The sequence below is a fragment of the Haliotis cracherodii genome, unplaced genomic scaffold (assembly GCF_022045235.1).
Source record: "Haliotis cracherodii isolate W230 unplaced genomic scaffold, xgHalCrac1.p SCAF_2, whole genome shotgun sequence".
NCBI classification, from domain to species: Eukaryota; Metazoa; Mollusca; class Gastropoda; order Lepetellida; family Haliotidae; genus Haliotis; species Haliotis cracherodii.
In genome coordinates, this window is record NW_027266275.1 from 10,563,792 (window position 1) to 10,822,510 (window position 258,719).

Genomic DNA, 258,719 nt, shown 5'->3' on the forward strand with positions numbered 1-258,719 from the left:
GGAAGAAACTTTACAGCTGATTCTTAAACAATGTTAATCAAAATAATGGTGATGTATAACAGCTGTTACCTGTTACTCATATTAGAAATTATATGAACCAGACATAGCAAAGTAGTCATCTACTTACTGGAAGTTTCGTCCAAATTAGTGAGAATTAGGAATTACGTCCCTTGATGTCTCACAATACGGAACACAGTGTACAACCATTTTCTTATTTGAAATGTAGCAAGTTCCGTTGCCTGTATATACCATTCATATTCAAAGTGATAATATGAACTACTATAAGCGGATCAGAGGACGACTAAAGCAAAGACGGCTCAAACCACGGAGCCACCAATGCTTCCTTCTCAAAAGAATTGATTTTCATACACATTTCTATAGTTTCGAAACCTGTGCATTCCGAATGGCATTAAGACATAAAAATAGACAACCACTCGAACAAAATGTAGGGAAAGTTTCAAATGTCCGCACTGGCGTTATGCTGACATCATATTACTTGACATACTGGCCAGCTGCATGGTTGGTAATACTCTTACGTAGTTTCTCTCCAAGGTAGGTCAAAAGGTTACAAGAAAACACGGCGTCCAATACTGGTCGTACATTTATCATATCTCCCGGAGTGTCCTTACATAGACAATCATCCTATAGGGCCTGATTCAGGCACGTCCTTCCAGTGTTGTGCAATTCAGTCATGTCCTTCAAATGTTGTGCAATTCATATAAGGTAAAATATCACGAAACCTTGAGTTTTAGGGCTATTCGTACTATCTCTCACACGAAACAAAAAGATTCCAAACATAATTAAAATGACAATTCGGAATACACAAAGACAGTGTCATGTGTTTCCCGCAGTGGATGAGTATGTGTCGTGACAGCTAAAACATAACTTAGATAAAACAAATGTCAGCACAGTTATATTTAAGTCGTTAAACTATGAAAAGGAAACGAGGTTTTGTTTTCGTATCTCTATCATTTATTACTGAAACATTTTTTATTGATACCACGTTTCATGGATGTTTCTTGCCAATCGCCAGGGAAATATTTCATTTACTTTATGACGTAACAAACAATAAAGAAGTTGTTATTCATTCACAGTGTCATGTCTTCATATTCTTCCATCCTACCAAATGCCCATCAAAGACTTACAAAAACAAATGTTAAGTTAAGTGGATATCCGAGACAGATAAAGTAGATAACAAATGATTCAGCACAAGTCGATTAAAGTAGTAAAACTAACATCATTATTCTTTTTTATTAAAAGCGACAAAACTATTTCCTTATTCACAAGATACTTTTGCTAGAATTGTCGAATAGTAATGAAACAAGGTGTTAAAGCAGTTTTTTTTATTGTATTAATTTGTTTGTTATCACGTTTCAGGGACCTTTCTTGCCCCTTCGTCGGGTTAATACTTTATTTACTTGATTACGTTACAAATAATAAAGTTTTCATTCATAAAATGTTTCATGTAATCATATTTCAAGTCATCCAACTTCCAAATGCCCATCAAAAACTTTAAAAACAATGTATTAAGGTAAACGTTTGAGACCGTCTCAGTGGAGTATCGCCTCACAAAAAATTATCAGAATAAAATAAAGAAGTTGTAAATCCATAAAAAAGTTTCTTCCAACTTCTAAATGTCCATCAAATACTTACAAAAACAATTTATTAATGTGATAACAACTGTGAGATACGTTTGTTAGTATTAAGTATCATCTCACAAAGATATCAAACTGCAATTCACAAATTCAAATGAAACATTTGCAGCCAAGCTATAGCTATTATATGTACACGGACGATATTAATGAGAAACCACTTACTAAATTCGTATTTATGTATTTTTTATACGTTATAAAGGCAAAGTTTAATGAATTGGTAAATTGTCCTAGAGATTATGTTGCCAAATACGGCCAGTCTATAGGTTTGGAGATATCTTGCGAGTGAGCCAGTATTGGATATGATACATCTTTTGCCATATATTTAGTCTCCGGGCTATATTGTCAGGTACATCTCCGGGTCTTTACACCAGCAATCATGAATGAGAACAGTATTACTGAGATAACAAAGAAATGACACACGATGTGGATATTTACGGCTTTGTTCATGTATTGTGCTAAACAAGTCAGGACAATCTGGGGTTCGAACCCCTATCTTGGCACGGACGCAACCATGAACGTTGAAATCAGCTTCTTCGACAATATCTCACTCACCCGCCCACCCACACGCAAGCAGACCTAATGGTGTCCTTGACACCTCAGAGGTACCATAATGAAGGTGACAAGAATGCCCCAGTGCATGCTTGTATGAAGGTGAAGGGGCGATAGGTATTGATAAAATAATCTAGTGTCTATGGCCATAGTGTGAGTGAGAGAGTTTACATGTCGGCTTGATGGATATGTAATTACAGTTGGACACTTACATCGTATCGGATCGCCCTAGACCACGAGTGTGTTGCCGACAAGCCACGAAACATAGCCAGGGCGAATCTGCGATTTGAATTGCTGCCCTAGACGACAGGGCTATCCCTGATCTCATTGACGTGTACGATGATCTCATTTACCCAGCGTTCCCGAATTGCGATTTGACGTGGCGATGAAACCTTTAATATCTTTTTTAATCCTGTACTCAAAGACAAGATTTAGATGAAAAACTTTAAGCTGTTCATTTGAAGGATGATTCACTGTGCAGTAATGATTTCCTTGAGGGCCAACTTTCATGTGGAAATCCTTTGATTTCACACACCAAAACGTCCAGTTATAGAGTTTGGCTTCTCGATGGACAATATCGGCTCCCCTGGCTTTTTTCACGAAAATGTCCTCGATCATTTCTCAACGATGGGCTCTAAAAGTAACCAGGACACGCCTACAGGTTTCATGGACACCAGGAGATATCAACGTGTCTGAGTTATTGGTGGGTGTAGGTTTGTCAACTCCGCCTTATTTAGACTCTGGACCTGGTTATATCTAACGTTTAATGATACCATCCTTACGAATATATTACGGACAATTACATTAATGAAGGTTCAGGGTACCATTAAAATGTCAAAGTCAAATATATCTAATAATGTACGCTAATATGCAGGGGGGCGATCAAAATACCTCAAAGACATCCCAAAATGAACGTCAGATGTAAAAAATATGACAATTATGATTTACCAAAATTTTAAATTGAGAGAACTGCAATTTTCATCTACATCCACAAGCTCAGCGCAGATGACAGGAAAGGAAAAAAGAAAACAACAAGGAATTGTATGAAAACTATAGCGTAAAAACCTTTCTTTGTACAACTCATTTTATTCCCACCATTAACCAATGAAACATTAAGAATTGAATGAACCATTCGGGTTTAAAATACAATAAACTACGGATATAACAAACTCAAAGGGACCACTAATTTTAATTCGTTTAAACAGTAGTTCGTTGTAAGCATATATAGATCATATAAGCAGCAAATGGGCGGGACCCCAAAACAGTTCGTTATATCCGTCAGTTCGTTATAAGGGTGTTCGTTATAAACGTAGTTTACTGTACCTATTAGTTAATGAGGGTACCATCGGGTCAAGTTCTTCGGCTTGTTCTTCGGCTCAGTTGGTATTCCGGGCTCGAATAGTCCCCATGCAACATGTGCTTGTCGTAAGAGGCGAAACAATTGGATGGTCACGCTTGAGAACTTGCTTGATTTTGTGCCATCGTACCCAACGGTGTTCATAATCACCAGTTTGTCTCTTCCAGACCAGAATATTCACAGTCGCCTTCGCACAAGTGGGATATTGAAGAGTGCGGCGTGAAACAGAAGACATTCGCTGAAAGATATCTCTAATTTCCAATCTATCTTGTTTTTGAGTTGACGAAGAAATCTAAATGATTGAGTTAGTTGCCACAGCATTACATTTCGCAGACAGCCATATGATGAAGATAAAGTTCTATCCTCGTCTTATCAAAGGTAGATGGTATACACCTTAAATGGCAGACAAGGGAATAGTGTCCTTTCATCACAAATTCCTTTGAAATAAATCTCTTCTAAAACTGTTTAGTAAGTCCGATAATTGTGATCGATTACAAAACAAGTTTAGCGTGTCAAAGCGTTTAGCACCTCTTCCTTGCCATCACTGTCGCTAGTGTGTATGTGGGAGGAATGACAAGGGTCGGAGGCGTTCACCTTGGGGAAGGACATGAGCATTCCGACAAATGAAGCATCACAGTTTGGATGGACCTTGGATTCGAACGCACAACCACCGGCCTGTGTGTAATACTACTGCGCCAGTTTCACAAAACTACAAGCGACAAAAGCATTTCCATAATTATAAGAAATCTATGCCAAAAGCAGAATCCGCTGTATTGTGTTCACTATCAAATGGTGATGATACCAGATGTTCGAGAAAGGATGAGCATATTCTGCCCTTGCATGAACAGGCAAGTCAATTGTTCACCAGAAAACATACGGGAACTTACAACACAAATAAAAACCAGGAAAACATCATATATTCACCAAATTCAGGAATGTCATGCGTCAAACTCAGGAACCTCTCTCACATGTCTACTGTAAACCTTTTTGAAAGCTTCGCTTAAAAGTTATCCTTGCGTGGCGTCCCAGCGCTATCCCGTTTTCGACTGCAGTAATGTCCTGTCTGCACAAACAACTTTATTGATGTTAAAAAATTAGCAACGTTTTATTTTTCTGTATGTTGTCTTCTCTAAACAATCAGCATATAATTTAAAATATGATAATAATGATATCATTGATTTTTCCTTGAATTAGTCTCTGCAAAAACACCCCTTGTCGTCTAAAGAATACTCAAGTTTCAACTGAAGTCCACAATCCTGAACATGTAACCCTGAGTAAACAGAAACATGAAGACAAAGGCGTATACAGCCAAGCCATGTCCCAATAGGTACTTGTGGTAGGTTATATCAGTAAAACGCCACATGTCGATGTCTTCATGTGAAATTAATGGGTTAATGGGATTCAACGTCGCGAGAATGATCAAGTTCCACTTGAGGGAGTATTTGATGTTTCTCTGAACTAACTTTATGGTTTCTCCGAGCTGGATGGGAAATGATGAGAGGCCGTAAGGATGGTGGTGTGATAATATAACCATCACCTGTCGTGAAAACAGATTCCAGCAACATCTCGACATAACTTCTGACGTCACTACCAAATTTAAGTCTATTTTGACACGCCACGCCTATTTTCTGCCTGTGCAAACATTATAGCATTTCTCAAGACAAGGTCAGTGTGACATAGTATGCTTAAAACCCCATTCGTCGTAAATGAATCCAGTTGGACTGCTGTATAATAAGAACTGATTAAAGGAAGACATCAAGAGTTCTATGTCAGTCATAGCAAGTTTGATTGAATCGACTATTCGAAACTCTTCAACTTCAAAGGGGGCGGTCGGGTAGCCTAGTGGTTAAAGCGTTCGCTCGTCACGCCGAAGACCCGGGTTCGATTCCCGACATGGGTACAATGTGTGAAGCCCATTTGTGGTGTCCCCCGCCGTGATATAGCTGGAATATTGCTAAAAGCGGCGTAAAACCATACTCACTCACTCACTCACTCAACTTCAAAGACCGTGGTGAAGTGGATGGAGCGTCTGCCAGAGAGCTGAAAGTCGGTGGTTTGATCCCCTAGCCGCGTCATGAAAATAGATATTAAAATACTGTACTTGTTGTACGCTCGGCATTAAAGGGATAAAACAAGGACTGGTCGGTTGAGAGTTGAGTATCCATGTTAAACTGCGGCATGGTATCTCGGTGGGCTCTCAATATAAAACCGTCATGAGTCAAGACATATACAGCGGAGCCGCACACACATGTGGTTGTACGCCGCTATTTGAGTGAAATGATTTTGAACGCGACGCTATTTCACCTCATCACCTTTATATCTTTTTAAATACTTCAATCTTAAAAGTTTGAAGGAACATATATTTATCAGTTAAATAAACCACATACACACATTCCATGTGTTGCGATAATATGCCTCATGTTCGTATTTTCCAGTCCGTAATGTGTTTCGAAATGTGAATATTAACTGAAAACAATCCATAGTATTCTGAGCATATATTTTCGATTTTTAAATATTTTTAATATTCGGTTTGTTGATATTATTTCATTGTTAAACTTTTCAGTTTATATGATTTCATTACATTTCTGCCAAATAGGAATGACACCAAGTGGTCGCGAAAAGGCGAGCGTATCCTGCCCAATCTGTGGCCTCCGTCACAAACACATGCAAAGGCAAGTCAATTCTTCACCAAAAATACGGGAACATGTGGTACAAGTTAAAAAAGGGAATTGCATCGGACATCATTTTTGCGATGCGTCAAATTTCGAAATGTCCTCCAATGTCTTCCCTTACACTTTTTGAAAGTTTTGCTGAGACCTACAATGTTATAACCTGAGTAAACAACGTTGGATCAATAGTCGCCTGACGCTCTTTGAAATTTTCGTTGAAAGAGTATGCACGATTGTTCCTCCAAAGTTATGAAATGTCGATGCCAGGGGCTGGATCTGCTGGAATATTGCTCAACATAAAGGTAAAGTTGGCTATTGGAAAGTTGAATTCATCCTTCTTGTCATTCAGTGTTGTGAAGAGGTTTCTGACACAATGAATCTCTATGCATGGATCTACGGTATATAACAAGGCAGCGTCACCGGGTATTGTTGAAGGCTCTCTATGGCGACGGCTCCGTGTCACCGTGTTTTCGTCATGACTGTTTCAGATTGCAGTAAGACTGAGATTGAACGCAATTACTGTTCACCCCACAGGAACGTGTCAGGGTAACCTGCTCTGGATCTGTTCTGTCCTGAGTCTGGAGACTTGATTGACCGGTTCCCACTGACCTAGCTGTTTGTAGCCATTCAACGCCAAAAAGAATCGATGCAGAGTTAGGTAGTGTAATAACAGCACCATCACGGACATATATTTGATTATGTTTGAACAGTAACGAGGGTATAATTGTGATATATTTCCCTGCAATATGTCAGGGAAGCCTACTTTATGAGGAAATTGTAAAATTTCATTGACCATTCCCTTCTCAGCTTCGTTGTAATGAATATTCAGAGGAGGTAGCAGGGCGTGTTTTATTTGATGCTATGGTTTAAGAGGAGAGTAAATCAAGTTGTTACACGTATAATATGATTGAAGTCGAACCTATGACCGAGAGGTGAATTTGAATCTTCACTGTGCGACGTGTATCAGCACTGATTCTATCAACCAGCATTTGCCTAGCAAAGACTCGACTAATTACAGACCGTCCTTGTATATGAGATGTTGCCGTCAACGGCGTACAATAACTTGTTACACATGGATGGACACGGGGCACAAAACCACTTTAAGCGGTGAAAGGCCGTCAGTCGCTAAAACCAAGACCTACCGCTTGTTTACTATTTAAAAATGTGTTTAAAGTAGTGTTTGTTGTTTAACTATACTATAGCTACGTGGCGGCGGTCTCTAAATAATGGAATCTGGACCAGACACTCCAGTGATTGACATCAAGTGCATCGATCTAATTGGGATGCGATAACATGGAATCAATCAAATCGCCGAGCTTGACCCATATAGCCGCTTCTTGTGTGGGCATTTATCTTCTATCTGTTCAAAGTAAATATGAGGATAGAAACGTATCGAACAGGCATGGCTGTGTTATATCGCAGCAAAGTCATTGAGGCGTAGTCCCTTAAGTAATTACATGTCCGATTAATGTATTCTCGTTATTTAATTAAATTCGTAACTGAAGTATTGGGACGCCAGAAGACATCAAAGTGATCAAACGCTGTTTTCTCCGTCCCACTCACAGGGTACTTATTACATGACACGTTGCAGCATTAAACTCCCTGTGTCCTTCAAGTTGAAGAAGATCCTATATCATGATCATAAAGCAGACATCCACGACAAATTGGTGAAAATGATTTAACGTCGTTTGTACTTCGGTATGGTGGCCGAGAGATGACATCGCTTTATCGATTTCAATAATGGCCGCGAGATTGCGAAAAGGCGATAACACGAGACGAAAAAGCGATAACACGAGACGAAAAAGCGATAACACGAAACGAGAAAGCAATAGCACGAGACGAGACAGGGATAGTGTTCCGCGAGAAGCTATCACTTTTTTCGTCACCTTCTTTTTCGCGGCCTGTAACTGAAGTCGATAGAGCGATGTTCCTGCGCGGCCACCATACTTTGGCGGCATTAAATCATACATTGTTCAGTTCAATGATTGCCAGTTTGTTTCCTACAAAATTTGAACGAGAAGTCAAAATATATACCAGCAGACCCCATATGTGGAAATTGAAAAATCTGATGAGACATTTGACATTTTGATTATTGTATTTTGGTGTGTATTAGCATCATCAACTGGTTCCATCGGAACTATGCCACAAATGCCGCTGCGAACGGTGGAACTGTTAGACCGACTCGACACTGCAAAACTACCTCTTCATCTCTCAAAATGAGAGAAAATATGACCAATGCAAAACATGTTTGGTCCTATTCGAACCCCTCTTTCTTCATCAATAAAAACCACCTCCGTGGCGTAGTGGAGTGTCTGCCTGGTGAGTGGAAAGTCGTGGTTCAACACCCTGGTCGGGTCATGCCATAAGCCGTTAACCGGTGGTATTTGTTTTTACCCTTCCTTGTTCTCGGCATTAGGGGGATGAAACAAGAACTGACAAGTGTCATTTGACACCTTGTATGATCCCTATTTGATAGTGATTCATAAACACATGCTCATGATATAGTCTAATGGTGCAATCGATTCTGCTTTTAGCAGAGAATATTGGAAGCATTTTGTCCCTATATAACACTGAAGTAATACAATCTGTATTGACACGTTAAAGCCCGGTTCTCCCCTAACAGTAAAATGTAGTTTTCGGACTAACGGTGCTTAACTGGAACTTGAAAATGATAAATTGTATGCGGACCCAATGCTACTAGAATATGGAATATTAAGAATACAATGTCATCCCAAGCATTCCATGAGTCAAGAGGGGATAGTAAATAAAGAACCTATGCTATGAGATGGACACATGTCTCTCTATAATAGTTACCCGTGGGATTCAAGGTCAGAATAGGTCTCCATCAACCTGTGCTGGTTGTAAGAGGCGAAAAATGGATCGGGTGGTCATGCTTGGTGATTTGGTTGATAGCGTGTCCTCGTGCCCCGACCGCGTGGATCGTTGCTCACAACATCAATCCCTGCATTGTCTGGACCAGACTTCATTATTTATAGGCCGCTGACATGCAGCTGGAATATTGTTGAGTGCAGCGTTAATCAACAAATAAAGTAAACAAACACAATAATTATCATCGTGGAGGACACGACTGCATCAGATTCTCACCAATAAGCCTGCAGTGGGATGTAATATAATAAAGGCACGCAGAGGTCATTCTTCAGTTAGAGGAGATATCTGAGTGACACTGCATCACACCCAGTGCAACATGGATATAACGAACATACAAATGTCAGTAATCCGTGGAGGTCTTTATAGCCATTTTTTACAGTACTGACATTTGCAGGCTTTGATTAAAGTGTCTAAGATTACTACGAGACAAACTTCCTCGTTCAACGAAAAAATCCATTTCCACTGAACATGGGGATGCAGCGCCTGAGTGCGATGCGGTACACCTTCATGCGTTACGTGTATGACTTCCACGTTTGTTTATGTGATTGTTGGTTAACGCCGCATCTAGAAATATTCCAGCTATATGACGGCGGTCTGTAAATTATCGAGTCTGGACGAGCATCCATCGACACAATTGGGATACGATGACATGCATCAACCAAGTCAGCGAGCCTGACCACCCGATCCCGTTAGTCGCCTCTTACCTAGACCTAGTCTAACTCGCATCTTTAGGGGATGACCTTCCAAGAGCAAACCTTCCTCCCCTGCTGTTGGTATCGACTCTACGAATTATGCAGATGCGCGGGTCCCGTTGTCAGGTCTTCATTGTTCTTTTTAAGTTTATTTAACAATTTTGTATTCACATGAGTCACGATTTTTGAAAAAACAGTAACTGTTCAAAACTATGTTTTATGTTTAATTATTCCTTTCAGGAACTTCTTGTTTGAATACGATATAAAACGTTTATATGTGAATGTTGAGACGATAGAAATATAATCTCTGATTTCTTCCCTTATTGTACTTGTTTCAGGGGCATCGTAATGCATTAGCTGCTTGCACTTGTGCTCGGTCCATTATTTGTTTCGCATGTGTCTATGTTTGTGATGTACGAATTAGGTTACACCGGAGCTCACAGCACAGTGGGCGACACTCACAGAGCCAGTATGTCACACTGAAGGGTCTTCCGCTGCGTCAAACAGAGTCCACTTCCTGGTGTGATGTGTTGTTGCAAGAGCACGCTGACAACTGGGTGTACATACACTACATGAAGAAGCCACACATGTTTTGTTTGTTTGTTGTTAACGCCGCACTCAGCAATATTCCAGCTATATGACGGCGGTCTGTAATAATCACGTCTGTACCAGACAATCCAGTGATTGACATCATGAGTACCGATCCACGCAATTGCGATCGATGACATGCATCAATCAAGTCAGCCAGACCACCGATACTGTTAGTCGCCTCTTACGACAAGCATAGTTGTACAGAGAGGGACTCGGAGGGTTTGACTTTATTAAAACGGATTGTAAATGACGTATATGTTTTACGTTATGACATAATGTGTGTTTTTATGTAGGCATCAACTGTATAAACACATCTAATAACCTGTAATACAGACAACCAATGTCATATTTCTTGAGATATCGCTCAAGTGTGTCTCAACATCCTGCTGTGTGGAACTAGCTTGCATTTCCGCGAGGTCGACTGTATATTAAATGCCTTTCACTTGAACATTGTTTACCATAATTCCATAAACATTTCGACACCATATATCTGAACCATTTCAAACACCTGTTATAATGATATAATAATTACATATTTGAATTTAGGATATTTGTGGTCATGCGATTCATGAATATCATAATGCCTTTCAACCCCAGTTTTCTTCAAAGGCACATTAATTAAAGTGTAAGTGGGAGGAGTGTCAAAGATGTAAAGAGGTAAATATATATATATATATATATATATATATATGAACCTCTTCGATCCCCGGCCGCGTCATTCCAAAAGACGTTAAAAGATGTTACTTGTTGTTACCCTATCTGGCGCTCGGCATTAAGGGGCTAAAACAAGGACTGGTCGGCTTGGAGTCAGTATACTGTGTCTGAGTGGGGTATTCATGTTAAACTGCCACATGGTATCTCAGTGGGCTAGCACTATAAATCGGCATCAGTCCGGACTAGTACAAGCAGCCACACACGCTATATAAGTGCAATAATCTTGGACGCGACGTTAAACCCCATTTCACCTCACCTTCTACAGTGTAGGGTACGACGTCAATATTCACTGCAAATTCTTTAACGTCAAGTTGTTGGCCACCTGCTGGAGTTTAAGAAAGAAAATTCGATAGAAGACTGGCGTTTGTCACATACAAAGCAGTTATGTTCTATGCGTGTGAAAACATAAGACTATTCATCTCAGCAGTGGGACTTTCTATCTCGTCTGTAGAACTATCTTACACGTAATGCTACGGAGGGCATTATTAGGGCCATCGATGTCCCACGTTCGGTTTTCTATATTATACTTGGACGCAGTGTTTTCCATCTCAACTCTTGGATTCTTATGCTTAAGTTGTTTGATCAAGGTTGTCCAAGCCCTCATGAAGGTATTTATAATGTTTTATGGTACACGAGTGGAGGACATTGCCAAATTTGACAAAAAATTAGTGTCTACATTTCCGTATCATTCAATTGGAACCACTGACTTGAGATTTGAGATCTCTCTTTGAGAATATAATGTGTGTGTGTATGAGTGTGCTTGTGGCGTCCCTGTGTGAAAGCGTGTAAATGGTGTTTGTATGAGAAGTGTGAATGGCTGTTGTTTTTATGATAAAAAAGGGGACTCAATCATGTGATACATATATATTATGTATTAAATCATTTATTATCACTAGTAATATCAATCTCACATTACAAATGATGTGCAAACAGTCAATGTATTAATATGCACTATATCGTGTACAATGTATCCTGAACCCTGAATAAAAAAAGTATTACCAAAAAAAAAAAAAAATTGACAAAAAATATGTCCGATGCAATTCCATATTTTGACTTGTGCCATATGTCCCCGTGTATTTTTAGGCGATAAGTTGACTTGACTATACACGTCATCCGTTGCACTATTTGCGCCCTTAGTGGATTGATTATGTTGGAGAGACACAACAGAAGTTAGCGACAAAAAATAAGAAGACTACACCCTGTGTCGTTGAAAGAAATGAAACCACTGTAGCTAAAGGACGGGTCCACAAACTGTGAAAGCCCAGAACACCGACAAGATAGTATAATTCTTTATATTGTTTTGAAGCATTTGGCCAAACCAGAAACATAATACGAAACTAAATCCGAAAAAGAGAGCATGCTGCTGCAGTAAAAAAATGAAACAATGATTGATGCCAATACAATCTCAGACAAAATTAGTTTTCCTAGATGTCCCACACAATGAGAAATCAGGAACACCAATACTTTCATTTTCCTATACAAACCCCATTTCAACCAGGTTGTTCTATTAAAAGAACATGTTCCAGCAAGTGGACTTAGCAGCTCATGATGTAAACTCATACCGCTAACAACCTGTTTGGCCATATGTTCACACATGACTTCTCTGTTATAACAACCAAAATATCGCGAGCATTCTGCTGTCAATTAGGATCAAAACCTTAAAATCATTATGAATGAAGGATACGCCACAGAATGGGCCACAAGAGAAGATAAACATCAGTCCTGCTGAATGTCTTTCGGAGTGGGTCAGAGCATGATATTGTCATTGATAGAATGTACAAACTACAACAGAATCGGAAAAAAACCCTGCTTAAGACATATCATCCAAAGTGCTGTCAATCTCCCACGTATTGCTGTATACTTACTGTCTGTCTCACACATATTGCTGTCTATCACCTAGGTAGTGGTGTCAATCGCCTAGGTAGTTATGTCAATCTCCCACATAGTGGTGTCAGTCACCTAGGTAGTGATGTCTCTCACCCACGTAGTGGTGTCAGTCACCTAGGTAGTGATGTCTCTCTCCCACGTAGTGGTGTTAATCACCAGGTAGTGATGCCTGTCTCCGAAGTATTGCTGTCTATCACCTAGGTAGTGATGTCTGTCTCCGAAGTATTGCTGTCAATCACCTAGGTAGTGATGTCTGTCTCCGAAGTATTGCTGTCAATCACCTAGGTAGTGATGTCTGTCTCCAAAGTATTGCTGTCAATCACCTAGGTAGTACTTACTGTCTGTCTCCCATTTAGGACAGTCTTTCTCCCACAGAGTGCTGTCTGTCACCTACGTAGGACGTTCTTATTTCTGTTGTGTTTCTCATGGCTCTCCATTTTGTCGGAATGCCCATCTCTAATGACGTCATGATTGCCGTTCCGTTGCAGGGCAAAATGATTGGACAGTGCACGAGATAACATTGATAAGCAACCATACATGCCGACTCTTTTGAAGCTGAAACTTGTCCGCTCAGATTTTGAACGCCGTCACATTGGCAGTTGAGGCTGTGTGCCTGATTTGGCTATTGGCATATCAGCGACAATAACATCAGCACAATAACAACTGCATATGTTTTCGCGTTTTGCGGTAAACACAGATGGGTGATAAATATCTAGACATGATCTAATATCTCCAGTTGCAGCATCTTTTGACAAGACACACTCTTCGTTGTCTTTGCTATGTGCTATGATTGATGACTAATGTAGACGCATACGAAGGATTGGGTGGAAAAAGAACGTTTATCAGTCGATATACGACACTTGAGCAAATGATTTCTCACATAGATAGATTAATCACATACCTGGTTTGGGGATAAGATGGACCCTTAAATAATAATAAATGATAAAACTAGATATTTTGTTGAGGAAGAACCATGTCAGTATTATACATTATACAAGAATCGATACTATTTTCTCCTGGAGCACACATTTACTGGGGCGGTCGGGTAGCCTAGTGGTTAAAGCGTTCGCTCGTCACGCCGAAGACCCGGGTTCGATTCCCGACATGGGTACAATGTGTGAAGCCGTGATATTGCTGGAATATTGCTAAAAGCGGCGTAAAATCAAACTCACTCACTCACTCACTCACTCACTCACATTTACTTAAATTCCGAAAAAAATCAACTAGCCTGTGATTCATCGTGCCGATGTGACTTAAAAGCGTCGACAATCTCAGCGGATAAAATTCAGCTTCATAAGAGTCAGCAAGTTTATAAGTCAGTTAAGTCAGTCAGTGTTGATGTACACATTATACTAACGCTTCAGCTAAACATTAACTAACGCCTTAAACTATGGATGTTGCGTAGCGTTTTATGATGAGTTTATCTGTGGTATCTTTCAGTGAATGACACATTAATGTCTTGTCCCCCAGAAGACCAATGCTATTATAGGACTTATTGGTGTGCGAAATGAAATGAAATTTTTGAATGACTCGAACATCAAAGTTAGCCCCAAACCATTCACTCCTTGGCTTGCGAATCGTTCGTTCATTTTGAACAGTTTAGGGTCTTCACAGGCTGATATTGCCTTACGGAACCTGATAAAAACGATATTAACGGTTTCATGGGCACAGCAAATCACGTCGTGAGACGAAGTATCTGGTGTAGGATCCTAAGTGGGGTTCTTTTGTCCGACTTGTCGTAATTCTACAATGTAAAAGCATGGTTAACTGGAGATGTGTTTGTGGGGATATATCAGTGTGCAGCTGCAGAACGTGCATATAATGCTCTGTTGATCTGAGGGTACTGGGTAGGATACATTATGACAGACGCATCGACCAGGTCATCATTCGGATAGAAATATGTTCAACATGATGGAGACATCAAAACATTACATAAACTTTCAAAAACAAAAGTATAACCATTTCCTGTCTTAGTTACATATTCATGGAGCACAGTTTCCTGTGGTTTAAATGAAGAGTAAGTGAATAGGCTGAAAACAGTTTTCTCTTTTATCACGGCAGGTTCGCTACATGTGCGCGGAAAACGCACACACACACACACACACATACGCACGAACCCGCGGACGCACACATACACACACACACGCACGCACGCACGCACGCACGCACGCACACACACACACACACACACACACTAAAGACATTTGACACGCCGTGTTTTAACTTGAAACAGAAAAGTTTAGAGGGTTCCATTCTCTCGGATAGCTTTATTACAATCCACCACGCAATGCCCGCACCGACTAGAAGTGGTCTGACCTGGTAATCCTTAAAGTTAGAGAAGTATAGGTCGCGTCTAGGGAGGCTTTTGATCGGTGGGAATTGCCGCAAGATTCTCACAAATAATGGATCACCTCCACCTCAGTCGGCGAGTTTTCCGCCGCCTTGAATCGTATTTCAGTTATCGTATTGCCAGCATGATCTGGGGGGAAAACTCAAAGTACCGTAGGTCTTAGACGTTTTTCATTTTGGTGAAACCCATGAGCACAGGCATGGTGCTGACAAACCAAGTGTCATAATCGAAAGTTTGAAGCCACGACCTTTTGAAGCAAAGGGACAGAACTGTAAACAGGGACTGGGAATTTCGATGAACATATGAATAAGTCTGACAGTCCCTCCCAAAGGAAAGTTCACTATTTACTAGTCACTCTTCTCTCCGACACATTTTTCGCCTTTGAACTTGTCGCTTACATTGGACCTAGAAGAGACAGCAAACTTGAGAAAAAGTAGTAAAAGTGGAGTTATATTTCAATTTCTCTAGCCGGACAAATTTATGTCTAATGATCATTAAAACAACGACATATTCATTCCAATCACCGTCATAAATCTTCCTCAGAAGGCTATTACGGTGGTGGCTAATACCTTGCTGCGTATTCCCCGAGAGAGGGATTCGCAGTCACGCGAGGATCCACTCTTATTTCACAATGGTGTCGTAACCAAGATAATACTGTTATATGTAGAGCCTTTTAATACGTATATGTGAAGTCTTTGCTTAAAGGTACCAGCATTGACGCTGCGATGATGATTTTGATATGTTGACAATTCCACCTGCCTACCAATCCATGTTCCCAATAATCCGGTCTTCAGAAGGTCATACTTGTTGTCAGAGGCGACTAACGGAATCAGGGGTCAAACTCGCTGACTTAGTTGATGCATGTCATCGTATCCCAATCGATGCTCATGACATCAATCACTGGATTGTTTGGTACAGAACACATTCACATAGCTCTGATATATTCCTGAGGGTGATGTTAAACAACAAACAAAACACCCAAATTCATATGTACTATACGCTGACATATTGCCTACTGGCATTTGTCCTTGGCATTTTGTCGTGTATTCCTTAATTTCATGTCTTGAAGTCCAGAATACAGACCGCTGGACGGGAACAACAATGCTAGCAAACATTGACTCATCAAAAGAGATGCAAGAGTTCCAAACAGGGGAGACAATCACGAGGCAATCATGGTGTCGTCGGTAATAGTTGCAAGCCAATACTGAACTATAGTCATTAACTGTACCATAGAAAGATATAGGGAGATTGAATAGCATGCGTGTGGGATTCTTTTAACCGTACGATGCAAGAATAAAGACTCCTTTGTTCACAAAGCACATGAGAAAGGGTAAGAAGTGGTAATGATAATCTAAGTTACACAAAGTCACCCTGCCATGCCTCAAGGCTGCCACACATAAACTTCAAACAAATAAATACAACCATTACGACATGGGCATTCAGTGATGATGGTCTGCTGTGATAAATCCGAGCACTTTTATAGCTCCGTTGTGTCTGTTACCATGTCTGTAAAGAAGCACGTCTTCTGGTGTTACGTTGATATTAAGGTATACCTGTAGGTTGTATAGGTTAGAGATGTTTATATTCTGACATTAAATGTATTGCAGTGGATTAGCGCCCAGTGTTGGATATCAGACGGGATTGTTATGTTCAAAGGCCTGGTTAAGTCATTCCAGACAAATAATGATGGAGATGCAGAGGTAGTTGTTATGTATTAGCGAAATAAAGTGCATTACTGTCTATCATGGGGAATAATAAATAAATGCAACTGAAGAACGGTTTTGCAACAGAACAATATAGTGATGTCCATAAAACATGAATTCACCATGACAGTGCCCACGCCATCTCAGACTGAAAGTGGTGTTGGGTCAGTTGTCAGTTCACAAGTCCGTATCAGACATGATCACCATAAGCAGTGGCACAAGCGTGACAAGGGCAACTCACTGACGGCACAAGATGGTTGATCCGGGAGGCGTGTGGGGTATCATTTCAGATCTGGACCAAGGTCTGGCGTGGCTGGACCAACGCCACCGATTGGTTTTTAAGTCGGCGTAAACGACGTTTCAATTCGTTCCACACATGTTCGATGGGTGTCAGATCTGGCAAAACAGCAGGCAAATTGCAAAAGTGTGTGGGGATGTTTTGTTGGCCAGGGAAATATTTGACCACACGTACAGGCTGTGCAGTGTCCTGCTTTAAAGTGACGTAACGTCCATGGGTAGGAACGAACGGAATGACGTGGGGACGGAAAACGTCACCCAGGTACCGCACACCTTTCACATTGCCCTTCGGCGTGACGAGCGAACGCTTTAACCACTAGGCTACCCGACCGCCCCCCCCCCCCCCTTCATCACAATTAGAGGGGTCATGTGCAGTGATACCTCCCCACGCCATTACGCTCAAACCACCGAACGTAGAACGTTGAACAACACACGCGTCTGCGTTACGTTCCATTTGTCGTAGATAAACATGCTGACAGCCATCACTGCTGACAAGATAAAACCTGGACTCATCTGTGAAATGACTAACCTCATTTTAACCTAAAAATGGACGGTACAGCTGGACGTCGTGGTCGGACATGTTATCGTTTCTTCATAGTCCTTGTACTAATGGGACGTAAGCCAGGGAAGCTGCGGGCTGTCAATGTTGCAGTCTAAAACCGATTTCGCAGATGAATCAGACGGATATGATTACCTTACCGACGTGACGTTACTCGAGGTCGTTCAGAATGTAATCATTTTCAGATAGGCGTGTTATAACGTGTTCGGGGTTAGGCCATCAACAAAGTGGCCTTTCACACTTAAAACACTTCAACGATATTCTGAACTGACTCGGTCTCACGTGCACAATGAATGTTAATGGTGGAATTATATACATACAATTACCATTGCAATTTTGAGTTTATAATGGGTAATCATCACAAAGTGTTTGTATGTGTGATTTTTATGCATGATTCTGAAAAATATTTATGGCATAAATACTTTACTGTAATTTGTATATGGTGTACAGGACTATTTTCCCACTGGTATATGACACGACGCTTGTAAACATGATGCTTTTCCATGCTATGAGCTTTCACATCTTTACTCGCTGGCACTTACTTTTATTTATTGAAAATTGTGCGAGTGACAGGTGCCTGATTTTCAGTGATCTATTCATGAAGGTGTCATCACTATTATTCCGTTTACGCCTGGTAAATGTCGCATCTGTTTCGCCAGATATTAGACATTGGTTGTTCTCTGGACATTTTGACTTCTGGTATATTTGACTTCTGGTATATTTGACTTCTGGTATATTCAACTTCTGGTATATTTGACTTCTGGTATATTTAACTTCTGGTATATTTGACTTCTGGTATATTTAACTTCTGGTATATTTGACTTCTGGTATATTTGACTTCTGGTATATTTGACTTCTGGTATATTTGACTGCTGGTATATTTGACTATATCTGGAATTATTTTTCTGATTTGATACTAAAACAAGATGGTGTCTTGATGTATTATCATCAAATGTAACACTCATGTAATTGTTTTTACAAACTAATGTTTGGCTCGAATCATACCACTATTATTCAATTTTAGGAATTGTTAAGCGTTTTTGGTTGGTGAAGTTCTTTTTTACTCAACAAGAATGACTTTTTAGAAAACCACATTGCATCAGGAATTCCCTTTTTTTATCCATTTAGTTTCTTGATAAACCGTCCAGCACATTATCTTTAATCAGCTTTTCCCTGTCCGAGTTATGTTTCGGAACTGTCACGTTCACTCCGAAAGATGTTAATAGGTAAACCAGCGTACAAATCGGAGTGAAATAATTGGGTTTAACGTAGCTTTGAGCTTTTGTTTTGTATTTCAGTTATACCAAGGCTTAAAGAAGGATAAAAGCCGAAAGAGATGCTGCTCGAAGACATTTTTGCCACTTTACTTTAAACCCCACGCAAAGGTAATGTCATCTGTAAATCAGAAAATTAATACGAGCATTCGCGTTTTCCTTGCTAGCATTAATAGATAACGCATTTGTATTTTATATTGTTCATTGCACATGAGCAGAAACATTGTCGGCATTAATTTCTTGAGTCATTTTTGGCCAGGGGCGTTATCGCATTAATTTGGTGAAGCATTAATTTCATGATTTATTGTGTATGATGTTGTTGATAGAACAAATGTCATAGTCAGGCAGACTGTACTCTATAAGTACTTGGCAAGGCTAATGGATACCATTGCATAACGGCCAGACCCGTGAGGATCCGGGGTAGAATAGGCCTCCAACAACCCATGCTTGCCGTTAAAGGCGACCTTGCTTGTCTTAAGAGGCGAGTAACGGGATCGGATGGTCAAGCTCGCTGACTTGGTTGATGCATGTCATCGTATCCCAATTTCGTGGATCGATGCTCATGATTTCAATCACTGGAGTGTCTGGTCCAGACTAAATCATTTACAGACCGCCGTCATAGAGCTGGAATATTGCTGAGTGCGGCGTTAAACAACAAACAAACAAACTCAACGGCCACTGGGTTACCTGTGTCTTCAAATAAATCATGACGCGACAGTCTGTTGTGGAAGGAAGACCCAAAGGGAGGCGGGTTCCAGACAGTTGTCACTCCGACGCAACCAGCGCGCATAAGTAAGGTTCTGACAGTCCACACTTCATAATCGGGGCAAATTTTGTCGAGTTCACGAGTTTAAAATAAACGTTGTACATGGGCACCATTTTTTGCATCATTATTGACCAACCCACACTTCACTTCAAATATGACCACAATTCATTCTAAAAAGAAAATAAGTGGAATGTGACAGTATGCTAAGCAAATGAAATACTGCCAAACTTTGATTGTTCAATGTTTCTAATGCATGTAGAAGGTCATGCGATTTATTGCTCTCATACTTAGAACGCTCACGGCAACAATACACTTGCATCGTGAACACACATGACTAATTTTAATAACTACTGATAACTGATAACAAAGCTGTCATATATCTATTGACATACATGTTTAGTGCAGACCGAGAATCAAAATTATTACACGTCGATAGGTAATTGTCATTAATCGTATTAACAATTAACTATCCCGGAATACAATTTAACTTAACTCCATGAAGGATATTATTTCAACTGTTCTCAAACATTAATGCCCATAATAAATAAATATATTCAGATATACCAAGTTAATGACATGATACAAAATGTTTGTTATGGTACAGCATTTGCCACAAGAATCATACGTCACTCCCAAACTAGATAATGAATTTAACTAAAACTAAAACTTGAACTATTCTTTGACGAACGTTTTTATAGCTAAACTTACAGGATGAGGTCGAGCAATGTGAAGACTAAATGTTAACCTTTCCAATGGAGGTTTGAACAAGTCAGCGGCATTTCTAGCTATTACAAGTGGACCTAAACATAGTACTTAACTGACTGATCAATGTGTCTACAACGCAAGAATCAAGTAGGAGTTTACTTTAGCATGTTGATGGTAGTGGTGAGGTGAAATGGGGATTAACGTCGCGTCCAAGATTATTGCACTTATATAGCGATGTGCATGTACGTGTGTTTGTGTGGCTGCTTGTACTAGTCCGGACTGATGCCGATTTATAGTGCTAGCCCACTGAGATACCATGCCGCAGTTTAACATGAATACCCCTCTCAGACACAGTATACTGACACCGAGCCGACCAGTCCTTGTTGCAGCCCCTTAATGCCGAGCGCCAGACAGGGTAACAACGAGTACCATCTTTTAACGTCTTTTGGTATGACGTGTGTGTGTGTGTGTGTGTGTGTGTGTGTGTGTGTGTGTGTGTGTGTGTGTGCGTGTGCGCGCGTGCGCGAACGCAGACATAAGAGTTTTTTTCAACTGACAAGATTCCATTCTTCGTAATACTGCCCACTCGTGAATAAGTTAGTTCAGCTTAAACAATATTTCAGTTGTATCAGGACGCACTCAAGTATAAAGTATTACGCTTAATGGGGGAGAAAAGCTCTAAGTGAATCAAGTCTTTGCTGTTAACCAAGGACAAGGTGCCCATAAACCAAATATTATAATATGTGATTCGTATCAATGTACGGCATATCCTGGCACGGCTAAGGGGCGCAACTCTGCACACCACACCGCAGCTCCTTATACCATTACACCCCGTGTCCCCTGAAGTAATAGTAAAACAATCAATATACGATACATTTTGTCTCTCATATATTAACAGAAATGTGGGATCATTATGTGTCATAGAATCCACAATTCCCCCTTCGTGTCCTCGATACCCCCTGCTTTGTAGCAAGGACATTAGAATCATGAAGGACCACACTCCAGAATGTCAGTAGTAACTGGCGTTTCTCGATCGTTTGTATTAGTGATAATGTTTAATACGTATTTACGAGACGCCGCATTACCCGACACCTGTCGGACTACTTTGTAATCTAAAGATAAGGATGCCAATTGTTTCCACCTGGATATATCATGTGCTACATGTTGTGCTCTTTTGTAAAAGTTTTGTTCATAAAAGATGCAAAACCTTTTCCACAGTGATAAGAACTCTCAGGCCTTAAGCAAAGTGGGTTGTACGATTCCGGCCATATCGTGAGCATTTGTTTAGGAATCACTATCAAACACGATGCGAGGTGATCGCGAAAAGGTGAGCATATACTGCCTCACTGGTGGCAACTGTCACAAACACACGCAAAGGCAAATGAAGCGTTCTCCTAAAGGAAAACAAGGGAACATATGGAAAATAACAGATGAGTTTACCATATGGGTGATAGTACCTATTCTTTATGATTAGTAAACTGTTATTTACTACCAGCAATGGAGACCGTTTTGCAATTGCTATTTTCAAAAGGTTATAATTTAATCCTGACAATATAATTAAAAACATTTAATCGTGAACTTAAGATTCTTAAAAATAATTAATATCGGGAGAATATATCCTTCGTTTTTTCGGGACCGATCATGTACTTCAGATGCACTCGCACGCGTTCGCGTGTGCGTGCGTGTGTGCATGCGTGCACTTTCTGAATCTTTACGCGAAGATCTACATACGTAGCAAATGAGGTGGTTTCTCTGGTCTCTTTTTATTTCTAGTACTGACAGGTAAATCAGTGGATGGTAATTGGCTATTAGACAATTATTGAACGATATCAGACGAGTAAGAAAACGTGCAACTTTATGGATAACAACTTCTGGTTTATTGCACATAACGACGATTCCATGTAGATTCTTACACCGTTGTGAAGTTACAGCGACAACAACCAAATGATGAGAGGTATCTATACATTACATGTTGTGATAAGCAGTATATTAACATTGACAGCAACAGGTAATAGATATTAACAAATAGCATACAGATGATTGGATGAAGTCAAATGTGCAGTAAGAATAACAAATAGCACACAGGTAATAAAGCACACGGATAAAGAAGATGAACAGTAAGGATAAGGATTAAAAGGATTATAAGTTGTGACAAGCTGATTGGATTAAAACGGTCTATTACATGATTAGACCTTCATAGGGAGACGAGATGTAATACCCTTGATCTATGTTGATGAAAGGTTTGTGACGCCGGATTTCTATAACTTCTGAGAGTTTTCTTTTGGTGAAGTCCTGATGTTTATTTGAGAGGATTTGGATGTGTATTTGAGAGGAAATTGAATTTGGTGGTTGGGGAATCTTTGCTGGTGGAATGAGGGGGGTGATTTGCTGTCTGCTTTGGCCCTTAGTTTTATGCGGGTATTTATTGGGCGGGAGGTTTCACAAATGTATGTGTCAGCACTGTCACAATTAATCTTATAGATAACTCCTTTTGGGGTTTGCTTCTTGGAGGGGTAGGGGGTTGCGGTCATTAGCTTGGAGGATGGTTCTAAGGGACAGGGAGCCAGTGAAGATGGTATCGATGCCTGCTGGTGCTTAAGTAATCTGCTGATTTGATGAGAGGTCTTGCTAATGTAGGGTAGGGTGATTGTGATGGGGGTGGACTCTGGTCTGATTGGTTAAAGTTTGGGCTGGAGTGTGGTGGACTAGCTTGGTAGGGTATTGGATTGAGATTGGTGAAGTCATGCTGCAGATGTTTAAGTTCAAGGCATCATCTCAGCATTGACCAAGAGAGCCAAGAACATCTGCCCCAGCAACGTTGACCTTGACCATGAACTTAAACATCTCCGGTAAAAAAAATACCCTGCGGAAGGTTATATTTGTTATCCGTCTGAATAGATGATCAGGCGTTTTGAACAATCTTGAACAGAATGTCAGTTATATCAATCGTGTCATATTTTTATGCGGTGCGAAAGTCGCCAACTGATTTTCATATTTACCACTTTGTTGAAATTCTCGAGGACACGTATCGCGAAAACAGACTAAAGTTTAAGAATAGATTATACTATGGGAGTCGAACTGGGAATTATGAACGTATGGGACTGGTATATTTCCGTAGACTGCCTTAACACCCTCCCCCTTCCAACCTTTATGCTGGTAGGGAAAAGTAGATGACACATTCACCATCCCAAACAAAGACCAGGACCCCGAAGCCCTCCTGAACCACCTCAATCTAAAACACCATAGTATCAAGGTCACAATGAACACAGAAAGTCACCACCAAATACCCTTCCTCGATGAACAACTTGATAAGTCATGACAACATCCATACTGACGTCCACCACAAACCCACTGACACGGACCAGTACATTCACTACACCCCAAACCACCATCCTGAGATCAGTCAAGCAATGATTGCCACCCTCACTCGGCGGGCCAGATCCATGGACAGTCTCAGCAAAGAAATCAAGCACGTCAAACACATCTTTATAAAGGAGTATTTATATCGTCTGAGCAGTGGCTCAGCAGAGCCGTGAAGATCCAGGGTAGAATAGGCCTTCAACAACCCATACTTGCAGTAAAAGGCGACCTTGCCTGTCTTAAGTAGCAAGTAACGGGATCGGATGGTCACGTTCGCTGACTTGGTTGATGCATGTCATCGTATTCCAATTACGTGGCTCGATGCTCACGATGTCCATCACTGGATTTTCTGGTCCAGGCACGATCGTTTACAGACCACGTCATACAGCTGAGTGCGGCGTTAAACAACAAACAACAACAGTTACTCAGCATTCACCCGATGAAGGCGCAAGACGTAGTTAGGGAACGTTGTGACAATGAATGAAGTTTCTATCCATAAAAAATATCATGTATTCAAATCACAATTTAGTTGGACGCTTATGAATTTTCTGTAATACATAAACTATGAACTCTATAGATAACTCAATTCGTACAGCCACCTTCATAGGGTTTCTACTCTGACATATTCAACAATGACAAATAGACAATGTGTTTTTGAGCTATTTTATTAAAGAACTACGAGTATTCTTGTCTGCCATACGGATTAGAAATTGCAAAAGGTTTCGGCCACCGGGGAAATGACCGTTTGAAACTACGGTCCAAGACATATCTTTGTTAAATATATTTATGCACTATAATAACCCACGCAGATCAAAGGACACCTATGGTCTTGGATAAAAGAGATTGTACTTATCCGCGTACATATACAATGTGTTTGATCAGATATAATCCCGTATTGTTTGAAAGCACATTGTGTTGGATAATACTGAGTGTACATTGTTACGAATGATTTGCGAATTGTAAGTCAGCGGTTAAACTAGATATCGTTTCGCACAGAACTAAATAGTGAAATCAGTTATTGACCACACAATTTAAGATCAATCAATATTCCTTAAATTATCTTGAAACGCACAAACAAGTGTCAGCGGCAATAGGTAACAGGCCCTGTAAATAATGCAAGTGCACTCACGAATGTACAGAATTTTGTCACTGCTTGAAACAGACCCGTCTCCATTATTGAATCCGATGTAGTGTTTGGAGCTGCAGGAAATCGGTGTTTTCAAATAGGTATCCATTTCGCACATACATCAGACACAAGTCAGGCCGAAAACAGGCATAGGTTCAACGAGCCTTTTAGAATCGGTTTCATCCGAAACTTCTCGAACGATTAAGCCTACCTTGTTTATCAACAAAAAGCAGATAACACAAATAACGTCCTGCCAACGACATCACACGACATTTTGCTAGGCCTTCATTTATTTGCTGTCACTGACAATTACTACAAATAATTTGTAACAGCTACTAACATTAATTACACAAGACAACATTATATATCAGGCAAGTCTTGGGTTTGACCTATTTTGATTAGCATTAAATACGTAATTTATGCAATGAGTCAGTGGTACAAGCCAGGTTAAACAACATTTTTGGTGTTTCTTTTGCAACGTACCCTGGTCTTTCTAATAAACATCTGTTCTCCTATATTGCAGACCAGTATATATGCAATTCAGTGACCTGCCACAAAGCCCGTCAGTTAGTCTGTTGCTGACTAATCAGCAAGTTGGCAAAGGAAAGAAGAATCTGTGTAATCCAAACACTCTTTAATTCTATTCATTGATATACATGTGTGAAATGTGTCAGTTTCGTAAGATATGTGCACACCACTATCAGAGAGATATCATACTACTAGTAACGTTTGTAGCAAATGAAAATAATAGAATGTCAGAAGCGATAAATCATTCTCATTAGTTACCCAGAACGTCTATTATGGTTCCTTTAACATTAATAAGTACATACATCACGCTTATATCTATATAATTCCTCTCTACTAGAATCATATCAGAAGTGGTTAGTTTCGCAGCAATGGAAAATGTAAGAAAGCGACCGATCAATGATATATTCTCATTAGCTATCCAGAACTTTAAATTGGCACTTTTTAACACTAGATAATACATTCATTATCCTTAAAACGATATAATTCCTCTTACTGACCATGCGTAGGTACAAGGTGTTTCCGTCTTAAGAAAGCGATGTGAATATGTATCAAGTACGTTTATCTTATCCGTAAAGTGTTGGTGTGACTCAATTGTTATTTACGGACTGGATATTGATTTATATATCTTTGGCAATTAAACTGGTGATGAGTGAGTGAGTCTTTGATTTTATGCCTACTTTTACAATATTTCAGTCATGTCATTGCATGTCACTCAGTACCACATTTAATGTGTGTTCCAAGGCCTTCATATTCCACAGAGCTACGTTCTGGAAGGTGTTACCATCCGGTCTATCATCTGAAGGAAGAACGTGACAGAATGTGGAGAACATGTCTCAGTTAGACACTGGGGAAATCAGGGAGGTGTCATCTGATACTCAGATCAGTTGGTGTAAACGTTCAACACTCATACTTGTCATGTAGTCACAGTACACATGAGACAACACTGACCTCCAAGCCCCATCACATTCAGACATGTATCTCCTATGACAATCCACACAAATCAATGGATACCAATGGTCTTGGTCTAAAAGTAGTTTTTCATATACGGTACATATAAAATGCGTTTTCTTGCATTTTAACAAAACAAAGTGTTTGAAACCATTAATTTAGTTTCAGTTTTCAAAGGATTGGTGAATATTACTCTACCTTCTATTATGTTAGGGTTTGATAATTATAATTTGATTTGTATTAGAAACGTCAACATTTAGAACAACGACTTACAATTATGACAGTAATACAGATCACTGTTTTTTCTGGCACAGACTCGATTCTTACAGGCCGCCATCGGTTGGAAGGAGTACTGATACATGTAAGGCAACAGACAAATATTTTTTTTTCTGAAAATTGGAAGAGAGTAGTAATGCTAATACTATTTTGCTATCTTTGCTCAATCGAATCCGTTCGGGCAGGTCATCGGGACAGATTATCCTTTGGTGTTGCCGTTTTGAATACGTAGATATCACTATCAGTGAGAGACCCACAGGGCAAAACGTACTGCACGTAAGCAGCCTTGCTGACCAAAAGGTAAATTGTTTATACAGTAGAAATGGGAACTTATCATTATAATTGTGAAAACTGTCTGGTGCTTTTTCTGTACTGGCTTTCTCGTTAGGGCATATAACCTATCTGTTTAGAAGATAGTAAACATCTGATATTTCCACTGCATCCTAATATTGAGAGTAAGTGCGTAAATGACGTGTAAAGGTTTTTCTTCCGATACAGAATCCTTACTGATATTGTGAACACATTGCCAGTTTAATGGATATTGATTAATAAAGTTTTAGGGAATTGTTAAGTTTGAAACAAAAGTGAGTGAATGTCTTTGATTTTTACGTCGCCTTGAAAAATATTTAGTTATGTCACAGGGTGTCAGTGTCAACTCAACACTAGTAGACATTCACCACTTCAGTTATACCGGACGAGATCGGGTAAGGTGCTGACCCTGGCGGATCCTAGTCAGGGGACACAACTCTGCACAGGGAGGTGTGGCGGCATAGATCAATAGGACACCAAGGGATAAAACCTCAACAGGTAAAAGTCGATGTGGCATACGGACATGTCCCTGGATATAGAAGACACAAAACATAAGCATGGTGTCCAAACTTAGCCAGGATCCTAGGAATAGTTAGCAGCGACTCCTGGCGACAAGCTGGATTTATTATTTATCGTAAACATAACGTGGAGCCTTTGTGTTGCGAAAGTCAACCCAACCAAAACATGTTAAATTATGGAAATAGCATGCGGGGGTCAGCACATGATTGATATAACATTGAGCCTCCCGAGGTTAAGGGAATATTGTCTCATTTTCAGTCTCTACAGTAATATTCGTAAAGCTAAATATTATGCTATCTCAGGAGTTCCGTTTATTGTCTTGTCACAGACTTTCCATATTCCCAAACGGCCAATGCGTCTACAAGTGCTGGTACACAGCCAATCTGCTAATAATTGTATTTCCTCCCTTGTGATTTACCAGTCGACCCCATGCAGGTGGGTAGGTAATTGACTATGTTGAAATAAATCACCTCTTCTACTGCCCTGTTCTTAACACACAGAACATATTCCGTTATCTATCTTGGTTCCATAACGGTCTTTAGAGTATTGGTCTTTTGGAAAGCCTTAAGATCCAAGAAGTAATATGGGTTTGTCCTATTAGTAGAAAAGTAATGGCCAAGAGATGGTCTACACAACTAAGAATCAATAGTACAGTGGCAACGTGACAATCTTGGAACTCATTTCCAAAGAGGGACAGTGTATTCCTATTGAAAAGCATTGCATGTGTAATTTTGCATGCTTTTAACTTGATTGTCTCTTATAAAATATTTTCGTTATTAGATTTGAGTTAACCTTGAACTAATCACATCGACTGCTTGGTGTGACACATGATACAGAATGGTAGAAATATCACACTGTGCCATCCGTCATGAGAAAAGACAGAAAGACTCCATAAGCTTGACAAAGGAGATCCCCAGTAAGCTTCAGTTTGAGATTTCGTTTGTGAATTTGTTTTGTTAAATCATAACTGTAGGATGTTACCTGTGTTGTAGCCTGTCAATCCTATTAGAGAACCACATGGCCTCAGGTGAGGATGACTTGCAATATTAGATTAAGCCACATGGGTGTAACGTAAGGCTTAAGTGTCTTCTTGCAATTATATGATACTGCTGCATATGGATCACGAGACATCGAGACATGTCAGTTTTAAACCCTGATAGGAAGATCTACTTCGGTGAAGATGAATACATGTAACGTGGAGCATTATGTCGTGCTGGATTACCAGTAGGCTAGCAAGGGATGATTAAATTTTTTCATTCTTTTAATGGAATATCCTTTTTCAATCACTAACGGCCCATCTGCGGCTTTCATATTGACCTCAATATTGGCATCAAGTGAAAACAAAGTGGGATAGGGGCACATTATTGTTTACAACATAAAGTTTCACCTCATGGCATCTTGACCGTATTTCTCTTTTCTAACATCAAAACCCAAGCAATGGAATACAAGTATATATAGACTGGCAGTATTCTCTCAAGGTTCTTGCGTGTTATTTGTTTGCTGTAAACGCTGGTTTGGAATTGTAATTGCTGAAAACGATCAAATGTTCTTTTCTTTGGAAGTCCAGTCTTATATCATATGATGGGTCATGATAGAATAATGGTTTATCGTGAATAAACCACGCTTCGTTCTTCATTGTTCTTTGAGATTTATCGCGTAGCTAACTTATATATGCTTGTGAAATGCAGCACTCAACAATATTTCAGACACCCAGGTTCGGACTGATAACACTGCTGTATTAATGTTTCTAATTTAATCCAACATAAAGTTTCTTTTATTTCTGTATCTCTTAATGAAATTAAAATCGAGTATGGTGATATGACAACGGTAGGATGTTATGTTATTTTGAATCAACCTCCTTGGTGATCAGATACATAATTTGCAGCCCCAACAGCATGGCGATGCTGAATACCTTATGTTGTACGACAACAAGCTATCAACCAAGTCACTGAGCCGGACGACCCGTTTAACGACGCACTCAGCAATATTCCAGCTATATGACGGCGGTCTGTAAATAATCGAATCTGGACCAGACAATCCAGTGATTAATATCATGAGCATCGATCCACGCAAGTGGGATTGATGATATGCATCAACCAAGTCACCGAGCCTGACCACCCGATCCCGTTTACGACAAGCATGGGATGCTGAAGACCTATTCTACCCGGGAATCTTCCCAGATTGGCAGGACATGCTAACCCTCTTCGCGAACAATTGGTCACTGATTTTAAACTCTATTTTGCCTTTTACTCCCACTAGAATCTGTTTAGGTGGACAATCGAGACCGACTTCTCTAGTGTTGTTATATATATTGTTGAAACGTTGATATTTTTCAAACAGTTTATTTTGGACATTTGGGCTAAAAACATTTTTGGGCAACAATTCGTTTTATCTTATCTGGTGATGAATGTTCTCAAATATTTAAAATTTAGCACCAGATCAATTCAAATTTAAATGACAATTACCTTTAAATTCATAAAAACGCCGATTTTGAGTCAGCTTGATTTTAAATGTAAATAGTTGATGGTTTGGCCAATGTATACGACTTTATACATAGTGTTGATGTGTGAATTTCAAACTTGATCAAAGCATATTTAGATGAGATATCACAGCCGGCCAGACAGATAGTTTATTTATGTCTCACCTTGTGCGTACATACGATATAAAAGTATACAGACAAAAGTAAAACATACTCAAGCCACTCCAACAGGATGTATGAGAGACTATCCGGTATATGCACATACAAAAGGATACAGATAATATATATAAAGCGTTCGCACATAACCAGTAGAGATAGTGAGTGACTATGGCTTTACGCTGCTTTTAGCAATATTCCAGCAATATCACGGTGGGGGACACCAGAAATGGGCTTCACACATTGTACCCATGTCGGGAATCGAACCCGGGTCTTCGGCGTAACGAGCGAACGCTTTAAACACTAGGCTACCCGACCGCCCCCAGTAGAGATAAGAGACTAAGATTGTAATACGATAAGTAAACGAAGCGTACTTTAACTTAAGCGTGTATGTACACATAAATGATACAGGCATAATAAATACAATTTATACATATACCGATTTAAACATATATACATGGTCTTCTTGTGATAAGAATATCTTTGCAGGTTTTGGCTGAGTAAAATAACAAGGTTAATGTCAAATATCACAAGGTTAAAATGACGTGCTGGTGATTCTTGAACCATCAGACACCGTGTGTTCGAGCTCAGTAGGGTTTAATTGGGAGCCTTTTGCCAGAGTGTTTTGCACACGGCTACCATCTTGATTAGATTCTCTTGACAACTGATACTTGCAAGGCCGATTCTACATTATCCTCAGTATCCAAACCGGGTTCAAACGTAATGTCCGACCATAATGCATTAGTGACTGGTCACGTGATTTTTTTGGAAAAAATACCATGTGTTTAAGATATAAGGAAAGCTCTTGGAAATGTGCATTCGACCGTATCATTAAATATATCATGGGATGGGACAGAGGGTAAACAAAACGTCCAGGCGCCTACATTTAAGCTGATCGATATGTGCGCAGATAGTTCCAAGTTCCAACTACATTTTGGAGATCCTTATGGTAATACCTCTGTAACTGCGTCCTTGGAACCAGAATTGTTTTTCAAGGGATGCAGCTTGGTGCTTCCTATACGACTATAATTCCAAACATATTTCTTGTGTGACCCTTAGGATATTATTATATCACAACTGAATAATCTTATTTCTGTAAATGTCAAAATTGGTCTGACCATTTCAGTTAAACATGCCTTAAATATAATTAATAAATGGTGAAATCTTATAAAAATCGACTTTTCCTTTTGTCAAAATATGTTCATCAATTTCAAACAAGTTTTGGCATTGGATATACACAATAGTATGACGTAACGCTAAGTGAACCTTGAGCTAAATACGAATATGGAATGGCTACTTATCTATGCAAATGGATTTGAATTATAACTGAGCTGTTTATTTTGAAACATTTTATAAAAATAGTTTCACGAAGTTTTATTTTGTGAGCAAAATTCGTAATTCCGTGTCAGTAGACTAATCTTGGTAATAGGTTGCCTCCATTGTTATGAATCGGTAGTACCAGAACAGCAGACTTGTCCATGTATTCCTCATAGAGAGATACAATGTATGCCTATGTAGTCTTTGACGTTGTGTGCCTACCCACAACAGAAGCTGACATTCATGAACCATGGTTCTTCCGTGGACTGGATTTCTCTTTTACATCTTTGACAATATAGCAGAGTAGTGAGTGAGTGAATGGGGTTCAACGCCTCAGGAAGTAATATTCCAGCATAGCAAAGAAGCCTGTAAATGATGGACTCAGGGAGAGACAAACCAGTTGACAATGACTTGCAAGTCATCGAACCAGACCAACCGATCCAATATGGTCGTCCCTTCCTAACAAAAGAATGCTGGCGATTTAATCCTACCTCGGCCCCGACGTAGTGTATAGATGAATAAAGAAAATATTTGCAATAGCTTTGGTTGTAGTCGATGGTGACGTCTAATCACGTCTGTGACATTCGTCATCAGATGAGAATATCTAGTTTTGAGTTTTCAACAGACTCTGCTATTTGAGGTGAATCTATTATTACGAACTGCCAATGATAACCACACGAAGAATGCAACTGATATCAGATCGAACCACGTTGCTTCACGCAAGGTTTAAAGGTCGTGGTTTGTGTGACGTGTTAAGTTCAAACTGAAAGACACCAACGTTATTACTTGGCGTAACGCAACGTTCACTTGCTCGGTGTTTTGCTCTAACTGTTGATGGGGTGATTTTGGTTCTTTCATCTGACGGAGATATAAGTAGGAATACCCCAAGGTTTTAGTGTTATACGTTCATTGAGCCTGTATTCAATCTCAAGTTAGTCAGTCTGGAAGAAAGTATTTTAAGTGTTGTTTTATTCCTCTCCCATGTTAAAGAGTGAGTGAGTTTGGTTTAACGCCGCTTTTAACAGTATTCCAGTTATATCGCGGCGTGTCAGCTTAATATGGGAGGAAAGCCCGAAGTGACGCAGGTCTCAGACGTTTACCACTTCGGTGAAACCCACGAGCACGGGTATGGTGCTGATAAACCTAGAAACATAATCGGGGCGAACCGGGATTCGAACCCACAATCATAGGTTTCTGGCGTGCCCAAGGGACGCAACTCTGCACAGCGAATGGCGGCGCCTTAGACGACTGGGCCACCCGTGCCCCCCCATGTTAAAGAAAGCATGTAAACTATATTTGGAATGATTAAATATCGTGTGATAAATTGAACGGGTTAGTTTTGAGAGCTGGAAAGATAATTGTCTCTAATTTTAATAATAATGCTTCATGTCGGGAACATGAAGTCTGACAGAAATACGACGGAGGTATCTTACTGTGCCTTAAGCAGATAACTCCACTATCACATCAACAAGGACCAACTAGGACTTTTACTGTCTCTTCTTAAAATAGTGCCTCATCCGCGAATCCCGAGTCTTTAGCATGTTTCCTTCTTATGATTAGGTCCCCCACCCCTGTGTGTTTTGACATACTAACCTATTTTACTCCAAGCAATACTCTCATTGAGAAGATCATCTTAATTGGATACTAAAACTCAGTTTTTGCAATGTGACATGATACAGATATATTACATATATAGTAATGACTACTTAAAAATATTAGTCAAATGCTAAAAACATGATGATAAATGATCCATCCCTATTTATACCCGATGGTAATATGAATGCTCACAATTCTAAATGGATGCTAGTGCACAAGAGCTAATAATTACAATGTCATGTATATAATAACAAATAATGTTAAACTCCCGGATTGTGACTGATTGGATGACAGGTGAGTGAGTGAGTGAGCGAGTTGGGTTTAACGTCGCTTTTAACAGTATTACAGTTATATCACGGCGTGTCTGCTTAATGTGGGAGGAAAGCCCAAAGTGATGCAGGTCTCAGACGTTTACCACTTCGGTGAAACCCACGAGCACGGGTATGGTGCTGACAAACCTTGAAATATAATTGGGGCGAACCGGGATTCGAACCCACAATCATAGGTTTCTGGCGTGCCCAAGGGACACAACTCTGCACAGCGAATCGCGGCGCCTTAGACGACATGGCCACCCGTGCCCCCTGATGACAATACGAATGGTAGGTAAGCAAGGGCAGCAGTATAATACAGAAGTATTGAACCAATGTTTCCCACACAATATACTTTTCATTTACCTAGTTCAACAATGTTCATAAAGTATCTACGACCATTAATATACTGCTCAAGCCCCTTCCATTTAGAACAGAAATTATTAGGTTTAATGTTTTACAGAATTTGGTTGGCACCAGACAGAACCTTTCAAACGGGCATTATTAAATAAGTAAAACTACTCTTGTGTACTTTAATCAGCGACTTCCTCATAACCATGTCTTTGAAGGTGATACTGGAATCCAGGTTTGGCTCAGCCAAGAGGGGATGTATAAGTAGGCCATATTGGCACCCGATCTTTATGTCAAAGTCCCAAGTCCCATTGTTTCTTGAATGTGGTGTAAAATATGCCCCCTTTGGAAAAATAATAACGATTCATATGATTAATGTTTAACTTTGGCGAAAACGCTGAAAGGTTGATAATACATGTACAGCTACGTCGAATCTTCAAGAGCATAAAATTTTAACATCACTGACTATTGATGGAGCGGACAGTTTCATGTAATAGCTGCCATCAGGAGAATGGACTGAAAGTGGTGTGTGCTTTTGAGTTCGGTAACCATCTTCATCATAGAGGGGGCACGGGTGGCCCAGTCGTCTAAGGCACCGCGATTCGCTGTGCAGAGTTGCGCCCCTTTGGCACGCCAGAAACATATGATTGTGGGTTCGAATCCCGGTTGGCGCCGATTATGTTTCTAGGCTTGTCAGCACCATACCCGTGCTCGTGGGTTTTACCGAAGTGGTAAATGTCTGAGACCTGCATTAACTCGGGCTTTCCTCCCACATTAAGCCGACATGCAGCGATATAACTATAATAATGTTAAAAGCGGCGTTAAACCAAACTCACTCATTCACTCTTCATCTTAGAAGTAACTTCATATGTTTGTTTCGACCACTGAAGACAACTAAACAAGTTCAAGACGTTCGAATCCACGGCAGCCACATTGAAGAACTTCTCTATTGCCATCAATCAGCCATTTTCCTTCAAACTGTAATTGAGTTCGGTACATGTTTAGTTGGTTGTGGGACTCGTCACACATCTTTCGTTTTCTGCAATTTTTTAAAACTTTGACCTTGTTTGACCCTTGCGTGTTGACAATTCTCTCCAAATGCATTTAGTTCTGAAATTGTAGGTGTGAGTTGAACTTTGGCAGGTATATTTCTTCTGTTGATGACAATATATTTTGTTCAAATCTACAAATATTAGTCCTCGATTTAAATGCAAAAATGTTTGAATAGCATTGCTGGCAGCAGCTTTGTTAAGTAGCCGTCTGGTTGACAATTTTAACTGTATGGCAAGGTGAGCTACAATTCAGTGACACTGATTTTCATATTTTACGCTGAAGCAATATCCGACGTCAACGTGTAGCTCAAGGAACAGAAAGTATGCAAAATGCGTCAGATTGATCACATCTTGTGTAACATATTGAAAGTGTTATTGCGTGTTGGTGTCTTTGTAGGAGACCGTATCTCATTTCGGAAACACAAAGTCTGGTAACCACAGGGTAATACCGTTGATAGTGAGTCGTCTTCTGTAATAATGCAATCAAAGTATTTCAGATACAAGAACTGAAAGGTTCAATAAGGAATACCCAGATAATTATGATACATTGGTTTCAATCAAAGCAACACATTATGTCTGCACGATTGCTAAAGACTCATTCAGTGTTGTCAATGTAACAACTTATATAGGTTATGCATATTATCGTCATTCGTTATTCTGGAAATGCTGTTTTTTATCAGGCATGTGATGGGTCAGCACTGGTGTATGTGTGTGTGTGTGTGTGTGTGTGTGTGTGTGTGTGTGTGTGTGTGTGTGTGTGTGTGTGTGTGTGAATAAATCACATTGTGAAAGCTCGTGAACAACCTAATGCTATTGCTGCAAATGTTTTGCAGGCGCCGTAACTTTCTTTCACATATCAGTTGATCCATGCAAGAATAATTTCCACAGGTTGATAAAGGTTTTTATGGAAAGGTTACTTTTTCTGTGAAGCAGATGTACTGAACTCCGAGGGACTCGTACAATGGTTTCCTAATATCCGAAGTCCCTTTATTCCAATGGATGTTAATGGAAGGTACAAGGTGGGTGGGATGGGAGCGGGGTCGGGGCGGATTATGAAGTTTAATTGTGAAGGATACGCAAAATTGCTTCTGATAGTACACTGACAATCTTAACATAAGGTGTACATTATCTCTTGCGACTGCAGGAGATACTAGTCGATCCCATGCAGCTGGGTAGGTTATTGAATATCTTAAAATAAGCCAACTAATGCATTGTCCTACTCTACCATGACATTAATGAATGCTTGATTCTGATTGGTTAAAAAGAGGTTTCCTTTTTGCTACGGAAACCCCTTTGAAATATATTCAGCCTTTTCACAAAAAAAACATGCGTATGTTTACATCGATAGCCTACATATCGATTCATAAAAGATGGCTGCCAATAACCCTTCTTTCGTTCTCGGATCGCTTACGGATGTTGTTGGGGACGATTGTGACTTGCAAGAGGTTAAACCTGACTGGTTTGACGATGAGATGCTAACGCGCTCAGTTCCATATTAAAAGAAAGAGATACCTACTCTTCAGTGGGAAATCAAATTTCGAAACACAGTAGGTTTATCTCCTACTTCTTAACACGCAGAAATTACCCCTTTATCTATCTTGGTTCCATAACAGTCTTTAGGGTATTGGTCTTTTGGAAAGCCCTAAGATCCTGGAAGTAATATGGCTTTGTCCCATAAGTAGAAAAGTAATGACCAAGAGATGGTCTACACAACTAAGAATCAATAGAACAATGGCAACGTGACAATCTTGGAACTCATTTCCAAAGAGGGACAGCGTATTCCTCTTGAAAAGCGGTGCGTGTGTTAACTTTATATGCATTTAACTCGATTGTCTCTTATTAAATACTTCTGTAATTAGATTTGAGTTAAAGGTTTAACGTATGCGCCTATACAGCCGATCTGTCTTACGTTGAACTAACCACATTACAGGTTTGTGTGACACATGGTGCAGGATGGTAAAAATGTCACACTCGGCCATCCGTCAAAAAATAAGACAATAAAGACTCGAATAGTTTGTCAATAGGAGATCCAAAGAATGTGTTAATTTCTTTTGTGAATTAGTTTTTTTAGGCTGTTACTTATTATCCTGTCAGAGAACCACATGACGTCAGCTGAGGATGGTTTGCAATATTTCATTAACCCACCTTACGACACCAGAGGATTCGTTTTTGGACATTGGCGAAATGTAAGGCTTAAATGTCGTCTTGGTTTTATATGGTGCTTCTGCATGTGGACCACGAGACATCGGATACATGTCAGTGTTCAACCCTGATAGCAAGATCCACTTCGGAGGCGACGAATACATGTAAAGCGGATCATAATGCCGCGCTGGATTACCAAAACCTAGCAAGGGATTGATTGTATCTGTTTATCCCTTTAATGGAATCTCCCGTATGTATCACTAATGGTTCATCTGCGGCTTTTGAATAATCCCCTAGGATTGCTTCAAATGAAAACAAAGAGGAATACCAGCATTTTATTGTTTACAAAATAAAGTCCCAGCACATGGCATCCTGCCAGTATTTCTTTTCTTTCTGGCAAACGCAAGCAATGAAATACAAATGTCGGCAACTAGGCTGGAAGGATTTTCCTCAAGGTTCTTGCATGTTAACTATTTGCTGTAAACGCTGGTTCGGAATTGTAATTGCTGCGCAGATATTGCTCGAAACCATCGAATGTTCTCCTTATCTTGGGAAGTCCAGTCTTTTATCATGTACATGGAGAAGGTGCATTTGTTGTTTTTGTTCGTTGTAAAGATACATTAATATACCTATTGGCATATGGCTCGGGATCATATTGTCGATGCCTGTAACAACCATGATTGAGTTAAATTTCATTTACAGAAAAAGAAATAAAATTTTATTTTGGATTAGAAAGTAAGAAACATGTATAAAGTACAGCAGTGCTATCAGTCCACACAATGGCTGCTTGGTTGATGCATGTCATCGATCCAAATTGCGTGGATCGATACTCATGATATCAATCACTGGATTGTCTGGTCCAGACTCGATTATGCACAGTCCGCCGTCAAATAGCTGGAATATTGCTGAGTGCGGCGTAAAACAGCAGACCAAACCAAACCCCAAAAATCAAAGCAGAGCAGTGAGTGAGTGATGTTTAACGCCTCAACGAACCTTACCACCCGATCCAATTTAGTCGCCTCTTACGACAAGCAATAGGATTCCGGGAATCTAATCAAACCTACGTAGTGTATAGCTAAGTAAAGACAATATTGTTAATAGCAAACTTCATTGGTTGTAGTCGAAGGTGCCTTCTAATCAGGTTTGTACCATTCGCCATTAGGTGAGAATATCTAGTTACACATGTCGAGATTCCCATTAAGACACCCATTTCGGTGTTCCAACAGTATCTAATATTTGAGATGAATCTTAATGTTACGAACTGCCAGAGCTAATGGCCAACTACAGGAGGATCGTTATTGATATGAGATTAAACAACTTTGCTGCAACAGTGGTTCATACTGACATACTGCTAAACGTAAGGCTTAAAGAGCTTCACATATATGTTCAAATACTGCGAGATGTATTGTATAATTTTATATAGTCACTATATGGCTGAAATATTGCCGATGTGACTTTAAAAAAATAACTCACTCACTCACTCAAATACTGCGACATATGGTTCAGGACACACCGAACACATGTCAGTGTTCTCTTCCATGATAGGATCATCTACTTCGGTGGAGAATTTAAACACGGATCATTTTTCCGTGTTTGGTTTAGTAGCGTTGCGGGGTATTGATTAATAGAATTATTCTTTTTAATGCAGCTTCCGGATCTGTCACTAATGGCCCACCTGTGGCTTTTAAATAAACCCAAGGATGGCATTAACATGAAACGATAAAACAGAAAGTAAACACAATCGATATGCTAGTAATAACTCTTCTCAATGGCCTGGTCCTGGTGTCCATACTTCTACTTGGCTGGCATCTAGGTTGTGATCGCAACATCATCCTGCTCAACCCTCAGTATCTCAGTGAACTTGTACATATTTGGATGCCACCCTTCGAGACGATTTGTGACGTCGTCCCACTGTTCAGAGAATATAATTGTGCTTTGTGACAAAGTCACTGCAAAAACCAAGTGCCGTTCCCTCTTAGAATTGGGAATAAAGTGTAAATGAACCTGCGTATTTGACACAGGGGAAGAAGTTTCTTGTCGGTAATCCCTTTTATTGCCCAAATCGTACTAAATGATTAATATGCTCACTCACTCAGCGTTTTCAACGTTTTCATTCAGTACAAAGTATGTGAATAGAGTCCATCAACTAGTTGTGTCTATATATTTTGTGAGATATTCACCAATTACTTATCTTATATGTGAGATGCCCCCCCCCTCCCTTAGTGTCCTATTGTTCAATTACTTGTCTTATGTGAGATCCCCCCCCCCTTAGTGTCCTATTGTTCAATTACTTGTCTTATGTGAGATGCCTCCCTTTATGTCCTAATGTCCAATTACTTGTCTTATGTGAGATGCCTCCCTTAATGTCCTAATGTCCAATTACTTGTCTTATGTGAGATGCCTCCCTTAATGTCCTATTGTCTAATTACTTGTCTTATGCGAGATGCCTCCCTTAATGTCCTATTGTCTAATTACTTGTCTTATGTGAGATGCCCCCTGAATATCCTATTGTCTTACCCATCACACCGCTCGGATGAATATGTTCCCATTGTACCCATGACAATAGGTGTTGGACAAGCAGGAAGACCGCTAACAAACCACCAGACACACTGGGCGCCGGTCCGATCGTTGAAATTGCGCGGCGATATCACGTCGGTAGACCAAAAATGGTCTTCATGTATTGTACCCATAATGGGAATCGAACGGGTCTCTGGTGCGACAAGCCAATCCATTCATCAGTACGCTACTGGTGTGCGCCCTGTCCTAAGATCGATGATAAATGGTGTTAACTGAACCAAATGTTTCTGACACACGAGGTCAATATACCTTAACCAGCATGGTCTTCAGGGAAATTAAACACTCCATATGCTTGACGTTACTGTAGCTTGTAGCCAGTATCCTAACCCATAACATCATATAGGAGAAACCAATGTGTCAAAATAGTGTTAGACTGCGATCTTGAATTTTATCGCAAAAAAAACCAAACAGTGTCCCAGAATATTCTTGAGAGAAATATAATGCTTCAGACTGTTGAAAAAAAAAGAAAATTCTCTCACAAAAATTACATTGTTGCAAGTTGTTTTTTCTTTAAAAAATATTCAGGCTCATAGTTTTGATTTAGAAAATATCTTGTTTGGCAGCTGTAGCTGAACTGTATCTAATCTCCATTCAAAAACAGAATAGCAAATGATCGGTCCTTTAGGAGCAAACGTTAAAAAGCACCAATAAAGTGAGGGAGATTGTACAATTACTTAAATCTGCGATTTAATATAAATCCGAGTGTTAATCAACTGTTATTGGATTGTTGTGCACGTGCACACGAGCAACTAATACTAAAAAGCCACAAATAATAACAACTTCCGGATTATGAGTAATTGGTTAACATGAGAAAAAAGTGGCACAATACGAAATCTAGGCAAACGAAGGCAAAGGATTAAAACAGTAGGCGCTAAACCAGTGTCTCCTACACCATAAATTTGCCATTTGCATAGTTCAACAATGTTTAGTGAGTACTAGTTTTTACGAGCTTTACAGTACTGCACAAGTCCCTTAGAGCATGTAAATTATTATGTGTTTAACCTTTAGATGGGCACTAGACAGAAGCTTTCAAACGGGCGTTATTCAATAAGTGAAACTACTCTTATGTACTTTCATAATTGACTGCCTTTTAACTCTACATGCTTGTCTTTGAAGGTTATGCTGAAATCCAGGTTTCGCTCAGCCTACAGGGGATGTATAAATAGGCCATATTGGTAAGCGATGTTTGTGTCAAAGACCCTAGTCATTCTGTCTTGAATGTTGCAAGACTCTATGCTCCCTTTGAAAAAATAATAACGAACCCGGTGATTAATGTTTAACTTTGTCAGAAAAGCTGAAAGGTTGATAATACAGCGATGTCAAATCTTCAAAGGGACATGATGTTAAGATTCCTGACTATTGATGGAGCGCATAGTCGTCAGGGGAATAGACTTGATTGCTGCTTTTTAACTCACCTGACTGAAAATGATGGGATCTTTTCCTCAGAAACCACTGGATAAAATGAAACTGAAACCTTGCATGTTTGTTCCGACCAACGAAGACACCTAAATATGTTCAAGACTTTCGAATCCGACATAGTTTCCTTGCCAATGGACCCGTGAAGATCGGGAGTAGAATAGGTCTTCAGCAACCCTTGCTTGCCGTAAAAAGGCGACTATGCTTGTCGTAAGAGGCGACTAACGGGATCGGGTGGTCAGGCTCGCTGACTTGGTTGATGCATGTCATCGATCCCAATTGCGTGGATCGATGCTCATGATATTAATCACTGGATTGTCTGGTCCAGACTTGATTATTTACAGACCGCCTTCATATAGCTGAAATATTGCTGAGTGCGGCGTAAAACAACAAACCAACCAAATCCTTGCCAATGAGAACCATTATTCAGTCATTTTGGTTCAAAATTGAAATGTGTTATATGTTTAGATAGTAGTGGGATACAAGAAGGTGTAGATGTATTTCCATTTCTGATATTAAAGTGCAAAAATACACTAAACAGAAATAAAAACAAGAAAATGATTCAAATAAAGAAAAGATGCCGAGGACAATACCTGAAGATGGATAGAAGATACAAATATGAAAAATATATCAGAGCTGATGAGTTCACGGCCGAGGCATCGGCATACAGAGCAAGTTGTGCAAATGGGACCATCCCAGTACCGGACCTTCATGGGAGTCAGTCCGACGGAATTCATTCTGCTCGCTGATCTAGACCCTAGCAGCTTCATATGCGAAACAGTTAAATGCCGAAGTTTGTTCTGTTAACCGTGGGTAATTAGATTCTTCCCAAAAAAGCGTAAGGGGATAATTTGACTTTTGTTATTTATTGACTAAAAATAGGCGATGTATTATTATCAATAAACAATTGTTCCGTTTTCTGCGACGTTTTGACGTTTGACCTTGTTTTGACCTTTGTGTTCTTGACCATGCTCTTACTTTCTCTCAAACTGCGATTTAGCTCTTTAAACATCTCTGAAATCGCTATACAGTGGAAGTTGAACTTTGGCAGGTATGTTTCTCCTGTCAATGACAATATATTTTGTTCAAATCTATAGATTTTAGTCTTAGTTATTAGGTCTCCGTATGAATGCAACAGATATTTGAACATGAATGCTGGCAGAAATGCTTGTTTAGTAGCTCTCTGGTTGTTAATTTAAAGTGCACGGACAGGTGAGCTACAATGCCATGACATTTTTCTTATTTCACACTGAAGCAATGTCCAACGTCATCGCGAAGCTCAAGTTATAGAAAGTATGCAAAATGTGTTCAGATTGATGATGTCTTGTGTAAAATATTGAACGTGTTATTGCGTGTTGGTGTCTTGGAAGGAGACTCACATCTTCAGTTGGACAACCGTACCTAATTTCGGGAACACAAAGTCTGGTAGCCACAGGGTAATACCTTGGATGCTGAATCGTCTTCTGTAATTATGCAATCAAACGATTTCAGATACAAGAGCTGAATGGTTCAATAAGAAATATCCGGTTAATTATAATACTTCGGCTTCAATCAAAGAAACACATTATATCTGCACGATTGCCAAGGACAAAGTTGTTCATGTAATAACTTAACAAATATAAAGATTATCATATGTTAAGCATACATTTTTATTCGTTATTCTGGAAAATAATTTGTAAAGTGGGTGATGATATGTCCTTTTGCTGCCTCCTTGGATTACATAAATCATATTGTGAAAGCTAGTGGTCAACCTAATATTGCTATTGCTTCAAAAGGTTAACAGGCGCCGTAAATCACTTTAACTAATCAAGCATTTGATCGACGTAAGTATAATTTCTACAATTTGACACAATTTCTACTTTTTTCTGTTTAACAATACTTACACCTAGCTCCGGGTTGAACCGAACTCCGAGGGACTCGTTCAGTCCCTTAGTTATAGCCCAAGTTCTAGTATTTCAGGGAATGCTACAAGTGATAGTACATTTTCAATCTGCACATTATCTCTCGCGACTGCAGGAGATACCAGTCGACCCCATGCAGCTGGATAGGTTATTGAATATGTTGAAATAGGCCATCTCATCTACTGTCCTGATTTACATACACAACGTATGTCCATATCTATCTCGGTTCGATAACGGCCTTTAATGTGCGGAGTTTTTTTTGCAGAGCTCTAAGATCCAGGTTGTAATATGGCTTTGCACCATAGGTAGAAACTTTATGACCAGGAGATGGCCTGCGCAATTTAGAAGCAATAGTACAATGGCATGTAATAATCTTTGAACCCATTTCACGAGAGGGACAGTGGGAGTAATCACATTACGAGTTGGTGTGACATATGGTGTAGAATGGTAAAAATATCCCACTGAGCCATCCGTCACGAGATAAGACAATCAATACCCCATTAGCTTGACAAAGGATCCACAGTAAGCCTTAGTTTGAGATTTCGTTTGAGAATTAGTTTTGTTAAATCATAACTGTAGGATGTTACCTGTGCCTCAGATGGCTTGCAATATTCGAGTAAGACACATTGGCGAAACGTAAGGCTTAAATGTTTTCTTGTTTTTGTCGTGTTACTATTACTTTTTGTTTTTATTCTCATATTAGGTAAGCATGGCATATCTGGTATCCTTATCGCACATGTCAGGTCAAAATGAAATCTTGACACTTACAACCGGTCTGAATGACAGGACCAGCTAGGACATATGTTTCCGATACAACGCTTTAATGTCCACAAACGTTAACAATGGAATATATAATGGACTAGTTGTGAACGTTTAAACTTAGTTTTATGAAGAGCGGTTTATCATTTCATGACCTTAAATTCTTATGGATTATAGAGCAAATAGTGCTGATACTGTGGAATAATTACTCTTCGGCGTCATCGCGAGAGGGGTATAAATAGTCGTACCATTGTCACCTCAGTACACAAGACAATTGGAAGCGCAACGTTCAAGTGCCAACACAAACTGGACACGGTAGCTACCAGGTATCGTGTTTCAGAAATAATTGTGTTTCAGAAATAATTGATACAAGAGACAGATCTGTACATAGTAGGCTGGAATACACATAGGTTGTAACCTTATGGGATTGGTTGGTGACTGAAAGCGAGTAGTCTTCCATTTTCTGCATGTAATATTATGATCGTGTTCCATAAAAGAAAAAAAGAAGAAAAACATTACGTAATGAATTTAATCTTATTGATGTATTATCGCGAACACCGGGTATCATCACCTTTTGATAGGATTCATAAATGCATGCTCATGCAAAGTCGGATTTATACAATTTTTAATTATCCTGGAAGGGTGTATTACTTTTATTTGCTATCCCCTGGGTATCCATAGTCTAGCCCTGTCAGTAGACATCCCCTGGGTATCCATAGCCTAACCCTGTCAGTAGACATCCCCTGGGTATCCATAGCCTAGCCCTGTCAGTAGACATCCCCTGGGTATCCATAGCCTAACCCTGTCAGTAGACATCCCCTGGGTATCCATAGCCTAACCCTGTCAGTAGACATCCCCTGGGTATCCATAGCCTAACCCTGTCAGTAGACATCCCCTGGGTATCCATAGTCTAGCCCTGTCAGTAGACATCCCCTGGGTATCCATAGCCTAGCCCTGTCAGCAGACATCCCCTGGGTATCCATAGCCTAGCCCTGTCAGTAGACATCCCCTGGGTATCCATAGCCTAGCCCTGTCAGTAGACATCCCCTGGGTATCCATAGCCTAGCCCTGTCAGTAGACATGCCCTGGGTATCCCTAGCCTAGCCCTGTCAGTAGACATTCCCTGGGTATCCCTAGCCTAGCCCTGTCAGTAGACATTCCCTGGGTATCCCTAGCCTAGCCCTGTCAGCAGACATCCCCTGGGTATCCCTAGCCTAGCCCTGTCAGTAGACATCCCCTGAGTATCCATAGCCTAGCCCTGTCAGTAGACATCCCCTGGGTATCCATAGCCTAGCCCTGTCAGCAGACATCCCCTGGGTATCCATAGCCTAGCCCTGTCAGTAGACATCCCCTGAGTATCCATAGCCTAGCCCTGTCAGTAGACATCCCCTGGGTATCCATAGCCTAGCCCTGTCAGTAGACATCCCCTGGGTATCCATAGCCTAACCCTGTCAGTAGACATCCCCTGGGTATCCATAGCCTAGCCCTGACAGCAGACATCCCCTGGGTATCCATAGCCTAACCCTATCAGTAGACATCCCCTGGGTATCCATAGCCTAGCCCTGTCAGTAGACATCCCCTGGGTATCCATAGCCTAGCCCTGTCAGTAGACATCCCCTGGGTATCCATAGCCTAGCCCTGTCAGTAGACATCCCCTGGGTATCCATAGCCTAACCCTGTCAGTAGACATCCCCTGGGTATCCATAGCCTAACCCTGTCAGTAGACAAAGGTTAGTAATTGGTGGCCTGCATAGTTTTGAATCTGTAGTACTAGGACAGGTGACAATTCCATGTATTCATCAAAGAGAGATACCATGTATGCCTCCTCTTGACCATACGTGTAGTCCTCAACGTTGTGTGCCTATCCTCAACAAAAGTTTATATTAATAATACTTGGTTCTTCCATTGACTACATTTTTCTTCAATATCTCTGAAAATATAGCAAAGTAGTGAGTGAGTGAACGGCAGTGAAAGCCTTATGACGTAATATTCCAGCATGGCGCAGCAGCCTTTAAATAATAGATTCTGGGAAAGACGAACCAGTTGACAATGGCAAGTCACCGAACCTGAACAACAGATCTAATTTTGGCTCCCACTGCTGACAATAGAATCCTGGCGATCTTATCTAACCTCGGTCGCAACGTAATGCATAGCTGAGTAAAGAAAAACAATTTCAATAGCAAACTCCATTGGTTTAGTCGACCGGGACTTCTAATCAAGTTTGTGCCATTTGTCATCAGATGAGAATATCTAGTTGCACATGTCAAGACTCCCATTAAGACAGCCATTTCGGTTTTCCAACAGACTCTTATATTCGAAGTGAATCTTAATGTTACGAACTGCCAAAGCTAATGGACAACTACACGAGTTGGTATCAGATTGAACGACGTTTCTACAACATTGGATCAGATGTGGCATATTGCTAAACGTAGGGCATGAAGTCCTTCGTGTGCATAATGTGTTACGTTCAAACTGAAAGACGCCAACCTTATTACTCGGCGAAAAACAACGTCCACTTGCTCTGTGTGAGGTTCAAAAGCATAACTTGACTGTTGATAGAGCGAGTCTGTTCCTTTCATGTGGCAGATATACAAGTAGGAATCCCCCAAGGCTTGTAGTTTTACGTACATTCAGACTAAATTAAATCTAAAGTTGGCCACTCTGTAAAAATACATTCAATGGTTGTTTTATTTCTCTTTCATGCGATTATATGTGTCACTGAAAACCTCAAATCAAAGAAAGTATGAACTGTGGATGCTTAAATATTGTATGATGTACTGAGCGTATTAGTTTTGAAGATACTCGTCTCTCACTTTTTAAGATTGTTTCATATCAGGAGCAAAAGGTCTGGCAAGTTAAAGATGGGGATTTCTGACGCTACATGAAGCGCCGTAGTGCTCTTTGGTGTTGTTGTATATCAGCACCAAAACCTGATGACTTTCCTCAACTGAGACAACTATTTGGCCACCACTATCTCATCAACAAGGACCAACTAGGATTTTTACTGTCTCTTCTTAAAAGAGTGCCTTATCCGCAAAACCAGAGTGTTTAACATATTTTTTCTAATGATTAAGTTTCCCCACTGTGTGTTTTGACATACTGACCTATTTTACTCCAGCAAAACTCTCAGTGGATATTAAACTCAATCTTTGAAATGTGTTTCTGACATGACACATATATTAAAGGTTTTCTGCAATCTAACGTTGTCTCATAGCATCGTAACAACTTAAAATATTTCTAAATATTTTGTGAACCATCCCTCTTTATACCAAATAATAGTTTGAATACTCACAATGTTCTCATAATTATCGAAACAACAGCATGATAAAGTTTATGGCATTCGTGTACGTGCTTTCTCTTGACTATTGTCAAATATTATCAGTGTGCCTTTCTTTGCCTAGCTCTCTAGCTCCTGTTTCTTAAACCGTTTGATTGCATAACTACAAAAGACGGTCTGCCCTCCTTGCAAAAGCCCTATAGTTACCCGCCTTTATGTTTCCGATGTCAGACAACTTTTATCAATTTCGGACGAAAATTTCAACAAGTCTGGGAAAGGCTCCAACGTTCAATAACACGTTCAATATTTTAAACGAGACTAAATTAATCATTAGTTTCCCTGATGACTCCAGATGTTTTCTGAAAGTGATGAGCATGTCTTGCCATATGACTTCCGATGACATCCATCGTGAACGAAGGTCAAGGCGTTCCACGACAGTCAAAGCCAAGGAAAAAGGGGAATGACAACATCTTGTGAGCCATGTGATCCCAATGTTTTGTGGATCCTTGAGCAATCGGCATTTTGAAAAATAGCAAGAGGAAGATCATGCTCCCACCCTGGAAGATATTTTTATGAGAAATAATATCCCTAACGTTGAAATACAATGATTTGCAATTGTATTAACTAACGTAAATGCCACAAGACAAAACAAATCGTTTCAGAGCTCGAAGTAAGACATGACGTCATCCATCATATTTGTCATAGACACGTAACATCTAAGATTTTGTCAGCATGGCTGCATTCAATGTTATGAACGCTTTATCGATTTCGATTCCGCTATGCACTGATACTCCATATTATAAAAATAACAAGAAAACAGCGTTAACAAAAACAGCCCCCTCCATGGGGCGCATTTTAGAGTTTTGGTTGTTCATATATCAGTGAAGAACATGGAAGTTAATGTTAAATGGCAAGTAAAGTTAAAAAAGCCGATTGCTATTTTTTGCGAAAACCGCTTGTCCTAGTCAATAGTAGAGAGTTTTTAAATGTCCAAGTGTAAGTGCTGAAATCACGCGCTCCATAATCATCTTCCAAAACAGAAATATTTGGGGGCGTGGCCTAAATGTACCGGCGCAAGCGTTTTCATTGGCTGGTGTATGATTCTAAACAGCTATACTAAATACCAAACAGCTAATGATCACAAATAATAACTCCCGGATTGAAAGTAATTGGTTGACAAGAGAGTGGTGGGGTGTGGTAAAATGGAGTTTAACGTCGCGTCCAAGATTATTGTACTGATATAGAGACGTGCATGCACATGTGCGTGTGTGTGCGTGCGTCTGTGTGTGTTTGGTTGGTATGTGTGTGTGTGTGGTGCTTGTACTAGTCCGGACTGATGCCGATTTATAGTCCTAGCCCACTGAGATACCGTGCCACAGAATAACATGAATACCTCACTCAGACACAGTTTACTGACTCCGAGCCAACCAGTCCTTGTTTTAGCCCCTTAATGCCGAGCGCCAGACAGGGCAACAACAAATACCATCTTTAGTTATGACGCGGGCGCTCTACCACTAGACCGCGGAGGTGGTGGTTGAGAGAAGAAACAGGTGGCACAATACAAATGGCAGGCAAACAAAGGCAGCGATATGATGCAGTATGTGCTAAACCAATGTCTCCAGCACAAAAATTTGCAGTTTACATAATGCAAACATGTTCATAAAACATCTACGAGCTTTAAAAAGGTCCCTTCCAATTAGAACATAAAAAGCATTGGGTTCAACCTTTGGTAGACACGAGATAATCAAGTTTTCGCATAGCCTACATGGGGTGTATGAATAGACCACATTGGCACTCCATTTGTATGCGAAAAGTCGCCAGATATTCTGTTTAGAATGTTACAAGAAATATGTCTCTTCAGAAAAAATAATGACGAACCGTGTGATAAATGTTTAACTTCGCATGATAATCTGAAAGATTGATAAAACAACGACGTCGAATCTGCAAAAGCATATAATGTTAAGATCGCTGACTGTTGATGGAGCGGCGATCTGCATGAATATATTAGGTGACATGCGGGGAATAGACGTGATTATTACTCTTTAACTCACCTGACTGAAAGTGATGTGACCTTAAGTTGGTAAACATGTGCTCCTCGGAAAGCACTGAACTAGTGAAGCTTACACTTCAAATGTTCGTTTTGACCAATGAAGATAACTAAATATGTTCAAGGCGTTCGCACCCACGGCAGTCATTTTCCAAAACCTTTCTATTTCCGCCATTCTGCCATTTTCCTTCAAATTGTAATGGAATGCGGGATATGTTTAGATAGTGGCGGGACCCATTACATATCTTTCGTTTTCGGACAATTTGTAAAGTTTGACTTTCTTGGATACCTTGTGTTAACCATGTTCTCTTAAATTCTCTCAAAATCAATTTAGCTTTTTAAACATGTCTGAAAAGGCAGAGGAAGTTGAACCTGCATGTATGTTTCATCAGTTGATGACAATATATTTCGCTAAAATCTATAGAATTTGGTGTTAATTATTAGGTCTCAGTATAGATGCAAACATATTTGAAAATCAATACTGGCGGGAAGGTTTGTTAAGTGGCTATCTGGTTGACAATTTTAACTGGTGACTGCATATGAGCTACAATACTATGACTCTATAAATCTTATTTCATGCTGAAGTAATGCCCAACGTCATCGCAAAGCTTACGATAGGCAAAATACGCTAAGACTGATCATGTCTTGTGTAAAATATTGAACGTGTTATTGCGTGTTGGTGTCTTTGAGGGCGACTCGTATCTGTAGTTGAACAACCATACCTCGTTTCGGGAACACAAAGTCTGGTAAGCACAGGGTAATAACATAGCTGTAATAATGCAAATAAAGAATTTCAGATACAAGAACTGAAAGGTTCAATAAGGAATACCTGGTTAATAATGATATGTCGGCTTCAATCAAAGAAACAGATTATGTCTGCGCGATTGTCAAAGACTTTTACCATGTCTTTAATGCATTGTCTTTACAATAATAAAGATTTTCATATTCTAAGCATACATCGTTATTCGTTATTCTGGAAAATAATTTGTAAAAGGGGTGATGATATGGAGATTGTCCCTTTCCTGACTCTTGAGTTACATTAATCAATGGTGGTGGGGGCAGTATATTACTCTTTAAAAACGCTGCGTGTCAACTCTATATGCATTTAACTTAATTGCCTCTTATAAAATACGTCCGTAATTAGATTTAAGTTAACAGTTAACACATTCGCCTGCACACAGAATCGTTCCAACCTTGACCTAATCACATTTGGAGTTGGTGTGACATATTGTGCAGATTGGTAAAAAAGTCACACTGCGCTATCCCTCAGAAGACAAAACAATAAATACTCTATTAGCTTTACAACTGGATATCACCAGTTCTTCTGAGTTCGAGGTTTCGTTTGTAAATTAGGTACTTTAAATCCTAACCGTAGAATGTCACTCTGTGTTATGGCCTGTCACGGATATAGGAGACCCACATGACCTCAGCTGAGGATGGCTTACAAAATTAGATTAAACCACCGAACGACAGCAGTGCACAAACACCTCCGGTTTAAATGCGTTCTTGTTTTTATCGTGATACTGCTGCATTTGGAACACGAAACATCGGATACGTGTCAGTGTTCAACCCTGACAGAATGATCCACTTCTGTGGAGGTGAACACATAGGACGGGGAACATCGTGAGGGGGTACCACCGTCATGGCGTCTTGCCAGTATGTCTCTACTCTGACAGCAAACATTGTTTGATAGGCATTACTCAGAAGTTGACGGATGAAAAGATAGACACAATTTCATGGATAACAACTTCTTTAATACTGTGAAAAGCGACGTTTCGGTATAGATCCGTATACCGTTGTCAAGCAAGACTGAATGAGGGACATAACTTCTTTAATACCGTGAAAAGCGACGTTTCGGTATAGATCCTTATACCGTTGTCAAGAAAGACTGACTGACATTATGTCCCTTATTCAGTCTTGCTTGACAACGGTATAAGGATCTATACCGAAACGTCGCTTTTCACGGTATTAAAGAAGTTGTTATCAATAAAATTGTGTCTATCTTGTCATCTGACAGCAAACCCAAGAATATAAGTGTCGGCAATTAGCTGGAAGTATTTCCTCGTGGTTCTTGCATGTCAACTATTTACTTGAAACGCTTGATCGGAATTGTAATTACTGCAGAGACATTTCAGAAAATAATCGAACATCTCTGATTCTTAGGACGTCTAATCTTATAACATCATGTACAGAGGGAAGGTTCATTTCTATTTTCATTTTCTATATTTTACACATAAATATACTATGAAACAATCGGATGTTCTTTAACTTCTAACGAGTAGTATATATCAATTACACGCCATAAACGAGTTAACTGGAAAAAGTAGATTTTGTATTTTCACGCCAAACTTAAATGTCTTTTGGGTGATAATTTAAATCGATAACACCGTCGGTAATTGTGTAATGTGTCACCAAACCAGTTTTTAACCTTCTACCGACAAGTAGCCCGTCTGGCGTAACAATACACACGTCGAACCTACTTGAATAGGGACTACATAGAAGACAGAAAATCAAGGTTACAACATTCAAGGTTTCAGTAAAGCTTTCAAAAACTTATCTGTTTCATATTTAGATCTATGAACACTTATTCAGAGTGACAAAACACTCTCCACAAAAGAGATGACTTCAACTTTAAAATAGTCATTTTTCGTCTCTGTCGAGCAATATTCCTGCAGTTCCAGCCCGTGGTTTACATCTTCGAGATACAATCGAGCATGTTATTTCTACTGAGACTGCAAAGAGCGTCTTAAGATTCTTGCTCAGGAGCTGTTTTATCACGTTATACAATATTCAAGGCCTCAATAAAGCTTTCAAAAAGTTTTATGGAAGATATGTTTAGAACATTTCTAGATTTAACGCATCAGTGACAAACCGACGTCCGGGGCAGTTCTCTATTTTGAATTTAAATATTTGTTCCTGTATTTTTAGGTGCGTCCTTGACTTGCCTTTGCATGTGTTTGTGACATGTGCAACCGGTGATTGTTGTTCAAAATCGTATGCTCATAATGTAGTCGGAAACGTCTCTCTTTCGCTTTTATATCTATGAAAATATAGCAGAGTGAGTGAGTGAGTCACACCAAACCTGATCATCCGATCAAATTTAGTCGCCTCTTACGACAAGCAATTAAATGCTGGCGATCTAATCTAATCTCGGTCCCAACATAGTGCATATCTGAGCAAAGAAAATATTTTTTAATAGCCAACGTCATTGGTTGTAGTCGAGGGTGACTTCTTATCAGTTTTGTGCCATTCGTCACTAGATGAAAATATCTAGTAACACAAGTCAGGACTCCCATTAAGACACAAATTTCGGTTTTCCAACTGTAATATGTAAGGTGAATCTTAATATTACGAAGTGTCAGTACTGATGGACAACTACGCGAGGACAGCTATTGATCTAAGAGTCCGCTTTGCTTCAACAATGGGTCCATTCCAACATACTGCTACACATAGGGCTAAACAATCTTCGTTTGTATGTGTAGGATAAAGTACGAGGCCGAGGTCATGATTGGAAAAGTAAGACCTCAGTGCGAAGGAAGTGTAAAAGTAAGACCGACCGCGAGGACGAGTACTTTATCCAACATATGAAACGTAAAATGAAAAGATTACATTTAAATGATCAAATAAAACAGTATCCTTTATCCAAGTACTGCCGGTCCTAACGCTGCATTGTTTATACCGCGCTGGGTGGTACCCAGCTGGTATATCGAGGAGCATGGTGTAACTTTAAAACAGCGCGTACGGCCGCACGTGCTGCACGGAATTTTCGTTACGCGGCATCACGTGTCCTGCTAGAACATTCCTTTGACGTAGACACGATGGATGAGGCAGACAGCAACAGAGAACTGTTCATAACCCAGTCCAAAACCGTTGAAAAGATTGATGAAGCAGAGAGTGACGATGACTTTTCGTTTCGTTCCAAGGAACCTTTGAACGAGAAAAAGCTGAAAGATAAAATTAAAAAGCGAATTCCCCCAAAACACGAAGTATAAGATTGACTAGGCTCTGTCCGTGTTCAAGAGATGGCAAGAAGAAAGGCGAAGTAGGAGTATTGATAATAATTTGGACATACCAAGTGAGTGTTTAAAAACTGAACTGAGCGAAATGAGTGCTGCTGATCTGAACATCGCTTTGAAGTATTTTCTATTTGAAGCGACAAAGAAAGATCGTACCGACTATCCTTCCAACACCTTGTATGGCTTGTATGGTGCATTACAATCGCATTTGAAAGCTAAGTATTCAAAATACAATTTGTTTGAAGACGACGAATTTAGAGAGGCCAGCGGCTGCTCTGGGACAGGTTAGGGACCCACGAAACGGGCTATTAAAGCACATTCGGGCCAGAATAGCCCAATCGGGCTATATGAGGATAGCCCAATAGGGCTATACGACGACGTTTTCGGAATTTGGAACAGACCCCCCAAATACCGCATTTGCGATACCCCATCAGCACATCGACTGACATTAACCAACCATGAAAATACGGAAAAAAACACAAAAACACATCGTTCAAGAGGTAGATATTCACAAATATACATACCCGACATGCTCAAAGACTTTCAGACAGCCATAACGGGAACAAAACTAGGTAAAAAGTTGCAAAAGTCACGCTGCCACCAGCAGGGCACTGTCGTCTCGGCTATGTGTGCTACGTCAGCGACTGAACGCGGACGATGAAAATCGGGAAAAAAACTGAAAATGGAAGAAAGAAAACCATATGGTATGGAAACACGTTAGGGACATAATACCATAAATTAAAGTTGTTATGTGAAAACAGTATGATTTTTACATGGAAAGACACGATGTTATGCCACGTAAACGCATGGCATTGGTTCCGTAATTCGAAACAACCCACAAAACAGTATAAAAGCGGATAATGAAAATATGATATACACCAGTTCGTGGAAAGTGAATGATGGGCGATATCAGCGATTCAGGGGAAGAGGTAAATATTATTTATAACATCATGGAAATGTTAGTATAAATCGATAAATAATTGAAGCAACAATAATTGAAAAATAAATTATGCAGATAACAAATAACTAAGAAATAAGTGATACCAAGACCAATAATTGTCGTAAAAGCACTAATATATTTAATATATTCACAGTACGTATTCAAAAAGAAAAGAAAACCCAACCCAGGTAAGCAAGTCAAGGGGCAGGATGCAACCAGCAAGGTACACCATACGGGGCAAATCCCCATTGTATACAAGGCGGATGCCAAGGCTAGGAGTGGGAGTCAGTCCAAGCAGCTGACAACACTGTATAAAAAGGTAAACGGACAGCATAAAAATACATATAAATAAATACAATAAATAATTAACAAAACATAAATAATAAGGAATTCATTATGTTTTTGTGTTGATAAATGACATATCATAGAATACTATTACATGACTCACCTTTCACAGGGTAGGGCACTGTCTATAATTACTGGCTCACAAGTTTATAAAGAAGTCAGGAAAAAGACGGAACGGTGAAGATATGGTGAAATCTTACAAGGTTTGAAAGTTGAACATTATGGTACAGTACATAATGAATCTGTGTATGAATAAAGTTTAAAGTAAATGGAAACAGGAATGCCATTGCCATAAACGTTGATTGCGATAACTGTGAAGTAACAGATGCTTGAAGTGACGAAGTGAAATAGATATACAATGATATATATTAAATGAATATCACATACTCTGACCGATTGCCAATATTTTAGAATACATGCGAGGAAAAGACAAATAAGGATCCCCAGCCGTCCACTTCAAGCACAGACGGAAAAGAAATGGTACATTGCCAAAGGACACAAACTGACGAATCAACCTTCAAGGAGAGTTGGGTTTCATACGATTGTTCCAATAAGGTAAATAATAAAACACTTATACCCTAAAACATCCATAAAAAAGGGATTACCTCTAGTCGATGGGTGTGTCATCTGAAGCGGTCAAACCTGATTATTGCAATAAATCATACATGTAATATCCTTTTTGCAACATATTCTAATTATCGACATGTAACACAAAAAGATGTAATTATTTTACATTACACGTATAGGCCTTGCCAACAAAGTAAATAATAGAAATATTAAAGCATGATTAAAAAGTATAAAATCTCACCAGATTCACCAGATTCAATTGTTTCTAGAACGTCCAGGATAGTTTCTTGAACATCAGACAGATGTGTTAAATACATCAGCTTTGTTCCGAGTCTGATATCTTGCTCAAATAGCTGGCATTTGGCATCTGCTATTGCAGTAGCACCCAGTGAGTGTAAACAGTCGCCAGCAGAGGACATTAAGTCAGAAAGTTCGGTTTTCGTCTTGTTTGATAGAGAGTTATGCTGATCCCTATCCCCTGGCAGAACGAAAACGGGGTTGAGTTTGTGGGACTTTCCTAACTGGATGCCACTGTCCAGTTGACGGAAGTATTCATCCCTATTGGATCTGCATGTGGTGGCGTAATGCACGAGCCCTGCATCCAAAGTTCTGTTTGACAGTGAGACATGTGGACGTTCTGCATGGGGATTAGCCACATATTTAGATGCGCGGATATATGTGCGCCATTGTCCTATCTCACTGTCTACACAGACCTCATATCCGTTATTGTCCTCTGCCATCTCAGCACCAATGAGATCCATCAGGTGTGATCTTGCCTGAAAATCAGTAGTCTGACAATTATAAATATATATTAGTATTTAGTTATTGTGCATGCTCAATTATTACATCGGAGGCATTAAATCAGGTTGCTCATGATAATAATATTTAAAACGCATATGTGGTTTTATCGCCAAAATACACCAATGTTTTTTTTCATGAAGATTTGCTTGCCGTTACTTAGACTTGTATGAGAGAATTGGGAAAACAGTATGGCTACACCTTATAAACATATAGTGGCATTTGTGAGTGACGGATGAACGATTGTTGAAAATTTACATAACATTATTAACTGTTAATGATGTATTTGTACGAATGTTCACTGGTTTATGTACCTGTTCCAAATTGTCGAGATTGCGACAGATGGTCTCCCACTTTTGAGTTGTAGGGAGGCCAGGAGGCATCCACATCTTGATCTTTCTGTTGTAGTTCTCCAAAATGAAGTCACCTCCCTCCATCTTGCTATCACGGCCTGATTTAGACATTGTGGTTGTTTTGTCTATAAAGTCTTTCACAGCATCAGGCGCATTGACGTACGTGTGCAGCTCACAAATGGTAAGCTCCTGATAATTATACATGTTCAGGCCAAAGAACAGTTCGCTGTATTTCAGGTAGGCCCCCCTTGCCAAACGTGAATCGCCCCCACGACTAGCCAAACGGTAAATATAAAGGGCGAAAAGGTGTGAAAATTTGGGTTTGTGATAGAATTTACCCATTCCGTAAAGGGATGATAGTCAGGTTTCTTGCCACACATTATACGTTCTCTGACATATGGCACAAGAAGTTCACAACCCCTTTACCATGTTCAATTCTTTATGACCTGGTCCAGGGACGAGGAGTAGATTACCAAAGCTTCTGAAGTTTGTTACATCAGAAACATCCTTGTTGTGGACAGCTTTCAGATGCTCCACACCAGCCTCACTTCCAGATAGTGATTCGTCACATATGTCGCATGTGAACTCTGACGTCACTAATCTGGAAGCAAGGTTGTATGGAAGACCGTCACAACCAGTCACTGTCCAACAAGGAGGAGTCTCGTCTAATGTTTGTTTTTGGATGGAACCCATGACCTCCTTAACTGCTTTGTAAGAACATGGGTTCACCATAACAGGATTACCAACATCAATTTTAGGTTTGAACATTGGTACGGCTTCAACCATGTCATATTTGTTTGCTTCTGTTGTCACCTTTCTCATTTTGACACTGGCACCGCTTCCTCATGACACAGCAGTGTAATGTGGTGGGGATGATGAAGCATGTTTACTCTCTGTAACGTTTTTGTTAACTTTGGCACTAGCTTTACCCTTGTCCTTTCCTTTACGAGTCCCTTTAGTTTTAGGTTCAGCGGGGTTGGCCTGGGTGGTTTGGTTCAGGATCAAACACATCAGTGATGTTCATATCATGTATTTGCTGTTGAAACACATGATTAATTTGTTCTTCAATGAACTTCCTCCTGTGTACGCGGAAGTTGTTACAATCCTCTATGTTTGAATCATAAACCTGTCTGGTCACGTTTAGGGTTCATGTTTAACCACACGAATGGCGACAACTGAGGCTGTGTTTGCAGGACATAGTCCTGGGACGGGGTGATTTGGATCAGTGTCGTCACACTGCTGAGACGGTTGGTGTTTTTCACACTTACTCGCCATTTTCTTGCCAACACCTGGTTATTATCAAAAAATGTTATGAGATTATAACTAGTGGGGCAATTTATGGGAGCAGCTGCTTGATCATTTAGCCAGTTGCATATGGTGGTGTATGAGCCTGATGGGGATGAATTTAACTGACATGCATTTATGCTGCCACTACAGAGATAGGTAAATACATTTGCCAAGAAGGAAAGGGGAGCAACAACTGACAAACAACAGCATAACAATAACTGTTCAACACTGAGTATCATGGACAATAATATTTTGTTGCAATCGCCTTCCTGAAGGTTGCATAATCCCCTTAGGAATACAATAAATATTAGGTTTCTGTCATTCAGCCATTTTTGGGCGTCATAGTTCATAAAATCGTCAAGTGATAAACATTTGATGGCACGTGCTTCCTTTTGCATTGCATCATGTTGACAATTTCCTAACGCTGATGCAATGGCTGCTTGTTCGTCCAGAGTACATTTGCCGTTGTTAATTTGATAGTTGTGACACTTTGTGAATATTCATTGAGTATATTATCACGGCAATAATCAGCACAAGCAGTACAAAGCAGATTTTGTTTTTCTGTCAACAATTTTTTTCAATTAATTTCTTCACAATGCATTTGGGTATTTTTTTCCAAGATAGTTTTAGTACCTTAAAGTTCTTTCCATGTGAAAATTCTCTATGATTCTTGCACCCGCATTCCATGTTGCTGTTTTGTGTGGGAATGATTATTCCAAGATCGGCCCCTTTTATATGGTCTCAAGTAATTGTGTATTTCTTGCAACCAATCAATGACTTTAAATTTCATGACGCCTCATTTTCAAATTTCGTTTTGTCATTGTTTCTTAATTCAGAGTAGTGCATAACTACACTTATGTCAATATCCATCTCCCATACATTCCTCAAATTAATTTCTGTGCATGTATATGTTCCGTTTGTTTACGTATATGTCGCTTCCGTTCATGCGCAGTTGCATCCCAATGGTGGCATGTTGTGTCGCTGTAGTGTGCCTCGGCTTTCATGACTACATTTTTTTAATGTTTGTTCCCGTTATGGCTGTCTAAAGATCTATGAGCATGTCGGGTATGTATATTTGTGAATATCTACCTCTTGAACGATGTGTGTTTTTTGTGTTTTTTTCCTTATTTTCATAGATGGTTAATGTCAGTCCATGTGCTGATGGGGTATCGAAAATGCGGTATTTTGGGGGTCCGCTCCCAATTCCGAAAACGTTCTCGTATAGCCCAATTGGGCTATCCTCATATAGCCCGATTGGGCTATTCTGGCTTTTATAGCCCGTTTCGTGGGTTTCCCCAACCTGTGGGAGCAGCCTCCAGAAAGTCGGCAGAAATAATCACCGAGACTGATGAAAACATGGTGGCATATTGGGTGATGACACTCCACAGAAGCTTGTGGACACGATTCTATACTTAACAGGTACATGTGAATATTTCGTTGTTGTCACTAAAATATTAACAGTAAAATTTCAGTTTTTACACACAAGAATGTTGCAGTTGTTATGATTCGTCTGCTAATGTTGAAAATCATTGGGACAATGCCGTACCATGTCTTTTGCACATACCATAGAAATATTTTATTATATTTTAATTCTTTCGTCAGGACTACACTTTTCTTTGCGCGGAGGTGAGGAACACAGACGCCTGAGACTCTTCAGGGATCCTCAGATAACAGGACCTCATACTGATGACAACGGGAGGCAGTATCGTCTGTATTAGAAAGATGTATCGAAGAGTAACACTGGTGGTTTAGGACAAAGGAAAGTCGTCCCAAAGGAGGTCCGAGCTTATGATTGTCCAAACTCGGAGAGATGTTACGTCCGCCTTTATAAAAAATACAGGCTTCTTTGGTAAGATTTCTTTTGACAAATGGTAAACAATGAATCGTTTGTAAAATGGTTTATATAAATGTACTAATCAGCGTCGGTCGAAAAAAGGAATGAATGCAACCATATGTTATCCTAATACTTATGTTGTATATCAAGTCATGTATTCCAAGATGTTTATTTCTTTTACTGCAGTAAGGAAGCAGGCGAGGAAACTAATGCATTCTACGTCACACCACTGAAGAAACCGAAACCAGGAGAATGGTTTTCCAGGGTTCCCATTGGCCACAACACGCTGAAAACTACTGTCAAGAGGTTGTGTGCAGCGGCAGGCATACAGGGATGGAAAACAAACCACTCATTAAGAGCTACGTCAGCAACTCGCCTCTACCGTTCAGGTGTTTCGGAACAACTTATTTGTGAACAAACTGGTAATTTTCTTCTCATCTCTTGATTTGCACATTACGATGTTGTAACACTGAGTAAAAGTAATAAGTATTCTAAACTTTCAATGAGTGAGTGAGTGAGTATAGTTTTACACCGCTTTTAGCAATATTCCAGCAATATCACGGTGGGGGACACCAGAAGTGGGCTTCACACATTGTACCCATGTCGGGAATCGAACCCGGGTCTTTGGCGTGACGAGCGAACGCTTTAACCACTAGGCTACCCGACCGCCCCAAACTTTCAATGATAAGTATTGCAAGTTTCTTAATTAACTATTAAAATTGCCTGTCTATATAACCACTCTAAATACTGAACTGTACCGTTTCGAGAATGTATGTATGCAGCGTGTATGTATAACTACTATTTAAATGCATTCTCATTTTAGAGGATTGGAATCTGTAATAGATTGAATTTGGTTCTTCAGTTTAATTCTTTATTTAATTGAATTTCAGGTCACCGCAGTGAAGCCGTTAGGGTGTTCAAGAGGTCTTCAGATGACCAAAAGGCATCAGTTTCCGACCTGTCATGCGTTGTCCCCGACAGAAAGAGAAAAGTTGATTCTGAACCAACTGCTGAAACTTCTGAACTAGAATCAAAAGTTTCTGTTAGCTGTGGAAAATGCAAAGACAAACAGTATTCGTTAACTTAATTTCAACTGAAATAAAGAATTGATGAAAAAGTGGTTTGTTATTTTGTTTTTTTTGAAGGATTAAGAAAATCAGGTATCTGAAACGGGCTCCGATTTCTCGAAAAAAACTTAAGAATTCTTACTCAAAAACTTTTCTGACTACATTTCTCTACTTGTTTCCAACACTAAAGTCTGATTTCAACCTATACTGTAACTTTGTACAAAATATCACACTGAAGCGTTCATATGGGATAAATTTGCTAATGTCGTAAATTCGGTTTTGACTGAAAACTTGGTTTGTTTCGAAATCAGGGCAAGGTTTTACTTTAAACAGTAAGACCCAATAAGAGGTCTTACTTTCAAAAGTAAGACCCGGTAATAAGTCTTACTTTCAAAAGTAAGACCTGCTACTGGGTCTTACTTTTAAGAAGTAAAACCTCCAACTCAGCAAGAGGTCATTACATGAAATTCGAGTACCTCCAGTATAATGGGACATATCAGTGACAAGTTTATATATGCAAATACTGTCAAATATCTCTGTCAGGACACGGCAAACAAGTCAGTGTTCCTCCGAAATAGGAAGATCGACCTCGGTGGAGAATTTAAACACGGAACAACTTCCGTGTTTGGTTTAGTAGTGTCGTGGGGATTGACTAATTGAATGCTTCCTTTTTCTGAAGCTTCCAAATAATAAGCTTCACTAATCACCCAGTATTGGCTTGTGGACAAACAAACTTCAGGATGGCATTAAAATAAAACGATAAAACCAGAAGTGAATACAATCGATATAGTAATAATATCTAACTGTGCTCAAAGGCATATAGGTGCACACTATGAACCACCAGTTAACCTTTAAGAATTGAGGTAATCAGATCGATATTTCAGTATGATACCATCTGCTCCCTTGTTATCTAAATAGAATAAGATGTTACGTTCAAACTGAAAGACTCCAACGTTATTGCTTGGCCTAAAACAACGTCCACTTGCTCGGGCTTAGGTTTCAAAGGATAACAGATGACTGTTGACGGAGCGTGTCTGATGCTTTCATGTGGCAGAGATACAATTAGGAATCCCCAAGGCATTGGAGGTTTTACGTACATGCAGCCTAAATGAAATCTAAAGTTGTCGGTTTTGAAAAATATTGAAGGGTTATTTTATATCTTTCTCATGCAATGATTACGTTACGGGGAACCTCAAGTAGAAGAAAGCATTCATAATATACTTGGGATTTATATATCGTGTGATATATTGAACGTGTTATTTTTTAGAGCTATATGATTAGAGAGATGACTTCAACTTTCCCTGTAAGTCGAGCAATATTCCTGCAGCCCCTTGTGTCTACATTTCACAACTTTTGAAGTGCAATCGAGCATGCTCTCTCTACCAAGATTTCAAAGAGCGTCATACGACTCTTGCCCAGAAGCTGTTTGATAAAGGCCTCAGTAATGCTTTCAAAAAGCTTTATGGTAGACATGTTTGAACATTTCCAAATTTGACGCATCAGTGACAAGAATGATGTCCTATGCAATGCCCTCTTTTGACTTGTACCATATGTTCCTATGGTTTTTTTATGAACATGGAAATAGTTTTGTCGCATTTATTTACGAACATTCTGGCCGCTATGCCTACTTCAGTTAGTATAATTCACTAGAATGTTTTCTCAATGTAGTTAAACTGTTTAAACCCCACACAGTGACTCATACTAATAGTTACTAGTATGTCTTCAACCATGACACGGGGCGGTCGGGTAGCCTAGTGGTTAAAGCGTTCGTTCGTCACGCCGAAGACCAGGGTTCGAATCACGACATGGGTACAATGTGTGAAGTCCATTTCTGGTGTCCCCCGCCGTAATATTGCTGGAATATTGCTAAAAGCGGCGTAAAACCATACTCACTCACTCAACCATGACTATACATGTAGGAAGTCTTCAAGTGTTTTCATGTTCAACAATGTTTTCGCCTTCTTGACATGTGCATCTTAAAATGTACACCTTAAAACATTATTCATTTTCTCGTCTTGTCACAAGAATAAAAAGGACCAAAACATGGGAAGCGAAACATTTAATGCCATCACCAAGTGCCCGCGAACACGTGCGCTCCCTATCCTATGTCATTCTGTCTTGAAGACGTGTGTTCCCTTCAGAAACAGAAACATCACAACATGATGAATGTTTAAATTTGCCTGAATAGCTGAAAGGTTGATGAAACAGCGACATCGAATCTTCAAAAGGATATGATTTTAAGATCACCGACTATTGGTGGAGCGGCTAGTTTCAACAAACCACTGTCTCCTACACTATATATTTGCCACTGACGTAGTTCAACAGTATCTACGAGCTCTAAAAACTGCCCAAGTCCCTTAGTACAAAAATATTATAAGGTTTAACCTTTTGTTGACGCCAGACAGAAGCTTACAAACGTTCATCATTCAATAAGTAAAACTGCTCTTGTGTACTTTCAAAATTGACTGCCTCTTAACTCATCATTCTTGTCTTTGAAGGTTATGCTGAAATGCAGAATATTGATAGAGCGGCTATTTTCCTGTTTTACCGGTCATCAGGGGAATGGACTTTTTAACTCACCTGATTGAAAGTGATGGGAACTTCTCCTCAGAAACCACTGGATAAATGGAGCTTGTTTGTTCCGACCAATGAAGACACCTAAACATGTTCAAGTCGTTCGAATCCTACATGGTTGCCACGGCAATTATTACCATTATTCACAGACAGTCATTTTGGTTTAAATTGTAATGTGGTATACGTTTAGTTGGTTGTGGGATACAAGAAGATGTGTTTCTATTTCGGAAAGTAGAGAACACACATGCACAAAACAGAAATAAAAACAAGACGAAGACAAAACCTGAAGACGGATAGAAGATACAAATATGAACTAGGTACCAGAGTTGATGAGTTCACGATCGAGTCGACGGTATACTCAGCACGTGCATATCGAACCGTCCCTGCTCCTGACCAGTCTGCAGAGTTTTCCATAAGATTCAGTCTCAAGGAATTCATAGTGAGTGAGTATGGTTTTACGCCCTTACGCAATATTCCAGCAATATCACGGCAGGGGACACCAGAAATGGGCTTCACACATTGTACCCATGTCGGGAATCGAACCCTGGTCTTCGGCGTGACGAGCGAACGCTTAAACCACTAGGCTACCCGACCGCCTCCAAGGAATTCATAAGGAACGCTGTTCCAGATTTATATGCAAAACAGTTCGATCTCGTAAGTGTGGGGGTAATTGCATTCTTAAGGGGATATTTTGATTTTAATTATTTTTTGAATAAAAACAAGTGGTGTTTTACTATAAATTAATAATTGTTCCGTTTTCTGCAACGTTTGGACATTTGGCCTTGTTTTGACCCTTGTGTGATGACCATGCTCTTGTATTGTCTGAAACTGTTAGTTAGCTCTTTAAACATCTCTGCAAATTGAAGACATGGGAAGACAATCCTTGGCAGGACTGTTTCCTCTGCCGGATGTATTTTGTTAAGTTATTAAGTCTCAGTATAAATGTAACAAATATTTGAATATCAAAGCTGGCAGCAACGTTTGTTATGTGGCTGTCTTGTTGATAATTTAAACTATGGCCTGCACGGCCAGGTGTGCTACAAAATCGTGACACTATTTTTCTTATTTCCCACTGAAGCAATGTCAGAACAACCATACATCATTTCGGGAACACTAAGTCTGGAAACCGCAGGGTAATAACAGGGATTGTGAGTCGTCTTCAGTAATTATGCCATCAAACGATTTCAGACACAAGAACTGAAAGGTTCAATAAGGAATCCCTGGGGACTGATAATACTACAGCTTCAATCCAAGAAACTCCAATTACGTCTGCACGATTACCAATGACTCATTTCATGTTGTCAATGCAATGACTTTACAAATATAATTTTTTTAAATATTTTAGACATAATATCTTTATTCGTTATTGACCTGGTGAATTCTTAATGAAGAGGGTGACAATATGAACAGTGTCCCTTTGCAAGCAATATCTTTTGCAATAATGCTGCAAAAGGTTTACAGGAGACGTAACACACTTTCACTGATCAAGCATTTGCGCCACCGGGTGCAATCCTAGAGTTTGACAAAGGTTTTTTTTCTGGAATCGTTTATTTTTTGGGGCTTACCATTATTTACACGCTTAGCTCTGGATGAGTCCGGGCTTCGGGTGACTCGTACAGTCACATCAGTATATCCGAAGCGCCGTTATTCCAATGGATGCTAATGTAACGTAACATACGCCTTCTGAATTGGATTAGGAAAGGGGTGAAATTTCGACATAGACATGTACAATATGTCTTTTTCTTCTTATATAGAATCTAGTGGAATACAGAAATACTACAATACTTGTTCATACCTTTAATCACATCTACGATGCATCTAAATCATATTCCATACATATTTTAATTGAATATTATTGAAAGGCTACAACAAAAAATTAACGTTGTGACTATTGATATGTAGTCAATATGATCCAATATGATATGATCTACTTTGGAATATTTGAAGACCTGGTATTTCTCGTCTTATGTTTAAGAAAATATTTCAGTTACCCGTTTATCAAAAATATCCTTCATTGTGGACATATATATTCGTATCTCTGTAACAACGATAAGAATTACAATCTGATGACAATGGATTCATGTAGACTGCTTTATTCCTCTGATGCGGAATATAGAATATGAACTTTGTTCTTATATTATGGTATTAATATGTTTTATCAAAACTGGATATCTACTATGAACAACAGTTCAAGATATAACCTTTATAAAATATTAAAGTTTGTTAGGACCAGAAAAGTATCTTTATGCAATTTTTAAAAGTGACTAAAAGCTTCGAGACATTTTCGTGAAGTATAGAGGGGGCCTATTGATACATGCATGAGAAACTGCCCTTTAAGTGATCGCGGTCTCGAGGATGAATTGTGATTTCACTTGTATGTGCTATTTTTGGTGTTATTGTAAATGAATATTTACCAAAGCCATGTCTCAGTAATGTATATATGCATACATTTATAAAAGTATTTGCCACAAACGTCCCAGAGCAAATTAAATCATTAAGCTTGTTTATTTATCATGCTTATCAAAGAATAAAGTATTTCTTAAACACCGTTTAATTGCATATTTCCATTTACATATTTGTAAAGTGTTAATTGCATATGGGCCTGTGGCCTTAATACTGAAATAAATTATTGATTGATTTAGCTCATGAATTATATGTGCCAATATGTCGCAACGTTGGATTGCAGTGCTTTGGGGAAATCAAGGAAGTTCAATGCTGGAACTCCTGACAAATTTGTCACATGGTATTAGGCCCCTACAAAACTGCTTTCACCTCTTTTATCACCGCTCAATCCATCGAGGGTGGCAGAACGAAGGATGACTCGCAATGAAAACACTGAAAGCCGTTTGACGTCGTTTAATGATTCAATTTCCACAACAGCCCGATGTATTTGGGAACGATTGACTAAGGTGTCAACGACTCAGCGAAGCCATCAGTGATGGATGCCAGTCTCCAAAGGTGGTCATTATTGATACTTCTGTATATGAAGCGTTATTGGGGGAATATTGTCAGTGGAATATTGCAGTAAGTAGTCACTGCAATATTCCAAATTACAGTCGATTGTAGTTTTAGTCAAATTACAATAAGAACATTAAAGCTATATATTTGTTCTCTGAGACCCCTGAAGATCCGGGGTAGAATAGGTCTTCACCAACCTATGCTTGCCGTAAAAGGCGACTATGCTTGTCGTAAAAGGCGACTAACGGGATCGGGTGGTCAGGCTCGCTGACTTGGTTGATACATGTCATCTGTCCCAAATTGCGTGGATCATTGCTCATGATATTAATCACTGGATTGTCTGGTCCAGACTCGATTATTTACAGGCCGCCGTCATATAGCTGGAATATTGCTGAGTGCGGCGTTAAACAACAAAAAAACCAAAAAAACCCTGTTCTCTGTGTTTTCTATTATTGTATACATTTTAAGCGTTAAAAAACTACACCGGAATTACCTTGATTACCCACGTGGTGAAGATATAGGTGGTAAGATACTAAATCCGTACGTCACACGTGTTTCGTACAAGGTTGACCTTGTATTATTCGTTTTGATTGGATGACTGTGACCTCTGTCACACCGGGACTACTTTTTTCATTAATAAAACATCTCATGTGAGCGAGAGATATTAACAAACACTTTATCAAACCAAACAAGATAGTCACACACATCAAATTCGGTTTGCATCCTATATAAGTTATAAGAGCTTCGACAGACATTATTTAATCGAGCTATGTCCATTTACAATGTACGACTACGGTTCAATAGATCGAGGGTCCCGATGAGCGTGACGCACCCGACTACTTTCGCAACTTCCAATTTGATTTAACGTAAAAGGACAAGCGTGGTGAAATGAAGTCAGTTAAAACTATCTGGACAGATATCTAGACTTGCTTGGGATGATCTGGTTGTGCCATCAGTGTCCTCTTCGAGGCGTATTTTGTGGCACTGTTTCGGGAGTTGTTCCACGACTGCACAACCAGTTCACTCAAAGGGAACATTTCCGATACAAATCATTCGAAAACTCCATAGAAGTGTGCTGATTTCTGATTATGTGGCCCAAAATATCCCAAAGGTGAACAATAACATTCCCTATCTCAAGCGTAAAACGCTGAGTAGATCCCGGTTGTCTTTTCTTATTCCGGTGGTGACCTTGCCCTTTGTTCGAAGCTGTCACTGACAAGCAAGCAGATTTAAGCGTGTTGATTTTCACGTCTTCAGTAAAAGGTGGTACAGTAAACATGGATGTCTTTGGCGAACCCGCTGATTTCCATCTTCCAAAATGTAACGGACATGATATAAATTCAGCTGATGGATCAAGGAAACCGAACCATTTTGAATGCAAAGACGGGACCCCTACAGTGCGAGTGACCGACTGTTGGTCCGATATTCAAAGCACGGCGCTAATGTGACTTTTCAAATTTTCTTATAGGTGTCCTGCGTACTAACAACATGGCGCTTGAATTCTCATAAGTTGAAGAAATTCTTCCAAAAGGATCCTGAGCGTCGGTGCTGTTTTGTTTTCAAACACAACTGCAGGCGCATGTTGTTAATGCGTATGCATAGGAATGTCAACAATGCCCATGTTTGGGCATATATCAATATTCATGCACAACCAGATTTTGCAACCGGTTTCAGTTTGGTCTGTCAACGAACAAAAGTTGTTATGTATTTACACTTACATACATATTTAACGTGGGTAATAAATAAAATACCACACTCATTCTCGTCAGATACTATTATTACGAAACTCGTGAGCTTTCGCTCGGTCAGATACCATAGAAAGTCCACTCGTTTCGTTAAAATGGTATCACACGAGAATGAGTGTGGTATTCTCTATGTATCCTTCTCAACATCTTGAGATACTTGACAGGGGTCACGTGAGGCCAGTCGTCTAAGGGGAGACAATTTACCTTGCATTATTGCCTCTCTTCCGAACCCAATCACTAAGTCACTCATATGGTAATATGCATCTAACCTGGCAGATATTCATTCATCTTGAGAGTGCCTAACGAAATCTGTTTGTACACATTTTATACATAATCCAGCGAACTCCTGATTATTTTCCATACCATGTAACTGACTAAAGGTAAAATTCAAAACGAGGAACACGTGTAATAATGATCTCATGCAGGCTTTGTTGACATACTAATGATACCAATGTTGATATAATCCAGGCCTCTTTGAATCTTTGACCACTATTCAAGACACAGTTCGAAATCTAGCTTACACAACAGCTAATTGTAAAATATATCTGAAAAAATTACTGTTTTTGACAAAAATATTTTTAGATTAGATATACATAATTTAATAACCATTCGTAGACAGTCTGATATTGTTAACAGCTGAAACAACCATATTGCATACACCATTCTAATCATCTTCGTCGTCGCAACTCGCTTCAGGGAAGGATATATGCAACTCCCTGCCAAATGAAGCTCTCCTGGAAGGGCCCTCATCAAACGGAGGACATCTCTCTTGGCCCTGAGACAAAACACTGATGTTTTGTAAGTAGGGAATTAGATCAATTCACTGCCAAATTGAGTTCACCTCAAGGCATCAGTCAAGTTTCTTTTTTGTCTGCGAGGTCCAATGTCTGGCTCCAGCTTGTACAATTGCAGTTTAATGTGAGACAGGGATCGACACGATTGACGCAAGCGAGGTGGCGAAAAAAAGCAGAGCAACAATGTTTTTTGTACAGTGGTCGAAATGCACAACTTCGAGATGCTTAAATATACTTTTTGTCAGTGTAATTTCAAGATGTCCCCAAATTCAGCGGCCTTGTTCGAAATGTATGAGGAAAATATATGCCAAGAATATAATTGTGTGATGTTGAGTTTTTGAGATGAACTATGAAAAATTCAATACTATCTTTACGTTGTTATAATCGGGTATGGTTTACGTGTATAAAATGAGTTACAATGTACTGCATATAGGGGTATGAATGGTTGTACATATGTATCGGGGTATGAACGGTAACATGTATGTTTGGGAGTTGGTCGAATTGACAGACACGGGCTCTGTATATCACCAAATGATTCGCTCTTTAGATACCGTTTCTCCTATAACGAATGTATTTTAAAACGTTTTGAATGTAACATTTTATATTTGTGCCCTCTTTTGAATATAAATATGTTATGTAATAATGAGATAGGTGTGTTATAGGTGTTGTGATAAAGCTGTAGGATACGTTGTCGGAAATTTAAGACAGCTATAATTTATATAACTTATAATATGTTTTTGAGAACAACACACGAGCTACAAGGAATTACGGAATAGCGACAGATTGGTATTTCCATGTTAAATTTCTTTCTGAGAAATGTAGAAAAATGTGTTTCCCGATAATGAATGAAGACATCAGTTTAGGCATTTTTTTGTTGGTTCGACGCCACAAGACATCATGAATAATGGATGACGCCATCTTTATTACTTGTTACTGCATTGACATGACGTCACGTTGCTATAGGTCACATCAAAGAAACTGGAAATAATTGAACAATTTGCGTAAACAATCTAATCAGCAGGAAGCTAAGTTAAAATATTCAGAGAAAATTACTGCAGTGAAAATTCATGTCGAATTATATTCCAGCAGCTCCAACTTTTGGTGTTTTCATTTCGCTTTTGAGATACAATCGAGCATGCTCTGTTTACCTAAATTTCAAAGAGCGTCATTCGAATCTTGCTCAAAAGTTGTTTGATCAAGGTTACAACATTCAAGGCCTCAGTTGAGATTTTAAAATGTTTTATGGTGGGACATTACCAAATATGACGCATCAGTGACAAAAATGATGTCTGATGCAATTTCTTACTTTGACTTGTACTATATGTTCCCATGTTGTTTTCAGGTGAACAATTGGCTTGCCTTTGCATGTGTGACGGGTGCCACCGGTTGGGCACGATACACTCACCTTTTCGCGAACACTTGATATCATTACTATTTGATAGTGATTCCTGAACATATGCTCATGATATAGTCGGAATTGAACAATCCACTCCGCTTTATGCAGAAATTTCTTTTGGATATGGAAAGGGTTTTGTGGCTTTATTTACTGTAATTTCACGGAAACCATTGCATTAGACAGATGTACTGGTTAAGTTACTGCCTATTCAACCACCATCAGTACCTAAGCTTGTAGCAAAATACGTCTTTTTGGGCAAAATAAACGATAAGCTGGGATGAATATATATAGTTATCCCTCCAATCGATATTTCCGTCTTTCCTGACATTAAGTGTACAATAAATAGATTATGTATGCTCTCTTGCCACATACCATGTTTATATCATCTCGTGAATAGGAAGAGTTAAATATGTGCACTCTGGGCTACGTCAATCATAAAACTTCCTTAGTCTCCCTATGAGATAAAGTGGAACTTGGTCAAGCCAGTTTGACTAGGTTTTATGTCATATTGCGTGGAAACATGAGCGGGTGTCCGTTATTGTAAAGTGCCATCCGTCGGGAAGTTGACATGAGAGTGGCTTCACCGTCCTGTACTTGGATTTACGAGTGACGTGAAGGGATGTGTGTTAATGTAAGTTGGGCAGTAGTTAAAACTGGAGGTGATGACCCGCTCTTAAGCCACTTCAACAGCATACAGCCTTCATCACAAATCAATGTGGAGTGTATGTGCTTGTGTGTGCGGATGTTACGTGTTTGCCTGCGTCTAAATAAACTAGGTACATACTTTTCCTGGTGGTCATCAACCTCTGCAACTGTTTAAATATTTTGTTTGCCATTGTACGACTCAGAACTGTAGGAAGCCAAGGAAGCAGACAAGCACGAGTCATCCCCAAACCGTAACAGATTAATAAAATAGCACTACTTTTAAATTCAAAATTATCAACTATCCAAATTTTGGCTCTATGTCTTTCAGACGACATACTCTCCCACGTCTAAATCTGAAAATAACAAGAGTGAGTGAGTGAGTTGGGTTTAACGCCGCTTTTAACAGTATTCCAGTTATATCGCGGAGTGTCAGCTTAATGTGGGAGGAAAGTCCGAAGTGATGCATGTCTCAGACGGTGAAACCCACGAGCAGGGGTATGGTGCTGACAATCCTAGAAACATAATCGGGGCGAACCGGGATTTGAACCCACAATCATAGGTTTCTGGCGTGCCCAAGGGACGCAACTCTGCACAGCAAATCACGGCGCCTTAGACGACTGGGCCGCCTGTGCCCCCGAATATAACAAGAAGCAGTTCAATCCACAAATAAATATATACTTTGACCATTCGAAATTTGGAAATATGTCAATTTAATTCACGTTCATTCCAAGCGCCGACAGAGAATCTTCAGTTACCTTCGATTATTTGTTCCTGAGTGAGTCAGTCAGTCAGTGTGTGAGTCAGTCAGTGAGTCAGTGTGAAGGTGTGTGTGTGTGTACGTGTGTGTGTACGTGTGTGTGTGGGTGAGTGAGAGGGTAAGTGGTAAGAAGGGAGGGTTAGTTAGTGAGTGAGTCGGTCGGTTGGTCAGCAAGTGGATGGTGGTTGAGTGAATTTGGTTTAACGCCGCTCTGAGTTGTATCAAGGCGTGTCAGATTGATCCCAGAGGAAAATCCGAATTGAAGCAGGTCTTAGACGTTTACCACTTTGGTGCGGACAAGTGGAGGAACATAATCAGGGCGAATCTGTGACTTAAAACCATGGAAGCCTTTCTGTCACGCCAAAGGCAAGACATTCCGCACAGATGACTGACAAACCTGTACCACAGTTCATTCTCCACATTTCACGACACGTAGCTCTTTCAATTCTAGATCTGATTCTGTTGTGGTACATTGTCGGTCCTTCAACCAGTTTTTATTTTGTACATCTATTATGTACATCTAAAACAAACCAAGATGGAATTTAGAGTGATAGGTACTCAATAGCAAATCATTTGTCATTCCAACAATTATCTCCCTCTTGCTGTCAGAACTGTAATCGTGGCTTTTAATCTGAATCTCAAGGTTTTTTAACTTCTTTGTTTGAGAAAGCAAAACGTCCACTTTGATTGAAGAACACGCTCATTTCCCATGGTATTTCTAGCAGACAACGACATTTTAGAAGAATGTTTCTTAAGTTATCAACACTGACAGGCGTCCTATTTGTAAAAGTGTCAGAACTGTCAAGAATAGCGTTAGAAGTAAAACGAAACACTCTTAGTTTAAGTCTCTTTTCCTCCTAGGCTACACATTGCCTTTTCTCTGGCTTAACTGACTTTCAACACGTTCAAAATTGAAGCTCTTTGAAAAGAATGATCCCATGAGGATACATGTCATTTTCAAAGGTGAAGTATGTGCTCTGACGCTTTGAATCACATTTATTTCTCAGTGCAAGCTCTTTTTCAACTCTATGTATAATAGATGTGGTAAGGAAATCAATCTGTTTCTCATAGTCCGAAGAATGCCTCAGCCAAAAGAAATTATGATTATGTTATTATTTATCATATTGTAAGTTGTTACGAGCACATGACCCATCTTTAGTATTGAGTGTATTATATCCCCAGTTTATTACGATACATACGACCCGTGAAGATTCCGGGGTAGAATAGGTCTTCAGCATCCCACGCTTGCCGTGAAAGGTGACTATGCTTCTCGTAAAAGGCGACTAGCGGGATCGGGTGGTCTGGCTCACTGACTTGGTTGATGCATGTCATCGATCCCAATGATATTAATCACTGGATTGTCTGGTCCAGACTCGATTATTTACAGGCCGCCGTCATATAGTTGGACTATTGCTGAGAGCGGCGTTAAACAACAAAGCAACCAACCAACAACCTATTGCGTGGATCGATGCTCATGATGTTAATCACTGGATTGTCTGGTCCAGACTCGATTATTTACAGACCGCCGTCATATAGCTGGAATATTGCTGAGAGCGGCGAAAATCAACCAACCAACCAGCCAACCCTTCGACTCTGGTCCAAAGCCTATATACCCAATGTAAACTGCCACAGATTAAATCGTAAATATAAACAATAGTAATTCATAAAGAGTGATATTGTTGTACGTCACGTACGCGGGTTGCAGACAGTAAATGTACAATACAATGGTATTTAACAATTGGGATTGACATCTTTACATTGATGGCAGTTGAGTGTTTCTAGACGTACACATGTTTTTGAAACATGGTAAAGTAGCCTTTTTTAAATTAAATGTTCATTCAGACAGGTTTTCATTAAGACATCCTAACATCTAGACTGAGGTACTGCATTTCTAGCCTGTCCACATTGTCCCACGGGTTGTTTGTAGAACTACTCGACTACGTTCATTTCACTGACGGGAACAACTTGAAAATTGTATTTTGTCCCAAAACTTACACTGCAGATATAACTATGATACCCGTGTCGAATACATCAGGATATCAAAACCATTGAATTTTCTTGTTTTTTTAATTTGTAGCCACCATCAAACATGGTTTATACTTTCTTTTGTCCGGCAGTTTATTCACCCATACTCAGCATCAATTGTGTCCATCTGATTATCATCGGCATTTAGCTTGAGTACTGTGGACTCACTATGAAGAATCAACATGATGCAACTTAATCCTCTTAAAGGAACCCAACGTGAAGCAGAATTTCAAGACTTGTTTCGAAGACACCTTGGAACATCGTCTTGCCAGTGCGGTTGACTCATAAGACCTTCTGGGTATTTGCTGCCTAAACCAGAATATCCATCTCCACATATGCCCTGCTTCCAACAAACTATTCCCCTTCTTTATGAACAGATAACAAACATAGTTTTATATCACGGATCTGACATCTGCCTCAAAGCGCCATTCCAACAAAGGTGGGGACGCTCTCTTCAAAGATCCGATGTCATCAATATATTGACACTGTTAGTAGTGATGTACCTTATGTTTGGCATGCAACGTTGAATGACGTAGTAACAGCGGCCTTAGACAGTCTCCAAACACAGTTTGTTGGAAGTCTGACACAGATTCCCTCAAGGGATGAAGATATGTATGTGTTAATCACATTCTCAGAACTTACAGAACGCGTTCCTACTAATGGATTTTATTTTATTCTAAGAAATAATTTGTGTCAGAAACTTCCGAAAAATACAACTTTAGCTTTATAATTAGGTCCTGAAATAAAATGTGTTGTGGAGAAAATCAAATTGTACATCTTCTCATCCCCAATTTTGTTTTAATATTAAAAACCTATTGTGTTTGCAATATTATCACAGGGGATAGGATATCAACTGGAGGCTTTTTAGCAGAATGAACATGACCACGGCAGTACTATATGCATGTACGAGGGTCAAAGAGTTCTAAGCCTGAATAACTTTCAACTATGGGCCAAACAAAGTGAACTAGTCATTGTAGTACATTGTTTAAGGAGGTCATTGCAAGTGTATTTGGTGTGTTGAGGTCGTTTGTATAGTGGTGACAGCCAGTTGAATGTGATATTTTAAAAGAGCGAGTACCGAGCAGGCATCAAGTTTTTGATTTTAGATAAAACTGCGATGAATGCTGACTGTTGAAGTTCTACTATTTCTTCTAACCCCTCCCGACTTGCAAAGGCTGCTGTGCGACAATGTGGGTTCTAAGAGCTTCCTCGCCCTCCATACGTGCCAGACCGGGCACCAAGTGAGTTCCACCTGTTTCTTAAACTGAAAGAACACTATCGCGGAAAGCGCTAAGACGACAACGATGACCTCAAAGCTAGTACCGTGAATGGGTTTTTCAGGGTGGCTTCAGAAAACACCTTCTTGGCTGTAATTAAAAAAGCTTCACTATCGATGTGACAATCCATTGAAAAGCAAGGAGATCATGTTGAAAAATAAAATTAAAAGCACCTTCACAATTGTTGGTTTTCTTTGTTAGGCTCAGAACTTTTTGACCAGCCCCCGGACTTAAAATGTCGTATGGTCACACTCTCTGATAACAGATGTTTGATACTGTTATTAACGTGACTCTGGCAAAACTGTATACGTACAATATCATACAGTGGGTCCGAGGATGTTTCCTATATATAGTTATAAACCGAGGGTTAAGCGATAACCCAGGGGTGACAAGATTGGCATATTTTGAACGTGTGAGAACATCGACCCTGGGCCTACGATGTGAAGAGAAAATGATTTTATCATTATGTTACCATGAGTACCAAGAAGCAGGCCCCACTCAAGACAGCGGTGTCCGTCTTGCGTGGATGCAAAATCAAGGATATACATGGCGCTTCATTAGATTTCGGCACTAAGACTAGCGGACCATTTTAAACAAAAATACACCTGAATAACCAGTGAAGCCACATCTGACATGTTGACTCGTGGAAGAGGTGACGGTGCATTGTGTAAGCTTTGGGAACATACAGATAAAAACATGAGACAGTGGAAAGATATGCCCGGTTTAAAAATAAGCCAGGTTTATAAGTAAGAAATTATAAAGAAACAAAATTGATTAAAACGACCGTAAAATGACAAGATGCCCGTTGAGGTCGATTACTTGGGCGAGGAAGTGGGCGAATGTGCTAAGCCATCATCATCACTAGACAGTTGCATCACGGTGGTAAGTTTGTTTGGACCAGAAAAAACAGCTCATTGTTGACAGGTGTTGTCTCCCAAAGCTCACACAGGGAAATAATATATTTTTTAGCACTTTGTTCACTTCTTTGCTGTTGTTTTTAAATGTACTCCTGGACTTCCGGGTTATAATACGTCCCCTGCAAACGATGCTTGTCGTACGTGGCGAGAATCTACAATTATTCAAAAATGTTTGTGTTATTTAATTCATGTTGTATTGTTTGTTATTGTAGTGGATCTCCAGTCAATCCAGTACCATATTTAAGAAATAATATATGTCTGTGTATGTTCGATGATGGCTTTACCTGACATGTTATAGCTAGATAAAGAGGGCGAAATCTCAAAGTGACCATCTTACTGAACTGAAAAAGCGCTGCTTCAGTGCTGACAGACCAGTGTTTTAATCTCGGCGAACCCAAGGGACACAACTCTACACAGCACCATACCACCCAAGCTGTCACCACTCGTCCCTTTCCGTAACCTTCCGGAATGACACGATATGGCCAGGAATGCCATACAAGTTGTTGCTTTCTGGAAATAGAAATCAAAGCTCTACCACGGATTAGCAGACAAGAATTATTGTAAGACATGTACTACATGTATATCCGCATACAATCATACTCTCTGAGACCGCCTCCGTGGTCTTGTGGTAGAGCATCCGCCCGGAGAGCGGAAGGTCCGCGGTTCGATGCCCGGCCGCGTCATACCAAAAGACGTTAAAAGATGGTACATGTTGTTACCCTTTCTGGCGCTCGGCATTAAGGGGTTAAAGAAAGGACTGGTCGGCTCGGGGTCAGTATAATGTGTCTGAGTCGGGTATTCATGTTAAACTGCGGCATGGTATCTCAGTGGGCTAGCACTATAAATCCGCATCAGTCCGGTCTAGTACAAGCAGCCACACGCGCATGCACGTCGTTATATAAGTGCAATAATCTTGCACGCGACGTTAAACCCACTTTCACCTCATCTCGCCTCATACTCTCTGACATCAGCGGCGTCATACTATCATAAACGTGACCATTGATGTACTATATGCATGTACTGTCAATAGCGGCATGGCTTTAATGAGACAAGCTTGCCTTTAACGTCAAGTGAAAAAACCCATTAAAGGCGATACGAGGGGCGTCCAATAAGTTTTGCAACTTCAATATAAGACCAAGTCGCAGAATATCTTTTGCACTTTTATTTTTCAATATAATCTCAATACATTCACCTCAATACACTTATTCCATTTGTCTTTCAAGCTTTTAACACCACTTTTATAGAAATCCGCGCATTGGCCCTCTAACCACGACTCTGTGGCGGCCTTTATGTCCTCGTCATCCTGGAAGCATCTTCCACGTAGGTCAGATTTCATTTACCGGAACAGGAAATAGTCACTGGGGGCGAAGTTTGGTCTGTATGGTGGGTGATTTAACTGTACAGCCAAGACTAAGATGAGTGAGTGAGTGAGTGAGTGAGTGAGTGAGTGTGGTTTTACGCAGCTTTTAGCAATATTCCAGCAATATCACGACGGTGGACACCAGAAATGGGCTTCAAACATTGTACCCATGTCGGGAATCGAACCCGGGTCTTCGGCGTGACGAGCGAACGCTTTAACCACTAGACTACCCGACCACCCCTCCCAGACTTAGGCCCCAGTGAGTGTTTCTTGTTCGGGACCAGTCAAACCAGTGATTGATATCATGAACACGATTTCCGGGGAACTTGGACAAACTATCGGCTAAGCTCTGAGTCTGACCATCGATCGCTATAACCGCTTCGTACAAGTCTAGCTATAGGTTATTGGGCTCCTATTTTAACCCGGAACCCTCAAGGAGGAGAAGCACACGATCGAGTGCCCTAAAAGACTCATCTTGACCAGGCGACAGCTTGCAAGACGTAACGTGGTCCTGCTATTTTACAAATGTTAGGGCCTTTTTTCTTAAAACTTGTCACCGATGACAAATGTGACAGATGTGTTGATGGATAACGCTCAAGTTTTATGCAATTAGTTCCTACAAGCATGAGTGTAATGGTAGCATATGTGCAGGCTCCCTTTTCTCTGTAAAATGATTGATGGGGCTGACAGAAGCCATCACTCATGTCACTTGACAGGATATGCATAGTGACGACTACACCTCATCAAGCAAGAGGCCTTTCTCAGTATCTAAATAATACGGACCAGAAGAAAGTCTAGACGTCAATACCAATGGGTAATCTTGTTAATGAAAACTGAGGCATATCCGTCTCGGACTTCGATCGATGCTGCTCTTTCCTGTCAAGGTGCTGATAACTTCAGAGTGTGTGTATGTGTGTGTGTGCGTGCGTGCCTGCATGCATCTGTGTGTGTGTGTGTGTGTGTGTGTGTGTGTGTGTGTGTGTGTGTGTGTGTGTGTGTGTGTGTGTGTGTGTGTGTGTGTGTGGGTGGGTGGGTGGGTGGGTGTGTGGGTGTGTGTGTGGAGCATCGGTGTTAGTTAATGTTGGTGATTTCCTGTATGTCCACAGGTGGCTACAGCTGACAATGGTGTCGAGATGTTTTATACATGATTCAGAACTGACGTTCTCGCTGTCGCAATACGCTAGGATACCTTTCCATTTAACCCTACTCCTCTCAGCCAATAGGACGATTGGTATCCTAGTAGGTGAAGTATTGCCACCCCTATGGGTAGTGTGGGTTCCTCACACGGGTACGGCCTGTGAAGATCCGGGGTAGAATAGGTCTTCAGCAACCCATGCTTGCCGTAAAAGGCGACGATGCTTGTAGTAAAAGGCGACTAACGGGATCGGGTGGTCAGACTTGCTGACTTGGTTGATGCATGTCATCGATCTCAAATGCGTGGATCGATGCTCATAATATTAATCACTGGATTGTCTGGTCCAGACTCGATTATTTACAGACCGCCGTCAAATAGCTGGAATATTGCTGAGTGCGGCGTTAAACAACAAACCAACCAATCAAACGGGTACAAACTCTGATGCCCTTCTTTGTCTCCACGCCGTGATGATGCTGAAATATTGCTGAATGTGTCCTAAATCCTTACTAACTCATCCTCAACGTTTTTCATCACCATATTGTAACTTGTTTTTACCCTGGTGTCATCACTGATTTATAGTGATCCATTCATATAATTTTCACCTCAATTTTTCCTTTTACGCCCAATGGAATGTTTCTGCAGACAATCGAGATTTTGTCTGGCGTTGTCGTTGCATATGTACATGAATAAAATAATTTTGGACCTTTTTAAAAAGAATTTCTTATAAATCAATGTCTGCATTCCGGAACATCTGCGAGTGTGAGCATGTTCCCTGAGCGTTGAACTGCTTCCATATGGCTCAGATTCCTCCTCTAGAGGGCAATGGGATTCCCTGAACCTGCGTTCCTTTGCCGATAATTCTATCAGTACCGTTGAAAGATCAATCAAACTTGGGATGATAATGAATCGATACGCTCTTTATCAAGACAAAAGGAATCCAACAGCCACACGCACGTTCTGAAATGTAGTAAACCGCTCAACATTTACATGCTGTCAAGATAACAGATCACATACGTGTCCGTTCTTTCAAGTTTTCAAGTCAGGTGGCAATTGGTTACATACAGAGAAACCTCGGCATCACAGAGGACAATGTAAACAGTACGGTGTAGCGTCTGGGCAATTCCAATTTAAATACTATAGCAGCAACCTTGAAATGAGCGACGCTGTGGAGGTTTCGGGGCAGAATAGCTTCCCGTGCTGATCTAATGGTTGTCGACCATCTAGGGATTCCGAGTTAATGATCCCCAGCAACCTGTGCTTGTCGTAAGAGACAACGTATTGGATCGTGTGGTGATGCGTGTATATATACAGTAAACTACGTTATAACAAACACGCTTATAACGAACTGACGGATATAACGAACTTACTTTTTTGACCCGACTATTTGCTGTAGTTATGCTGTATATATGCTTATAACGAACTAAAATCAGTGGTCCCTTTGAGTTTGTTATATTAAAACCGTAGTTTATTATTTATGGAATAGATACCATGCCGAAGTTAAACATGAATACTCCACTCAGACACGGTGTACGGACTCCGAGCCCCAAAGTAATTGTTTCAGCTTTAAATGCCGAATGTCAGGCAGGGTAACAACAAGTACCATCTATGACGCGGCCAGGGGATCGAACCCCGGACCTACCAGTCTCCGGGCGGACGCTCTATCACTCTATCATACGTGCAAACATATGTGTGTAGTTGCTTCTGCCTCCAGACCCTTGGAGATCCGGGGTAGAATAGGTCTTCAGCCACCCGTGAGGTTCCGGGGTAGAATAGGTCTTCAGCAACCCTTGAAGATCCGGGGTAGAATAGGTCTTCAGCAACCCGTGAAGTTCCGGGGTAGAATAGGTCTTAATCAACCCATGAGGTTCCGGGGTAGAATAGGTCTTCAGCAACCTTTGAAGATCCGGGATCGAATAGGTCTGCAGCAACCCTTGAAGATCCGTGGTAGAATAGGTCTTCAGCATCCCATGCTTGCCGTAAAACGCGACTATGCGACTAACGGGATCGGGTGATCAAGCTCGCTGACTTGGTTGATGAATGTCATCGCATCCCAGTTGCTTGGACCGATGTTCATGATGTCAATCACTGGATTGTCTGGTCAAGACTCGATTATTTACAGACCACCGTCATATAGATGGAATATTGAGTGCGGCGTTAAACAACAAACAAACAAAACAAGCAAAGCTGAAACCACCACGAGAGTGGCTGTCGGCAGTGTGGAGTAAGCTTTTGAAGATAAGTGAATTTCGCTAAATCATTCTTGCCATATTATAGCGACCTTTACACAATCGCGTCTTAGCCTTACAGACCAGTGACTGAATTATGAATAATAATGCATAAATCCTGACCCCCGATCCTTATCGTAATCCACTCTTAAGACCTGCGTGGAGTTCTGGGTGTTATTCCGACAAGAAATCCAGACAGGGCGGCGATGTGTAAGAAACGACATGTCAGAAGTATCGTATTTCTAATTTTGTCAAATGACGTGCAATCATTTCCGTTCACGTAAGCAGTAGTAGTTCTAGTAGCTATAACACCACCAGATAGGCGTGAAACAGCAGCTCGGCTACTCGGGAAGACCTACTCAAACTCGCATCAGACATGATGAAAAAAAGTAGTGATTGTTGAAATGGGTTTTGCAATCTCTCATAAATAACTGTGCTTGTGAATGGCGCTTTGTCGAGGGCATGGCTGTAACTGGCAATGTCCGTGAAGGGTATATGCCCTTCCTGTATATTGATGGGGCTGCAGATGAGTCATGACTCACTTTGTTCTGGGGATGTGACAATGATGTATACCTGCACGTATGTGGCATGACACTCGATTAATCCGTGATTGCTTCAAGACGGGCACTCAAGTATTGAAGTAAAAGCAGACGCAGTTGTAGTAGTAGTCGTTTGAGAAATAGTGGAGTCGAGAGTCCAGTGCTAGAGAATGCCGTGTTGAGGTAAAATGCATGGCAGATTATAGGGAGGGGGTGAGTCTCTCTCTCTCTCTCTCTCTCTCTCTCTCTCTCTCTCTCTCTCTCTCTCTCTCTCTCTCTCTCTTACTATTACTGTTATAGACGGGCATCCTTATAAACTCCGCTGATGATCGGGGACATCGTGTATCAAGTACAGGTATTCTTCACTGACCATCAGTTGTTTACAGGCGTGTCCAGCTGTTGTTGATGATATCTCATGCGTTGAGGCATGCGTCAGAAACGTGAAGGTTTAGAATCATTAGAAGTCGGCGTTTGTATCTGATTCCAAGCGGTTCTGTCCACCGACCATCTACCTTCACTCATTGCTCCAACTCTAACGATCAGCTGAGGGGGTGATTGGGATATGTGAATGGGGGCGTGTGGTTTGGGTGAGTGAGTGAGTTTGATTTCATGATGCTTTTAGCATGATTTCCAGTCATATAACGGCGGGAGATACAAAACATGTGCTCATTGCATTACAACCATTTGGGGAATCGAACCCGGTGGTCTGTTTCAAGACGAGCCAATGCTTTAACAACTAGGGTGCACCACCGCCCTTCCCAAACAAAGAGACCCGTGAAGATCCGGGTTAGAATAGGCCTTCGCAACCACTGCTTGTCGTAAGTGGTCAGGCTCGCTGACTGGGCCGATGTATGTATCGTATCCCAATTGCGTTGTTCGATGCGAATGATATCAATCACTGCATTGTCTAGACCAGAGTCGATTATTTACAAACCGCTGTCATATAGCTGGAAGTGCGGCGATAAACAAACAAACAAACAAAAAAAAACAAAAAAAAAACAAAACAAAAAAACTAAGATACTTTAGCGTCAAGACAGCTGTACAGTGAACGTATTTTCCTTAAATCAAGACAGGGAGATTGCTTCAATACGTTAAGACCTGGGTTTGAATGATTGCTGCTTGGTAATATGATTCTGCGATTTTATGAACCGAACGTTTGTTCAATATAAGGGACATGCATAGTTGTGTATTTCTTGCAACAGCAGTTGCATATATCAATTCTAATTGACAATTCCTATTGTAAATCTAGTTGTTCGTGATTGAACAATGTCCTTTCTATAATATATATGGGAAGTGTTCGTAAGTTCAGCTGAAAAAACGGACTCCTATTTGGAATATCTGATTACCGCGCGTCGTTGTATGTCAGCCTTAGGGTCATGAGAGCAGCTCCTGTACTGTTCACAATATGGAGATTTCTCAAGAGAGTGTACATGTGTTTGCGAGATGTTTATCACAATTGGGCACATACTTTAATGTGTTCAATTATACAAAATATAAAAGAAAGCATACACTTGAAAATTGGATTTGACCAAAAAATTAATCAGAGATGTTATCAAAACGTTTTTAGGCTGAAAACCGTTGCCGAAAAACTGCAAACCTAAGCCCTGATACAACTGTGATACCCGTATCGAAACCACTTCTTGTGTGTTTAATTTTAGCCACCATCAAACAAGGTTGTGTACTTTCTATTGGCCGGCAGTTTATGACATTATTTATTTCTTCCTTACCTGGTCTTCCTGAGCGTTGGGTATGTGGAATGTGTTTGTGATAAACAACCGGGCTTCTTTTCGTGCGCGTACCCACCTTATGTGTCGAGGTGATTTGGACGTTATGTGTTTTGAAAAGCTTGTATTGCGTAGTGATTGAGTACTGTAAATTCAGCAACGCCTGTATTCGGTACTCCATTGATGAATACTAATCGGTTGGATCTACTAAAGTTCTATCATCACTACATGGATAAAATAATGCCGATGCGGCGTTTAATTTTGCACTTTAACAACGCGTGTGGTCTGACGTTGATTAATGAATAATTTGCATACTCGTATATGCGGTCGACGTATGGTTCTAAGTAGGAAGTGACAACTTGGTGACGATGGCTTGCGGTATATACAGTTTTACTTTATACATGAAGATATATACATACAAAAGACACTATGTGCCAGGTCAGCACATAGTGGTAGTGGTTGTTGTCTAGGTGCCCCGGAGCACCCAGCCTAACCCTATCTAGGCTAAGGGTAAGAGCTTTCTTTTTCTCAATCTCGCTGGATCAAGGCTTGTATAGGCAAGGTCACCTGACATTTAGTAAGTAATAAATATAAATGTAAACAGTAATTCATCCGCAGGATGGCAGATGGTCGATGTACACAAAAATGGGGATCAACAATTAGGATTAGCATCTTATAAATAACAGCAGTTCAGTGTTTCAAGGCATATATAGATGTCATGGCTCCAGGGTAATGAGCCTTTGCAATTTAATGTTCTTCAGACAATGGGTATCGTAAGTCAGTCGCTATGACAACTACATAAACTTTTTAAACATATTGTATTGTTAACGAAATAACATCAGCTCTGGTGTCAGTGTGTCCACACTTCAAAGTTTGGGTACATTTAAATATATGCGGGTGAAGTTAGACATGTGTGGTGTCCTATAACCAAGCTACACACGATTAATTGCGCTGGCGGCGTCCAGCAACCTAACACAGATATCGTGATGCAGACAACACATGGTTCAACATTTCTCTCGTCTCGAGCTGAACACCTGAACGCCTTGCCAACATTAGAGATATAACTGTTTAAATGTAGCGATCTACTTAGAATACGGCTAGTTTACGTATCTCTCAATATGCATCTATCTACCATAGGTATGTATGTATAAAGTATAGATGTACGTATGCATCTATCGTGTATACATCTCTAGCTCACGTGTGTAATTTCCAAATGGTTCAATGTAAGATGAAAATAATTATGACGGACGCATTGAATTTCACGCGCCTAATCACTATGTTGGCGTATTGCAGGCACCACTGTAGATATTATTTATAGCTATGTAGTAGGCGTATTATATATACCTAGGAATACTGATGTGAGGGATGGACCAGGGGTGGAACTAGGAATACTGATGTGAGGGATGGACCAAGGATGGAACTAAGAATACTGATGTGAGGGATGGACCAGGGGTGGAACTAGGAATACTGATGTGAGGGGTGGACCAAGGATGGGACTAGGAATACTGATGTGAGGGATGGACCAGGGGTGGAACTAGGAATACTGATGTGAGGGGTGGACCAAGGATGGGACTAGGAATACTGATGTGAGGGATGGACCAGGGATGGAACTAGGAATACTGATGTGAGGGATGGACCAGGGGTGGAACTAGGAATACTGATGTGAGGGATGGACCAAGGATGGGACTAGGAATACTGATGTGAGGGATGGACCAGGGATGGAACTAGGAATACTGATGTGAGGGATGGACCAAGGATGGGACTAGGAATACTGATGTGAGGGATGGACCAAGGATGGAACTAGGAATACTGATGTGAGGGATGGACCAGGGGTGGAACTAGGAATACTGATGTGAGGGGTGGACCAAGGATGGGACTAGGAATACTGATGTGAGGGATGGACCAGGGGTGGAACTAGGAATACTGATGTGAGGGATGGACCAAGGATGGGACTAGGAATACTGATGTGAGGGATGGACCAAGGATGGGACTAGGAATACTGATATGAGGGATGGACCAAGCATGGGACTAGGAATACTGATGTGAGGGATGGACCAAGGATGGGACTAGGAATACTGATGTGAGGGGTGGACCAAGGATGGACCTAGAAATACAGATGTGAGGGATGGACCAAGGAATACTGATGTGAGGGGTGGACCAAGGATGGATCTAGGAATCCTGATGTGAAGGATGGACCAGGGGTGGAACTAGAAATCCTGATGTGAGGGATGGATCAGGGGTGGAACTAGGAACCCTGATGTGAAGGATGGACCAGGGGTGAAACTAGGAATCCTGATGTGAAGGATGGACCAGGGGTGAAACTAGGAATCCTGATGTGAAGGATGGACCAGGGGTGAAACTAGGAATCCTGATGTGAGGGGTGGACCAAGGATGGGACTAGGAATACTGATGTGAGGGGTGGACCAAGGATGGGACTAGGAATACTGATGTGAGGGATGGACCAAGGATGAGACTAGGAATACTGATGTGAGGGGTGGACCAAGGATGGGACTGGGAATATTGACCTGAAGGGTGGACCAAGGGTGGACCTAGGAATACTGATGTGAGGGATGGACCAAGGAATACTAATGTGAGGGGTGGACCAAGGATGGATCTAGGAATACTGATGTGAGGGATGGACCAAGGATGGATCTAGGAATCCTGATGTGAAGGATGGATCTAGGAATCCTGATGTGAGGGATGGACCAAGGATGGATTTAGGAATCCTGATGTGAGGGATGGACCAAGGATGGGACTAGGAATATTGACCTGAAGGATGGACCAAGGGTGGACCTAGGAATCCTGATGTGAGGGGTGGACCTAGGATGGGACTAGGAATACTGATATGAGGGATGGACCAAGGAATATCAATGTGAGGGGTGGACCTAGGAATACTGATGTGTAGGTGGACAAACGATGAACCTAGGAATACTGATATGAGGGGTGGACCAAGGAATACTGATGTGAGGAATGTAACTAGGATTGACCTAGGATGGACCTAGAAATACTGATTTGAGGGATGGAGCAAGGGTGGACCTTGGAATACTGATGTGAGGGATAGACCCAGGAATACCAGTGTGAGGGGTGGACCTAGGAATACTGATGTGTGGGTGGACAAACGATGAACCTAGGAATACTGATATGAGGGGTGGACCAAGGAATACTGATGTGAGGGGTGGACCTGGGATGAACCTATGAATACTGATGTGAGAGGTGGACCTAGGAATACTGATGTGAGGGGTGGACCTAGGGTGGACCAAGCACTATTGATTTGAGGGATGGGCCAAGGAATACTGATGTGAGGGGTTGACCTAGGATGGGTCTAAGAATACTGATTTGAAGGATGGAGCAAGGTCGGACCTTGTAATACTGATGTGAGGGATAGACCCAGGGATATCAATGTGAGGGGTGGACCTAGGAATACTGATGTGTGGGTGGACAAACGATGAACCTAGGAATACTGATATGAGGGGTGGACCAAGGAATACTGATGTGAGGGGTGGACCTGGGGTGGACCTAGGAATACTGATGTGAGGGTGGACCAAGGAATACTGATGTGAGGGGTGGACCTCGCGATACTGAACAGAGGAGTGGGCCTATGGAGGACCTAGGAATACTGATGTGAGGGATAGACCAAGGAATATCAATGTGAGGGGTGGACCTAGGAATACTGATGTGTGGGTGGACAAAGGATGGACCCAGGAATACTGATATGAGGGGTGGACCAAGGAAAACTGATGTGAGAGGTGGACCTAGGAATACTGATTTGAGGGGTGGACCTAGGGTGGACCAAGAAATACTGATGTGTGGGTTGGACCTTGGGATACTGATGTGAGGGATGGACCAAGGGTGGACCTAGGAATACTGATGTGACGGATGGACCAAGGGTGGACCTAGGAGTACTGATGTGAGGGATGGAACAAGGATGGGACTAGGAATATTGACCTGAAGGATGGACCAAGGGTAGACCTAGGAGTACTGATGTGTGGGTGGACAAAGGATTGACCTTGGAATACTGATATGAGGGGTTGACCAAGAAATACTGATCAGAGGGGTGGGCCTATGAAGGACCTAGGAATGCTGATGTGAGGGGTGGACCAAGGAATACTGATTTGAGGGATGGGCCAAGGAATACTGATGTGAGGGATGGACTTAGGATGGGCCTAGGAATATTGATCTGTGGGAAGGACCTAGGATGGGCCTAACAATACTGAAGTGAGAAGCGGACCTAGGAATACTGAAGTGAGGGGTGGACCTAGGATGGGCTTAGGAATATTGATCTGAGGGATGGACCAAGGGTGGACCTAGGAATACTGGTGTGAGGAATGTAACTAGGATTGACCTAGGATGGACCTAGGAATACTGACGTGAGGGGTGGACATAAGAATACTGATATGATGGATGGACCAAGGATGTACCTAGGAATACTGATGTGAGGGCTGGGCCTAGAATGGATCTAGGAATACTGATGGGAGGCGTGGACCAAGGATGGACCTAGGTATATTGGTGTGTGTGTGATGTACCTAGAATAGATCTAGGAATAGTGATGGGAGGGGTGGACCAAGGATGGACCTAGGTATATTTGTGTGTGCGTGATGTACCTAGGGTGGACATTGGAATACTGATGGGAGGGGTGGACCTAGGATGGATCTGGGAATACTGATGTGAGATGTGGACCTAGGAATACTGATATGAGGGGTGGACCTGGGATGGATCTATTAATACTGATGTGATGGATGGGCCTATGAATACTGAAGTGAGGGGTGGACCTAGGATGGACCTATGAATACTGATGCAAGGGGTGGACCTAGGATGGACCTATGAATACTGATGCGAGGGGTGGACCTAGGATGGACCTATGAATACTGATGCAAGGGGTGGACCTAGGATGGACCTATGAATACTGATGCGAGGGGTGGACCTAGGAATACTGATGTGCGGGGTGGACCTATGAATACTGATGCGAGGGGTGGACCTAGGATGGACCTATGAATACTGATGCGAGGGGTGGACCTAGGATGGACCTATGAATACTGATGCAAGGGGTGGACCTATGAATACTGATGCGAGGGGTGGACCTAGGATGGACCTATGAATACTGATGCGAGGGGTGGACCTAGGATGGACCTATGAATACTGATGCAAGGGGTGGACCTAGGATGGACCTATGAATACTGATGCGAGGGGTGGACCTAGGAATACTGATGTGCGGGGTGGACCTATGAATACTGATGCGAGGGGTGGACCTAGGATGGACCTATGAATACTGATGCAAGGGGTGGACCTAGGATGGACCTATGAATACTGATGCGAGGGGTGGACCTAGGATGGACCTATGAATACTGATGCAAGCGGTGGACCTAGGATGGACCTATGAATACTGATGGATTGACCTTGGAATAATGATGTGAGCGATGGACTGTTTCTTATCCCGTGAGTATGTTTCAGCCTCCAAATCGGAATATGTTTTATTGCTTGGTGATTTTTTTCAGCGTTACGTGTATCGTGATTGGATTTGGATTTTATTGTTGGTTTTATCTGAATGGTTTCTGTGCCTGTCCGAATCCTCAGAACAAATGTCTGTTTGTAAGTTAATGCACCCCGTAGTTCCCGAAACGGATATGCAATTTCCTGTATGCAAGATTTAGTATTCCGTCTTACTACTGTTACGAAACTCTCTGCTAATCAGCATCAATACAGTCCCCTTCGATCCCATGGCGTTCACAGCTCACAGTTCATCCCATTGAGCTTGACATAAACAATTTTGATACAAACCTGCATCAAACCGGCGGTAAGATATCATTAGTCTCTCATGAATCTTATAGTGAAAGCGTGCTTCATAGCTTTTTTTTTACAAAGAAACTGATTGAGAGAAATTGATGCATCCGTTGATTATATAAATATTTAACTGATGCAATCCTTTTATATGGCAGGGTCCGTAGTTACAAATCAATTTATCCAGCCCTGTCTATGGGATAGTATCACAGATCCCCAACAAAGCCCTTACAAAGAGTCTTTGTGTTTTTCTTTGAGTGCAAATTGATCTGTTGTTCATGTAGGTTGTATATCAGCCACAATCAACGTGGTCCAGTCACAGTGGTAGTCTGTGATGTTTTACAGTGGCAGCGGCAGGTTATTCAAACAGTGCGCCTGGTGACCTATAGGCTTGCATGCAGTTGCTATCGGTAAACTTGTGTAGTGAAATTGGCTGTCACTTAGCGTGACTAGAACATATTTACCCTAAAGCACCTATTTACCATCTCAGCAATGAAAGAGAGTTTTTACCCCGAACACTCATTGTTCATAGTGCCCATTGTTACGTGTGAGGGTTGGACGGTGACATTTAGAATTCTGGGCAATTAGCCCAGGCTCTTTATAAACAGGGCCGTATAATCGCAATATGGCATGGTTTCAACATGTAAAATATATTAGTAATACGATGTGGCCTGTAGATTTTTCTATAATTCATTTTTATTCGAATGTGAAGTCGTGATGTCGTAAAACGTTACTCGGATTGCCCATGATGATATGGATTGTGACATTTGTGAAATAAATTGCCTGCAATTTACGACATTAAAGTTCCTGACAAATTGCAGATGGTGTTTAGTTATTCAAGGGGATTGGGGAAAGAGAACATAAATGCACTAGTATTTTCCTCTGAACAATATACACTTCAACTGGAATGTAAGGGGAAAGGTAATATCGATGTTTTATTTCACAAAGACACACAGTAGGCATGTTAAATAAAACCATGAATGAAGTTCGTTCGATAATGATGAAGTTTTGGTGACGTCATTTTTAATGACGTCACAATACTAATGACGGTACAGCACGCACTTAAGTAAAATGTATAACTATTAGCACTTATCGTATAATTATTTCCGTGGTTTAGTGGTAGAGCGCCTGTCGGTGAGCGGAAGGACTGTGGTCCGATCCCTGGGCCGCGTCGTACCAAAGGACGTTTAAAGATGGTACTTGTTGTTTCTCTGCCTAGCGTTAGGCATCAAGGGGTTAAAACGGTGACTGTACGGCTAGGAGTGAGTATGCTGTGTCTGACAGCATTTCATTCATATATATTACAGCATATCAGTTTGATGTTTCCAAGATCAAAGAAATAAGAAGTGCATGTCAAAAGGAATTGTATTGCGGGTCTTTCACAGAAGATACACTTAAAGCAGTTGTGTTTGTTGGAGGCATCTCTTGCTCTGTCAATAAAACAACAGTGGTCTTCTTCACTGCTGCCTTGGCGACCTTTGCAGATTTGATGACCGTTTTATCTTCCTATTGGAAGGCCTCCCTTCGTATGTCTCTGATGCAAGTAATGAAAAAAGGTTTGCCCTACCTCTATCAGGGACTGGGAACTATATTCCACACAGAGTCGATGGGGAGAAAACCGCAAGTATTTCACTTCATCACATTTAAAGCAGCTATGAAAACCTGCCAAGCGTTAACCTGCGGCTGATATTGCAAGTATATATACATGACATGGGGTTTAGTGGCATGCTGCGAGCGAGTGAGGATCAGTACATGCCATGGGGGTCAAAATTAAGCTGAGTGAGTGAGTGAGTGAGTGAGTGAGTGAGTGAGTGAGCGAGTGAGCGAGTGAGGATCAGTACATGCCATGGGGGTCAATGATAAGCTGTGGGTGAGTGAGTGAGTGTAGTTTGTGAGTGTAGTTTGTTTGTTGTTTAACGCCGCACTCAGCAGTATTTCAGCTTTAAGACGGTGGTCTGTAAATAATCGAGTCTGGACCAGACAATCTACACCCGTGAAGATCCGGGTTAGAAGATGTCTTCAGCAACCCATGCTTGCCGTAATAGGCGACTATGCTTGTCTTAAAAAGGGACTAACGGGATCGGGTGGTCAGGCTCGCTGACTTGGTTGATGCATGTCATCGATCCCAAATGTGCGGATCGTTGCTCATGATGTCAATCACAGGATTGTCTGGTCCAGACTCGACTATTTACAGACCGCAGTCATATAGCTGGAACATTGCTGAGTGCGGCGTAAAACAACAAACCAACCAACCAACGAACCAGACAATCCAGTGACATCATAAGCATCGATCCACGCATTTGGGATACGATGACATGCATTAACCTGACCACCAAATCCCATTAGTCGCCTCTTACGACAAGCGACCTTTTACGTCACATGCCATAGGGTTCAGCGGTAAACTGCGAGTGAGTGAGTGAGTGAGTGAGTGAGTGAGTGAGTAAGCTAGTGAGTGAGTAACTGAGTGAGCATCAATACAAGCCATTGGTTTCTGAGTGAATACCTATACAGTGATGTGAGTGCGTGACAGTAAGTGTACAGTTCGGCATTGAAACAAACCTTGGCAGGCAATGTTAATGTCCATCGAACAACGCAACCGATGACTCGAATTTACACTCAGTATGACAAGCTGCTGGAGTTCTATACATTGTGTTATAGTCTATTAACAATCCCGCATAATGGTAACCAAATCCACTGAGACCATACTGGATTGTCTGGTCGAGAAACGATTATTAAAGGTCCTTGCTTGTAGTATGAGCCTAATTAAATGGGGGTCGGGGAGTCAAAGGTGCTATTTAGGATAGATGATCATATAACTATGCACTGAGGACGACGTGATCGATGACGTCGCACCCCCAGGGCGTGGATCGCTGCCCACTACTGACCACGGGTTTTCTGTGCTGTCCATAATATCCCATATGCGTTGAAGATATCAATAGTCTATCCTTATTATGTTAAGACTACATTAGAAGTTTAAACTTTGAAAGCAAAATAAAAAAATAGATTAAATATGATATAACTACCAATGACTTGAACTCATTTCGTCAAAAACTCCTTTTCATGTTGTGAAGTTTAACATACACACGTATTTGATATCCCATATGTGTAGGCATCAATAACAAACTTACGAGGGAAGCATGGACGTCACTATTCGCTACGCAGAATTGCCTCCCTTAGTCATTCCAGGATCTTGGTTTCAAATCCCAGATTGTTACCCTGGTAATGAGGACCATACATGTGCTCGGCTAATACCTGCATCTCTGGGTTGCTGACACATTATTCTGACACGTCGTGATGAAACTTTGAAAACGGCGTAAAAAGTCAACCCACTCATCCATGCACGGAAATCTGAACATACAAAGAAGGGCGTCCCAGGTATATAAAAGACGATGAGCAAACCTAATTGCCGTGACGCACACATTAAATATAAAAATAAAATTATCCCCGAATTATCCGGTTGAAGTATTTCAATACGATAGATCTTATCTACCAACCATTGCATTAAGTCAATATGTGCAACAAGAAAACCAGACCCATATAACATTAAGAATGAAATCGCAATGTGGCCAGAACGTGTTTTAGTGCGTGGCTTATCGTGTTACACACATTCATTTTCGCAAACACAGCCCGTCTCCATAGTTATAACCTTCTAGACGAACCGAAAAGAAATAAAATGAGTTCGGTGACTTGAATATTTGAATGTTATGGGAGTGTTATGAATCACTATACCAATGATGTTGAGCTGAACTACGCATTATTCCCCGTTGCCGAGAACAGATTCATGGACTTTCGATAACGGTGTTAGAACCTACACCTTAACGTCGCTCCTAATTGTAATAAAAAAGTTGTTCATCCATATATCTTATCCTTACTTAGTATTCCAACTTTTAAATGCCTGTCAAAGAAGACTCATGGTTTTGAATTTTAAATATGAACTGAATAACTGATATGAGGATTTAAAAAAAAGAGAGAACATTTAAATATATTATTGAAGAGTTTACATGAATGTTTTTTAAAGAAACCAATAACGTTTACTAGACACAGGCTCGGTTTCAATCAGCTGTTCGGGATAATAAATGTCTTACGAGGTTAGCCAACACATGATAAACTCTTGACAAAAAGAAAAAGAAAAACAGTACTGAAATACGGGGAAAGACTGTAGGTGAAAATTATGTAGAAAGTTAGGGAGGGACATTATAATAACTTCGTGAACACTCGTGTCATTCCGCGTCAAGCGGGTGACGGAAAGAAGCGAGTGGTGACGAGTGGCTGTAGCGTGCGACATTCATTTCATATCACAACACAACAAACACTAATTATTTCTTTCAATAGTTAAACTAATTGATGTTTTGTTTTCATATGTTTGACTTTGTATTATGACGGTACGGTTGGTCTGCCTCTCGTTGCATAGCTGTTCACAGTCCGATGTCAATACATCGATGACAAGTTAAAACATTCGTATTTGACATCGACAGAGCATCAGACTATCGATTGGTCGATAGATATAATACTATTAAATCAATATAAACTGTTGTTAAAAAACACCCATATACTTGTTCTTGAAAATCAGACTTACCAAACGATATCAAAACTTTCCAAGGTTAAAAAAGTAAGGTCCAAAACTCTATGATATACCCTTATCAAATAATCACATCGAATAACCATTTCTAGTTTGTTTCATTTTTAGCCACCATCTAACATGAATGTATACTTTTTATTGCCCGAATGTTTATGTCACATTGTGTGACGTTAACACGGTCAGAACAAAACTTTACGCCGTGACCAGAGGTGAGCTAAAGCTTTTACCACTCGGCTACCCGACCACTCCCTTGTATAGTTCCTGTATTATCTATAAACCTGTCTGACTCCGATTGCGTGACTCTGTACAGCTGTACATAGCATACACGTCACTCGGGTTGGATTCCCTACATGGGTACAATGTGTGAAGCGTATTTCCTTTAAAAACAGCGTAAAACCATACTCACTTACATACTCACTCTCTTACTCACTCACTCTTCTTGTTAAGTGAGTATTGTTTTACGCCGCTTTTAGCAATACTCCAGGCATATCACGGCGGGGAACACCAGAAATGGGCTTCACACATTGTACCCATGTCGGGAATCGAACCCGGGTCTTCGGCGTGACGAGAGAACGCTTTAACCACTAGGCTACCCGACCGCCCCTCTTCTTGTTAAGAACTGACTGTATTATTTGGGTTTATGGAGGTATAAACATGTGTAATATAATAAATGACAACAATATATTAACAGACTGCTAAATTAATATTAAATCAGATCATTGTAGACGATACGAAATCAGTGACATCGTGCAGGGCAATTGTGTAACAAGTCCCGCCCACTCAATTAGCAGCCAATCAGAAATCAGTAGTCCGCGAGTGGGCGTGACCTACCTTTTTTTTAAGTCCATGGAAACATAAACGCAAACAATATTGCTGGCTTAGCCAATACAATGCTATGGAACCACTTGCAATGTATTTATTAATAAATAAACGTAAATCAGCAATAGTCTATAGCTTACATGTTTAAATAAAAGATCAAATAAGTCGTGAAAATCAAATGGATCTAAATGATTTGAAATGGAAATACGTCACGGTGTACCCGTGTATATACATACACGTGTCAAACAACAGACCGAATGCTGAGGCTGCCAAACCCTTTTGGAACGCAGGATTCGGGGGTCTATTTTTAGTCTATTTGGCACTCAGCAGCTAGTGTGGTACGAGTGACGAAAGAACAATCGTATTTAATTGGTACGTAGATTAAACACTTAACAAATACTAATGTTGTTCGTAAAAAAATCCTTTATACATTTAATTTCTTCGATAATTTTCATTAATTTAACTTCAAGTCGCACCCTTTTCTAAATGCATTTGAGATTTGCGTTAAGCAGTATTCAGGATTCACAGGGTAAGCCGTGAGATAAAGTGTGAGGAATTAGATGATATTAAGGATTCAGGTGGAGGAGAAGGTTGGCATCATAAATGCTTTCCCATCACGCCAGTAAATATACTATAGCTACTACATATCTTCTAAACACTCAAGGGGCACATTACGTAACGCGATCTTAGCCATTGTTATTCCATGCATACAGAAGAAGAAGAAGAAGAAGAAGAAGAAGAAGAAGAAGAAGAATCTTTTATTTTAGTGTCACCCGCTGTACAAATGTAATGACAAGGCAAGAATGTCGGGGGACACGCCGAAGACCTGGGTTCGATTCCCGACATGGGTACAATGTGTGAAGCCCCTTTCTGGTGTCCCCCGCCGTGATATTGCTGGAATATTGCTAAAAGCGGCGTAAAACCATACTCACTCACTCACTCACTCACTCCAACGACATGGTAACCAGCGAGAGCTCTCGTCGAAAAAGGCTCAGATCAAATCGCACAAATCGCAATCTTTCACTGCACTGCGTGCCACAGGTGGCCATCTACTCTATACATTGCTTCATTTTGGAGAATTCATACAAGATTAATGCACCAAGTCGGGCTCACTTGACTTCACTGAGTTATACGCGGCCTTTATTTCCCGGGAAATATAGACATGCGTCCCAACTATACGCATATTAGCCGTATGTTTCACGGGCGATGGGTGAGTAAGTGATTGAGTTGCGTTAACTGTATTCCAGTTATATCACGGCGTGTCAGCTTATGTGGGAGGAAAGACGGAAGTGATGCAGGTCTCAGACATTTATCACTTTGGTAAAATACACGACTACGGGTATGGTGCTGACAAACCTTTGGGGGTATTGAGACACGATCATGGGAATTTTGGGGTACCCAAGGGACGCAACTCTGCACAGCGAATTGTAGCGCCTTAAGGCCCCTTCGCACTGGGCTGCGACCTTTGTGCCACCTTTGAGCGATCAAAAACTGCCCAGGACGCTTTATGGTCGCCTAAACCCAGAAAATCGTGTTTCTTTGTAACTGCTCCAGCAGTTGTTCAGCAGTAACTGCTCCAGTTGTTCAGCGTCTGCAACCACAATGAAACACTGCAGATACAAGCCCTAATTTATAGACAGGCTGGGGAGGCACTACAGGTAGCACAAGAGGCAGAGGCATTGCCATGGTGTCTCAACGGTTGCCGTGGTCGCCGAATGGAAGCTCGGCGGTTGCCACAGTCATCGTTCAGTACACGCGGTTGGTCGCCCAAAGGAGGCAGAAGGGAGGCAGAAGGGAAGCAGAAGCATCGCCAAGATTGACGGGACAATTTGCAGCAGAACGCATCTATTACCAGGCGACCATTGGGCGACCACTGTGCCTTCATTCTGCAACAACGGCAATGCTTCTGCCTCCCTTCTGCCCCCTTTGAGCCACCTTTGAGCACCCAACCAACCTCCTCGGCGACCTTTGTGCGACTGTTTTGAACATGTTCAAAACTTCACGGCGCCCATGGCGATGTCTGAACCTCCTGTGTACCACCTTGGAACGACCTAGGCAACCATTCTGCCTCCTTTGAGCCTCCAACGACGACCTGGCAAATTTTATTGTCGCACACGGGAGGCACAAAGGTCGCCATCCTGTGTAAAGGCCCCATTAGGCCACCCGTGCTCCTTACGTATAATGCAGGTACGTAGTGGACATAAACCCGTGACGTGTTGACAATACGATACGAATGCTTGGAGCAACGACACGTCATTTCATTTTATTACGAAACAGTAGTTAAGACAGTCGGAACACCGTGATGAATTTCAGGGCGGCTTTTGATAATATCGATCATTGGTTTGTCTGAGATCTTACAGCCGCACTGGTCTTGGAGCTTATTAATTAAATATATTGTCACAACTGTGTAACACAGAATTATAGCAAAGGCTTCTAAATGCGACAAAGTCTTATATTAGAAGAATCAGAGTAAACAGTTCAGGACATACAACACACTAAATGACACGCTTATCTGTTACTTGACATTATCACACCGGCGTCAGATTGGCGACTATCTTCGCATAGAAACAGTCAGCTAAAGGAATCAGGATAAATATCACAATAACATCTCCCACGTCTGTGGATATACCAGTTGACAGGAGTATCGCGACTTGACCATTGACTGACCTCATAATAAGTTAATTTTATTCATGACTGGTCTGAGAGGTTTACCTGTGGTCTTTACGTGGAAATTTACCATAAGTATATGTCTCGGTGACCTTGGCTTGGTCTTTATAGACGGCTAGATATTGCTGTTGGCCTCTCTCTTGGCTGCCGGAACAAGGCCCCTCCACGTAACGGTCTCCCCTGGGGTTGTCAGAGTAGAGTCTTCAGTACTTCATGCATATCGTAAAAAGAGATTAAGATCGCTATGTAAAGGGCAGATGGCCACCGCCTGAGAAACACGTTCAACCCGAGCTGTGCGAATTAGACAGTAAAGATAATGTATTCGATGTGTTTGATCAATGCATTGCAATCCAATCATTACTCTTGCATTGGCTATTTTACATCTATGTGTACAGTCAGTGAGTGACTTGGGTTTAACGCCGCTTTTAACAATATTCCAGTTTAATCGCAGCGTGTCAGCTTAATGTGGGAGGAAAGCCCGAAGTGATGCAGGTCTCAGACGTTTATCGATTCGGTGAAATCGACGAGCACGTGTATGGTGCTGACAAATCTAGAAAAATAATCGGGGCGACACGGGATTCGAACCCACTATCATAGGTTGCTGGCGTGCCCAAGGGACGCAACTCTGCATAGCGAAACGCGGTGCCTTGGACGACTGGGCCACCCGTGCCGCCTTATGTATACAGTGAATAGGTACGTGTAAAGAGACCTAAAACATTAACGGTATGTGTTATGAGACGGTTACTGACAAGCTCTGTTTAACAGTCAATTATCATTTACTGAGATATAAACCTATTGAAATATTCACACGCAACACAAGTCATGCATGCACGCAATATATCCCGGCACGCAGCACGTACTCAGATCGAGACATTGTATACAAAAGATTATCAATAACCATTAACACAAGCAGGGACTTAAACAGCCGGCAAAAGAGAGTTTTCGCCCATGTTTGATGGTGGCTAAAAATGAACCAAACCGGAAATGGCTATTCGATGGTGATGTATTTGATACCCGGTATCATAGTTGCGTTGCGTTTTGGATAAATTTGCAGAGTGTCGGCGACATTTTTCAGCCTTGTAATGTCTTGATAACTGTTGTAATGTTATGGTAAAATCCAGTTTTCAAGTGCAACCTTTATTTTGCCGGGCAGTTGAAATGGATAGTTATCATGGGTGATGAGACGCTGCAATTCGCTGTGTAGAGTTGCGTCCCTTGGGTACGCCTAGTTTGCCTTCTTTATGTTTCTAGGTTTGTTAGCTCCATACCCGTGCTCGTGGGTGTCACCAAGTTGTAAACTTCTGACACATGCACTCCAATGCATCTCATCGTATCCCATTTGCGTGGATCGATGCTCATGATGTCAATCACTGGATTATCTGGTCCAGGCTCGATTATTTACAGACCGCCGTCATATATATGGAATTTTGCTGAATGCGGCGTTAAACAACAAAGAAACAAAGAAACGAAAAAACAAACATGCACTTCAGGCTTTCCTCCCACACCAAGCTGACCGCCCCTAGAATACTGTTCACAGAGGAATACCTAAAGTAGAACACAGGTCTCAGGCGTTCACCACCTTCCTGAAATTTACCCTCACAATACTTTCCAGAAGCTTGGATGATCATTGTCGGGCCAAATATGGGATTCGAACCCTTAGCAAGCGGGTCCGGATCCTCTAACATCTTAGAACACTAACCCACGGCTGGTTCCTACACACCAAACAGTCGGTGACCGTCGTGCTCTGTGTCATTAAAGTAGGCGACAAGTGATCCTGCTGGTGCTTTAGGTGTTAAGGGTCGTTGAAAGAATATGATTTATCAGATAATCACCGTCCTCTGGCCAGTGGGGTAACCTTGTGCTTAAAGCGTTCGCTCGTCACGCTGAAGGCCTGGGTTCGATTCCCCACATGGGTACACTGAAATACTGTTCAAATTGGCGTTAACACCCAACGTATTCACTCGTCTCCAACCAGTGCATCTGACCCTCAAAACAAAGGGACTTAACACCTCTCTGGCCGACGTTCACTTTGTTTCCCAACAAACATGCATAACCAGGAACACGAACTAGGCTATAACAGCCTCGCCACGGTTCTTATAATGACCCGCTTTGTGAGAGAACGTGCGAGGAGCGGCCCCGGAACACGGAGACACTGCTTAAGCCGAACAGTATATTTACCTCAAGTCTCTATACGAAGAAATGTTGTCGCTGACAGGTGGTCAATGTCGTTCATTAAAACTTACGATGTGTTTGATCTTGTTAGTTCGATACAAATTAGTTTTAGACGGAAGCGAAGAAGGAATTAAAAAATCCAATTGTCCTTTTCGTGCCATGAAATTGATCCAACTTTTTCCTCTGGCAAATACATTTTTTTTATCCGTGTTTCAAATCTTGAAAATTTCCGTGACAAAAGTGTTGCACGGTAAGTGTTTTTAAGTGTTTTTTAAGTGTAAATAGTTTATGAACAGTTTGCGTATACATATATGCCCGACATATGTTTTTAGTGTTGTGAAGATATACAAACCCTTATAGATAAAGAAAAAACAGGTATTTGGGGAACGTTTCAGAAAAAGATTATTGTAATAAAGACGGCTGCACAAGAAATGCAATTTTACTTTCATAATACACCAATGCATTAATAAATAAAATATATAGTGTATATATACATATATAAGGGAAGGAGTGGGGTGAGTGAGTAAGTATAGTTTTGCGCCGCTTTTAGCAATACTTCAACAATGTCACAGCGGGGGACACCAGAAATGGACTTCACACATTGTACCCATGTAGGGATCGAACCAGGGTTTGGGACAACCCCACCGCCCTCGTTGGGGAGTGGATGCTACTTGTGTACTTAAAACAATAAACCAAAGAAATTATGCCAGAACGAAAAATAAACATCTTAGTTGTATTTTTATTCCTGTACTGTTCAGTGGTCATGATATAAAACGTGTCCAAGTCGCGTCTTGGGTTAAAAAAAAGTTAAGGAATGCGTAGCCAAGAGAATTACTTCCCCAAAACCGATGATTCTTCGCATCAGAGGTCGCTGCTAGCCTAGTTTAGCTAAAAACTTCCATTTACAGTAATGGGGAGGCGAGGTTTGTGAAAAATCAATAAATTTGGATAATTCAGAAAATACTGTGCTAAGAGCTCGTGAACATCACAATATAAGGCACATCATGGCATAGGGATTACGGAGCGTGTGAAAACGTCGCGTTGTGTCAAGATTATCTTATCAGCCATATCCTGACACCCCCACATAATAGACTGTTCCACCTCGTGGAGCCGGTGTAACAGTGTATTCAGTATCGGGGTCGCCCATGTAAGTGTTGCCGCTGTCAGCTGTCAAGTTGGGAATTTTACAATCTGAGAGCACCAAATCAAAGGATCGAAAATGCGTTGTTGTTTAGTTGTGGCATTAATTGCCGTTCTTGTCGTCTGTGACGCTAGGAGGGTGAAAAGGGAACGCAAGCATCATTTGAAAACGCACCACAACCAACACGAGAAATCCTTCAAACACCACCTCGAAACGGACAAGGTAAGTTTACATTGCACAAACTCTATACCCATCTTACACAAGTCTTTTGTTCAGAGTGTGTTGTTTATCCTAGCGGGCCAGGTGGTTTGCGTGATATATAAGATATCCACCGGTAATTAAACTTATAACACACCTTGTGTTATGTTTAACCTGACATTGTTACAAAAGAGAAACTTTGTTTGAAAAAGTTTCACTTTTTAAAATGACCTTTTAACAAGTCTAATGGTTCAGTTTTTTTCTGTATTTCTTTTACAAATTGAGGCCGAGTTCATACAAGTTTTGTGATATAATATATTTCCTCCCAACTGATATTTTTGTGATAATTAATTTAAGTTTCATATTTCAATATAATACACATCAATGATCATATTCGTCACTTCACCACATTCCACTGTTTATTTGGGGGTGAAAAGTCTATAGTCACGTCAAATAATCCACTGGAAGTGCCCAAAAGTAAATACTCATTATGAGTTACAAACTGTCTAGACATGGTTGAGAAACAGTCAGTGCAATGCCCTCCCACAGGTAATAGAATTTCACCTTTCAAACTATTTTAAGATATAAACCGTTCAAACACAAACATGTGATTTTTACATGCCCATAATTTTCAATTCCTACTCCAACACTGAAATCCTTGCAGTGTCTCATAAATTTCAGCTTGGTGTGTCATGTATGGTTTAGATCGCCCACACTGAGTAAACTAAATGGGGGCCAAGAGCACCAAAATGAGGCCATGTGTGTTTGTTGAGGACTATTGCTCAGTCACTGAGTACAAGCTGGCTAGCCATGGTGATGATCTTGCTATATATATCCCTGATGAAAACATCTCACCTTTGCCCACCTGTAAGGACTTAGAAGAGAAAAAGAGAACATCTTTTATTCTCTGAACTGTTGACAGTTTAAATGTTTATGTAGTTCAAGTATGCTTCAAGGATGTGATGATTTGAAACACATGTTGGGAATGGGATAGGAGTGTTTGTTTAATCATTTAATGAAGCTCTGTCATAGTTTACTTAAACAATTAAGGATAAGAAACTGTATTTGTTGATATTGTTGTTTGAAACTCCCTTGGAAAGTATTTTTCATAGGTTTGATGAAAAGAGATAAATGTTTTCTTTGTTAAAATATATTTGTATAAATACATAAAAATAACCTCTCATAGTGTTTGCACAATATCTATTAATGATGTAAAAAATGTATGTAGCCTCACAACATTATTTTAATCCCATATTAAATGGATTTAACCAGGATTCTACATGAAGTGCCCCTGGCAGGCAAATTGCAAATAAATTGTTAATTTGTACAAAATTGGGATTTTTTAAAGTTCTGAATTTCTTAGCCTGAGAAGTTTTTCAACATTGTATTTTGAGATTATATTCAAAGCAATATATGAAACTAAGCATTAAAACCTCTTCTTGGTGTTCAGCAACCCATGCTTGTCGTAAAAGGCGACTAATGGGATCGGGTGATCAGGTTAGCTGACTTGGTTGATGCATATCATCGAAACCCAATTGCGTGGATCAATGCTCATGATGTCAATCACTGGATTGTCTTATCACTCAATTATTTACAGACTGCCTTCATATGGCTGGAATATTGCTTAGTGCGGTGTTTAACAACAAACAAACAGGGGCGGGTAGCCCAGTGGTTAAAGTTTTCGCTCGTCACGCCTAAGACCCTGGTTCGATTTCCGACATGGGTACAATGTGTGATGCCCATTTCTGGTGTCCCCCGCCGTGATATTGCTGGAATATTGCTAAAAGCGGCGTAAAACCATACTCAACTCACTCACTTACCAACAAACAAACAAACATTGAATGAGATGGGGCCAATTATTTTTTTATAAACTCAGCCACTTTTGGGTTTTTGAGAATCTGTTTACTAAACAGCAGAATTTCTGCATTCTTGAGACCAATTATATGTTTTATAATGACATGTGTTGTCTTGAGCACGTGTTTGTATATACGTTAACAGGAAGTATGACACTCACCGAATATGTGGTCAATTATGGCTGACTCATGGGTGTGTTAACTGTTTTAATGTCACATGTAAAGTCCCCAGTGCTATGGCCTGGAGGTGTGGCTGCTCACTGTGAGGAGTAACATCCGTTAGCTGCCAGGATTTGCTAGAACGCCTCTCTTTCTAGACATTATCTTTGGTCTGACAGTACCATACTCACCAAAGTGGTCATTGTCGCACATCAGTATCACTATGGGCAGTTCTCACACAGGAAGCTGACATGCCTTGATATGAGATTATGACAGTAATACTGTGTGAGTCTCTGCCTCTCAATCACTCACTCACTCATTCACTGGGGCAGTTGGGTAGCCTTGTGGTTAATGCTTTCACTCGTCATGCTGAAGACCCAGGTTCGATTCCCGACATGGGCACAGTGTGTGAAGCCGAATTTCTGGTGTCCCCTGCAGTGATATTGCTGTAATATTGCTAAAAGCGGCTAAAAACCTGACTCACTCACTCACTCAAAGCAATATTAGTCTGTGACAGGAATAGGGTTTAGTGAACCAACTAAAATAGGGACTGGGTGCAGTCTAGGTGCTCATGATGTCAATCACTGGATTGTCGGGTCCAGATTCGATTATTTACAGGCCTTCATCTTATTTCTGTAATCATGGTAATATTGCTGAGTCTGTCATTAAACAAACACTTTTGTTTCATCAAATGTTCAGTGCATCGTGATTCACTGTGCCACAATAAAAATATCTTAAAGTAAGCTGAAGGATTGACTGAAACAAAGTGACACCAGTGGACATACAAGAGAGACCAGGATTTACCCTAGGAATGGCATGACAGTGGGATCACTGCACCAACAAGACATCACATACCATGTAGGCAATTAGGCTTGTCGTATGAGGCGACTAACGGGATCGGGTGGTCAGGCTCGCTGACTTGGTTGATGCATGTCATCGATCCCGATTGTGTGGATTGATGCTCATGATGTCAATCACTGGATTGTCTGGTAGAGACTCAATTATTTACAGACAGCCTCATGTAGCTGAAATATTTCTGAGTGCGGCATTAAACATCAAACAAACAAACACGTACCAAGTATGTGGGATGCTTTGTGATCACCATAGATAGGTCTTTCTTTGTGTGAATTTAACTTTGTGTGAGTGAATCAACGTATGAGCATTACACTAATTAGTTCCAACCATTCCAGTCTCCTCATACAGCCGGAATATTGTTGAGTGTGTTAAACAAAAAAACAAGCAAGTAAACAAATACGGTAAATCTTGAAATTAACGCAAGCGTGAATTAAATGCATTTATAAAAACAATAAGACATTTTAGATAGCAGAAATACCAACTTAGACATATGCTGAAAGCAAACAACTATGTATTCAACATCACTGTTTATTGAGCAGAATTTGTAACAATGTCATTCAAACTCTCATTACATCCTGTGAATTGTCACTGCTTGGGTCAAGACAAGAGTTCTACTCACTTATGTCATCACTGATCACACCTGCAAATCCAGACAGATGCAACCCACGCAACACAGTGTCTTTGTTCTTTGCGACTGCGTCGAAGGCCGACTCGAGCCAGCGCATGTATTGTTTTAGCGGAAGTACTCTATTCAGCGCTAATATGCGGTGCTATTTGGTGTGTGATTGGATTAATGTAAGGTTGGATTAAAGTGAAGATTCTCCTGTAAACCTGACAGAGGACGTGAACACAGAGGACATTTTTTTAGATATGCATCCACTGATGCTTGAGAGGAGGGGGTGTCGCATTCATATTGAGTCGCATTTTTGGCTAGGGACCAGCGGTGGCATTCTTTTGGAGACTCATTAATTTCACAATTTACAGTATTATGGATATGACTCTGAGAAATAGTTAGAACATGTAGAATACTCTCTGACTGTTTTACTCAGAGGAGAGAATACTTCAGTACACCTGTATAAACTTCATAGAAATAGGACATACACAATGGAGTTGTTATGGTGACCAGTGCCATCTGTTTTGTTTCAACCTTAACCATTCTTCTATTGGTAAGATTAAATGCAAACGTGTCTTGTTCTATGTCAGGTTTTCTAAGATTGTTAAATGTTGATTAGGGGCTGTGTTGGATAGTGGAGTTGTTTAAAATGTCTGCTTGTCAAACAAATCCTGAGTTTGATTCCTTGCGTTTGTACAATCTGTTCAGCCCATTTCTGGTCTCCTCTGCAATTATATTTCTGGGGTCAGTGGCAGTGTACCATGCACGCACTATCTCATTTACAAACAGTACTCGGTAACACTCTCAGAAATATCCAGTAACTAAATTTGCTGATAGCTGATTTAAGAATCCATATGAATAGAGAAACACTTATCTATTAATCCAAGTACAATATCTCATGAGTAATGTGCATATTAAAGAATTGAAGTAAAATTTAAAAGTTACCTGTGCAAGTGTTTGCTTGATATCTGAGAAAATCTCTTGACTCTTGTCAATAGTGTCTGCCTGAAGACTGGAAGGTCGGTGGTTTGATCCCTGCCTGCGTCATCCCAAAAGACGTTAAAAGACGGTACTTGTTGCTACCTTGCCTGATGCTCAGCATTAAGGGGCTAAAACAAAGACTGGTCTGTTCAGAATCAGTATGCCGTATCTGTGTGCGGCATCCATGTTTTAACTATGGCATGGTACATCAGCAGGCTAGCACTATAAAACAGGCTTTAGCCTGGACTAGGACAAGCAGCCACACACATACACATACACATGAGCATTCATGTTGCTATCTTAGTACGATTTTAATCCCCATTCCACCTCACAATCCAACTCGCGACACACGATCGCATGAATAGCCGAAAAAATGCTGCATCATCAGTATGTGGTCTCAGATTCCTGTTTATTCAGATATCATTTTGCAAAAGAAAACCTGACATAATGTATTTACTTTCTGTATTGAGTTACTACAAATATCCTGACATTTGTAAGCCATAAATAGATTAACCTACTCTTAGTTTGTAGTCTCAAGTGCATCAAGCCATGTTAATTCTGTCTAGTGACACTGCACACGTCTTACATCCAACAAACTTAGGTTAACTCCGGTGGGATTTCTTGTTAGCATTACGAGTGTTTCATTGTCAAGCCACGATGTGAGGACAAACTGCTTTGTGCTGATTGCAGGTCTAAAAGTCTATGGGGAGCAATTGTATCGTTGCTGTTAATCAGAATAAAACTCAGAACAATGCAGCAGGAGAATTGTAAGCTGTTGACAAATCATTATCAGCCCCTCCTGGAATGTTAAACATCACTTTAGACAGTCACTGGCCAAAAAGCATGAATAAATTAGTTTTGTGTGCGAAGAAATTTGTTCTTTTAGAGCTCCTAACTGTTATTTGTGTTTCTTGTAAAATTAAGCACCTTATTAAAAAACCCACCACACACCTTGGTGATCTAGTATGATCGTTTTTGAGAACAAAACTACTAAAAGTTTAAGTTTAAGTTTTCCATGGCAAAGTGAACTATTTGAGTTATCTGCCCCTGCCAGATCAAAACCTGACATGATCCGAGAGATGAGAATCTTAAGCATGTTAAAGGGGCACTGATCTAACGCAACTGGTTTTTGCCTTTGTTATTGTTTTTTCCCAGTGAGTACCCGGATGTATAGCAGAAATCTAGACTAGTTCGCGACCTCTGCTGCGCCATTCTTAAGCGCATTAGTCACTTTTATGGGTAGTAATAAGGGCGTATGGTCACATTGATCAACAAAATGAAATACAGTTTTCGAGATAATAAGGAAATGTAGGTATCTTTGTGGGTAGCATCGGTAATGGTGACGAAGTTTTGATAAGTCACTTGCTTGGCGATTTTCGTTTACACTATTTTGACTTGTAACACAAAGTAAATATTTCACCTGAGCATTGCTTTTTTATAGTAAATCAACTGATCATTCACCTCTTGCTGGTCTGCCACGTGCATATTACATGACACACATTTCACCTCACTTCAAACCTGGATTTAGATTGAATAATTACCCCAGACACAATAAATGCCAAATGGGAACCTTTGTCAGGTAATCTAAGTGGTGCTACCACTAATTGTACCTGTAATAAATTCATTAACTGAGCATCAAGTGAATGACGACAAATACACAAGTGTAGGGTTATACGAGAAAACGTGGATGACAACAAGGGAGTAGTAATCATATTATTGACGCAATCCGAAATCCGAAAATACTTTCACTGCATGGATACTTTTTTTAGTATTAAACTATAACCATCTGGGGTATTTCCAAATGACGACATCCGATGAGCTCCGCCATTCTTTTTTTCTGTTTGTTTAGGCTGAAGAAATTAATTAACATGCACCCTTTGTCGAAATCTTTATAGATCACAGTTAACCAATAAGTGTTTATGCAAAAATGCGTAAAACAAATATTGCCTCCAGCCTCCAAGTTTATTTAGCTGTCCTTGCAGACGGTGCTCCAGTCTCTGGTCACGCTCAGTTGCGTTACGTATCATCCGGGTACTCACAGTGGAAAAAACAATAAGAAAGACAACAACCAGTCCAGGGAATTGCGTTAGATCAGTGCCCCTTTATTTATTTTAGCCATATGTGCTGTTTTGTTAATGTAGGTGTTGATTGTTTTGATTTTCTGGGTTAGAATCGGTCTTAAGCAACCCATGCTTGTTGTGAGAGGTGACTAATGGGATCGGGTTGTTGGGATTGCTGACTTGTTTGATGAATGTCATCGCATCCCAATTGCTTAGACTGATGCTTATTATATCAATCACTGGATTGTCTGATCCAGATTTGTTTATTTACAGACCGATGTCATATACCTGGAAAACATATTGCTGAGTACGGCATTAAACAACACGTAAATAAAATACAAATATTTTTATGGTGTCCTCCAGCTTGCTACGGAGGTCTTCCTCAACCGAATCTGCCAGCATCTTTTATTTCATCTGTAGCATGAAGCGGAGCAAGGTGTGTTCATCATGGGATATAATACACATACCTATTCTATGCGGATGTGTTGTAATAGATGTCATGTGTTAACATGTCTCCCGAACACTGCCACAGGTCATCGAGCACCAGGGCTGAGGGAAAGACGACTGTGTTCCCTCCTCCTTCGCTAAGCTAAGGTCACTGATGGTTACGTCTGCTGCAGTTGTCAGGCAGTTAATCAAGTGGAATGATCTTTGTCAAGCTGCTACTCTCGACATGGCTAAGTCACCATGTCAGAGGCATGTCCCTGGTGCAGCCAAGGTCAGATATCTGCTGCTTGTTGATGGAGCTACAATAATAAGACTGCATGAATATTGTGGACATGCTTCAGTGGGTATGCTTAAAGATGCATAATTTATCTATGTGCCCAGGGCCTGTGTTACTGTGGTGCTTATAAGAGAGATCCAGTGAGTGATTCAACATGCCTTGAACAGCTTTCTGTTATTGCATGTGGCAGTTAGGGGTCATTTATTATTGTGGTGAGATGGGTGAGAGGTCATCAGGGAGGGTTGACAAAAAATATGACAGTCTCTAGGGGATGGTCATTGAAAATAGGAGGACATTCTATAATAAAATATGAAGTTCTTTTGCACTAGAAATATAGGATATCTCACAGAGATGCAGTTTATAGAAACGAAACCAATCAATACAGGTATGGTGCTGACAAACCAAGGATCCTTATCAGTTCACATCTGGGATTCAAACCCATACTCAGTGGATTCTAGCAGCACTATGGTGATTAAGACCACTGGACCGTCTGGGCCCCACTTAATTGTGAACGACAAACTCAAGGTCAATGTTCCGAGCTGCTGGTGCTTGTTCGTTCGCCACACTCAGCAATATTCCACCTATATGACAGCTGTCTGTAAATAATTGATTCTGGACTAGACAATCCAGTGATTGACATCATGAGCATCGATCCATGCAATTGGGATACAATGACATGCATCGATCAAGTCAGCGAGCTTGATCACCCGACCCCGTTAGTCGCCTCTTACGACAAGCATAGTGGCTTTTTGTGGCAAGCATGGGTTGCTGAAGACCTATTCTACACCGGATCTTCACAAACTTTACTGAAATCACTGGAATAGTTGTTGACCAATAGAGGAGGATACTGAAAAAGCCACCTGCCCACTAGCCCGTGGCTAGCAGAATTTCAGTCGGCCTAAAGAATCTGACATGCCCCTATCCTGACTGGCTATTGAAAATTTAACTGTGATTTTTTTTATGCACACCTCTTAGCTGATCAAATTAACAAGTGTTCTGTTGTTTCTGTGATCAATAGGACCATGTAAAAGCAAGCATCAAATTAATATATTTATCCAATAGAGGTCGCAAGATCAGATTTACGCCCCTTCATTATAGTGACTCATGATTTGCAATTTGTGTTTACTTTATCATGTTTATTGATACCTTCACAGAATCCAATTTCTGGAAAAATAAACTGTTGCATATTTTACCATTGAAATGGTAAACTGGCTGGTAACCTTTAAAGCTAGCGAGCCCTCCTGCCTAGCAATATCTTCAGTCTACTTCACACACTGATCCTATCTACATCATAAACATTATAATTACCATATTTGCTGTAATATGTGCCCAGGGTGCTTGAAAAATTGACCGAGGAGGGATGCTTATTAAAACCATACATAGTGAATTAAATTTGTCAGTGATCAAGTGGTAGTTGACAAACTTTGTTCAAGTGTCGGTAATATTAACATTTTTCAAAAAGGGCATAATAAATTAATTGCTAGATTATCATCGCTTTTTTTTTCAAAAGTGGGGTGGCAGGTTTTATATTTTTTTATTTTTATTTTCTATTTTCCATTTAAGTTGTCAAGTTGGAGACTGGACTATTGACTTTTATTAACTTTAGTGGACAGATTGGATATATCATATATGCCATATTTGGATTCTTTAAAAGTCATATTTGTTGTAGTTTGACTTTTGTATGTCAACATAGAGTTTTCGGATTGCGAGTGTAGGAGCATCGATGGTGAATGGTCATCTTGTTCCATACGAAAAAAAATATCTGGCAATAGCAACAGCTGTACCAAAGTGCCCTGCTCGTGGCTATTAATTTATTTCAAGTATATATAGTCAAAAAGTTGTAACTAAAATAACATGATATTGGAATATATTATCCCTGGTAAAATAATAGTTTCTGATACAATTCCTCTGATTATTGTATAAAAATTCTTTCAAGTAATTTTATTGGGTAACTTTAAACTGAATCACCAGTAGATTCTGAGAAAATGTGTGTGCAGTTGATGTCTGCTTCCGGCTTAATTTACAAGACAATACACACGGTTGTCTTAATCTCTGCATATTAAACAATGCCCAGCAGAACAGGAAATACAATTTAGATGGTAAATAATGTCTAGTGATGTTTTATCTCAAATTTCAAATTTGTATTGACCAAGTTTAATAGTTGTCACCGAGCTGTTCGTTTACCTGAATTTGCTAAAGGGATAAGATGTAATTTTATTTCTGTGGAAGACAAACACCTTTTTATTGCAAATGTAGGAATTGTGTTTGCGCAGGTGACGTGCTTCATTCCGATTCACTTTATAGACAGGGTATATAAATTAGCGTGAAGGCTTTTTCAGGGGGGTCGCCTTATAGGCATAGGTGGCATTATGGACGGAAGCGAGTACTATCTTGACAGCTGACAGCAAGAAGATGATAGGCAGGCACATACCGAGAGTCAGTTGTAGACCAGTTTGTGGCATGACATAATCATGAAATGTCCTTTTGACAACTGATGTCGTTACAGTGTTCTAAACATTAAGACCGCCTCCGTGGTTAGTGGTAGAGCGTCCGCCCGGAGAACGATCCCCGACCGCGTCATACCAAAAGAGGTTAAAAGATGGTACTTGTTGTTACCCTGTCTGGCACTCTGCATTAAGGGGCTAAAACAAGGACTGGTCGGCTCGGTGTCAGAATAAGTCTGACTGGGGTATTCATGTTAAACTGCAACATGGTATCTCAGTGGGCTAGCACTATAAATCCGCATCAGTCCTGTCTAGTACCAGCAGACACACACACACGTGCATGCACATCGCTATATAAGTGCAATAATCTTGGACGCGACGTTAAACCCCATTTCACCTCACCTTAACATTAACATTAAGAAAAAGAATAGGAACATGGGCAAATAAAATTCATTTCGCGGGAGGTTTTGACATGAGTCGGGCGGGGGATGATAATCTAGCGATTAATTTATAATGGCCTTGTAATCTTTAGGTGTATGTGCCCCTGACATGCTGCTGTTTTCTGTAAAATATGTGTAATATACCGTATTTTCTTGAGTATAGTGCGCACCCATGTATAATGCGCACCCCCCTCTAGCGGGTTCAATATTTTGGAAAAAAAGAAATTTGAATATTATGCGCAGAAAAAAATTACACCGTACCCCTTCAGCGAAGTCCGGCAAACGAACGGGTGATGAGAAACTTCGTCAGTACAAATTCGAAATTTGAGATAAAAGAATCACCAGACATGTTGATTTACCGTTTAAATTGTATTTTTTGTTCATCTAGGCATAGTTTTATATCCAGGGATTAAGATTACCTTGTGTATTTTCTCGTAAACTAAGCAGGACACAGCAATCAGCTGTACACACGTTTTCTTGGAATCTACCGGTGATTCGGTCAAGACACACCCAATGATATAACTTTACAGTATTTTAATGCAAGGATCGGCAAAAGTTGTATCTGAAACTATTTTTTTATCAGGAATAATATATTCCAATATCTTGTTAATTGGTACTCAAGAATATATGGACTTTCATGTAAATTGTCAGTCTTAGTAGGGGATGCCTGTAAGACTACCCTACAGATAGGTCTAAAATTGGTCAGTCGGGATGCAACGATTCACAATACCTACGATATCATCGATACTTAGGTACACACAATATTTGAATCATCAGTTTGTGAGTTTGCGATATGCTATTATTAGAACAGGAACTTACCTCCCATAAGTAGCATAGCACCACCTGACATGTACATGTCAGAACAAAAAGACACGTTAGCTGAGGACACGCCGACTAACTGTTACATTTATTTACCATCCCTTCATTCAAAACTGTTATGTTCTTGTCATTTCCATTGTTAAAGGTTTTGAGATAACAATGAATAAATGTAGGCAGAAAATGGCTTTAGAAATGTATTTCAGTGATTTCATCATTTTTAACTATTTGATGAGGTGTATCATGAAACAAGTAGTACCATCAGTCCGTACTGTGATACAGATCATATCGCAAGATACCAGGTTATGTTCAGCTCTATTGATCAGGGTGCTAAATGTGTCAAATTAAGTTTAACATGTCAAAAGTAGGAATATCTTTCAAATATTGAATTGTATACAACACTGAGCCAGGCAGTAATTCCTCTTATGAAATCAGAATGGGTATGTCAATATATCAGACGATGCTACGGTCCATTCCACATTGCTATCGTAGCACTCTAGTGATCGTAACTCCCATACTTTGACATTAGGGGTGACTATTGGTCTGGAAATCACTTTTGCGATAACTATTGATATTGAAAGAAACTAGTGCGATAACTATTGATATTGCAAGCAGCTGTTGCGATAAATATCGATAGTTTACAGTATCTTAAGATGGATTTTTGAGTTGAATTAAATCTTGGAACTGAAGTTTGCTTTGAATGTGATAACCATAACAACAAATAAAAACCGATAAAGTTTGCGATATGACTGATTTGTTTTTTCTTTACCCTAATAATTAAAGAAATAGAAACTTCTACATTACCATGTGTAAATTACTACCACTCATGATCGAAAGAAATTGCATTGCATCTATTTTATTGAAATGGTAAATACAATCGAAACTATCGATATTCCTAACAGAAATCGATACTATTGATGGTAAACTGATTTAACAATCAATTTATTGACTTAAAGTGCTTACCAGTAGCAATATATCAATATTTTGATTTATCGTGACACCCCTATTTGACATAGACCTACAACTGTCATTATGCTACGATACAATTTGCTATGCAGAGTTACTTCCCCTAAGGGATGATATGATACCATGAGCATGGATTTCAATCACAGATGCATCCAGATTATACTTAGTTGCCAGCTCATGCCCCTGAGTGACCCATGTGGTCAATGTGTAAGTCACTCTTTCTCGGAATAATAGCCATTCTTCCTCTGAATTCATAGCCAGCTTAATAAAACTCCTCTGTTTTCTCCCGGTTTCAAGGTATTCATGATATTATGTTCTAGCACCAAGGGAGACATGAAATGGTCTTTTTTCTCCCATGAAGCTCATGCTGTGATGGATGTAATGCTGAGTTTGCTTTGTGAAATGACAAATGGAACCAGTGTTTTATATACTTGGGTAATTATTCCAGGCTCCAAAACTTGTCTGTATTTGTGAACTGATAAAAGCTAAGCAGGTATAGTCTGGAAGGTAATTTAAGGTACTGACGTTTACTACAATATCTGAAAAACTATCGGACCTATTACAGTCAAAGTTGGTATAAGATTATTAAACAGTCATACATAACTGGATATTACATTTAAAGACAATTGGTGCATGAAGAAGGTAATCATGGGAATCACGCACGTTGAGACGCCCAACGCTAACACCGTATTCGTGCGTTCGTGATTCCCGTGCACCCTTTCGAGTTGAGTTGATTGGTTCAACTGTGTCATATTGCCCTGTGATGCAGGGGAAGCATTATGCAGATGGCTGTTTCAATGAATGCTTGGTCCACCCGTGATGAACAGGTCTGGTTGGTGATGAAATATAGTGATAGCTAAATAGACAGATTTTTTATTCATGCACCGATTGTCTTTAAATGTAATATCCAGTTATGTATGACTGTTTAATAATCTCAAACCAATCTCAAACCAGTTTTTCAGATATTGTAGTAAACGTCGGTACCTTAAATTACCTTCCAGACTATATCTATGTGTAGGACTCACTGAACACAGGACCATTGTACTCCTCAGTCGTAAGAATACAAATCAGCTGAGGCATGGCAAAATTCTGTCATTTGAAATTAGTTTTGTGTTCTTTGTCCTTTCCATGACAGCCCTGGGACAGACAGAGGTTTATTCATTTGCATTTTATTGATAACATTTATGCATCATGCTGGGACCCAGAGGTATTATTGCTTATGACAAAATATATGGTTGTTGGGTAGTAGAGCGTTTTCTTGTCATTCTGAAAATTTGGGTTCAGTTCCCATAATAGGAACTTACTGACCTCGTTGCAGTGTCTGACAGAATTTGTCCACCGAATTTAGATACATGGTACCATACAGATACCCTTACTGCTTACAAATGATTAGACCGCCTCCGTGGTTTAAAGGGAGGGCATCCGCCCGGAGACCAGAAGGTCCGGGGTTCAATCCCTGGCCTCATCATACCAAAAGACATTGCAAGATGGAACTTGTTGTTACCCTACCTTGCGCTCGGCATTCAGGGACTAAAACAAGGAATGGTCGGTTTGGAGTCAGTATACTGTGTCTAAGTTGGGTATTCATGTCCGAGTGGGGTATTCATGTTAAACTGTGGCATGGAATTTCAGTGGGCTAGCACCATAAAATCAGCCTTAGTGTGGACTTGTACAAGCAGCCACACCCATCCACCACACACACACATCGTTGTATATGTTCAATAATCTTGGACACGACGTTAACCACCTTTCACCTCACCTCACCTACAATTACTTATTGATAAGCCTCTGAAGATATCCCAGATGAACCTTCTTGTCGCCTGGTCTCTGTTACATGTGTTGTGGCCAAGGCTTGACATGAATTATGTGAACAATGTTAGTTCGGATATTAAGTTTCCCAAGTGGGAGTAGAAGCTTCCCATGGTGACAAGCGTGTTGATAATGGTGACATTTGGTGGGGCCAACACACCTCACTTCATGACATTTACTGATTGGGCTAGTTACCAAATTAACACCAGTTTTTACCAAACGGATGTTAAATATGTCATCGTTCACACCCACCCAACAACAGCTCGGTGCATAAGAGCATCAAATGTCCCATAGAGTATGCTGATGTGGTAATTAGGATTTTATTTAAACACGATGCTTTGTTTGCATGGTGAATCTTTTAGTCGGTCTAGAGATAAGTTGACATAGAGTTCAAGATGGCTGTCCCTCCAAGTTCTGATTCCTTGAGAGCAGTATCATCATGATCACTGGGTTTTCAGCAATATATTAGTGTACTGGTTAATTGCAGAATTATATGTGTATTAATGTCATGTTTCTCAAATGACTTTTAATTTTGGTTTTCCGGTTCTTGTTGGTAATTGGGGAAAAAACATCAGGAACATTTTAGATTATACTTTTGTTCATAAGAAAGAACAAGGCTGGATATGCTGTATACATGTATGCAGTGGTTGTTTACCATGTCTCATTGTTTAGCCTATTGTCTTGCTCTTTACAGGGAACGTTTGCACTCTGCAAAAGATAAAAGCATTGTGATTTTTATTTTTCTACGTTTTCCTTTTTGTTATGGTTGGATTTGTTTGTTGTTTAACGCCACACTCGACAATATTCCACCAATATGACGATGGTCTGTAAATAATCGAGTCTGGACGAGACAATCCAGTAATTGACATCATGAGCATCGATCCACGCAACTGGGATACGATGACAGGCATGAACCAAGTCAGTGAGCCTGACCACCCGATCCTGTTAGTCGTCTCTAACGACAAGCATAGTCGCCTTTTACGGCAAGCATGGGTTGCTGAAGACCCATTCTACCCCGGATCTTCACGGGTCAAGCATGGGTTGCTGAAGACCTATTCTACCCCGGATCTTCACGGGTCAAGCATGGGTTGCTGAAGACCTATTCTACCCCGGATCTTCACAGGTCAAGCATGGGTTGCTGAAGACCTATTCTATCCCGGATCTTCACGGGTCAAGCATGGGTTGCTGAAGACCTATTCTATCCCGGATCTTCACGGGTCAAGCATGGGTTGCTGAAGACCTATTCTACCCCGGATCTTCACGGGTCAAGCATGGGTTGCTGAAGACCTATTCTACTCCAGATCTTCACGGGTCAAGCATGGGTTGCTGAAGACCTATTCTACCCCGGATCTTCACTGGTCAAGCATGGGTTGCTGAAGACCTATTCTACTCCAGATCTTCACGGGTCAAGCATGGGTTGCTGAAGACCTATTCTACCCCGGATCTTCACGGGTCAAGCATGGGTTGCTGAAGACCTATTCTACTCCGGATCTTCTTGGGTCAAGCATGGGTTGCTGAAGACCTATTCTACCCCGGATCTTCACGTGTCAAGCATGGGTTGCTGAAGACCTATTCTACTCCGGATCTTCACGGGTCAAGCATGGGTTGCTGAAGACCTATTCTACCCCGGATCTTCACGGGTCAAGCATGGGTTGCTGAAGACCTATTCTACTCCGGATCTTCACGGGTCAAGCATGGGTTGCTGAAGACCTATTCTACTCCGGATCTTCACGGGTCTGTTATGGTTGGAGGAACCCATTAACAAATGACAACATGAAATGGCTTGTGAGCTTGTTTTCTGTTTGTGGAAGGGGGGGGGGAGGCTGGTTTGGTTCCCCTCATGGGTACAATGTGTCAAGCCCATTTCTGGTGTCCCCCACCTGTGATATTGATGGAATATTGCTGAAAGAGGTGTGAAACCAAACTCACTCACTTTTCTTTTAACAGCAAGAGTATTAAGGTCATATTCAGATAGTCCTGCTGATATTTGTGCTTTGAGTTTTTGAGGTCATGTTTCATTCTGTCGTGTACATGATGTGCATGGTTATTATCCAGTATATTCCAGTATTGATATAATTGCATAATGTTCATGTTTATTTGAAATATGTTACAATATTTTCACTTGTGAAACAGATTGCTTGTTGTTGTATAAATGCTTAAGGAATTGTGGTACATTTTATGCACATATTCCGCATATCTGTCATTGTAAATTGGCGACAAGGACACAGTAATCGAATTTAAGTTTGACATGTTAACAAGCTAAATGTTATAGATGAAGTTGGTGCTGAATGAGGATGTGGTGAGATGGGTTTGTACGCAGGAATTATTCATGGGTTAAATGTAGAACTTGACATCAAAATATATTAGAGCAAGTGGTGTTGTGAAAATGGGTTGTGAATGTGTGCTTGGCAAATTATGGTCTTTTGTAAACGAAGAACAGTATGTAGCTGGGTATGGAAAAATGTTAGTTTACATGTCTAGGCACCAGACTGCTGACTGCCTCCCTGGTCTAGTGGTAGAGCATCTGCCCGACCTTCCAGGGTTCGATCCCCGGCCATGTCATACCAAAAGAAATTAAAAGATGGTACTTGTTGTTACCCTGTCTGGCGCTCGGCTAAAACAAGGACTGGTTGGCTCGGAGGGTATACTGTGTCTGAGTGGGGAATTCATGTTAACCTGCGACATGGTATCTCAGTGAGCCAGCACTATGAATCGGCATCAGTCTGGACTAGTAACAGACGGCCACACAACACACACATACACACACGTCCATGCACGTCGCTATATAAGTGCAATAATCTTGGACGTGATGTTAAACCCCATTAGATCTCACCTCACCGGTGTGGGTTATTGTGAAGTTTTATTCTTGTCTATGAGGTGAGGAATGCAGAATGAAGTATTACTGGCAGATTGCAAGATAGTTTTTATGATATATATTGTGAAGGCCATATCCTCACAAACTTTAACAATATGTGTACAGTTGAAACAGGACTGATTTAAGATAATGTTGGAATTTGACTTCCACTGACACCAGTAGTTTTATTGGTAGCCTTTATTAAACACTGGGAGGTTTTTATGCATGGAATTCTCCCCATTATTATTACCTTTCAACACCAGGGGTAAACAGTGTCTGAAAGAAATATACGCCCGCGCATGTATTCGAGGAAATATGGTATTGTGATTTCATAATTTGCTAGGAGTGAAAGCAGAAGAAGTCCAGATTTGCAAAATTCATAAAAATATGAGCTGGAGAGAGCCCTTCAGGAACTGACAGTGTTTGATTTCAAACTGTGAATGGAGCTGAATGAACGCTTTAAGGACGACAGATGGGTGTAAAAACTTTTGATCTGGCTGAAAGAATGAATTTGGTTTGATCTCAGCACATTTTGAAAAATACAAGAAACTTCAGAAGCTTGATCTGTTGAATAGAGCTGGTCTCATGTTTTATCACCATCAGTAGAGAGACGTAGTGCCACATCATATTCATGTCCTGGGGAAGAATGTTCTTGTACTACACAAATACAGTAATGGTCAACTATAGACTGGAATATAATATATGTTAAAGATGATTATTATACATGAACTTATAGAGATCATATGTTTGGCAGTAGATTTGTTTGCTTGTTATGTACTGCCTCACTAAGCTGAATTCCAACTATATGACTTCGTTTGTAACTGGGGCGGTCGGGTAGCCTAGAGGTTAAAGCATTTGCTCAACACGCCGAAGACCCGGGTTCGATTCCCGACATGGGTACAATGTGTGAAGCCCATATCTGGTTGCCCCCACCGTGATATTGCTGGAATATTGCTAAAAGCAGCGTAAAAACATACGCACTCACTCACGCACTCGTTTGTAAATATTTGGATGTGTCCCAAAAATATATTTGACTTTCAGATTTAAATAACTTTTTTGAAAATGTAAATTTTCAGTATCCATTGTTTGTGATCAGGTGAGGAGGATATCTGGTAAACTTTGGGCAAGGTACTTAGTGTTGTGAAATTTGTTCTAATGAATAATAGATTTGATTTATACATGATTGCATATATACAAGTTTTTCTCTGTTGGGGCAAGTTATCTAGAACCCAAGTATTTGTTTGCCCAATTGTGCGAGTGTATCCAGTGGAAAGGTTTCTGTGAAAGGAGACACATGGCCTGGAGATCTGCTATCTAAGGTGCTAGGACATATCAGTGTTATACAATCTCCGCATTAGATTCTACTTTAGTGTGGGCCAATGTACGAGTACACACTGAGACACATCACCATTAGGGATGAAAATATACATTGGTGCACTGCTGATGATTTGCTATATTTTTTTCTGTATCAGTACGAGACGATACACTTGCTCAAATATATCAGTTACTGCTTGTTTAATGACCCCCTGAATTTTGTCAGTGAAATGATTTCACAATCACACAGATCAACTCTCACTCACACACACCACACCACACATCACATATATGTCTTGACTGGGACTGGGAGAAATCTGTTGTTTCTACATCCTGTCATCTCATTCTTTATACAGGTAATGACTTATCTTACCTAGACCATGATGTAGTGTCCATTGACAACCACAATCTTTCTGACTTGCATGTCAAGGTTTTAGAACAACATTATTTGGTGATTTGCTTGTCTGGTTTGTCGATTTTTCAGTTTGTCCAGTGTGGTGCTAAACAAGAAATGGACAATGCTCCAGCTATACAATGGCGATTTGTTAATAATTCAGTCTGGACATCATGAGCATTGATTGATTTGGTAAGGTTATGATGACATGCACTCAACCTAGTCACCTTTGCTGACTGCTCACTCCAATAAGTCACCTCGTAATTACACCCAGCATAGGTGGCTGGAGACGTATGTTCTTACCCAGAATCTCTACTTGGCTCATGCTTTTTCCATCTCTTTTACTCACTAGTGATAATTTTTGTCAGGACTGCCTCTGTGGTCTCGTGGGCGAGCGTCTGCCTGGAGAGCAGAAGTTTCTGGGTTCGATTTCCATCTGCATCATACCAAAAGACGTTAAAAGATGGTACTTGTCACAAGTACCTGGCCTAGTGGCTAGAGCTTTTGCTTGTCGTTCTGAAGACTTGGGCTCAGTTCCCATAATAGGAAATTTCTGTGATATTGCAGGAATAATGCTAGGGTGGTACACTACCCAACTTACTGACTTTTTTGCAGTGTCTGACAGAATTTGTCCACTGAATTTAGATATATGATCACATACAGATACCCTTACTGCTTACAAATAATTATTAGACTGCCTCCATGGTTTTGTGGGAGAGAAGAATGTCTGGGGTACATAACTTTTTTCGACGGATTTCCTTTACAGTCAAGTCCCATTAATCTGACATTGGTTGCATATGATTATGTTGGATAAACGAAATTAGGTAGCATCAACGTTCGTGATCGAAAATAGGACAACTACACTAAAGATAACGATTCAAACATGTTGTAATAAAAAAAGGAAAAAGGAAAAATTCATATTGTTAGCAGAATATGTTTTCTAATCATGCAACCTGTAAAGTTTTACACAAAACTACCGTTACGGACTGTATGAATGATTCAAAATACTTTTTAAGGGATAGTCTGGAATGGAAGTCGCCAATTTGAATCTAGTGCCGCAATGCTTAAGAAAACTGCTTTCTAAGTGGCTAATGTCTATTTCCTGTTAGTAATTTCATTGGTTGGTCAAGGTTCGCGAAAGGACGTTCTGACGTGATCTGTAATGGGATGTCCTCAGTGGTACCCAGAACTTGTATCCGATTTTAATGAGTTTGAGGTAATCAAGGCATGTGATTATTCCTGTTTTGTTTAACTAAAGCAGTAATTGTTTATTGTTAAGCAAATGTATCTCTGCAGCCGTTTAAATATGCAGCTACTCGCTGACTCGTATCGCATCCAAACACCGGGCTGTTTACTCGCGGGCAGATGACCACGGAGTACGCTGATCCCTGTGTCGGATTAACAAGACTTCTTAATGAGGGATTTCAGCAATTCCTTTCAAATTAGGTGTGTCTGAGTCTAGAGTGAGAGACTGTCAGATTAACGGGTCTAAATAGCACTGATTTAATCGGTTCCCATCATTTGTGTCGGATAAAGCCAATTGTCAGATTAACGAGTGTCGGATAAACAAGACTTGACTATATATAATGTGTCTATTATGCAAGCAACATCAAACAAAATACGAATTTGTCAAAAAACGTGCTTTTTCTTTTTGGAAGGTTTTCATTCAGGTTCCTAACAAATTATAGATGAAAGAATACATGCAATATGTTGTTCTAATACAAAAGAAGTTTATAACACGAACATGACACGCTCTTAGAATAAAGCTATCAACTCCTCCATGTGCATCACTTGCTGGTATGTTTACATACAAAGCCTGCCCCATCCGATTGTGTCACCTTCATTACCCTCCGAGATTAAGAGACAGAGGTATTGCTGTGAGGAGCTTTGCTGGAGGACTTTGAAGTGGATGTGGTGATTGCATTACCTGGCATGTGAAACGGGCTGATTGATATGCTCTTATCTCTTATAAACCATTTCACAGTTGGCTGCAACTAACGTGGGTAGAGCTCGCCACCTGCTATGCAGGATAATAGACAAGAAAGTGAGGTGTTTTTTACAACACTGTATAGTTGTTTGGAGTTTCTTTGTCAATTCACGCTATGGATAAAGATTGTTTATGTTGTGATTTAAGAATTACTTTGTGGAATATAACAGTTGAATCACAGAGTCCAATTTTATTCGGACGATCAGGGAGTGTAACATGATTAAGTCCACTGACCCATCATCTCGGACTGATACTTTGTTCATGGAATAACTGTTGCCTTTGTTTCGTTTTTGAAAACCCTTTTTTCCCCTACTTATTCTGCAGCTAGAATGAATACTGATAGTACTTGCCAATATTTAAACTGCTTGGTAAAGAAAAGTATACACTTAAAACTGGATGTGACCAATAAACAACAAACATTACGTCCTTGAAATAATACACATAAGAAAGATGGGAAACTTTATTATGGGGAACACAACGTTTCGGAGTATATACTTACTCCTTCATCAGATGAAGGGGAGGCTGGGGTAATTATCAGTGCTAATTAACCCCGGCCCACTGTCCATTGCCCATTACCAATCAGTGATAATTTAAGTCCTGGCTTCCAGTTGTCCATTGAAATCAACTATTAGCACCAATTTATTATTTAGTGTTGCCTTCCATTTGTCCATTGCTAATCACCTATCAGCGACAAGTATTTGTTGGTTTCCATTGTTAAGTTTCCACCTTTGTTATCTTATTGCTTTTGTTGTTCTCGCAGGTACAAATATATGTTCTCTGCCTCATAGCATTCATTCACCAGATGAAGGAGTAAGTATATACTCCGAAACGTTGTGTTTCTCTTCATGAATCCATAAATTCTCTTCCTCACTAGAAACATTATTAAAACCTTACTAGGCTGAAAACATTCGCTGAAACTAAAGGTCCAAAATGCAACTATGATACCTGTATCAAATATTTCCCCATTGAATACAAATTTTGTTTTTTTAGTGTTTTTTTTGCCACCATCAAACATCGGTTTATACTTTCTTTTACCCAGCAGTGTATTATGTAGTCACCATGGCAATCTTGTTGTTACTTTCTCAATATCCACTTTCTTTATAAGAATTTTGTGGGGGGATTGCAAAAGTTGCTGAACATTTTGTTAATAACAGTTTTTGTTGGAAATCGGTATGTCAAGGTTTCTTTTTGTATTTTAGAGTAAGAATAATGGACTAGCTACCTAGCATACAATGCGCAAGGCTTCGCCAGTGCTCTTTTTTCAATACTGAAAAACATGCACCTTTGTACAATTTAGCAAAGGCTACTTATACAAGTCTACTTACAGTGAAGTGTTTTTCCTTCGGAATTTCTGGTAATAAGATCTATAAGGCTGAGAGGAATATACTCTGAATCCTCAGATGACTTTTTTTCAAACTTGTTTAACTTACATCTGGAATGGATTTAAACAAAAATGTAATTATGCTGATGGGATTTTATTTCTTTTAACAAGTTTAAGAATACAGATGTGTTTTTCTTTTGTGAATTACAAGATTATCATGGTGTCAGTGTTAATGTTCAGAAAGGACAAGGGGAGGTGTAACCCAATCATGAACCTTCTCGGAGGGTCTTGACATGCTGGCAGAGGGTTACTTGCAGGAATTGCTGTTTCTACTGGGAGAAAGATCTATCCAATCGAACTGATGGAGCAGACCCACTAATTGTAATCAGACAGACTGAAAGCTTGATTAACTTCTTTTGATGTGGATGCCAGACTGATTGCACCAGTTCCGTCAGCCATCCACACTTGAGGCCTGAACAGGTACTAGGGGAGTCCGTGGTTGGTGGATCACTGGGAATATGGGATGAGCTGTGATACATATACCTGTTTAAATGATGCTTGTGAAGAGTTCAGGATCTCACTGCCAGCCCCTGTACATGGTAGTAAGATCCGGGGTAGAATAGGTCTACAGCAACCCATGCTTGTCTTTGCTGATGGGGGGTAGAATAGGTCTACAACAACCTGTGCTTGCCATAAAAGGCGACTACGCTTGTTGTAAGAGGTGACTAACGGGATCGGGTGGTCGGGCTCGATGACTTGGTTGATGCATGTCATCGTATCACAATTGCTCATGATGTCAATCACTGGATTGTGTTGTCCAGATTCAATTATTTATAGGCCGCCGTCATATAGCTGGAATATTGCTGAGTGCGGCGTCAAACAACAACAACAACAACAACAACATGGTAGTACATTACAGCGTTAGAATTTGGCACTAGTCCAATAGTAAAGGTTTCATAAGGACCAGTAGGATTTGCCAATTTTAAGGGTTTTGCTATTTGTTATCATCATAAGACTAGTGGACTAAAACAGTTAGTTTCCGTGGCTGTACAATTAAATAAACTACTCAACTTATGATAGCAATACCCAGATATTTCATCCTGTTACAAAACTTGAAATGGCAGCTTGAGGGAGTGTTATATAAATTACTTATGTTTTGTAATGATGCTGAAAATGAGTCCTTTTTTAGAGTAATAATGAATGATACTTGTATGACAACTTCTCCCAGCGATCACATTCATTCCCTGCCTGGACACTCAGAATAGTCCTATCAAAAGATAAGTAGAACAGTTTCATAAATGAACATGGTGAAGGAGGATTAATATTTGTGAAAATAAATTGCAAACAAAACTAACTTGATTTTTTAGATCAGTGTATGATCGAGATATTACACAAGTATCTGAACAAGACTATTTGAACCAAAACTCTTCATGGCCATACATGCCATAGTGGGAAAATATGTTCAATGAAGTAAAATATTTGGATCAAGCAGTTAATACAATTCCATCTTCATTGAAATAGTTGAAAGAAATGTTTGCTATGTAAGTGCAACATTATGTGTACCTTACTTTCCACGGATTTGCAAACATCTGCATCATCTAGAAAGAAAATGCCAGTAAAATCCTGTACTTTACTAATCAATACTTCAAAAACCTCCTGGTTTTGTTTTCTTAGGTTACAAATTCCAACATCTATAACTCAGATCTGAATCCTGATTATTTTGTAGATGAAAAAACTTTGAATTTTAGATAATAATTGTGATAACATCTTTCTCGGCAAGTTGATATTTTGCCAAGTGAATATATGCTATAAATTGTAAAGCGCCCAGTGTCTGAAAGCCTTAATGATTATCAGAGGTTTGGTTGCGAGCCAGAAGCCACTGCACACAGGTCATCCGACCATTATGTCGTTATTGACCATGGAGGGCTCTACGAGAGCCCATCGTTCAATACATGATGACACTGTGTGTGCCCAAGTAATTATCGTCTTATGGGGTTTATTTTGACCAAAGCCGTTAACAGGATCAACACAAGTACCATCAGCCTCGACCCCACTTCACAACAGACAGGGGGATAAAACTGCCTCAAAGACCATATTTTTACCAACAGTCGCTACAATTTGATCGTAATTTGGATCCGTCACCAATTTCACCACACTCGACCCTGCATTCCCAGTTGTGTCGCCAATAATCGACAGTCTGACCGCTAATGAAGTTTGGTAGTCAATATCCTGTGGCTTCCAAAGTCCTCAATACATTGTCTAATTCCTTCAGTGTGTGCTCCAATTGAGTTAGCGTGGAACATAAACTCTGAAACGATTAAGCTGATGCGTGCGAACCAGCGACTTTGAGCAAGTCCAGAATATTCTTACCCTCCTCTCTTGATTGTTGGAGATGGAGAACCATTCTCAGTGTGGATGGACACGATCAATATTGAGAGAAGAAACTTTTTTCTTTTTGCCTTACGTATTTGTCTGGAGAATGTGTTTTTGTGATGTGAATGTAGAATGATGTTACTGTTTGCCATGAAATTGTCTACTTGGGTCAGTTTCTTTCACCATTCAATTGTGTTGTTGTCAGGCTGTTCTTTTGGTGTTTTAAATGCCATGTCGCCTACTGGTAATGTGTTGTCACGGTCATATTCCTTCTGCGATATCATGGATATTGCTATTTTTATATCACCAGTGGATGAACTTTTGTTGAAGGTCTTGTATTCAGAATTTCCAGACATTTAGCGATTCTCTTCTCAGTTTTTGTCCATTACTGCATGAATATAATATTGAAACCAAATTTTCAGAAATGTCAAATGATCATGAAATGTATTTTAAAAACTAATGTTGCTGTAAGGACTTAATGTTTGAATGACTGTTTTGTACATGTTTATGTTGATGTATTGAAGTTGCGACTGAAGTTTCTTTGTCTGAAATACCTAGACATCATCATGACCTTGAATGGACAAGGTCATTTAGGTTTGCTTTAGTGCAAGTCTATTACCAGACAGTATCTTGTTTCACAATAAAGTCCCAGCGTTTATTGATGAAGACACAAGGTTGCCCAAACCCTGTTCAAGAGATGTGTGAAATCTATAGTGGTCTGGATTGGATGATTTCTTCAGAAAGGCCAACAAGTGCCCAAATTCGCTGCTCATTTGCTCTGAGGTAAACAAGATCCCCCAAAAGGCTTTGATTGAAATCTACAATGCCTAGTCAATACGAAGCACATGGATGTATGAAATCCCTAGAACCGTGTTTGATGGAAATAGATGGCTATTGGCCAGTTGACTTAATCATACTTGATTGACCACATGCGCAAAGTGTCTGAACTCGTGTCTTCGCTCCTGCTTTCTCGGGACATGCTGATCCGGCTTGACGCCATGACTGATTGATAGTCAATCAAGCTGTTATTCTGTCCATCGATGGCTGCGAGGTTTCAGGTGTCATTAGAGGTAATTGAATATTTACAGGATGATGGTCATTTGAGACAGAAGTGGCGATTGATTGACAATAATGGGAAAAGAGTTGCCACAAGTTAAATATTTGCAATCATTTCATCATGTTTTTTTCTTTGGCATGAATGAAAATATGGTGTTTTTATAGCTGGTAATAGAAATACATATTGATGGAATCATACGGTGAAAAATTTCATTTCAAAGTTGATAAAAATTATTATTTTAGTAGTCAACAAACATATCCTGCAGGTTTTAGTGGCGACGACACCATGAAGATAAGGCCAAATAATAAATTGCCTGAGTTTGAGATAACATGGACCCAACATTGAGGGTTCCTTTTTTCCATTTAATATTTTTTTAATATGATTAACACTGATGACTTGTTTTGGAGTGTTAGTCGCATAGCTTCTCAATTTGTTTGCAAAATAGCCACAGCAACAATAATATATGGAAACATGAGATTTTTTTCCAAATGTTAAGTAGGGTTTCTTGATGGCTGTTTCAGTGATTAGAACATTTGAGTTGCATGTGAAACAATGGGTTGGTCGGGTTACCTGAAACACAAGCTTGGCCTATTGTGAGTTATTCCTGTTACAACCTGAACTAAGACTTGTTTTTGTTATATTATTGTACAGAGAATTATAAGAGAACATAAGGGCTGTACAGAAAAGACAAATTAATGAGATTTCAGTTTCACTTGACACTCATTGTTTATGGCTGTTTGCAGGAGCAGGAACAGTTCACTGTGCAAAAAGGGGCGGTCAGGTAGCCTAGTGGTTAAAGCGTTTGCTCGTCACGCCGAAGACCCGGGTTCGATTCCCGACATGGGTACAAAGTATGAAGCCCATTTGTGGTGTCCCCCGCCGTGATATTGCTGGAATATTGCTTAAAGCGCCGTAAAACCTACCTCACTCACTCACTGTGCAAAGCTGTGTTCTCAGTTGTGCAAAGTTGTGTTCTGTGTTCAGTGGACCACCTCCATGTTCTAGTGCATAGTGCGTCCACTCGGAAAGTGGATGTAGGTGGTTTGATACCTGTCCTTGTCATACCACATACTTGTTGTTACCCTGCCTGGGTCTCAGCATAAAGGGGCCAAAACAAGGACTGGTCGGCTCATAGTCAGTATACTGTGTCTGAGTGGGGTATTCATTTAAAGCTGCGGCATGATATGTCATTTTGGTTCGTACTATAAAAGTGGTATTAGTCTGGACACACACACGGACACACACACGACTGTAGCACGACTGTAGCACGACTGTAGCACTCTGAGTTAATGTCTGAGTTTTAGTGCTAAGATTCTGTTGTGCAAGTGCATCCTGCAATCTATTGCTTGACATAAGAGGCTCACGAGATATGTAGCTGGAACATTGCAAATGTCGTCATAAAACAGTAGGGACACTGATGTAGCCTAGTGGTGAAAGCATTTGCTCATCACACCTTGGTTTGATTCCCCACATGGGTACAATGTGTGAAGCCCATTTTGCGTGTCTCCTGCAGTGATATTGATGGAATGCTGCTAAAAGCGGTGTTCCACTCACTCATTCAACAACAAACAAACAACATTATGTCCTGGTAATGCTCTTTCATAAAAACATATTCCAACATTTGATCACAAATATTAGTTGTTTATTTCAGTGTGTTTGCATCCAGTAGGGATGTCGCTGGAGTCCAGTGTACGGTCATTGGTTTCTATGACAACCAAACCACCTCAATGGTTGTGAGAGAACAAAACACAAAGTGAACATTTCAGGCCATATTTTGATAAATCGTGCATGAAATATTGATGTCCATATTCCCTCATATGTGGGAACGTGTGGCTTTATTGCCCTAAAGGAAATTTGTTTTATGTCTTGGAATATATAACTTGTTTAGACAAAAGGATGCAACACTATTACATTAAAGATACGAAATCCACACATACTCACCTGCAGAAACAGCTTTAACAGTTGTGTAACTTAGATCAAAATAATGTGACTATAACATATACTATTCAGTAAAAGTTAGAGAACACCCAAGAATAAGAAAATCAGGTGTTCTTTAACATATTTTGAGGAGAATACATCAAAGTGTTAAATTTAGCAATGCTCAAAACATGGTGACTTGGATGTGTAATAGTACATTGTTAGAATTAAACTTAAACAATAATACTATCAAAAGATATAATTACCATCTTCCCGAGGCAAGGGAGTTAACTGACTATAAAAGTCAAGTTTCCACCCTCCCGAACTAGGCTGGAATTTCTGGGCTTGATCCTAGCGCCACCAGTGGCTATTACTAGTTATGTCCCTCCAATTGACCAAGCAAATTTCATCATCATATCACTTGCAATCGCTTCAAACAAAATGGCGGTACCCAGTCAAGACAATCTGATCAAGATCTATATTGTGATGGGACTTACTTTGCAAAGTACATCAAATCATGTGGGCACCTTGATTAAAAAACGGAAAATATCTGTTCACGCCAAGTTGGCGGTACACATGCTTTGCAAATCCTGCAATTGACCGAAATCTGCATGGCAGTTTATAAATCGAATGTCTATTCGTTGCGTGATTTTGATAGGACTATGCATAGACTCGTTAGTCCAGCCAAAATATAACTCCATAAGGGTGGATAGTGGACTTTTCTAGTCAGTTAACTCCCTTGCCTCAGGAAGATGTTTTATAAGATACATGATTAGTTCACTTTGGTACATTAGCTAGTTGAGAATATGAATACCTACTCATGTGAAACATCCACCAACTGTTTGTGCTACAGATTAAAGGTACATTTGTATATCATGCCAAGACTGTCTACGACTCTTACCATGATTTGTTGTTGAAGCTTGACATGCATGTGAACATGAAAAATCCATTACGGCTTAAACTCTAGTGATTGTTTGATCTGTGGAACTTTGCATGAGAGTAGTCTACCATTTCCTGCTGGTCTGACTAAGTGCAGAACACCTTCTGGTAAGCACCTCCACACCCACTAAGCACACATTACTCAATAATTACTTCCAATTACACAGTCTAGACTGTGGCTTTTCAGCAACCATTACAGAGCTACATTTAGATGGTGATAATAGTGACATGTCATTTGTGAGTACTCGAGTCTCTATTCTAATTGTAGAAGATCTGTAAAATGTTTAATAGATATTTTCAAGGTTTTCAAGAACATACTGAGCATGCAAATGTAGCAGGGCGTGGAGTCGTCCCACAGATGACATCCTTACCTTGTCAGCTTGCTGACGCGGTTAACCTCTCTGGTCATGTGGACAAGGCATCTGACCTGTGATCAGAAGGTCCCTGGTTCGAATCCCATCACGGGACTCGGATCTTTTATGGCCGCTGCACAAAGCTTTCTTAAATGTTATGTTGCTTATTGTGAACTCTGCCCCTTGACCCAACAAAATAAATATCCCAGCAAATGTCTTCAGATATATATCTCAAGGAAAATACACACTAAGCAGTATTCCTGTCAAGACAAAGAACACCTGATTCTTTCATATTGTCATGGCATTACTGACCCACTGTAAATATGGTTAAATAGAGAACATAAAAAAGATGGTCCTAAGCTACAGTACAAAATGAGGGCCCAACAGAAATGTACTAACTTAAAATACGCAGGCTCAGAGGATAGTAGTTAAAGTTAGCTATGGAGTTCCTGAAATAAAACGAATCTGCAAGTGCTTGCGCTAGAAAGTCAGGAAGCATTCAATTGTGTATTGTATTTTTTATATGATAATGTGTGGAAATTTATTTCAGTGGTACCAAATTATGAAAGAGCAGTATCAATCATTCCCTGTGTCCCAGTGGATTTGTGTGTTTTTTTCCCGTCCGTTTTCCATTTTTATGCGAAAGGGATACAGGATTTCTTATCTGGTAATCCCTGTATAAGAAATAGATATTATATTTCTTGGTATATCACAAAGTGAGTAGTGTATGAGAAATATAGCATACTGAACATCTTGCAAAGATAACTAGCTAGATCCATGTTTAGCCATTTTTTCACGGGATTGGCTGTTCCCAGTGAGGCCATGCTGACCTCTTGATTCATGCTGAATGAGTGAGGGAGGAGACCAACTTACTGTCATGAAATTTGATGGAGTCCACTATCGATTAGATGAATCTTATTCTAATTTGTAACACCATTGTGCTATGACTGCAAGAGAGCTTTGAAAATGGTGCTGTCTTTGAATGCATAATTACATATGTGTACGAAGGTCCACTATCTTGGAACATTCGAAAAAAGGGGTCACAGGTAGTTATAGTTGAAACAAATAATACTCGAGTTCAAGATTAAGGAACTCAATGACTTGACTAGTTTAAAATAATGGTTCAGGCCACATAGATTTTAAATGAAGTTGTCAAGTAACTCTCCAAAGATATTTTTTAATTTCATTGCAACCTTTTCCATATTGGCAGTTTGGTGAACTCAGCAAAACATCATTTCTTGGAAATCGTCATGACATCTCCCATTGTGAGGGTGACAGGTTGTAGAAATAATGAAAAAGGTGCTGAACAAAATTATTTCTCCAACAAACTTGATTAAATAACTAGATGTTAGTTATGTTGAAATTGTACTAAGGTTTGAAATAATTCCCCAGCATTAATACATATTACAATTGACTGTCTCCACCCAGAAATTCAAGTTGGTTGGGTTTGACTTGCTCTGCTCTATCCATGGCTGCTAAAGTTGTTGTTCACGTTGACAGTGCTAGTTACAAATTGCATGAACCCAGAGGACAGTCGCGCTCTGTAGTCATGTTCAACATTAACCTGATGTACTGGTGGAAATATGCCTACTGGCACAACCATTACCAATGGACAACACGTTGGAGTTTGGCGATCACCGTCGTGTTTAGCTGCGGACACGGACATGAGAGAGACTGTTCATTTCTGTGACCGTGATTATATGGCCCTGACACAGTGGTTAGTGTGTGTTTACTTAATTGTGTGTGCATTGAAATAGATTTCATCCTGTTTGAATAACTGTTGTTCTGTCATTGAACGTATACAATATTCGAATGGCAGCCATTGTTTTATGCATCGATGCGTACGCATATGCACGGGTCTTGTGTGAAAAGGCTTAACAGAGATATCAGTAGGAAAAAGAATACCTCTTTTTAACCAATCAGAATGAAACATACTTCAGTGTACTGGTAGAATGGTATGTGACAATAGCTTGTATATAATTCAGTCTTGATCGGAACAAATAATCACTGTGTAGACCACAGTAGAAGAATATATTGAGTGACAGGTTCGGAAAAATAAATGAAGTCTATTCTCAGTTCAGAAATGAAATGCAATTATTTTTTTAGTTGGTAAATGATCAAGTCTGTAAAGAAATGTATCATTAGAATCATCCCTGTCAAACTGTCTTTGTGCTGCGTTTCAATGTGTGTGTTACTTCATCGTGAATGTTTGATTTGATGTTGGTGAAAAACATCAAATTTCACAAAAATTGGCTGGGAGATTGTATGAGCACTGTAGGTAAAGACGTCAACATTGATCAATATCTCATCGACAGCATGATGTGCAATCACCACAAGCCCTTTGGCGAAATGGGGCCCCTATAAAATGGTGTCATTTACACTGTCCCCCTTCACTGATCATGCCTCCTGTTGCTAATGGCAACTCTGTTGTGGCGAGCTTGATGGTGAGGTTTCATCCAGGCCAATCATTACTTTTTTTTATGTGAGACTGACACAGTGTTTAACATGTTTAACCCCCAGGCAGCATGTGTAGACATGATAGATTTGTTGTTGTAAGTGAAATGAGCTGAAAGCAGATATTTTTCTCATTTTGCGAAGTAGCATGGTCAGGTTATTTTGTGTTTGATGATTATTGTGTGTTGGGAGAGACTGGTGGGGAGGATGCTGGACGGGATGGTGGAGATAAGCTCTGATGCTTGTGAAAAAGGGATTAAGATGTTTATCAACTGCATTTGAGGGAGGATGGGGGCAGGGGGCCCTGTCTTGTGGTCTTTGCTAGCCAAATTTGCCATGCCATGTATTGATAAACACTCACTCACTCACTCACTCACTCACTCACTCACTCACTCAGCTTAATTTTGACCCCCATGGCATGTACTGATCCTCACTCGCTCGCATCATACCACTAAACCCCATCTCATGTTTATATACTTGCAATATCAGCTACAGGTTTACGCTTGGCAGGTTTTCATTTTTCTCCCCATCGACTCTGTGTGGAATATAGGCCCCAAATCCCTGATAGAGGTAGGGCAAACCTTTTTTCATTACTTGCATCAGAGACATACGAAGGGAGGCCTTCCAATAGGAAGATAAAACGGTCATCAAATCTGCAAAGGTCGCCAAGGCAGCAGTGAAGAAGACCACTGTTGTTTTATTGACTGAGCAAGAGATGCCTCCAACAAACACAACTGCTTTAAGTATATCTTCTGTGAAAGACCCGCAATACAATTCCTTCTGACATGCACTTCTTATTTCTTTGATCTTGGAAACATCAAACTGATATGCTGTAATATATATGAATGAAATGTTGTAAAAAGTGGTGTCGACCCAAGTATTTTAAAACCTCATCACTCACTCACTCCTCTCAAGAGCCCCTTGATTCAGTTGTTTTTGTGGAAGTGTCCATTAGTGCAGTTATGTCTTGTAGTTTTGATGTCAGTGTCCATTTCTTTGACTTTTGTGCTATTTTCATAAATCTATGACGGAAAAGATATTTTGTTGCAAAGAAATAGCATACATACAGATACAAGTACTAGGAGTTGGGGAAACACTAATTCCCAATTGCTTGCAAGATTTGCACACACGGGTTAATCCAAAAGTGCCATCTTATGTGCAAAGGCGAAACATCTCATCATTTTAGTGGGGTGTCTTAAAAGAACCTTATCAGGCTCGGTGCATTCGCAAGTCAATTTAGAAAAAATCAATAAAAGAAACACATGGCAAAAACGAATTGACTGATTGACTGTGAAGTTTTGACGAGAGTCTGTCAGTAGAGACTTGGCCTTGTGACTGACTATTAACTGGCAAAATTCATGCCAACTCCGATGGGAGAACGAAGATGATGTTGAACAGAGGTCATGTGTCAGTCCATGGCGCAAGACATGACGCGAGTAAACAAGAATAGGATTATTTCAGTCCTTTTTGAGGTGGAGAAAATTGGCTCGGGAATTACAAACTGAACAGTCAACGACTCACCACGACATGAACTAATTGGGTCTGCATTGGCTTGGATTGGGATTGTAGTGGAATGTGTGTATTTACTTGAACACATTGTCAGTGTTTCAAATGATGGATATCCTTAGTGATGTAATTGGCTTTTCTTTTCCGAGATGATTTCAACTGGTCTTGTTTCATATGAGACTTTTGTGACAGTATATCTCTTTGGGAATATTGATTTGAAATAATTGCGTACAAGAATACAGATAAAGAAACATGTATGATTGAATGTGAAAATGGGTTAAACTCTTCATTTTTTCTTCAGTCGAATAAATGGATGATTATTTCTTAAAGGGAGTGGAGGAAATTCTGATTACGAGAATCATTAACAAGCATTAGGTTGTGGGGCAACCGAGAATGGAATTGTTATGGGATTATGAACAGAACAGTCCTTGTTTTGTGAGCTGTGTTCAACACCCAACATGCCAACATCACTCATTGTGTTTGATGGTGTAAAAACCACATGAATAGCAATTTGTTTTACATGTTATCACTTTACGACAAACAATTTATGATAAACATAGTAACCTTGGTAACATCACTTAGAAAAATGTTCTTTTTAGATGGTATTCAGTGAAGCTATTCATGGCCATTATTCAGCCATTTTTTGTACAAAATGTTTTAATTTGGTAATTGTTAAGTTGGTTGTGGGACTTAACACACGTTTGAATATTTAAATATCTACGCTGACAGGAATCTTTAAGTGGCTGCCTTTGTTTTCATGTTAGGCTGTTGACTACTTGACCAGGTGAGCAGTGGCCTTATGTTTATTCCCTGCCGCCAAGTGGAAGGGGGATAAATGAATGGGTGCTGTCTGTCCATCCTTCTGTCAATCACATTCCGTTTTGCCAGAGTTAAAAAAACATGAGATATCGTAACCAAACTTTGCACATAGATAGGTCTTATGGTAAACTGGTGCCTTTTGATAGTTTTGGATATTTAAAAAAATATGTTGTTTAAGTTTCATAGCAACGACTTTGACTAAAAATGGTGGTAGAGCTTGTTTCTGGAGCAGATCTTGAAAACCGTGCCTTGCACTCAACCGGACATGTCATATTGGCAGGTGATACAATTATTTCATGCTTGTTTATTGGTGGCATCAAATAAAAAATGTGTGTTAAATGTTGCCACCAATAATGGAAGGTCTTGAACATTGCTTAATATTGTGAGCTATGTATCCAAGTATACTGTAAATCTGGAAATTAATGGGTCTCCAAATTAATATGACTGCTGACCCTAGCCCAAAATGTGACTCAATATCAATGCGACTCCCCAACCCCCATCCCCAATGGAATGATTCATATCCTTACCTTAATCTAATCAAACAGCAAATAGCGCTGAATATTAGCACTGAGTAGAGCATGTAAAAAACAACAAACATTTTTTCCTAAAAGCAATACACAGTTTATATGTTTACTCTGTTTGACTGACATTAAAGAAGTTCAAAGGCAATAAAATAATTGAACCAGCAACAGTTCACTGATTGGTGTGCGGAGAAGGTGTCAACAAGCTTGACACGTGGGTAGAACTCTTGACCCCAGCAGTGATAACTCACCAGATGCCTATTGTATAACATTGTTGTATACCGTGTATGACTGCGGATAAGCCGACCCAGTAGATAAGCCGAGGTGTTAACTTGACCATTGAAATACGAAAGAAAATGATATGACCCGCAGATAAGCCGAACCAGGAAGTAAAAGGCAAAAAACACTGCGAAGTCAGACTGCAAGACATGCACCGGTACTCGCAGATATTCAAAAATATAAGATGAAAAACGTTGTAATTATATTGAAAAAGTCATTATTATTTCTAATAAAGATTTAACAAACCAGTCATCCACTTTAATAATGTGGGAAGCTGTTTCTCTTGGTTTTTTTTAATCTCATAATGATCGTTTATATTGCCATCAACAACGAAGCGCCATTTTGTGAATCGGTTACAACTGCGACGCAATAAACTGTGTTTGTTTTTATTTTCAAATTGGTATTTCTGCTATCCAAAATGTGTCCAGTGAGGCCGTCTTATTGTTGATAGTCATTTTGGAGGCATAAATGTGAAGTTAATCAATGCGAGCAAAGACCACTCGTTTTTTTCGCATCTAATTCACGCTTGCCTTAATTTCATTATTTACAGTATATGGCCTATCTCCTACTGTGTAATTATGTACAAAGGCCCTTCAGCTATGTGTACTGAAATAACAGATTGATTGATTGAACAAAAATTAATTTAACATGGTTTAACCTGTTAACTTGCTTTATCTTCCAGTATTTCATTGTCTAGCCTTTGATAAGAAAAAATATGATCTGAACTTAACACTTGGGAGAGGTTTTAGTTGAAACCTTGAGGTTCTTTTTACAGTAACTGTCAATTGTGGTCAAATAACATGACTTAAGTATTAGTGACAGTGTTTCAGTGATCTACTGAACACTCTCCAAATATCTCTACTGTTGTCTTTATATGTAATTGGTTTATACATTCTGCCTGAGAGATTGAAAAATGAAAAATAAATAAACCTGAAAAGCACTATTTTTTTTATTCTGCCATATGTGAACATACATTTTTACCACAAGAATAGTGCACACAGTAGGTCAAACTACAAGAGCAACTAACACTGTTCACATGGCAACATATCTTGATAACATTTTGAAAAAAGAAATCAATCTGAAATGTCTTTTTGATTTTATGTCTCTTTTCTTCACCTAATCACCAGAATTTACACACAAGACTGGAAGAATTTTCATCATAATCATCAAGTGACTACTTAACTGTGAAAATCCTAGATCAGTGTTCAGAAATAGGGGCACATTGGACTAGTGTTCCTCAGAAGTGGGGTAAAGCGTTTTTTTTTTTAGGGTCATATGTCAAGGTCTCCCTGGCACACAGGACTGTTAAACACACAGTTGGTTGGTTTGTTGTTTAACACCGCACTCAGCAATATTCCAGCTATATGACGGCGTTCTGTAAATAATCAAGTCTGGACCAGACAATTCAGTGATTGATATCATGCGCATCAGTCCACGCAATTGGGATCGATAAGATGCTTCAACCAATTCAGCGAGCCTGACCACCTGATCCCGTTAGTCGCCTTTTACGACAAGCATAGTCGCTTTTTATGGCAAACATACTTGTGGTGGGTGAACTACAGAACCGATGACTGTTTCAAGACTTGGATGCCATACAATTAAATTAATGCAGCATGTCCAATGTGGGTGATCTTTCCGAGGATATTCTTATGGGATTTGCTGTATAAGACTTGGTTCAATGCTACTCCCAGTATGTATCATTTGATCAGAGATATGCTGTTAAACGTTGGAAGACGTTTAATACAGAACAAGACGAACAGACTCCTGGCAGACATTAAGATAATGAGATTAACATTGATTATGTGGCAGAGTGTTGAACCAGTATCTAGAACATGTTGACAACTTGTCTACAATCACTTCAACAACTTTGTACCTGTTTGGGGCCTTGCTGTGTTGGAATCCAGCCCTCATGTGATGTTTTGCCTGTTGATTATCTGAATTTGCAAGGGTCTCAGACATGCAAACGTGAGACTGGTTCTGGTAATGGGACAGTTGGTAGGGGAAGTTGTGTCCAGACATTTCAATACAATTGACAAGTGTATAAAATCATTTTTGCTCAGTTATTTTTGTTCAAAATGATTCAAATTTGTTGTATGTGGCCCAATATATGTGTTCCATCTTTTATATGTTTTAAGTTTAGACCTTGATTTCACCTTTGCTCTTTAATTTTCAATTATACCATCACATCCGTCATCTTGAAAAATCCTATTTAAGCCATTACTTTGCTATTTTTTTTACAAAATGTAATAAAATTCGGCATTTGTTTAATTTTTTTTTGTGATTCATCACACAAGTTCCATATTTTTCAATATTTTAAAGTTTGACCTTTCTATGTCCATTCTTTTGTATGCATATGATATTAACATATTTATTTCTATAAAGTGCGGGGATTGGCAAACAAGCAAATTTTGCTTGTCTGAATGCCTCTCCCAAACATGATACATATACAAATTACAATGTATTGAAAGTGACATGAGAAATAACATACTTTGTATAATTGACATTAAAGATAAGTATTGTTCTGTAAGTGTTTAATTACTGAATTATCTTTCGTAACTACAGCTACATTATGATTTACATCCAGAAGCCAACTTCTCAGACAAAATCTCTAAATCAGCAATAAGATAGAATGAAACTGTGCACTGATTTCAAAATTTCACTTTGTATGCATTTTTGTCTCTGTAAACTGTGAAACTGCGAGACTAAAGGAGCTGAACATGTATGCTTGTCCTTGTGATGGCATCAGATCAATAGATGCCAGTCCTCAGAAAATATTGAATATTAGTGCTGACAGCAACCTTTGTTAAAAAGTGGTAATCATTGTTGATATGTGAACTGTTGTCTACATATCCAGGTGAGCTACAGTGCCATGCGACTATTTGTACCTTGTTATATGTTACAGGAGATACAATTAATTGTATCAGTGTATATCATCTCTGGTTGTGATGTCAAAATGTTGTCTGCCACACCATTTTACAATGATTTAGAAAAACACTTGGGGACAAGTATTTTCCCTTATTTATATAGTTTTTGACACCTATTGTTTTTTTTGTTATTGCATGTCATGGCGACCCATAGAATAGGTCTTCAGCAACCCATGCTTGCCATAATAGGCGACTATGCTTGTCGTAGGAGGCAAATAACAGGATTGGGTGGTCTGGCTGGCTGACTTGGTTGATGCATGTCATCATATCCCATTTGTGTGGATCGATGCGCATGATGTCAATCACTGGATTGTCTGGTCCAGACTCGATTATTTACAGACCGCCGTCATATTGCTGGAATATTGCTGAGTGCAGCGCTAAACAACAAACAAACAAATCATGTCATGGCCGAGTGTATGTAATTGGATGAAACCAGATGAACCAGTGATTGATAGTATGAACAACAGTTAAATGAGTCTGCAAATTGCTTGTATCTGATTGTCCCTGGCTGTGTGTTCATCAGCAGACCATCTGCTTAAAGCAACAAGTATAAGGTACTCAGCACCTTTATTTTATAAACAGGCATTGATTTCATGTTTGCCCCTTCTAATGTCATAAATGCCAGAGATAGAAACATGGCTGCCTCCAGTCACTTAAAGTGCAAACTGGATCTTGTGCTCCAGCTTATATTTCCTTTGTATAAAGCCAAAGCAAAATCGTTTCGCGTTTCTCCTTATAAATTGCATTCATGAATTGAGCAAAGACAAGTCCCTGCCTGTATGTCATTGCAGTAAGTGCAATGGTGACACTACTCTCCAAATGAAATTTCATTACTTTCAGATAATTTAGCTTTGAGAATAAAAAATCAAAACAAATCACTGAAATGTTTTCCAGAGACATTTCCAATTTAGTAATTTCATGAAAGAGGGATCCTTTGATGGCCTTTAAGAAGGTAAAGCCCGGTCTGTGATTGGTGCAAAAATTACAAATTTGAAAAGGATTTGATTCCATTGACTAATTTCCCCTGTGGCTTGTGTGGTCAATAAATATTGAACTGTTGATGATCCTGGCTCCATCTGAGCGACAGCCCTGGAGCTTCTGATGGTGAAAGAAATCATGTGCTTTGGTCATCAAATCCATTTCAGGATTGTTGAATGTGCAAAAATATTTCTCCAGCGTAATAAAACATGCATAAGTATTGGCTTTTAATGATGATAAGGTCTCCGTTGATCATTATAGATCAGTGGGTCTGGAAGTGATGTCATGAACGTCAGGCTTTCATCTGTGTTGTGTCACCCAGGGGCATGGTGCTGCAGACTAAGGTGCCATGATTCCCTGTACAGAGTCCCCTAGGAGTGCCAGTATCCTATTGTGGTTGGAATCCCAGATTTGTCCTCTTAATGTCCCTGAACACCATACATATGCTTGAGGGTTTCACCAAAGTGGTTGTTTGTTGTTTAATGTTGCACTTAAATATTTCAGCTATATGACAGCGGTTTGTACATATTCATGTCTGGACCAGACAATGCAGTGATTGACATCATGAGCATCAAACTATGTGATTGGGATACAGTGATATGCATCAATCAAGTCAGCGAGCCTCAATGAGACTACCTGATCCCATTAGTCGCCTCTTACCACAAGCATAGTTGCCTTTTACGGCAAGCGTGGGTTGCTGAAGATCTATTCTAACCTGGAGTTTTCTGTGCGAGAATTACAACATGTACTACAAAGCATGCTGATAGGAGGAATGGCTGTTTGATGCACCTTGGTGTTGTGATTACAATATGGAGATATTACAATGCAAACATGAAGCTATGAAGGAGCCTTGTGGCAGCCTCCTTCCTTGCTCTGTCACAGACATGGCTTTCATGTCCTGACTTTCTCAGGGCAGTGTGTTTTATGTTTGTGTGTTTGATGTTGGTGGGCTGGGGGGTTGCGGGTGTTTGGGGGGGACCCAGTTGTCTCAAGTACCACAATTTGCCTTGCAGAGTTGTGTCAAGTGTTCGTGCCAGAAACCTATCCTTGTGGGTTTGAATCCTAATTCATACTGAATATGTTTCTAGGTTTGTCAGCACCATATCTAGGCTTAACTTCATAACTTCAGGTCTGTCTCCCACATCAAGCTGATTCTCCATGATAACATTGAAATACTGTTCAAAGTGTTAAACCCTCCCTCCCTCACTCACTCACTCACTCTCTCACTCACTCCTTCACTCACTCACTCACTCTCTCACTCACTCACTCCTTCACTCACTCACTCACCCTCTCACTCACTCCTTCACTCACTCACTCACTCACTCACTCACTCACTCACTCACTCACTCACCCTCTCACTCACTCACTCACTCACTCACTCACCATTCCAAAAACTGTTGGTCATGCTGATCAACAGATGATCAGTTCTAGATTCAGGCTGATTATGATCCTTGGTTTTGTTGGTATTAGACCTGTGCCTGTGGTTTCATCAGAGTGATAAACTATTTTAACACCTTTCTTTGTCGTAGTCCAATATGTCTTAATACCATTTTGTGGATTAACAAATCATGATGATGGTGGTTTGTTTAGGGAGTGGAGGTTCTTGTAGCCTCCGTGACGCAACCCATTGTTGTCATCACAGGTGACTAACAATCGGGTATTCATGCTCAATGACTGGGTTGATGCATGTCATCATATACCAATTGTGTAGATCGAAGCACCTGATGTCAATCACAGAATTGTCTGGTCCAGTTATTTACAGGCAGCAGTCATGTAGCTGGTATTTTGCTGAGTGCAGCATTAAACAACAAACAAACAAAACCTGTTAGTTGACTAGTGAAATATTTAGTTTGATTTTGTTCATGTCTGTTGGCTGTAAAACTAGGAAAGAATCATTGTGGTCAACACCGTGGGGATTCCGGGTAAGACTTGCCCAGCAACATACGCTGGTCATAAGAGGTCACCAAATGGATCAGGTTGATAGCGTGTCGCTGTGCTCTGATGACATGGATCATTGCCCACAATATTGATTACTGGATGCCTGGCCAAACACAGTTGTTTACTGACAGCTGTCATTTGGCTGTAATTTTGCTGAGTGCACATTAAACAGCAAACAAACAAAGTGGTCAATGTATAGATTTCCCTGTGACTATATCAAATTAATCATCATCGTGCCATTCAGTCCTGTTGTTGGGGACATAATTTTATACATGTGTATGTATTTGTGGCTGCTGGCAAGGATGCCCTCTCCTAGTTGTGCTACGTTTACCAAGTAATGCAATAATTTGAGAAAATCAATAAGCAATTTTCTTTTTCAAGCACGACTTATGTCTTGGTGATCGACTTGCATCAACTTGACAGATGTACTTATGTTGCACAGCTGGCTTTGCTGACCATGGACTGGATACACGAACATAGATTGTTGGGATTCTCAACCCTTTGTAGTTATTTTTAATTCCGATGCTTGGATCAACTGTGTGCCTGGAGAAATGTGCTCCGACTGGGGCTGGTAATACGGTTGTCATTCATAAGAAAGGTGTTTACGTTTGTCCGCTCTGGCTGTTCTTAACTCTTTTCTCTAAAGAGTTAGGAAACAATTTTTTCTTCCCATCACCCCAGAGATCCTATTTGTTTGGTTCGTTCCCTTAAATTTGTAATTGACCTTCCGTGAATACTTGAAATATGTTTTTTTGGAAAAGCAGAGTAAGACAACATTGATTGAAACATGTAAATCAATAAACATCAATTATTGTTTTGTATCAAATTCTGATTGACTGTAATAGTATCAACATTGTGCAAGTATATCTAAGGTGGGATTTAAGTAAAAGGTAGGATTATTACAGATATGTGCACATTCTTAAGCTGAGTTTATATGTTATTTAGTTCAAAGGGGTCCGTAGGGTAGTCCTATGGTTAAAGTGTTTGCTCATGACACTGAAGGCCAAGGTTCCAATCCCACATGCATGACATCTGCACAGACACTGAAGACTGTTTTTTCTTTTTCGATAACAAAATTGGCATAAATATGTAAAATCAAGTCGGAAATGCTCTAATTGAATTCCAACACTGAGTTATGGAAATTGGCAGTCCACATAAACAAGAGGTTCACCTGCCTGCTCAGTTTGGCCTGGAATCTCTGTAGCTGTTGCTGAACAGTTCTAAGAAACCTTTGAAAGGTTACTCCAGATTTTCTGCTTATAACAGAATTAATAATAGCTTAGTTCTGTGTGATGGCTTACAAGTCAGTGTCATTTTGTAGAATGAGTGGCAAATATGATCCCTCAGCTTGTCAGTTTTGTGTCAGTATAATATCTTCAGTGATTCAACACGTGTTATTCAATATGTCCATACAGGTCCAGATGAGCCATCATGACAGTTACTTTAAACCTTTGTAATCCATTGTACTTGTTGTTACCTTGCCTGGCACTCAGCATGGAGATAAATCAAGGACTGGTCATAATCAATATGCTGTATGTGTGGTATTCCAGTGGGCTTGTACTATACGACCAGCATTAGTGTGGACTAGTACAAGCAACCACACACACACACATCTCACACACCACACCACACCACACCACACCACACCACACCACACCACACCACACCACACATCTCACACACCACACTACACCACACCACACCTCACCACACTACATCACACCACACCACACATCTCACACACCACACCACACCACACCACACATCTCACACACCACACCACACCACACCACACCACACACCACACCACACCACACCACACCACACCACACCACACATCTCACAGACCACACCACACCACACATCTCACACACCACACCACACCACACCACACACCACACCACACCACACCACACCACACCACACCACACCACACCACACCTCACCACACTACACCACACCACACCACACATCTCACACACCACACCACACCACACATCTCACACACCACACCACACCACACCTCACCACACTACACCACACCACACCACACATCTCACACACCACACCACACCACACATCTCACACACCACACCACACCACACCACACCACACCACACCACACCACACCACACCACACCACACCACACCACACCACACCACACCACACCACATATGTCTTGACTGGAGACTGGGGGAAATCTGTTGTTTCTACATCCTGTCATCACATCACATCACATCACATCACATCACATCACATCACATCACATCACATCACATCACATCACATCTCACACACCACACCACACCACACCACGCCACACCACACCACACCACACCACACACCACACATCTCCCACATCACACCACACACCACACACCACACCACACCACACATCTCCCACACCACACCACACACCACACACCACACCACACATCTCCCACACCACACCACACCACACCACACCACACCACACACCACACCACACCACACCACACACCACACCACACCACACCACACCGAACCACACACGTCTCTTTATGTGTGGACAATAATCTTGAACAGGCATTAAGTCCCATTTAACCTCGCATTAAAGTGATCTATTTTCCTGGTTACAACTGACACTTTGTGTCATTTTGATGCATGGAATGCTATTTGTTTGAAGGTCGCAGCTTGCTGACACTTGCCCATGAGGAGTTCGTGCAGGTTACGATAGGCCCCAGCATTTTCTATACTGGTTGCTACAACATGGTTCAGGAGGTCAACTCTTGCTTTATAGGGTGTTTGTTGTTTGACCCCGCACTAGCAATATTCCATCCATATTGTTGTAGTCTGTAAATAATTGAGTCTGAACCAGACAGTCCAGTGATTGACATAAGCTCAAATCCACACAGTTGGAATACCAATAACCAAGTCAGCGAGTCTGACCACCCGATCCCGTTAGTCACCTCTTATGGTATAGTTGCCTTTTACAGCAAGAATGTGTTTGCTGAAGACCTATTCCACCACGGATCTTCATTGGTCAACTTGGTTTCTAGGGTGTCCAGGCATGAATTGTTGCTCACAATATCAATAACTGTATTGTCTGCCCCAGACTTGATTATTTACATGATTATAGCTGAGTGTGTCGTTAAACAACAAACAAACAAACATTCTGTTCTCTAGACTCACTGGAGCTACTTTTCATAGAATTATTTGGTAGCAGCTGGCAGACATAAATATGCCCCCATTGAAACTACTTCGAATCAGTCAACGTCATGTTCATGTAATTAATCATATATCGATTTTGGTCTCTGTAGATAAGACTATTTCTAGCGTTTTGCTGTGTGGTGTCTTCTTATGAACCTGTGTGACTTTCAAAGCAGACTAGTGTCTTATAATGTAATACATTAGGGGTTGTCGTATGACAAATTCGAGATTTGGGGGATATGGTCGCAGCTGAGTACTGAAGGATAGGATTGATGAAAAACCAAGAATATAACATAGTAACCAGGGAGTTTTAACCTTCAAGCAAGATTCTCCGCTGCCACTATTATTGACCAGTGGTTTGATATAGCTGTCATATAGCTGACTGGAAAGTGTGTCATGGAATCATGTTTTACTGCACAGTCAGCGCTCTTCTAGCTATATATTGTGAATGGCCTGTAGATGCCTGGGCTGTGAGGACCAGAGGTTGATAGCTTGAGCAATCATCCATGCATTGGGGACATAATGGCACATTCAGGACCCATTGTGACAAACCGGTCCTTTATCAGTGACAAACATGCCCTGGCCTGGGATGTTTGTTAGACACATATTGTAATGGTCACTGCTTCAAAACAAGCTCTTTTTTCTCTGAAGGAAAAGCTGAAGAGTATTATTAGACATTTCACTTGACATTTTTTTCAGGACATCCAGTATTCTCAGTGGAAAAGTTATTTATTTTGGTAAAGCTTCATGACAAATTAACATACATTTTTATTGAACAAATTACAGATTCTCATTTCCATTGCATCAACATATCAGTATTATTGATCAATGCCATGAGGACAAGTTTAGTGCCAAAAAGAGAATCTCTTATTAAGCATGAAACTGCAGAAATATCCAATGGGCCAATGCTTGAAGATTTGTCTGTGTTCATTAATACTACTGAAATGCACTCTTGGTTGTCCAGTGTATATCTGTCTTGTTTATTATATGATAAATGCCCTGGACCTTTTAGATAGAGCATCTGTGAGTACCTTGAGAGCAGCAGGTTTGATGGTTTGACCCCTGTTGCATCATACCAAACATCATTTAAAGATGGTATTTGTTGTTTCCCTGTCTGGTGTTTGGCATTGGGACATGTTAAACTCTGGCATGGTATCTCTGAGCTAGCACTATAGAACCACCATTTACATCCAGATGAATACGAGCAGCCACACACACACACATCTATTTGCACGTTGGGGCATAGGTGTCATGAATGTGTCGCAACATTAAATCCTATTTCACCTCATCGTAGGTAACTTCCCACAGAATTTGTGTTGCACATGAGTGAAATTTTGTTGGAGAACTATAATAGGAATTGGACTCCAAATAAAGCTGTCAGAGTGGGTCTGTTATAACAAAGACAAGATACAATGGATTATCAAGCTTGCTGTAAATAGGAAACTGTGAACTTTGGCCTCAGAGGAAAAAAACTCTGACCTGTGATAAACCTGAATGTTGAACACTTCCTTGTAACAGAAATCATTCCTGGGCTGTCAGTTGTATTTACCTGGAAGCAATGTGTCTTATCCCAAGCCAGGCATCTCTTTCATCCTGAACACAATTGCCAAAAGGCAAAAATAATTTAATAAAGGTATGGACAATTTTCTGATGTGTCTCGCTGTATTTCAGAACAAGTGCCCATCTGATATTTATTTACCAGTTTGACGATAATGAGGATTTTGATTTCATGACCTTGTGACATGGCGTGATGAGAAGAGAAAACCCGAGAGAGTGAATATGAATAGATGGAGGCCATTAACAATTAGGATTGTCCATTGTCATATGGTCCCTGCAGAGAAATTATGGCTTCAGGTTTGTAAGCAGCTGCATTGATGTACGCTAACTGCATGAAGATCCAATCAGTGGTGACAATATCCTCCTTTTGTGTTAACTAAGCCATGTCCATGTTGCCGGATCTGCTGGTTGTAAGGAGTTCAATGTCCAGATTCATCCTGATTGTCTTCCCGAGGGGGACTAAGGCACACACACACACACACACACACACACACACACACACACACACACACACACACACAACACACCTATGATGAATGACCTGTGATTTACTTCACTGCCACCATACCTGTGTGTGTATATAGCTGGAATATTGCTGAGTGCGGCGTTAAACAACAAACCAACCAAAGCTTAAATGAATATTTTGATATTTCGTTACCTTTGACATGCTGTGGTACAATTGAAATTCTCTTCAATGTAGTATAAAATCCAACTCAATCAATTTCTATGGGAATGTTACTTCGGTGCTCATACATTCTGCTCTATGTATACCAATACCTCATAAGTTTGACTTTGCTGAAGCGTGATCTGTATTATCCTGAGCAATTTCACAGGTTGTTATGCAGTGTCCACATCAAATGGTGTCACTGGCTTCCTAAATCCCTTCACATAGTTGTTTGATAGGTGCCAGGATTCAACAGGCAAGGGTTTCACTCCTAGACTTCTGAGTATTTTATCAGCCCATACCCCTCATACCTCGGTCTCTCAGAAGTGGAAAAGGTCCAAGATGTTCAGCATGTTTTTTTATCTTCCCACATGAAGCTGACATGCAGCATTAGCTCGCTCACTGTACTGCACTACATCCCAGGATGCTTCTTTTCGCATCAGACTCAAGAACAGCAAATGACTGTTTTCCAGAATGTCCTGATGATTCTTTTCAGAATTGGTAATGATACAGAAGAATGTCCAAACAAAAAATGTCTAAACTGTTCCAATGTTATTTGTGTGTGTCCTGCCTGGTTGCTGCTGCCTACGGCTGCCTAATGTGCCCCTGTTGCTTCACTGGGTCCCACCCTCTCTGAAGCTGCTTCTGTGAAACATTATGTCCGGACTATTTAATTCTACAGGGTTCTCTCAGCTAAAGTAAATGATTCTTTGTCTGTTGATTTGCTCCTTCTTCACTCCTCACACAAATCCACATCAAGCGAACTAGCTCTAATCCCTAAACTAACCATAAATCACACACATCTGACCCATGCCTGAGCTAATTCTGCATCAAAGGACCAAATCTTGTAGTTCCAAACATTACAATTTAGCTCTAGGAAATTGGAGGTTGAATTCAGCACCTAGCACGTCAGCACTGCCACTGAGAATTAAACTTGCTGATACAGTGTGCCCAATTAACACACCCTGCAGTTAGATGCTAGCTTAGTTTGAATCAGTGCATCATAAAAACACCAAGTTATATGGCCTTGGCTTGGTGTGGTTCAGCTAGGATGTTAAAACTTTGAGGTCTAGTTTTCATGGTTGTGTTGCGAAACAACTCTCCTGCAGCTCTAAAATTAGGATTTCTGTTTAATGGTCAGTAAGGTCAGGTGAAATTGGGTTTAACGTCACGTCCAAGATTATTGCAGACGTGCATGCATGTGTGTGTTTGGCTGCTAGTCTGGACTGATGCCGATTTATAGTGCTAGCCCACTGAGATACCATGCCGCAGTTTAACATGAATACCCCACTCAGACACAGTATACTGACTCCGAGCCGACCAGTCCTTGTGTTAGCCCCTTAATGGCGAGCGCCAGACAGGGTAACAACAAGGTCAGTAAGAGATAAAACAAGGTATATAATATATATGCTAAACTTTTGATAAGGTTAATCAGATAATCTTTCTATTTAAATATACAGTTGATATATTTATGACGATAATTTTTTGTAGCATGTAAAGGTAAAACATATTCCTAGGATAAGTAGAATATTACATTACTCATTGATTGGCAATTGTTCATCCCCTTTTTTACAGTGGAGTCAGTTTTCTACATCAGAAGGGCATATTGATAAGCAAAGCATCCTCATGATAAATGTGTATTCCTGGGAAATCTATACAAGACTGGATTTTGGAAGGGGTCAAATAACATGATTTAGAGAACAGCTTTTCTTGTAAGATGTAGGTTATCTACAGCCATGAGCAACACTGTCAATGACCTAAAACATGTCTTTGTCAGTGCATGATAATCATATGGAGTACATACTGTACTCACAGAAGATGAGTTTATTATAGCTGTACTTAGCAGTAATTCTTGTGATGTGAACTGACACTTTTTCTGCCATTAGTTTAATGTAATTGTAGATCTGGGCGACTAGTTATTGTCATCTGATGCTCCACAAGCTGACTGACAAGGGGTTGACAGTCCTAGGGGACACATTAGGGCTAAGACAAAGATGTGACAATCCTAGGGGACACATTAAGGCAAAGACAAAGAGGTGACAGTCCTAGGGGACACATTAGGGCTAAGACAAAGAGGTGACAATCTAAGGGGGACACTTTGAGGCTAAGACAAAGAAGTGACAATCCTAGGGGACACATTAAGGCTAAGACAAAGAGGTGACAATCTAAGGGGGACACTTTGAGGCTAAGACAAAGAAGTGACAATCCTAGGGGACACATTAAGGCTAAGACAAAGAGGTGACAATCCTTGGGGACACATTAAGGCTAAGACAAAGAGGTGACAGTCCTGGGGGACACATTAGGACTAAGACAAAGAGGTGACAGTCCTAGGGGACACATTAAGGCAAAGACAAAGAGGTGACAATCCTAGGGGACACATTAAGGCTAAGACAGAGGTGACAGTCCTAGGGGACACATTAAGGCTAAGACAGAGGTGACAATCCTAGGGGACACAGTAAGGCTAAGACAAAGAGGTGACAATCCTTGGGGACACATTAAGGCTAAGACAAAGAGGTGACAATCCTAGGGGGCACATTAGGGCAAAGACAAAGAGGTGACAATCCTAGGGGACACATTAAGGCTAAGACAAGAGGTGACAATCCTAGGGGACACATTAAGGCTAAGACAAAGAGGTGACAATCCTAGGGGACACATTAAGGCTAAGACAAAGAGGTGACAATCCTAGGGGACACATTAAGGCTAAGACAAAGAGGTGACAATCCTAGGGGACACATTAAGGCTAAGACAAAGAGGTGACAGTCCTGGGGGACACATTAGGACTAAGACAAAGAGGTGACAGTCCAAGGGGACACATTAAGGCTAAGACAAAGAGGTGACAATCCTAGGGGACACATTAAGGCCATTCTGCTTTGGCCAACAAGATTTACCAAACCTAAAGTTATGGAACTGTGATTCTCTTACTGGATGAGGTATGAGCATGGGCTGGAGACAATGTGCAGGCCTTCCATTTTAGGAAAAAGAAAATAGTTTGTCTTTTGTCTCATTAGTTTTGAAGTGGCAGTGGATGGATATTTGAGTTAAGCATTCAGTCATCACTTCATAGTCCTAGGTTTGATTGCCAACATGGGCACAATGCTTAAAGCCTGTTCATGTGCCCTACTACACGGTATAATTGGCAAGTTGCTAAAATAGGGGTAAACCCAACTCACTCCCGCGTTACTTTGATACAAAATTGTGAAACACATGGAAATAATTTATTGTGGCCTTATGTAGTACTACATGCCAACATGTTGCTAAGCTCTAGACAGCAATGTCTCAAGTGACACGTCCTATAGTATCCGTTATTAATCACTAAATTGGACCGGTCAAGCCAAACAGGATATTGTTTGGAAGTACGCTAGATTTATTATATATCTTAGGAGTTATCTCCCTTAATCAGTTATAGAGGAGGAAGTGTGACTGTAAATCTTTGTTGAGTGATGATGCTTTCAGAAGCTGGATATCGTGTGTCTGAAATTTGATCCGATTGAATGGCTTACTGGTACATCTTGATGAAACCAAACAGTTAGACTCCATTATGGCTCTGGGTCTTAGATGGGCTACTGAGCTGCAGAATTTGATATTTATTCTATCCCTCACATTCACTCAGCTGAATGATGGTTCTGATATGATGTGTTTTATTCAAACTATTGGCCATGCAATGAACATGTTGAGGTACCATTTTTAGAAGACTGCATATCTGTTTTGATTAGAGAATGTTTTTTAGATTTTTGTTATGAAAAAGGATTCATTATAGGGATCTTTAAAATGTTGTTGCCTGTCAACAATTATACACATGTCCTGTAGAGCATGATTTTATAATTATTGTTATCTCGTAATTAAATAACAGGTACAGATAAAATGAATTGTTCAAGCAGGTTTTATCTCACAGTGCATGTATGTGGACACTATTTAAATACCCGTGACCTGGGTTAGAATAGATCTCCAGCAACCCATGCTTGCCCAAAAAGGGGACTAATGGGATCGGGTGGTCAGACTCGCTGACTTGGTTGATGCATGTCATCGTATCCCAATTGTATGGATCGATGCTCGTGATGGCAATCACTGGATTGTCTGGTCCAGACTCGATTATTTATAGACCGCCGTCATATAGATGGAATATTGCTGAGTGCGGCGTTAAAAAACAAATAAACAAACAAACACTATTCAAAAACCTGATTTTTATTGTTTAATGTTTTCAGAAAGCACATCATGTTGGTCATGCCAAGAACACACTTCATTTAAAGAGAGGTACGTATATTGTTACCATGGTGACTGGTGAAGGGAAAAAAGATCTCTTTGAAAAACATGATGATTCTGGGTGAGTGAGTGAGTTTTGGCTTTACGCCGCTTTTAGCAATATTCCAGCAATATCAAGGCGGGGGACACCAGAAAGGGGCTTCACACATTGTACCCATATCGGGAATCGAACCCGGGTCTTCGGCGTGACAAGCAAATGCTTTAACCACTTGGCTAACTGACCGCCCGTTGATGATTCTGGGTCAGATTCAGTATCTGGGACCCCATGCTTGTCAACTGATTATTCAGGGTCCACATTGGTTTGAATACACTCTCCAACCCTCATCTTAACAGGGAGGCACAGGTGGCCCATTCCTCTAAGGTGCTGCAATTTGCTGTGCAGTGTTGCTTCCCTTCGGCACATCAGAAACCTGTGATCGTGGGTTCGGATCCTGGTTCACCCCAAATATGTTTCTAGGTTTGTCAGCACCATGCCCTTGCTTGTGGGTTTCACCAAAGTGATAAATGTCGGAGACCTGCTTCACTTTAGGCTTTCGTCCCACATTAAGCTTACACACCGTGATATAACTGGAATACTGTTCAAAGTGGCGTTAAACTAAATTCACCCCAAAACCTCATTGACAAATATCCCCACCCTCATCTTCAAACACCCCCACCCTCATCTACAGACAACCCCACCCTCATCTACAACCCCCCCCCCCCCCCCCCACCCTTACTTACAAACACCCACACCCTCATCTACTAACACCCCCACCCTCATCTACTAACACCCCCACCCTCATCTACAAACAACTCCACCCTCATCTACTAACACCCCCACCCTCATCTACAGACACCCCCACCCTCATCTACAAACACTCCCACCCTCATCTACTAACATCCCCACCCTTATCTACAAACATCCCCACCCTCATCTACAGACACCCCACCCTCATCTACAGATAACCCCACCCTCATCTACAGACAACCCCACCCTCATCTACTAACACTCCCACCCTCATCTACAGACAACCCCACCCTCATCTACAGACAACCCCACCCTCATCTACACACACCCCCACCCTTATCTACAAACACCCCCACCCTCATCTACAGACACCCCATCCCTTACTTACAAACACCCCCACCCTCATCTACTAACACTCCCACCCTCATCTACAGACACCCCCACCCTCATCTACTAACACTCCCACCCTCATCTACAGACACCCCCACCCTCGTCTACAAACAGCCCCAACCTCATCTACAGGCTACCCCACCCTCATCTACAAATAACCCCACCCTCATCAACAGACACCCCTACCCTCATCTACAGACACCCCACCCTCATCTACAGGCAACCCCACCCTCATCTACTACGCCCCCAACCATTCTAGCACTACAAACATTCATCTCCAACCCATTGCACTATAATGGAATAAGGTCATACTGACCATTTTCTAGACAACGTATTCTGTTGCTGCTTGTAGTCTAATATTTAGGATATACGAACTTCTCTTATTTTTTTCTCATCAACTTCCAAATTGCTTTGTATGACCCTGCATTGAACCCATGCATTACTCATTATCCAATAAGAGTATTTTCTTTTCCAAACCAATATTTTCTCATTTTAGGATTGAATTGCCAATATATTTGAATGTTTTTGTATATGTTTCTTCAAATACTCATCAGAAGCTAATCCTTAGACGATCATGATGACCCAGACTGAATACACTGTTCATGTATGGGAATTATGTTGCTTGATGGGGTTAGAGAAAAGGGTCAGAGAAAAGGTCACAGGTGCAGACTGATGCTGTTCCAATACAAAACATTTCAAACCAAGTTGATTTTTTTAAATTAAGTGTAATAATAACATGTTATTTAATACCACACTGCAGGAAGAATATTAACCATGAGGTGCGCAGACCACAAGTCGCTTATTTCTTATATGAGATATGCACATTCTGTATAGCCTCTTTGAGGATGATGATTAAATGTACAAGCTTTAAAAATAATTACCCATATTTTAATAATGATGACTCCCTAAATTGAAGCCGACCTAGTCAATGTTGGCGAGGTCCATTTTATGCATAAGTGGGTATCTCCAGCCTATTCTTACAATCCTCACGTCGATTACCTGTAACTTTTCTCCCTATAACAATTGTCATATCTCTCGGAGACTCCTGCTTTTGGATGCAATAGTTCGGCTATTATGTTTATCTACGTTGCCCAGCTACATCTTTGGGGAACAACTTGCTAGACACTCCCCTCTAAAAAATAACATTGTCCTATATACAACGCCATCATGTTGCAAGCACATGTTGAATCTCCAGAAATGACGTCATGATAGAACAATGTTTTATTGTTTAATAAACCAGACTTCATCAACTTTAATTATAAGTGTAATAATTTTGACAATAAGGTCTGTTTGAAATATTACCTGAATCATGTATATATGTTCTCGTATTAAAGACTGTATGACGGACAAGGAAGGGAACTATTGTTTAGCTATGCATGGAATCAACTATGACAAATTTGACACAATATATTAATGTCAAATTGAGCATCACCTCTTTGAGTGATTATGTGTTTTTAATGTGTGAGAATATAAAACACCTAACTGAATGTCAAGTCCAATGATGACATCCAAATTTGGGCAAGAGGTTCGAATTTGAATTTCAATATGGCCGCCTTGTCAGCCATGTTAAAACACCATTTTATAATATGGCTATTTGTGTTCAAAATGCCATGAAATCTGGTGTATGTGTAGTTACTAGTGTGGCTCGACACATATTTTGGTTATTTTGGGGTGCTATTTTAAATTGTGACCTTGATTTACCTTTGTGTCTTAACCATGCTTGTAAAATCTGTCAAAATGCTTATTTGGTTCTATAAACATCTCTTGAAATTGCCAGACTGAAGTGTCTGTTGTTGGTGACATTTTATGCTGTTGACTACTTATCCAGGTGGGAGCTAGTCATGTGGCATATTTTTTATGAAAATACGGTGAATGGATCCATAAATGAACAAACAGAAAAAAAAATTTAAAATGAATTTCATGGCCCAAATGCATTTTAGAAGTTTTGACCAATCAGAATTGAATATTTTCCAAATATGTTGTAGCATGTATTTTTCATCGTCCTCCAGTTATTGGATAGATTCACTGCTGTTTTCTTGGTGAGTTGTGACAGTTTGACCATGTTGTGTGTGTGTGTCCCCAGTGTCAGGCTGCAACTGTCCAGAGGGCCAGGTGTGTGTGGAGGGCTCCGCTACCGGGAAGCCACTCTGTGTCAACAGACACTTCCTGAAACAAGGGTGAGTTCTCTACTGTTACAGCAAACATCACCTCCACTGGGAAGGGGATTACACAGATCACACTAGCAGCTTCATGTGGGGGGATTTCAGGTTCTTTGGATGTATTTAGATTTCCAGCATTGTTTTTTTTAGAGAATGTTGTTTCTTTTATAAGGATTAGACCACATCAAATACATCATTTGTTTGTCAGTATCACTGATTCTGTTTAATCTGAGTGTCTGTTTGCTAGGCCACACTATTTTTTTAATTTCTTTACAGAATTCTTTTACAGGAAAATACCTGTCGGTAGGTGAAAAAAAAGAAGGAAAAATGCAATTCAGCTTTTCTTATCCATTACAAGTAGGCTAGTATAAGAGTTGGTTTTTTTCATTTCTACAATAAAATATTGAGATTAGGTTCTTGTTTTGAATCTTTTTCTCTGTAAAATATGCTATCAACTTACAGATGAGATAAACAATGGGGCAAATTTTAGATTTGGCAGATTCATGGATCCGTAAAGCAAATAAAAAAAGAAAAGATTGGCCTACACCACATATCACAAATTGTTGATTCATTATTAATGTAGCCATACATAGCATTAAAACATTTGGCAACCCTGTCTGCAATTTACTGTGTCTCATCCCAGCTGTGCCAAGGTCTGTGGTATTGGGTTTGAATTCCAGATTTGATAGGATTATGATCCTTGTCAATCAGCCTCACACCTTTGCTGATGGGTTTCATGTGGGTGGTAAATATCTAAGACATTTCTACATGAAAATCTTGTTTGAATATTAAAAAGTATTAAAAGTATAAAAATTATTGAGATAAGGTTCTTGTTTTGAATCTTTTTTTCTGTGCATTATGCTATCAACTTACAGATGAGATAAACAATGGAGCAAATTTTAGATTTGGCAGATTCATGGATCCGTAAAGCAAATAAAAAAAAAGAAATGATTGGCCTACACCACATATCACAAACTGTTGAATCATTATTGATGTAGCAATGATGAGGGATCACTTGGTAGAAGGCATCTTTCTGCTGGGTTATATGTTTAAATCAGACCCAAGATTAACTGGGGGTTTTAGCACAGATTCATACTGTTTATGAACCTTGCCATTTTGGTTGCTATATCTATCGTGGTTGCCCCGATGTGGGAAACCTAGACCTGTAAAACATTTGTCTTTCCCCCCCACATTACACTGGCCAACACATGCAACTTGTTGTGAACAGTGTGGAATCTGCTCACTCATGTGGAGATGTTTCCTTCCTGTAGAGAGAAGCTGTTCAGGGACTTCCAGAGGCATCACCCAGACATCAAGTCTGAGGGACAGCAGGAGCGACACCATCAGGTGCAGCCTCACATCGAGCGTCCTCATGACGTCCACATCAGTGTCCATGCCAAACAACATGAAGCTGAACACTCTAGCACCAAGCAGCACTCCCTCAGCAGGCATCAAGACATGAAGCATCCTAGCATCAAGCAGCATGAGGTTAAGCACGTCAGCAACAAACATCACAATGAGGTGAATGATAAGGTATGGATATCTGTGTGTTTTATGTTCTGTCTTTAGCATGGCAATATCACGATGTCCTTGCCTTGTTGAATATTATTTAGATGTTTTGTTTTATGTTTGTTTTATGTTGCATGTATATTTTATGATGTATGAATTTTTTGTGTGTATGTTTAATGGATGATAACATGCTCAAGTTGTTCTGATCAGAATTTCAATATGGCCACATCAGTCGTCATAATGATAACAAGTTTCACATTAGCCTGAAAGGCTTTGAATATGACAAAAAGTCCCAAATTTGAAATTGCCTAGAAAATCCTTGAATTTGAATCTGCCTTGAAAAGGCCTTGAATATGAATCTGCCTTGAAAAGGCCTTGAAGTTGAATCTGCCTTGAAAAGGCTCCAGTTTGAATCTGCCTTGAAAAGTCCCTAATTTGAATCTGCCTTGAATTTGAATCTGCCTTGAATTTGAATCTGATTTGAAAAGGCGTTGGATTTGTATCTGATTTGAAAAGGTCCTAATTTGAATCTGCCTTGAAAAGGCCTTGAGCTTGAATCTGATTTGAAAAGTCCCTAATTTGAATCTGCCTTGAAAACACCTAATTTGAATCTGCCTTGAAAACACCCTAATTTGAATCTGCCTTGAAAAGGCCTTAGTGTGTGATGAACTGACTTGAAAAGGCCATGAATTTGAATCCGCCTTGAAAAGGCCATTAATTTGAATCTGCCTTGGAAAGGCCTTAGTATGTGATGAAATGCCTAGAAAAGGCCTTAAATTTGAATCTCCCTTAGAAAGCCCTCACTTTTCATGAAATGTCTTGAAAAGGCCTTGCTTTTGGCAATCATAAAAATAACTGCTGTGTTAGTGATAAAGTAATTAGTTCCTTTTTTCTCTAATATTGTTTCATGATATCTTGATATTGAAAGGATATGGAAACACTGGTGTGTCAAATATTTTAATAGTGTAATAGTGGATCACGACTGACTGTAAACATAGGGGGATGTCTGGAGCTTTGGGGCTGACCACTGGGCGTCTGGGTCAGGCATTAGTTTACAGTCCACCGCCATCTAACATAATGGCAACAACACCAGACACTGTTATTCAATCACACAGTATGTATAGACATTTTGATTGATTGTTGCAGAGTCATCGTATTCTGGAAGCTCATCAGAGGACTGGGAGTATGAACCACCATGCTCACCACAAGAAAGTCCCAGGTACTGTCTCCGTTAAAGACGTCACCTTTTCGTAGAGACCTGTGAAGATCTGGGTTGGGTTAGAATTTGTCTTCAGCAATCCATGCTTGTCATAAGAGACGACTATCTGACCAGGTGGTCAGGCTCGCTGACTTAGTTCATGTGTGTCATCATCTTGATCATATCCCATTTGATTAACCGATGCTCATGATGTCAAAATCACTGGATTGTCTGGTCCAGACTTGATTATTTTGAGCCTGCGGTTACATAGCTGGAATAGTGCCGAGTGCTGTGTTTAGCAATAAACAAACCAACAATACCTTTTTGAGACAACAAACAAACAGTATAGCTGCTATTAAAAGGGGAGAACAAATTCAGACAAGCTCATTATGCTCAATTTGTCAAACATCACTTTGTGAACTCATCTGTCTGTTATTATATATGTGTAAATCTAATGGGTAGTAATTTTTCTAATTATGCAGAAAAAAATGTCTCTTCACACAATGCACCGATTATGTCATATGTGTTAGTCCGGCAGCTGACACTTTGGTGCATAATATGTAGCCATGCATAGCATTAAAACATTTGGCGACCCTGTCTGCAATTTGCTGTGTCTCATCCCAGCTGTGCCAAGGTCTGTGGTCTTGGGTTTGAATTCCAGATTTGATAGGATTATGATCCTTGTCAATCAGCCTCACACCTTTGCTGATGGGTTTCATGTGGATGGTAAATATCTGAGACATGGATCACTTTGGGCTTTCCCTGTTGGGATTCTCTTTTAGAATAGGTCCTCTGCAAGCTGCGCTGGTCGTAAAAGGCAAGTGAATTGATCGGGTGGTCAGGCTTGGTGACTTGGTTGATTGCTGTCGTCATACACTAATGGCGTGGATCATTGTTCATAATATAAATCACTGGATTGACTGGTCCAGACTCGATTATTTACAGACTGCCGTCATACAAAATCAAATCAAATCAAATCAAATCGTCCAACCTTCAGGCTTACTGAGTTACAAATAAAAACAACTTTCAGAAACTGTGGACATAACACACCTTAGTTGTGTAAAGCAAAATAATAATGCATTTGTAAGAAGTCACTAATAATTCAAACTTACTATTCATTACTGAATGGATTTGAAAAATGAAAATATTTGGTGTTGTTTAACTTCTTTAAGCAGTATATAACACTTCCTCACTCGAGGTGGCAAAGATCTATTACCTGAGTTACTTTAGGCATTCTTCCCACAGAAAACTAACACACTATGATATAAATGAAAGTGTGTTCAAAGCGACACTAAACTCACTAATTTATCTGACCCGTTAAGATTACAGGGTAGAATAGGTCTTCAGCAACCCATGCTTGCCGTAAAAGACGACTATGCTTGTCGTAAAAGGCGACTAACGGGATCGGGTGGTCAGGCTCGCTGACTTGGTTGATGCATGTCATCCATCCCAATTGAGTGGATTGATGCTCATGATATCAATCACTGGATTGTCTGGTCCAGACTCGATTATTTACAGACCGCCGTCATATAGCTGGAATATTGCTGAGTGCGGCATTAAACAACAAACCAACCAACCAACCAACCAACCACTAATTTATCTGTTCCCTGCTGCTGCTCTTGTGATAATGTTGAATATTGCAGACTGCAGCACAAAGCAAGAGACAAATCCTTGACATAAACAACTATTCAGTATGAAGCAGTCTTGTACTCTCAATTGACAGTCTGTGAAGATTTGATGTGTCTCTGCTGCAGACTCCTGCCTAAATGTTGATAAATCTCATTAACAGTGTCTGAGGAACAGAATTGCTTTTGTGTTTATTGAATTAATTTCGGTTCACCTTCCTCAGATTCAAATGGCCTGATAATGTTATATCTGATAGGATTGGGTATTCTTGAGCTACCCCTGATAGGGATTCTGGGTTAATATAGGTCCCTGGAAACCTATGCTGTTTTAAGAGGTGACTAAATGGATTGGGTGTTCAGGCTCTGTGACTTGGTTGGTTTTGTGTCATCTTACCCCAATGGTGTGGATTGTTGCTCACAATGTCATTCACTGGATTGTCTGGTCCTGGATTGGTTATTTACAGGCTGCAGTAATGAAGCTAGAATATTGTGTGTGGCATTAAACAAACGAGACAAGCAAATTAGCAAACTCAGGGCCCTGAAATGAAGGAAATCCTAGCCTTGTCTGACCATTGTTGCACTGCAATGAAGTAAATCCTAGCCTTGTCTGACCATTGTTGCACTGCAATGAAGTAAATCCTAGCCTTGTCTGACCGTTGTTGCACTGCAATGAAGGAAATCCTAGCCTTGTCTGACCATTGTTGCACTGCAATGAAGGAAATCCTAGCCTTGTCTGACCATTGTTGCACTGCAATGAAGGAAATCCTGGCCTTGTCTGACCGTTGTTGCACTGTTATGAAGTAAATCCTAGCCTTGTCTGACCATTGTTGCACTGCAATGAAGGAAATCCTAGCCTTGTCTGACCGTTGTTGCACTGCAATGAAGGAAATCCTAGCCTTGTCTGACCATTGTTGCACTGCAATGAAGGAAATCCTAGCCTTGTCTGACCGTTGTTGCAGTGTGCACCAAGGATGACTTCAGTGAAATGCGTCAGCGCCTCACAGGATGGTTCCGCCTGCTTCATGCTGAGGAGAAGGAGCATCATCATAATCACCATGGCAACCATCACAAGAAACACCACCATCTCTCTGTCAAGAAGGAGCTGAGAGATCACCATGGTTGGTAGTTAGTGCTCATTGCTGAATGTTTACCATGGTTACCAGTATTTTAGTGTCTAATACGTCATAAAACTGTCAAAATTATGTGAAAAGTCCATAAGGACTTGCCTTTAAAGGACATGTATGTACTGTATTCTGTTATCAACAATTGCATATTTCTTTATTCATTTCACTGATGCAGGTTAGCAGATTTGTGGGACAATGCCAACATGTAGTGGCCCCCTGAAATCAAACTGGCTGCTGCTGTTATCATAATGTATCTTTTTCATACTCATTGTAGTCCTTTACTCGAGTTCCCTGTCTGTAAGGTTGTGTATTTGCAATGATGTTGAGTATGTCATTCAGGAAACGAGAGTATTGTGGATGTGAACTTCTTTATTTTAAGGAACATTGCTGAGTATATACTTACTCAGGTGAAGGAGTAAGCATGATACTCTGAAACATTGTCTTCATAATAAAAAAGTTGACATCCATTATTCTCTGTCATAAAAATGTGTCTATGTGTATCACTCCTGAATGCCTTTCCAAGCCTGGATGTTGTCATTCAGTGTTCCTTGTTCTGCCCCCAGATGGGAAGTGCAAGGCTCAACCCTCCGTGATGTGGGAGATGCACACGCTGGATGTGAACAACGACCACCACCTCACCAGCGCTGAACTTGCCGAGATAGAGAACAATGGCCGAGAGCCATGTCTGCGACCATTCCTGGAGTCCTGTGACACAGACAGAGACTCAAGGCTTTCTGGGCATGAGTGGAGATGTTGTTTTGCTGATGCCAGTGAGTTCACTTCTGATGCATGTATAGAGGGGAATCCTTTGTTGCTAGCAAGTGTTATCTATTCTAACACTATCTGATAGCTAGTGAGTTCACTTCTGATGCATGTATAGAGGGGAATCCTTTGTTGGTAGCAAGTGTTATCTATTCTAACACTATCTGATAGCTAGTGAGTTCACTTCTGATGCATGTATAGAGGGGAATCCTTTGTTGGTAGCAAGTGTTATCTCTTCTAACACTATCTGATAGCTTGTGAGTTCACTTCTGATGCATGTATAGAGGGGAATCCTTTGTTGCTAGCAAGTGTTATCTATTCTAACACTATCTGATAGCTAGTGAGTTCACTTCTGATGCATGTATAGAGGGGAATCCTTTGTTGGTAGCAAGTGTTATCTATTCTAACACTATCTGATAGCTAGTGAGTTCACTTCTGATGCATGTATAGAGGGGAATCCTTTGTTGGTAGCAAGTGTTATCTCTTCTAACACTATCTGATAGCTAGTGAGTTCACTTCTGATGCATGTATAGAGGGGAATCCTTTGTTGCTAGCAAGTGTTATCTATTCTAACACTATCTGAAAGCTAGTGAGTTCACTTCTGATGCATGTATAGAGGGGAATCCTTTGTTGGTAGCAAGTGTTATCTATTCTAACACTATCTGATAGCTAGTGAGTTCACTTCTGATGCATGTATAGAGGGGAATCCTTTGTTGGTAGCAAGTGTTATCTCTTCTAACACTATCTGATAGCTAGTGAGTTCACTTCTGATGCATGTATAGAGGGGAATCCTTTGTTGGTAGCAAGTGTTATCTCTTCTAACACTATCTGATAGCTAGTGAGTTCACTTCTGATGCATGTATAGAGGGGAATCCTTTGTTGGTAGCAAGTGTTATCTCTTCTAACACTATCTGATAGCTAGTGAGTTCACTTCTGATGCATGTATAGAGGGGAATCCTTTGTTGGTAGCAAGTGTTATCTCTTCTAACACTATCTGATAGCTAGTGAGTTCACTTCTGATGCATGTATAGAGGGGAATCCTTTGTTGGTAGCAAGTGTTATCTATTCTAACACTATCTGATAGCTAGTGAGTTCACTTCTGATGCATGTATAGAGGGGAATCCTTTGTTGGTAGCAAGTGTTATCTCTTCTAACACTATCTGATAGCTAGTGAGTTCACTTCTGATGCATGTATAGAGGGGAATCCTTTGTTGGTAGCAAGTGTTATCTCTTCTAACACTATCTGATAGCTAGTGAGTTCACTTCTGATGCATGTATAGAGGGGAATCCTTTGTTGGTAGCAAGTGTTATCTCTTCTAACACTATCTGATAGCTAGTGAGTTCACTTCTGATGCATGTATAGAGGGGAATCCTTTGTTGGTAGCAAGTGTTATCTCTTCTAACACTATCTGAAAGCTTGTGAGTTCACTTCTGATGCATGTATAGAGGGGAATCCTTTGTTGGTAGCAAGTGTTATCTCTTCTAACACTATCTGAAAGCTAGTGAGTTCACTTCTGATGCATGTATAGAGGGGAATCCTTTGTTGGTAGCAAGTGTTATCTCTTCTAACACTATCTGATAGCTTGTGAGTTCACTTCTGATGCATGTATAGAGGGGAATCCTTTGTTGGTAGCAAGTGTTATCTCTTCTAACACTATCTGAAAGCTTGTGAGTTCACTTCTGATGCATGTATAGAGGAGAATCCTTTGTTGGTAGCAAGTGTTATCTCTTCTAACACTATCTGAAAGCTTGTGAGTTCACTTCTGATGCATGTATAGAGGGGAATCCTTTGTTGGTAGCAAGTGTTATCTATTCTAACACTATCTGAAAGCTTGTGAGTTCACTTCTGATGCATGTATAGAGGAGAATCCTTTGTTGGTAGCAAGTGTTATCTATTCTAACACTATCTGATAGCTAGTGAGTTCACTTCTGATGCATGTATAGAGGGGAATCCTTTGTTGGTAGCAAGTGTTATCTATTCTAACACTATCTGATAGCTTGTGAGTTCACTTCTGATGCATGTATAGAGGGGAATCCTTTGTTGGTAGCAAGTGTTATCTATTCTAACACTATCTGATAGCTTGTGAGTTCACTTCTGATGCATGTATAGAGGGGAATCCTTTGTTGGTAGCAAGTGTTATCTCTTCTAACACTATCTGAAAGCTTGTGAGTTCACTTCTGATGCATGTATAGAGGAGAATCCTTTGTTGGTAGCAAGTGTTATCTCTTCTAACACTATCTGATAGCTAGTGAGTTCACTTCTGATGCATGTATAGAGGGGAATCCTTTGTTGGTAGCAAGTGTTATCTCTTCTAACACTATCTGATAGCTAGTGAGTTCACTTCTGATGCATGTATAGAGGAGAATCCTTTGTTGGTAGCAAGTGTTATCTCTTCTAACACTATCTGATAGCTAGTGAGTTCACTTCTGATGCATGTATAGAGGGGAATCCTTTGTTGGTAGCAAGTGTTATCTCTTCTAACACTATCTGAAAGCTTGTGAGTTCACTTCTGATGCATGTATAGAGGGGAATCCTTTGTTGGTAGCAAGTGTTATTTATTCTAACACTATCTGAAAGCTTGTGAGTTCACTTCTGATGCATGTATAGAGGGGAATCCTTTGTTGGTAGCAAGTGTTATCTATTCTAACACTATCTGAAAGCTTGTGAGTTCACTTCTGATGCATGTATAGAGGGGATTCCTTTGTTGGTAGCAAGTGTTATCTCTTCTAACACTATCTGATAGCTAGTGAGTTCACTTCTGATGCATGTATAGAGGAGAATCCTTTGTTGCTAGCAAGTGTTATCTATTCTAACACTATCTGAAAGCCAGTGAGTTCACTTCTGATGCATGTATAGAGGGGAATCCTTTGTTGGTAGCAAGTGTTATTTATTCTAACACTATCTGAAAGCTTGTGAGTTCACTTCTGATGCATGTATAGAGGGGAATCCTTTGTTGGTAGCAAGTGTTATCTCTTCTAACACTATCTGAAAGCTAGTGAGTTCACTTCTGATGCATGTATAGAGGGGAATCCTTTGTTGGTAGCAAGTGTTATCTCTTCTAACACTATCTGAAAGCTTGTGAGTTCACTTCTGATGCATGTATAGAGGAGAATCCTTTGTTGGTAGCAAGTGTTATCTATTCTAACACTATCTGATAGCTAGTGAGTTCACTTCTGATGCATGTATAGAGGGGAATCCTTTGTTGGTAGCAAGTGTTATCTCTTCTAACACTATCTGAAAGCTTGTGAGTTCACTTCTGATGCATGTATAGAGGAGAATCCTTTGTTGGTAGCAAGTGTTATCTATTCTAACACTATCTGATAGCTAGTGAGTTCACTTCTGATGCATGTATAGAGGGGAATCCTTTGTTGGTAGCAAGTGTTATCTCTTCTAACACTATCTGAAAGCTTGTGAGTTCACTTCTGATGCATGTATAGAGGAGAATCCTTTGTTGGTAGCAAGTGTTATCTATTCTAACACTATCTGAAAGCTAGTGAGTTCACTTCTGATGCATGTATAGAGGAGAATCCTTTGTTGGTAGCAAGTGTTATCTATTCTAACACTATCTGAATGCCAGTGAGTTCACTTCTGATGCATGTATAGAGGGGAATCCTTTGTTGGTAGCAAGTGTTATCTCTTCTAACACTATCTGAAAGCTTGTGAGTTCACTTCTGATGCATGTATAGAGGAGAATCCTTTGTTGGTAGCAAGTGTTATCTATTCTAACACTATCTGAAAGCTAGTGAGTTCACTTCTGATGCATGTATAGAGGGGAATCCTTTGTTGGTAGCAAGTGTTATCTATTCTAACACTATCTGAAAGCTAGTGAGTTCACTTCTGATGCATGTATAGAGGAGAATCCTTTGTTGCTAGCAAGTGTTATCTATTCTAACACTATCTGAAAGCTAGTGAGTTCACTTCTGATGCATGTATAGAGGAGAATCCTTTGTTGCTAGCAAGTGTTATCTATTCTAACACTATCTGAAAGCTAGTGAGTTCACTTCTGATGCATGTATAGAGGAGAATCCTTTGTTGCTAGCAAGTGTTATCTATTCTAACACTATCTGAAAGCTAGTGAGTTCACTTCTGATGCATGTATAGAGGAGAATCCTTTGTTGCTAGCAAGTGTTATCTATTCTAACACTATCTGAAAGCTAGTGAGTTCACTTCTGATCCATGTATAGAGGGGAATCCTTTTTCGTTGCAAGTGTTATTTATTCTAACACTATCTGAAAGCTTGTGAGTTCTGACCTCCTTAATTTGCAATACTAAACGGTAGTTAAATGCAGGTCTATGATTTCAAACCTGTTGGGGAGATGGCATTCATTTATATGAACAGGCCAAGGGAGATAACTTGTAAAGATTTGTTTGGACTACTGTATCCATTGGTTCAACATTGTAACATGAATGGGAGTGTGTGCTGCTATCTGATTGGTTGAAAAATGTTTTTAAATGGGATTCGAAGACTGGAAATGTGGACTATTGCCTGAGCATAAATACATTTCTTCATGTTAAATCTGGTGTCCCCCCGCCATGATATTGCTGGAATAGGCCTATTGCTAAAAGTCGTGTGAAACCATACTCACTCACACACTGTTCATATTAAGTATATTTTTCCCCAACCCAAATCTGAAGAGGGTATCTATCGGCTTGACAAGATGCATGTTAATTGAATATGAAATTTTATCATTATTTATCAGAACAAGTTTAATTTAGACCATTTGGAACATTCTGCTAAGCAATGCGTTCAGTTTTCACAGAAGCATGTGGTGTCATCTGTTGTATCATGACATCATCACTTTCCAGAGTTAAATCATAGCAATCAAGTCACATCATGTCTGTCTCACAGTTGTGACAGTTCACATAGAGAGAGATTGCTTCAGAAATTATTGATAATTTTATATATTTCATAATGTGGATACAGATTGTGTTTTCAGATTTGCAGGTTTTATTGAGTATTTGATGCCTGGAAATGTTAACATTTGAAACCTCATGCAGGCTCATGACTTTGGTTCCAAATAAAATTTCCGGGCTTTGAATACTCAATAAAACCCACAAATTTGGGGGAAAAAATGACTGTTTACGACACAAGGTATCTGCTACCTGCATTTCAACCAGTGTGTGTTCAGTGTTAGCTATGTCTGTTGTTATTCACATACATGTGATTCTCTGGTTCCAGTTGCTCCTTGCTATGCTAAGCTTCGAGATGTGCAGAGGAACAACCAACTAGAGACAGGTAGGCAGGCAGGCTTGAGAGATCCCACAAACTTCTCTTATCATCAATTCCACTGTATACCCAACATGATTGTCTTCATTATCGAACCGCCTCTGTAGTCTAGTGGTAGACCGTCCGCCAGGAGACCGGAAGGTCCGAGGTTCGATTCCCGGCTACATCATCCCAAAAGATGTAAAAAATGGTACTTGTTGTTACCCTGTCTAGAACTTGGCATTAAGGGGCTACAACAAGGACTGGTGAGCTCGGAGTCAGTATACTGTGTCTGAGTGGTGTATTCCTGTTAAACTGCTGCATGGCATATCAGTGGGCTAGCACTATAAATCGGCATCAGTCAGGACAAACACACGCACACGCACACAAGCATGCACATCGCGCCAAAGTGCAATGATCTTGGACGCGACATTAAACCCTGTTTCACCACACTACCTTGCGTCTTAAATATCTACAGTTTCAGTTTTACAGTTTCAATTTTATGTGTGTAGTTAAGTACAGAGTCCTGTTCCGAAAAGTGATCTTAGTGCTAAGATGATGGTAACTCCCATACGTTAATAAAGGCTTGTGGTAGTCGTACCACTGTGGTCACTTTGTGAAAGGGGCTCAGGTATAAAATGTTCTTGAAACAGATGTATAACCTTTCATGGATAGTATGCTACTCTAAAATGTAAAGGATCACCTGCCATGACAGATTAACTATAGTAATATGAAATAGTCGAGTGATCCTTAACATGTTTTGAGTAGTATGTGGGTAGTATTAAGTTTGTGTGGGTGGGTGTCAAGATAGTTATTTTGCTTGTTGCAGCTGCATACATCCCCCGCTGTGACCGCGAGGGATACTTTGAGAAGGAACAGTGTCATGGCCGCACCATGGAGACGAGGACTTGCTGGTGTGTCGACCTCAACGGAAATGAGGTCCCGAAAACAAGAGCTCGAGTCAGGGCACATTGCGGTATGTCTAGTTGTCTCATCTGTGTGAGTCTGAGCATGTTGTAGTATGTCTTGTCTTTATTCCAAGCTACAATATATTGCTATTGTTGATGTTTTCCAAGATGCTGTAATAATATGGTTAAGAGTGGTGTTACTTCCACCTTCTGTCTTTTCTTCATTCCTTCTCTCCTCATTCCTTCTCTCCAAACTTTCTCCCATCCTTTTTTCTCTTTCTTCTCTCCATCCTCCCCTCTAATGACCAATATTGATGGGAGGAGTTTGCCCTTGAGGATAATGCACATCTCCATACTTGGGTACAATGTTTGGGAAAATTGGCTATTTTGTAAGTTGACAAAAACTACATTGGATATCTTTAGGTGAATGAACAGGACTTTCGATAACAAACTAGATCAATGAAAATGTTAAATTTGTGATAAAACACAACCAGACATGATTTACAATTGCAATTGTATTTTCTCTATTCATTTTTCTTATATTGTGAGATTAAGATTTAAAGTGAAATTGTCTAGTGAAATAAGCCAGAAATATTCCCTCAGATCTAACAGAAAATGAGTTAAAAAATTCCCAATATGATAATAAAAGAGACAAACATAGACATGAGTGACTTGCTAAATATACTGTTAAGATGTTATTCTCCGTTCATAGATTGATGCCCTGTTTTGTATTTCAGAAAAGGTTGATGTCCTGGGTCACATGAAGAAGCACTAAACAGCTGGGAGATGTACAGTCACAAAATCAGGAGTTAACATACTATAACATTGATGAACATGACTATAGTTCAGAAGAATCTACCATGTGTTTTAGACACTGTACTAAACAGGTACTAAAATGAAAGTTAAAGTCACATGACACTTGAAGATGTCAAGATCTACATCAGCCCAAATCAAACGAATTGTGATACGCAATGCTTAACTGCTTGACACATTCATATTGAAAATAGTCTGTATTTTGAAATAGTTGTCAAAATGTAAATCTTAAAATATCAGTGATGTTTGATATCTTTGTCATCACCTGAGATGAAGCTTAGTGAGAATGGTAAACATTAGTGTGAATGCTTCAATCTAGACTAGACATTCAATGATTTTTTTATTATACTACTTAGAAAAAGATAAGGACAACACAATTCTTTCATAAAACTGTAGTTGATATGTAATGCCACGACAGATTAACTATTACTATCTTCCCGAGGCAAGGGGGTTAACTGACTATAAAAGTCCATTATCCACCCTTGCCGAAATAGCTGGAATTATGGAGTTATATTTTGGCTGGACTGATTCGTCAATGTATAGTCCATCCGGTTCATAAACAACGTGGATTTCAAAGTGAAAAATTCAGTCAACTGCAGGATTTGCAAAGCCTGTGTACTGTGGACTGGGCATGGAAGGTATTTTCCAAATCTTTTTATGAATGGTAATATGGAAGAATTGGGTGGTTTGAACTTTGAGTGGTATATTTTAGAACAAAATGTGAATGGTTAATCAGTTAGGAATATTGTTTGTCACATTTATGTAGTGTTTCCTGTTTTTGACCCAATCATTTGATACAAAAGGGGAACTTGAAGAAATATTGGAATGTGCTATTCTGAATGTTTATTGGAGTAGAAATAATGACATTGGCTGGACTATGAACTCCACGTCAAAGAGACCTTCCCTGTTGTGTGCATCCCTCATTGACAGCATTTGGTGGTATGTCTATGCAATGGTTTTTCTATGTACTTGCTGCTGATTTTGTCATGTGGCAACCTTTGAATGTTTTTCACATTTTCTTTTTCAAAAATGATCTTGTGAAACAACGTTTCTCTCTAAACAGGTAAAACAAATTTTGGTTTTATGGTAATTTTTTTGTCAGATCTTGTAGACTGTGAAATGTATCCTTTGAGCATGTTTTCAACTGTACAAATATACACATTAGAATCAGTTGTAACACTAACAGAAGCATTTTGTTATCCTTTAAAATATACAGTAGTTGCAACATGGTGCTTTCTTGTGAGGCTGATATATTTACAATATCTGTTGAAGGGTACCACAGACCTGAGCAATCATACAATATCGAGAACAGAAGATTACTTATATCTTTATATCTATAAAATATGTAAGCACAACTTTTTCGTGGCAGCATGTATTTATCAAAGCAACTGCAGCCTGTTTTGTTTATGAAATGATTTATTTGGTTGAACAAAGTTGAAGGTTATAAAGATTCGACTGAAATCACAAGGTCACTTTATTTTGATGGTTATGAAGACTCAACTGAAAACATAAAGTCAGGATTATGCTGGTTGCATGTCTTTGTTGGTGTCCATGCTGTTCAAGAAAATTTTCTTATACTTTCATAAACTTTCTGGTAGTGTCTTCTTTGTCTGCTTTGTGAAATTGATGTATGACTGCAAATAACACTTGTATACCCGATGAACTGTGTTAAAGGGCTGGTGTACTCATACTTAGCTATATATATTTACTTTTCTAGATATCATATTCTTGTTTCATTAAGGTGTAGACATGTTCTGGTTCCAACATGCCAACTAACCCCATAAGTACATAACCATCTATTTCTATTGTCCTCTTTTTGAATCATTGATTTTGGAACTTTTTGAGATTTAATTTCTTTAAAAAATATGTCTGGAACAGTTTGGTAATTATCTGATCTTTATATATTTTTGAATCCATGTATTGGAACCTCAACATTTTTAGGCCGTGAGATTATCATATTTCCTCGCTTAACATGGAGATAGAGCTGAGTGTACCGCTAGGCCAACCTGTCAAGTTTATTTCTCATCTTTTTTCTGTTCTTATGGAAGTATGTAAAATGTGTTTCTGTATAGATGTACTGTTGGTTGTGATAAACATTAGAGTTCCAGGGTATATGTACTTAGCTTCTTTTCAAGTATAAAATGTGATAAAGTTAGGTATTTTACCATTTTAAGCCTGTTTGTCAATTTATGGATGAAATCCATTGTTTTTAACAGCACTGCACAATTTATTTGTCTGTGTATTTTAACCTGTTGTCATGGGTACCCTGCAGGATATTCCGCTTTTTTTCACTGAAACCAGTATTTTAGTATTTTATGATATATTTTTAGAAATAATCTGGTAACGGTGACTTGTTTCACAATTATACCAATTAAAACAAGTACTATCTAGAAGATGCAGTCAGTTATGTAATGTGCTCGTCTTATCAACTGTTACAAATCATGCACAGTTTGTAGTTTGTTATTGATGAAGTATTGACTTTTTAAAGTCAGCAAGTTTGTGTCTGCAACCTTTCCTTGCACTTGAACTACATCCATTGTACATGGCAGTGCTTTGAGGCTGAACATGCTGTATATACAACTGTCATTGTTATGAAATATGAAATAGTTTTAGAATCTTCCTATTTCAGAGGATATTTGCTAAATTTGTTTTTGAACATGACTGGGATGCTATTTATGTTTTGAAAACAACTCAAGTGCTATGTGAAATATTAATATATGAAATTGTTACATAAATATTTTGTGCATTTCTTCAATTCTAACACAATGTTATTTACCACAAACCTGTCATTTCTGTTTAGAACTCAGATCTTCCAACTTTTTATTTATCATGTTTATTTGCCTTTCTTTACATTAGAAAAAATAAATCTTTTCTTCTAACATGCTTCAGTTGAACTTTTTCCACTTGCGCAATAGGAATAAAAGGTAAAACCAGTTCAATGTTACCCTAATCCAGCGAGCCCATCTGTCCACATATGCTTCCCCAGTATATCTTGGAATTGGCTCCTCTATGGCCTTAAACTGGGTTGCATTCCCTATGACACCCATGCTTGCCCTAAAAGGTGACTAACAGGATTGGGTGGTCAGGCTCGCTGACTTGGTTGATGCATGTCATCATCAATCCCAATTGCGTGTATCGATGCTCATGATATTAATCACTGGATTGTCTGGTCCAGACTCGATTATTTACAGACTGCCTTTATATAGCTGGAATATTACCGAGTGCGTTAAACAACAAACCAACCAACCAACCCAATGACACCAGGTGTTATGAATGCAATGAACAGAGGCATCATCTTTTGTCTTAAACTAGGTTTGCATTCCCAGTGACACCAGGTCGCCTGAATCCCTTGAGGCATCATCTTTTGTCCTTTACATGGCCAACTTTCCCAAAGACACCAGGTGTTATGATTGCCATGAACAGTGGCATCACCTTTTGTCCTGAACATGGCCAACTTTCCCAAAGACACCAGGTGTTATGAATGCCATGAGCAGGCATCACCTTTTGTCCTGAACATGACCTACTTTCCCAAAGACACCAGATGTTATGAATGCCATGACCAGGCATGACCTTTTGTCCTGAACATGGCCAACTTTCCCAAAGACACCAGGTGTTATGAATGCCATGAGCAGGCATCACCTTCTGTCCTGACAATGGGTGATTTTCCCTGTGACACCAGGTGTTAGGAATGCCATGAGCAGAGGCATCATTCTGTATACCAAATCTGGGAGGCATTCCCATTTACACTGGGTGTCCTAAATCCTATTCCCATTGGATACCTGCATGTGTGCAAGTGTGAATTGACCATACAAATGATTTTACAGCATCTTTAAATATTCTTCATTTATCTCAGGTTCATGCACAACATACTCTGGAAATACAGCAAACTATTTATTCAAAGAAGGAGAAGATGCATATCTACATTGAATGGAATGATCTTTGGGACGTACAGATATTTCTGAAATGCTTCCATTTAAATGATTTGCAGCCAAATATGATGTTTCCTCGTGGCAATGCATTTTAGTGATTTACCACTTTTGAAAATGGGATATTGTATGGTGTAATTCATGTATATCCATTATTGTAGAATTGGTAGCAATTTTTGTGGGATTATTGTTTTAAACTGATCTTTTTCAGTCACTTCTGTGAAAAGGACAGTCCGATAATTTAAAATTATGAACACATTTTTCAGCACATCCATTGAGTCCAGAGGCAGATCCAGGGTTGAGAAACAGGAAGGTGGGTGGGTACAAAATAGAGAAATAGTGTTGAGCAGATGATAGTATAAAGGTCTGATCCAGATATCTGGTTGTTGATTTCTAGACGATCGTGACGTTGACATCGACTGTGGATGGCCTTCGACCTCCGTCCTGAAAATACCATCACAATATGATTGATAGGTCATGATAACCCAATGTACCCCGAGTGATCCTTCTACAACGAATTTTTCTTACCGACATGTTTTAATGTGACCTTGCAAAAGAATTAACACAAATTCAAAATTGATAGAAAACAGTACGATTGAGCTTGAGGTAACGGTGGGGCTTTTTGCTTTGAAGCGGGGTATAAGGGGTTTATTCTGCCTCTGAGAAATCCAAATGCAGCCTGTATTGCTTGTGACAGGGGATAAGAGATTTATTTCCCGCTGAGAAATTTATTACCCACCAAGGCGGGTTACACAATATTTTATCAAGATCACCTGGACCAATCTGACAGTGAGGTATGATAATACTACTTGTCACATTGCATAGAAGCTGCATGTTCCCTGACTTACGACATAGTTGCTTAGAGTGAGTGAGTGAGTTCAACTGTATCTCAGCTATGCCTCCAAGAGTATGGCCCAATGGTGATTCCTAGGCAGAATGGTCACAAGTTCCCCCTCACTTCACAGTAGTGGGGATCATGTGAGTACAATGAGTAACCTGTCTGATTGTGTCATCGTACTTATGACACAGGGATCAACTTCAGAAAGTTGATTTAACTGCATAAGGTGCGTGTTAACATGAAAACCAAGTTGCACCAAACAAAACCAGGTTGCACCCTTGTCCCATACATTTATCAAAGTTGAAACACAGGCTGGTCTGCTGCCCGTGTCACATAAACTAATGACGAATTACATTGTTTCTTTTCAGCCTTTCACCAGTTAGTGTGACTGATCCAGATTTGGTGTAAGACCACAGTAATGGTTTCGTAATATCTGACGACCTTGTAGAAAAACTCATATTCCTCAGTCAGAGGTGGGCAGGTTAAATGGGGTTTAACGTCAAGTACAAAGTGTAATTGCACTTGTATAGCAACAGGGGAACCCCACTCAAAGCCGACCAGTCCGTGTTCTATCCCCTTAATGTCGAGCATAGTAATAAGTACCACCTTGCAACACCTTTTGGAATGACATGGACGGGGATCGAACCACCGACCTTCCGCACTCCGGGCAAACGTTCTATCCACTACACCACGAAGGCGGTCTTCTTCAATCAGTATGAGAGTGAGTATGTTGGCTTTAACGCTGCTTTGAACACTATGCCAGTTATGTCACAGCGTGTCAGCTTGATGTGGGAGGAAAGACCGAAGTGATGCAGGTTTAAGACGTTTACCACCTTAGTGAAAACCACCAGCACAGGTTTGGTACTGACAAACCTACAAACATAACTTCCTCACTCCGAGAGTGAGTGAGTGAGTGAGTATGGTTTTACGCCGTTTTTAGCAATATTCCAGCAATATCACGGCGGGGGACACCACAAATGGGCTTCACACATTGTACCCATGTCGGGAATCGAACCCGGGTCTTCGGCGTGACGAGCGAACGCTTTAACCACTAGGCTACCTGACCGCCCCCCTCACTCCGAGATGAAAGGTGTAATTACTCCTGGCCTGACCCGTGAAGAACCGGGGTAGAATAGGTCTTCAGCAACCCATGCTTGCTGTGATAGGCGACTATCGTAAGAGGCGACTAACGGGTCGGGTGGTCAGGCTCGCTGACTCGGTTGATGCATGTCATCGATCCCAATTGCGTGGATCAATGCTCATGATGTCAATCATTTTATTGTCTGGTCGAGACTCGATTGTTTACAGACCGCCATTATATAGATTGAATATTGCTGAGTGCGGCGTTAATTAACAAACAAACAACTCCTTGGCTTCAATCAGCTTCTGTCATACTAGTTAATATCAAGTTAATCACTTGTTTACTTTCCAAATTGTCGCAACCAAAATTTTCAATTTCACCATAATAATGATTTCAAAAGAAAACGCTAGTTTGATGAAAATGACTTTCAAACCATATTTCGGAAATTCCTCAACTCAGAATCCTTCTGTGAAGGGGAAGTCCAAAAGTTATTCATTCAAGTTCCTATCTCTATTCCGGGCATCATTCAGTTTTCCGTGCTTACCGTTGCTGTCACTGTGAGAACGAGGCTCCCTGTCCGCCCAGACAGCGATCCTGCTGTCATGATGGTGCCAGTTCTTTCGTCTATTCTGAAGGCTTGACTGCCGATAGGATCACTTGACTGGGAAATATATCATTATGGTGAATCTACATGTACATACTTGTCGAGTCCAAGAAGTCGACATCACTGCCTTATGTGTTGGGTTATTGGACACACTCATCTTTCGATGGGGATACTGACATAGTTCATATGTTACGAAACATATTGTACGATAAGTATGGAAACGTGTAACTAATGTTTTCAACCTACTCCCAGTGGGCATCAACATTCTCGCAACGTACGCCAACCTACACAAAATACACGCCAATCTACCCTCCGTGTGCATCAACCTACTCTCAATACACATCAACATGCCCTCAATACACAACAGCCTACACTCAAGGCACAACAGCCTACCCTCAGTGTCCATCAACCTACTCGCAATACACATCAACGTGCCCTCCATACACACAAACCTCCCCTCAAGGCACAACAGCCTACCCTAAGTGTGGATCAACCTACTCTCAATACACATCAACGTGCCCTCGATGCACACCAACCTACGCTCAAGGCACAACAGCCTACCCTCAGTGTGCATCAACCTACTCTCAATACACATCAACGTGCCCTCAATACACAACGTGCCCTCAATACACAACACCCTACACTCAAAGCACAACAGCCTACCCTCAGAGTGCATCAACCTACTCTCAATACACATCAACATGCCATCAATACACACCAACACTCAAAGCACAACAGCCCTACCCTCAGTGTGCATCAACCTACTCTCAATACACATCAACATGCCCTCAATACACAACAGCCTACACTCAAGACACAACAGCCTACCCTCAGTGTGCATAAACCTACTCTCAATACACATCAACATGCCCTCAATACACAACGTGCCCTCAATACACACCAACCTCCCCTCAAGGCACAACAGCCTACCCTCAGTGTGCATCAACCTACTCTCAACACACAACATGCCCTCAATACACACCAACACTCAAAGCACAACAGCCCTACCCTCAGTGTGCATCAACCTACTCTCAATACACATCAACGTGCCCTCAATACACAACGTGCCCTCAATACACACCAACCCACACTCAAGGCACAACAGCCTACCCTCAGTGTGCATCAACCTACTCTCAATACACATCAACATGCCCTCAATACACAACGTGCCCTCAATACACACCAACCTACACTCAAGGCACAACAGCCTACCCTCAGTGTGGAGCAACCTACTCTCAATACACATCAACATGCCATCAATACACAACGTGCCCACAATACACACAAACCTCCCCTCAAGGCACAACAGCCTACCCTCAGTGTGCATCAACCTACTCTCAACACACAACATGCCCTCAATACACACCAACACTCAAAGCACAACAGCCCTACCCTCAGTGTGCATCAACCTACTCTCAATACACATCAGCGTGCCCTTAATACACAACGTGCCCTCAATACACACCAACCTACGCTCAAGGCACAACAGTCTACCCTCAGTGTGCATCAACCAACTCTCAATACACATCAACATGCCCTCAATACACAACGTGCCCTCAATACACACCAACCAACACTCAAGGCACAACAGCCTACCCTCAGTGTGCATCAACCTACTCTCAATACACATCAACGTGCCCTCAATACACACAAACCTCCCCTCAAGGCACATCAACCTACCCTCATGGTGTATGTGATTTCCCCGAAGAGTCCTGAGTCCGCATCTGAAGCCCCCAGCTGGATTACAATGGTGTTGACAGGGGAACTCTGAAACGGACATTGACAGTGTAGTCAGAGGGTGGGCAACAAGCTACGAGGAGTACACGTCCTGGGGGTCTTTTCTGGGTTGAATTAAACATATTTATTCACATGAAGTGAAATGACTCGGTACGCGTGAAAGAACTTAAAACATCCGTTGACTTTTACTGATTTATTTTTGGACAGAGCGAAATATGACTTGTGTTCATTATGAGCATGAGAAAGATCCGCATTGTCACATAAAAATAATGGGCGGATCGATTTCATCACAAATTATGAAAAACTGATGATTTGTCCCGAAATAAACTGTTACTGTAGACTTTCCATTGTACTGCATGTACAGTATGTTTATTGTAATAAAAATAATTTACTCCTCGAAAAAGGGCGGTGGGGTAGCCTTGTGGTTAAAGCGTTCACTCGTCACCTGGGTTCGATTCTCTACAATGGTACAATGTGTGAAGCCCATTTCTGGTGTCCCCCGGCGTGATATTGCTGGCATATTGCTTCAAGCGGCGTTAACCATACTCACTGACTCTTCTCGAAAAAGACCTATATCGCATCAATTACAGTTGATTTCTTGTTCAAACACAGCTACCTCTATGTAATACGTGATTTCGATTGCAGTATAATTCTACATCCATTCATTTCTTATCCAAGTAAGATAGAGAGGCACGCCGCTTTTAGCAATATTCCAGCAATATCATGGACTGCAAAAATATTATGTCAGAAGACACAAATAATGGGACCATAAGGGTGACAAGGAATGCTTCAACCAATAGGACACACTTCAATCTCTAGGGGTTAACGTCGCTTTGTTAAATATTTAAAGTCGAGTTGATAACGTGAGTGAGTGAGTGAGTATGGTTTTACGCCGTTTTTAGCAATATTCCAGCAATATCACGGCGGGGGACACCAGAAATGGGCTTCACACATTGTACCCATTTCGGGAATCGAACCCGGGTCTTCGGCGTGACGAGCGAACGCTTTTAACCACTAGGCTACCTGACCGCCCCCGAGTGGATAACGTTTTGGGGCTCGATGTATATTGTGCGAAGACAATTTTCTGGTGTCTCTCGCCATGGCTAGAATATTCTGGTATGTGCGCAATGTCGTATTTTCTGACAGCGTTGTATTATAACACCATGGTGGGACGGTCGGGTAGCCTAGTGGTTAAAGCGTTCGCTCGTCACAACACGATTCCCGACATGGGTACAATGTGTGAAGCCAATTTCTGGTGTCCCCCGCTGTGATATTGCTGGAATATTGCTAAAAACGGCGTAAAACCATACTCAATCACTCACTATAACAGCATGGCCATCTACACAACTAAAGGTTACCCTGGCATGAGAGGCGGCACGGGTGGCTCAGTCGTCTAAACACCGCAATTCGCTGTGCAGAGTTGCGTCCCTTGGGCACACTTGAAACCTATGGTCGTGGGTTCGAATCCCGGCTCGCCCCGATTATATTTCTAAGGTTTGTCAGCACCGTGGGTTTCACCGAAGTGGTAAACGTCTGAGACCTACATCACTCCGGGCTTTCCTTCCACATTAAGCTGACACGCCGTGATATAACTGGAATACTCATAACGGCGTTAAGCTCAACTGACTCACTATCACGGCGTGTCAGCTTCATGTGGGACGGAAGTCCAAGGTGGCTCAGGTTAAAGGGGCACTGATCTAACGGACTGGTTGTTGCCTTTGTTATTGTTTTTCCCCCGTGAGTATCCAGATGATACGCAACGCAACTGAGCGTGACGAGAGACTGGGGTACCGTCTGCAAGGACAGCTAAATAAACTTGGAGGCTGGAGGCAATATTTGTTTTACGCATTTTTGAACACTGATTGGTTAACTGTGATCTATAAAGATTTCGACAAAGGGCGCATGTTAATTAATTTCTTCAGCCTAAACAAACAGACAAAAAGAACAAGGGAGCTCATCGGATGTCGTCATTTGGAAATACCCCAGATGGTTATAGTTTAATACTAAAAAAAGTATCTATGCAGTGAAAGCAATTTCGGCTTGCTGTAATAATACGATTACTACTCCCTAGTTGTCATCCACGTTTTCTCGTATAATAACCCTACACTTGTGTATTTGTCGTCATTCACTTGATACTCAGTTAATGAATTTATTACAGGTACAATTAGTGGTAGCACCACTTAGATTACCTGACAAAGGTTCCCATTTGGCATTTATTGTGTCTGGGGTAATTATTCAATCTAAATCCAGGTTTGAAGTGAGGTGAAATGTGTGTTATGTAATATGCACGTGGCAGCCTAGCAAGAGATGAATGATCAGTTGATTTACTTTGTTTTGTAAATCAACGGATCGTCCCTAGTCATCAAAGGATTAACAGAAAATACGTTGATTGATTAATCACTGTTATCTTGCGCAGTGGATATGTCAAGAGTGAGTGTTTACATGTCTAGGTTTACTAAAACAAAGGGAATACACTCAGATCATGGCGCGAAGTGCCGATGTATAAACAACATACTTTGTTCAAAGGGTTAACTCATAATACATTGATTGATTGATCATTGTTATCTATCACTTAAATGGAATTTTTAGGAACCGTGGACGTTATGAAAATACTTGTCACGTGGGCTTTCTCAGCCGACCATTGAGACTTGACACCTATGTAAAACACCTGAAACAATCCAAGCGATCAGTTGAGAAACGAACACGGGTTATAATATCTCGAAACGATATATATCTTTTAAAATATTTGATTGTTACTGAGACACGTGACATCGAATAAGTTTCTTTGTACAGCTGCAGACGAGTGGGATATTGTTCCTTTGTGTGGATATTCACGGATGCATTCCTCGAACAAGGAAGCTGCCTAAAACTTATACACATAAATTTGGTAGGTTGTAATTATGATATCTGCATTTTTTTCCTTCATTTGAACCGATTCGTTCTTGTTTCTCTACGTCTTGGTTGGGACATTCTTCAATGCGCGATAGACGTTGTTGTCACAGGTCTTTTCCTTTGTAAGCGTGTATATATTACCGTCAATTTGTAAAATGTGATTCTCTCAGGCAATTTATAAAATGTGTAAATATTTCAGTCATTTTGGCTAAAAAATCTGTCCAGATTGATCAAGACGATCAAAAGGGCCTACAAACATCACAACAGATTATTATGTAGGATTAAAAGCCAAACAACTTAGAAATGTACTTTTCAACGTAACATTTTCAGTCTCTTGGTGATGACATTAAACATCAAAATGTTTGGAATTCGTTGTCATAATAATACAGATGGAAATGTTTTTCAGTCACTTTGTAAAATAACTGAATATTTAGACGTTTAATATATTTGTTACACATTTGACAGTAAAAAAATATACACACTATAAAAAAGCATATGCTCAGGTGAAATATATACTTTGTGTTGCAAGTCAAAATAGTGTAAACGAAAATCGCAAAATTACCAAGCAAGTGACTTATCAAAACTTCGTCACCATTACCGATGCTACTCACAAAGATACCTACATTTCCTTATTATCTCGAAAACTGTATTTCATTTTGTTGATCAATGTGACCATACGCCCTTATTACTACCCATAAAAGTGACTAATGCGCTTACGAATGGCGCAGCAGAGGTCGCGAACTAGTCTAGATTTCTGCTATACATCCGGGTACTCACTGGGAAAAAACAATAACAAAGGCAACAACCAGTCCCGGGGAATTGCGTTAGATCAGTGCCCCTTTAAAGACGTTTCTACTTTAGCGAGAACGGGTATGTTGTTGACAAACCAAGGATAATAATCGGACTCGAACCTACGCTCACCCTGAAGTCCGAACCTGGTTTGTGAAGGATGCCACCGGCGGGGCAGGATACGCTAACCTTCTTCGTAAAGACCTGGTATCATCACTATTTTACTCATGCAGATCTTGGGGGCACGGGTGACCCAGTCGTCTGAAGCGCCGCCATTCGCTGTGCAGAGTTGCATCCCTTGGACACGCCAGAAACCAATGATTGTGGGTTCGAATCCCGGTTCGCCCCGATTATGTTTCTAGGTATGTCAGCACCATACCCGTGCTCATGCGTTTCACCGAAGTGGTAAACGTCTGAGACCCTCATCACTTCGGGCTTTCCTCCCACATTAAGCTGACACGCCGTGATATAACTGGATTACTGTTAAAAGCGGCGTTAAACCCAACTCACTCACTCACTCTTGGTGGCAGTAGCAAATTTCATGCTTATTACATGGTCGGAATCGTACAGAAGCTTCTACTTTCCTATGATTATGAAAATTGGTTTGTGGCTTTTTTTTATTTTACACGTCACGAATTATTGGTATAGTATAAGGGACATTCTCGAGGTCTCGAGCTTTGGAAACGAGCTAAATATGCAAAAAGTGCAAGAAAGCGAGATCGCGAGAAGAGAATGTCCCTTACAGTAGTTTCTGCAGCAGGCATGCACTGATGTTTTAACAGATGTAACGTGTCCTGTATTTGCACAAGCTAATGATGTCTTACTTCTGCAACAGATGCCGTGTACGTAGGTAGAGTAAACACTGGGACGTTGTCGTTCAGGTCCTCCACCCTAATCATCACAGTCGCAGTGGTCTGAAACAAATAGGGGATGTTTTTTGTCATTTGTAAAATATTTCTTGCCAAGAAGGTAGGGACACAGTCCTCGTGCTTGGTATGTGTTGTGCGCATGTATTAGCTGAATGTACAGATACACGCAGTTGTTAGTTGGTTCAATAGGAAACACGGCGCTGGAGTTGCGTTTGTTATTGACATTATTGTAGGGTATTAGTATGACCATATTGCAGCCGTTATGTATCTATTTCCATTTCTAAGTCTACATGTATTGTTCATTTAGATTCCACAGGTACGTTAACACAAAGTCAGTTGTCAGTCTACCGCCTCCGCGGTACTGTTGATAGAGCGAACTATCTCGGGAGCTTTAGTACAGTAAACTCCAGTTATAACGAACACGCTTATAACGAACTACGGTTATAACGAACTAAAATTAGTAGTCCCTTTGAGTTCCTTTACTGAACCGTAGTTCGATTCCCGGCAGCGTCATACCAAAATACGTTATATGATGGTACTTCTTGTTGCCCTGACTGGCGCTCGGCATTAAGGGGCTAAAACAAGGACTGGTCGGCTCGGAGTCAGTATACTGTGTCTGTGTGGGGTATTCATGTTAAGCTGCGGCATGGTATCTCACAATAAAACTATAGGCCCGACATTAGTCCGGACCACGCACACATGTGCGTGCACATCGCAATATAAGTGCAATAATCTTCAAGGAAACGTTACCCCCTTTTCACCTCATCATAGTTATCGGTCTTGAAATAAAATCACACAAAACAAACATATCAATTGCTTGCTATTTGGGAGTATATTTCTATTTATGACTAAGTGCTTAGGTATGGATGTATGTCAATTAGCAATTTTGGAACATACAATGGGAGCATTCATATATACACCTGAGAATAATTAAGCATCTCGACCTTTTTATTTCCAAATGAAAAGGTCAGTGGCGCTTAACATTTTTCCAGATGTATATAGAAATGCCGACATTTCCAAGTGTATAAATTTCTGATACTTGTAGGAGATTAAAACCCCAAAACATATGAACGGGCAACTATGCGAACATACAGGCAAACATACGAACAGACAGGCATACAAATACACGGACAGACAGGCAGTCTTTACCTCAGCCAACCCGTCGCTGGCAATAAGCAGAACAGTGTTATTCTCAGGGTCCTGCAAAGATGAAATGATAGGTCATATCGTACGGTTTCATTTTGACAAGATTTTTAAGCTGTTCTCAAGTTAATTTAAGACATGGTTCCTGCCAAAATCAATATATCAGTGTGATAATAAACTAATTTCCTAACGTAAAACATGAGTTTAGAATTATACATAACGCATGATGAAATATTCTATCGTGAAACTGATGTGATTACATCCTCGTTCCCTTAGGTGAGACTACCACATTCTTATGTCAAAGTCAGTAGCAAACTAGTAGTGAACAATACAGAACAAGAATATAATATCCTCTTTAACTGAAATGCGAAAAATAATCTCACAATATCTTAAATTTGTGTGTCCAGAAGAAAAGATAATTATAATTACCCTCTCTCGATCAAACACGGTGTTGATGCCCAGGTAAGTTATCAAAGAGTTATCCCCGGTCTGAGATAGAAGGGATCTTACAAGGTAGCCGCCATTGAAAGCAGTGTCGCCCGCAATGCGCATGGTCACTGCCTCTGGGCCATCAGCGTCCAAGGCTCGAATAGGGCCTATGTAGCTCCCTTAGAAACCAAAATACGTCAGCATGTAAGTCATAACAATGGGTTACCTGTCTACCTTACCAAGTTGTATTTCTGGATTGTGAGACTTTTTGAATACAGACACAACTGTTCCGGTAGGGTCATCCGGATAAGATTTGTTTTGTTTGTTTGTGGGTTGTTAAACTCAGCAATATTCCAGCTATATGACGGCGGTCTGGAAATAGTGGAGTCTGGACCAGACAAACCAGTGATTGACACCATGAGAATCGATACATGGAATTTGGGATACGGTGACATGCATCAACCAAGTCAGGTAGCCTGACCGCCCGATCCCGTTCCTCGCCTCTTGCGACAAGCATAGTCGCCTTTTACGGCAAGCGCGGGTTGCTGAAGACCTATTGTACCCCGGATCATCACGGGTCCTTCCGGATAAGACGATTTCCTGAATAACAAATCCTGCAGTGTCGTAATGAGATACAGTTGTCAAAGCGTATTTCAACCTTCTAGCACAACGTTAGGTAGCGTGGTTGTGACAGCATTCATGGTAGTTCACAGAATATGGTTGCATGGACTTAATATCATAACGTTGCCACAACGTACAATACAACGTTCCCAACGTAAAATACAGCGTTATACAACGTAAACCACCTTCCCGCAACGTTATAACGACGAGAAAATGGCGTATCACAACGTTGACCCGCAACGTTGTTACACAGAATAACGATGCATGGACGTAATATCACGACTTTGGACGACGAAAACAAAACGTGTGCCACAACGTTGTGTTTTAAAGTTACACGAACAGTGTATCACTGTATTTTTCCGTTTCCTCAGTGAGGATAGAGACCAAAGATGGTAGACACACTCACCGTTCATATTGTTTTCTCTGACGGTGAAGGTCATGACCTGCTGAGGGAACGTCGGTGCCACGTTGTCTTCAACTAGAACATACACGCATTTCTCGAAATGTACAACATGTTATGGAAATACGCCTTAAAAACCGATCCCGTATTAAACGCTGTTCGCTCATCTTTTAACAAGTCTGCCAACACAAGTGACATCATGAGTTTGGTTAAGCTAGCTCTCTGTTGAACAATATTTCACTTATATGGGCGTTTGCAGTGTCCTACAGCACATTTATACAACACACAAAACAGATCAACTGCATGACTATTGGAGCAGTCTGGTAGCCAAGCGAATAAAGCGTTAGCTCGTCACGCCGAAGACCCGGGTTTGATTCTCGACATGGGTACAATGTGTGAAGCCCACTTCTGGTGTCCCCCGCTGTGATATTGCTGGAATATTGCTAAAAGCGGCGTAAGACCATGCTCACTCACTCAGCTGGCAATCTGACAAGCTTAAACGAATCGGGCTTTCTTTACTGTCACAACGATACCGTCTCTGAACATCCGCGAGGAAGAGTGTTCATTGAATATCAAATGATGACCAACATCAACGATAAAATGAATACAAGCATGCACAACACAACTTTCACAACATGTAATCTTTGCCTCGTAAAGGGTTAACATGCCGATGTACATATACTACATATATAATATTTACATTATATTCTTGTGAATGTGAAATAAAGACTTTGGTACCCTCGTGTGTATGTAACCAAATTTTATTAATTCGTGGAACGAAAACAGTTCAGCGTGGATTGTAAATGCTCATATTGGTAACACTTCAATTAATATTCTGTTCATGATGATGATGATGATGATGATGATGACGATGATAACGACGGTGATGATAATGCTTATTACCTGTTACTGGACTAGACTGTATCCTCAATCTCACCAGGACCGACGCATTCAGGGAAAGAGGCAAACCGCTGTCCTGAAACAATACACGACGTTGGTTTAACAGCCTCCTGTAGATCTACGTTTACTTTTAGGCTTAAAAATATACTTTTGCGTTTCATATATTTACAACATGTTTATGATTATTCAGTTATAATCTTCAACTAATGAGAACAGTCACTCCTAAATAACTAATATATGATACTGTGCATTTGTATCCGTTCCTATTATTTCAGTCCAGGTTAAGTTATTTTCTTGTTTTGAATTTGTTCATAGTCAATAAGATAACATGCAGGATGTAAGATAATCAATATCAATGTTGTCAAGGCTGATTTGCTGTTGATGTGCTTAAATAGCCTTCGTTAATAAGGTTAGGACTAAAGTGATTTAAACTACCAATGTTTTGAATGAATCGCATCATGTGTTTTGTATTCACTTCAGGGCAAACATTATTGTGAAAATGATTCAATAAACAAGGCGTGGCCTTGACAGTACATACTCTCGCCTCCACCCTGAGAGTGACCGTCTGACCGTCCAGAGAGGTCAAAGAGTTGGTGACAAGGATAACTCCTGTGTTTTGATTGACGCTGAAGTATCCAGGTGCTGTCGACGACTGAAACATAAACAAGCGTTCACTCATTATATCATATATACATATTTTTAATTTCGCGAATGAGATATACCTTTGAAGTGGATATATAATGTGTATAAAATTCGATGTTTGTTTTGTTGTTTTGTTTGTTTGTTTGTTGTTTAACGCCGCACTCAACAATATTCCAGCTATATGACGGCGGTCTGGAAATAATCGAGTCTGTACCAGACAATCCAGTGATTGGTGTCATGAGCATCGATCCATGCAATTGGGATACGATGACATGCATCAGCCAAGTCAGCGAGCCTGACCACCCGATCCCGTTAGTCGCCTCTTACGACAAGCATAATCGCCTTTTACTGCAAGCATGGGTTGCTGAAGGCCTATTCTACATGGATGTTCACGGGTAATAAAATGCGATGACTAGAGTGAGGAAATCCGTCTTTCAACGAATGTTCAGAACATATTCCAAGAAACAAATTTTTATTTATGATATGTATGTGTACAGTGGAAACTTTTGTTATTTATCGAGCAACATGATGTGGTCACACGACTTGATCCAAGATGTAATAAATGTTGTTCAGAACATACGCTCCTGTCGTATTAACGACCAATGGCCAATGCCCTCCGTGTGTGACTTACCTGGACAGAGTACTGGACACTGCCGTTATGCACTCCCTGTGTGACTTACCTGGTTAGAGTACTTCACAGTGCCCTTATGCCCTCCGTGTGTGAATTACCTGGATAGAGTCCTGGACAGTACCGTTATGCCCTCCGTGTGTGAATTACCTGGATAGAGCACTGGACAGTGTCGTTATGCCCTCCCTGTGTGACTTACCTGGATAGAGTACTGGACAGTGCCGTTATGCCCTCCCTGTGTGAATTACCTGGATAGAGTACTGGACAGTGCCGTTATGCCCTCCCTGTGTGACCTACCTGGATAGAGTACTGGACAGTGCCGTTATGCCCTCCCTGTGTGAATTACCTGGATAGAGTACTGGACAGTGTCGTTATGCCCTCCGTGTGTGAATTACCTGGATAGAGTACTGGACAGTGCCGTTATGCCCTCCCTGTGTGACCTACCTGGATAGAGTACTGGACAGTATCGTTATGCCCTCCCTGTGTGACTTACCTGGACAGAGTACTGGACAGTATCGTTATGCCCTCCCTGTGTGACTTACCTGGACAGAGTACTGGACAGTGTCGTTATGCCCTCCCTGTGTGAATTACCTGGATAGAGTACTGGACAGTGCCGTTATGCCCTCCCTGTGTGACTTACCTGGATAGAGTACTGGACAGTGCCGTTATGCCCTCCCTGTGTGACCTACCTGGATAAAGTACTGGACAGTATCGTTATGCCCTCCCTGTGTGAATTACCTGGATAGAGTACTGGACAGTGTCGTTATGCCCTCCCTGTGTGAATTACCTGGATAGAGTACTGGACAGTGCCGTTATGCCCTCCCTGTGTGACTTACCTGGATAGAGTCCTGGACAGTGCCGTTATGCCCTCCCTGTGTGACCTACCTGGATAGAGCACTGGACAGTATCGTTATGCCCTCCCTGTGTGACTTACCTGGATAGAGTACTGGACAGTATCGTTATGCCCTCCCTGTGTGACTTACCTGGATAGAGTACTGGACAGTGCCGTTATGCCCTCCCTGTGTGACCTACCTGGATAGAGTACTGGACAGTGCCGTTATGCCCTCCCTGTGTGACCTACCTGGATAGAGTACTGGACAGTACCGTTATGCCCTCCCTGTGTGACTTACCTGGATAGAGTACTGGACAGTGCCGTTATGCCCTCCCTGTGTGACTTACCTGGATAGAGTACTGGACAGTGCCGTTATCCCCTCCCTGTGTGACTTACCTGGATAGAGTACTGGACAGTGCCGTTATGCCCTCCCTGTGTGACTTACCTGGATAGAGTACTGGACAGTGCCGTTATCCCCTCCCTGTGTGACCTACCTGGATAGAGTACTGGACAGTGCCATTATGCCCTCCCTGTGTGACTTACCTGGACAGAGTACTGGACAGTGTCGTTATCCCCTCCCTGTGTGACTTACCTGGACAGAGTACTGGACAGTGCCGTTATGCTCTCCCCGTGTGACTTACCTGCATAGAGTACTGGACAGTGTCGTTATACCCTCCCTGTGTGACCTACCTGGATAGAGTACTGGACAGTGCCGTTTTCCCGCTGGTCAGGGTCAGTCGCAGACACGGTCAGGACGGAAGTTCCGACACCCATGGACTGAAACATGTACCAGCCCTGTTTTACTTTCATTAAAATGAGTGAGTTGAATTTAACAGCGCTTTGAAGAATATTCCAGTTATATCTCAGTTTGTCAACTTAATGTGGGAGGAAAGCCCGAAGTGATGCAGGTCTCAGACGTTTACCACTTTGGTAAATACCCATAATCCCGGTAAGATATTGACAAACCAGAAAGTTTAGTCGGGTCGAACAGGATTCGAACCCATGATCATATGTTCCTTGCATCCCAAAGGGACGCAGCTCTGCACAGCGAATTACGGCTCCTCCACCCGTTCCCACAATTTCGTTAGAGGACATAATGAATTTGATAATGTGGCATCTCCAAAGTGAATATATAAAACTTTAACCTTTTCCTTATGATAACGCAATTTCTTTGTCAGCACGTACGACAAACTCAACATTATAAACATTTTGACAAAATAACAAGACGCTGCATATATAATCCTAAACTGGATCATGGACATTTTATTTCATAAATTCCAAGAAAGCTAATATTTTCGATTGAAAGAGAAGTATATGAAATATTGCAAAAAAAGGAAACTTCATCATTTCATATCTCTAGTAAAAAGGAAACTCAATTGCAGTTTTGATGAAAAGGTCTAAATTACTTTATCAGTCGTTTATTTGACTATCTGAGTATACGTGTTCGCATCAAAATATGTCAAGTCGGTAAAATGTTTAATTCTGTATGGGAATTGAAAATAATCATTAACAACATGTCGTTTTGTCAAATTAGTTCACAGCCTCTGTTGCCCATTTTCAGCCAACTATCTAAACTATGTCGCCTGAACCTCCGGACAACAGTCAAGGGTTACGACAACCACCCTTACGCGCAAAAGGTTCCCCCTTGAAACCCAGGGATACGAACTGCGACTTGTTTATCACACACTTACTGTGGATAAGGTAGAAGAGTAAGACGATGACGTGAAGGTGGGGGTGTTGTCGTTGACGTCCTCGATGACGATTGTCACTGTTGACGTAACCTTTAACAGACAAAGCACGTATATTAACGGTGAATGGGAAAAAGGATGACTTGTAACGAGTGATACAAGAAATGTTGCAATTGTACACGTATCAATAGTGGATCGATATCACTCTAGATCTTCGATCTTGTCGTTACATGTACTACAATATAGAACATATGATGACCTTTATAAATTACTTTAAACAGATACGTGGGTGTCCATAGTTATTGCAAACTGATATATATCTATAATCAGAGTCATCTCAAGAAGGAAACAAAGCGGTGAAAATTATATAATTGGATCACTGAACATCAGTGATGACACCGGGTATTCGCGAAAAGGGTAAGCATGTCCTGCACTACCAGTAGCACCCGCCAGTCACCCAATTTGCAGAAGATAGTATGAGTTGTTGCCTGACGCCTTACAGCGGTACTGCCATCATTTCGAATAGTACCAGGGGATGCACATTATTGAAAGATTACCATAACTTCGCAATAAGACTGATGCACACGTTCCGCTATGGCGTTATTAAAATGCTGTTGTAAATATCAAAATGCTATTGCATTTAACAGTTATACTCCCAAAGGCCATCCCTAGTTGTGACTGACTCCTACATGTCTTACCAATGTTATCTGTCCATCTTATCAAGTTTTATTTATGGACAGTGAGACTTTTTGATTACAGACACAACTGTTCCGGTAGGGTCGTCCGGATCAGATTTATTTTGTTTGTTTGTTTGTTATTTAACGAGGCACTCAGCCATATTTAAGCTACATGACGGCGGTCTGTAAATAATCGATTCTGGATCAGGCAATCCAGTGATTAATATCATGAGCATCGATCCACGCAATTGGGATACGATGTTATGCATCTACCAAGTCAGCGAGTCTGACCACCCGATCCCATTTATCGCCCACATCTTATTGGTTAGAACAGATCCAGAGCTCCAGATAAGCTGCGTATCTGCGTAAAATACGCATCAGAAATGCAGAAATACGCAGTAAAATTAAATCCAAGCGTATCAAATACGCAACGAACATGACAGAAAAGCTACAAAAATAAAAGTTGTGCGCATCATCAAAATATTGTGATGTAACCCTGCGTACTCGATCAGCAAATCAGCAACTTATTTGAAATTATAAACGGGCATTCCGTCAACCTTGCCATCACACTTTCTTGTGGAAGTATCGTGGTATTTTTGAGTCCTATAAAGCTCCCGAACCCACACGACACCAGTTTGCAGGGACTAGATGAATAAGGTTTTTAAATATTTAACTTAATTACCCACATGTGTAAAAAACTAGTGGGTGACAGAAATTTGAATACCCAGATAGAATTACTGATACCCAATGATTTTAAAATGCATGGGTTAAATACCCACAACACCAGAAGCTTATTTGGAGCTCTGAGATCGTTTAATTCTGTGCACCAAGTAGGGTGGAACTTCATAGAATAACCAGTGGAGTGAAAAAGGATACTTACTGAGTCTTGTCCGTCAGAGGCAACGATCCTAAACACCTTAGTCGCCTCCTGCAATATGAACATCCCATGTCTAACCTGGTTCAAGGAATGCATGATGGTTCGGCTCATACAGTTTATCAATGGAATCAGTGACTGAATCATATATCACTCGTCATTATTTTCAAATGCTACCAGTAAATATCTTTTAATATATATTCCTGTAACAGGTACATCAATTGTGCTGTAACATTAACAAATATGGACTAAAACAAATTAATAACTAAAGAAAAAACGGTTCCATTTACAAACAGGCAGTATATTGTTATCAAATATGAAATGTGGTATGAACTTACAAGTTCCCGATTGAGGAAGGTGTTCAGGGTTATCCTGGTCAGAGAAGCTGTTTCGTTGCTGATTGAACCCCCAATTTGGACGGTATCAAATGACTCTCGGTCAGGCAAAGTTAAGGTCACCCTGTTAGGGCCATCGAGGTCAGAGGCCAGGACAAGCATAAGGATGGTCCCTGTAGAAGACAAACAGAGGACACGGAATAAATATATATGTATCGTTCGATAAATTTGTTTATGTTGTATTTTTTTATACGTCAATTCGTTTAACAATGTTCATACAATCTACGTTTGAACAATATTTTGCAGGTCATATTACCTGAATCAGTTATATGATATTTTAAACTGCTTTTAGCTAAATTATATTTCTGCCACAACATCTAAAGGTTCACAAATAGTTCCAATGACGAGCGAACGCTTAAACCACTATGCTACCATACATTTTTATAAATATATTTTCAATATCACTGTATTCCATATATCATAAATCACAATTATCGCCTTATTACTGCACAGGCGATGGGGTAGCCTAGTGGTTAAAGCTTGGCTAGTCACGTAGAAGGCCCTGGTTCGATTCTCCACATGGGTACTATGTGTGAAGCCATTTTCTGGTGTCCCCCGCCGTGATATTGCTGGAATATTGCTGAAAGCGGCGTGAAACCCATACATAGTTCATTTAAAGAATCGTTGTTTGTCAGGCAACGGAGCTTCAGAAGGTGTACAACTGACCTGTTGGGGTGTTTTCAGGGACCCTGATGGTTGTCGGAACTCCTTGAATGACTGGACTTTGGTTGTCACCATCTTGAACAAAGTTATAAAAACATTATAATGATTCAAATGCCTTTTCTCTGGTGCAGAATGAACGAACTTTTAATCTCAATTTGTTAACGTTTTAACCAAGGCCTTAATAAGGCTTTCAACACGTTTTATGGAAGACAGGGAGATAAATTCCAAAATTTGCGTGACTGACAAAAATGCAGTCCGATGAATTCTTTATTCTTTATGTTCCTGTTTTTTTAGGTGAACAATTGACTTTCCCTTTGCAAGTGTTTCTTTTGATTTATTGTCGTCTTAACTACAGATACCGTAAAAACTGTTTCTGGTAATGATAAAAGATAAACAGTATGTTTTATAAATAATTGAGTTTATAGGTGAGGTGAGGTGAAATTGGGTTTAACGTCGCGTCCAAGATTATTGCACTTATATAGCGACGCGCATGTACGTGTGTGTGTTCGTGTGGCTGCTTGTACTAGTCCGGACCGATTTATAGTGCTAGCCCACTGAGATACCATGCCGCAGTTTAACATGAATACCCCACACAGACACAGTATACTGACTCCGAGCCGACAAGTCCTTGTTTTAGCCCCTTAATGCCGAGCGCCAGACAGGGTAACAACAAGTACCATCTTTTAACGTCTTTTGGTATGACGCTGCCGGGGATAGAACCCCGAACCTTCCGCTCTCCGGGCGGACGCTCTACCACTAGACCACGGAGGCGGTCAATTGAGTTTATAAACAGTACGCACCACCGATGACTCTGATCGTCACATTGGTTGTCGACAGTTGGGCTGGGGTCCCATCGTCCTGGCAATAATAATATAACATCATTCAAGTGATTGTGTCCAGATGATATATATATTCACAGTATGATATGCATATATCTAGTTGGAGATAAATATTTTCCTAAAATATCAATGGTTGCCAAGTCTTCTGTAGTTCATTGATTGACAGGGATTTCATTGGGGACTACTTCCAAAATTAGACAAGAGATAAACAAACAGCTTAAACTTTTTAATCATCATTGAATGATCACAGAAATAGTTGCGGTTTCCCATTTTAAATCTTTGTTAACCAGAAAATAGCAGCCCCCGTCGACTAAAGCCATACACTCTTTGACGTCAAATATGGCTGCCCTCGTCGCTTAAAGCTATAGAATGATTGACATCAAATATGTCAGCTCTCGTTGATTAAAGTCATCAAATCATTGCCATCAAATACGACAGAACTCGATTAAATTAAAAAAAACCAAAAAAAAACCACGTCACATAGTCAACGAGTTCTGATAAATCAAAAGACACAAGGGGCAGAACATCTATGTTGGGGCGGTGTTCTGTGCAAATGTGTATGTGGTACTCACAGTTGCTATGACGGAGAAGTTGACAGTCCTCCCTGCCAGGTTAGCAAGCGAGGCCACGATGATGACACGACCAGTAGAGCTCTCTACTTGGAAGGGCCCTGACAAATCTTGGGCTGTGTTTGTCTGGAGAACAACACGTGACATGTGACGTTTTGTAAAATTAATATCAGGAAAAGACTTGCTGATGAGTTGGTTTGAGCATTCAAATTATTGATGCATGAAATTTTCTTCGCTTTAATAACAGTAAAATAAAAACACATTTTAAATAAATTTACCAATCTTAAGAAATGTTAGGGATATTATGACATATGCTATAAATCATACATGAATGTTTAAAATAAGAGTACATGCATTTCAGAGTCGTACTCACATGGTAGTAATTTCAATTACAACGTTATGTAGTTTATTTCTGGTTCAGAAAAAGTGATATATGAATATCTATATATTGAGGCTTTAAGATTCCATTTGTTCCACCAATACAAATCAATGCCCAAGAATGGAAATAAACATGAATCGACATCTTTTCTGGTTACTCCGCGAGCTACGCATGGGTGTAAATATACTCTTTTAAAAGGGGAGGAGATAATCGGAAATAGCTTGTAGGGTATACTAGTTTCTAGTAATAGTTGCATGATAATGAACGAATTAGGAACACATTACAACCGGAAGTGACGTATGACAGTCGATGTTATGACCGCCAACGATCTTGAAGGACGATGGGGGTAAGATGGGCAATTTCAAAGTTGACGTGTTTGGATCATACTACCCCTACGATTTGTCAAACATTCATTCACTCGACGAGGCATACTGCATATTGTCGTATTTGTCTCGCAATGGCGAGTTATGGATTCTGAACCACTCCTTTTACAGTGCCATGCCAAGTTCAGCGAACGTGGTCGGCGGCCTATCGTGTCCCAGACGTGTTCAATAAGGGAAAGGTCTGGGCTAATTGCTGGCTATGTTATTCAATGGATTTTTGGCTGCTAGAGGTGAGCATTGACAATTCGTGCGCAGTGAGCACGAGCGTTGTTGTCCTGAAAGACAACGGGACAACAAAAGGTGTCTGTATGTTGTCCCGATAGTACAATCCAGGCACCCTTCCTTGCACAATATGGAGTGGGATTCGGTCACTCATAGTGATGTCACCCCACACCATAATCTTCCACCGCCAAATCTGTCATAAAGTATCAACTTGGCTTGACGTTCATTTCGATGTCGCCAGACACGACCACGCCTATCACAGACTGTGAAACGTGTTGGCCACTGTACGCTGACTTCTGCCAGTTTCCAGCATGCCAATATCCCGTAGATGCTCCGCGCGTTGCAGACGCCGCATCGCTAAATCATACACAAAGTGAATAAAATCACAACTGTATGATAAGCAGAATCGGGATGATCGACTGAAATAATGATCTACAGAGATAAATCGATCTCCCTTGAAAGTGTCCAAATCAGCAATAACACCCTTCGTGTGTGGCGGTGTTTAGTGCGGCACGGGCAAACCATCGAATATGTTTGGAGGTTATGCTTTACAGACATAAACGTTCTTGCATAGGATGTTTGTTGTCAAAACTTATCTTAGTTCTAATACTTGGTGTGAACATTTATATTTCATGATCGCCTTCTTATTAAATATGTACTAAGCATACTTGTTTCCGGTAAGTGACTTGTCCATTGTTGCCAATGTCTGCATCCGTCGCCTGGGTCTGGAGGATGATACTGCTGACTGGGGTACTCTATACCAACACATCATCTTTATACAGTGACACCTCGTTAATCTGGACAGTGAAATGTACATGCGTTCCGAATAATTCATATCATTAAAGGACATGGATACGTTGTACGTTCCCTTATGGACCAATCATTGATAAACCTGAGGCATTTGTCCCCACGAGTATTTTCCGGAAGTTCCTCTGTTAGGTTTATGCTCTCACAACAATACTCGCCAAATGTCGAGTTTCAGGACTTGAGGGGTCTGGAATAACGGGACTTTGAAAGAGAGGCAACGTTAGACTGTCAGTACAGGTAGATCTGTAGCTGAATATGTTTCTATTCCGTTGATTTGTAATTGCCTCCAGTGAAGCTAACTTTGTGATAGGTATGCATAAATGTTTTTGAAACTAAAAAAAATATATTTTTCCAGCAAAACTGAAGTTCTGTTAATATGGAGATACAGAGGCTACACAATTTCAAAATAGATTCATCACCTGACTTTGCATCTGTTACAGCGTATTACAATGAAGATGTCGCAACGCAAACAAAGTCATCAAACAGTGTAAAGAGAGAGACCAAACTTACAGCTGGAATAGAGGAAATGTACAGTTGTTGGCTGAAAACAGGGGCGTTGTCGTTAACGTCTTGCACCCCAACTGTCACTGTAGCGGTGGCCTAGACAAAGTCGAACAAAGGAGTTAATTGACATCTCAATATAGAGTAAGTTAGTAATGTATTTGAACAGTGTTTAAGTTGAGTGTCAACTTGATGGTGGGGGAAAACTGGGAGACGAAGATCGTAGATGTTTACCACTTTGGTGAAACCCATGGACACAGATATTGTTTTGAGAATCCAAGGATCATAATCGGGAACCGAATCAATGATCAGCGGATCCTGGCACGGCTAAGGGTCTCAAAGGACCACGGCAAAAGGCCACCCTATGCGCATATGGCCTCTTTATACTCAAGTTCGCTCTAAATCCAATACCTCCTACTAGTACTACTACTACCTACTACTACTACTACTACTACTACTACTACTACTACTACTACTACTACTGCTACTACTGCTACACTTGCCAAACTTTTCCATGCATGATATGCCCAATAAAGTGTTAAACCTCAGACCTTTCTGCACATTTACTCTTGTGTATATGTGACAGACCGCCTCCGTGTTCTAGTGGTAGAGCGTCCGCCCGAAGAGCGGAAGGTCCGATGTTCAATCCCTGGCCGCGTCATACCAAAAGACGTCAAAAGATGGTACTTGTTCTTACCCTGTCTGGCGCTCGGCATTAAGGGGCTAAAACAAGGACTTGTCGGCTCGGAATCAGTATACTGTGTCTGAGTGGGGTATTCATGTTAAACTCAGGCACGGTATCTCAGTGAGACAGCACTATAAATCGGCATCAGTCCGGACTAGTACAAGCAGCCACACAAAAACACACACACACATACGTACTTGCACGTCACTATATAAGCGCAATAATCTTGGACGCGACGTTAAACCCCATTTCACCTCACCACCTCAAGCTGTGACAAGTGGGATGTTCTCTGCAGCTATATATCTCTATACATTTTTAGTTATTACCTCTTGACGTCCACCCATGGCAATAACTTTCAAGAGGTATCGTGGAGACTGAAACATCCATGAACAAACGCAAAGTTACAGTAAGACAGTTGGTTGTATTTTGGTTAATTGATTAAATAAAATGCAAATGTATTTAACAAATACATACTTCTATCATTATCTCGTAACTGAATGATGCTTGTTTATTATCCATATATTCAGTTTATAAAAGTATTGTTATGTAAACGTTTACCCACACTAATTCCAGCGCAAAACGTAACAGCCTACTCACAATTTCTCTGTCGATGGGTCCGTTTGCCACTATGGCAATTCTACTTCCAGTGTTGGTAAGAGTTGGTTGTAACGTGAAGAGTGAATTGTAGTCATCTTCCATTATGAATGAGATGCTTTGACCAGCATTGGAATAGCGAGCTGTTAATGTGGTTACGACTGTATCTGAAATGGAGACACATTAATTGATATTTAAAGCTGTGAAACTGTTGTGAAACTTGTTTTATCCGGACCCGTTAATCACCGTCACCTGAGTCAGTGGGCGAAAGGCGTGTCGGCCTGTCAGTATTCAAGTCTGGATTAGACAAACAAGTGGGTAGATCTATGTAGTACACAACGATGCGTCAAATTTTAAAAATGATATTCAAAGAAGTGTTAAACCGGAATCATTTACTCGTTACATTAATCGATGCTTATAAGGACAACCACCGAAAATGAAAGGTGGCTTCATCTTGAAGTGACAGATGTCTACTCTATTCATCATCAACAGCAGGACTAAGTATGCTGTTTGACGCCGCCCTCAGCAATATTCCAGTTAATGACGGCGGTCTGTAAATAACAGAGAATGGACCAGACAATCCAATGATTGACATTATGAGCATTGATCTACTCAATTGGGATACGATGACATGCATCAACCAAGTCAGCGAGTCTGACAACCCGATTCCGTTCCTTGTCTCTTTCCTCGACAAGCATGGTATGCTGAAAACCAATTCTAACCAGGAGCTTCACGAGGGGCAGAACTAAGTCATAATGGACATTCCACATGGTGGATGTTTTCACTATCAAGTAGCTACACCATATATATACGATATATCTGGGTCACATTGTATAATGTCAGCCAAAAAAGGGGATACTTGGTTGCTTATATATCAAACAAGCGTTGTTAATGACTTTGATCAAGATGTAGTCATAACATAACAAAGCTTACTGGCAGGCAAATTTTCCCGGACGATGACGTTGACTTGGGATCTGTCGAACACGGGACCTGTGTTGCCTGTATCATCTGTAACAGATGAGTGAACATGACCTGACTAAACCTACTAAAAGCAGATTAGTAATAGGAATATAAGTTGTTAATTTTTGTAAATGAATATCTTACCAGTAGGCATTTGCTACAGCTATTAATTTACACATGCCAATAATAGGTTCAGGATTCCAAAATGCCCTTTACACAGTTTTTTGTGTTGAAAAATTGGGTAAACATGTATCAAGAACAACATTTATTCATTTATCATTTTATATTTCAAATAAAATATGCCCGTAAACAGTTATATAACGGCGATCCAAGCTGACTTTACCTCTCCTACTGTTAACAGATTGTTCCTAGGTTGGAACGTTCGAACTTGTATATAGCGTCATGTTCTTACCTGGTTGTCCCGTTACTTGAATGTCCACAATAACCGTGGCACTCAAGGGTGGAGTACCGTTATCCTTAACAGATATAGAAACAACGTTATCTTAGATTGTCACTAATCATGTATTGTTACCAATAACCTCAATAGACTGTGGAGACAATGTAACATTATAGTTTGTATTAGTCATCTGAATTCACAACCATATTTAAAAGATAATGTTAAATTCTGAATCAAGTATATTTTCGTTTCATTGACCTTGTCATAAACAATTTATAAAACAATATCATGTAAGATTATATACTAATCATAAGATATGATTATTAACATAGCACAGGCACAGACACACTATCATATAGGATTAAGTACTGACCATGTATCTTACATTAACGTGTTGCCTTAACAGGCACAGACACACTATCATATAGGATTAAGTTCTAACCATGTGTCTTACATTTTCATGTAGCTTTAACAGACACAGACACACTATCATATAGGATTAAGTACTAACCATGTGTCTTACATACAGATCCTGCAACAACCGATCCCATTAGCTTCTAAAGTAATTGTAATCAAATACTCTAAAGTTATCATGAACCTTTGAAAGAATATGGAGAACAAACTGGGATGAATTGGACTTGTTTTGAATTTGGTTGTTTTGCAATAACGAAACTGAAACGGTATCTTTTATTGTAATGAGACAAGGAACCTATATTACAAACATCATTGACGAATCACAATGAAGATCCTGCATCTCGACAGCGTGTCATTCACACTTGAAGACCCCAACCTCTAAAACCACCTCCGTATTATTTTGAAAACATATGTTAACACCTTCCGTTTTAGACATAGTATTCCTGACTTAAGCCGAGTGTTATATCTGATAAGGAATTGTTACATATTAGATAAGGTATTGCTATCCTATCTCCTCCTCCGCACACTTCTTCTTTTCTAGTCCACAACCCCTCTCCTATCCACTATCTCATTCACTATTGAAACAAAATGTTTTCCATCCCAGTAGCCCTTAACCATGTAAGGGATTGTATAAAACGTGGTTTTTCTATTGTGAATAAAGTTGAAAAATAAAATTAGATTTTGGTGATTGATTTCAAACTAATAGTAATGAAAGTCGTTTGAATAAAGATGTGTAACTGGAATGTACCTGTGCAATAACTTCTATAGTCTGGACTGTATTTGCAATGCGGGAAAGTGTGGCTTGTGTTGTGATCAGGCCAGTGTTGACGTTGATACTAAATTCGGTAGATCTCTGAAATAGCATGAAAACAGACTCAATCTCGACACAATCCACACAGAGAGAGAGAGAGAGAGAGAGAGAGAGAGAGAGAGAGAGAGAGAGAGAGAGAGAGAGACAGAGAGAGAGAGAGAGAGAGAGACAGACAGACAGACAGACATACACACACAGAGGCACATACACAGACAGACAGACAGACACACATACACTGACAGACACACAGAGAACACACACACACACACACACACACACACACACACACACACACACACGTTTATATATGTGTGTGTATGTGTGATTAAGAAGGATTTTCTTTCATTTTACATTACGTGCAAAAGGTAAAATATCATATTAGATTATTCAATAGGATACCTGTGTGAATCTATAGAACACCTGCCCAGCATTCCCGGTGTCGCTATCTGTAGCGCTGACTGCCGCCACCATACTGCCCACTTGGATACCCTGTAGTAAATTATATATACTGTTTAATTATAAACTTACTCAACAAAACATCAAAACATATAATCACGTTACAATCTGTTGATTACATTGAGTAGTTCCGAATTAGCACATATACATGATATACAAAACATTCTATGAAGTGTATGAGTTAGTTGTGAAGTTTAAGGTTGATATCACCTGGTATCACCACTATTTAGAGCTGATTCATGGACACATGATCACTATATGGTCTGAATTCGAAAAATCGACACAGATATGTCTTATGAATATGGAAAGGGTTGTCGCTTATATTTACACTGCATCCCCCGTCCCCCTTCATCACCCCTACCTCTTACGATTCAGTTAAAGCAAGTGGTGTAAGTGAACTGTAACCCTGGGTTAGAATTGACGTCGTTATAGCTCCTCAGTGGCGAATCCGGGCAGAATAGATCCCAGCAACCAATGAACCAGCAAGAAGTGCTCACTATGTATGTTTGTTTGTTTTGTTTGTTTGTTGCTTTACGCCGCATTCAGCAGCATCCCATCTACACGCATACGACGGTGGCTTTTAAACAAAAGCGACAAAATCCTTTCCATATTCATAAGAAATATCTGCGGGACTACATCATGAGCATGCGTCCATGAATCACCATAAAATAGACTTGATACCAGGTGTTCGCGAAAATTTGAGCATATCCTGCTCCACAGGTGGCATCCGTCAAAAACACATGCAAAAGCAAGTCAATTGGATACCTAAAATACACGGGAACCTGTGGTAAAGTCACAATAGGGAATTGGACATTTTGTTGTCACTGATATGTTGGAAATGTGGAAAGCTCATCCGCATGTCTACCATAAACGTTTTGAAAGCTTTACTGAGGCTTTGCATGTTATAATGTTGCAATCCGGACTGCAAACCACTAACTGAGTATGAACAATAACTCACACCATTTAGAGCCTGACCAACATGCCCTTATCGAAGTTGGTTTTGCAAGAAGCCTGAGGTACCGGGGGCCTACTCTGCCACTACATTCACCGGGGCCAATGTGAGAAGAGTATTTGCCTTTCATTCAAGCGTTTGGGTAAACATATAAATATTATACATTTTGCACAACATACCGACTGTACAGTTGCTGTGTATCTAGGGCTCTGGAATACGGGCCAATTGTCATTGACGTCAACAATTTGAATGTTGACCGTGCACGTAGCGCTGATGAGCTGTGTGTCGTATAAAAACAAGATGTAAGCATATTGTATCTGGTCATAATTCAATTACCAATTTTGTACTAATGCTACATATAAAAAAACTAATATCATTTCAAAGTTAACTATTGTACTAACGATTAATTGTTCTTATTGAATATTATTTAGACAATAATGAAATAATTGTGTATATAATGCAGCTGAAGTGGAAAAAACTTTTAATATATACATTCTGATTTAACTTACTGGTGGCGTTTTGGTGGTAGCAATGACTACCACAGTCTTGCTGGTTAATACCTGAAATATGGAAATCATGATTTTAACTTCAGAAGTACGCTGCCATTTTTCAAATATATATCAGTGACATGATGGACTTGTCATCAAAACCACACCTTAAATTAAAACAAAGTCGAAACTGGTACATGTATTTAAACGCTTATAGATTTACCCTTAAAATTATCCTATTTACATAAAAAAGAAATAATCTAATGTATACGTACTTCTCTATCCAATGTTTGATTAAGTCTTAGCGATATGTAGGTGACATTGTTGTTAATGATGAAGTCATTCGCAAACACCGTGTTTGTGGGGTCTCGAAGGGACATGGCCAGGCCTCCAAGTCGTTGGTCAGCGTCAACCAGTGCTAACTGGACCAGGAAAGAGCCTGGATGGCAATACATTCCCAGTTATAAAGTGCGAAGATAATCATTAATGCACGTAGTTCAGGGGAGACCAAGTGGTCAAGTCGGGAGTGAGTGAGTGCATGTTCCATGTTACATATATGCTTGAGACTCGAAAGAGTTTGGATTACAATTTTTAAATTTTTTTAAAGAGTCTGATGTCTGAGCCTTTCTGATGTCTTTCTGTCAAAATTATTCAAATCCGGCACTTCATGCCCGTCGTTATGTTTCAGACAGTGAAGCATCACACATCACAGCATCACAGTTAGCCATGAAACTGCATCGCGTTTAGACATTAAAGCCATGCTATGTGTTTCAGATTTGAGCACTAAAATGTTACATTTTATTACCCAGCTCTGAAAAGTTTAATACATGTTTTTTTAAAATAATATATAGCTTTAGCACAGCGTCATCATCCCTACCCCTATTACTGTTTTCCGGGACTGACGTGGAGTATACATTCGGCTGGAACCTCAAGGATGAATTGGCAGGTATTGCTGAAAACAGAATGACGTAATAGAGGTTTAAGATCGAAGCACGTTTCTACGTATTCTCAAATGATGCTTCTTATTATCCCTTGTTCTAAGTCACGAAGAGGCTGATGAAGAATATATTTACATATCCTGAATTATAATGTTTCAGATTCAAGCATATAGTAGAATTTAAAAAAGAACATACACATCAAGCTGTCAAGTTATACGTGTATAAACGACGTTGATTAAGGGACCAATCAATTAATATTTGTTGGTGGACTTTGGCGTTTTTGAAAAATATGTCCGGATTTTCTTTTTAAGAATCGTTTCTTGCCAGGAACAAAACTTGTTCGCATGGACATTATGTGTCCGTGTGTGCTGGAAATATATAATCAAATCTTCCTTTGGCAAATATATATCCTGTCTTTAATAAAAAAAATCCCAGATTTTCTACAGTTGCGTACATGTAAGTATGTAAGTGTGGCATCTGTTTTACCTGAGTTGCTCAATCTGATGCTGATCGTTGCAATTGTAGATAGCGAGGGACTTCCATTATCCTGTACAAAATGTGAAACAATGTTTTATGAAACAAAAACAAACAAGTGATATTTAGATAAATCTCTTTTTACCTAATATGCACGGAAATTATGAAATTAATATTGAGGAAGCATCTGATTGTATATTTTAAAGAAGGAAGTACTATACTACTGACACCGATTTAAGCAGCGGTGAACATACCTTCGCCTGGATGTAGAGTGACACGGTGTCGGCGGTGATGGTACTGAGCGAGCCATTAACTGACAACACACCCGAGGTCCTGTTCAAACGGAATCGATTTGCGCCTGATGTCCCTCCCTATTGTGTAAAACACAAATAGCAATAGTCACAAGTGATGCTAACTTATGCATTTATGTTGTTGACGTGTATTGTATATAACTTACAATGTCCTTCATATGACAGGAGTAGAGGAAACATTGTTGACATGTATTGTATAAAACCTATATAAAAACATTCGATAGATGACAGGCATGTAGTATATTATTTACATGAATGGTCTATTGCCGACACTTTTCTACAGATAACAAGCGTATGGTTGACGTGTATTGTATAAAACCGACAATATTCTACACATGACAGGTATATAATATTTTGTTGCTATGTATTGTATATAACCGATAATATTCTACAGATGACAAGCCTATAGTGTATTGTTGATATGTATTGTATATAACCGACAATACTCAAAGTTAACAAGCGTATAGTATATTGTTGACATGTATTGTATACAACCGACAATATTCTACAGATGACAAGCATATGCTATTCTTGACATGTATTGTGTAAAACCGACAATATTCTACAGATGGCAAGCGTATAGTATATTGTTGACATGTATTGTATAAAACCGACAATTTTCTACAGATGGCAAGCCTACATTGTGTATTGTTGACATGTATTGTATACAACCGCCAATATTCTACAGATGACAAGCATATAGTCTATTGTTGACATGTATTGTGTAAAACCGACAATATTCTACAGATGACAAGCATATAGTATATTGTTGACATGCATTGTATAAAACCGAAAATATTCTACAGATGACTAGCTTATAGTATATTGTTGACATATATTGTATAAAACCGACAATTTTCTACAGATGACAAGCCTATATTGTGTATTGTTGACATGTATTGTGTAAAACCGACAATATTCTACAGATGACAAGCATATAGTATATTGTTGACATGTATTGTATGAAACCGACAATATTCTACATATGACAAGCCTATATTGTGTATTGTTGACATGTATTGTGTAAAACCGACAATATTCTACAGATGACAAGCATATAGTATATTGTTGACATGTATTGTATGAAACCGACAATAATCTACATATGACAAGCCTATATTGTGTATTGTTGACATGTATTGTATAAAACCGACAATATTCGATAGTTAACAAGCGTATAGTGTATTGTTGCCATGTATTGCATATGGCCGAACAAAATCCTACAGATGACAAGCATATAGTGTTTTGTTGACATGTATTGTCTATAGCTGACAAAATCCTACAGATGACAAACATATAGTATATTGTTGACCTGTATTGTCTATCATCGACAATATTCTACCTGTCTACAATAAACTAAATGCCTGTGTACTTGTCATATGTAGGATATTGCCATTGGTATAAAATACAATGCCATATATATTATCATAAATAAACAACAAAACAAAATCATACAACAAAAACAATCACGAATAGCAGAAAAAATACCCAATGAAAAACAATAACGTGGGGTTGATACATAGATAGTAATCACCAAGTTCTCTACTGTTTGCATATTGCTGAGGGAACAGATTTAGACGATATTTAATTACTCACATAAATACTGTAGGATACATTTCCGTTTTGGCCAGCGTCCGCATCCGTAGCATTGACTATCATTAGTGTTGCTCCAACTGGAGTTGCCTGTAACATGTAAATGTATGCTGTGCAAGAAACAGGCCGTGCGAATAGTCAGAACAACGAAACCCGTGTACCACTGTATCACCGTGTATCACCTACATATGAATGTATTATGATATATTGTAATTATCTGACAATATTATATCGTTATTCCTCGCGGGTGTAATACAACTAAATCCTGGGTCTACTTTCTGTTTGCCTCCTTGATACTATGATGATCAGGCTGAGATTAGTGATGAACATGGTGAACATGTGAACACGGTGAACACGATGAACATGTGAACTTGGTGAACACGATGAACACGATGAACATGGTGAACATGGGGAACATCATGAACATGTGAACACGATGAACATGTGAACACGATAAACATGGTGAACACGATGAACACGGTGAACATGATGAACATGGTGAACACGATGAACACGGTGAACATGATGAACATGGTGAACATGGGGAACATGATGAACACGGTGAACATGATGAACATGGGGAACATGATGAACATGGTGAACATGGGGAACATGATGAACATGTGAACATGGGGAACATGATGAACACGGTGAACATGATGAACATGGGGAACATGATGAACATGGTGAACATGGTGAACATGATGATCCTGATGGGTTTCTACTCAGTGATTATCATCTACATCACGTTTCTATCACTGATGAAACTATGCAGCTTTTACCTTATTGACGGCGATGTACACTGGTGAGGTGAAAATAGGGGCCTCGTCGTTCACGTCCGTTATGTTGAGAATCAACTTTGTCGAATCCTGAAATCCGAATGCGCAAGAGCATATTAACGGCTTTAATATACATGTATATATCATTCTACTGGCGTCTGGAAACACCGTTCGACCACAACAGGATTATTTAATAACAAAGGTCATTTATACAAAAATGGAAAATCGATGAATGCATCACATTCATTAGGCATAACAATATGAACGAAACATAAAAAAAATCCACATATTCTTTTCTTAAGCCACTGGGAACTTTCCACTTTCCTGAAATTTAGCATGCTTCACATTTCGTCGACAAATCAACGATCTTTTTAAACATTATTACCACATCAAGAGACCACAGGTAGGTGCTTTGAATACGTCCTTGTGGGTTAACATTCTCGGTGGATTAAGGAAAACGCCAGTCCTTTAAAACTAGAAAAAGTAATTATCAGAACAATACTTATATTTTACGTGTACCTACCCCATAATTACCGTCATAGGCGAAGATCGTAAAATTCATTCTGTTTACCTGAAACAGACAAATTGGAAATCACGTACAGGAATATAGGGAATATTGAAAATGTACCACTTAACGTTTTTTTAACATCCAAACTGGAATGGAATGGTAGTCGTGTGGATAATGTTTTGGGGTTCGATTCCCAACATGTTGTCTTTTGTGCGAACCCCATTTCTGGTGTTCCCTCGCCATGACATGGCTTGAATATTTCTGGTATGTCCTATTTTCTGTTGGCCTTTTACACAACAAAATGTAACCGTAATATGAGAGGGGCACGTGTAGCCCAATTCTCTTAGGCGCTGTGCAGAGTTGCGTTTTTTTGGCACGCCAGAAACCTCTGATTGTGGGTTCGAATCCCGGTTCGTCTCGAATATGTTTCTAGGTTTGTCAGCACCACACCCGTGCTCGCGGGTTTCACCAAAGTGGTTATTATAAAACATCTAAGACCTGCATTACTTCGAACTTTCCTCCCACATTAAGGTGACACGCCGTGATATAACTGGAAACTGTTAAAATCAACGTTAAACCCAACCCACTCACTTACTCACTGAGCATGCGAAACAAAGTCGAAAGTCAAGCGAACCTGCAACATGAGATTTATATTTGGATTTTTTTGAAAATTAGGCTGGTCTATTATCAAACCGACTGAACCCGATCTCTCCGATAACAGATGCAATGAATTAAGTGGAATACCCTCTCTCTGTCCAGTGAGCGGCCAAGAGACACTGATATGAATGCAGATGACCCTAAAATAGTGAGACTCAGACGTATTGTCCCCGTTCTGTCACTTGAAGACACTGCTACACGTTGTGTGGGTGATAGCAGGTTCAACCGCAGAAGCTGCGTCCCTGGAAGAATACAGGTTACGATTAAGAAACTGACAGATAAAGTCTTATCTTTTGCATCTAAATAGTCAACTGTGAGTATACCACAGTCTGGTGAGGTGAGGTAAAATGGGGTAAAACGATTATTGCATTTATATAGCGACGTGCATGCACGTGTGTGTGTGTGAGCGTGTGTGTGTCGGCTTGTACTAGTCCGGACTGATGTCGATTTATAGTGCTAGCGCACTGAGATACCATGCCGCAGTTTAACATGAATACCCCACTCAGACACAGTATACTGACTCCGAACCGACCAGTCCTTGATTTATCCCCTGAATGCCGAGCTCCAGACAGGGTAACAACAAGTACCATCTTTTAACGCCTTTTGGTATGACGCGGCCGGGGATCGAACCCTAGACCTTCCGCTCTCCAGGCGGACGCTCTACCACTAGGCCACGGAAGCTGTCGCCACAGACTGGTAAGTACATAGTCGGTTATGATAAATGAGTAGAAATATGTTTATCTTTTCGGGCAAATAACGAGTAGTGGCGATCGCATTAGGAATAGACTAATGATATACTTAAACTGTAGAACATATACTGATGGAAATAAATAAGGGAACACTTAGTTTTAGACACAGTAAAATGATATGCTATCATAGGTTCCCGGCCTTGTCTACCAAATACGCGTTGGAAACAATGCACTCAAACACATCCTAACATTTGATTCTGACGTGTTGAATTTGTATGCGCGCTATTTCAAATGTATTGACAGAAACGTTATTTCCCTATATTGTACCTTATTCGTTTCCGTTATTATTTTAATAAACAGTTTATGATATGGCATGCATCCTGCATGTTATTGCTAACTTGTTACAATCATCATTTGTAGAAATATGCTTCACTGCAAGGTAACACTGAGGAAGCATCATAACGTTAAAAAACCGTGAAGATCCGGGCAAGAATAGGTCCATAGCAACCCATGCCTGCGTAAGAGGCGACTATGCTTGTCGTAAGAGGCGACAAACGGGATCGGGTGGTCAGACTCGCTGACTTGGTTGATGCATGGCATCGATCCCAATTGCGTGGATCAATGCGCATGATGTCAATCACTGAATTGTCTGGTCTAGACTCGATTATTTACAGACCGCCGTCATATAGCTGGAATATTGCTGAGTGAGGCGTTAAACAACAAACAAACCAAACAAAACCTTAAAGTTAAACATCCCTATGTGTAACTTTAAACTTTCTTTCAAACAGATTCAGTACCTATTGGTGCTGCCTCGCTGACATTGACTGTTGTGGAACGAACCATAAACCTCGGAGTTCCCTCAGCTGTAAGATAGAAGACATAAACATGGTGGGTAGGTAAGGACTAGGCAATGCCAAACAACAAGAATGAACAAGGCTCTTTGATGTCCAAAATATACGATACATAAGCTTTCCCTTTGCAAATAATCACAAGAATGTCCAAACATTGATCCAGTTTGCAGTAATGTAATTTTCTATGACTTTTTCATGTGGTTTCCTACTATAGTAATTCTTATTACAGACAGAGTTTATGTATACAACCAGCACATGTTGTGACCAGAGACATCCTCTTATGACGACGCTCCACATGTGAGTAGTTTATCATCAACTCGTTGTAGGGTTGATTTGTGACATGTAGGCAATTGTTCATGGTACCATCATGCCACATGTTTTTGTCACGATCATAGTGTCACCTTGCCGGTGCTTAATTAATATCGACGATGTTTTATTATAAGAATGGTTGATGTCTACTTACTGTATTCTCGCTGTGCAAAGTTGCGTCCCTTGGGCACGCCAGAAACCTATGATTGTGGGTTCGAATCCCGGTCAGCACCATACTCGTGCTCGTGTGTTTCACCGAAGTGGTGAACGTCTGAAACCTGCATTACTTCGGGCTTTCCTCCCACATTAAGCTGACACGCCGCGATATGACTGGAATACTGTTAAAAGCGGCGTTAAACCCAACTCACTCACTCACTCACTCACACTTACTGTATTCACAATTGTCTCCCGAAAATCCAGCAAGGCAGTTACACATGTATCCACCAGACATTGCTCTGATGCAAGATCCACCATTACGGCATGTGCCGCAAGGATTGCTGGTGTTCACTGTAAAAAAACACATTATTCTAAGAAACAGAACAGTAAGGGAATAAGGGAATAAATGAGTTGGGTATACCGCCACTTTGAACTACATTTCAGTGTGGATAAAAAACATAAATAAACGATCAGGGTGATTGTTAGATTCAAACCCTCGATCAGCGGATCAAAGCACGGCCATGCGACGCGAATCTGCACAGAATATTTTGACACTGACCATTGAATGAAAGGTTAGAAAAGGGAAAGGGAAAAGAAAAGGAAAAGTCAACGTATATAAATTTAACGTTGAGTCCCCTAAATTTAGGTGTGCTGCAACGTTGAGTGATTTTGAAGTACGGTATCGCCGTTTCCTTTACAATTGACTTCAAAATTGTTTTGCGTTTATAGAGGTGTAAACATAAAAAACGTGTGCATAATATGTAAATGCTCGTGAACGTAAAGTCTGTACATCCATTTAACGTTTATACCTCTATAAACGCAAAACGTATTGAAGTTAATGATTATAAATATATACATCTACAAAAATATATCTACAGACTGCTTATTTGATCATTCACCAACACGGGAGTGAGTTGGGTTTAACGCCGCTTTTAACAGTATTCCAGTTATATCACGGCGTGTCAGCTTAATGTGGGAGGAAAGCCCGAAGTGATGCAGGTCTCAGACGTTTACAACTTCGGTGAAACCCACGAGCACGGGTATGGTGCTGACAAACCTAGAAACTTAATCGGGGCGAACCGGGATTCGAACCCACAATCATAGGTTTCTAGGGTGTCCAAGGGACGCAACTCTGCACAGCGAATCGGGGCGCCTTAGACGACTGGGCCACCCGTGACTCCTACAGTAGGTACAACATTGCAGCTAAATGTATATACGTGTAAATACCTATGTAACTAATAGTTGCCGGTTCCGAAGCTTTCTTTGCATCTTACATAAAAAAGGTTACGTAATGAAGAATGTATATGTTCGAATCGTATAGTTTGTGTATTGTGTATTAAAACACTTTGAGTTTTCCATGCGAAAATTTCATCAATCAGATATAAAATTTTACAAAATAAAATATACAAATATGTACCAATATTACAATCTAAACACTGCTTCCCGGGAGAATGGACACACTTATTTTAGAAGATATGACATAGTGTTCAACAGTTAGTTCCTGTATTTGTTCAATATTTCAGTTTTGGTGGTCAGGCTCGCTGAACTTGGTTGATGGATGTCATCTTATCCCAGTTACATAGATCGATGCTTTAGGTGTCAATAATTTGATTGTCTGTCCCAGACTCGATTATGTACAGACCACCACAAGTCTGAAGCTTAAGTTTAAACTTCTTGGCCAAAATTCATGTTACGAATTGCCAAACACAGACACACTCGCGCGCACGCACGCGCACACACACACACACACACACACACACACACACACACACGCACGCACGCACGCACGCACGCACGCACGCACGCACGCACGCACGCACGCACACACACACACACACACACACACACACACGTTTATTTCGTTCCAATGTTAATTGACAAAGACATGAGTGCCATAACGGGCTGCGTAAGGTTGCGTGCTCCAAGCAGCAAGACGAAAGGGGTGGAAAGAGGGTTGGGGGAGTTGGCGAATTATTAGAAACCAACAAACTGTTTCAATATATTTTGTTTATACGTGTAGCAGTGATACTTACTACTGGCACAGTTATATCCTGTGTATCCAGAGCGGCAGTTGCATCTGTAAGAGTTGTTGACTCCCCTTACACAGGTTGCACCATTTAGGCAAGGATTGCTCAAACATCCAAAAGTGGAATTTCCTGGAATGAGAAAATGTACAAATATATGTGACTGACGTGTAGTTTGTAGTGTGAAATATAAGCATGAGCAATAGAATGATCATTAATGAAAATCACTCCATAATGAAAATGAGCCTAGTGTTAACTTACTGTATGTACAGTTGACTCCTGTGAATCCTGGTCTGCAGGAGCAGGTGTAGTTTCTGTTGCCTCTGCTGATACAAGTTGCACCATTCATGCAGGTGTTGTTTCCACAGGCATTGCTTGTGTTCCCTGGAGAAAGAAAGTGTTTTCGATGTAGTTCTATAGAGAAGAAATCTTTGGGATTAAAGCTTAGAACGACACTTCAGCAAGACGACATTACAACAGGTGTTACTAATTATTAATTTCGAAAGAAGTGAATTCATTGATCATGTCCGTTTGATCAAGCAACAGTTTGTGAAAAGACATATGTTTGTGAGTATGTTTGTGTAAAACTATATAGGTTGAATGAAGACTGGGATAAGAAATGAATTCACAACAACATGACACCTATCATTTTAGAAATGTAAATGTGTGCGGGGATGTGTAAACAAGGATTTCTTTGAAATCTTAATCAAAACCTAGTCACATGTTGGAGGAAACATATTCAAACAACTTGCCAGAATGACTATTGACACAAATTACGCATACCCTCCCCAACCCCACCCACCCACTCTTGCCAGTGACAAGAACAAATGAATAAAAACGATATTTTAACAATAAAAAAAATGAAAACAGGTATTATTGATATTTGTTTTCTCAACGTTAGAAATGATTAGAAACTGTTTTCGTAAAAATGTGGCTCTTAAATAGACATATTAATGTGGGAGGTAAAACATGCAATTGATAAAACCTTGCAGCCTTTACCTCGAATTGTGGATAACACGATGTCATTTGATAAAGAAATGAGTTCCTCAACTGACAAGCTTCGTGCTCCTAGCAGCAAGACAGGCTGTATAGTTACTTAATCTGTCCTTCAATGGTGAACTATTAGAAAACCTACAAACTATTAGAATTGATTCTGTAAACGTGATACTTACTACTGGCACAGTTATACCCTGTGTATCCAAAGCGACAGTAGCATCTGTAAGAGTTGTTGACTCCCCTTACACAGGTTGCACCATTCAGGCAAGGATTGCTCAAACATCCAAAAGTGGAATTTCCTGGAATGAGAAAATGTACAATTATATGTGACTGAAGTGTAGCTTGTAGTGTGAAGTAAAAGCTCGTGCATGAGAATGATCTTTAAAGATAACCACTCCATAATGAAAATGAGCCTAGTGTTAACTTACTGTATGTACAGTTGACTCCTGTGAATCCTGGTCTGCAGGAGCAGGTGTAGTTTCTGTTGCCTCTGCTGATACAAGTTGCACCATTCATGCAGGTGCTGTTTCCACAGGCATTGCTTGTGTTCTCTGGAGAAAGAAAGTGTTTTCGATGTAGTTCTATAGAGAAGAAATCTTTGGGATTAAAGCTTAGAACGACACTTCAGCAAGACGACATTACAACAGGTGTTACTAATTACTAATTTCGAAAGAAATGAATTCATTGATCATGTCCGTTTGATCAAGCAACAGTTTGTGAAAAGAAATATGTTTGTGAGTATGTTTGTGTAAAACTTTATAGGTTGAATGAAGACTGGGATAAGAAATGAATTCACAATAACATGACACCTATCATTTTAGAAACGTAAATGTGTGCGGGGATGTGTAACCTAGTCACATGTTGGAGGAAACATATTCAAACAACCTGCCAGAATGACTATTGACACAAATTACGCATACCCTCCCCTCCCCACCCACCCACTCTTGCCAGTGACAAAAACAAATGGATGAAAACGATATTTTAACAATAAAAAAAATGAAAACAGGTATTATTGATATTTGTTTTCTCAACGTTAGAAATGATTAGAAACTGTTTTCGTAAAAATGTGGCTCTTAAATAGACATATTAATGTGGGAGGTAAAAAATGCAATTGATAGGAAATAAAACCTTGCAGCCTTTACCTCGAATTGTGGATAACATTGATGTCATTTGATAAAGAAATGAGTTCCTCAACTGACAAGCTTCGTGCTCCCAGCAGCCAGACAGGCTGTATAGTTACTTAATCCGTCCTTCAATGGTGAACTATTAGAAAACCTACAAACTATTAGAATTAATATGAATGAATGAGTGAGTGAGTGAGTAGGTTTTAACGCCGCTTGTAATAGTATTCCAGTTATTTTGCGGCGTTGCAACTTCATGTTGGAGGAAAGCCCGAAGTGATGCAGGTCTTAGATGTTTACCACTTCGGTGAAAGCCATGAGCACATGTATGGTGCTGACAAACCTAGAAACATAATCGAGGCGACCTGGAACTCGAACCCACAATCATAGGTTTCTTGCGTGCCCAAGGGACGCAACTCTGCACAACGAATCTCGGCGCCTTACATGACGGGGCCACTCGTGCCCCCATCATGTTTGAAATGTAAATGTGTGCGGGGATGTGTAAACAAAGGTTTCTTTGAAATCTTAATCAAAACCTAGTCACATGTTGGAGGAAACATATTAAAAAACCCTGCCAGAATGACTATTGACACAAATTACGCACCTTCCTACTCTTGCCAGTGACAAGAACAAATGAATGAAAACGATATTTTAACAAGAGAAATAATGAAAACAGGTATCATTGATATTTGTTTTCTCAACGTAAGAAATAATTAGAAACTGTTTTCGTAAAAATGTGGCTCTTAAATAGACATGTTAATGTGGGAGGTAAAAAATGCAATTGATAAAACCTTGCAGCCTTTACCTCGAATTGTGGATAACATTGATGTCATTTGATAAAGAAATGAGTTCCTCAACTGACAAGCTTCGTGCGCCTAGCAGCAAGGCAGGCTGTATAGTTACTTAATCCGTCCTTCAATGGTGAACTATTAGAAAACCTACAAACTATTAGAATTGATTCTGTAAAAGTGATACTTACTACTGGCACAGTTATATCCTGTGTATCCAAAGCGACAGTAGCATCTATAAGAGTTGTTGACTCCCCTTACACAGGTTGCACCATTCAGGCAAGGATTGCTCAAACATCCAAAAGTGGAATTTCCTGGAATGAGAAAATGTACAATTATATGTGACTGAAGTGTAGATTGTAGTGTGAAATGAAAGCTCGTGCATGAGAATGATCTTTAAAGATAATCACTCCATAATGAAAATGAGCCTAATGTTAACTTACTGTATGTACAGTTGACTCCTGTGAATCCTGGTCTGCAGGAGCAGGTGTAGTTTCTGTTGCCTCTGCTGATACAAGTTGCACCATTCATGCAGGTGCTGTTTCCACAGGCATTGCTTGAGTTCTCTGGAGAAAGAAAGTGTTTTCGATGTAGTTCTATAGAGAAGAAATCTTTGGGATTAAAGCTTAGAACGACACTTCAGCAAGACGACATTACAACAGGTGTTACTAATTATTAATTTCGAAAGAAGTGAATTCATTGATCATATGCGTTTGATCAAGCAACAGTTTGTGAAAAGATATATGAATGTGAGTATGTTTGTGTGTAAAACTATATAGGTTCAATGAAAACTTGGATAAGAAATGAATTCACAACAACATGACACCTATCATTTTAGAAATGTAAATGTGTTCGGGGACGTGTAAACAAAGATTTCTTTGAAATCTTAATCAAAACCTAGTCACATGTTGGAGGAAACATATTCAAACAACCTGCCAGAATGACTATTGACACAAATTACGCACCCCCTCCCCAACCCCACCCACCCACTCTTGCCAGTGACAAGAACAAATGAATGAAAACGATATTTTAACAATAAAAATAATGAAAACAGGTATTATTGATATTTGTTTTCTCAGCGTTAGAAATGATTAGAAACTGTTTTCGTAAAAATGTGGCTCTTAAATAGACATATTAATGTGGGAGGTAAAACATGCAATTGATAAAACCTTGCAGCCTTTACCTCGAATTGTGGATAACATTGATGTCATTTGATAAAGAAATGAGTTCCTCAACTGACAAGCTTCGTGCTCCTAGAAGCAAGACGGGTTGTATAGTTACTTAATCCGTCCTTAAATGGTGAACTATTAGAAAACCTACAAACTATTAGAATTGATTCTGTAAAAGTGATACTTACTACTGGCACAGTTATATCCTGTGTATCCAAAGCGACAGTAGCATCTGTAAGAGTTGTTGACTCCCCTTACACAGGTTGCACCATTCAGGCAAGGATTGCTCAAACATCCAAAAGTGGAATTTCCTGGAATGAGAAAATGTACAATTATATGTGACTGAAGTGTAGCTTGTAGTGTGAAGTAAAAGCTCGTGCATGAGAATGATCTTTAAAGATAATCACTCCATAATGAAAATGAGCCTAATGTTAACTTACTGTATGTACAGTTGACTCCTGTGAATCCTGGACTGCAGGAGCAGGTGTAGTTTCTGTTGCCTCTGCTGATACAAGTTGCACCATTCATGCAGGTGCTGTTTCCACAGGCATTGCTTGTGCTCTCTGGAGAAAGAAAGTGTTTTCGATGTAGTTCTATAGAGAAGAAATTTTTGGATTAAAGCTTAGAACGACACTTCAGCAAGACGACATTACAACAGGTGTTACTAATTACTAATTTCGAAAGAAATGAATTCATTGATCATGTCCGTTTGATCAAGCAACAGTTTGTGAAAAGAAATATGTTTGTGAGTATGTTTGTGTAAAACTTTATAGGTTGAATGAAGACTGGGATAAGAAATGAATTCACAATAACATGACACCTATCATTTTAGAAACGTAAATGTGTGCGGGGATGTGTAACCTAGTCACATGTTGGAGGAAACATATTCAAACAACCTGCCAGAATGACTATTGACACAAATTACGCATACCCTCCCCCCCCCCACCCACCCACTCTTGCCAGTGACAAAAACAAATGGATGAAAACGATATTTTAACAATAAAAAAAATGAAAACAGGTATTATTGATATTTGTTTTCTCAACGTTAGAAATGATTAGAAACTGTTTTCGTAAAAATGTGGCTCTTAAATAGACATATTAATGTGGGAGGTAAAAAATGCAATTGATAGGAAATAAAACCTTGCAGCCTTTACCTCGAATTGTGGATAACATTGATGTCATTTGATAAAGAAATGAGTTCCTCAACTGACAAGCTTCGTGCTCCCAGCAGCCAGACAGGCTGTATAGTTACTTAATCTGTCCTTCAATGGTGAACTATTAGAAAACCTACAAACTATTAGAATTAATATGAATGAATGAGTGAGTGAGTGAGTAGGTTTTAACGCCGCTTGTAATAGTATTCCAGTTATTTTGCGGCGTTGCAACTTCATGTTGGAGGAAAGCCCGAAGTGATGCAGGTCTTAGATGTTTACCACTTCGGTGAAAGCCATGAGCACAGGTATGGTGCTGACAAACCTAGAAACATAATCGAGGCGACCTGGAACTCGAACCCACAATCATAGGTTTCTTGCGTGCCCAAGGGACGCAACTCTGCACAACGAATCTCGGCGCCTTACATGACGGGGCCACTCGTGCCCCCATCATGTTTGAAATGTAAATGTGTGCGGGGATGTGTAAACAAAGGTTTCTTTGAAATCTTAATCAAAACCTAGTCACATGTTGGAGGAAACATATTAAAAAACCCTGCCAGAATGACTATTGACACAAATTACGCACCTTCCTACTCTTGCCAGTGACAAGAACAAATGAATGAAAACGATATTTTAACAAGAGAAATAATGAAAACAGGTATCATTGATATTTGTTTTCTCAACGTAAGAAATAATTAGAAACTGTTTTCGTAAAAATGTGGCTCTTAAATAGACATGTTAATGTGGGAGGTAAAAAATGCAATTGATAAAACCTTGCAGCCTTTACCTCGAATTGTGGATAACATTGATGTCATTTGATAAAGAAATGAGTTCCTCAACTGACAAGCTTCGTGCGCCTAGCAGCAAGGCAGGCTGTATAGTTACTTAATCCGTCCTTCAATGGTGAACTATTAGAAAACCTACAAACTATTAGAATTGATTCTGTAAACGTGATACTTACTACTGGCACAGTTATATCCTGTGTATCCAAAGCGACAGTAGCATCTATAAGAGTTGTTGACTCCCCTTACACAGGTTGCACCATTCAGGCAAGGATTGCTCAAACATCCAAAAGTGGAATTTCCTGGAATGAGAAAATGTACAACTATATGTGACTGAAGTGTAGATTGTAGTGTGAAATGAAAGCTCGTGCATGAGAATGATCTTTAAAGATAATCACTCCATAATGAAAATGAGCCTAATGTTAACTTACTGTATGTACAGTTGACTCCTGTGAATCCTGGTCTGCAGGAGCAGGTGTAGTTTCTGTTGCCTCTGCTGATACAAGTTGCACCATTCATGCAGGTGCTGTTTCCACAGGCATTGCTTGAGTTCTCTGGAGAAAGAAAGTGTTTTCGATGTAGTTCTATAGAGAAGAAATCTTTGGGATTAAAGCTTAGAACGACACTTCAGCAAGACGACATTACAACAGGTGTTACTAATTATTAATTTCGAAAGAAGTGAATTCATTGATCATATGCGTTTGATCAAGCAACAGTTTGTGAAAAGATATATGAATGTGAGTATGTTTGTGTGTAAAACTATATAGGTTCAATGAAAACTTGGATAAGAAATGAATTCACAACAACATGACACCTATCATTTTAGAAATGTAAATGTGTTCGGGGACGTGTAAACAAAGATTTCTTTGAAATCTTAATCAAAACCTAGTCACATGTTGGAGGAAACATATTCAAACAACCTGCCAGAATGACTATTGACACAAATTACGCACCCCCTCCCCAACCCCACCAACCCACTCTTGCCAGCGACAAGAACAAATGAATGAAAACGATATTTTAACAATAAAAATAATGAAAACAGGTATTATTGATATTTGTTTTCTCAGCGTTAGAAATGATTAGAAACTGTTTTCGTAAAAATGTGGCTCTTAAATAGACATATTAATGTGGGAGGTAAAAATGCAATTGATAGGAATAACATCTTGCAGCCTTTACCTCGAATTGTGGATAACACGATGTCATTTGATAAAGAAATGAGTTCCTCAACTGACAAGCTTCGTGCTCCTAGAAGCAAGACAGGCTGTATAGTTACTAAATCCGTCCTTCAATGGTGAACTATTAGAAAACCTACAAACTATTAGAATTGATTTTGTAAAAGTGATACTTACTACTGGCACAGTTATATCCTGTGTATCCAAAGCGACAGTAGCATCTGTAAGAGTTGTTGACTCCCCTTACACAGGTTGCACCATTCAGGCAAGGATTGCTCAAACATCCAAAAGTGGAATTTCCTGGAATGAGAAAATGTACAATTATATGTGACTGAAGTGTAGATTGTAGTGTGAAGTAAAAGCTCGTGCATGAGAATGATCTTTAAAGATAACCACTCCATAATGAAAATGAGCCTAATGTTAACTTACTGTATGTACAGTTGACTCCTGTGAATCCTGGTCTGCAGGAGCAGGTGTAGTTTCTGTTGCCTCTGCTGATACAAGTTGCACCATTCATGCAGGTGCTGTTTCCACAGGCATTGCTTGTGTTCCCTGGAGAAAGAAAGTGTTTTCGATGTAGTTCTATAGAGAAGAAATCTTTGGGATTAAAACTTAGAACGACACTTCAGCAAGACGACATTACAACAGGTGTTACTAATTACTAATGTCGAAAGAAATGAATTCATTGATCATGTCCGTTTGATCAAGCAACAATTTGTGAAAAGAAATATGTTTGTGAGTATGTTTGTGTGTAAAACTATATTGGTTGAATGAAGACTGGGATAAGAAATGAATTCACAACAAAATGACACCTATCATTTTAGAAACGTAAATGTGTGCGGGGATGTGTAAACAAAGATTTCTTTGAAATCTTAATCAAAACCTAGTCACATGTTGGAGGAAACATATTAAAAAAACCTGCCAGAATGACTATTGACACAAATTACGCACCTTCCTACTCTTGCCAGTGACAAGAACAAATGAATGAAAACGATATTTTAACAAGAGAAATAATGAAAACAGGTATCATTGATATTTGTTTTCTCAACGTAAGAAATAATTAGAAACTGTTTTCGTAAAAATGTGGCTCTTAAATAGACATGTTAATGTGGGAGGTAAAAAATGCAATTGATAAAACCTTGCAGCCTTTACCTCGAATTGTGGATAACATTGATGTCATTTGATAAAGAAATGAGTTCCTCAACTGACAAGCTTCGTGCGCCTAGCAGCAAGGCAGGCTGTATAGTTACTTAATCCGTCCTTCAATGGTGAACTATTAGAAAACCTACAAACTATTAGAATTGATTCTGTAAAAGTGATACTTACTACTGGCACAGTTATATCCTGTGTATCCAAAGCGACAGTAGCATCTATAAGAGTTGTTGACTCCCCTTACACAGGTTGCACCATTCAGGCAAGGATTGCTCAAACATCCAAAAGTGGAATTTCCTGGAATGAGAAAATGTACAATTATATGTGACTGAAGTGTAGCTTGTAGTGTGAAATGAAAGCTCGTGCATGAGAATGATCTTTAAAGATAATCACTCCATAATGAAAATGAGCCTAATGTTAACTTACTGTATGTACAGTTGACTCCTGTGAATCCTGGTCTGCAGGAGCAGGTGTAGTTTCTGTTGCCTCTGCTGATACAAGTTGCACCATTCATGCAGGTGCTGTTTCCACAGGCATTGCTTGAGTTCTCTGGAGAAAGAAAGTGTTTTCGATGTAGTTCTATAGAGAAGAAATCTTTGGGATTAAAGCTTAGAACGACACTTCAGCAAGACGACATTACAACAGGTGTTACTAATTATTAATTTCGAAAGAAGTGAATTCATTGATCATATGCGTTTGATCAAGCAACAGTTTGTGAAAAGATATATGAATGTGAGTATGTTTGTGTGTAAAACTATATAGGTTCAATGAAAACTTGGATAAGAAATGAATTCACAACAACATGACACCTATCATTTTAGAAATGTAAATGTGTTCGGGGACGTGTAAACAAAGATTTCTTTGAAATCTTAATCAAAACCTAGTCACATGTTGGAGGAAACATATTCAAACAACCTGCCAGAATGACTATTGACACAAATTACGCACCCCCTCCCCAACCCCACCAACCCACTCTTGCCAGCGACAAGAACAAATGAATGAAAACGATATTTTAACAATAAAAATAATGAAAACAGGTATTATTGATATTTGTTTTCTCAACGTTAGAAATGATTAGAAACTGTTTTCGTAAAAATGTGGCTCTTAAATAGACATATTAATGTGGGAGGTAAAAATGCAATTGATAGGAATAACATCTTGCAGCCTTTACCTCGAATTGTGGATAACACGATGTCATTTGATAAAGAAATGAGTTCCTCAACTGACAAGCTTCGTGCTCCTAGAAGCAAGACAGGCTGTATAGTTACTAAATCCGTCCTTCAATGGTGAACTATTAGAAAACCTACAAACTATTAGAATTGATTTTGTAAAAGTGATACTTACTACTGGCACAGTTATATCCTGTGTATCCAAAGCGACAGTAGCATCTGTAAGAGTTGTTGACTCCCCTTACACAGGTTGCACCATTCAGGCAAGGATTGCTCAAACATCCAAAAGTGGAATTTCCTGGAATGAGAAAATGTACAATTATATGTGACTGAAGTGTAGCTTGTAGTGTGAAGTAAAAGCTCGTGCATGAGAATGATCTTTAAAGATAACCACTCCATAATGAAAATGAGCCTAATGTTAACTTACTGTATGTACAGTTGACTCCTGTGAATCCTGGTCTGCAGGAGCAGGTGTAGTTTCTGTTGCCTCTGCTGATACAAGTTGCACCATTCATGCAGGTGCTGTTTCCACAGGCATTGCTTGTGTTCCCTGGAGAAAGAAAGTGTTTTCGATGTAGTTCTATAGAGAAGAAATCTTTGGGATTAAAACTTAGAACGACACTTCAGCAAGACGACATTACAACAGGTGTTACTAATTACTAATGTCGAAAGAAATGAATTCATTGATCATGTCCGTTTGATCAAGCAACAATTTGTGAAAAGAAATATGTTTGTGAGTATGTTTGTGTGTAAAACTATATTGGTTGAATGAAGACTGGGATAAGAAATGAATTCACAACAAAATGACACCTATCATTTTAGAAACGTAAATGTGTGCGGGGATGTGTAAACAAAGATTTCTTTGAAATCTTAATCAAAACCTAGTCACATGTTGGAGGAAACATATTAAAAAAACCTGCCAGAATGACTATTGACACAAATTACGCACCTTCCTACTCTTGCCAGTGACAAGAACAAATGAATGAAAACGATATTTTAACAAGAGAAATAATGAAAACAGGTATCATTGATATTTGTTTTCTCAACGTTAGAAATAATTAGAAACTGTTTTCGTAAAAATGTGGCTCTTACATCGACATGTTAATATGGGAGGTAAAAAATGCAATTGATAGGAAATAAAACCTTGCAGCCTTTACCTCGAATTGTGGATAACATTGATGTCATTTGATAAAGAAATGAGTTCCTCAACTGACAAGCTATAGTTACTTAATCCGTCCTTAAATGGTGAACTATTAGAAAACCTACAAACTATTAGAATTGATTCTGTAAAAGTGATACTTACTACTGGCACAGTTATACCCCGTGTACCCAAAGCGACAGTAGCATCTGTAAGAGTTGTTGACTCCCCTTAGACAGGTTGCACCATTCAAGCAAGGATTGCTCAAACATCCAAAAGTGGAATTTCCTGGAATGAGAATATATACAATTTTATGTGACTGACGTGCAGCTTGAAGTGTGAAATAAAAGCTCGAGAATGATCATTAAAGGAAATCACCCCATGATGAAAATGAGCCTAATGTTAACTTACTGTATGTACAGTTGACTCCTGTGAATCCTGGTCTGCAGGAGCAGGTGTAGTTTCTGTTGCCTCTGCTGATACAAGTTGCACCATTCATGCAGGTGCTGTTTCCACAGGCATTGCTTGTGTTCCCTGGAGAAAGAAAGTGTTTTCGATGTAGTTCTGTAGAGAAGAAATCTTTGGAATTAAAGCTTAGAACGACACTTCAGCAAGACGCCATTACAACAGGTGCCACTAATTACTAATGTCGAGAGAAATGGATTGATTTATCATGTCCGTTTGATCAAGCAACAGTTTGTGAAAAGAAATATGTTTCTGGGTATCTTTGTGTAAAAATATATTGGTTCAATGAAGACTTGGTTAAGAAATCAATTTACAACAGCATGATCCCTTTTATGTTTGAAATGTGTGCGGATATTTGTGGGTTGATTTTTGAAAATAGAATGTCTCTTAGTAAGATACCCATCAGGAGTTGGGTATTATGTGCTTTATAAAGAACAAATAAAATATTTGAACAATAATAAAACTATACAGAGGTATTCTTTCACAGCTGACTAAGTGCCAGTACATCTATTTTTCATATAATGTCGCTAACTTAAGATATTTCCAATTAAAAAATGATTATGATGATATCAATTGATATCAATTCTATTAATTTGAAAGATATATTATCCAAGAAAACTGTCATTTGAAAATGTTTATTGCAGAGGAAGTTACTAAATATGACATTTCGCTTGTCAATATGATGCGCGATGCTATCCTACTCTGTGTCCTTTACATGGAGTTTCTGTGCTCCGTGATCCCTCGCACTTGCTTTAGTCCTGAAAACTTGGTGAGTGACTGGTGCTGCCGGTCGAGCAGGTCATGTTTCCTTTTTGTGAACACCTTGTGTTATCAGTGACTTTCAGTCAACCGTTCATATAATTTTCATCATTATTTTGACTTTTATTCCCAATGGAATATGTTTCGGCAGATATTCGAAAATAATTATTCACTGGTGTTGACGTTTTTCACTGTGTGTGGAAACTCGAATTGCAATGTTAAAATAGAATAGAGAATTTTTTTTTTTTCACAAGGAAACGAAACGTTTTTTTTAAAAGTCTACCAAAGTAAGGTTCTCATACTTCAGGCATTCATGAAACAAGGCTATTTTGGTAAATATTAAATGTTTTATTGAAAAACAAGGTGAAGAGATAATACTGTATGACCGATCAAGGTTATTTCACAACAGTTTCCTGGTATATAGAAATTATAATGAATCAAGCAACATTCATATTCACGCCAAGAACATTTCATTCAGTTGTGTAAGCCGTCATCAAATAACTGTTTCGCAAAACATTTGAAACATTTAAACAAAGGTTTCTTTGGAATCTTAATCAACACATAGTCACATGTTTGAGGAAACATATTCAAACAACCTGCCAGAATGACTATTTACACAAATTACGCACCCTCCCTCATCTTGCCGGTGACACTGGGGTGAAACGGGACAACAAGGTTTAGGTTAGCAGACTTTCTTGTCACAAAGGCTGTGTATTTTCCATTAGATTTATGCACTGCACAATCCCGTTCTATTCCTTCTTCAGAGAAATACTGTTGAGAATACTAATTGGATCGTGTCGCCGTGTTATTCTCGGTGTTGGTCGTGGTTTGGAATAGGTTTAACACGTAAAAGGAATGCAGGAATTAACGACAGCTCGACACACACGTGTCAGAAATGTGTTCGTCTTTCTAAGGCTTGAACGCGTGTTTCAGTTGGAATATATGACAGATTGATAAAATTAGTTTTTAGTCAGATCGGCGTTCAGTACATATCGTTATTGCCCGTGTTGTTGACATATCAGTCTGTGACATGTCTTACAATTATGTGGAACATAATTTGTATAAACTAGCCACTATATACCACCTCAAATTTCATTTTCAAATTGAAATATAGATAAATTGCAAAATAGTACAGCATGCATGCTTGTTATTCAATTTGTATATGAGTCATATTGTTCACTAGTAACGCTTACGTATTTTGGTTTATGTGAATGTGTGAAAAACCAATTGGCTATCTAAATTGTCCATGCTGATGTATGTATCTGGAGGTTGTTTCAATTCTATTAATAAAAAAATCATATGTAGATAGTGTAAACTAAAACATATTATTACCGTTAGATGCACGGACAAGCACTGTGACGTTAGCTGTTGTTGTCATTCCACCTCCATCCTTCAAGAGGCAAATAATAAGATTATAGATTAGGGCATTGTCATCAGCTAATAATGATAAGTATGATAACAATATGGCAAATAGGTCACATATTATTAACAATAATTACATAAGATGTTCTGAAACTGTTCTGAAATACCGACATGAACCACTGGAATATGCTGTCATTTACTCAGTAAGTACAGTATTTCAATCTTAATACTTTCTTGAGAAACTACATCATTTCTAGAGTGAAAGTTATGCCAACTGTGAACATGGGCTACCCACCACTGCTGTGACAATGAGGGTCACATTTCGGTTTCCTGGTAGTTTTCTCTTCAGGTAAATAGAACCATCTGAGGGATTCATACTGAAGAATGTCTGCATGGATGAATTCACAGTCTGTGGAGAAACATGCACTAAATGAAACGTTGAAAAAACAAAGCATTGTGTTACTTATTGACTATCGTAATAACCGTAGTAAGATTTAATGGACTATTCAGTATAAACAAGTTTCTGAAGGAATAAGGAATACAAAAAACATTATTATTTGTAATACAAACCAAGGATGTCGTATCATTTATATGCTTAATCATTATTTAGCACCGCCAGGAAAACATAATCAAAATCAAATGAATTCGTCATCCATACTTAGGGCAAATCAAAGTACTCATGATGTTGACTAGGAGTTTTTGATGGCAGGAAGGGCCGCCAAAGATAATGACTCCCCCCCCCCCTCCTTGTGACACTCTGAGAGTACAAATACTGTAGTTGTGTTTGTTGGGGGAAATATTTGAGTGTTGTTTGCAGGGGGATAATACTGTAGTGATGTTTTATGAGGGAAATACGGTAGTGTTGTTAGTGAGTGGAAATTTTGTAGTGCTGTTTGTTGGGGGAAAATACTGTAGTGATGTTTTATGGGGGAAATACTGTAGTTCTAATTGTAGGTGGAAATACTTCAGTGCTGTTAGTGAGTGGAAATATTGTAGTGCTGTTTGTTGGGGGGAAATGCTGTAGTGATGTTTTATGGGGGAAATACTGTAGTGATGTTTGTAGGTGGAAATACTTCAGTGCTGTTATTGAGTGGAAATATTGTAGTGCTGTTAGTAGGGGAAAAACTGTACTGATGTTTGTGGGGGAAATACTGTAGTGACGTTTGTGGGGGAAAGGACTGTAGTAATGTTTGTGGGGGAAAGGACTGTAGTGATATTTGTGTGTGACTGTGCGTGTGCGCGTGCGTGTGTGTGTATGGATACTGTAGTGTTGTTTCTCGTGCTCAGTCAGTGTGTGTGTGTGTGTGTGTGTGTGTGTGTGTGTGTGTGTGTGTGTGCATGTGAATACTGTGAATACAATAGTAATGTCTGTTGAAAAACATACTGCAGTGGTATTTGAGGGGAAAATGCTGTCGTGTTGTAGACTTTTTTTATTGTCTCTTTATATTCATGTAGTGCTGTTTGTAGGCGAAATACGTACCCGGAATGAATATGAAACACGACCGTTATTTCCCGAATCCCTGTCGATGGCAAAAACAGATCCAATCCTTAGGCCTGGAAGTGATGACTGAAATACAACATAATCATGTCATATCACAGAAGACAACTTGTTCAGTGATAACATTGTGAGATGACGCTACTTTGATCTCATACGTTCTGTGATGGAATTTATACTATTCTGGTATATTTACATATAACAGCCGTTACACAGCAATTATGATAAAACCATGACGATAGCCAGCGTTGTTCGCGTGTCATCATTGATTACCAGTGATCCATTCATAAAGTTTCACCGCTAAATTGTCTTTTACGCCCTATGATATCGGTTTCCGCTGATAATCCAGACTGGGTATTCACTGGCGTTGACGTTTCACATTTATTAAGGATCTTGTCTTCAGAAAGCCTGTTACTCACGTTGCCAATTGTGAATGTCGTGTTCCTCATGACGAACATTGGTGGGTTGTTGTTTGCACTCACAACATTCACGATAACCGTTGCCGTAGACTGTAAACATAAACATTTTCCATGCACTGTAGCAAGGTGTTAATGCATGACAAAAAGACATGTAAAGGTTTGCTATAACAAATATGAAGGTAAGATGGTGATTCTATAACGAATATGACAGTAAGATGGTGATTATACACACCATTCTTTCTTATTATCAGAAAGCAATACAGACAAATAATACCTATCTTCAAGAAACATCGGAATAATATTAGCAATTGGAATCGTTATTCAATTGAAGAGCGGAACTGACATGTTCAATAACTTTATAATGCTTATGGAAAAAAATAAAATAGTATAGTGAATTGAATATACAAGTTATTTCATGATATCAAAGTTCGAATAGTTATTAATTTATGTTATGAATATGGAACAATCAGCCATTACATAAGCAGGCCGCTTGATAAGATTTTTTCTATAGCCATTCATGTATCATTAGACTGCTTCCGTGGTAGAGCGTCCATCCGGAGAGCGGAAGGTCCGGGGTTCGATCCTCGGCGGCATCATACCAAAAGACGTTAAAAGATGGTACTTGTTGTTACCCTGTCTCGCGCTCGGCATTAAGGGGCTGAAACAAGGACTGGTCGGCTCGGAGTCAGTCATGTTAAACTGCGGCATGGTATATCAGTGGGCTAGCACTATAAAATCGGCATCAGTCCGGACTAGTACAAGCAGCCACATTTCACCTCACCTCATGTAGCATTACGCTACAAGCCGACGAGTCAAGTCACATCTCTGTACAGTATATGGTGTATATGATATATGTATATGATACAAACTATTATTATGATCATATTAAGCTTAGGTATCATACCGTTGATTGGCCATCCTCCGCAGTTACATACAGAACTTCACGCGGAGTCTGTAATACAGAAATAATATGTGAATGATTTATGAAAAAACCCAAACTATTACCGATGCTGTAAGAAACTATTTAACTGGTACCAATGAATTTATTTCTTCTGATAAAGTTTCGCAACTATCCATGCAACCATCATGTGATTAAACTGTCAGGCAAATCTTCATGTGAAAATAAATAGTCATATACAATGATTACCAATGCATCGTTGTTACAATGTGAGGTATGCTAGACAAAAATCCTTATTAAGACATTACGCCACATAGCGTCCCGTATTACCAGATCCGTCATGCAGAAAGAAATGTAACATTATCACGAAGAAACATGTCTAAGTTATCTATAGTTTTAAACAAGCTTGATATTGCTGGAAGCAATGTTTCGATTCTTACCCGTTGTCTGTCAAGAGACTGACGAAGGTAGAGCATTACAAAACGACCAGATGAACTTTGACCTGACGGATTACCCAGTCGGAAGAGTTCCCCATTTTGTGAGTCACGTAGATTAAAAGTGATCTCCTCTGGCCCATCGTCATCAACAGCTATCAGCTGTCCAATTTCATAACCTTGAAGAAAGGAATTGTTGCATGTTTAAACTTAAATCATTCTCTAAATGTACGTGGTTCTATGTCTTAAACACGTTTACCTCTTTCGTTAATATCGTAGCATTGCATGTATTGGATAAAACCGTCTGATTTATGTGTATTACTGTTATGATTGCAAAAACATCATGCCCAGCTACATGAAGACAAGATTACTCAACTACAGTGAGTAAGTGAGTTGGGTTTAACGCCGCTTTCTAACAGTATTCCAGTTATATTGCGGCGTGTCAGCTTAATGTGGAAGGAACGCCTCAAGTGATGCAGGTCTAAGACGTTCACCGCTTCGGTGAAACCAACGAGCACGGGTATGGTGCTGACAAACCTAGAAACATAATTGGGCAAACCGGGATTCCAACCCACAATCATAGGTGTCTGGCGTGCCCAAGGGACGCAACTCTGCACAGCGAATCGCGGCGCCTTACACGACTGGGCCACCCGTGCCCCCTGCTCAACTACAGATCCCTAATCGTCGCGCAAAGATCGCTCTGTGAAACCGGGCTTGGTGTACACTTTGTCGAAAGAAACTAAGCATAGTGCTCACACATGTATTTATGAACCTTGTATATCACTATACATGCCGTTCATTCTGTCAAATACTACCGTGTAAAATTAAGTATATACCATTAATTGATGGTGACTAAAAATGAAACAATCAAGAAATGGTTATTCGAAAGAGAAATTTTTCATACAGGTGTCATAGTTGTGTTTTGGCCTCGCGTTAATAATGTTTCTAAGACTGTTTTTAGCCAAGTATCGTTTTGATAACGTTTATAATTTTTTGGTCAAATCCAATTTTCAAGTGTATACTTTCTTTTGCCTGGCAGTGTACTTCGACTGTAGTCTGTCACTGCATTTCACACGTCACAGATGATGTCACTTCTTCCTATCAAAATAAATGAGTTTGCATTTACCACGTGTTAAACCTGATGTGCTTACCGGCTGGCAGGCCCTCTCTCACTGTGAAGGAGGTTCGGCTGGTGAACACTGGGGGGTTGTTAGTACCTGCCACAAAACGAAATTATTTTATATCTTTGCAAAGATCAATTAATCAGTACGTTCATGCGAAAGCCTTTGGTCCATTTCGAAAATCTTGCATACAGTATTACGTTAAATCTTTGGATTTCCGTTTGGTCTATCTTACATTGACAAAAATAGAATTTGCAGAAAAGAGAGGTGGAAACTGAGTAGATGAAAAATGAGAGAAAGAAGGGAAACATCAGGGAGAAATAAGCGATACGAAATAACTTGACCGGAGGTGAGGAGAAGAAACGAAGAACAATAGGTTAGGAGAGTCCAGCTAGAGGAAGATACAGCTACACTATTAGATGGGTGAAGCATACCGAGGAACCAACAGCAGTTATGAGGATATATGGACAAAGCTACCATGAATTTGGAAATTACTTGATTCTGATTGGTCAATCAGAGGTTATCAAATCACAATAAACCTCTCTGATTGAAACAACCGATTTGACCACGCATCACCATGGGGGCTAATACTTATAGAATAGTAGTTTTGTTTCGTCATTGTCGGGAGTCATATTTAGATAATTACATTTAGATTTATAGGTTACAAACCCGAGCTAAATTTAACACAAGCTCAGTTCCAAATAAAAATTAGCGAGGTTAAATCAACAAGTAACCTAGCCCTGAATTGAAAATAGTATGTTTATCTCCTGATAAACGTATTCCAAACTGGAATAATATAGACGTAAAAGTGACAAAAAAACTTTCATAATCGTGAATCTCTGCTAAAAGATAAAATGGATGATGGCTGCAACGAGTCATTGTACGTTACAATTTGAGAATAGATCTTACCTGTCGTATCATCGGGGTTAAAGATGCTTGGTGGTAGTTGACTGTACACTGGAAACAAGGAGAAGAAATATATTGTCGGATGTCTTCATGCTTGTCATCATACACCGATATAGGGAATTGTATTCCTATAAAACAGTCAGTATGCGTCAATAGATACAGGAATGTGAAGAGTGAGTAAGTTGGGTTTAACGCCGCTATTAACAGTATTCAAGCTATATCGAGGTGTGTCAGCTTAATGTGGAAGGAAAGCCCGAAGTGATGCAGGTCTCAGACGTTTACCGCTTCTGTGAAACCCACGAGCACGTTTATGGTACTGACAAACCTAGAAACCTAATCGGGGCGAACCGGGATTCGAACCCACAATCATAGGTTTCTGGCGTGCCCAGGGGACGCAACTCTGCACAACGAGTCGCGGCGACCAAGTACGTGATGATTTCTACTACATGTACAAGTTCCTGTGCACCCACCTGCTTTGAAGAGGAGACAGAACAGACGAAAACGGGTCAGCGATTCGGATACCGGGCTTTGATTTGTATACAGCTGTGAATAAACAACTTGCATATCAATACACAGGGATATGATCAGTATCTTGAAAGTTTATTATCAATAAATATAATGATGGACAATCTACCAATAAAAAATACTGTATTAAAATAACAAAACAAAAATAAATATTTATACAATATAAAACGCTTCAACATAAGAACAAAAAGATACATTTGTGAGTGATTCTGTTTTTTTACCGTCTTTAGCAATATTCCAGCAATATCACAGTCGGCGACACCAGAAATGGACTTCACACATTGTATCCATGTAGGGAATCGAACCCGGGCCTTCGGCAAAAGGAGCGAAGAACTTAACCACTAGGCTACCAAGTTATTTATACATTAGCATTCTACTAGTTATGCCTCTCTGATTAAGGATAAATAGAAATTGTTACAATGTTTCTTCAAGGTCTTCTAATACGTGATGACCACCAATACTTACATCACAAAGAGTCTCGGTCAGAAGACGAAGATTGGAAGCTACAGTCTGAACATCTGGCGGATCTGAGTACAATACAATCATTATAATTATGTTGGTGATAAGATTCGGTTATAAATATGGCTATTAACCTTAACCCTTTTATAGGTATAACCTCCATAGACCACTAGGGCATCCTTGCCCACCATGGCATTAGAAACATAACTTGTGTACTGTTATCAAAGAAATGGAGGTGAAATGGTAACGATAAAATGAATCTAATGGAAAAAGTGATTTCCAAGTTCGCCTTATAGTGAAAAGTTCACCGTTTAAGTGAGAACAACGTACTGGAAAGGAGCCCGGTAGTGTTGAGTCCGGTAAGGATGGGTGACACAGGGTTGATCACCTGCAGCGTGATGGTAGCAGTGGTCTGTGGACAGATGCACGGAATACAGGCTCAGAAAGAATAAACATCGTGGATATATCGACAGATCCATAGAAACATGACTGAGTGACGTGTACACCGCTTTGAACGGTATTTGGGTTATATCATGGCGTGGTAACTTGATACGGGAGGAATGTCCGAGGTTTAGTTTGGTTCTACACACAGACACACACAGACACACACAGACACAGACACACACAGACACAGACACACACACACACACACACACACACACACACACACACACACACACACACACACACACACACACACACACACACACACACAGAAATATTATACAACATTTCTTGTATATCATGAATGTGAGGGCAAGATGGAATATATATTTGCGCTCGTGTGAAACCGTGTAAGTTGAAGAATACTGACCCTTAATCTTCCATCCGATGCCACGATGTACAGGGATTTCGTCGAAGGTGGCTGAAAGTAGTGATACAGGTGACGAGTGGGATTCAGACAGCTAGTACTATATATGGTTGAAACTATCGTGATAAGTGTTTAACGTTAAGACTAATGGAACACATAACAGTGTTTCACCTTATACACTTCTTAAGCTTGTATTATACTTAAAATTTACGATAGCTTGATTGGGTAGACTATTATCGGGAAAAAAAAAATCACGTGTACTGCAAAAAAAAAAATGACCACAGGTAAAGTAGCATTCCGGTGCACAGTTCTTCCCACAATGTATCAGGAACTGCGGGGCAAAAGAAAGTATGCTCTTGAAAACTAGATTTTACCGAAACGTTAAAAAGTTTATCAACCATGATACCCGTATCAAGTACATATCATCCGTTTCGAATAACCAATTCTTGTTTGTTTCACTCATAGCCACAAGAGAGAGAGAGAGAGAGAGAGAGAGAGAGAGAGAGAGAGAGAGAGAGAGAGAGAGAGAGAGAGAGAGAGAGAGAGAGAGAGAGGTATACCTCTGCCTCCAGGCTGGAACTAAGCTCCACACGTATGGACGACCTTGAGCCTGGTACAGAGTTTAGTTGTACCAGCTGGTTGGTGGCGAAGTCGGAGATGAAGAAGTTGACGGGAGACGGGCCATCGACGTCCACGGCGTTCAAGGTTGTAATGTTGGTACCTGGTGTTGTGACGGGGCAGACAGTTTAGTGCAGTCTTGGACATATATTGGTCCTCTTATACACAATATGCCTTATACGCAGTACGTCCTTGCTTGTACATAACACTGCAGCAGCTTAGTTGTGGAAGACTTGCCAAGACAAATATTCCTAACATTGATACACTGTGTAATCACTGTCCCTGTTTATTTGTTTGTTGTTTAACGCCATATTCAGCAATTTTCAAACTACGACGACAGTCTGTACCAGACAATCCAATGATTGACATCATGAGAATCAATCTGCGCTATTGAGATACAATGACCTACATTAACCAAATCACCGAGCCTGCCAACCAGACTCCGTTAGTCGCCTCTTACGACAAGCATGGTTTGAATACCTATTCTTACCCGGATCGTCACGGGGACAAGCATGGGTTATTGAAGACCAAGTCTAACACGGATCTTTCGGGGCTTGCTTTCCATGAACATAATCCTGCTGTAATATTACTGAAAGGAAGCTCACACATTCTTGCTACCCCTCGACGTATTGTTAACGACGAGGAGTGTTCCAAAACGCGAGTATATTTAACACTAAAAAACTTGTCATCGAGTTCTTGCCATCCCTTATCATGATTTGTCGTGACGGTTGGTGACATTGCTTTTCATAGAACAGCATGAATGTGAACGATAAAAGGCATACGTATATTTACATAAATATACACTCGTAAGATGCCACCCTGTTTAACACTAAACGAATCAGCCACACTAGTGCATACCATTACTCTGTAGTATGTTTGACCAGGGCAATTAGATGTTGTCTCGACAGCTGGGATGTAAATAGGAGAAACTGTCGCTCTGAATAGGTCATTCAATCATCTGAGCTATGTGCGTTTGTTTAGGTGTGGGTGTCTAACCTGGGACGTATGTCCTGATTGTTTAGGTCTTGTGTTAACCCTGACACGAGACATAATAGATTACATCATTTACATAGGTATGTGGGATACACTTTCGGCATTCTTCAATACCGTTATGTAGTTATTTAACCGGCATGCATAGGCAGACACTTACAAGATAATGATGCATCTTATTGATTATCGAGTATGTCATATAATGAAAAGGAAAATATGCAATTAACAACCATACAATTCATATTAAATATATTCAAAGACGGATTGGTTTGAAATGTAATTAGCCCGAATGAGTGAGTGAGGATGATTTAAGCCAATTTTAGCAACAACTGCGGGGTAAGACCAAAATAAACTTCACACATTGTACCAATTTTGGGAATCGAACTCAGGTCCTCCGTGTGGCGAGCGCTTTAAGGTCATTCACAACGAAGGCTACTCTTCCTACCCCAGAATATGGAAAGTAGTAATAGATTTGAATATTGGACGGATGTATGAAATTATATGCATTGATTATGACTGTAATATTTAGAATAAGTTTAACAAGACTGTACATAACTATTAATGACATTTATAAACAGCTTGTCCTCAGTAGAGGAACGTGATAAGTTTCTACATTAAGTATTAAAGGGTGGACTCGTAAGGATTTGATAACTCTCAGTGAGATTCTGTTGAAGAATGAATACATGCTATCCTATATGTTTGGCAAAAAGGCTGACAAAGATTGCGACTTGGGTCAAGGCACGTTACATTTTGTGTCATCGTACTCCAACGGCTTGGGGCTGTCCCCGTGCTATCTACAAGTGGTTCATCTGGTCAAGACTCGGATGCTCATTTGCTGCCATGCATAGGCGGATCTGGAGGGGTTTGGGGTGGGTTGGGGTTGGGGTGGGGTGGGTTGGTGTTGGTGGGTTGGTAGGTTGGTGGGGTTGGGTGGCGTGTAATATGTTGTAGGCAGTAAAACTGACTGAGAGAGGATTTGGATATTTTGGACCCCTCCTTTATAAAAATGCTGGATCTGCCCTTGTCGTGTAACGACTTTCGTGCTTTCAGCATTGATATGTACTATGTATTTACCAACAGGTGCTGTTTTGACCACACGGAGTGTCTGCTGACCGGGAGTGACCCTGGGTGCCTGATTTCCGACCTGTCCTGCAACACAAACACGAGAATCATTAACAAAGCAAAGAAATCATCACGATTTAAAACTTCAGGACAACCAAGCAGAGACAAAAAACATAATGCTTAAACATGAAAAAGAATATATACTGTTTATGTGATGAAAATAAGGCTGTGATATGGAAATCTATTTTCCCAGTAGTTTCTCGAGTTCTGATCTGAGAATAGCACTACCAGTATGCCCCATGTAAGTTGTGTTCAAATATTTCGCGAACACTTAACATTCGTTAACGCTATAATAATATGCATATTTAACTCCCTCATCTCAATTGTGTTTTCTCTTTTCACATAATTGCGATTCGTGTGGATAAACGATTAAATGTAGACGTCATATTGTAATACGTTCACGCAACGCCTATTTTTGGTAGCAAGACTTTGAAGCAGTCAGTTACGTTCAATTAAACAAGCAGGTACGTTTTAACGATGGCTTTTTCCGTAAGAGTAAACTTCTAATTAATGAACTAACTTCTTGTAAGGCTGGCGTGTTGACGACGTTACGACATCCTTTATTTTGGCCACGTTCGCTTCCAAGCCACTACTCTACACGTGCAGCCGGTGTGAAAGGAACGTATTGCCCACGGCTGACATGCACACAAAAACATTAACGTTTTAACCGATGATATTAAAGAAAAAGAATGAAGCACGTTCAGTGGTCTTAGGAATAATTTGTGAAAGTGACTGTTCCTGTTTCTTTACTTGAACTCGTATTGTCTCACCTGACACAAGGGAAAAGCAGATCAAAAAGACCGCCGCCCAGGTAAGCGCGTTCCGTCGCATGTCGATACGACCTGTAAATGTTTAAAAAAGGCTTGTTGAATGAATAAAATATACATGACATGATGTAAGTATCGTTCTTTCGAAAAATGAAACAAGATTTAATGATATATTGGTTTACATGGTGTTAAACATGGCACTGCGTTATTGTTCAAAATAAAAATGACTATTGTGTTACACAGTCATGGACGTCTATATACGCGTTAACAGACATCCGAAATACATCATGAAGTAACCCAAATATTACAATACAGTTATCAACAATCGCCGATAGGTCATGTGAGTGGGCTGGGTTAAACAGTTTTTCACTTATATCAAGTTATGACAGATGAATCTATAACACAACACAAGTTACCACTTTGATAACATACACAAGTACATATGATTGTTTCTTTGGTACTGTTTAAATGAAACTAGGGACTAGTCTACAACAAATAACATCAACCTTTTTAAAAAATTGAACTATTTTCCAATGTTTACTTCTTTAATACTGAGTATTAAAGAAATTCTAGTGAAATATAGGTTATGGACCTTCTACCGAAAGGACCATGTAAACAGAATGCTTAAGACTAAAACAGTTACTTGTTCAAACGGTCATGCTTCACACACGTTTGTAGTGTCACACAGCTGTGCTCCAGAGACCTGGGTGTCATTAAACAAGAATAAAGTAATACTGAAAACATGGTGATACTTTCCCAGGTTTATGAATAACAGCTAGTTCTACAAATAGATAATAATAAAAAGGATAAAAAACGATCACTGATTAATTAAATAGTGACATAAGTGTGTCATGTAACACATGAATAGAAGAAAAAATGTTCAGGTCGAAAGCATAGTGATACAGTTTGGATGTCAGTCGATCTCAGCATGTGATGCCACGCGATTCCAGAAATAATTTCATTTAGTGACAAAACTGATACTGGAATAGGTATCAGTTTAAACCTCTTCCTAGATTCTATCCCACCACATTGAAAATGGGTCAGGGCGAGTGGCTCTTCACAAAACCTGACCTTGTTGCAGAACATGACTTCCTTGGGTGTGGTGTCGTATTACTGCTTAAACACAAACCTCACGCACCGCCATAATCTACCCACTTAAACGTCAGCATACACAAATTTGTTATTTACTCAAGAAAATATGTTTACACATTTTAACTGAGGGGCAACAGAAAGCATACCGAGTTTCTTTATGAAATTAAAAATTGAAAGAAATGTTGGGCGTGATTTTATCTATTCAAAAATCCTTTAGTCCTGCAAAAAATGTAAAAAGGTTCTCTGTGGCTGGGTAATATTGTGTAAAAATACACTGGATCAAAGAAGACTGGGTTAAGAAATGAATTAGCAACCACATGCCCCCTATCATGGTTGAAATGTAAATTTGTGCCGATAATCCCCCATATTTATTGATTTTTAAAGACAAGATGTATAAAATACCCATCAGGAGTTGAATTAAGCGAAAACAATTGAAAGTTTTAAATCAAATTATCTTTAAAAATATAAAACGATGTAGACATATTTTTTGAGTGCTGACTGGGCGCCAGCACAGGTCCTTAAGTTGAGATATTTACAATTGAAAATCAAACATTTGATAATAACAAGTGAAAGGTGTGCAGTTTCTGAGTAGGTATTCAAAACTGATGACGGTACGTCTGTATTTGTAAATGGTATGACTCAAGTTACCCTTTTATGCTTTAAGTAGTTCATATGAGACATTGCATTCTCACGTACTGAATAATCGTGAAATAACGTCTGGAGCTTATAGATCACAAAACACAAAGAGCACACATCGTACAAGTGTAGTTTCATACTTCCAAGCTTGTGTTGAATGTCAACACGGAACGAACAGTCACTAAGGCGTATCAAGGCTTTAATAGGAAGCTTTCCACGGCAAATGGGGTGTGTATGTACATAGCAACCCCCCATAGAATGAACGGTTTTGTGGTTACTCCCAGTTTTGAAACCCACGTTACTCACTGTATACATTTGTGTCAGGTATGAATGCAGGTCGCGGTAGAGTCTGCACACAAACATACATGCAGTCATGGGCGTGTCGCTGTCGTAAGACAGCAGAGTGGGCCAAAATAGGTTACCCTTGTGTACGCACAGATGTGTAAGACTGTAGAAAAGCCATTGTGCTATTGTCTGGGCTGAAACTGCCTGTGAAGACTTAGGTTTCTTCCGTATGGGCGGAGTACGGCTGTACGGCGTCAGGCAATTAACACTGTTTTATGCAAATTCTAGTGGCGGGTGCTTCCGGTAGGAAAGAACATGCTTACCCTTTTCGCGAACACCTGGTGTCATCACTGACCTTCAGTGATCCATTCATATAATTTTAACGCTTTTTTTGTCTTTTACGACAAATTGAATCTGTTCGGCTGATAACCGAGACTTATTATTCTCTGGCGTTGACGGTTTATACACATCATGAAATGACTTATTAGTACATGCTGAACTGTTACGCTGCCTCCGTGGTCTTGTGGTAGAGCGTCCGCCCGGAGAGCGGAAGGTCCGGGGTTTGATCCCCGGCCGCGTCATACCAAAAGTCGCTAAAAGATAGTACTTGTTGTTACCCTGTCTGGCACTCGGCATTAAGGGGCTAAAACAAGGACTGGTCGGCTCGGAGTCAGTATACTGTGTCTGAGTGGGGTATTCATGTTAAACTGCGGCATGGTATCCCAGTGAGCTAGCACTGTAAATCGGCATCAGTCCGGACTAGTACAAGCAGCAACAAACACACACACGTACGTGCATGCACGTCGCTATATAAGTGCAATAGTCTTGGACGCGACGTTAAACCTAATTTCACCACCTCACCTGAACTGTTACCCTAACGGAAATGGAGTGAGTGGAAGAGATTTGGTTAACGATGCTTTTAAGATTATATCAGTTTTGTCATGGCATTGGTGTGTCAAGCTAAACAAATGCAGGTCGTAGGCGTTTAATATGGATCATGATTAGTCGATTCTGGGATTCGAACCAACAGTTGGCACATCCTGGTACTGCTTCAGGGTACAGGTCTGCACAGCGAAAGTGAAAAGGATGTAGGGGAAACAGCTTTCAATATTGCTTACGTTTTTTTGGATTACAGTAAACTACGGTTATAATGAACTCAAAGGGACTAGTAATTTTAGTTCGTTATAACCGTAATTCGTTATAAGCATATATACAGCATAACTACAGCATATAGTCGAGACTAAAAAGTTAGTTCGTTATAAGCGTATTCGTTATAACCGTAGTTTACTGTATAGTCTAGTGTTTTGTGAAGTGGGTATTGCAAACATGCATATCAGAGCATTGTCTCATGACATGAAGCTTACCTCATCCATTGTTTTCAGAACCGCTAAAGATTAAACTAACTGCAGGGTCTTTACAAAAAGGACAAAGCAACTTTTTACAACACTTTCATGGGTAATATGCATTAGAATACTTTACGGGACAGAGGAATCCGTGATTTAGCGTTGAAGGTGCCAAGGCAAGAGTACAAACTCATCAATGGAATTTCCCGTGAGTCGAAAATCCATAGCGCTGAATTTATTCTCAATCCTCTTAAAATGTTTGCCGACTTAAAACAAATTTAGTTAAAAGGACTTTCAATTATGTTCGGTAGTCATTGAAATATGTTTCATTATGCCTGACGCAGATAGTTTTCAGCTGCATCTCATTACACTGGCGCAAGTAATATCATCATACCGTGTTCATGCCACAGAAGATGTGGTGACGTTAGAGCAAAACGTTGACCTAGGCAACGTCTATTTAAGAAACCAGCACACTCGACTATGTATTTAAAAAATGAATAATATATTCAGGGTTAGATCATAAATACCTTGTCAGCGAGAAGGATTTAACACCGCGTCACCAATGTGGTAGGAATGTCTATTTTGTCGCAGATCGCGGGCGGATCCTGGCACAAGTAAGGGATGTAACTCTAGACCATTTAATTTAACCATCAACATGTAACCAAGTCAACCTGCACCCATCCACGTGCACCATTCAGGATGAACGTGTACCACATACTTAACGTTTGGGCTGGACCCGCACGGGCAAACCGTGAATAAACTTCCAAGCATAGCAACGGGTTAGTGGCACATATTTATGAGTGCAGCAGAAGCTATGTTTGGAATGCTTTTGAAAAGCTTGTGATACCTTTCGTTAAACATTATAAGACATTATCATCCCCACTTCTTTGGTCTTTCCGTTTACGCTAAATAAGTTGTTATATTAACATTGTAACAAGACTGGCAATAATATAATAATAATGATTATAATAGGTTCATTTTAATGGAGCGTAAACTTATAACACAGGAGCATGCTTGCGTGAATATTATTGACAGTTTCACGTATAGAGGAGCGGCACAGTGTGCCAGTTGTTTAATATTAGCATGACAAAATTAGATGGACGAGGGTTCGAATTTCTTTGTGATCATCCTTTGTACAATTCCGAGGGTATCCCTATATCCCCTCTGATTAGATAAATATACAGCAGGAATTAAAATCACATGTTCATTTTCGGTTATGTGACCATGTTAATTGTATTTTGGACAGCGTTACAAAGCATGTGAAGGGTACTTTTGTTGGGGATGTTTCAGAAATATTTCATTTGTCACATTTATGAATGCTTTCAATACGCACTGTGACCACTAATCATTTAAGTGAGTAAGTGAGTGAGTTGGGTTTAAGCCTATGGTATTCGTGTTCAGACATGATGGATGGGGTAGATATATGTATATACAAAACCTCATCGCCATACAATAATTAGTCTCGAAGAGTGTCTGCCCAAACAGATTCCATAGGCATAAAAAGCAAAATAGAGATGAGAATTGTATGAATACGTTCACACAAAGGGTAAGCATGTCTTGCTCTACGAGTAGCACCCGCCACTCTCGCCATTTTCATTAAAAAATTGAGTGCGAGGTGAGATCGTGAAAACCCGTGTGAAGGTCATATCATTGGATAACAGCGTACATCATACTGACAAGCAACGTATCATATTTCGTAATTGCTCTGAATGCCTACCCTGCAATTTCTGGAATAACTTAATCAGGACTTGATTGTAGAACCTTGATTGGAATTCTTACTTGTAAGTAAAAGGAATCTTTCCATGTTAATTGAAGCACCAAAGCAACTAAGAAATGTATTCGACATAAGCTGGAGTTGATTGTATATTCCTCGACAGAAACGGGAGATTCACGACTGAAAAATCGAAATCATCTCTCTTTTCGTAGCTCTTCGTACAAAAGTGCCAATATGTTGAAGATCTATGCATAGATAAGGTCTTTGAAAGGCAAAGAAGTGATTCACACAAGGAAGAGAATATATGGATGTCAACTTCTTAATTATCAGGTACTCAACGTTTCGGAGTATATGCTTACTCCTTCATCAGGTGGGTGAAGGAGTAAGCATATACTCCGAAACGTTGTATACCTTATGATAAAGAAGTTGACATCTATATATTCTCTTCCTTATATGCATAGATAGATACGACCCGCGAAATGTTTAGGAAATATTCCCAAACATGTGTCATCCATAACACAAAGATGATTTAGATATCCTTTCAACTTAATCAAATGGTAAGATCTCACAATGCTATTAAGTTAAACCTCAACACAGGTTGAAAAAAAACTATCAGCATATTTCATACTAGTTTGGATCTATTCAGTCGGCTTACCTTTCTCCATGAGTAGAGATTCCCAGTGAAGGCCGTCGATTTGGCCTTTTTATAAAGCCAGCGTCCAGTACAAACCTGTTTGATCACATGATATGTGATTGCATATTTCCGGAAAGAGGGGTCCGATGGTACTGCGGGTTTCAATTCACCAACCGGTGTGCAGAGCTGTAGTGTAAACACAGGGAACGCTAACCAAACGCAAGGGTAAACAAACGATCTACACTAGACATACGTCGGGAACCACACCACACATTCACCCGTCCATGCCCGGTATCCCTCTCAACATTTCCGTGATTCATTTCAAATCGTTAGAGTTCGCGGTTACTCGTAATAGTGGATGATGGTAAAGATTTGTATCGCAGTGTCTGTACAAATTTACTTTATAACATCAAACGTTCCATCTGTGAAGACGAGAGAAGGCATAACGTGTGTTTTTTCAGTGAGTGAGTGAGTGAGTGAATATGTTTTTACGCTGCTTTTAGCAATATTCCAGCAATATCACGGCGGGGGACACCAGAAATGGGCTTCACACATAGTACCCATGTCGGGAATCGAACCAGGTCTTCGGCGTGACGAGCGAACGCCTTAACCACTAGACTACCCGACAGCCCCTGTTTTTTTCAGAATCGATGTTCTATCTTAACAGATTAAAATTTATACGTTTCTTTCACAAATACATGTCGTTTGTGGGGCGGTCGGGTAGCCTAGTGGCTAAAGCGTTCCCCCTCACCCCGAGGACCCGGGTTCGATTCCCGTCATGGGTACACTATTTGAAGCCCATTTCTGGTGTCCCCCGCCGTGATATTGCTGGAATATTGCTAAAAGCGGTGTAAAACAAAACTCACTCACGTGTATTTTGTCTCCTGCGGATAAAGATTTTATTCAGAACATGAGGTTTTAAATAATTTTTAGATATTGTTAAACTATTATTATGTTAAATACATTTTTATTACGTATTTAATAAATGTATGAATGGTGCTACTACCGATCTTATTAACGGGGCGGGTGGATATCCTAGTGGTGGATATCCTAGTGGTGGATATCCTAGTGGTGGATATCCTAGTGGTGGATATCCTAGTGGTGGATACACACGGGTACAACGTATACCCACTCTAGTTCCACTGTGGACGTGTAGGTAAGTGGACAGTACTGTTGATTGCAAAATTGCTACTCATTTTTATTCCCATGTTTTGTACCATGCATTTTGGCCGTCTGTGATATAACAGGAGCAATATGCAAACTCAATCAGCCTATTATCATTCTCTTAAGCCCATTTCTGGTGTCCCCCGCCGTGATATTGCTGGAATATTGCTAAAAGCGGCGTAAAACCAAACTCACTCACTCACTCATTCTCTTAAACGCCCTCCTCCCCTGTTCCCTAATAGAGTTCTTGTATTATTTGCGTTTTTTTTAATTAGTAAGGTACAATTTCGTGTAACGTAACGGTTAAAGTACCTAAAGATTTTAGAATGTATTCAACACGAATCCCGTCTATTGATGGAAAAGCATACCCCAACCACTACGCTTGTACACCCATTTGCTAAATAGTGCGTCAAGTTTTGAATCAACAGTGCAGTGAAGGCAGCCAAAACAGGTAGCAGCAATACTTAGCTATCTTGTAAATATGCGATTTAAGTAAATATCCATATTTCACCAAAAGAAAACGCGTGTTCCCACAGGGTAACGTAATGGAATTTCGCAATAATCGTGTACGGGTACCCCGTTTTGAGATAAGTAGGGATTTCCTGGAATGCACGATTCGTCAAAAGAGACAGCGGAGAACGGCTTGACTAGGATACACGATCTGACAATGAAGACGTTTCATATTTAATCGATTTCATGAGCCGGTTGTATGCGGTTTCATGGAGGGGTAGAAGTGTGTTTACCTGTATGTGTAATGGTCACGACTTGCCCCGGGTATCCGAGGGCTGCATTCATAATGGGGGACAGAATGCCATGGTCATAGCACATGTCTGTGTATGCTATTTGTATTCTGCATTAGAGTCGTGCAGGAAATAGTCACTCACCTGTATGCTGTCTTGAGTGACTAAGCGAGTGAGTGCGTGTGTTAGCGACAAGCTGAGTTTTCTGTCAATTCTTGTATTATACAGCAACAGCATTACCTGAACATCATCTATTATGATCACAAACTTTACGAATATTTGGAATGGATCTCATATACCCAAACGCTTCAACCTCAACGAGGTGTTGAATGACTTCAGAGTCAGGGTAATAAAACCTGCATCCTGCATCCTTGTTGAAACAATGTGTTTATCGATGATATCGCAATTAGTGGCTGGAGGATCAAACCCATGAATTAGAAAGTTATTTTGAAGAATTAAAGTTAATTATAAATATAGTTAAGACAGAAGTTATTGTTTTAATAGAATGATGTAAAGCTTGCACGTGATACAAACGGGTGTTATAAAGGTGAGAACTAGAAACTCCTCCGTGTTATAAGTATTTAGGTCAATACTTTTTCGAGCCGTCTATCCTGGACCGTGCGTGTTATACAAGCATGTGTTCAAGCACATAATGTGTTGATGGGTGTAGTTACGAATATTAATATTCTCGGAGATATGACATACAATTCATTTTTTTAAAGTACTTGATGTTACGTTAAGTCCGATATCGCTTTACGGTTCAGGGATTTGGGGGTAAATCATGTTGAGGCAATGGAAAAAGATACACGTTTATGCCTGCAAAATATCGTGGTGTGACGGTTAATACACCAAGTATAATGGTCTACAGAAAATATTGTAGATTCCACGGTATATATGTATATATTCATAGACTAAAGTTATCAAATGTTGGATGAAGTTATTGAATATGCAATCCTATAGATTCCCAAAGAAATGTTATAAAAAGACGATATTATAAGGGTGTTGTCATATACAGAAGCCCGTCTTCCATTAACTGCCCGACGAAGGAGGGCGGTTGAAAAAACCGAGGGCTTCTGCAAATGTTAATGTCCTGAAAAATAGCGTTACCGTCATTATAGCTAAAATGGATGGAATTTGCTAAAAAGAAACAACAATATCGGTTTGGAAACATTTACTGCAATCAACACGAATGTCACTGACCGAATTTTACAAATATGGAAATGCGAGAGATAAAACCAGATGACGTCACTATTGAACGTGACGTCACCGTTCCCAACCTCTGACATCACCCATCAACGGGCGTGATAATGGCCCGTCGTCAAGCAATATCAAGTTACAGTGACCCGCTCATTTCTGATAACATGCGGGCGGTTTAATGATAATATTATCCATTTTAGCAATAATTTATGATAACTATTGAAAAAGGTTTTGGGTAACTGATGTAAAAGCACTTGTACACTTTGGATATACTTGGTGTAAACAACCCGTAAAATGTCCGTCTGAATTTATCAATTTGTTCACATAGAGTTTAAAAGATGATGTATACGTGCAGAAATCTGTGTCTTTTTCAAGCAAATGTCTCTCAGAAATTCTCTCTGAAATTCTGAAACCATGTAACATCACCGCATTGCTGTCGAAGCATATGGGAATAAATTGGTCCAAAGAGAAGAAACTCTTGAATGTATTTACGAGCAGATTAAGTTTTTGATGTTGCACAAACTAAGAAAGAGGAAAACAGAAATGGAACAAAACAAACTCATTGTAACCCAACCAGGCGTCATCCTATGTCTAGCTGCTCAACATGAAAATTTTGTAGCTATTCCCACTGACAAGGCAAACAATAACATAACCATTATTTTTAAGCATCACTACATTAACTGTTTAATCAAAGGACTTGATAGAAGTGACGTATCAAATATGCTACAGATACCGCCAGTATGTTAACTGAGGAAAGAATCTGCCAAAACCATGCATCAGTACTATCAACTTTTGACTTGACGCTCAAAAAGTGAAGATTTTTCTTTTGTACTGGATTCCAAAGCTCAAAAAAAATCCGAAAGATTTCCAAAGAGATTTATTACTGTTTCCAGCAAATGTACCGCCAAATCCCTGTCTTAAAAACTAACCATAACCCTTAATGCAATTAAGGAAGGACTTTCCTTTTATTCACAGAAAGTATTTTTGTAAAAAATGTAACCAAATATCATCTGAAGTTTACTGATAAAACAATACGTGGAAGACTGGACTTGATAACATCAATTTAAAATGTTCGGATAATACATTTAGGCTTGGAGTAGGCATCCCTATGGGCGCCAATTGTTCTCCCCCTTCTTGCGGCTTTGTTTCTTTATGCATGAGAATCGGAATTTCAGCTGGGATTTGCAAAGTCAAAACAAGGTAATTTGGCCAAGAAGTTTAACTCAAGCTTTAGGTATATCGATGATCTGATATCGTTCAATAACTAACAAATAGCCAAATCTCTTCCACTGATTTACCCACCTGAGCTAGAAATTAAGGAGACGAGTGAGGCCGCCTCATCTGTATTAGATTTAGATCTATGCATAACGATTCAGAGTGACAAAACACTCCCCACAAGAGTGTATGACAAGAGGGAAGAATTCAACTTTCCCGTAGTCAACTTTCCCTTTATGTCGAGCAATATTCCTGCAGCCTCAGGCCTTGGCTACAACATTCCACAACTTTTGAGGTACAATCGAGCACTTGTTATTTCTACAAAGATTTCATAGACACACACACACACACACATGCACACACATACACACCCATGAAAACACACACACACACACACACACACACACACACACACACACACACACACACACACACACACACACACACAAAGAGTTTCAAAATGCAATGTGAAATATAAATGCTAAAAGAAATAGACGTCCCCATGGTAACAGTTTAATTTTGAATTTAAGATATGACTTGGGTCTTTTGCGATTTTATTTGTCCTCATACACAAATGAAAGATTATTAAACGATATGCGGCAAGTTTTAGGTGTACAATGTTATTCAATTTGTTTTTGTTATGATCAGACAACGATCCATACCAATAATAATACACTGTTTACAACTGTTTTGTTCAAAGTGTCTTAACTAACTGCCAGTTAAAAAAACAAATGTTTTGACAGAATGTAACTTGGTTCTTTTCTGAGATTGTAAGAAGTCAATCAAATCCTTTGAGTTTTGGAGAATCTACATGGTATTACTTCCACTCGTTTCCAAAACTTTCTGCTAGTACAAGGAACGTCAAGAGCCCCGAGTTATAAAATAACACGTGTATAAGCACCAGTGCTACCTAAGCAACACGTCTTTACGTATTTACGAGTTATACCAACATCCTACTCCTACTCTAACTGTCAGTTAGTTAAGACACTTTGAACAAAACAGTTGTAAAAGAGTGTTAACAATTTGAGGAAGAGAATATATGGATGTCAACTAAAAAACACTTAAAATACTGTGTTGGTTCCAGAGTCGATTATCACCTCCTTTTTCTTTTTAACGTTAAATTGTGGAAAATGTGCGTTCCATCAATCTGTGAACCTGCCGATTTTCATTCTGTAGTTGGTCTTGCAGTCATGTAGGAGAGATACGATACCCGCGTCGTCGGCAAACTTGATAAATGAGCAGGTGTGATCCTGAGAGACGCAGTCATTACTGCATGTAACAGAGTCGGCATCGTACAGTCGACTCTGCTTTTTTTCAGAGATGTCTTATGAATATGCAAACGACTTTGTCGCGTTATTCTATATGATTATTTGTAAAGAAATGTACAAAGATGTTCAAAGCACGCTCCTTTTTTTATTGTATATTGAAACTGGACGGTATACATGTACCTTCATTAAAAGAGAAGATATATGTAACTTAAATACCATTGAAGACGAGTATCACTTTCTTCTCGTATGCCCAGCATGGGTTGCCGAAGACCTATTCTAACCCGGATCTTAACGGGTAAGACTGAAATTATATACAAAATCATTTGTGATGTAAAAAAGAACAGTACAGCACAGCACAGCACAGCACAGCACAGCACGGCACGGCATAGCACAGCATAGCATTGCAGGTCGCACATGTAGTCCTGTAACATTCCAAAAAAGATTAAAATACTATATAGTAGATGTTTCTAGATGAAATCAGGGATAAAAATGTCTGGATGTTTAATTCCCCACACTCCTCTGAAGTAAAACAAATACATGTTTAGAAATTCACTTTTCTCTCCAACTAATTATCCCAAACAGGATACACGAAGGAATTCCAATCCTTTTCACGGATGTGTGTTGTCATCAATGATTCGTGATGAAGACTAAAATCTTTGAAGATAGGCGTTGACATTTCATTACACGCGGTACTAAACATAAAGAAGTTAGTCAGAATCGAGATCATGCTTCTTGTTTCTACTTCAGAAGGTATTTCGGAAGACGAGGAGTTCACACTGACTCAGTGAGTTACGTTTGAATATGTCATAGAATAAATAGTATCACCTTTATTTGAATAATTACCTTCTCTGTGTATTCGTATTGGTTTTCTGTCAACACATATCTCAGACGGTAAAATGGCAGGCTAGACTTTGTAAAGAGTGATGCATTAATGACAGTACACGACTTCCAAATAGGAAATGATTGTGTGATGCGCCTCGGACGGTTGGTCTGAAGGGCGGTAACAGCAAGATACATAATATGCAACAGCAAAGCTTTGCCTCAGTATTGTTTGCAATTCGGAAGGAGGATGTTTACTAGGATGTTGGTATAACTCGTAAATACGTAAAGACGTGTTGCTTAGGAAGCACTGGTGCTTATACGCGTGTTATTTTATCACTCGGGGCACGTGACTTTTCTTATATTAGCAGAAAGTTTTGGAAACGAGTGGAATTAATACCATGTGGATTCTCCAAAACTCAAAGCATTTGATTGACTTTTTACAATCTCAGAAAAGAACCAAGTTACATTCTATCAAAACATTTGTTTTTTAACTTTGTTCACCACTATCCCAGATAACGAACTTAAAGGAAAAAACTTAACTCCTTGATCCAAAGGGCTTTTGTTACAAAACGTGGTGACAAATGATAGAGTTACACCTATGTATATTCACAGGTTCAGGCCAATTTGTCAAAAATGAAAGCCATCAGAATTATACTGAGAAAATAATATGTCAAATACTGGACTTCCTCACTGATAACACTGGTGACATTTGGGGGTAAGACACTAAGACAAGATGTAGGCATCCCATGGGCACCAACAGCGTTCCCCTTCTTGCTGATCTGTTTCTTTATGCATAGGAATCGGAATTCCTGTTCGCATTGGCAAACTCAAAACAAGGTAGTTTGGCCAAGACGTTTCACTTAAGCTTCAGGTATATCGATGATCTGATATCGTTTATTAACCATCAAATAGCTACTTCCCTTCCACTGACTTACCCACCTGAACAAGAAATAAAGGCGACCAGTGAGGTCGCCTCATGTTTCATTTTTAGATCTATGCATAACGATTCAGAGTGACAAAACACTCTCCACAAGACGGTATAACAAGAGGGATGACTTCAACTTTCCCATAGTCAACTTTCTCTTTATGTCGAGCAATATTCCTGCAGCTCAAGGTCTTGATGCTTACATTTCACGACTTTTGAGGTACAATCAAATATACTCTTCTACCAAGATTCCCCAGAGCGTCATATATACGACTCAAACGACCACCCTTTCTCGAGAAAGAAGTCATTTCAACCATGTATGGAAAGTAGTTCTTCATTTGCATATTGATCGGATCGTGATAAAAATTGAATTTATTTATCGCATGGTAACAATAGCCGTTATGATGATGCTAAACTGACGGCCATAGGAAACTTAACCATAGTTGTAAATCACTCCAGTTTAAAAAACCCACAAAAAATAGATGAAGTAAAATGTATAAAAAGAACAAACAAAAATCAACATTTAGAATGTCAGTCATGCAGCGTCCGATATTGGCATGACGATTTCCCGAATTGACCTCGAACGAAATGGACAAAGGGCACACACATCCAGAATCCCTTTGGTTTAATGACAAGTCACATTAATATCCTGTATGACCATCCCTGCTGCAAGACACGCAAAAAACTCTCCGGGGAAAATGTTATATCCATAAAATGTTCGTCGTCTGATGACGTCACATGGTATACGTCGCCATTCTTCTTGGAGGGCCTGGATCAGTTCTTGTCGGTTGGCTAGATTATGTGGTCGATGTCGAAAAAAGACAATTCATGACATTCTATTCAAGAGGTGTTCTATGGGGGACATGTCTGGGGATCGTGCAGGCCACGGCAACACGTTGACGTTGTTGGCTGCAAGGAAGTTCTGTACGAGTCGGGGGCACGGGTGGCCCAGTCGTCTAAGGCGCCGCGATTTGCTGTGCAGAGTTGCGACCCTTGGGCACGCCAGAAACCAAGGATTGTGGGTTCGAATCCCGGTTCGCCCCGATTATGTTTCTAGGTTTGTCAGCACCATACCATTGCTCGTGGGTTTCACCGAAGTTGTAAACGTCTGAGACCTGCACCACTTCGGGCTTTCCTCCCACATTAAGCTGATACGCCGCGATATAACTGGAATACTGTTAAAAGCGGCGTTAAACCCAACCCACTCACTCACTCTGTACGAGTCGGGCTGTATGGGGTCTGGCGTTGTCATGCTGCTACACGACACCAAGTAGCAGTAGGTGTAGAAATGATATGACTATCGGACGAAGGATGTCATCCGTGGAACGCGGACGTGTCAGATTTTCGTTAAGGATGACAAGTGGTGTTCTCTCCTGCCCACAAGTTCCTGCCCACACAATAACACCCCCTACACCTTACGGCACGGCCTCTGGAACGCAACATGCAAAATAAGCAAGTACTTGGCTTCATTGGCACCCGTATTCATTGGGTGTAGTTACCCTGTGTATGACTGTTCGTGGCCTGTCTGATGTCTGCCCGGTCTGCCTGTAACGTTATTTACAGCAACACGTGAGCAACCAAAAGTTCTAGCAATGTGGGCATGCGTGGTTCTCATCTGTATGGTACCCAGGGCCCGCTCGCATCTTTCGGGGGTCAGCTTTGGCATTTCTGTGGTGTTTTAGTTTTTATCAGTGTGAGTATCATTTATCAACCCTCATTGCACGTGTAGTTTCGGCTGCCGAAAGAACACGTGTTTTTAACTTTTAAACATTGTCTGCAAAACACGTGCCGTGAACGTGTATCACTTTCTGCAAAGAGCATTGTTGTGATTTGACGATATGTTTTGCATTGATTTAGTTTGAATTCTGGAGTTACATTTTGGCTGGACTTAACGAGCAGTCCGATCAAAATCGTCTAGTCATAAAAGGGACATAACTTGTAATAGCCACTGGTGGCGCTACGATCGAGCCTGGAAATTCCAGTCTAGTTCGGCAAGGGTGGAAACTGGACTTTAATAGTCAGTTCATTTTCAATTCTTTATTCATGTACATGTGTAGGCCAGCGGCCCATGGTACAATATTTGATCCCTCATAGACAGTTATATGCTTAGTGTTTTGAGTCTAACATTCATAGCATGGTATATAAAAGTTGCAACATTTCTAATAACAGTTTCATTGTTTACTGCCATAAGCATATTGAATTTAGCAAGAGTAGGATGTACAAAATATTTCTGTGGTAAATACTGGACGAAGTTCATCATAAGCGTTACAAGTTAATAAAAAATGATATTCATTCTCGACATGTCTTTGGTTGCAACTATAGCACGTGGAGTATTAACGTATCATTGAGACTGGTAGATACGTTAATAGTCAGTTAACGCCCTCTCCTCGGGACGATGGAGTGAATTGGGTTTAAAGCGTACGTCGCTTTGAACAGTATTCAAGTTATATGTTTGGATTGAGTGAATAAGTGAGCTGGGTTTACCGCCGCTTTAAACAGTATTCCAGTTATGCTATTGCGTGTCAGCTCAATGTGGGAGGAAAGCCCGAAGTGACGCAGGTCTCAGACGTTTACCACTTCGGTGAAACCCACGAGCAATGGTATGGGGCTGACAAACCTAGAAACATAATCAGGTCGAACAGGGATTGAAACAAGGGTTTCTGGCGTGCCCAAAGGACGCAACTCTACACAGCGAATTGCCACGGTTCCCTTTAAGCGTTCAGTGCAACCCTGCTAGTCCACAAAGTACGTGTATTCTCACTTTTGTAATAAACGGACGGCCTAAAGAAACTTTAACACTTTAAAAATGAAATTGCAAAAATGTAAAAACACAAGTTCAACGCACGAAAAGGTTGACGTTTCCCTGATCTACGATAGTGTGATGATTGACGCATGTTTATATTTAGTTATATGTTTACCCTGACATTCATTTGATAGCGTGACATATTACAATAAGATGCATTCCCCTGACTCAGCCCATCTTACTATGTCAACATGGACTTTAGTCATTACACACGTTTCGGGAGGCAACTCGTGACACCTGTATGTTTAGTAAATAATCCAGTGAGTTCCTGTTCGTCTAGATCATCGCGGAAGTCACGTAATAAAACAATGCCAAACTAATGTTACTATTGTCTCATGCCCATTGTAACCGTTATAATTTACGTACTGTTCTATGACAGGTGTTGCTTTTCCTTAGGTTCTGACCCATGATGACTTTTTTGAAGGAGGGTCCTCGGAAAATAACCTACAGCTGCAGCTGACCACAATGGGAATCAGCTGATCGGAATGGGGACGTACGTTGTAGAAGTGCGGAAGCCATGTCTACAGTTGACTACACTGGGAATCAGTTGATCATATTGAGGAATTGTTGAAGTACGGAACCCATGTCTACAGCTGACTACACTGAGAATCAGCTGATCACATTGAGGACTTGTTGAAGTACGGTACCCATGTCTACAGCTGACGACACTGGAAATGAGCTGATCATATTGAGGACTTGTTGAAGTACGGTACCATGTCTACAGCTGACTACACTGGGAATCAGCTGATAATATTGAGGACTTGTTGAAGTACGGTACCATGTCTACAGCTGACTACACTGAGAATCAGCTGATCATATTGAGGACTTGTTGGAGTACGGTACCATGTCTACAGCTGACAACACTGGGAATCAGCTGATCATAATGAGAACTTGTTGAAGTACGGTACCATGTCTACAGCTGACTACACTGAGAATCAGCTGATCATATTGAGGACTTGTTGGAGTACGGTACCATGTCTACAGCTGACAACACTGGGAATCAGCTGATCATATTGAGGACTTGTTGAAGTACGGTACCATGTCTACAGTTGACTACACTGGGAATCAGTTGATCATATTGAGGAATTGTTGAAGTACGGTACCATGTCTACAACTGACTACATTTGGAATCAGCTGATCATATTGAGGGCTTTTTGGACTACGGTAACATGTCTACAGCTGACTACACTGGGAATCAGCTGATCATAATGAGGACTTGTTGAAGTACGGAACCCATGTCTACAGCTGACTACACTGGAAATCAGCTGATCATATTGAGGACTTGTTGAAGTACGGAACCCATGCCTACAGCTGACTACACTGAGAATCAGCTAATCATATTGAGGACTTGTTGAAGTACGGAACCATATCTACAGTTGACTGCACTTGGAATCAGTTGATCATATTGAGGACTTGTTGAAGTACGGTACCCATGTCTACAGCTGACTACACTTGGAATCAGTTGATCATATTGAGGAATTGTTGAAGTACGGAACCCATGTCTACAGCTGACTACACTGAGAATCAGCTGATCACATTGAGGACTTGTTGAAGTACGGTACCCATGTCTACAGCTGACGACACTGGAAATGAGCTGATCATATTGAGGAATTGTTGAAGTACGGTACCCATGTCTACAGCTGACTACACTGGGAATCAGCTGATAATATTGAGGACTTGTTGAAGTACGGTACCATGTCTACAGCTGACTACACTGAGAATCAGCTGATCATATTGAGGACTTGTTGGAGTACGGTACCATGTCTACAGCTGACAACACTGGGAATCAGCTGATCATAATGAGAACTTGTTGAAGTACGGTACCATGTCTACAGCTGACTACACTGAGAATCAGCTGATCATATTGAGGACTTGTTGGAGTACGGTACCATGTCTACAGCTGACAACACTGGGAATCAGCTGATCATATTGAGGACTTGTTGAAGTACGGTACCATGTCTACAGTTGACTACACTGGGAATCAGTTGATCATATTGAGGAATTGTTGAAGTACGGTACCATGTCTACAACTGACTACATTTGGAATCAGCTGATCATATTGAGGGCTTTTTGGACTACGGTAACATGTCTACAGCTGACTACACTGGGAATCAGCTGATCATAATGAGGACTTGTTGAAGTACGGAACCCATGTCTACAGCTGACTACACTGGAAATCAGCTGATCATATTGAGGACTTGTTGAAGTACGGAACCCATGCCTACAGCTGACTACACTGAGAATCAGCTAATCATATTGAGGACTTGTTGAAGTACGGAACCATATCTACAGTTGACTGCACTTGGAATCAGTTGATCATATTGAGGACTTGTTGAAGTACGGTACCCATGTCTACAGCTGACTACACTGGGAATCAGCTCATCATATTGAGGACTTGTTGATGTACGGAACCCATGTCTACAGTTGACTACACTGGGAATCAGCTGATCATATTGAGGACTTGTTGAAGTACGGTACCATGTCTACAGCTGACTACACTGGGAATCAGCTGATCATAATGAGAACTTGTTGATGTACGGAACCATGTCTACAGCTGACTACACTGAGAATCAGCTGATCATATTGAGGAATTGTTGAAGTACGGAGCCCATGTCTACAGCTGACTACACTGAGAATCAGCTGATCATAATGAGAACTTGTTGATGTACGGAACCATGTCTACAGCTGACTACACTGAGAATCAGCTGATCATATTGAGGACTTGTTGAAGTACGGTACCATGTCTACAGCTGACTACACTGGAAATCAGCTGATCATATTGAGGACTTGTTGAAGTACGGAACCCATGTCTACAGCTTAATACGCTGGGAATCAGCTGATCATATTGAGGACTTGTTGATGTACGGAACCCATGTCTACAGTTGACTACACTGGGAATCAGCTGATCACATTGAGGACTTGTTGGAGTACGGTACCATGTCTACAGCTGACTACACTGAGAATCAGCTGATCATATTGAGGACTTGTTGGAGTACGGTACCATGTCTACAGTTGACTACACTGAGAATCAGTTGATCATATTGAGGACTTGTTGAAGTACGGAACCCATGTCTACAGTTGACTACACTGAGAATCAGCTGATCATATTGAGGACTTGTTGAAGTACGTTACCCATGTCTACAGTTGACTACACTGGGAATCAGCTGATCATATTGAGGACTTGTTGATGTACGGAACCCATGTCTACAGCTGACTACACTGAGAATCAGTTGATCATATTGAGGACTTGTTGAAGTACGGAGCCCATGTCTACAGCTGACTACACTGGGAATCAGCTGATCATATTGAGGACTTGTTGAAGTACGGAACCATGTCTACAGTTGACTACACTTGGAATCAGTTGATCATATTGAGGACTTGTTGAAGTACGGAACCCATGCCTACAGCTGACTACACTGAGAATCAGCTGATCATATTGAGGACTTGTTGATGTACGGAACCCATGTCTACAGCTGACTACACTGAGAATCAGCTGATCATATTGAGGACTTGTTGAAGTATGGTACCATGTCTACAGCTGACTACACTGGGAATCAGCTGATCATATTGAGGACTTGTTGGAGTACGGTACCCATGTCTACAGCTGACTACAATGGGAATCAGCAGATCATAATGAGAACTTGTTGATGTACGGAACCATGTCTACAGCTGACTACACTGAGAATCAGCTGATCATATTGAGGACTTGTTGAAGTACGGAACCCATGTCTACAGTTGACTACACTGGGAATCAGCTGATCATATTGAGGACTTGTTGAAGTACGGAACCCATGTCTACAACTGACTACACTCGGAATCAGCTGATCATAATGAGGACTTGCTGATGTACGGAACCATGTCTACAGCTGACTACACTGAGAATCCATGGTAATAGGAAAGGAGACACCCTCCATGCGAATTAACGACCATGGCCCCGTTCCTCAAAGCAATCGTAGCGGTGATCGTAAGTCCCATACTTTAACATAGGCTTACGATCACAGTAGCGCTAAGATCGCTTTGAGGAACGAGGCCTTGGTGTTGGTCGTTGGTTGACAGTTGCTGACCAAGAGTTTCCAGCTTATTGAACTACGAACTGGTTTTGACCACCCTAATAATTTGGGTATCCCTTATAGCCCAATTACTGACTGGCAGTGTCAGTTTATTAAGCTGGATGCTTTTCGTGACACTTAGAACTTGGGTATCACTAATTACTGACTGGCTGATGGGGGACCTTTGTTAAAGGCTGGAGCAGGGTCGCAGCTAATCAGCTAAGAAACCTCTATATAAACAACACCGTCAGTGAAGTCGGCAAAGTACTAAAAAAAACTAACTGAAGCCAACATTCTTCACCCATCCAAAAAAATCGACAGGGCTATAACTAAATTACAAACAGGTCACACCAAATTAAACAGCCACCTTCAAACACTAAACATACACGCAACAGGCACATGCCCACATTGCACTCAAAAAGAAACCACAGAACATGCACTCATCCACTGCCCTCACCACAAGACACACAGAACAACACTCCAAAACACACTAAAATTAAACTCCAAGTACACTCTAGAAAAAAATCTTAAACCCACTAAATAACACATCCAACATCCTAAGCAAATACCTAATTACAACAGATCTTATTAACCGAATATAACCCCCAAATAATCAAAGCAACCCCCCCCCCCCCCCCCCCCCCCCCCCACACACACACACAAATTTAAAAACGCCTATAGAAGCAAACAACCCCTTAACCCCATCCTGGGTAGCACAAATCCCTTCCTTCATATTTTTTGGCAAATACATTAAAAGGCCTGACGGGCCCGTGTATGACATACGCTTGCAGTCGGAAAGCGCACGTAAAATCCCCAATCTCAGTCAGTCAGTCAGAAGTCGGCAGAGAGGCAGAGAAGGGCTCTGAACACTGAACAGGATAAGACCGACAGAGCAGTCCAGAAGAAACGGCATAAGAACACCAACAGCCACTCGAGCCAACATCCAACAGCTTACAGTTGACTCATTGCTTAGAAGACCAGCACACTGGGACTAGCTCTAGTCACACTTGAAGCAGCCCACAGCCTCTCTCTCTCTCTCTCTCCCAGTCTCTGCCACGCCCTTGATAACTGTTAGTAGTACCATCGTATAAGGAGTACTTATTAAAGCTGCTGAAACCATAGTCCGTATGTCTGTTGTGCTACACATTAAACCACGGTTCTAAATACCGTATTACATAAATTTGTCTTTGCAAGTGTTCATTTAGATGTAAGGATACATGGTATCGTACCGAGGTAATTAAATTCAAATTAAGTTTTTAATAATCCCGATCCTGCGTACAAAATACTCTCCAACGATTGGGGATTATAATATACATGTATAAATGTTATGATCGGTCGTCAGAAGAGAGATCAGCTTTGAAAATGAGTTCAAGAAAACGCCCCCCCCCCAAAAAAAAAAACAAAACAAAAAAACAAAAACAAAAATTAACAAAAATATTCATTTTTTTTAAAAATAAAAAAAAATCTAACGCACGAACACATACCTGGCACATTCTTCATTTTGTTATTTTAAGGAAAGGTCGAAAAGTCGCCCTCAGCCTTCAGTAATGTTTATTTTAATTAACCACCGTTACATGAAGCTCTCTACTCTTGCTTTAATGCAATATTAGTGATCCGACTATAACGTGATGAATGGCATTCTTCAAACTGATAAAAAGAGAAGTAGCCAGTATGTTTAATGTGTTTTAGTCTGTGATTTGCTTACTTACATGGAACATGTTTCTGCAGACACAGAATGTTAATGATCGGTTCCGCATGGACGTCCTAGTTCAACAACACATACCCAGGATCGATTATACAGAAACCAGGCTGTAAGAAAACAAGCTCAAACAGCCAATCAAATCGTTGTGTCCTGGCGCCACCCACCGGAGTTTTACCACACTGTGACCAATCGATGCATTCGAAGCCACATAACATTTGTTCAAGTCATCCCAAACACCTCTGTCATCATTCGTTGGGTGTCTGCAAGCCAACATGTTCTGTTGATTATCATATTACACCTTGTCCTTCCTGTTTCTTATCCACCCAATACATCTTTGTATTTATGTAATCATCTGTTATTTCCGAATATCCCCTAAACAATTTGGAGAGTTAAAAACATATGGATGTGCACGTGGCCTACTGTCTGTATATACCTTACATCGTTGGCGAAACTGGCATCATTTAACGCAAAGCCATTGAAGGGATTTAATTTTTACACTGCATGTAAAAATACGTGATATTACAAATACGATACCAAATGCACTCTTCCAACACATGTGTTAGATTACTTAAACAATTTTTAGGTCAAAACAATTCAAAATAGGGAATTGCATTGGACATCGTTTTTGTCACTGATTTTGAAATGTCATCCGTATGCCTACCATAAAACATTTTGAAAGCTTTACTGAGGCATTGAATGTTGTAACCTTGATCAAACAATTTTCTGAGCAAGAGTCGTATGACGCTCTTTGAAATTTTGGTAGAAAGAGCATGCTCGATTGTATCTCAAAAGTTGTGAAATGTAAACACCAAAGGCTGGAGCTGCTGGAATATTGCTCGACATGAAGGGAAAGTTGACTATTGGAAAGTTGAAGTCATCCCTATCATCATACGCCTTGTGGACATGAATCATTGAATGACATCAGCGCTTAATTTATGATAAAGTGAATTGATATATGATAATCGACGAATTATTGATCTAGATGTTCAGTAAACATTGCGGACATGTCATGAATAACATTATGACTTATGTATATCTCCGATGCTATCTGGTAAGAAAAGGTATGGTAATACCAATCAATATCTTCCTTTATTACCTGTCCACCTGGCTTCCAGCACTGACACTTACCTCATAAATAAGAGCAATATTCATTAAGTTGGTTCTTAGATGACCTATAGTATAACAAAATTGCAACATCTTTCAGTATGTGAACCTAGTGAGTTTAAAAAATAGAATTAAAATCAACTCATACACAAACAATAATTTTCAGACACTTGCACGCTTGAATTTATCAATTTATCTTTTGAACAAATGGAACGGTGGGGAAGCCTTGTGGGTAAAGCGTTCGCTCGTCACGCCGAAGACCCGGGTTCGATTCCCCACATGGGCACAATGTGAGAAGCCCATTTCTGGTGTCCCACACCGCGATATTGCTGGAATATTGCGTAAAACCACACTCACTCACTCACACACTCATGAACAAATAAAGCAGAATGAATGAAAACGGAATGAATGAAAACGGAATGACAGGCTAACAGACAGTGAGGTCAACTACAAACGCCTCCTGTAGTCACTGCATTCCCAGGGGGAGTCTGAGTTAAAGTAGGGCCAAGGCTGTCACAATTAAGTATTCTATACAAAATACTTGATTAATAACATTAAGGCTGATAACACAACCATACCACGTTTCCTGATATGTACAACAATACACGAACATTCCCATTCTGAACAGTTCATGCAGGTAATTTAACCATATGAATGAAAACAAAGGTGCTTCAGCTATATGCTGATTGAGTTGGATGTTATATATAGTGAACGGTAAGAGTAGATGTTAGTTGTCTCCGGAACGTGGGATGTCAATGTTATATTTTCTTGGTAAGAAATATTCATGAAAACCACACACGGGGTAGATTCATTAACACATGCGAATGAGATTTCTTATGAATATGGAAAGGGTTTTATCGCTTTCATTTAGAAGAGGATTCTTACATATTTTGGAGATTAAAATAGATCTCATTGGAGACGCATTAATTTCAAGTTTTACAGTATTTATTATATACTTCAGTGTGAAAGACTGAGTTGAGAAAAGTGATATTTGCATTGCAGTGAACATAACATTTGATATTTCACTGCAGTGAACATAACACTTTGACGGAACAAAAGTTACCGTCCCTTAAGTTGTCTCCCATTATCATAGTGTCAAGATCCACACACTGTTGACGTCCTTTTTACGTTAGTTCCACATTGACAATGCAAAATAATGACAAATGGTCATTGTTGGAGTTAATATCGCTTCTTGTCGTTTGTTATTCTCTCGAACATGTTTCGTTATAAACTGTAAATTTCCTATTTAACTCGTCAATCGAGACGGCTCGTTTCGCATTTTGGTTACTTGAACAACGTGTATTCTTCCACTTCCAACAGCGGTCTCGTAGTTTTCAAGAATATTTTTTTTGAAAAGTTTTGTACATAATGACATCGAAATGTATGATAAAGAACTTTCGTGACCCTAAATATTTTTTGATACTTTTGTTTATATTTTTTAAGATTTTGCAAACACGAAACTACAAGAGATGGTGAATCGTCCCTGTGTGTTTGGTAGAGAGAATTTATGTTTCAAGGTTGTACATTTGTAATGAAACAATTCAATTTTCCGAAAGACAACTACACAAGAAGATATAATAATCTCGTGACGGTGGAAAATTTTAAGGAGATATTTTCAGTCGTGAAAATATTTCTCCCCAAAAAATTCAAATATCTAAGGCTAATTCAATTTTGGTTTGAAAGTATTAATTAAATAACTTTTTTGTCTTTCTCGGTTCATCATATTCACGTTTATAAAACGTGAATATCACAAAATTAGGTGCTTTATTCCGAGCACATTGATCAATGTGTTGACTGAGTGGGATACACCGGCAAGAGGAGACCCTTATTTGTTGTCGGTGGACTCCCACTCTCAGGGTATTCCCTGTCTGTTCATTGTATTCGGCTTTGCATCCAGCACATTGTACGACATAAATCAAGTTTTTAGAAGCAACAATTCATATATTCACGGAGATAGAAAGTTTTTTCCGTCTTTGAATCAAGAAGACAACATTGTAAAACATGAGGCCAAGTACCACAATAAGGCCTGTTACACTTTTACACTGCTTTAATGCTTGTTTTTCTTTTAACAAAGAAACCCTCGTAAGAATATCTTTAAGATTATGGCTCTGTCTTTTACTTTTAATAAGTTTATTTTATTTTCTGACATTTTGTGTTTTAGTTCTTTACACTTATTTAAAGAATATAGTGTCTCTCGAACATTTCCAAATATTTCCGGGTTTTGGTGATTAAAGGTTGTAACAAAAGGGAGAACACTCTCTTTATCTTCACAAAAAGATCACAAAAAGATGTATATATAGTCAGAAAATACATTTGATTTGTAGAGATGATAGCTATGTTAGAAATACGTGATGGCATTTTACTTCCAAACCTATTTTATAAATTATAAGTAAAAAGTTAGTTTTAGAATAATGGGTTTTCATTGTTTAAGACATTTATATAACTTTTTAACGGACTTTCTAAGTCATACATCTCGTTTGTAAAACACACACAACAAGATCACACGCAAAAAGAAAAGCAACCATGCATCTGACGAACAGGATGACTACTTTACTGAATACATGTGCATGCTTATTTCTATACAGGTACATGTGCATATTTCAAAATGTGTCAGTAACTTGAACTTTGAAAGATGATTTTTAGGATGTTTTCTGATCATAAAAAATATATTAATCAGCTTCTTACCGGTTTCAATACAACGAGATAACAGCTGGAATTCAGATTTATTGATTTGTGTCGAAGCACATTGACAGCAGTGTCTATTGCTGAAGGAATTTCCCCACAGGGGAGGCGTTTAGGGCTTAGTCTTTACCATTTACGCTAATGGTTTTCTATACCACCTGCGTTGCATAAACGAATAAATTTTAAAATTAAAAACAGGGACTGTCGCCAGGAGCTTTGGAACTTTGACAATTAGAATCTTATTTCCAAAAACAAAAATTGAATTATTCGATATTCCAAAAACAACTTGCCATCAATTACCAGCCGAATGTCTTTCAATGCTAGCTGTTCGATCTGTGCTATGTGGTATCGATTGATATGACAGGTATAAGTACGGATGTTTTCATACTGCTTCGGCGCCTTCACCAATTCAATCAGCGTCAGTATGTTTTCTCTTCTGTTTCTTTATACCCTGGCTCAAACTGCAACATCTGAGACCAACCATGGTCTGGCAACGAAAGGTAAGCTGTAATATTTTCACCTTTTCAATATGATCTTGGCTGCGGTTGCTTGTCATATATGTACAATTAAAAAGTATTTTCTTCTTCCCATCCTACTTACGTTTTGTACCACAAGTCCCTGTTTTCACTTCTGTACATTTTAAAGGTTTGTGAAACGATTTCATTGGATAATATATTTGTTTATCAAACTGTCCGTGAGAACAGTTATGACACTACCAAACGTTTCATCCTTATTATTGCTTGTATGTTTTGACATCGGTGTTTATCTGGTGAGTACATTGGATTGTAGGTTTATGTACACAGACCCTACATCGCTATGAGGTCCATACGCTAATGTGTGCAGAGTATTGACACCAGAAGCAAGCCGCAGCACCATTTTTCCACTGATCACTCAGAGCTGTAACGTTTTCTGCAAATTAGAGTTTGATTAACCTTCCATCCTTTAATTTTATATTCTTGTTTCCATTTATATCTTGAACATGTTCGCAGAGCAGAAATATTTTGAAGATGAAAAACAAGGTAAAGTTTGATAAGTATTCAATGCAGTTCATTTAATTTGATTATATTCAGAAGTTGTCGCGCTTTCATATCTAGATACTTGAAGATTTTAAACTATATGAACAAGAAATTTTGACGGTGTGATTTTCGATCAAGAAAAAACATGTCAGTGCTGAAAGTATTTGCGTATATTACTATTGACGTAATGTCCGAATGCCTGTGAAAATATGACAATTTTAATTGGCCACATCACCACTGGGAGCAGTTGAACACTCAGATATTTCTCAGGTGAAGGGTTTCATAGGGAAATGAAGATAAAGGGGCAATCTCCGTGCGTAAAATGAATGACAAGATATGAGACCCGATTGCGTGATTTACATATTTAATAAGTACATGTATTTTCTGAGATGTAAGGAGTCAAAATAACGCAGTGACGTTTTACGCGTTAGGATCGTATGAATATTAATGCATGTCGTCGAAAATGCGATCATATCGTTTACAGTTATTATATTAAAATACATTTTTCTTTAAAAAACACACACTACCATATGTCAAAGAAAATATATATTTCTGGAAAGTATGAATTTCAGTCCCCCAACATACACAGTATCATCAGATATTTAGGGACATCATCAGGCACCTCAACAAAGTTGGTGTTTTCTTTCTGTTTGTTTACAAAATATACTTATAACGTTTGGTATCGGTTTTACTTACTTTGTTAGCATACAGTTTCGTAAGCCTGTAAAATGAAGTATGAGTATTAGTAAATTATAACTCCTGCCTACATGTAATATGTACATTAAATACGTTCATGTTATTCACATGCTGTTTTTCACTGCTATTTTGTCTTTTACGCCCAACGGAATCTGTTTTGTTTGACAATCCAAACTGGATATTCTCTGGCGTTGAGGTTTTATATAATATCTAAAAAACAAGAAACACGGGGTATGAATACGATTTCATTTGTACAACGTGTTTGACGTTATCATAAGATAAGTAAAAGCGACAAACCACTTTCCACATTCATAAGAGTCATTGGGAACATATTATGAGCACCCGTCACAAACACATGCAAAGACATGTCAATTGTTCACCTGATGTATGCAACTGTTGTTACTGTTAATCCCCTCATGTATGCAATTGTTGTTACTGTTAATCCCCTCATGTATGATATTGTCGTGACTGTTAATCCTCTACCGTTAATCCTCCACCTACTATATATATTCTGTTCTTAGTCCCTCATTCAGTTCTGCTTGACAACGGTATAAGGGTCTATACCGAAACGTCGCTTTTTATAGTATTAAAGAAGTTGTTATCCATAAAATTGTGTCTACCTTGTCAGCCTAAAGTATTTATTCTTCATTCATAATTGATACAGCAGGCACTTAGTGTTACTTCTGGTCGGCAGAGAAAAACTGCGTGTGTGAATAAATAAAAGAAAGTAATAACAGTGAAAGTACCATTCCTACAATCATAAGTACTCTCCATACTCTTCTGTTCGATACCGTCTCTAGCATATCATGTAAATCACCATCAAATAGTAATGATACAAGGTATTCAAACAGGGTGAGCGTATCCCGTCTCACCGGTGGCACACGTTACAAACACATGCAAAGGCAAATCAACTGTTCACAAATCAACTGTGAACAAACACGGGAACATATGGTATAAACAACAATTAGGAAGTTGGAGCGAACATTATTTCTGTCAAT

At 40.0% G+C, this 258,719-nt stretch overlaps 2 protein-coding genes and 1 pseudogene across 2 annotated transcripts; 2 read left to right on the forward strand and 1 right to left on the reverse strand.

The window, feature by feature from the left end:
• The first annotated feature begins 58,777 nt into the window (after positions 1–58,777).
• Positions 58,778–59,686, forward strand: LOC139467427 (uncharacterized; annotated as a pseudogene).
• Positions 59,687–99,488: 39,802 nt separating this feature from the next.
• Positions 99,489–168,333, forward strand: LOC139469761 (proteoglycan Cow-like). Its single transcript, XM_071252043.1, has 10 exons — positions 99,489–99,754; positions 148,992–149,040; positions 152,250–152,343; positions 153,597–153,858; positions 154,981–155,053; positions 157,617–157,775; positions 158,345–158,551; positions 163,724–163,780; positions 164,580–164,726; positions 165,396–168,333. The coding sequence occupies exons 1-10, from the start codon at positions 99,611–99,613 to the stop codon at positions 165,431–165,433; spliced, it is 1,230 nt and encodes a 409-aa protein (XP_071108144.1). The 5' UTR covers positions 99,489–99,610; the 3' UTR covers positions 165,434–168,333.
• A 1,016-nt stretch (positions 168,334–169,349) lies between these two features.
• Positions 169,350–236,499, reverse strand: LOC139469762 (uncharacterized). Its single transcript, XM_071252044.1, has 70 exons — positions 236,360–236,499; positions 230,638–230,709; positions 229,820–229,894; positions 227,698–227,858; positions 227,141–227,191; positions 226,657–226,738; positions 226,333–226,394; positions 225,813–225,885; positions 225,346–225,393; positions 224,467–224,532; positions 223,322–223,494; positions 222,888–222,935; positions 221,984–222,073; positions 221,550–221,636; positions 220,365–220,478; positions 220,040–220,097; positions 217,895–218,017; positions 217,649–217,771; positions 216,773–216,895; positions 216,521–216,643; positions 215,603–215,725; positions 215,351–215,473; positions 214,454–214,576; positions 214,202–214,324; positions 213,284–213,406; positions 213,032–213,154; positions 211,360–211,482; positions 211,108–211,230; positions 210,194–210,316; positions 209,942–210,064; positions 208,270–208,392; positions 208,018–208,140; positions 207,107–207,229; positions 206,855–206,977; positions 205,056–205,172; positions 204,303–204,368; positions 202,904–203,058; positions 202,175–202,222; positions 201,655–201,741; positions 200,876–200,962; positions 199,223–199,339; positions 198,981–199,041; positions 198,434–198,508; positions 197,832–197,995; positions 197,578–197,628; positions 197,248–197,346; positions 196,060–196,149; positions 195,598–195,702; positions 194,451–194,514; positions 194,012–194,086; positions 193,082–193,245; positions 192,811–192,858; positions 191,809–191,898; positions 191,160–191,246; positions 189,511–189,633; positions 188,900–188,957; positions 188,103–188,174; positions 187,380–187,549; positions 187,048–187,095; positions 185,494–185,583; positions 184,493–184,579; positions 182,239–182,352; positions 181,704–181,776; positions 180,807–180,878; positions 179,780–179,958; positions 179,357–179,407; positions 178,163–178,252; positions 173,601–173,687; positions 171,861–171,977; positions 169,350–169,841 (listed from the first exon to the last, which is right to left on the reverse strand). The coding sequence occupies exons 1-70, from the start codon at positions 236,367–236,369 to the stop codon at positions 169,791–169,793; spliced, it is 6,816 nt and encodes a 2,271-aa protein (XP_071108145.1). The 5' UTR covers positions 236,370–236,499; the 3' UTR covers positions 169,350–169,790.
• Positions 236,500–258,719: the final 22,220 nt, after the last annotated feature.

Excerpts from the sequence above, each read along its gene's own strand:
- LOC139469761 (XM_071252043.1), top strand. The coding sequence starts at position 99,611 with ATGCGTTGTTGTTTAGTTGTGGCATTAATTGCCGTTCTTGTCGTCTGT. Across the intron at positions 99,755-148,991 it reads ACCACCTCGAAACGGACAAG|AAAGCACATCATGTTGGTCA; the intron begins GTAAGTTTACAT and ends TAATGTTTTCAG. Across the intron at positions 149,041-152,249 it reads CACACTTCATTTAAAGAGAG|TGTCAGGCTGCAACTGTCCA; the intron begins GTACGTATATTG and ends GTGTGTCCCCAG.
- LOC139469762 (XM_071252044.1), bottom strand. Across the intron at positions 229,895-230,637 it reads CTGCTTTTCCCTTGTGTCAG|GACAGGTCGGAAATCAGGCA; the intron begins GTGAGACAATAC and ends TTTGTGTTGCAG. Across the intron at positions 210,065-210,193 it reads AGGAGTCAACTGTACATACA|GAAATTCCACTTTTGGATGT; the intron begins GTAAGTTAACAT and ends TTCTCATTCCAG.